This window comes from Hyla sarda, chromosome 8, assembly GCF_029499605.1.
Source record: "Hyla sarda isolate aHylSar1 chromosome 8, aHylSar1.hap1, whole genome shotgun sequence".
Classification (NCBI taxonomy): domain Eukaryota; kingdom Metazoa; phylum Chordata; class Amphibia; order Anura; family Hylidae; genus Hyla; species Hyla sarda.
Window position 1 is genome coordinate 15,009,440 of NC_079196.1, and position 288,358 is coordinate 15,297,797.

Below are 288,358 nucleotides of genomic sequence, written 5' to 3' on the forward strand. Positions count from 1 at the left end.
CCTCCAGACATGATGCTGCCCCCACCATGATCACTGTAGGGATGGTATTGGGCAGGTGATGGGCAGTGCCTGGTCTCCTCCAGACATGATGCTGCCCCCACCATGATCACTGTAGGGATGGTATTGGGCAGGTAATGGGCAGTACCTGGTTTCCTCCAGACATGATGCTGCCCCCACCATGATCACTGTAGGGATGGTATTGGGCAGTGCCTGGTTTCCCCCAGACATGATGTTGCCCCCACCATGATCACTGTAGGGATGGTATTGGGCAGGTGATGGGCAGTGCCTTGTTTCCTCCAGACATGATGCTGTTCCCACCATGATCACTGTAGGGATGGTATTGGGCAGGTGATGGGCAGTGCCTTGTTTCCCCCAGACATGATGTTGCCCCCACCATGATCACTGTTGGGATGGTATTGGGCAGGTGATGGGCAGTACCTGGTTTCCCCCAGACATGATGCTGCCCTCACCATGATCACTGTAGGGATGGTATTGGGCAGGTGATGGGCAGTACCTGGTTTCCCCCAGACATGATGCTGCCCCCACCATGATCACTGTAGGGATGGTATTGGGCAGGTGATGGGCAGTACCTGGTTTCCTCCAGACATGATGCTGCCCCCTCCATGATCACTGTAGGGATGGTATTGGGCAGGTGATGGGCAGTACCTGGTTTCCCCCAGACATGATGCTGCCCCCACCATGATCACTGTAGGGATGTATTGGGCAGGTGATGGGCAGTGCCTGGTTTCCTCCAGACATGATGCTGTCCCCACCATGATCACTGTAGGGATGGTATTGGGCAGGTGATGGGCAGTGCCTGGTTTCCTCCAGACATGATGCTGTCCCCACCATGATCACTGTAGGGATGGTATTGGGCAGGTGATGGGCAGTGCCTGGTTTCCCCCAGACATGATGCTGTCCCCACCATGATCACTGTAGGGATGGTATTGGGCAGGTGATGGGCAGTGCCTGGTTTCCCCAGACATGATGCTGCCCCCACCATGATCACTGTAGGGATGGTATTGGGCAGGTGATGGGCAGTGCCTGGTTTCCCCAGACATGATGCTGCCCCCACCATGATCACTGTAGGGATGGTATTGGGCAGGTGATGGGCAGTGCCTGGTTTCCTCCAGACATGATGCTGCCCCCACCATGATCACTGTAGAGATGGTATTGGGCAGGTGATGGGCAGTGCCTGGTTTCCTCCAGACATGATGCTGCCCCCACCATGATCACTGTAGGGATGGTATTGGGCAGGTGATGGGCAGTGCCTGGTTTCCTCCAGACATGATGCTGCCCCCACCATGATCACTGTAGGGATGGTATTGGGCAGGTGATGGGCAGTGCCTAGTTTCCTCCAGACATGATGCTGCCCCCACCATGATCACTGTAGGGATGGTATTGGGCAGGTGATGGGCAGTGCCTGGTTTCCTCCAGACATGATGCTGCCCCCACCATGATCACTGTAGGGATGGTATTGGGCAGGTGATGGGCAGTGCCTGGTTTCCTCCAGACATGATGCTGCCCCCACCATGATCACTGTAGGGATGGTATTGGGCAGGTGATGGGCAGTGCCTAGTTTCCTCCAGACATGATGCTGCCCCCACCATGCCTGTCTCTGAGCTCTACAGGCAGTTAATTCCCCCTCCTTGCTGGTGTTTGCTCTCATATACATTGTCAGCTGTCAGTCCTTTATATAGACAGGTCTTTGTCTTGTCCAATCAGTTGACTTTTCCCCAGATGATCCAACCAAGGTGGAGAAACATCTCAGAGATGATCAAGAGAAACGGGAGGAGCCAGAGCTAAATATCAAGTGTCACAGCAAAGGGTCTGAATACTTATGTCTATGTAGAAGTAGAGATACAAGTGAAGTAGAAGCCGCATGGTGAGCAACATTATTGAAATACAGAGTGCAAAATAGTAAAGGGGTACTTCGCTAGAAAACATTTAAATCAACTGGTGCCAGAAAGTTAAACAGATTTGTAAATTACTTCTAATTAAAAATATTAATCCTTCCAGTACTTAGCTGCTCTATGCTCCACAGGAAGTTCTTTTCCTTTTTGAATTTACTTTGTCTGACCACAGTGCTCTATGCTGACACTTCTGTCCATGTCCAGAACTGTTCAGAGTAGGAGCAAATCTCCACAGCAAACCCCTCCTGCTCTTTACAGTTCCTGACATGGACAGAGGTGTCAGCAGAGAGCACTGTGGTCAGACAGAAATGAATTCCAGAAAGAAATACAACATACTCTGTATACAGCAGCTGATAAGTACTGGAAGGATTAAGATTTTTTTTATAGAAGTAATTTACAAATCTGTTTTAAGTTTCTGGCACCAGTTGATAAAAAAAAAAAAAAAGAATAAATAAATAAACAAAATGTTTTCCAGTGGGGTACCCCTTTTAAAGCCAGTAAACCCAAAATACAATAGAAAGTGGTGTCTCTATTCTCCTAATACCAGGCTTCATCCCCTCCTGATGGTCATGTGACTGCCCTTACCTTGTGACTCCTCCTCAGTGGGATCCATATAACAGCTGATGTTTTGTTGCTTTGTCTCCCAGGCTTCGTCGGCCTCTTTAACCTCCTCCTCCTGTGGCCGGGCTTCTTTCTTCTACACTACACACAGTTTGAAGCTTTTGAGTTTCCCAATAAACTAGTTTGGATGTATCTGGTGATCAACGGCCTCGTCGGCACCGTGCTCTCCGAATTCCTATGGCTGTGGTGAGTATCTCTGCTTATATGTGAGATGGTTGGACCGCAACCAGAACTTAGTGATGCCCCCTTCCCCCAACACACACCACACACCCCCACACACACACCACACACCCCCACACACACACCACACACCACACACACCACACCCCCCCACACACACACCACACACCCCCACACACACACCACACACCACACACACCACACCCCCCCACACACACACCACACACACACACCACACCCCCCCCACACACCACACACCCCACACACCCCACACACCACACACACCACACACACACACCCCCACACACACACACACACACCACACACACACACACCACACACACACACCACACACACACACACACCCACACACACACACAAAATAAATAAATATATATAAAATTTTAGTGATGGTTGTAATTTTTTAACCCTTTCCCCATATAGACTTGTCTACTACAGACTACACCACAATCTCCTCCAGACACATCTGACTAGTCCTGTGTATTGTACATTACACCATAACCTCCTCACCTGTGACTAGTCCTGTATTGTACATTACACCATAACCTCCTCACCTGTGACTAGTCCTGTACTGTACATTACACCATAACCCCCTCACCTGTGACTAGTCCTATATACTGTACATTACACCATAACCTCCTCACCTGTGACTAGTCCTGTACTGTACATTACACCATAACCTCCTCACCTGTGACTAGTCCTGTACTGTACATTACACCATAACCTCCTCACCTGTGACTAGTCCTGTCTATTGTACATTACACCATAACCTCCTCACCTGTGACTAGTCCTGTACTGTACATTACACCATAACCTCCTCACCTGTGACTAGTCCTGTACTGTACATTACACCATAACCCCCTCACCTGTGACTAGTCCTGTGTACTGTACATTACACCATAACCTCCTCACCTGTGACTAGTCCTGTGTACTGTACATTACACCATAACCCCCTCACCTGTGACTAGTCCTGTGTACTGTACATTACACCATAACCTCCTCACCTGTGACTAGTCCTGTACTGTACATTACACCATAACCTCCTCACCTGTGACTAGTCCTATATACTGTACATTACACCATAACCTCCTCACCTGTGACTAGTCCTGTACTGTACATTACACCATAACCTCCTCACCTGTGACTAGTCCTATATACTGTACATTACACCATAACCTCCTCACCTGTGACTAGTCCTGTACTGTACATTACACCATAACCTCCTCACCTGTGACTAGTCCTGTATTGTACATTACACCATAACCCCCTCACCTGTGACTAGTCCTGTACTGTACATTACACCATAACCTCCTCACCTGTGACTAGTCCTGTATTGTACATTACACCATAACCCCCTCACCTGTGACTAGTCCTGTGTACTGTACATTACACCATAACCCCCTCACCTGTGACTAGTCCTGTATTGTACATTACACCATAACCTCCTCACCTGTGACTAGTCCTGTGTACTGTACATTACACCATAACCCCCTCACCTGTGACTAGTCCTGTATACTGTACATTACACCATAACCTCCTCACCTGTGACTAGTCCTGTCTATTGTACATTACACCATAACCTCCTCACCTGTGACTAGTCCTGTCTATTGTACATTACACCATAACCTCCTCACCTGTGACTAGTCCTGTGTACTGTACATTACATCATAACCCCCTCACCTGTGACTAGTCCTGTCTACTGTACATTACACCATAACCCCCTCACCTGTGACTAGTCCTGTACTGTACATTACACCATAACCTCCTCACCTGTGACTAGTCCTGTGTATTGTACATTACACCATAACCTCCTCACCTGTGACTAGTCCTGTGTACTGTACATTACACCATAACCTCCTCACCTGTGACTAGTACTATATACTGTACATTACACCATAACCTCCTCACCTGTGACTAGTCCTATATACTGTACATTACACCATAACCTCCTCACCTGTGACTAGTCCTGTACTGTACATTACACCATAACCTCCTCACCTGTGACTAGTCCTGTATTGTACATTACACCATAACCCCCTCACCTGTGACTAGTCCTGTACTGTACATTACACCATAACCCCCTCACCTGTGACTAGTCCTATATACTGTACATTACACCATAACCCCCTCACCTGTGACTAGTCCTGTACTGTACATTACACCATAACCTCCTCACCTGTGACTAGTCCTGTGTACTGTACATTACACCATAACCTCCTCACCTGTGACTAGTCCTGTACTGTACATTACACCATAACCTCCTCACCTGTGACTAGTCCTGTACTGTACATTACACCATAACCTCCTCACCTGTGACTAGTCCTGTCTATTGTACATTACACCATAACCTCCTCACCTGTGACTAGTCCTGTGTACTGTACATTACACCATAACCCCCTCACCTGTGACTAGTCCTGTCTACTGTACATTACACCATAACCCCCTCACCTGTGACTAGTCCTGTGTATTGTACATTACACCATAACCTCCTCACCTGTGACTAGTCCTGTCTACTGTACATTACATCATAACCTCCTCACCTGTGACTAGTCCTGTACTGTACATTACACCATAACCTCCTCACCTGTGACTAGTCCTGTACTGTACATTACACCATAACCTCCTCACCTGTGACTAGTCCTGTACTGTACATTACACCATAACCTCCTCACCTGTGACTAGTCCTGTATATTGTACATTACACCATAACCTCCTCACCTGTGACTAGTCCTATATACTGTACATTACACCATAACCCCCTCACCTGTGACTAGTCCTGTACTGTACATTACATCATAACCTCCTCACCTGTGACTAGTCCTGTCTACTGTACATTACACCATAACCTCCTCACCTGTGACTAGTCCTGTGTATTGTACATTACACCATAACCCCCTTACCTGTGACTAGTCCTGTACTGTACATTACACCATAACCTCCTCACCTGTGACTAGTCCTGTGTACTGTACATTACACCATAACCTCCTCACCTGTGACTAGTCCTGTGTACTGTACATTACACCATAACCTCCTCACCTGTGACTAGTCCTGTACTGTACATTACACCATAACCTCCTCACCTGTGACTAGTCCTGTCTACTGTACATTACACCATAACCTCCTCACCTGTGACTAGTCCTGTACTGTACATTACACCATAACCTCCTCACCTGTGACTAGTCCTGTACTGTACATTACACCATAACCTCCTCACCTGTGACTAGTCCTATATACTGTACATTACACCATAACCTCCTCACCTGTGACTAGTCCTGTACTGTACATTACACCATAACCTCCTCACCTGTGACTAGTCCTGTGTACTGTACATTACACCATAACCTCCTCACCTGTGACTAGTCCTGTACTGTACATTACACCATAACCTCCTCACCTGTGACTAGTCCTGTGTACTGTACATTACACCATAACCTCCTCACCTGTGACTAGTCCTGTCTACTGTACATTACACCATAACCTCCTCACCTGTGACTAGTCCTGTCTACTGTACATTACACCATAACCTCCTCACCTGTGACTAGTCCTGTACTGTACATTACACCATAACCTCCTCACCTGTGACTAGTCCTGTATTGTACATTACACCATAACCCCCTCACCTGTGACTAGTCCTATATACTGTACATTACACCATAACCTCCTCACCTGTGACTAGTCCTGTATTGTACATTACACCATAACCTCCTCACCTGTGACTAGTCCTATATACTGTACATTACACCATAACCTCCTCACCTGTGACTAGTCCTGTACTGTACATTACATCATAACCTCCTCACCTGTGACTAGTCCTGTACTGTACATTACACCATAACCTCCTCACCTGTGACTAGTCCTGTCTACTGTACATTACACCATAACCTCCTCACCTGTGACTAGTCCTATATACTGTACATTACACCATAACCTCCTCACCTGTGACTAGTCCTGTACTGTACATTACACCATAACCTCCTCACCTGTGACTAGTCCTGTACTGTACATTAGACCATAACCTCCTCACCTGTGACTAGTCCTGTGTACTGTACATTACACCATAACCTCCTCACCTGTGACTAGTCCTGTGTACTGTACATTACACCATAACCTCCTCACCTGTGACTAGTCCTGTGTACTGTACATTACACCATAACCTCCTCACCTGTGACTAGTCCTATATACTGTACATTACACCATAACCTCCTCACCTGTGACTAGTCCTATATACTGTACATTACACCATAACCTCCTCACCTGTGACTAGTCCTGTACTGTACATTACACCATAACCTCCTCACCTGTGACTAGTCCTGTACTGTACATTACACCATAACCTCCTCACCTGTGACTAGTCCTGTGTCTTGTACATTACACCATAACCTCCTCACCTGTGACTAGTCCTGTGTACTGTACATTACACCATAACCTCCTCACCTGTGACTAGTCCTGTACTGTACATTACACCATAACCTCCTCACCTGTGACTAGTCCTGTGTACTGTACATTACACCATAACCTCCTCACCTGTGACTAATCCTGTGTACTGTACATTACACCATAACCTCCTCACCTGTGACTAGTCCTGTGTACTGTACATTACACCATAACCCCCTCACCTGTGACTAGTCCTGTGTCTTGTACATTACACCATAACCTCCTCACCTGTGACTAGTCCTGTGTACTGTACATTACACCATAACCTCCTCACCTGTGACTAGTCCTGTACTGTACATTACACCATAACCTCCTCACCTGTGACTAGTCCTGTACTGTACATTACACCATAACCTCCTCACCTGTGACTAGTCCTGTACTGTACATTACACCATAACCTCCTCACCTGTGACTAGTCCTGTACTGTACATTACACCATAACCTCCTCACCTGTGACTAGTCCTGTACTGTACATTACACCATAACCTCCTCACCTGTGACTAGTCCTGTACTGTACATTACACCATAACCTCCTCACCTGTGACTAGTCCTGTGTACTGTACATTACACCATAACCCCCTCACCTGTGACTAGTCCTGTATACTGTACATTACACCATAACCTCCTCACCTGTGACTAGTCCTGTCTACTGTACATTACATCATAACCTCCTCACCTGTGACTAGTCCTGTGTATTGTACATTACACCATAACCTCCTCACCTGTGACTAGTCCTGTACTGTACATTACACCATAACCTCCTCACCTGTGACTAGTCCTGTACTGTACATTACACCATAACCTCCTCACCTGTGACTAGTCCTATATACTGTACATTACACCATAACCTCCTCACCTGTGACTAGTCCTATATACTGTACATTACACCATAACCTCCTCACCTGTGACTAGTCCTATATATTGTACATTACACCATAACCTCCTCACCTGTGACTAGTCCTGTGTACTGTACATTACACCATAACCTCCTCACCTGTGACTAGTCCTGTGTATTGTACATTACACCATAACCTCCTCACCTGTGACTAGTCCTGTGTATTGTACATTACACCATAACCTCCTCACCTGTGACTAGTCCTGTGTATTGTACATTACACCATAACCTCCTCACCTGTGACTAGTCCTGTACTGTACATTACACCATAACCTCCTCACCTGTGACTAGTCCTGTATATTGTACATTACACCATAACCTCCTCACCTGTGACTAGTCCTATATACTGTACATTACACCATAACCTCCTCACCTGTGACTAGTCCTGTGTATTGTACATTACACCATAACCTCCTCACCTGTGACTAGTCCTGTCTACTGTACATTACACCATAACCTCCTCACCTGTGACTAGTCCTGTCTACTGTACATTACACCATAACCTCCTCACCTGTGACTAGTCCTGTATACTGTACATTACACCATAACCTCCTCACCTGTGACTAGTCCTGTATACTGTACATTACACCATAACCTCCTCACCTGTGACTAGTCCTGTATACTGTACATTACACCATAACCTCCTCACCTGTGACTAGTCCTGTACTGTACATTACACCATAACCTCCTCACCTGTGACTAGTCCTGTGTACTGTATATTACACCATAACCTCCTCACCTGTGACTAGTCCTGTACTGTACATTACACCATAACCTCCTCACCTGTGACTAGTCCTGTCTACTGTACATTACACCATAACCTCCTCACCTGTGACTAGTCCTGTATACTGTACATTACACCATAACCTCCTCACCTGTGACTAGTCCTGTATACTGTACATTACACCATAACCTCCTCACCTGTGACTAGTCCTGTATACTGTACATTACACCATAACCTCCTCACCTGTGACTAGTCCTGTATACTGTACATTACACCATAACCTCCTCACCTGTGACTAGTCCTGTATACTGTACATTACACCATAACCTCCTCACCTGTGACTAGTCCTGTATACTGTACATTACACCATAACCTCCTCACCTGTGACTAGTCCTGTACTGTACATTACACCATAACCTCCTCACCTGTGACTAGTCCTGTGTACTGTATATTACACCAGTGTTTCCCAACCAGTGTGCCTCCAGCTGTTGCAAAACTACAACTCCCAGCATGCCCGGACAGCCAACGGCTGTCCGGTCATGCTGGGAATTGTAGTTTTGCCACAGCTGGAGGCACCCTGGTTGGGAAACAATGCACCATAACCTCCTCACCTGTGACTAGTCCTGTCTATTGTAGCCTACACCATTCCCTGTCAGCAGGATACGCCTTATCTATAACACTGTGCGACGCTAAAATAAATCGGGCACGTCGTCTCCTTGGTGTAGTTTTAAGCCGTCACCATAAAGGACACTAGTAATAAATCCCCTCCATTATGTGTGTGATGAATTACAGATCACTCTCTACAGACTCTGTCCCTGTAGTCCATGTCTCCTCATCTCTCACACTCAGAGGAAGGTCACATATCCACCACAAGATGGCGCTCCATCCTACTTGTATGCTCCCCGTGTGCTTTCCATGCTATGTCTGGCTTGTTCAGCTGTCTGGGTCACGTTTTGAGCTTTTTTTTTTTTGCTGTTTCAGGGGCTGCTTCCTGACCTCCTCTCTGGTTGGCACCCTGGCCCTCAGCCTCACCATCCCGCTCTCCATCATTGCGGACATTTGCATGCAGAAGGTAACAGCCATTATTTTTACTGTTTTTCCCTGAGAGTGCAGTTCTGTAAGTGTCTGTCTGGTTGCTGTGCTATGTGCTTTTCTCCCCCTCCAGCGCTCGCTCCATATGCTTTATATTCTGATTTCCCTGACGTATCCAACTCTCATCATGCCAATAGATCGGCAAATTGTACATTAAAAGGAGTCTTTAGGCGCTAGACTGGGGGCGAGTAAAATGACTGCTTAGGTGGCGGGCTGCGCTCTCTTCTTTTTATGTTTTTATTACGGTTTTAATGTGCTTGTTAGATGTAGGAGAAAATGCATTGTAAAAATTTTATTTATTTATATATATATATATATATATATATATATATATATATATATATATATATTTTTGCTGTAGTTTTGAGATGCAGTTTTTGACTTTACTTGGGTTCAACGCTGCAGTTTTAACCTGTTCAGGGCGTATGGATTTGCCCGTGGGAATTCCGTTCCCCGCCGCTAGCCGGTTGGGGACCGGACCGGGATGCCTGCTGAAATCATTCAGCAGGCATCCCGGCACATCGCCGAGGGGGGTCCTGAGACCCACCCCCATGTCTGCGATCACAGGAAATCGCATGTCAATTCAGACATGTGATTTTCTGCTATTCCGGGCTGATCGGGTCTCTGGTGAACCAATTCCCCGGAAAATAGGGATGATCGGAGCTGTCAGTGACAGCCCCGATCATCCTAAGGGATAGGAGCGAGGTTACTGTGCTGCAGCCTCCTCCTATCCCCTGCCATTAGTCCGCACTGAGTACTGACCAATAAAACGGGGGGAGAAGATGGCGGCCGGTACCTGCAAAGATGGTAGGGAGGCGACGGCGTGGAGCATCAAGGGAGGTGGCAGTCAAGTGATATTTACTGCTGCCTTCCTTGTGGTTGCCAAACTGTAACTCCCAGCATGCCCAGACAGCCCAGGCATGCTGGGAGTTGTAGTTCTGTAACATCTGTCCCTTCAAATTTTGCAATTTTCATGAATATTTTGAAAATTGCTGCTCTACTTTGAAGCCCTCTAAAGTTTTCCAAAAGTAAAAATATGTCTATTTTATGATGCCAACATAAAGTGGACATATTGTATTTTGTGAATCTATATAAAATGTATTTGGAATGTCCATTTTCCTTACAAGCAGAGAGTTTCAAAGTTAGAAACATGCTAAATTTTCATGAAATTTGGGTATTTTTCACCAAGAAAGGATGCAAGTAACAACGAAAATGTACTACTAAAATAAAGTAGAATTTGTCACGAAAAAACAATCTCAGAATCAGAATAATCAGTAAAAGCATCTCAGAGTTATTAATGCATAAAGTGACAGTGATCAGAATTGCAATAAAGGGCTGCGTCCTTAGGGTGAAAATGAGCTGCGTCCTTAAGGGGGTTAAGAGGTTTTTAGGTAAAGAATTGGGATAAATAAAGCAGCACTGACCAGTTATCAGCGTCATCATATCAGTATCTGTCCTATAGCTTACACAAAGTTTTCAGTCCTAAAATCACAGAACAGTGTTTCCCAAACAGGGTGCCTCCAGCTGTTGCAAAACTCCCAGCATGCAAGGACAGCCTATAACATAAGTGTTAAAAAGACGGCGATTATTCATATTTTACACTGCGATATTACGCCCTGTAATATTATATACAGTTGTCCCTCCACATACGATGGTAATCCCTTCCAAATGGACCATCGTTACTTGAATCCATTGTATGTTGAGGGATCCGTGCAATAGTAATATAGAAAGTTATACTCACGTTAGTGCTGGGTGATATGACCAAAAATGAGTATCACTGTATTTTTCGAAGGTATCACGGTATTTTTTTGTTTTTTTTTTACATTGAGACTTGCATTGAGGTGGCTAGAGATGAGCGAACTTACAGTAAATTTGATTCGTCACGAACTTCTCGGCTCGGCAGTTGATGACTTTTCCTACGTAAATTAGTTCAGCTTTCAGGTGCTCCGGTGGGCTGGAAAAGGTGGATACAGTCCTAGGAAAGAGTCTCTTAGGACTGTATCCACCTTTTCCAGCCCACCGGAGCACCGGAAAGCTGAACTAATTTATGCAGGAAAAGTCATCAACTGCCGAGCCGATAAGTTCGTGACGAATCGAATTTACTGTAAGTTCGCTCATCTCTAGAGGTGGCGTAGCGGAACTAAATGGGCTTTTGGAACTAAATGTTCTGAACACTGGGGCAGTGGAGTACCCTTTTAAATAGATGTAACAAACAACCCTACAGCCTCCAGCTGTTGCAAAACTACAACTCTCAGCATGTTGAACTATATAGTAGTGTATAGTATAGGTCAGTGTTTCCCAACCAGGGGTGCCTCCAGCTGTTGCAAATCTACAACTCCCAGCATGTTGGACTATATAGTAGTGTATAGTATAGGTCAGTGTTTCCCAACTAGGGGTGACTCCAGCTGTTGCAAAACTACTACTCCCAGCATGCCCGGACAGCCGTTGGCTGTCCGGGCATGCTGGGAGTTGTAGTTTTGCAACAGCTGGAGGGCCTCAACAGCTGGAGGGCCTACTGTAGGTATAGTATATTATACAGACCCCTGTCCATCCCAGAACCCTGACTCGCCTTCCCAGTTGCTGCAGGGACCGTCCGGGGAGGGTGGTCCGGGCCATCCATCCTTCCTGTAGTGTCCGGCGGCATTCCGGGTGGAGGGTGAACCGGTCCGGGCTGTCCTTCTTCTCCGGGGGTCCTCTTCTCCACTCCGGGCAGGCTCCGGCCTTGTAACGCTGCATACACGCCGCTGCGCAGTGACGTCTGTGTGCAGCGACGCACCTGACGTCACGGCGTAGCGGCGTCTATGCAGCGTTACTAGGCCGGAGCCTGCCCGGAGTGGAGAAGAGGACCCCCGGAGAAGAAGGACAGCCCGGACCGGTTCACCCTCCACCCGGAATGCTGCCGGACACTACAGGAAGGATGGATGGCCCGGACCACCCCCATTACGGGTAATTTTTATTTTTTTTATTGACTCGGAGGGTGGGGGAGGGGCCCGACTGGTATAGCGGTATGGGCAAAAATCCATACCGTGGGAGAAAAAAACAAAACTGTATCCGGTTCATACCGGTATACCGCCCAGCACTAACTCACGTGTCCCCGCCGCTCCGGACCGTCACCGCTGCCCTGGATAATCGCTGTCATCACGTTCCCGGGGTGTCCTTGCTGCCCTGGATTGTCGCTATCATCTGGTCAGGATCTTCGCTCTTCATCGCCGTCATCACGTCGCTACGCACGCCGCATCTATTGGATGACGGGACGGCGTGCGCGGTGATGTGAGGACGACGATGGAGAGCGACGGCCATGCAGCGGAGCCCAAGAGGACGGTCCGCAACGTCTGGGACAGGTGAGTGATGCTCACCGGAGCTCACGGGGCACATTAAACGGCTATCCGGTGGCAGCTGAAGCAGTCTGCGCTGCCGGATAGCTGTTTATGCGATGGCCCCGACATACAAAAAAAAAGCATCGTATGTTGATACTGCCTTAACCATGCGATGGCCTCGGAGAGTGATCGTATGCTGAAATTATCGTATATCGATATAACATTAAAGGACCGTATATAACAGTATATAACATTAAAGGGCGTAATATCACAGTATATAATAACATTGTAATATACCCTGAGATCTTACACCCTCTGATATTAAAGGAGTAGTCCAGTGTATAACATTTTTTTCTCTATCTTAAGGATAGGGGATAAGTTTCAGATTGTGGGGGGTCCGACCGCTGGGGCCCCCCGTGATCTCCCGTACGGGGCTCCGACTCGCTAATTAGAGAGCGCGTGCTGACCACCGCCTTCGGCAATCGCTCTGCCATAGCGCTGTATTTAGAGGGCGTATTGGCCACCGCTTAATGCGGTAGTCGACACTTGCTCTCTGGCCAGGGAGCCGAGGCCCCGTACGGGAGATCTTTTTAAAGAATTTCATGAAAAAACATTTTTCTTAATATCAACTGGCTCCAGAAAGTTGAACAGATTTGTAAATTACTTCTATTAAAAAAAACTTACTCCTTCCAGTACTTATCAGCTGCTGAAGTTGAGTTGTTCTTTTCTGTCTGACGACAGTGCTCTCTGCTGACACCTCTGTCTGTCTCAGGAACTGTCCAGAGCAGGAGAGGTTTTAAATGGGGATTTGCTCTTGTTCTGGACAGTTCCTGAGACAGACAGAGGTGTCAGCAGAGAGCACTGTCGTCAGACAGAAAAGAACAACTCAACTTCAGGAGCTGATAAGTTCTGGTAGGATTAAGATTTTTTAATAGAAGTAATTTTACAAATCTGTTTAACTTTCTGGAGCCAGTTGATATGAAGAAGAAATTTTTTTCATGGAATACCCCTTATAAAACACTTCTGATACTTCTCACTGTGATATTATCTCCTCCAGTATTGTATGGTGTTATAGGTCACCTCTGATACGGCAGGATAATATCTTACATCCTCAGATATCTAATAACTTCGCCGCCCTTTGACCTGTTCCAGGTGACCTTTTCCTGGGTGTTCTTTGCTGGCGCCCTCCCGGTTTTCATCTCCTTCTTCATCGTGACTCTCTTGTGTCATTACAATAACTGGGATCCAGTGATGGTCGCCATACGAAGGATCTTTGCTTTTATATGCAGGAAGCATCGGATGGCGAGGTATGTTCTTGGCGCAGCGCCAATGTTTATTTGTATCAGACAAATGTGACTCATTAATGGGATAATTAGCGTTTCCTGCGGAGCGGCGTCTCATCAGCTGATCACACAATGTATTCCCCTCCCCCACTTCAGGACATCGGAGGACAACGAGCTGAGTGAGAGCCTTATCCCCCTGCATAGTGTCTGCCCAGATGATGGCTCCACTGGCTGTTCCTAGCCCAGAGGTAAGTGTATATTACTACTATATATTGGGGCCCTTTTTAAATATTGCCCACTTCCAGCCTTGCCGTGTGTATTACAATATGTATTCCTCTCTCTCACTCTCATCAGCTTCTCCTGTCTACACTACATGACTGTATGATCAGCGTCTCCTCTACACTACATGACTGTATGATCAGCGTCTCCTCTACACTACATGACTGTATGATCAGCGTCTCCTCTACACTACATGACTGTATGATCAGCGTCTCCTCTACACTACATGACTGTATGATCACCTTCTCCTCTACACTACATCACTGATCAGCATCTCCTCTACACTACATGATTGTATGATCAGCGTCTCCTCTACACTACATCACTGATCAGCATCTCCTCTACACTACATGACTGTATGATCAGCGTCTCCCCTACACTACATGACTGTATGATCAGCGTCTCCTCTACACTACATGACTGTATGATCAGCGTCTCCTCTACACTACATGACTGTATGATCAGCGTCTCCCCTACACTACATGATTGTATGATCAGCGTCTCCTCTACACTACATCACTGATCAGCATCTCCTCTACACTACATGATTGTATGATCAGCGTCTCCTCTACACTACATCACTGATCAGCATCTCCTCTACACTACATGACTGTATGATCAGCGTCTCCTCTACACTACATGACTGTATGATCAGCGTCTCCTCTACACTACATGACTGTATGATCAACGTCTCCTCTACACTACATGACTGTATGATCAGCGTCTCCTCTACACTAAATGATTGTATGATCACCTTCTCCTCTACACTACATGATTGTATGATCAGCGTCTCCTCTCTACACTACATGACTGTATGATCAGCGTCTCCTCTACACTACATGACTGTATGATCAGCTTCTCCTCTACACTACATGACTGATCAGTGTCTCCTCTACACTACATGACTGTATGATCAGTGTCTCCTCTACACTACATGACTGTATGATCAGCGTCTCCTCTACACTACATGACTGTATGATCAGCGTCTCCTCTACACTACATGATTGTATGATCAGCGTCTTCCCTACACTACATGACTGTATGATCAGCGTCTCCCCTACACTACATGACTGTATGATCAGCGTCTCCCCTACACTACATGACTGTATGATCAGCGTCTCCTCTACACTACATGACTGTATGATCAGCGTCTCCTCTACATGACTGATCAGCTTCTCTCCTTGCCTCTGGTCTCTGTTACGTCTTCGTATTTTCAGTGCTCAGAGAGGTAATGGTGCTGCAAAGTATATAATAATATAATAGACGGCTGAATGTAATGTCCTCTCATGTAATCTTCTTTCTTTGTTCTCATCCAGCACTCTGCGGGACGTGTCTGACAATCATGAGGGCCGGCGGGGGCCGCTCTTCTGCCTCTCACCGTGTCTCTCGCCTGCGTTGCCCCTGCTGCTGTGGGGGGATTCCTGAAGATACCCCGGGGCACTGGCCGGCTGGAGCCTTCTCTGCAGCGTCTGCATCAAGGACGTTTGTTCCTCTCATTTGGTTTTGTCTGGGTTGTGTCTTATGAGATTTTGGGAAGTAAAGGGGCCTTAAAGGGGGGGGTGGGAGAGGAAAGAACAGACGTTGTCATCCTGAGTACCCCTTCCCTCTACCCATCATCCTCAGACCACAAAAGTCTGCAGAGTATGGGTGACCTGGACAAAACTGGAGGGGTTAAAGGAGTTTTCCCCAGAGACGACCCCATCCTGTGAGTCCTGTAGACTGTGGGGGTTCAGCAGTCACACCTCTCGACATCAGACGCTTATAGGTGGTAAGTGTTGTTTCTGAGAACCCTGATCCTCATCATCATCAAGGTTCTCCCTGAAATAACACTTACCTCCTATAAGCTGAATGCTCCAAGGTGTCTGTGCCGTGACCGCGGACTTCGTCTTATTCGGGGAGGGGTTCCTAATGCGTCTGCGGTGTGGAGAGGTCAGTGCTACACGTCCGTATCTGCGGGGTGCGTTCTGATTGCTATTTTCCCGTAGACCTCAGTGGTGAACCAAATGATGGGTTTTCCTCTGAGTTCTATGACAATGTTGTGGGGGCTGCAGCAGTCATGTGACATTATTAGCCCAGGTTTACACTTGCAGTGGTCAGGACGTGATCATCATATGTAAATGTATCCCCGTCATTACGTGTGTAAACTGTGATTGATTGAGAAAGGGGGGGGGGGGGGGGCTTAATTATGGTGTAATAAGAAAATACTTGAATAAAAAGCAATGACTTTAAGAATAGGGGTGGACAGCGGACATCAGATTTAAGGTGGACTAAAGCCTGTAGACCCATATATAGGGGTGGACAATGACCTGCAGATATACATATCGGGGTTAACTGGGTCCATCAGCTGCTGGATAGACCTGTAGGAGGAGACTGCAACGAGTGTAGGGGTTGGCAGCAGGTTCATGGGTAGGGGTTGTCAGCGGGCAGCAGGTTCATGGGTAGGGGTTGTCGGCGGGCAGCAGGTTCATGGGTTGGGGTTGTTGGTGTGTACATGGGTAGGGGTTGTCGGCGGGCAGTAGGTTCATTGGTAGGGGTTGTCGATGGGCAGCAGGTTCATGGGTAGGGGTTGTCGGCGGGCAGCAGGTTCATGGGTTGGGGTTGTCGGTGGGTACATGGGTAGGAGTTGTCGGCGGGCAGCAGGTTCATGGGTAGGGGTTGACGGTGGGCAGTGGATACATGGGTAGGGGTTGTTGGCGGGCAGCAGATGGACACTACTTGTAGCTGCAGCTTTCAGCTTTCACATTTCCCCCATAGACCAGTGTTTCCCAACCAGGGTGCCTCCAGCTGTTTCACAACTACAACTCCCAGCATGCCCGGACAGCCTTTGGCTGTCCGGGCATGCTGGGAGTTGTAGTTGTGAAACAGCTGGAGGCACCCTGGTTGGGAAACCCTGCCATAGACAATGCAGGCAGCCGGCCACTCACGTTCACAGGGTTTGGCCCGGCGTCACCTCTCTGCCTGCACCGTGTTGTTCCAGCGAGAAGATTTTTAATTTGCACTAAATAATCTTCATGTTGATGGATTTCATTGCGTATAAAGCAGCTGAGGCAGCAAATAAAGAGAAATGGTGAGATCCAAAGCCGCGCTAATAAGAAGCAGGAAATAATGGCATTGTTACCCCCAGAGAATAGCGGCTCCACGCTGGACTCTACGGGGGGAGCTCTGCCGACTGTATTACTGGAATCTCTGTATGACTCCCATGTTCCCTTCACACTACAGGCGGTGCCCCTTTACTTCCTGCGGGGGGCGCACACAGGTCGCCTTTTAATCTCAGGTTGATTTTCTTTGTGATGATTTATTTTTCATAAAATGTTGATCGTCAAAATAAATATTATTCAGTTTTGTGAATAAAAAAAATATATATAAAAAGAAAAACTTTTGTGTATATGTGTGTGTTTATTTATATATAATATAAATATATAGATAGATAGATAGATACACAGTGATCCCTCAACTTACAATGGCCTCAACATACAATGGTCTTTTCTGGACCATCGTAACTTGAAACCAGACTCGCCATACAATGCTATGGAATCAACCAAATATGTCAATGGCTGGAAGAACCGACCAATCAGAATGGACATTCACTGGTAAAACCCCTGTATTACTGAGGTGTATGCACTGACTGATGTCTGGTAGCGCCCCCTACAGTACAGGGAGGTATTACATGTTCTGTACTCTTAACCTGTATTACTGAAGTGTACATACTGACTGATGTCTGGTAGCGCCCCCTACAGTACAGGGAAGTGTTACATGTTCTGTTCTCTTTACCTGTATTACTGAAGTGTATGCACTGACTGGTGTCTGGTAGCGCCCCCCTACAGTACAGGGAAGTATAACATGTTCTGTACTCTTTACCTGTATTACTGAAGTGTATGCACTGACTGGTGTCTGGTAGCGCCCCCTACAGTACAGGGAGGTATTACATGTTCTGTACTCTTAACCTGTATTACTGAAGTGTACATACTGACTGATGTCTGGTAGCGCCCCCTACAGTACAGGGAAGTGTTACATGTTCTGTTCTCTTTACCTGTATTACTGAAGTGTATGCACTGACTGGTGTCTGGTAGCGCCCCCCTACAGTACAGGGAAGTATAACATGTTCTGTACTCTTTACCTGTATTACTGAAGTGTATGCACTGACTGGTGTCTGGTAGCGCCCCCTACAGTACAGGGAGGTATTACATGTTCTGTACTCTTTACCTGTATTACTGAAGTGTATTCACTGACTGGTGTCTGGTAGCGCCCCCTACAGTACAGGGAGGTATTACATGTTCTGTACTCTTTACCTGTATTACTGAAGTGTACATACTGACTGATGTCTGGTAGCGCCCCCTACAGTACAGGGAGGTATTACATGTTCTGTACTCTTTACCTGTATTACTGAAGTGTACATACTGACTGATGTCTGGTAGCGCCCCCTACAGTACAGGGAAGTGTTACATGTTCTGTTCTCTTTACCTGTATTACTGAAGTGTATGCACTGACTGGTGTCTGGTAGCGCCCCCCTACAGTACAGGGAAGTATAACATGTTCTGTACTCTTTACCTGTATTACTGAAGTGTATGCACTGACTGGTGTCTAGTAGCGCCCCCTACAGTACAGGGAGGTATTACATGTTCTGTACTCTTTACCTGTATTACTGAAGTGTACATACTGACTGATGTCTGGTAGCGCCCCCTACAGTACAGGGAGGTATTACATGTTCTGTACTCTTTACCTGTATTACTGAAGTGTATGCACTGACTGGTGTCTGGTAGCAACCCCTACAGTACAGGGAAGTGTTACATGTTCTGTTCTCTTTACCTGTATTACTGAAGTGTATGCACTGACTGGTGTCTGGTAGCACCCCCTACAGTACAGGGAGGTATTACATGTTCTGTACTCTTTACCTGTATTACTGAAGTGTATTCACTGACTGGTGTCTGGTAGCGCCCCCTACAGTACAGGGAGGTATTACATGTTCTGTACTCTTTACCTGTATTACTGAAGTGTATGCACTGACTGGTGTCTGGTAGCGCCCCCTACAGTACAGGGAGGTATTACATGTTCTGTACATGTTTACCTGTGCCAGGGTTAGCTTCTCCTTTGGACACCAGGTGAGGGCGGCTCCATTTTACTTTTTTTAGGACATTGTGTGTTCTGTACAGGACCCTGAAGAAGCTTCTTTCCTTTACATAGACCAGTGTTTCCAAAAGAGGGTGCCTCCAGCCTTCGGCTGTCCGAGCATGCTGGGAGTTGTAGTTTTGCAACATCTGGAGGTCCGCAGGTTGAAGACCACTGGTATAGGAGGTAATACTCACGTGTCCCCACCGCTCTGGACCCGTCACCGCTGCCCTGGATGTCGCCCTCCATCGCTGTCCCCGGGGTGTCCCTGTTGCTCCGGAACGTCTCTGCTGGCCGGTATCCTCACCGTCGCTGCCATGACGTCACTACGCACGCCGCTCCTATCGGAAAAAACAGGAAAAAAAACCTTTTTTTCTATATCAACTGGCTCCAGAAAGTTTTTAGATTTGTAATTTAATTTTATAAAAAAAAATCTTAATCCTTCCAATAATTATCAGCTGCTGAAGGTGAGTTGTTCTTTTCTGTTTGACAACAGTGCTCTCTACTGACATCTCTGCCTGTCTCGGTAACTGCACAGAGTAGAAGAGGTTTTCTATGGGGATTTGCTTCTAAACTGGGCAGTTCCCGAGACAGGTGTCATCAGAGAGCACTTAGACAGAAAAGAACAACTCAACTGCAGCAGCTCATAAGTACTGATAGGATTAAGATATATATATATATATATATATATATATATTTTTTTTTTATAGAAGTAATTTAAAAATCTGTTTAACTTTCTGGAGCCAGTATATATAATATATATATATATAATCTCGTTTGGCTGTCCAGGCATGCTGGAAGTTGTAGTTTTGCAACACCTGAAGGCACCCTGGTTGGGAAACACTGCCCTATACGAACACAAGCGTGCTCAGCTGGCCCTAGCATACATGTTATGGACATGTGACTGGTCAGGATCTCAGTTTGCTGGGTTATGTTTGGAGTCAGGTAAGAAAACCTTTTCTATAACAAGGGGCCGGTCAGGAAGGGAGATTTTATGTTATTTTATGTGTTGTTTGTTTGGGAAATATATATTACCGCATAACTTCCAAACGGCTGGAGATATTTCGATAACACTTGGTCACATGTTACTTATACGTTCACTTAAAATATAGGATAGTTAATTTAACCCTTTACTACCCCCATTTGTGAGGGTCGGGGTTTTTGTTTAAAGTCCCATGCAAATCTATGGAAATGTATGTTCCCACATAACTTCCGTACGGCTGGAGATATTTCAATACCTGGTACACGTATTACTGGTCGGGATATGAGGTCAAGATAGGAGGATGGGATAGGAGGACGGGATAGAGGGTCGAAATAGGAGGTCGGGATAGGAGGACGGGATAGGAGGACGGGATAGGAGAACGGGATAGAGGGTCGAAATAGGAGGTCGAGATAGGAGGATTGGATATGAGAACGGGATAGGAGGTCGAGATAGGAGGATGAGATATGAGAACGGGATAGGAGGTCGGGATAGGAGGTCGGGATATGACAACAATATATAAGGACGGGATATGGGGTTGGGATATGACAACAATATATAAGGACGGGATATGAAGTCAAAAGCTTCCTCTGTTGATTTTCCTCCCGAACAAGGATTAGGAAGGAAAAAACTGGCAACGCCGGGTACTCAGCTAGTATATGTATATATATATATATATATATATATATATATATATATATACATACACACACACACACACACACACACACACACACACACACACACAGCGCCAAGTTGCACTTTTAGCTTCCACGTGGACTGTGTAATGTGAGAATCTCTATGGATAAAAATATGATGGAAACCTTTACATGGTGGATAAATTACACTTAAAGGGGTACTCCACTGGAAAATGTTTTTCTTTAAATTAACTGGTGCCAGAAAGTTTAACAGATTTGTAAATTACTTCTATTTAAAAATCTTGATCCTTCCTGTACTTCTCAGCTGCTGTATGCTCCACTGGAAGTTCTTCTTTTTGGATTTCCTTTCTGTCTTGTCCACAGTGCTCTCTGCTGACACCTCTGTCCATTTTAGGAACTGTCCAGAGCAGGAGAGGTTTGCTATGGGGATTTTCTCCTACTCTGGACAGTTCCTAAAATGGACAGAGGTGTCAGCAGAGAGCACTGTGGTCAGACAAAAAGGAAATTCAAAAAGAAAAGAACTTCCTGTGGAGCATACAGCAGCTGATAAGTACTGGAAGGATTATTTTTTAAATAGAAGTCATTTACAAATCTGTCTAACTTTCTGGCACCAGTTGATTTAAAGATATTTTTTTCCAGCGGAGTACCCCTTTAATGCCAAAACAATGGGGTGAATTAGGTGTACACCAGTTTATTATCCGTCAATGTGTATGTGTAAATATATAGATGTGGGGAGTTAATTTTTTGACTTCAGCTTATACAAACAATTTACAAAAAATACATTTTCCAGAATATATCAATATATCAATGCTTGTTACATCGCCATTTTATGTTCGCATTAAGCTACAGTATAGCAGGTTTGTACAGTATAATGTGTTTCTGTTTTAATGTATAGGCATCTGTGGTGTAAAATACGCATGTGCTGTGTAATGTGTGCATTGTGTATATGTAATATTTACAGTAATGTGTACTGTGTGTATATGTATGTAGTGTGTCTATTGAGTATGTGTAATATTTGATATACGTTGTATTGTGTGTATGTAATTGATGTAATGTGTACTGTGTGTATATATTGTGTATGTAGTTTGTGTATTGTCTGTGTGTGTGTAATGTATGTATTGTGTATATGTAGTGTGTGTGCTGTGTATTGCATATATGTAATGTGCTGTGTATCTGTAATGTGTAATGTATCATGAATATGTAATGTGTATTGTGTATATGTAATATTTGATGTAGTGTACTGTGAATTATCTATGTAATGTGTATGTAGTGTGTACATGTATATGTAATGTGTGATGCATTGTGTATACGTAGTGTGTGTGTGTGTATGTATTGTGTATATGTAGTGTGTGTGTGTGCTGTGTATATATGTAATGTGTATTGTGTATATGTTACATTTGATGTAGTGTACTGTGTATTGTCTATGTAATGTATGTATTGTGTTTATGTAGTGTGTGCATGTATATGTAATGTGTGATGTATTGTGTATATGTAGTGTGTGTGTGTATATATGTAATGTATGTATTGTGTTTATGTAGTGTGTGCATGTATATGTAATGTGTCATGTATTGTGTTTATGTAGTGTGTGTGTGTGTATGTATTGTGTTTATGTAGTGTGTGTATATGTAATGTATGTATTGTGTTTATGTAGTGTGTGCATGTATATGTAATGTGTCATGTATTGTGTTTATGTAGTGTGTGTGTGTATGTATTGTGTTTATGTAGTGTGTGCATGTATATGTAATGTGTCATGTATTGTGTTTATGTAGTGTGTGTGTGTGTGTGTATGTATTGTGTTTATGTAGTGTGTGTATATGTAATGTATGTATTGTGTTTATGTAGTGTGTGCATGTATATGTAATGTGTCATGTATTGTGTTTATGTAGTGTGTGTGTGCATGTATTGTGTTTATGTAGTGTGTGTGTGTGTATGTATTGTGTTTATGTAGTGTGTGTGTGCTGTGTATTGTGTTTATGTAGTGTGTGTTTGTGTGTGTGCTGTGTATTGTGTTTATGTAGTGTGTGTTTGTGTGTGTGCTGTGTATTGCGTTTATGTAGTGTGTGTTTGTGTGTGTGCTGTGTATTGTGTTTATGTAGTGTGTGTTTGTGTGTGTGCTGTGTATTGCGTTTATGTAGTGTGTGTTTGTGTGTGTGCTGTGTATTGCGGATATGTAATGTGTGTGTGTGCTCTGTGTATATATTTGGGTACGAACACACTACTTTGCTGCCCCCGTTAATTGTAATCGCCGTAAACGGGATGCAGGGGACCCCATTAGTTTCTATGGTGACTCTGTCCGTATGCTCTATTTTAAACGGACCAGTGACGGGGCCTGTTGCACTTTTAAATGGCGCTTACGTTCTGATAGGAGTCACTAGAAGCGAATGGGGTCCGCTGCTCTGGTAACAGTATACACCGGCGCGATGCCAACTGAAAAGATTAACAGGCGACAACGTACTGTGTACATATCCTAATGCAGTATTTCCCAACAAAAGGCTGTCCGGGCATGCTGGGAGTTGTAGTTTTGCAACAGCTGGAGGCATTCTGGTTGGGAATCACTGATGCCTTGTGCTGTGTCTGTGGCCTTCCAGATGCTGCAAAACTTCAACTCCCAGCATGCCTGAAGTTTTACAAATATATATATATATATATATATATATAGTGCAATATCTATGTGTGTAGAGGAAAATTTGAACAGTTGCCCATAGCAACCAATCAGATCGCTTCTTTCCTTTATAAAATGAAAGAAGTGATCTGATTGGTTGCTATGGTCAACTGGTCAACTTCTCCTCTGGACAGGTTCTAATAAATTCCCCCATAGTGTGTGCTGTGTATATAAAGTGTGTATATGTAGTGTGTGCTGTGTATATGTAGTGTGTGCTGTGTATATAAAGTGTGTGCTGTATATGTAGTGTGTGCTGTGTATATGTAGTGTGTGATGTGTATATGTAGTGTGTGCTGTGTATATGTAGTGTGTGCTGTGTATATGTAGTGTGTGCTGTGTATATAAAGTGTGTGCTGTATATGTAGTTTGTGCTGTGTATATGTAGTGTGTGATGTGTATATGTAGTGTGTGCTGTGTATATAAAGTGTGTATATGTAGTGTGTGCTGTGTATATGTAGTGTGTGCTGTGTATATGTAGTGTGTGCTGTGTATATGAAGTGTGTGCTGTGTATATGTAGTGTGTGCTGTGTATATGTAGTGTGTGCTGTGTATATGTAGTGTGTGCTGTGTATATGTAGTGTGTACTGTGTATATGTAGTGTGTGCTGTGTATATGTAGTGTGTGCTGTGTATATAAAGTGTGTGCTGTATATGTAGTGTGTGCTGTGTATATGTAGTGTGTGATGTGTATATGTAGTGTGTGCTGTGTATATAAAGTGTGTGCTGTGTATATGTAGTGTGTGCTGTGTATATGTAGTGTGTGCTGTGTATATGTAGTGTGTGCTGTGTATATAAAGTGTGTGCTGTATATATGTAGTGTGTGCTGTGTATATGCGGTGTGTGCTGTGTATATGTAGTGTGTGCTGTGTATATGTAGTGTGTGCTGTGTGCTGTGTATATGTAGTGTGTATATGTAGTGTGTGCTGTGTATATGTGGTGTGTGCTGTGTATATGTAGTGTGTGCTGTGTATATGTAGTGTGTGCTGTGTATATGTAGTGTGTGCTGTGTATATGTAGTGTGTGCTGTGTATATGTAGTGTGTGCTGTGTATATAAAGTGTGTGCTGTGTATATGTAGTGTGTGCTGTGTATATGTAGTGTGTGCTGTGTATATGTAGTGTGTGCTGTGTATATGTAGTGTGTGATGTGTATATAAAGTGTGTGCTGTGTATATGTAGTGTGTGCTGTGTATATGTAGTGTGTGCTGTGTATATGTAGTGTGTGCTGTGTATATAAAGTGTGTGCTGTGTATATGTAGTGTGTGCTGTGTATATGTAGTGTGTGCTGTGTATATGTAGTGTGTGCTGTGTATATAAAGTGTGTGCTGTGTATATGTAGTGTGTGCTGTGTATATGTAGTGTGTGCTGTGTATATGTAGTGTGTGCTGTGTATATAAAGTGTGTGCTGTGTATATGTAGTGTGTGCTGTGTATATGTAGTGTGTGCTGTGTATATGTAGTGTGTGCTGTGTATATGTAGTGTGTGCTGTGTGCTGTGTATATGTAGTGTGTATATGTAGTGTGTGCTGTGTATATGTGGTGTGTGCTGTGTATATGTAGTGTGTGCTGTGTATATGTAGTGTGTGCTGTGTATATGTAGTGTGTGCTGTGTATATGTAGTGTGTGCTGTGTATATGTAGTGTGTGCTGTGTATATAAAGTGTGTGCTGTGTATATGTAGTGTGTGCTGTGTATATGTGGTGTGTGCTGTGTATATGTAGTGTGTGCTGTATATATGTAGTGTGTGCTGTGTATATGTAGTGTGTGCTGTGTATATAAAGTGTGTGCTGTGTATATGTAGTGTGTGCTGTGTATATGTAGTGTGTATATGTAGTGTGTGCTGTGTATATGTGGTGTGTGCTGTGTATATGTGGTGTGTGCTGTGTATATGTAGTGTGTGCTGTGTATATGTAGTGTGTGCTGTGTATATGTGGTGTGTGCTGTGTATATGTAGTGTGTGCTGTGTATATGTAGTGTGTGCTGTGTATATGTGGTGTGTGCTGTGTATATAAAGTGTGTGCTGTGTATATGTAGTGTGTGCTGTGTATATGTAGTGTGTGCTGTGTATATGTAGTGTGTGCTGTGTATATAAAGTGTGTGCTGTGTATATGTAGTGTGTGCTGTGTATATGTAGTGTGTGCTGTGTATATGTAGTGTGTGCTGTGTATATGTAGTGTGTGCTGTGTATATGTGGTGTGTGCTGTGTATATGTAGTGTGTGCTGTGGATATGTAGTGTGTGCTGTGTATATAAAGTGTGTGCTGTGTATATGTAGTGTGTGCTGTGTATATGTAGTGTGTGCTGTGTATATGTAGTGTGTGCTGTGTATATAAAGTGTGTGCTGTGTATATAAAGTGTGTGCTGTGTATATATAGTGTGTGCTGTGTATATGTAGTGTGTGCTGTGTATATGTAGTGTGTTCTGTGTATATGTAGTGTGTGCTGTGTATATGTAGTGTGTGCTGTGTATATGTAGTGTGTGCTGTGTATATGTAGTGTGTGCTGTGTGCTGTGTATATGTAGTGTGTATATGTAGTGTGTGCTGTGTATATGTGGTGTGTGCTGTGTATATGTAGTGTGTGCTGTGTATATGTAGTGTGTGCTGTGTATATGTAGTGTGTGCTGTGTATATGTGGTGTGTGCTGTGTATATGTGGTGTGTGCTGTGTATATGTGGTGTGTGCTGTGTATATGTGGTGTGTGCTGTGTATATGTGGTGTGTGCTGTGTATATGTGGTGTGTGCTGTGTATATGTGGTGTGTGCTGTGTATATGTGGTGTGTGCTGTGTATATGTGGTGTGTGCTGTGTATATGTAGTGTGTGCTGTGTATATGTAGTGTGTGCTATGTATATGTGGTGTGTGCTGTGTATATGTAGTGTGTGCTGTGTATATGTAGTGTGTGCTGTGTATATGTAGTGTGTACTGTGTATATGTAGTGTGTGCTGTGTATATGTAGTGTGTGCTGTGTATATAAAGTGTGTGCTGTGTATATGTAATGTGTGCTGTGTATATGTGGTGTGTGCTGTGTATATGTAGTGTGTACTGTGTATATGTGGTGTGTGCTGTGTATATGTAGTGTGTGCTGTGTATATGTAGTGTGTGCTGTGGATATGTAGTGTGTGCTGTGTATATAAAGTGTGTGCTGTGTATATGTAGTGTGTATATGTAGTGTGTGCTGTGTATATGTGGTGTGTGCTGTGTATATGTAGTGTGTGCTGTGTATATGTAGTGTGTGCTGTGTATATGTGGTGTGTGCTGTGTATATAAAGTGTGTGCTGTGTATATGTAGTGTGTGCTGTGTATATGTAGTGTGTGCTGTGTATATGTAGTGTGTGCTGTGTATATAAAGTGTGTGCTGTGTATATGTAGTGTGTGCTGTGTATATGTAGTGTGTGCTGTGTATATGTAGTGTGTGCTGTGGATATGTAGTGTGTGCTGTGGATATGTAGTGTGTGCTGTGTATATAAAGTGTGTGCTGTGTATATGTAGTGTGTGCTGTGTATATGTAGTGTGTGCTGTGTATATGTAGTGTGTGCTGTGTATATGTAGTGTGTGCTGTGTATATAAAGTGTGTGCTGTGTATATAAAGTGTGTGCTGTGTATATGTAGTGTGTGCTGTGTATATGTAGTGTGTGCTGTGTATATGTAGTGTGTGCTGTGTATATGTAGTGTGTGCTGTGTATATGTAGTGTGTGCTGTGTATATGTAGTGTGTGCTGTGTATATGTAGTGTGTGCTGTGTGCTGTGTATATGTAGTGTGTATATGTAGTGTGTGCTGTGTATATGTGGTGTGTGCTGTGTATATGTAGTGTGTGCTGTGTATATGTAGTGTGTGCTGTGTATATGTAGTGTGTACTGTGTATATGTAGTGTGTGCTGTGTATATGTAGTGTGTGCTGTGTATATGTAGTGTGTGCTGTGTATATGTGGTGTGTGCTGTGTATATGTAGTGTGTGCTGTATATATGTAGTGTGTGCTGTGTATATGTAGTGTGTGCTGTGTATATAAAGTGTGTGCTGTGTATATGTAGTGTGTGCTGTGTATATGTAGTGTGTGCTGTGTATATGTAGTGTGTATATGTAGTGTGTGCTGTGTATATGTAGTGTGTGCTGTGTATATGTAGTGTGTGCTGTGTATATGTGGTGTGTGCTGTGTATATGTAGTGTGTGCTGTGTATATGTAGTGTGTGCTGTGTATATGTGGTGTGTGCTGTGTATATAAAGTGTGTGCTGTGTATATGTAGTGTGTGCTGTGTATATGTAGTGTGTGCTGTGTATATGTAGTGTGTGCTGTGTATATGTAGTGTGTGCTGTGTATATAAAGTGTGTGCTGTGTATATGTAGTGTGTGCTGTGTATATGTAGTGTGTGCTGTGTATATGTAGTATGTGCTGTGGATATGTAGTGTGTGCTGTGGATATGTAGTGTGTGCTGTGTATATAAAGTGTGTGCTGTGTATATAAAGTGTGTGCTGTGTATATGTAGTGTGTGCTGTGTATATGTGGTGTGTGCTGTGTATATGTAGTGTGTGCTGTGTATATGTGGTGTGTGCTGTGTATATGTGGTGTGTGCTGTGTATATGTGGTGTGTGCTGTGTATATGTGGTGTGTGCTGTGTATATGTGGTGTGTGCTGTGTATATGTAGTGTGTGCTGTGTATATGTGGTGTGTGCTGTGTATATGTAGTGTGTGCTGTGTATATGTGGTGTGTGCTGTGTATATGTGGTGTGTGCTGTGTATATGTGGTGTGTGCTGTGTATATGTGGTGTGTGCTGTGTATATGTGGTGTGTGCTGTGTATATGTAGTGTGTGCTGTGTATATGTGGTGTGTGCTGTGTATATGTGGTGTGTGCTGTGTATATGTGGTGTGTGCTGTGTATATGTGGTGTGTGCTGTGTATATGTGGTGTGTGCTGTGTATATGTAGTGTGTGCTGTGTATATGTAGTGTGTGCTATGTATATGTAGTGTGTACTGTGTATATGTAGTGTGTGCTGTGTATATGTAGTGTGTGCTGTGTATATAAAGTGTGTGCTGTGTATATGTAATGTGTGCTGTGTATATGTGGTGTGTGCTGTGTATATGTAGTGTGTACTGTGTATATGTGGTGTGTGCTGTGTATATGTAGTGTGTACTGTGTATATGTAGTGTGTGCTGTGGATATGTAGTGTGTGCTGTGTATATAAAGTGTGTGCTGTGTATATGTAGTGTGTATATGTAGTGTGTGCTGTGTATATGTGGTGTGTGCTGTGTATATGTAGTGTGTGCTGTGTATATAAAGTGTGTGCTGTGTATATGTAGTGTGTGCTGTGTATATGTAGTGTGTGCTGTGTATATGTGGTGTGTGCTGTGTATATGTAGTGTGTTCTGTGTATATGTAGTGTGTGCTGTGTATATGTGGTGTGTGCTGTGTATATGTGGTGTGTGCTGTGTATATGTGGTGTGTGCTGTGTATATGTGGTGTGTGCTGTGTATATGTAGTGTGTGCTGTGTATATGTGGTGTGTGCTATGTATATGTGGTGTGTGCTATGTATATGTGGTGTGTGCTGTGTATATGTAGTGTGTGCTGTGTATATGTAGTGTGTGCTGTGTATATGTAGTGTGTGCTGTGTATATGTAGTGTGTACTGTGTATATGTAGTGTGTGCTGTATATATGTAGTGTGTGCTGTGTATATAAAGTGTGTGCTGTATATGTAGTGTGTGCTGTGTATATGTAGTGTGTGCTGTGTATATGTAGTGTGTGCTGTGTATATGTGGTGTGTGCTGTGTATATGTGGTGTGTGCTGTGTATATGTAGTGTGTGCTGTGTATATGTAGTGTGTGCTGTGTATATAAAGTGTGTGCTGTGTATATAAAGTGTGTGCTGTGTATATGTAGTGTGTGCTGTGTATATGTAGTGTGTGCTGTGTATATGTAGTGTGTGCTGTGTATATGTAGTGTGTGCTGTGTATATAAAGTGTGTGCTGTGTATATGTAGTGTGTGCTGTGTATATGTAGTGTGTGCTGTGTATATGAAGTGTGTTCTGTGTATATGTAGTGTGTGCTGTGTATATGTAGTGTGTGCTGTGTATATAAAGTGTGTGCTGTGTATATGAAGTGTGTGCTGTGTATATGTAGTGTGTGCTGTGTATATGTGGTGTGTGCTGTGTATATGTAGTGTGTGCTGTGTATATGAAGTGTGTGCTGTGTATATGTAGTGTGTGCTGTGTATATGTAGTGTGTGCTGTGTATATGTAGTGTGTGCTGTGTATATAAAGTGTGTGCTGTGTATATGTAGTGTGTGCTGTGTATATGTAGTGTGTGCTGTGTATATGTAGTGTGTGCTGTGTATATGTAGTGTGTGCTGTGTATATAAAGTGTGTGCTGTGTATTGTGTATATGGAGTGTGTGCTGTGTATATACAGTGTGTGCTGTGTATTGTGTATATGGAGTGTGTGCTGTGTATTGTGTATATGGAGTGTGTGCTGTGTATTGTGTATATGGAGTGTGTGCTGTGTATTGTGTATATGGAGTGTGTGCTGTGTATTGTGTATATGGAGTGTGTGCTGTGTATTGTGTATATGGAGTGTGTGCTGTGTATTGTGTATATGGAGTGTGTGCTGTGTATTGTGTATATGGAGTGTGTGCTGTGTATTGTGTATATAAAGTGTGTGCTGTGTATATGTAGTGTGTGCTGTGTATATGTAGTGTGTGCTGTGTATATGAAGTGTGTGCTGTGTATATGTAGTGTGTGCTGTGTATATGTAGTGTGTGCTGTGTATATGTAGTGTGTGCTGTGTATATGTGGTGTGTGCTGTGTATATGTAGTGTGTGCTGTGTATATGTAGTGTGTGCTGTGTATATGAAGTGTGTGCTGTGTATATGTGGTGTGTGCTGTGTATATGTAGTGTGTGCTGTGTATATGTAGTGTGTGCTGTGGATATGTAGTGTGTGCTGTGGATATGTAGTGTGTGCTGTGTATATGTAGTGTGTGCTGTGTATATGTGGTGTGTGCTGTGTATATGTGGTGTATATATGTATATATGTAAGTATTAAGGTACAGTGTATATATGTAAGTATTAAGGTACAGTGTATATATGTAAGTATTGAGGTACAGTGTATATATGTAAGTATTGAGGTACAGTGTATATATGTAAGTATTGAGGTACAGTGTATACATGTAAGTATTGAGGTACAGTGTATATATGTAAGTATTAAGGTACAGTGTATATATGTAAGTATTAAGGTACAGTGTATACATGTAAGTATTAAGGTACAGTGTATACATGTAAGTATTAAGGTACAGTGTATACATGTAAGTATTAAGGTACAGTGTATACATGTAAGTATTAAGGTACAGTGTATACATGTAAGTATTAAGGTACAGTGTATACATGTAAGTATTAAGGTACAGTGTATACATGTAAGTATTAAGGTACAGTGTATATATGTAAGTATTAAGGTACAGTGTATATATGTAAGTATTAAGGTACAGTGTATACATGTAAGTATTAAGGTACAGTGTATACATGTAAGTATTAAGGTACAGTGTATACATGTAAGTATTAAGGTACAGTGTATACATGTAAGTATTAAGGTACAGTGTATACATGTAAGTATTAAGGTACAGTGTATACATGTAAGTATTAAGGTACAGTGTATATATGTAAGTATTAAGGTACAGTGTATACATGTAAGTATTAAGGTACAGTGTGTATATATGTAAGTATTAAGGTACAGTGTATATATGTAAGTATTAAGGTACAGTGTATACATGTAAGTATTAAGGTACAGTGTGTATATGTAAGTATTAAGGTACAGTGTGTATATGTAAGTATTAAGGTACAGTGTATACATGTAAGTATTAAGGTACAGTGTATACATGTAAGTATTAAGGTACAGTGTGTATATATGTAAGTATTAAGGTACAGTGTATATATGTAAGTATTAAGGTACAGTGTATACATGTAAGTATTAAGGTACAGTGTGTATATGTAAGTATTAAGGTACAGTGTGTATATGTAAGTATTAAGGTACAGTGTATACATGTAAGTATTAAGGTACAGTGTATACATGTAAGTATTAAGGTACAGTGTGTACATGTAAGTATTAAGGTACAGTGTATATATGTAAGTATTAAGGTACAGTGTATATATGTAAGTATTAAGGTACAGTGTATACATGTAAGTATTAAGGTACAGTGTATACATGTAAGTATTAAGGTACAGTGTATACATGTAAGTATTAAGGTACAGTGTGTATATGTAAGTATTAAGGTACAGTGTATACATGTAAGTATTAAGGTACAGTGTATACATGTAAGTATTAAGGTACAGTGTATATATGTAAGTATTAAGGTACAGTGTATACATGTAAGTATTAAGGTACAGTGTATACATGTAAGTATTAAGGTACAGTGTGTATATGTAAGTATTAAGGTACAGTGTATACATGTAAGTATTAAGGTACAGTGTGTATATGTAAGTATTAAGGTACAGTGTATATATGTAAGTATTAAGGTACAGTGTATATATGTAAGTATTAAGGTACAGTGTATACATGTAAGTATTAAGGTACAGTGTATACATGTAAGTATTAAGGTACAGTGTGTATATGTAAGTATTAAGGTACAGTGTATACATGTAAGTATTAAGGTACAGTGTATACATGTAAGTATTAAGGTACAGTGTGTATATGTAAGTATTAAGGTACAGTGTATACATGTAAGTATTAAGGTACAGTGTGTATATGTAAGTATTAAGGTACAGTGTATATATGTAAGTATTAAGGTACAGTGTATACATGTAAGTATTAAGGTACAGTGTATACATGTAAGTATTAAGGTACAGTGTGTATATGTAAGTATTAAGGTACAGTGTATACATGTAAGTATTAAGGTACAGTGTATACATGTAAGTATTAAGGTACAGTGTGTACATGTAAGTATTAAGGTACAGTGTGTACATGTAAGTATTAAGGTACAGTGTGTACATGTAAGTATTAAGGTACAGTGTATACATGTAAGTATTAAGGTACAGTGTATACATGTAAGTATTAAGGTACAGTGTATACATGTAAGTATTAAGGTACAGTGTATACATGTAAGTATTAAGGTACAGTGTATACATGTAAGTATTAAGGTACAGTGTGTACATGTAAGTATTAAGGTACAGTGTATACATGTAAGTATTAAGGTACAGTGTGTATATGTAAGTATTAAGGTACAGTGTATATATGTAAGTATTAAGGTACAGTGTATACATGTAAGTATTAAGGTACAGTGTATACATGTAAGTATTAAGGTACAGTGTGTACATGTAAGTATTAAGGTACAGTGTATACATGTAAGTATTAAGGTACAGTGTATACATGTAAGTATTAAGGTACAGTGTATACATGTAAGTATTAAGGTACAGTGTATATATGTAAGTATTAAGGTACAGTGTATATATGTAAGTATTAAGGTACAGTGTATATATGTAAGTATTAAGGTACAGTGTATATATGTAAGTATTAAGGTACAGTGTATACATGTAAGTATTAAGGTACAGTGTATACATGTAAGTATTAAGGTACAGTGTGTACATGTAAGTATTAAGGTACAGTGTGTACATGTAAGTATTAAGGTACAGTGTGTACATGTAAGTATTAAGGTACAGTGTGTACATGTAAGTATTAAGGTACAGTGTGTACATGTAAGTATTAAGGTACAGTGTATACATGTAAGTATTAAGGTACAGTGTGTATATGTAAGTATTAAGGTACAGTGTGTATATGTAAGTATTAAGGTACAGTGTGTATATGTAAGTATTAAGGTACAGTGTATATATGTAAGTATTAAGGTACAGTGTGTATATGTAAGTATTAAGGTACAGTGTATATATGTAAGTATTAAGGTACAGTGTGTATATGTAAGTATTAAGGTACAGTGTGTATATGTAAGTATTAAGGTACAGTGTGTATATGTAAGTATTAAGGTACAGTGTGTATATGTAAGTATTAAGGTACAGTGTGTATATGTAAGTATTAAGGTACAGTGTGTATATGTAAGTATTAAGGTACAGTGTGTATATGTAAGTATTAAGGTACAGTGTATATATGTAAGTATTAAGGTACATGACTAGGGGATTTGCTACTTGCTCTGTGACCCCTGTACCACCCTGCCACCCCCATCAATAACCACATTACAACACTTATTTTTTGGTGGAAAAGGCCACAGCGGCCACATTTATTAAATAATAACCATAATAAAATAAATATATATACTTTAACTTTACAATAACACAGAAACAGTCGGGTAAACATTACCCATTAACATTATAACATTTACAAATCATAGTGCATAACAGTGTAAACAGTTTTCCATTTTCTACCCCAAAGGTAAGGGGACCTGAAGGCAACCTGAGTTATTCCCCGGGCTCCTACTTTGCCCTTGGCCGTGAATCAACGACCCAAGGACACCCCCTTCAGAGCCCCCGTTTTCCACCTCAACCGCTGAGGTGTCACCAGTGACTGGGGTACCGCCCCCAGCCCTACCACACCATTCTGTTCACACCTCACTCCAATTCTCCATCAAGTGCCTCCAGGTCCCCCTCCCCCACTACCTGCCACGACGGCCTTGAGCGACTCCTCACTCACGGCCGGCCACCCACAACCCGACTGCTCTCACTACCACCTCCCTAATTTCCAGAACCCACAAATCCATCCCCAAGGGGTTCAGATGGACCCCGTCAGCGTCCATAAAATCCCAGGAAGGACTCTCCAACTCCCGGTGGCGCACTACCAGGCCCCCATTCCGCGCCATGAAACGACTCACCACCCGATTAACCTTGGCCCTCGCCTTATTCAGTCGGATGACCGAACGCGCCTCCCTCCACTTGAACCGCGCCACAATGTCCGACCAGACCACCACGATCCCGGGGAAGGACGACCAGATCCGCAGCATGTCCAATTTAATATCCCGCATCAAGGCTCTGGCCGTCCGACCCCCAAGATCATTGCCGCCTAGGTGGACTACCAACACGTTGGGGGGCCTGTCCAGCGCCGCGTGTGTCTGCAAGAGGGGGAGCAGTCCCGCCCACTGCAAACCCCCTTGACCAATCCACCGCACCTGAGCCTGTTCCCTGTCCAGACCCAACTGCCTTCCAGCCGGGCGAACATCAGCGCGCGAGGCCCCACGCCTCACGTACGAATGTCCCACGATCCAGACCAAGCACGGCTGACCCCCTGTAAGACATAAACACGAAAAACAACCCATCACTATCCCTGCCTTACTCCCCACATATATTGTCCAGAAAACAAAACAAACACCCACAAACAGACACGCCCACCCCCTACAACATCTGCGGGCGCACATATAACCGGAACCGATCAGATTCCCACCTACCAATCCTCCGTATCGCATCAGGCCCCAAACCCCACCGCGACGCCTCCGTAGCCGCTCCTATCCGAAAGGAGTGCGAGCTGAACCCACCCGTATCCTTCCCCAGCTTCTCCAGACAAAAACGGAAAACCCGCACAAATTGGAACCGGGACAAAAATTCCCCGTTCGCATGAACCAGCAGAGGGCCCCCCATCACCGTCCGAACCCCCAAGTACTCCCGAAAAACAATGCACCGGACACATGCCCCCACCACCCAACTCCGCCAATCGCACAGCAAAACCCTTCCCCAGCTGGTCCGTTTTGGACCTGCGCACCTTACACACTAACACAGAACCGTCCAAGCAAACATCCCCAAACAACAAACCTCCCACCCGAACCTTACTAGGCGCGACCAACTCCGAAACCCGGAACGCCCCAAAAAACGCCAGCGAGAAAGCCAGCCGAAACAGCAACACCTCAAAAACAGACGAACACACCGTCCCCAAGACCCCCCCTATATCCGCCAGCAGCTGGAAAGAAACGGGCCGCCGAGCATCACGCTGCACCACCCCTCTCCGAAAACCCCTGGCAGCCAAACGCACCCTAAACGATTTAGTGACATCAGACAACCCCTGACACCTAAACCAGAACCCCAGGGCCGCCATCCGGCGGCTCAACCCCGACGGGGACACTCCATCCCCAAACAACCTCCCAACGTAAAACAAAACTGCCACTTCCCAATCCCCATCACTCAAAACCCCCAACTCCGCCACCAAAAGCTCCCATTCCCGCCAACACTTACTATACCCCGCCCAGGTGCTATCACAGACCGACCGACGAATCAAGGCAAAGGCCGTTCTCAAACCACTTGCCATAACTCCTCCGGACAGGGGATCCCCTGCGACTCCGCCTCCGGCGCCAGCTCCCGAAACCTGTCCCACTGAAAACGAGAGAGAGAGTCAGCAATCTCATTACAGATCCCCGGGACATGCAAAGCCACAAACTGCGCGTTCAACAACAAACAGCTTAACACCAAACGCCTTAACAGCCTCACCACCGGAGGCGATCTCGCCGTTTGTGCGTTCACTGCCTGTACCACTCCCAGGTTGTCACACCGGAAACAGATTTTCCGATTGCGCAACTGCTCCCCCCAAATCTCCACCGCCACCACAATCGGAAAAAGTTCCAGCAGCGCCAAGTTGCGCACCAAACCGCCCTCCCGCCATGCCATCGGCCATTCCCCCGTGCACCACTGACCCTGGAAATAGGCGCCGAAGCCACAGCTACCCGACGCGTCCGTGAACAGTTCCATGTCCCAGTTGGACACTTGCCGTTCCATGATAATCGACCGCCCGTTATACCTGTCCAAGAATTCCCGCCAAATCCCCAAATCCGCCCGCAAATCCGCGGACAATCGCACAAAGTGATTTGGCCGTCGCACACCTGCCGTAGCACCCGCCAAACGCCTACAAAAAACCCGCCCCATGGGCATAATGCGGCACGCAAAATTGAGGCGGCCTAACAACGACTGCAAGTCCCTCAACTTAATCTTCCGAGTCAGCAACGCCCCTTCAATCGCCCCCCTCAAATCCTGAAGCTTGTCCTCCGGCAACCTACACTCAAAAGCCACCGTGTCAATGACAATGCCCAGGAATTTTAACGCTGTGGATGGCCCCTCCGTCTTGTCGGGTGCCAAAGGCACCCCGAAGCAGGCCGCCACCCTCTCCATCGTTTGCAGCAGAATCGCGCAAGTCGCCCTACCAGCCTGACCCACGAATAAGAAATCGTCAAGGTAATGCAGCACCGAAGGCACCTGAGCCTCCGATCGCACTACCCATTCTAAAACGTGCTAAAAAACTCAAAAAACGAACAAGAAATAGAACAGCCCATAGGAAGGCAACGATCCACAAAAAACTGTCCCTCCCAACAACACCCCAACAACTCAAAACTGTCCGGATGGACCGGAAGGAGCCGAAATGCAGCCTCAATATCCGTTTTTGCCAACAGCGCGCCCCTGCCGTACCGCCTCACCCACTCAACCGCCGCATCGAAAGACGTGTATGACACCGCGCACAGCGCCGGGTCGATACCGTCATTTACCGACTCCCCTTCAGGAAAGGAGAGGTGGTGAATGAGCTGAAACTTGTTCGGCTCCTTCTTGGGAACCACCCCCAGCGGAGAAATCCTCAAGGTCGGCAGCGGCGGGGCCGCAAACGGCCCCACCATCCTACCCAGCTCCACTTCCTTAAACAACTTGGCCGACACCACGTCCGGATGACCCAATGCCGACGTCAAGTTGCGCACCACCCCCAATTCCCTAACCGGCGAACACGGAATACGAAAACCCTCCGAAAACCCCTTCTTCAACAACTCCGCCACCCGCCTATTTGGGTACGCCTCTAGAAAAGGAAGCATCCTTTCCACCCTCACCGGCGTGACCCCCTTTTGCTTCAACATCTCCGCCCTTACCCTTCCCTTTTCGAAAACACCGCGACAGACCATGGGCACCTCCGCAACCGGAGCACTCATGACGGAATCTGCATGTCTCCCCAAACTTGCACTGGCCCTCATTAAATTGCCAGCAACACCCTTTTGCCGCACCGGCCGGCCGACCAGACCCAGCTCCAGCCCCGCCGGCCCCCTCCCGAAAGGACTGCTGTCCCCCTGGAGCGCGAGGCGCCGCCATTAGTTTCATCCACAAGCTGATATCCTTGTGGTCCCACCGCAGAGAGGGGCGCACCGCCTTGCGCTGCCGAAACTGCTCGTCATATCGCAGCCAAGCGGTGCCCCCATATGTCCTATAGGCTTCCCCAACCGAATCGAGATAGCAAAAAAGGCCGGAACAATTATCCGGCGCTTTCTCGCCAATAACGCTCGCCAAGATGGCAAACGCCTGTAACCAATTATTAAACGTCCGCGGTATCAGCCGATACCGTCGGCGTTCCTCCTCCTCCTTCTTTGACTCGTCAGGTTTAACCCTATCCAGGTTGAACTTCTCCAATGGGAGCAGCGAAAAAATTTCAACATACTCCCCTTTCCAGATCCGCTCCCGAACCTCCGCCTTCAAGTGCGCACCCAGGGGCCCCTCAAAACAGACATAGACTTCTCCTTTTGCCGAATCCGCCAGACGCACTTCATCCACAACTTTATCCCCCGCCTTCCCAGCCGCCGCACCAGGGACCGTCTGCCCACCGTCCCCACTCCCAACCGTGACCGACGTGGACCCCCCTTCGGCCACCCCGGCACCGCCGTTCGCCCATACCGACGCCGGCGACCCCACTCCCGGAGCAGCCCTGTCATGCAACAGATCCCGGACATCCCGCAGCAAAGAAGACAAACCCTCCCACAAACCCCCCCCAACCCCAGACCCCAAAGCAGTGTTCCACTCACCCAACCTCTCTGGGGCGGACAGCCCAGCGGTCGCCACTCCTCCTTGGCCTCGACGCGTCGCGCCTCCTCCGGATCTCACCCCAGTCAGTTCTTGACCCGTCGCACCGCCTCCCCGGGCGGCCGCTGGCGGCACCACCACACTGGCCACCGCAGGTCGCAGGTCATCACTTTCATCCCCGGCGACATCCTCTGCAGCTGATACGGGAGAGGCTCCGCCTCCATCCCTCTCGTCTCCGGATACCTCCTCGCTAGTGCATGCAGCCCCGGGGGCGGAGCTAGCCACACGCTCCCCCCGCGCCTCCCGACCAGAAGCCAGACGCCGTCTTGGAGACGGATCCTGCCGGCGCCTCGTCCCTTCAGGCGCCGCAGTGTGTCCCGAGGTCCGTCCGCAGGCCCTCCAGACCCCTTCAGCTTCCAGCTCCGCGCCCCGCCGGGCCGCAGGCGATACCCTCCCGTCCACTTCCGACCGCCGGGCCCTCCCAGTGCACGGAGCCTCCGCACTGGGACCAGCCGTCAGTAGCTCTGCCTCTCCCCTCCTGCTGCGTCTTCTTGCAGAGCGCCCCTGCTCTGCACGCGCCGGCACCACCACTCCCCTCCCCAGCACGAGATTCCTCCCGGCAGACTCACCGCACTCAGATGTGGGAGCAGCAGCAGGCCTCACCGGAGGGTCCCTGGCGGGGCTCTCTTGCCGGCGCCGGGAGCGTGGGATCGCATCTGGGCTCACTCTGGACGGCGCCCTGGACCTCCTCCCGCACGTCCGCGGAGGCGCTGCGATCGCAGCCGACGTCCCGGCCGCATCGCCGTGGAGCTGCTGATCCAGCCATCCTGTACCTCTCCTCCGGAGCTCCTCTCTCACCCGCCGGATCGCCGCTTCCAAGTCCGCCATCAATAACGCTGGTCCCGTAGCCTGCAGCAGCTCCAACTTCCTTCCACGCTTCTTCTTGAGGTAAAGAGGGGCCCTTCCGGTTCCGGCCTTCTTTTAACCCCTCCGACCTCTTCCTTAACTCCCCCTCCTCTATGCCCCCTCCTTCCCCTGACCTGCCTTTGACCCCTATCTTATTTCCCGCTGCGCTGCCCCCTGTCATGTGCCCCCTCCTCTCCAACTTCGCTTCCGATACGGGGCCTTTCTGTGTATATATGTAAGAATTAAGGTACAGTGTATATATGTAAGAATTAAGGTACAGTGTATATATGTAAGTATTAAGGTACAGTGTATATATGTAAGTATTAAGGTACAGTGTATATATGTAAGTATTAAGGTACAGTGTATATATGTAAGTATTAAGGTACAGTGTATATATGTAAGTATTAAGGTACAGTGTGTATATGTAAGTATTAAGGTACAGTGTGTATATGTAAGTATTGAGGTACAGTGTGTATATGTAAGTATTAAGGTACAGTGTATATATGTAAGTATTAAGGTACAGTGTGTATATGTAAGTATTAAGGTACAGTGTATATATGTAAGTATTAAGGTACAGTGTATATATGTAAGTATTAAGGTACAGTGTATATATGTAAGTATTAAGGTACAGTGTGTATATGTAAGTATTGAGGTACAGTGTGTATATGTAAGTATTGAGGTACAGTGTATACATGTAAGTATTAAGGTACAGTGTGTATATAATATATATATTTTATTTCTCTACCTCCCCATGCAATTTCTTTTGTTCAATAATTATGAGGGACGACAACTGCAAATACTGTAACAACAGACCCAAATGTGAATACAATTATACGAATAATAAGGAATGGCGCGGACTACGCCGGAGTGAGGCGTCCACATCTGGAGGAGCCAAGGCCCGTACTATAGACCACGCAATCGACTAGTGATTAAAATGTCACCGGCCACGATGGATTCAGTCATAAGACAAACAGAGATCTCTGTACACAGGGAGGAATGAGTCCCCGCGGCGTCCTGCACAGACGAGAACAAGATCGCCAGCCTGAAGATTCCTTCAAGGGTCACATAGAGGAAGAAATATGACACAATTACAGTAATTCAATCTAATCCCCAGCACGCTGCCTGGAAATCTCGCATGTCCTCCCGGAGCGTGGCGCTTTTATGCCTGAGATGTTTTATTACACGCGCGGCTCTGAGGATTTTGGCCATTTCGTAGGATAAATGGCTTTGTAGGGAATGGTTTGGATTCTTCGCCGCCGGAGCAGCCACAACAACGCAGCCGGCAATCTGTCGGTGAGACTGAAATCCATTGTTCGTTAATGTGGGCGGTTTGCTGTACGTGAGCAGGACTTTGATTTCATGGGTTTGTCCTTGTTGAGTTTTTCCGGCCTCCTCCCTCACCTGACAGAATTTCTCAATCATGTTCTTCCTATCTGTGAATCTGTACGGTTAATGTGTAACAGGCGTCCGCGCCCAGGGCTCGGCTCAAGTTCCAGACAAGTACAACATATACTACCAGTCCTCAGTCCTTTCAGGCTTCGGCCTTCTCCATGATCTCTATAGAGATGTACAGCTGACCTACAGAAGGTCCATAAGGAACATGGCGGAGGAGGATCCCTGTGGGCATCTCATTGACCATTCCCACGTCCCCGACTTCGAGGTCCGACTGGCAGTGAAAATCTGCCTGACCGTCATCTATGGATTTATCCTCCTGGCTGGAATTGTGGGCAACAGCGTGACCATACAGACCACCAAAGTTCTGAGGGACAAGGGCTATCTCCAGAAGGGAGTGACGGACCACATGATCAGCTTGGCGTGCTCCGATCTGTTGGTCATCCTGCTGGGGATGCCGGTGGAGTTGTTGTCGGTCATTTGGTTTCCGTTCTCCTCCACCTACGGAAACATCACCTGTAAGGTCTACTGCTTTCTGTTCGAGGCCTGCAGCTATGCCACCATTTTCCACGTGGCCACTCTCAGTTTCGAGCGGTACATGGCCATCTGCCATCCCTTCCGCTTCAAGGTGATCGCAGGCACGCGGGTCGTGAAGCTGATGATCGGTTTCGCTTGGCTGACCTCTGTTTGTGTGGCGCTGCCTTTAATTTTCGCCATGGGCGCGGAATATCCCCTGAGTGCCATGTCTGGTCTGCGTTCCCAGTGCAACACCTCTTACCATCGTAATGCCAACCTTACCCTGTGCACCAGCCTCCATTCCCAGTGGACCACGTTCCAGGCCAGCATCTTCAGCGCTTTCGCGGTCTACATAGTGGTGCTGGTCTCTGTGGCTTTTATGTGTCGGAAGATGATGGTGGCTTTGATGGTGGGGAAGAAAGGAACCATCACTGTGAAGGGTCAGCGCAGTGTTGGTGCCACAGACGAAATGACCAAGAGTAACAGCTCCGAAGCCAGATCTGCCCGGAAACAGACCATCGTCTTCTTAGGTAAGAACCATCAGTGGGAAACAGGATGCCGACCTTTACCGGGAGCAGCGGACTCCATTGATTTATATGGTCCCAATCTAAGTCACTAGGTCATTGTCTTCCAATTGGGTGCCTCCAGCTATTGCCAAACTACAACTTCGGCCTTCAGATATCCGGGCATTCTGGGAGTTGTAGTTTTGCAACAGCTGGAGGCACCCCGGTTGGAAAACACTGCAATAGGTAATAGAAATCAATAGGGTCCTCTTAATTTTCCAAAATTGCAGCATGTTGAGGGTGTGGTACTTTTTTTTTTTTTTTAGGCCATGGTCACACGGCGGAATTTTTGCTATTCCGCTAAGAAAAGCGGACTGTGTGTGTTTTTCGCAGTTTTGCAGAATTCAAGTGGCATTTCAGTGGTTCAGTGGGGCTTTGAACGGAATCCCACAAAATCAAAAGACATTTCTTATCATTTTGCGGGATGCTGAATTTCCGCAGCAGAAATGCCGCTGTGTGAATGGGACAGTGGAATCCCCATTGAAGTTAACACGCAATAAGATTTGCGGAATGCCCGTGTGGAATTTTATTTCCAGCCGTGTGAACATAGCCATATACTTACTTCTATGGGAGAAAAAACATACAAAAAACTCAAAGGTGCAATGTGGATTTCAAATTCACCGCATCGCCCGCCCCCCCTCCCCCCCCCCCTCATTCTCAGTAGAAATTCTGAAGTCAAATGATCTGTAATGAAAAAAAATACGAAGGGGATAAAGCGGCAAAGAAAAATGTCTCCACTAAAAGCCACTGTTTAAAAGTAAAAATAAAAAATAATCCCATTTGTGTACAATAAGGTGGAATATAAAAATGTATTGAAAAAATGTGAAATCACCTGCAGAAATTTCGTTTTGTTTGTTTTTTTGAAAAAAATTGCTGTGAATTTTTTTTTTAACAGCTCTGAATGTGACTGTGATAAATCTGGCGCGTTCTTAGACGTCTGTTCTGCGTTTACTCTAACAACAGGTTTATCTTCCTCACTGTACACGAACAATGACAAATCTCTACAAACAAGACTCCACAATGTATGAATGACAGAAATAGTCCCATACATCATTGAGGAGCTCAACGTGGGGCGACTTATAGGAAACAAGATGGGGGTTATACAATAGTATATTATACTATTACAGCACATAATAAATATATAATAAACAAGATGGGGGTTATACAATAGTATATTATAATATTACAGCACATAATAAATATATAATAAACAAGATGGGGGTTATACAATAGTATATTATAATATTACAGCACATAATATATATATATATAATAAACAAGATGGGGGTTATACAATAGTATATTATACTATTACAGCACATAATATATATATAATAAACAAGATGGGGGTTATACAATAGTATATTATACTATTACAGCACATAATATATATATATAATAAACAAGATGGGGGTTATACAATAGTATATTATAATATTACAGCACATAATATATATATAATAAACAAGATGGGGGTTATACAATAGTATATTATAATATTACAGCACATAATATATATATAATAAACAAGATGGGGGTTATACAATAGTATATTATACTATTACAGCACATAATAAATATATAATAAACAAGATGGGGGTTATACAATAGTATATTATACTATTACAGCACATAATATATATATAATAAACAAGATGGGGGTTATACAATAGTATATTATAATATTACAGCACATAATATATATATAATAAACAAGATGGGGGTTATACAATAGTATATTATACTATTACAGCACATAATAAATATATAATAAACAAGATGGGGGTTATACAATAGTATATTATAATATTACAGCACATAATATATATATAATAAACAAGATGGGGGTTATACAATAGTATATTATAATATTACAGCACATAATATATATATAATAAACAAGATGGGGGTTATACAATAGTATATTATAATATTACAGCACATAATATATATATAATAAACAAGATGGGGGTTATACAATAGTATATTATAATATTACAGCACATAATAAATATATAATAAACAAGACAGATAAAACATAACGCACCAGGAAGATGTGATGGAACTTTCTATGTGACTATAATGATCTATGGAAGTGATGACAATATTAGAGGGAAAGGAGATTATTGGGGAAACTACAATAGTACTCCAGCCTGGATACAAGATGAGATACAGATGGGATACATGGAGGTTCTAGTACTCCAGCCTGGATACAAGATGAGATACAGATGGGATACATAGAGGCTCTAGTACTTCATATGAGATACAGTTGGGATACATGGAAGCTCTAGTACTCCAGCCTGGATACAAGATGAGATACAGTTGGGATACATGGAGGCTCTAGTACTTCAGATGAGATACAGTTGGGATACATAGAGGCTCTATCTAGTACTCCAGCCTGGATACAAGATGAGATACAGTTGGGATACATGGAGGCTCTAGTAATTCAGATGAGATACAGTTGGGATACATGGAGGCTCTAGTACTCCAGCCTGGATACAAGATGAGATACAGTTGAAATACATGGAGGCCCTAGTACTCCCGCCTGGATACAAGATGATGCGGTTGGGATTCATGGAGGCTCTAGTACTTCAGATGAGATACAGTTGGGATACATGGAGGCTCTAGTAACCTGTGTGGCATCTCTAGCCTGGATACAGGATGATACGGTTGGGATACATGGAGACATACAGGTTCTGTATAGCATACTGCGCCACATTTGCCTACAGGTGTTTCAGCCCGGCCTGTAGACCCTGCACACTTCTAGGTTGCTGGAGCAACCAGAAATGTGCAACTTGTTTCCATTCTGTAGCAGTCCACCAACACCACTGCAAACTAAGGCAACAATGGCTGCTGTCAATAGCAGGACATATAATAGGCGCCATGACACCCTATTCCATTCTACTAAGTTCTTAGAAATGGTCCTGCCAGAGATGGGGGTGTAATGAAAAGGTGGGGTGTGTAATGAAGACATGGGGGGAGTGTGATAAAGATACGGGGGAGGGGGATGTAATGGGGACATGGGGTGGTTAATGAAGAGATGGGGGGGATATGTAATGAATAAACAAGAGGGGTGTGTAATGAAGAGACAGGACAGTGTAATGAATAAACGAGGGGTGTGTAATGAAGAGATGGGGGGGATATGTAATGAATAAACAAGAGGGGTGTGTAATGAAGAGACGGGACAGTGTAATGAATAAACAAGAGGGGTGTGTAACGAAGAGACGGGACAGTGTGATGAATAAACAAGAGGGGTGTGTAATGAAGAGACAGGACAGTGTAATGAATAAACAAGAGGGGTGTGTAACGAAGAGACAGGACAGTGTAATGAATAAACAAGAGGGGTGTGTAACGAAGAGACGGGACAGTGTAATGAATAAACAAGAGGGGTGTGTAATGAAGAGACGGGACAGTGTAATGAATAAACGAGGGGTGTGTAATGAAGAGACGGGACAGTGTAATGAATAAACAAGAGGGCTGTGTAATGAAGAGACAGGACCGTGTAATGAATAAACAAGAGGGGTGTGTAAAGAAGAGACGGGACCGTGTAATGAATAAACAAGAGGTGTGTAATGAATAGACGGGACAGTGTAATGAATAAACGAGGCGTGTGTAATGAAGAGACGGGAATGTGTAATGAATAAACAAGAGGGGTGTGTAATGAATAAACAAGAGGGGTGTGTAATGAAGAGACGGGAATGTGTAATGAATAAACAAGAGGGGTGTGTAATGAAGAGATGGGACAGTGTAATGAATAAACAAGAGGGGTGTGTAATGAGGAGACGGGAATGTGTAATGAATAAACAAGAGGGGTGTGTAATGAAGAGACGGGAATGTGTAATGAATAAACAAGAGGGGTGTGTAATGAAGAGACGGGACAGTGTAATGAATAAACAAGAGGGGTGTGTAATGAAGAGACGGGGCAGTGTAATGAATAAACAAGAGGGGTGTGTAATGAAGAAACGGGATCGTGTAATGAATAAACAAGAGGGGTGTGTAATGAAGAGACGGGACCGTGTAATGAATAAACAAGAGGGGTGTGTAATGAAGAGACGGGACCGTGTAATGAATAAACAAGAGGGGTGTGTAATGAATAAACAAGAGGGGTGTGTAATGAATAAACAAGAGGGGTGTGTAATGAAGAGACGGGAATGTGTAATGAATAAACAAGAGGGGTGTGTAATGAAGAGACGGGACAGTGTAATGAATAAACAAGAGGGGTGTGTAATGAAGAGACGGGACAGTGTAATGAATGAACAAGAGGGGTGTGTAATGAAGAGACGGGACAGTGTAATGAATAAACAAGAGGGGTGTGTAATGAAGAGACGGGACAGTGTAATGAATGAACAAGAGGGGTGTGTAATGAAGAGACGGGAATGTGTAATGAATAAACAAGAGGGGTGTGTAATGAAGAGACGGGACAGTGTAATGAATAAAGAGGGGTGTGTAATGAAGAGACAGGACAGTGTAATGAATAAACAAGAGGGGTGTGTAATGAAGAGATGGGACCGTGTAATGAATAAACAAGAGGGGTGTGTAATGAAGAGATGGGACCGTGTAATGAATAAACAAGAGGGGGGTGTAATGAAGAGATGGGACCGTGTAATGAATAAACAAGGGGTGTGTGTAATGAAGAGACGGGACAGTGTAATGAATAAATGAGGGGTGTGTAATGAAGAGACGGGACAGTGTAATGAATGAACAAGAGGGGTGTGTAATGAAGAGACGGGACAGTGTAATGAATAAACAAGAGGGGTGTGTAATGAAGAGACCTGTGTCTGAATAGAGGACAAGGAAACTTTGGTAGCTGCTCTAAGTACTTGTCTTTAAACAGGTGGAGTTTGTGGTCGGGTGTGACAAGAGTCTTTTTAACCACATAGACTATTCATGCTGTGCTTTGATATATTTTTTGTTTCATGACCTTCATTAACTCCTTAGGTTCCACACACATTAGCCAGAACTTGGGCTTGTTTTTAGGTGCACAGTATGTGAGCGTTCTTATCCTACTCCTCACAGCAGACGTGGAGGGATGGAAGGATCAGGCATATTAGATTTTACCATGCCTGATCCTTTGTTCCTGATGACCTTGTAGAGCAGTGTTTCTCAAGCGGGGTCCTCAACTCCCCCCATCAGGTCCTGTTTTCTGGATTTCCTTAGTCTGTCCCAGGTGATATAACTCTGATCAGTGAATCAGACATCACTACAGTTATATCACCTGTGAAAGACTAAGGAAATCCTGAAATAAGGACCCCTTTGGAGGGTCTAAAAGGGGGTACTTTTAGACCCTCCAACAACTGTTATTCGAAGGATAGGGGATAAGATGTCCGACCGCAGAGGTCCCGCCGCTGGGGAACCCCGCGATCTCCCTGCTGCACCCAGCATTCGTTTAGAATGTTGGATGCTGCGCCGAAAGCTTGTCACGCCACGGTCGCGCCCGCTCGTGATGTCATGGCAACGCCCCCTCAATGCAAGTCTATGGGAGGGGGCGTGACGGCAGTCACGCCCCCTCCCATAGACTTGCGTTGAGGGGGCGTGGCTGTGACGTCATGAGCGTCCGGCCCACATCGCCAGTCATCCAGGACTGGGGTGGGGTGCCGCAGCCGAGATCAGACCTCTTATCAGACAACTTATCCCCTTTGGATAGGGGATAAAGATGTCTAAGGGTGGGGGTGGGGGGGGGGAGTACCCCTTTAAGGACCGCGCTTGAGAAACACTGGTGTAGAGTGACCTGGAGGGAACAGGGGTCTGTCAGCAACTTCTCCCATCAACATTCGACCATAATGGGGAATTGGGAATAAAAATAACCGGTGTTTGTCGGACAATTCTTAATGTATCTGTCCGCCCTGGATGTAGAATGACCGCACTATGGCTGCTGTTGGACTATTAGTTACACGTTGCCTCCGGCCTGGTATCTTTATTGCTTGGATGGTTCATGTTAGAACTGCAGAGAAGGAAAGATTGAAGCTGCGCCTGGACCGTGACCGTCTCAATGTGACTCGGCTCCTGTCGTTGTTTAGTGCGCGGTATAAAATGTCTGTGTTCAGGAAATCTCTCCAGGCGCCATTACATATCCAGTCACGTAGTGTCCTGTCTCTTCTGCGGCCTCTATAGTAATGTGACCCTATAATAATGTGACCCCCTAGTAATGTGACCCTATAATAATGTGACCCCCTAGTAATGTGAACACCTTAATAATGTGACCCTATAATAATGTGACCCCTAGTAATATGACCCTATAATAATGTGACCCCCTAGTAATGTGACCCCCTTAATAATGTGACCCCCTAGTAATGTGACCCTATAATAATGTGACCCCTAGTAATATGACCCTATAATAATGTGACCCCCTAGTAATGTGAACACCTTAATAATGTGACCCCCTAGTAATGTGACCCTATAATAATGTGACCCCCTAGTAATGCGACCCTATAATAATGTGACCCCCTAGTAATGCAACCCTATAATAATGTGACCCTATAATAATGTGACCCCCTAGTAATGTGACCCCCCCCTAGTTATGTGACTCTACTAGGCGGTCACATTATTATAGAGTCACATTACTAGGGGGTCGCATTACTATAGGGTCACATTACTAGGGGGTCACATTATAGGGTCAAATTACTAGGGGGTCACATTATTATAGGGTCACATTACTAGGGGGTCACATTATTAGGGGGTCACATTACTAGGGGGTCACATTACTTGGCGGTCACCATAGTAATGGGACCCTATAGAAATGTGACCCCTATAATAATGTGAACACCTTAATAATGTGAACCTTATAATAATGTGACCCCATAATAATGTTACCCTATAATAATGTGACCCCCCCTAGTAATGTAACCCTATAATAATGTGACCCCTAGTAATGTGACCCTATAATAATGTGACCCCCCCTAGTAATGTAACCCTATAATAATGTGACCCCTAGTAATGTGACCCTATAATAATGTGACCCCTAGTAATGTGACCCTATAATAATGTGACCCCCTAGTAATGTGACCCTATAATAATGGGACCCCCTAGTAATGTGAACCTTATAATAATGTGACCCCCTAGTAATGTGACCTTATAATAATGTGACCCCCTAGTAATGTGACCCCTATAATAATGTGACCCCCTAGTAATGTGACCCTATAATAATGTGACCCCCTAATAATATGAACCTTCTAATAATGTGACCCCATAGTAATGTGACCCTATAGTAATTTGACCCCCTAGTAATGTGACCCTATAATAATGTGACCCTATAATAATGTGACCCCCTAATACTATGAACCTTATAATAATTTGACCCCCTAGTAATGTGACGCCCTAATAATGTGACCCCCTAGTAATGTGACCCTATAATGTGACCCCCTAGTAATGTGACCCTATAATAATGTGACCCCCTAGTAATGTGACCCTATAATAATGTGACCCCCTAATAATATGAACCTTATAATAATTTGACCCCCTAGTAATGTGATGCCCTAATAATGTGACCCCCTAGTAATGTGACCCTATAATAATGTGACCCCCTAATAATATGAACCTTATAATAATTTGACCCCCTAGTAATGTGACGCCCTAATAATGTGAACCATAGTAGTGTGACCCCATAATAATGTGACCCCGTAACAATGTGACCATGATAAGATGGAGCAAAGTCTAGTCCAGAATCCTCCTGGTTGAGAATCAATAAGGGAAATACGTTTATGACGTTGCGGTGGATAAATGGTCACTAAAGATGAATCCAGAAACGTAGTGGAAATGCGCAACTAAAATCTCACAACACATTGGGGGACAGTTACTAAGCCAGCGGCGTATTTGTTCAAAAGTCTCTGATTTTGTTTACAAAAAAATTGTTTTCTGTGCAAATATTTGCAACTTTTGAACACATGCGCTACCTGCGCCAAATGGTAGGGAAGGAGGCAGGAAGGGTGCGCCCAATTTGCTTCTGTCGGGCACAATGGACCGCACCAGAGTCGGAGTTCACACTGCATAAAATAATATGACCGTATGTTATTCCTACTCATCTTCAGACATTTCTGTGCAGTATTTGGCAAGAAAATGGGGATGAACAAAATTACCTCCATTTATTTTTTGCCAATTACTGCAACAAAAAAGCCGAAAATGCTCAGTCCTGGGCTGTATAACCTTAGTTTAGAGCAGTGGTCTTCAACCTGCGGACCTCCAGATATTGCAAAACTACAACTCCCAGCATGCCCGGACAGCCATCGGCTGTCCGGGCATGCTGGGAGTTGTAGTTTTGAAACATCTGGAGGTCCGCAGGTTGAAGACCACTGGTTTAGAGTATTTTTTGGCTTAAAGGGCAACGCAATTTAGTACTTGAATTTGGATAATTTTTTTTTTTTTGGCGCACAGTGTCATGTCTAGAGCCACGCAAACTCTTTCTTTTCCCACAGCCGAGCCCATTTTACGGCAAAAAAAGTGTCTAAAAACAGTCCTGTAATAATGTTCCCCCCAATGGGGATTCACACAGTTATATTGCCCCCTTTTTTTAGAACCCCCAACAGTAAGGTTATGTTCAGACGGCAGATATTCCGCATAGATGAGGAATTCCGCATCCACATTAATTTGGCCGGGATTCCGCATCGATGCGGATTTTCTGCGGAATTTCTACATGAATTTCACATGAATGCACAGCGCACTTTTAATAGGGGTTTCGTTAATTGAAAAAGTTAAAATTTTGTGTACGAATTTCACGCTTATTTCACACACAATTCGCATGAAAATATTCATTTTGGGGAGAAAAAAGCCCCTTTGACTTCATTGGGTTATCCCCATGACTTATATTTTGGGGGGAATGCAGAATTTTAGCTACGGAACTGCAGCGAAAAATTTTGCAATGTGAATGGGACTGTGGAATCACATTGAAGATAATAGGATGTAAACACATGCAGAATTTCTATGCAGATTTCAATGCGGAAATTCTGCCATGTTAGCATAGCCTAATAGTGCCCGTCACAATCTGCCTCCTGGGCTTTACACTCTGCTGGAGCTCCATTACCAGAGCACTCAATGATCTTCTGTAGCTACTGATTTTTAATTTTTTTTGTCCATAATGATTTCTTGTATAAGAGATATATGAAATCATTAGATACAAGTTCCTAATGATTTCTTATATCCACAGATTTCTTGTTTCTCTTGGTCTCTCCTGTCTTCTAATGATTTCCTGTAACGTCTAATGATTTCTTGTATCTAATGATTTCTTGTATCTAATGATTTCTTTTATCATCTAATGATTTCTTGTATCTAATGATTTCTTGTATCATCTAATGATTTCTTGTATCATCTAATGATTTCTTGTATCATCTAATGATTTCTTGTATCTAATGATTTCTTGTATCTAATGATTTCTTGTATCATCTAATGATTTCTTGTATCTAATGATTTCTTGTATCTAATGATTTCTTGTATCATCTAATGATTTCTTGTATCTAATGATTTCTTGTATCATCTAATGATTTCTTGTATCATCTAATGATTTCTTGTATCTAATGATTTCTTGTATCATCTAATGATTTCTTGTATCTAATGATTTCTTGTATCATCTAATGATTTCTTGTATCTAATGATTTCTTGTATCTAATGATTTCTTGTATCATCTAATGATTTCTTGTATCTAATGATTTCTTGTATCATCTAATGATTTCTTGTATCTAATGATTTCTTGTATCATCTAATGATTTCTTGTATCATCTAATGATTTCTTGTATCTAATGATTTCTTGTATCTAATGATTTCTTGTATCATCTAATGATTTCTTGTATCTAATGATTTCTTGTATCATCTAATGATTTCTTGTATCTAATGATTTCTTGTATCATCTAATGATTTCTTGTATCATCTAATGATTTTCAGTATTATCTTATGATTTCTTGTATCTAATATAGTTACATAGTTACATAGTTAGTACGGTCGAAAAAAGACATACGTCCATCAAGTTCAACCAGGGAATTGAAGGGTAGGGGTGTGGCGCGATATTGGGGAAGGGATGGGATTTTATATTTCTTCATAAGCATTAATGTTATTTTGTTCCAGGAATGTATCTAATCCTGTTTTAAAGCTGTTAATTTTTCCTGCTATGACCAGTTCCTGAGGTAGACTGTTCCATAAGTTCACAGTTCTCATGGTAAAGAAGGCGTGTCGCCCCTTGAGACTAAACCTTTTCTTCTCCAGACGGAGGGAGTGCCCCCTTGTCCTTTGGGGGGGTTTAACCTGGAACAGTTTTTCTCCATATTTTTTGTATGGACCATTAATATACTTATATACATTTATCATAATGATTTTCTGTATCATCTTATGATTTCTTGTATCTAATGATTTCTCTCGCTCTCCCACATGTCTATTTGTCTCTGTCGGGTCCTCCTCTTGAGCCGCTGTCGGGTCCTCCTCTTGGGCCGCTGTCGGGTCCTCCTCTTGGGCCGCTGTCGGGTCCTCCTCTGGGGCCACTATCGGGTCCTCCTCTTCTGTCTCTGTCGGATCCTCCTCTTCTGTCTCTGTCGGGTCCTCCTCTTCTGTCTCTGTCGGGTCCTCCTCTTCTGTCTCTGTCGGGTCCTCCTCTTCTGTCTCTGTTGGGTCCTCCTCGTCTGTCTCTGTCGGGTCCTCCTCTTCTATCTCTGTCGGGTCCTCCTCTTCTGTCTCTGTCGGGTCCTCCTCTTCTGTCTCTGTCGGGTTCTCCTCTTCTGTCTCTGTCGGGTCCTTCTCTTCTGTCTCTGTCGGGTCCTCCTCTTGGCCGCTGTCGGGTCCTCCTCTTCTGTTGCTGTCGGTTCCTCCTCTTCTGTTGCTGTCTGGTCCTCCTCTTCTGTCACTGTAGGGTCCTCCTCTTCTGTCGCTCCTCCTCTTCTGTCGCTGTCTGGTCCTCCTCTTCTCTCGCTGTCTGGTCCTCCTCTTCTCTCGCTGTCTGGTCCTCCTCTTCTGTCGCTGTTGGGTCCTCCTCTCCTGTCGCTGTCGGGTCCTCCTCTCCTGTCGCTGTCGGGTCCTCCTCTCCTGTCGCTGTCGGGTCCTCCTCTCCTGTTGCTGTCGGGTCCTCCTCTTCTGTCTCTGTCGGGCCCTCCTCTTGGGCCGCTGACTGGTCCTCCTCTTCTGTCTCCTCTGTCATCGTCTTCACCTGATCCTGTTGTCTCTATCCCGCCTGTGATCCCAATGTTTGTACTTTGTGTCATTTCCTCCTCACATCTGTTTTGCTTGTTTGTTACTTCTACATTTCTGTGGAAAATCTTTCTTGTATGTAAATAATAAGGATGATGTATAACGACTATTTACCTAATGTGCACGCTGAACGCCGTATAAATCACTCAATAGAGAATACCAGCATATACAGCCTATAACCTGTCAGCCGGAGGGAAACTCATCCCTGGAGCCTCCGCCGAGCAGAGAGATGGGGAAAACAACCAAATCCTTCTCCCCAGAAACAATTAACATCCCGGAGCCGGTGGAGAGTGAGAGTCATTGTCCTATTCATCATTCTAAGGCGCGCAGCAGACTGAAGCTGTTCAATGCCAAAAAATATAACCAGACCAAATCCATCAATTGAGCAGATGAAATCCCCCAGGAAGATGTGTGCGCTCCGCTCCCCGCCACCGCCGCGTCCAATCAATGCGAAGATAATCAAGTGATGATGACAAACGGTGAGAGGGGTCCGGAGGGGCTATATCTGACAAAGGGCCCAAGGAATGAATGTGCTCAGGTGACAGGGATGTGGGATGAGCACCGGCATCTCCTCTCACAGGCATCATATACCAGGAATCCGGAAAGTTTTCAGACCCTTTCACTTTTTTTCACATTTTGTTATGTTGCTTTATGTTTCCCATGATTCTCCCCTCAATCCTCCATAATGACAGTGAGAAGAGAACGTTAGAAATCTTTACTAATTTATTGGAAAAAAAAACTAAAATCTTGCAGTGACCTAAGTATTCATACCCCTTATTGAGGACTTAGTTGAAGCCTCTTTGGCAGTGATTTCAGCCTCCAGTCCTCTTGGGGATGAGGCCACATGTTCAGTAGTGTATTATATTTTGGTTCTGTGCTGCCCTAGGCCTGGCTAGACTCGGGCACCCCCTCTCCTATGATGTGTGCCGCTTCTTATCAACTGTGGTGCCGCAGCAGGCCCACCAATAAAATCTAGCAGATAGCAGTCTGTATATATATGATATGAGAACAGTGTATACAGACAGATGATATATACTGTATATATAGTTGTGGTAGCTTGGGGGGGGGGTGTAGGGTGAATAGGGTGTAGCTGTGCAGTGATGAAAGGGTGTTGGATTAACCATTAACTGTCGTGATGCCAGGGTGCGGGTTCCTCCTCATATATATATCCTACCGCCACCCGTCCCAGGAACGATAGGGAGGAATAAAGGGTTGTCCACAACCAGAATTGTAGTAAACTGGAAATAACTTTACTGCAGAGAGGACCGGTACTTAGGCTCCTCACAGGTTGGTTGGGACCTTGTAGGGAATAAGCTTTGAGGCTCGTTTTACGCTGTTCCACTGAATTTAGGGGTTTGACTGAGGTTCTGTCGTCACGTAGGATTTTAGGAGAGAGTTGGATAAACTCAGGGTTAGCAAGATGCTGAAGAGATAGGCTTCAGGCCTAGATTTGTCTTGTAGGTATCTACGGAGCCCAAGAGAGAGATGATTGGAAACAGCGCCCTTATATGGCAAGGGGCAGGCTCAAAGATTATTGGATCCCCAAACCTGTCAGTCCTATTACAAAGGATTGTGGTACATCAGGTGACACAATCACGTGACCTGGAAGGTCCTTAACCTTAGCATAACACATTTACTGTCGATCACATGACCTAAGGTCTTGGAGGTAACCTTTATAAAAATAAAATATATACAATATACACATTAAAGAAGGAAGAGGCGACTAGGGGTTATCCCATTAAGAGACTCCTATAAGGATGAAGGAACTTTGACTATGGGACTTACAACACAGGGTACAGGACCATGTCCAGTACCGGGACACCACATAGTGATAACTTGTACACCCTCATTCTGTTATCACTAATATATACAGATTGGAATATATGCAGTACATACTGTGCTCAATACTCTAAGAGAGGTCTCACTAGTGCTCTGTACAGCTCCATGAGCACTTCTATACACCCATGAGCACTTCCCTCTACTGCTAATACCTCTTCCTATACACCCATGAGCACTTCTCTCTACTGCTAATACCTCTCCCTTTACATCCATAAGCACCTCCCTCTACTGCTAATACCTCTTCCTATACACCCATGAGCACTTCCCTCTACTGCTAATACCTCTCCCTACAAATGCATAAGCACCTCCCTCTACTGCTAATACCTCTCCCTACAAATGCATAAGCACCTCCCTCTACTGCTAATACCTCTCCCTATACACCCATGAGTACTTCCCTCTCTACTGCTAATACCGCTCCTTATACACCCATGAGCACTTCCCTTTACTGCCAGCACCTTCCTCTACTGCTAATACTTTCCTTATACACCCACGAGCACCTCTCCCTATACACCTAGCATTCCCTGTTGCTCTATGACAGTGTCTACCTATAACTCTTCTGAAATAATGACCCCTAAATCCCTTTTCTTGGATACTGAGGTCAGGACTGTGTCACATCCTATATTCTGTCCTTGTGCAGGCAGCTGTCTACTGTATAAAGAGATGTATAACTACCTCTAGGCCTGGATATTGTCTACCATTTTCTTTCCATGCTCTTGATGTTGAGGTCACTTTAGGATGAATAACTTGTCTACTGTGTGAAGAGATGTATACAGAGGTCCGGGCTTGTATATTGTCTACAATTGACTTTACATAATGTTGAGGTCGCGTCTGGATAAATGACTTCTCTGCTGTGTAAAGAGATGAACCCAGAAGAATGGGCCAGGACTGGATAATCTCCACACAGGACGGACACTTGTCTTCCTCTCCATTATACAAATCAATGTGTTTCTCCTGCCGCTCAGCGCCCTGCAATGCAAATGACATTTTCCTCTTCGCATAATTCAGAATGTATTATCAGAAAATAATGATAATTTACACATTTATATTCATTCATTTCCATTTACAGCCATTCCTGGAGTGGAGCATTTAATGTCTGCTACTATCATTTATTAAAAGGGAGCGTGAGTAATTATCAGGCTCCGACAAATTCGCTTCTTCTCAAGAATGCCAAGAAATGCGCGGCGTCCCTCAGTGACTGGTCTTTCTTCATACACAAAATATGGGTGACAGGAGCGTCACCCGCCACGGCTCCGGGCTCAGCTATCCGTTATGCCCTGCCCCCTCCATGCCCACAGTAACACGGCTGCCGAATATCTTTTAACCCCTAAAGTTCTTTCCATTTGTATTTATTACTGTTCTTCTCTGGAAATTTTCCTTTTAATGATGACTCTTAAGAGGTTTCCGCCTCCACCTGTAGGTAATTGAGAAATCAAGATTTGTGGGTCACCTCTGGCGCTAATGGTGAGGTTAGAGAACCTTTATTGGTTACTTCATCTTCATCTGGACCTGTGCGTCTCTTACTGTAAATTACACCGGTGGAGCGCCGGGCCGCATTCTTCTTCTTTAGCGTGTAGAACCTGTATGACCTACAGCAGTGTTCTCCAACCTGTGGCCCCCAGTTTTGGCCCTTTGGGAGAATGATGTAGAAACTGATCCAATGGACTTCATATATCCGGGCACATAGGCCCAGATTTATCAAACTGTGTGAGAGAAAAAACAGAGTGATTTTCTCATAGCAACCAATCACAGCTCAGCTTTCACTTTACCTCAGCTCATTAGCTGAGCTGTGATTGGTTGCTGGGGGAAAATCACTCTATTTTTTTTCTCTCACACCGTTTGATAAATCTGGGCCATAGTGGGAGATTCATAAAACCAGTGCAGAGGAAAAGTTGCCCAGTTGCCCATAGCAACCAATCAGATTGCTTCTTTCATTTTGCAGAAGCCCTTTTGAAAATGAAAGCAGCGATCTGATTGGTTGCTATGGGCAACTCAGCATTTTTTCCTCTGGACAGGTTTTGATAAATCTCCACCTATAGAGCTCATGTGTTTTTGATGGATTTACCCACCATCTACTCTGGATGGTCAGGAGGGTCTGTAATATGGTGATTTGGAATCTGTGGATCAATGCTGCTATATGTAGTTCTGCAAAAAGCAGTGGCTTCCTCCCCCAAATCCTCCGCCTGTGGTTGCTGCTTGCCAAGCTAGTATGGCTGATGTTTACATGATAGAGGAACCCATCGCAAATAAATTCAATCCCACCATTGCTGTTCTTAAGGAGCATCTGGTGCAGAAAATCTAAGGTAGCTATGCTTTCCATATGGCGCATCAAAGAGGTCATCCATCCAGGACTGTTTCATTGATTGCCCACTGTGACATGACACTCGGAGAAGCGTTTCCAGGTGATGTTACCTGGGGTGGAGTACTCCTTTAACTTCTCTAAACCCTTTTAAGAAGACGCTTGAGCTGCACAATCCTTGCAGTGGGTCTTTCGGCTAGGCAACAGGCTTAAACTTACTTGAAAACAGGACTGGTGACAATGTGGCCTTCTTTTTGGAGATATGCCTGACATTAGCTATACCTAGGCTCACAGGGCACAGTCTCCTTAGGAATGTGAAGGGTGAAAGCAACTGACATGTGCTCCTGACCAAGGCCAGGACTATACTGACCAGAGAAAAAAAGCTCAACCTCCATTCCCAGGCTAGGGGGCTTGAGTTGGCTAGGGGGTCCTCCATGTGACTAGATTCTTCTTTTTGATCAAATGCAATGTAAAATAAGTTTTGCAAGAAGTAACCCAAAGCATGCTGAAGAAGTCAGTGTATGCATGTTATGACAAAATCTAGAAACACCTGAAACAAACACTTTACTGCAAAACAAACCTTTTAATACCTCCGCCACCTAAGTTCAGTGTAGCAGATGCTACATTCTGTATGGAGTTGGGACAGGTGGGAAGCGGCCCCTATCCTCAGCTGATTTGTGGTGAACCCCCACCCCCCCATCCCCCAAAGTCCTCCCCCCCCCCCCAGGCTCGGCAGATATTGATGTCCTATTATAAGGATAGACTGTCCCAGAAAACTCCTTTTAAAGGACCTTCTTCAGTGACTCCCCCATTACTGGAGACATCGTCACATCCTCATGATGTATAAAGGAAATAGGAAAGTAATGGATTCAGCATCTTCATGTCTGTATAGAATGTTGTCTGTCTCTTGTACGGATTTGAGGCCTATATAATGTCCTGACAATGTGTAGAGGGGTGAACCCTTTAACGGGTACTTCATCCCCTAGAAACCCGGCGTTCGTTTAGAGCTGGAAGCTCGTGAAGTCACGGCCGCGCCCCCTCAATGCAAGTCTATGGGAGGGGGCGTGACGTACGTCACGCCCCCTCCCATAGACTTGCATTGAGGGGGCATGGCTGTGACGTCACGAGCGGGGCGTGACCGTGACAACACGAGCCTCCTCCCTGCGTCGCCAGTTATGCGGCACGGAGCAAAGCTCGCTCCATACACTGGATGTCTTGGGTGCCGCAACCGAGATCAAACATCTTATCCCCTATCCTTTAGATAGGGGATTAGATGTCTAGGGGTGGAGTACCCCTTTAAGTTGACACCTCCTGACTATTAGCGCCAAATGACATTATTATGGATTCACTCTGCCGCTTCCGTATTTACTATAGATTTCTATTCACCGCACTATATACACTGTAGCCAAGGAACAGGAGGCTTTGTCCTTCACCCTGAACAAGCCCCTGAAGGTGAAATTACACTTTCCCTACTGATCACCCTCGTATTCCACAATGACGTTGCTTGCGGCCCCTTCATCAGGACGAGGTCCCAGTAGCAGGCCGTGCGGTCCAGGTCTCTGGTGAATATCTACCAGCGTCTTCCTCTCAGCAGCTTCACCAGGAAACTATAAAAGTGCACGCTTGGCGGCCTCTGTTGTTTCGCCTCAGTCCCATAACATAATGTTTTGGTAATGTTACAGAACATGAATTTTAGTGAGCGCAAAAAAATGACGGAGAGCCGCCTGTAATAGTCAGAAATTGAGTTTGTGCAGTTTAATGGCTGTAATGTTTCACACTGGTCTCTGGTTAAGCAGCAGCCGCACTTCACGGGCCGCGGCGGTGATTTTCCTTTGTGCTCCCCATGCGCATTGGCTCCACTTATTAATTATACGATTCACTTGCTACTCTTCTTTCTTAGCGCCGTCTCATCATTTGCCGTCGCTGTGATTTGGTTACGGAGATTGAGCAGGTTCTCCAAGATTTTATGTTCCAGTGAGAGTATTCATTACTGTGACCGAAGAGATGATGAAGAGCGAGGCTCGTGTCGCCAGGATTCGTATGGCACCGGCATATGCTGCAGCACTGTATAACGAGGACTGGAAATATCTGATATAGCAGAAACATGAGGCCACTGTACTTGGTCCTACACATATCTATCCTCTTATCTAGTGGTGAGAAGGTTTACATCATTTCTATACCTGCTTTTTATGTTGCTAGTTGGTGTCAGGATCCGGACTGGTATGCAGAGAGGACACTGGAGGTGGATCCTCTGTGTCAGTGAGGTGATGGCGTGGGCCGTACCAGGGGAACGGAATCTAAGGGGTAACTGGTTTTCACCAGAGCCAGCCGCAAAACGGGATGGACTTGCAGCGGCAGGTAACCCCCAGGTCCTTCCACCCGATAACGACTCAACCCCAACTGACAGCTGAGACAGGCGCGGTACACAGGGACAAGGCAAGAGCAAGATCGGACGCAGCAGAAGGTCAGGGCAGGCAGCAAAGGGTCGTAGTCAGGGGCAACGGCAGGGTCTGGATACACAGGCTTGGAATACACAAAACGCTTTCTCAGGGCACTAGAGCAACAAGATCTGGCGAGGATAGGAAGGGGAAGTGGGTTTATATACGAAATGGAGGTGATTGCACTTGATTGGGCCAGGCACCAATTAGTGGGGCACTGGCCCTTTAAATTTCAGAGAGCCGGCGTGCGCGCGCCCTAGAGAGCGGGGCTGCACGCGCCGGGATGGGACGGAAGGAGGACGGGGCAGGTGAGCAGAACGGGATGCGACCCGCGGGCAGGCACGTCCTGCCACGCGGATCGAATCCCCGCCGGGGGACTCAGAGCAGCGCTCCCGGTCAGCGAGTCTGACCGGGGCGCTGCTAACAGAAGAAGAACACCGCGAGCGCTCCGGGGAGAAGCAGGGACCCGGAGCGCTCGGCGTAACAGTTGGGCTGTATTTTCCTATTTGTAAAGCCTGGACCAACTCTTACATTCCACCACATTCCCAGCACCTATATTACTCCAATTAGTGCTAACACAATACTACCATACTCTACAAATAATACCCTGTAGCAGCATCAAATACCACAGTGCAACACAGAATACCTCCTTGGCAGTACCAAGCTAATACCATAGAGCAGCACATCATACTTCCCCAGTAGTGAAAAATATCAAAGAGCAGCGCAACATACCTCTCCAACAGTGACAAACAGGTACAAGGCAACATGCGTCTCCAGCAATGTCAAATATCGCAATGAACACAATATACTTTCTCAGCAGCACCAATCTCCCCGAAGAGCCTCCCCAGCTGCACTATGGTGTAGCACATTATACAGGGTGGGCCATTTATATGGATACACCTTAATAAAATGGGAATGGTCGGTGATATTAACTTCCTGTTTGTGGCACATTAGTATATGTGAGGGGGGAAACTTTTCAAGATGGGTGGTGACCATGGCGGCCAAGGTCTCCCGATCTGACCCCCTTAGACTTTTATCTTTGGGGTCATCTGAAGGCAATTGTCTATGCTGTGAAGATATGAGATGTGCAGCACCTGAAACTACGGATACTGGAAGCCTGTGCTAGCATTTCTCCTGCGGTGTATATAGTAGTATATAGCAGTGTATACGGATACTGGAAGCCTGTGCTGGCATTTCTCCTGCAGTGTATATAGTAGTATATAGCAGTGTATACGGAAACTGGAAGCCTGTGCTAGCATTTCTCCTGCGGTGTATATAGTAGTATATAGCAGTGTATACGGATACTGGAAGCCTGTGCTAGCATTTCTCCTGCGGTGTATATAGTAGTATATAGCAGTGTATACGGATACTGGAAGCCTGTGCTAGCATTTCTCCTGCGGTGTATATAGTAGTATATAGCAGTGTATACGGATACTGGAAGCCTGTGCTGGCATTTCTCCTGCGGTGTATATAGTAGTATATAGCAGTGTATATGGATACTGGAAGCCTGTGCTAGCATTTCTCCTGCGGTGCATATAGTAGTATATAGCAGTGTATACGGATACTGGAAGCCTGTGCTAGCATTTCTCCTGCGGTGTATATAGCAGTGTATACGGATACTGGAAGCCTGTGCTAGCATTTCTCCTGCGGTGTATATAGTAGTATATAGCAGTGTATACGGATACTGAAAGCCTGTGCTAGCATTTCTCCTGGGGTGTATATAGTAGTATATAGCAGTGTATACGGATACTGGAAGCCTGTGCTAGCATTTCTCCTGCGGTGTATATAGTAGTATATAGCAGTGTATACGGATACTGGAAGCCTGTGCTAGCATTTCTCCTGCGGTGTATATCGTAGTATATAGCAGTGTATACGGATACTGGAAGCCTGTGCTAGCATTTCTCCTGCGGTGTATATAGTAGTATATAGCAGTGTATACGGATACTGGAAGCCTGTGCTGGCATTTCTCCTGCGGTGTATATAGTAGTATATAGCAGTGTATACGGATACTGGAAGCCTGTGCTAGCATTTCTCCTGCGGTGTATATAGTAGTATATAGCAGTGTATACGGATACTGGAAGCCTGTGCTAGCATTTCTCCTGCGGTGTATATAGTAGTATATAGCAGTGTATACAGATACTGGAGGCCTGTGCTAGCATTTCTCCTGCGGTGTATATAGTAGTATATAGCAGTGTATATGGATACTGGAAGCCTGTGCTAGCATTTCTCCTGCGGTGTATATAGTAGTATATAGCAGTGTATACAGATACTGGAGGCCTGTGCTAGCATTTCTCCTGCGGTGTATATAGTAGTATATAGCAGTGTATACGGATACTGGAAGCCTGTGCTAGCATTTCTCCTGCGGTGTATATAGTAGTATATAGCAGTGTATACAGATACTGGAGGCCTGTGCTAGCATTTCTCCTGCGGTGTATATAGTAGTATATAGCAGTGTATACGGATACTGGAAGCCTGTTCTAGCATTTCTCCTGCGGTGTATATAGTAGTATATAGCAGTATATAGAGAAGAGGGTTGCATTGACAATCCAACACAATGGGCAGCACATTGAACACATTTTATAAGTGGTCAGAAACTTGTAAATAACTCATGAAAGAATAAAGTTATGTTAAAACCAAGCACATCATTGTTTTTCTTGTGAAATTCCCAATAAGTTTGATGTGTCACATGACCCTTTTCTTATTGAAAAAACTAAAGTTGGATTCAAAATGGCTGACTTCAAAATGGCCGCCATGGTCACCACCCATCTTGAAAAGTTTCCCCCCTCACATATACTAATGTGCAACAAACAAGAAGTTAATATAACCAACCATTCCCATTTTATTAAGGTGTATCCATATAAATGGCCACCCTGTACCTCTCCAACATCACCAAACTAATACCACAATGCAGCACATCATTTTCTATGAGTACCAGATATCATAGTGCAACACATCATACCTCTCCAGCCCTACCGAATATTATAGTGCAGCACTTCAAACCCTCCAGCAGTGCCAACTATCACAGTGCCCCACAATATACACTGCTCAATAAAATAAAGGGAACACTTACACAACACAATGTAACTCCAAGTCACTGACACTTGTGTGAGATCCCACTGTCCACTCAGGAAGAACACTGACTGACAATCAATTTCACATGGAACAGACAACAGGTGGAAATTATAGGCAATTAGCAAGACACCCCCAATAAAGGAGTGGTTCTGCTGGTGGTGACCACAGACCACTTCTCACTCCCCATGCTTCCTGGCTGACGTTTTGGTCACTTTTGAATGCTGGCGGTGCTTTCACTCTAGTGGTAGCATGAGACGGAGTCTACAACCCACACAAGTTTCTCCGGTAGTGCAGCTCATCCAGGATGGCACATCAATGCGAGCTGTGACAAGAAGGTTTGCTGTGTCTGTCAGCGTAGTGTTCAGAGCATGGAGGCGCTACCAGGAGACAGGCCAGTACATCAGGAGACGTGGAGGAGGCCGTAGGAGGGCAACAACCCAGCAGCAGGACCACTACCTCCACCTTTGTGCAAGGAGGAGCACTGCCAGAGCCCTGCAAAATGACCTCCAGCAGGCCACAAATGTGCACGTGTCCACTCAAATGGTCAGAAACAGACTCCATGAGGGTGGTATGAGGGCCCGACGTCCACAGGTGGGGGTTGTGCTTACAGCCCAACACCGTGCAGAACGTTTGGCATTTGCCAGAGAACACCAAGATTGGCAAATTCTCCACTAGCACCCTGTGCTCTTCACAGATGAAAGCAGGTTCACACTGAGCACATGTGACAGACGTGACAGAGTCTGGAGACGCCACGGAGAACGTTCTGCTGCCTGCAACATCCTCCAGCATGACCGGTTCAGCCGTGGGTCAGTAATGGTGTGGGGTGGCATTTCTTTGGGGGGGGCCGCACAGCCCTCCATGTGCTTGCCAGAGGTAGCCTGACTGCCATTAGGTACCGAGATGAGATTCCCAGACCCCTTGTGAGACCATATGCTGGTGCGGTTGGCCCTGGGTTCCTCCTAATACAAGACAATGCTAGACCTCATGTGGTTGGAGTGTGTCAGCAGTTCCTACAAGAGGAAGGCATTGTTGCTTTCGACTGGTCCACCCGTTCCCCAGACCTGAATCCGATTGAGCACATCTGGGACGTCACGCTCCATCCACCACAGACTGTCCAGGAGTTGGCGGATGCTTTAGTCCAGGTCTGGGAGGACATCCCTCAGGAGACCATCCTCCACCTCATCAGGATCGTCCCCAGGCGTTGTAGGGAGGTCATACAGGCACGTGGAGGCCACACACACTACTGAGCCTCATTGGGACTTGTATTAAGGACATTACATAAAGTTGGATCAGCCTGTAGTGGGGTTTCCCACTGTGATTTTGAGGGTGACTCCATATCCAGACCTCCATGGGTTGATACATTTGATTTCCATTGATAATTTTTGTGGGATTTTGTTGTCAGCGCATTCAACTATGTAAAGACGAAAGGATTTCATACGATTAGTTCATTCAGATCTAGGATGTGTTATCTCAGTGTTCCCTTAATTTTTTTGAGCAGTGTACCTTCCTAGCAGTAACAATCTAATACCACAATACAGGACAACATACCTGTGCATCAGCCCCAAACTAATATCTCAGTGCAGCACAACATACCTCTCTAATAGCGTCAAACAAGTACCCCAGTGCAGCACAAAATACCTCTCCAGCAGTGCCATATACTGCACTTCAGCACAAACTACCTCATACCGAAGTGCAACACTGCAAATACAGTGAAGGAATTTAAGCATACAGGTGGCATAAGACTATCCTCCACATAAGATAGGGCCAGTGTAATGACTCGCCCGTGTCTGACCCGAACTTGAGCTTTGGTTTGGTTTCAGTGGCTAAGCCCTAGCTATCTGGGTTGGTCAGCTGACCATGCTGAGATTGCACCTGTGTGGCTTTTTATACCTGCAGTGTGCTTCTAGTCCTCGCCAGTGAAAGAACTTGTTTTGAGTAACCATCATTGTTGTTCTTTGAAATTTGTATATTGATCTTTGGCTTTTCCCTTGACTCTTTTCTCTTGCTCTGGTTCCCGTACTCCACAATTTCCTGGTACCAACCTTTGACTAGTTTGAACACGATTTGACCGTGTGTGTGTCTCAGATTTATTTGCCCGTTTGTGTGCCTACGGCTGTTCCCCGACTGTTTTGCATTTTATTATTTTGACAATGCTGCCCGGCACTTAGCAGGGAGGGGTTGTCATTGTGGTTGTCGATCCGTCACTTAGGGCGGATATGCAATAGCTAGGGACAGTGGCTGTGGCCCATACGTGACAGCCAGGCACTATTCATAGTCTTCAGAATATTGAGCAGACTAGATGGGTCCGAATGGTTCTTATCTGCCCACACATTCTATCAATTGTCCTTTTGCTAGATCCTTGGAATGTCTCCAGAGCTGTTGATCTAGACCTGATCTAGACCTGATTGAGACCTGGGATAATGGTGTAAATGCCATACATGGCCTCCCACCAGTGAGCGAGATAAAAGTCACTGATGCCTGGAGTAGATCTAATGAATATTGTAGAGAACCTTCCCACACTCTTGTAAACAGGCTTTATATTCACCTCAGAGCAGCGCTCACTCCCCCTGGAAACTCATCTGGAATCTGCGGCTGCTGGAACAATTTGCATTTGGCATTCCTCCACTGTTTTGCTATTTAATTCTTAATTTACATTTTTAATGTGCTGTGTCCTCATTTGTATGACGACTTTCACTCATCTGCATTTATATCTAATAGAATGGAGTTTCCGACAAATAATTATGCATGATAAGCGGCAGTTAAGGCGGCACGCTTCGGCTCAAGCCGGTGGAGTCGGTAAATTGTCAAGATGTTCTTCTCCCATTTTATGCTTCAGGCAGCAGTTTCTCTTCCATTCCCCTTGTTGTCACATCGGAATAAGTGAACAATGTTTCTGGAGAGATTCCCCCAGAGATGGTCACATGATGGTCCTGTTACCTCAGGTCATTGGTCGATGATGTTCACATGATCCTAGGGCCCGTTATGAGGAGTTCATTCTTAATCGAGAGGTCCATGGATTTTACTAGTAGCTTTAGTTTATTCCCAGCAGACACCTCGGTGGGGTTGCAGTAGAGTGTGGTGCCATGTTGTCAGGATCACGTAGATCATGTGGGGTTCAGATGATGGAAGTGGATCCTGCATCCTGCCCCAATCTGGAGGTGTAGTGGTAGCAGTCAGGGGTGAAGGTATAAGAGGTGCAGAGGTAGCAGAAGTCGCAGTCTGTGTATAGCTTTAAAGGAGGGGGGGTCAGGTGCACAGTGATAGGGGGTACAGAGTTAGCAGTCAGGGGTATTGTTATAGGGGGTACAGAGTTAGCAGTCGGGGGTATTGTTATAGGGAATACAGAGTTAGCAGTCGGGGTATTGTTATAGGGGGTACAGAGTTAGCAGTCAGGGGTATTGTTATAGGGGGTACAGAGTTAGCAGTCGGGGGTATTGTTAGAGGGGGTACAGAGTTAGCAGTCGGGGGTATTGTTATAGGGGGTACAGAGTTAGCAGTCAGGGGTATTGTTATAGGGGTACAGAGTTATCAGTCAGGGGTATTGTTATAGGGGGTACAGAGTTAGCAGTCAGGGGTATTGTTGTAGGGGCTATTGTTATAGGGGGTACAGAGTTAGCAGTCAGGGGTATTGCTATAGGGGGTACAGAGTTAGCAGGGAGGTTTATGATTTCACAGATTCAGGGAATGGCAGGAAGTCCGATAATTTCCATATTCATCAGGGTAATGAAGTCTGTCGGCAGATTCCACTGAAGAACATAATTTATGTACAAATAAAATACAAATTAGAGTCAAGTGGAAATTTACCATATAACATAATGGTTATGGATGAGACACATGTTTAGACCTATCATGATATATAACAACAACCCTGAACTCACTGTGGGACTAATAAACTGTGCAAGGTCTGAAGACCAACCATGAGGAGAAGGAGACGTCCATTATGGGGTGGACTGGTTGTATCTCACGGAGGAGGATATCTGCCTAGACTGCGCTGATATACTGCGGATCCTGCCTCTTATGTAAGGGCCAGACTCTTCTTCATTATATAAGGAATCGTAAAAGCAGGGTTGGTGCCAATATTGGGGAAAATATGAATTAGTGGTCCACTCTAATATATGAAACCTACCTCCTATACGTTGTATCCACGTCATGAATATGATGCTTATTTTCGAACACAGTGATAGATGATGACCCTGACACTTACAGTACAGCGACTTAGACCAAGCTCTGAGTAACAGCCTAACATTACCTATCAAAAGTGACGGAACCAAAGATAAACCCACAGAAATATACCCAGCCTGAGGATGACACTTAGATCACTGTCAGAATGTTTTGACATTACAAAGGCGACTAATATATTATGGTTTAGTAGTCTTGGGTCACGGTCAAGGCAGTCAGTGGTGTCAGGGTTGGTGTTGTAGTGTGGTGTCAGGGTTACAACTGTCTGCTGTAAGGGTCAGAGGTGTAGTCTTGGGTCTTGATCAGGGCAGTCAGAGCTAGTGTGGTGTTCTGTCAGGGATGGAGCTGTAGTCTATGGTCAGGGTTGGAGTTGTTGTGTATGGTCAGGGTCAGAGATGTAGTCTATGGTCAGGGTTGGAGTTGTAGTCTATGGTCATGTTTGGAGCTGTAGTCTATGGTTGGGGTCAGAGCTGTAGTCTATGGTCAGGCTTGGAGCTGGAGTCTTTGGTCAGGGTCGGAGCTGTAGTCTATGGTCAGGGTTGGAGCTGTAGTCTATGGTCGGTGTCGGAGTTGTAGTATATGGCCACAGCAGGAGCTGTAGTCTATGGTCAGGGTCGGAACTGTAGTCTATGGTCAGGGTCTGAGCTGTAGTCTATGGTCAGGGTCAGAGCTGTAGTCTATGGTCTGGGTCGGAGCTGTAGTCTATGGTCTGGGTCGGAGATGTAGTCTATGGTCTGGGTCGGAGCTGTAGTTGTCACGATGCCGGCTGGCAGGTAGTGGATCCTCTGTGCCAGAGAGGGATTGGCGTGGACCGTGCTAGAGGATCGGTTCTAAGTCACTACTGGTTTTCACCAGAGCCCGCCGCAAAGCGGGATGGTCTTGCTGCGGCGGTAGTGACCAGGTCGTATCCCCTAGCAACGGCTCAACCTCTCTGGCTGCTGAAGATAGGCGCGGTACAAGGGAGTAGACAGAAGCAAGGTCGGACGTAGCAGAAGGTCGGGGCAGGCAGCAAGGATCGTAGTCAGGGGCAACGGCAGGAGGTCTGGAACACAGGCTAGGAACACACAAGGAAACGCTTTCACTGGCACTAAGGCAACAAGATCCGGCGAGGGAGTGAAGGGGAAGTGAGGTGATATAGGGAAGTGCACAGGTGTAAACACTAATTGGAACCACTGCGCCAATCAGCGGCGCAGTGGCCCTTTAAATCGCAGAGACCCGGCGCGCGCGCGCCCTAGGGAGCGGGGCCGCGCGCGCCGGGACAGAACTGACGGAGAGCGAGTCAGGTACGGGAGCCGGGGTGCGCATCGCGAGCGGGCGCTACCCGCATCGCGAATCGCATCCCGGCCAGAGGCGGTATCGCAGCGCCCCGGGCCCGGAGCGCTGCAGAGAGAGGAGTGTAGCGAGCGCTCCGGGGAGGAGCGGGGACCCGGAGCGCTCGGCGTAACAGTACCCCCCCCCTTGGGTCTCCCCCTCTTCTTGGAGCCTGAGAACCTGAGGACCAGACTTTTGTCCAGGATATTGTCCTCAGGTTCCCAGGACCTCTCTTCAGGACCACAACCCTCCCAATCCACTAAAAAGAAGGTTTTCCCTCTGACCTTTTTAGATGCCAAAATTTCCTTGACGGAGAAGATGTCCGAGGAGCCGGAGACAGGAGTGGGGGGAACAGATTTGGGAGAGAAACGGTTAATGATAAGTGGTTTAAGAAGAGAAACATGAAAGGCATTAGGAATACGAAGAGAAGGAGGAAGAAGAAGTTTGTAAGAGACAGGATTAATCTGGCGCAAAATCTTGAAAGGACCAAGATAGCGTGGTCCCAACTTATAGCTAGGGACACGGAAGCGGACATATTTGGCGGAGAGCCATACCTTGTCTCCAGGGGAAAAAATGGGAGGAGCTCTTCTTTTCTTATCCGCGAATCTCTTCATGCGTGAAGAAGCCTGTAAGAGAGAATTTTGGGTCTCTCTCCATATGATGGAGAGATCACGAGAAATTTCATCCACAGCGGGCAGACCAGAGGGCAAGGGGGTAGGGAGGGGGGGAAGAGGGTGACGGCCGTACACCACGAAAAACGGGGATTTGGAGGAAGATTCAGAGATTCTGAAATTATACGAGAATTCGGCCCAAGGAAGAAGATCTGCCCAGTCATCCTGGCGGGAGGAAACAAAATGTCGTAAATAGTCACCCAAGATCTGGTTAATTCTTTCTACTTGTCCATTGGATTGAGGATGGTATGCAGAAGAAAAATTTAATTTAATCTTGAGTTGTTTACAGAGAGCCCTCCAGAATTTAGACACAAATTGGACGCCTCTATCCGAGACGATCTGCGTAGGCAACCCGTGAAGACGAAAAATGTGTACAAAAAATTGTTTAGCCAACTGAGGCGCTGAAGGAGAACCAGGAAGAGGGATGAAATGTGCCATTTTGGAGAATCGATCAACGACCACCCAAATAACAGTGTTGCCATGGGATGGGGGTAAGTCAGTAATAAAATCCATACCAATCAGAGACCAAGGCTGTTCGGGAACAGGCAGAGGAAGAAGAAAACCAGCGGGCTTCTGGCGAGGAGTCTTATCCCGGGCACAGATAGTGCAGGCTCGCACAAAGTCCACCACATCAGTCTCTAGAGTCGGCCACCAATAGAAGCGAGAGATGAGTTGCACAGATTTCTTGATGCCCGCATGACCTGCGAGATGGGAGGAGTGACCCCATTTGAGGATTCCGAGGCGTTGGCGTGGAGAAACAAAGGTCTTTCCTGGTGGAGTTTGCCTGATGGAGGCTGGAGAAGTGGAAATCAGGCAGTCAGGAGGAATGATGTGTTGAGGAGAGAGTTCAATTTCAGAAGCATCTGAGGAACGAGAGAGAGCATCGGCCCTAATGTTCTTATCAGCAGGCCGAAAGTGAATTTCAAAATTAAATCGGGCAAAGAACAGAGACCACCTGGCCTGACGAGGATTCAGCCGTTGGGCAGACTCGAGGTATGAGAGGTTCTTGTGATCGGTGTAAATAATAACTGGAAATCTTGATCCCTCCAGCAGATGCCTCCATTCCTCAAGTGCTAATTTAATGGCTAGAAGCTCTCGATCCCCGATGGAGTAGTTCCTCTCCGCCGGAGAGAAGGTCCTAGAAAAAAACCCACAAGTAACAGCATGCCCGGAAGAGTTTTTTTGTAGAAGGACAGCTCCAGCTCCCACTGAGGAGGCATCAACCTCCAATAGGAAGGGTTTAGATGGGTCAGGTCTGGAGAGCACGGGAGCCGAAGAGAAGGCGGACTTGAGTCGTTTAAAGGCGTCTTCCGCTTGAGGAGGCCAAGACTTGGGATCGGCATTTTTTTTGGTTAAAGCCACAATAGGAGCCACAATGGTAGAAAAATGTGGAATAAATTGCCTGTAATAATTGGCGAACCCCAAAAAACGTTGGATGGCACGGAGTCCGGAGGGGCGTGGCCAATCTAAGACGGCAGAGAGTTTATCAGGATCCATTTGTAGTCCCTGGCCAGAGACCAAGTATCCTAGAAAAGGAAGAGATTGGCATTCAAACAGACATTTCTCAATTTTAGCATAGAGTTGATTGTCACGAAGTCTCTGAAGAACCATACGGACATGCTGGCGGTGTTCTTCTAGATTGGCCGAAAAAATTAGGATATCATCAAGATATACAACAACACAGGAGTATAACAGATCACGAAAAATTTCATTAACAAAGTCTTGGAAGACAGCAGGGGCGTTGCACAGGCCAAAGGGCATGACCAGATACTCAAAGTGTCCATCTCTGGTGTTAAATGCTGTTTTCCACTCATCCCCCTCTCTGATGCGGATGAGGTTATAGGCGCCTCTTAAGTCCAATTTAGTAAAGATGTGGGCACCTTGGAGGCGATCAAAGAGTTCAGAGATGAGGGGTAAGGGGTAGCGGTTCTTAACCGTGATTTTATTAAGTCCGCGGTAGTCAATGCAAGGACGTAGAGAGCCATCTTTTTTGGACACAAAGAAAAATCCGGCTCCGGCAGGAGAGGAGGATTTACGGATAAAGCCCTTTTTTAGATTCTCCTGGACGTATTCAGACATGGCAAGAGTCTCTGGGGCAGAGAGAGGATAAATTCTGCCCCGGGGAGGAGTAGTGCCCGGGAGGAGGTCGATAGGACAGTCATAAGGCCTGTGAGGAGGTAGAGTCTCCGCTTGTTTTTTGCAGAAAACATCCGCGAAGTCCATATAGGCCTTAGGGAGACCGGTTACTGGAGGAAGCACAGAGTTACGGCAAGGGTTACTGGGAACCGGTTTTAGACAGTCCTTGGAACAAGAGGGCCCCCAACTCTTGATCTCCCCAGTGGACCAATCCAGGGTTGGGGAATGAAGTTGAAGCCAGGGAAGTCCAAGGAGAATTTCCGAGGTGCAATTGGGGAGGACCAAAAGTTCAATCCTCTCGTGATGAGATCCGATGCTCATTAGAAGGGGCTCCGTGCGGAAACGTATGGAACAGTCCAATCTTTCATTGTTTATACAATTGATGTAAAGGGGTCTGGTGAGACTGGTCACTGGGATGTTGAACCTGTTGACGAGAGAGGCCAAAATAAAATTTCCTGCAGATCCAGAGTCTAAGAAGGCCACAGAAGAGAAGGAGACGGCAGAGGCAGACATCCGCACAGGCACAGTGAGACGTGGAGAAGCAGAGTGGACATCAAGGATTGTCTCACCTTTGTGCGGAGTCAGGGTACGTCTTTCCAGGCGGGGAGGGCGGATAGGACAATCCCTCAGGAAGTGTTCGGTACTAGCACAGTACAGGCAGAGGTTCTCCATGCGGCGTCGTGTCCTCTCTTGAGATGTCAGGCGAGACCGGTCGACCTGCATAGCCTCCACGGCGGGAGGCACAGGAACAGATTGCAGGGAACCAGAGGAGAGAGGAGCCGAGGAGAAGAAACGCCTCGTGCGAACAGAGTCCATATCTTGGCGGAGCTCCTGACGCCTTTCGGAAAAACGCATGTCAATGCGAGTGGCTAGGTGAATAAGTTCATGAAGATTAGCAGGCATTTCTCGTGCGGCCAGAACATCTTTAATGTTGCTGGATAGGCCTTTTTTAAAGGTCGCGCAGAGAGCCTCATTGTTCCAGGATAACTCAGAAGCAAGAGTACGGAATTGTACGGCATACTCGCCAACGGAAGAATTACCCTGGACCAGGTTCAACAGGGCAGTCTCAGCAGAAGAGGCTCGGGCAGGTTCCTCAAAGACACTTCGAATTTCCGAGAAGAAGGAGTGTACTGAGGCAGTGACGGGGTCATTGCGGTCCCAGAGCGGTGTGGCCCAAGCCAGGGCTTTTCCAGACAGCAGGCTGACTACGAAAGCCACCTTAGACCTTTCAGTGGGGAACTGGTCCGACATCATCTCCAAGTGTAATGAACATTGGGAAAGGAAGCCACGGCAAAGCTTAGAGTCCCCATCAAATTTATCCGGCAAGGATAGTCGTAGTCCAGAAGCGGCCACTCGCTGCGGAGGAGGTACAGGAGCTGGCGGAGGAGATGGTTGCTGGAGCTGTGGTAGTAACTGTTGTAGCATAACAGTCAGTTGAGACAGCTGTTGGCCTTGTTGCGCAATCTGTTGTGACTGCTGGGCGACCACCGTGGTGAGGTCAGCGACAACTGGCAGAGGAACTTCAGCGGGATCCATGGCCGGATCTACTGTCACGATGCCGGCTGGCAGGTAGTGGATCCTCTGTGCCAGAGAGGGATTGGCGTGGACCGTGCTAGAGGATCGGTTCTAAGTCACTACTGGTTTTCACCAGAGCCCGCCGCAAAGCGGGATGGTCTTGCTGCGGCGGTAGTGACCAGGTCGTATCCCCTAGCAACGGCTCAACCTCTCTGGCTGCTGAAGATAGGCGCGGTACAAGGGAGTAGACAGAAGCAAGGTCGGACGTAGCAGAAGGTCGGGGCAGGCAGCAAGGATCGTAGTCAGGGGCAACGGCAGGAGGTCTGGAACACAGGCTAGGAACACACAAGGAAACGCTTTCACTGGCACTAAGGCAACAAGATCCGGCGAGGGAGTGAAGGGGAAGTGAGGTGATATAGGGAAGTGCACAGGTGTAAACACTAATTGGAACCACTGCGCCAATCAGCGGCGCAGTGGCCCTTTAAATCGCAGAGACCCGGCGCGCGCGCGCCCTAGGGAGCGGGGCCGCGCGCGCCGGGACAGAACTGACGGAGAGCGAGTCAGGTACGGGAGCCGGGGTGCGCATCGCGAGCGGGCGCTACCCGCATCGCGAATCGCATCCCGGCCAGAGGCGGTATCGCAGCGCCCCGGGCCCGGAGCGCTGCAGAGAGAGGAGTGTAGCGAGCGCTCCGGGGAGGAGCGGGGACCCGGAGCGCTCGGCGTAACAGTAGTCTATGGTCAGGGTCGGAGCTGTAGTCTATGGTCTGGGTCGGAGCTGTAGTCTATGGTCTGGGTCGGAGCTGTAGTCTATGGTCAGGGTCGGAGTTGTAGTTTATGGTCAGGGTCGGAGCTGTAGTCTATCGTCGGTGTCGGAGCTGTAGTCTATGGTCAGGGTCGGAGCTGTAGTCTATGGTCAGGGTCGGAGTTGTTGTGTATGGTCAGGGTCGGAGCTGTAGTCTATGGTCAGGGTTGTAGCTGTAGTCTATGGTCAGGGTTGTAGCTGTAGTCTATGGTTGGGGTCAGAGCTGTAGTCTATGGTCAGGCTTGGAGCTGGAGTCTTTGGTCAGGGTCGGAGCTGTAGTCTATGGTCAGGGTTGGAGCTGTAGTCTATGGTCGGTGTCTGAGTTGTAGTATATGGCCACAGCAGGAGCTGTAGTCTATGGTCAGGGTCTGAGCTGTAGTCTATGGTCAGGGTCAGAGCTGTAGTCTATGGTCTGGGTCGGAGCTGTAGTCTATGGTCTGGGTCGGAGCTGTAGTCTATGGTCAGGGTCGGAGCTGTAGTCTATGGTCTGGGTCGGAGCTGTAGTCTATGGTCTGGGTCGGAGCTGTAGTCTATGGTCAGGGTCGGAGTTGTAGTTTATGGTCAGGGTCGGAGCTGTAGTCTATCGTCGGTGTCGGAGCTGTAGTCTATGGTCAGGGTCGGAGCTGTAGTCTATGGTCAGGGTCGGAGTTGTTGTGTATGGTCAGGGTCGGAGCTGTAGTCTATGGTCAGGGTTGTAGCTGTAGTCTATGGTCAGGGTTGTAGCTGTAGTCTATGGTTGGGGTCAGAGCTGTAGTCTATGGTCAGGCTTGGAGCTGGAGTCTTTGGTCAGGGTCGGAGCTGTAGTCTATGGTCAGGGTTGGAGCTGTAGTCTATGGTCGGTGTCTGAGTTGTAGTATATGGCCACAGCAGGAGCTGTAGTCTATGGTCAGGGTCGGAGCTATAGTCTATGGTCAGGGTCAGAGCTGTAGTCTATGGTCGAGGTCAGAGCTGTAGTCTATGGTCGGGGTTGGAGCTGTAGTCTATGGTCAGGCTTGGAGCTGTAGTCTATGGTCAGGGTCTGAGCTGTAGTCTATGGTTAGGGTCAGAGCTGTAGTCTATGGTCGGGGTCGGAGCTGTAGTCTATGGTCGGAGCTGTAGTCTATGGTCAGGGTCGGAGCTGTAGTCTATGATCGGAGCTGTAGTCTATGGTCAGGGTTGGAGCTGTAGTCTATGGTCGGTGTCGGAGCTGTAGTCTATGGTCGGAGCTGTAGTCTATGGTCGGTGTCGGAGCTGTAGTCTATGATCGGAGCTGTAGTCTATGGTCAGGGTTGGAGCTGTAGTCTATGGTCGGTGTCAGAGCTGTAGTCTATGGTCGTGTCGGAGCTGTAGTCTATGGTCAGGGTCGGAGCTGTAGTCTATGGTTGGAGCTGTAGTCTATGGTCAGGGTCGGAACTGTAGTCTATGGTCGGAGCTGTAGTCTATGCTCGGTGTCGGAGCTGTAGTCTATGGTCGGGGTCGGAGCTGTAGTCTATGGTCAGGGTCGGAGCTGTAGTCTATGGTCGGGGTTGGAGCTGTAGTCTATGATCGGGGTCAGAACTGTAGTCTATGGTCGGGGTCGGAGCTGTAGTCTATGGTTGGGGTCGGAACTGTAGTCTATGGTCGGAGTCGGAGCTGTAGTCTATGGTCGGGGTTGGAGCTGTAGTCTATGGTCGGGTCGGAGCTGTAGTCTATGGTCTGGGTCGGAGCTGTAGTCTATTGTCGGGGTCAGAGCTGTAGTCTATGGTCAGGGTCGGAGTTGTAGTCTATGGTCAGGGTCAGAGCTGTAGTTTATGGTCGGGGTCGGAGCTGTAGTCTATGGTCAGGGTCGGAGCTGTAGTCTATGGTCGGGGTCGGAACTGTAGTCTATGGTCGGGGTCGGAGCTGTAGTCTATGGTCGGTATCGGAGCTGTAGTCTATGGTCGGTGTCGGAGCTGTAGTCTATGGTTGGGGTCAGAAATGTAGTCTATGGTCGGAGTCGGAGCTGTAGTCTATGGTCGGGTCGGAGCTGTAGTCTATGATCTGGGTCGGAGCTGTAGTCTATGGTCAGGGTCGGAGTTGTAGTTTATGGTCGGGGTCGGAGCTGTAGTCTATGGTCGGGGTCGGAGCTGTAGTTTATGGTCGGCATCTGAGCTGTAGTTCATGGAGTTGTAGTCTGTGATGATAAGGAGGAGACTGCTGGGAAGTGATCTGTACAGAGTCTCAGCTTAATATGAGGCCTAGTGGCCAGAATGGCAACTGCAATATTTCAGTATTCTTTGATAAAATAGTTAGCAAAATTGAAGAAATTAAAAAATAAATCACCAAAAAGTCGTCTTAAAAATATATAAAACATAAAAACTTGATTTAGACAACAACTCATTTTCTGGTGACACCTTCCCTTTAAGCTGCCTCTAGCCTTTAGCTGAACTGGATGTACTTAGGTCTTTGTTTTTAGCCGTACAAGCTGTGTTATTACGTCGCTATATCTTGCGGTGTTGCCAATGAATGTCGACATCATCTTTTATGTCAAAGTCTCCCAGTGCAAGTTGGATAAAGAAATCATTTTATCCTAATTCGCTCGGACAGTTCACGTTGTGGTCCCACTAGGTGGCACAAAACTAATCAGCTTGCTATGGCCTGAGCTCCATCGTGTTGTAGGGAGGGAGGGGGAGTTATTTCTTAGCTATAAATGGTTTCACCCTTCAGGATTATCAGTTAGTGTCTTGGTCCATGACGGCTTCATGTATTAGAATGAAGCTGACTGCAGGTCGGAGGCTGCACTAAGCGCTGTGCAGCCCCCGGAGCTGCGCTCTGCTCATTGATGCTGATACAAGGTGATTATTGACAACCAGCGAGTTCTTTATGTGATGATGTTTCGGCTTCTAGGCTTCAGATTCATAAATTCCATTTTTCTCCTTCATTTATAATCTTGGCCAGAGGTGCCGAAGACCTGACCGTACAGTGGATGTAAGTCCCTGGATAATGCGGCTATTCTGAGCGCCAAATACTATTTATTATACATCATGTGGTGACTTATGGCAAACGTTAATTTACAGATGACATCGCAAAGGAATAAAGTTGATTGGAAAAGCCAGTTAAAAAAAGCCAAAAGCCCAGGAACCAAAATTGAGATGAAGGTGAGGCCAAACTGTGGCCTTCTGCAGCCACGAATTACTTCAGTATCTTTAAGTAGAAGCTTGAGGGTATCTCAGGAGGGTTTGTGAGGTCATCAGATAAGTTAATAAAGAGTGATAAAGTGGAGCTGACAGCCTCGGGCTGGCCCTATAAGACAAGAGATTCTTTCAGGGGCCAACAATCTGGAAGTGACTTTGGAACAATCACTGGTCATTAGGGTCTATTTTTCTGAGATGATGATGAACCTATGCAGAACGATGGCCACAATGGTGCAGAACGATGTCATCAATGGTGCAGAACGATGGCCACAATGGTGCAGAACGATGGCCACAATGGTGCAGAACGATGGCCACAATGGTGCAGAACGATGGCCACAATGGTGCAGAACGATGGCCACAATGGTGCAGAACGATGGCCACAATGGTGCAGAACGATGGCCACAATGGTGCAGAACGATGGCCACAATGGTGCAGAACGATGGCCACAATGGTGCAGAAAGATGGCCACAATGGTGCAGAACGATGGCCACAATGGTGTAGAACGATGGCCACAATGGTGCAGAATGATGTCATCAATGGTGCAGAACGATGACGACAATAATGCAAAATGATGGCAACAATGTGGCAGAACGATGTCATCAATGGTGCAGAACGATGACAACAAAGGTGCTGAACGATGGTGAAAATAGTGCAAAATGGTGGTGACAATGGTGCAGAACAATGACAACGATGATGCAGAATGATTGTAACGATGGTGCAGAACGATTGCAACAATAATGCAAAATGATGGCAACAATGGTGCAGAATGATGGCGACAATGGTGCAGAATGATGGCGACAATGGTGCAGAATGATGGCGACAATGGTGCAGAATGATGGCAACAATAATGCAAAACGATGGCAACAATGGTGTAGAATGATGGCGGCAATGGTGCAAAACGATGGCAACAATGGTGTAGAATGATGGCGACAATGGTGCAAAACGATGGCAACAATGGTGTAGAATGATGGCGACAATGGTGCAGAACGATGGCAATTCTAAGTGAATGTGTTCTCTTTAGATGGATCACTGCGCCTTTTTCATTCTAATATTCTAGCTCAGTGTTTCACAACCAGTGAGACTCCAGCTGTTGCAAAACTACAACTCACAGTATGCCTAGACAGCCAATGATGTGTAAGCCATATTTAGGTTTGGCAGAGGAGTCCTTGTACAGTCATTCTCTCTTTTGGCTAAAAAATTATACTCCTCGAAGCAGGAACAGAATTGTAGAAATGGATGCCCTTTTGGCATGGACTGTTCTTGGGTAAAACCTTCTAAATGCCACAAGGCAGCATGATCACTGCCACCGACCCAGAGCAGACTCAGGTGAGAATTTAGCAAATTGGAACTTCAAGTTAGGGCTATGCTAAGGGACATACACTCAACCATCTTCTCCTCACATGGCCTATTAGGACACACGTCTGCACATTAGCCTAAGTTAGACTAGATCAGTGTTTCCCAACCAGTGTGCCTCCAGCTGTGGCACAACTACAACTCCCAGCATGCCCGGACAGCCAACGGGTGTCCAGACATGCTGGGAGTTGTAGTTTTGCTACAGCTGGAGGCCTCCCTGGTTGTCAAACACTGGACCAGACTCTAAGGCAAGGTTCAGACTAAGGAATCTCAGGGCAGAAAATTTCCGCTTGGAGATTCTCAGTTACGCCTGCGCCGACTGAATAAGTCAGCGCTAGGACCGCGCGGACACTTCAGTCTCCCATAGACTGCAATGTGTTCCGCGAGGAATTCCGCCTGAAGAAAGGGCACCGCCTTTCTTCAGGCGGAAATTTCTAAGCGGATTTACTAAGCGTATTTTCCGCTTCATAAATTCCGAAGTGTGAATTTGTGAACGGAAAATCATTCACTACACTAGACATTTTAGCAAGCGGAATTTCTGACGGAAATTTTACGACTGAATTTCTGTCGGAAATTCCGTAGTCTGAACCTAGCCTAACTAGATCCAGCCCTCTGGGGAGAGAGGGTTGGACTTAAGAGCCTCCTTCCCCAGAACATTCTAGTGGCTTCTAGCAGAAGCCTGTCTAAGGGAAGGTCATGTGACCTATGCTCCATGCATCTGTATAATGTTTTCCCCCAGTAGGGTTAAAACAGAAAAACTTTAACTCTTTCAAATCCTAATACCTCATTGAATGCAGGTCTAACAGTGTAACAGACAGTATGTCTGTCTGATTATACAGGTTATAGGAGCATTACGGTGAAAAAATAATAATGATAATAATAAATTCATATCAACTGGCTACAGAAAGTTAAACAGAATTGTAAATGACTTCTATTAAAACATCTTAATCCTACCGGTACTTATCAGCTAATGAAGTTGAGTTGTTCTTTTCTGTCTGACCACAGTGCTCCTATTCTGGACAGTTCCTGAGACAGACAGAGGTGTCAGCAGAGAACACTGTGGTCAGACAGAAAAGAACTACACAACTTCCTGTGGAGCATACAGCAGCTAAGTACTGGTAGGATTAAGATTTTTTTAAATAAAAATACAGTGACCCCCCGACCTACGATGGCCCCAACATACGATCATTTCAACATACGATGACCTCTCAGAGGCAGCATCAACATACGATGCTTTTGTATGTCGGGGCCATCGCATAAACGGCTATCCGGCAGCGCCGACTGCTTCAGCTGCCACCGGATAGCCGTTTACGGTGCCCCGTGTGGTCCGCTGACAATCACTTACCTGCCCTCGGGGCTCCGGCGCGTCCTCTTCGGGATCCCCTGCATCGTCGGCGCTCTCCATCATCGTCATCACGTCGCTGCGCACGCCGTCCCTTCATCCAATAGGAGCGGCGTGCGTAGCGACGTGATGGCGGCGACAGAGAGCGAGGATGTCGGGGAAGCAGAGGCCTTCCTGGAGCGTCGGGGACACCCCGGGGATGCGGCAACAGCGATGGAAGGCGACATCCCGGGCAGCGGTGACGAGCGGTGACGGTCCGGAGCGGCAGGGACACGTGAGTATAACCTCCAATACCAATGGTCTTCAACCTGCGGACCTCCAGATGTTGCAAAACTACAACTCCCAGCATGCCCGGACAGCCGTTGGCTGTCCGGGCATGCTGGGTGTTGTAGTTTTGCAACATCTGGAGGTCCGCAGGTTGTAGACCACTGTCCTATACTTTACATTGCACGGATCCCTCAACATACGATGGTTTCCCCAAACGATGGTCCATTTGGACCACTGTATGAAAACAATTGTTTTTCACTGGAGTACCCCTTTAAACTCACAATACCCAGACAGGATTCAGTTATCTGGAGAGACTCTGCAGCCATGTGACAACCGATAGACTACAGCAGCTGGGAGATGGTACTGGGACACTGCGAATACCATACATTGCCTCCCGCCTTCCCAGTCTGCCCAATCTGGATTCTCCTCTGGCAGCACGGCCGGGGCTCCATGCCAGTGTGTTAAGCATTTTATGAAGATGAAATACACAAAGAACATGGCGTGAGACGCGTGAAGCCGTCGCCGTCCTGAGGTGGGCAGCGCTGCTCGTGGTGCTGGCTGAGAGATTCGCTTTTATTGTTCATGTCTAAGCGACAATTTCCGCTGCAGGAAGTTCATTAGCAGACTCATTACTGGCGGGGGCGCCGCTGCGGCAGCCACTCATCGGGGCGGCAGCTGGAAGCAGCTAATGCATATGGTAATGACATGAATGTGATGGCATTTGGAGGAAGGACAGTGACATATCAGATCTGTCTCCAAGAACAAGAGCGGAGGACGGGAAACGGCGTGACAGCCCTTAGCCGAGTATTTATAGACCAGACATGTCTCCCAGGCCCCCGATCTGTGCAAACTCTCCCAAGCATCGCGCCCCATGAATAATGCAACACCAGAGGAAGGAGCCCTTTTATTTACCGAGTCTCCTCTAACAAGTGTAAATCTGCGGCTCTTTGCGTCGGCGTCTATGATCACAGATGGAGCCATTAGACCTGCGCACTGCAGATCCACAAGTGCACGCTCCTCCTTATTATTTACATGGAGGCTGAGACGCTTCTCGGCCCTCGCTGTGTTACCGTGTATTATAACCAGGGAATGGGGGGGGGGGGGCTGAACCGGATTGTGATCTTGGTGAACTCTAGGGTTAAAATGTCACAGGTTATATCGGTACTGGAGCGTTATAAGAGGATGATATCAGTCACATATGATGTAAAATATAGAGGTTATATCAGTACTGGAGCGTTATAAGAGGATGATATCAGTCACATATGATGTAAAATATAGAGGTTATATCAGTACTGGAGCGTTATAAGAGGATGATATCAGTCACATATGATGTAATATATAGAGGTTATATCAGTACTGGAGCGTTATAAGAGGATGATATCAGTCACATATGTAATATATAGAGATTATATCAGTACTGGAGCGTTATAAGAGGATGATATCAGTCACATATGATGTAATATATAGAGGTTATATCAGTACTGGAGTGTTATAAGAGGATGTTATCAGTCACATATGATGTAATATATAGAGGTTATATCAGTACTGGAGCGTTATAAGAGGATGATATCAGTCACATATGTAATATATAGAGGTTATATCAGTACTGGAGTGTTATAAGAGGATGATATCAGTCACATATGATGTAATATATATATAGAGGTTATATCAGTACTGGAGTGTTATAAGAGGATGATATCAGTCACATATGATGTAATATATATATAGAGGTTATATCAGTACTGGAGCGTTATAAGAGGATGATATCAGTCACATATGATGTAATATATATAGAGATTATATCAGTACTGGAGCGTTATAAGAGGATGATATCAGTCACATATGATGTAATATATAGAGATTATATCAGTACTGGAGCGTTATAAGAGGATGATATCAGTCACATATGATGTAATATATAGAGGTTATATCAGTACTGGAGCGTTATAAGAGGATGATATCAGTCACATATGATGTAATATATAGAGATTATATCAGTACTGGAGCGTTATAAGAGGATGATATCAGTCACATATGATGTAAAATATAGAGGTTATATCAGTACTGGAGCGTTATAAGAGGATGATATCAGTCACATATGATGTAATATATAGAGGTTATATCAGTACTGGAGCGTTATAAGAGGATGATATCAGTCACATATGTAATATATAGAGATTATATCAGTACTGGAGCGTTATAAGAGGATGATATCAGTCACATATGATGTAATATATAGAGGTTATATCAGTACTGGAGCGTTATAAGAGGATGATATCAGTCACATATGTAATATATAGAGGTTATATCAGTACTGGAGTGTTATAAGAGGATGATATCAGTCACATATGATGTAATATATATATAGAGGTTATATCAGTACTGGAGTGTTATAAGAGGATGATATCAGTCACATATGATGTAATATATATATAGAGGTTATATCAGTACTGGAGCGTTATAAGAGGATGATATCAGTCACATATGATGTAATATATATAGAGATTATATCAGTACTGGAGCATTATAAGAGGATGATATCAGTCACATATGATGTAATATATAGAGATTATATCAGTACTGGAGCGTTATAAGAGGATGATATCAGTCACATATGATGTAATATATAGAGGTTATATCAGTACTGGAGCGTTATAAGAGGATGATATCAGTCACATATGATGTAAAATATAGAGGTTATATCAGTACTGGAGCGTTATAAGAGGATGATATCAGTCACATATGATGTAATATATAGAGGTTATATCAGTACTGGAGCGTTATAAGAGGATGATATCAGTCACATATGTAATATATAGAGATTATATCAGTACTGGAGCGTTATAAGAGGATGATATCAGTCACATATGATGTAATATATAGAGGTTATATCAGTACTGGAGTGTTATAAGAGGATGTTATCAGTCACATATGATGTAATATATAGAGGTTATATCAGTACTGGAGCGTTATAAGAGGATGATATCAGTCACATATGTAATATATAGAGGTTATATCAGTACTGGAGTGTTATAAGAGGATGATATCAGTCACATATGATGTAATATATATATAGAGGTTATATCAGTACTGGAGTGTTATAAGAGGATGATATCAGTCACATATGATGTAATATATATATAGAGGTTATATCAGTACTGGAGCGTTATAAGAGGATGATATCAGTCACATATGATGTAATATATATAGAGATTATATCAGTACTGGAGCGTTATAAGAGGATGATATCAGTCACATATGATGTAATATATAGAGATTATATCAGTACTGGAGCGTTATAAGAGGATGATATCAGTCACATATGTAATATATAGAGGTTATATCAGTACTGGAGCGTTATAAGAGGATGATATCAGTCACATATGATGTAATATAGAGAGGTTATATCAGTACTGGAGCGTTATAAGAGGATGATATCAGTCACATATGATGTAATATATATAGAGGTTATATGAGTACTGGAGCGTTATAAGAGGATGATATCAGTCACATATGATGTAATATATAGAGGTTATATCAGTACTGGAGCGTTATAAGAGGATGATATCAGTCACATATGATGTAATATATAGAGATTATATCAGTACTGGAGCGTTATAAGAGGATGATATCAGTCACATATGATGTAATATATAGAGGTTATATCAGTACTGGAGCGTTATAAGAGGATGATATCAGTCACATATGATGTAATATATAGAGATTATATCAGTACTGGAGCGTTATAAGAGGATGATATCAGTCACATATGATGTAATATATACAGGTTATATCAGTACTGGAGCGTTATAAGAGGATGATATCAGTCACATATGATGTAATATATAGAGGTTATATCAGTACTGGAGTGTTATAAGAGGATGTTATCAGTCACATATGATGTAATATATAGAGGTTATATCAGTACTGGAGCGTTATAAGAGGATGATATCAGTCACATATGTAATATATAGAGGTTATATCAGTACTGGAGTGTTATAAGAGGATGATATCAGTCACATATGATGTAATATATATATAGAGGTTATATCAGTACTGGAGTGTTATAAGAGGATGATATCAGTCACATATGATCTAATATATATATAGAGGTTATATCAGTACTGGAGCGTTATAAGAGGATGATATCAGTCACATATGATGTAATATATATAGAGATTATATCAGTACTGGAGCGTTATAAGAGGATGATATCAGTCACATATGATGTAATATATAGAGATTATATCAGTACTGGAGCGTTATAAGAGGATGATATCAGTCACATATGATGTAATATATAGAGATTATATCAGTACTGGAGCGTTATAAGAGGATGATATCAGTCACATATGATGTAATATATAGAGGTTATATCAGTACTGGAGCGTTATAAGAGGATGATATCAGTCACATATGATGTAATATATAGAGGTTATATCAGTACTGGAGTGTTATAAGAGGATGATATCAGTCACATATGTAATATATAGAGGTTATATCAGTACTGGAGTGTTATAAGAGGATGATATCAGTCACATATGATGTAATATATATATAGAGGTTATATCAGTACTGGAGTGTTATAAGAGGATGATATCAGTCACATATGATGTAATATATATATAGAGGTTATATCAGTACTGGAGCGTTATAAGAGGATGATATCAGTCACATATGATGTAATATATATAGAGATTATATCAGTACTGGAGCGTTATAAGAGGATGATATCAGTCACATATGATGTAATATATAGAGATTATATCAGTACTGGAGCGTTATAAGAGGATGATATCAGTCACATATGATGTAATATATAGAGATTATATCAGTACTGGAGCGTTATAAGAGGATGATATCAGTCACATATGATACAATATATAGAGGTTATATCAGTACTGGAGCGTTATAAGAGGATGATATCAGTCACATATGATGTAATATATAGAGGTTATATCAGTACTGGAGCGTTATAAGAGGATGATATCAGTCACATATGATGTAATATATAGAGATTATATCAGTACTGGAGCGTTATAAGAGGATGATATCAGTCACATATGATGTAATATATAGAGGTTATATCAGTACTAGAGCGTTATAAGAGGATGATATCAGTCACATATGATGTAATATATAGAGGTTATATCAGTACTGGAGCGTTATAAGGGGATGATATCAGTCACCTATGATGTAATATATAGAGGTTATATCAGTACTGGAGCGTTATAAGAGGATGATATCAGTCACATATGATGTAATATATAGAGAGGTTATATCAGTACTGGAGCGTTATAAGAGGATGATATCAGTCACATATGATGTAATATATAGAGGTTATATCAGTACTGGAGCATTATAAGAGGATGATATCAGTCACATATGATGTAATATATAGAGGTTATATCAGTACTGGAGCGTTATAAGAGGATGATATCAGTCACATCTGTAATATATAGAGGTTATATCAGTACTGGAGTGTTATAAGAGGATGATATCAGTCACATATGATGTAATATATAGAGGTTATATCAGTACTGGAGTGTTATAAGAGGATGATATCAGTCACATATGATGTAATATATAGAGATTATATCAGTACTGGAGCATTATAAGAGGATGATATCAGTCACATATGATGTAATATATAGAGGTTATATCAGTACTGGAGCATTATAAGAGGATGATATCAGTCACATATGATGTAATATATAGAGGTTATATCAGTACTGGAGCATTATAAGAGGATGATATCAGTCACATATGATGTAATATATAGAGGTTATATCAGTACTGGAGTGTTATAAGAGGATGATATCAGTCACATATGATGTAATATATAGAGGTTATATCAGTACTGGAGCGTTATAAGAGGATGATATTAGTCACATATGATGTAATATATAGAGGTTATATCAGTACTGGAGAGTTATAAGAGGATGATATCAGTCACATATGATGTAATATATAGAGGTTATATCAGTACTGGAGCGTTATAAGAGGATGATATCAGTCACATATGATGTAATATATAGAGATTATATCAGTACTGGAGCGTTATAAGAGGATGATATCAGTCACATATGATGTAATATATAGAGGTTATATCAGTACTGGAGCATTATAAGAGGATGATATCAGTCACATATGATGTAATATATATATAGAGGTTATATCAGTACTGGAGCGTTATAAGAGGATGATATCAGTCACATATGATGTAATATATAGAGTTTATATCAGTAATGGAGCGTTATAAGAGGATGATATCAGTCACATATGATGTACTATATAGAGGTTATATCAGTACTGGAGCGTTATAAGAGGATGATATCAGTCACATATGATGTAATATATATATAGAGGTTATATCAGTACTGGAGCGTTATAAGAGGATGATATCAGTCACATATAATGTAATATATATATAGAGGTTATATCAGTACTGGAGCGTTATAAGAGGATGATATCAGTCACATATGATGTAATTTATAGAGGTTATATCAGTACTGGAGCGTTATAAGAGGATGATATCAGTCACATATGATGTAATATATATATAGAGGTTATATCAGTACTGGAGCGTTATAAGAGGATGATATCAGTCACATATGATGTAATATATATAGAGGTTATATCAGTACTGGAGCGTTATAAGAGGATGATATCAGTCACATATGATGTAATATATAGAGATTATATCAGTACTGGAGCGTTATAAGAGGAGCGGATTATATCAGTCACATATGATGTAATATATAGAGGTTATATCAGTACTGGAGTGTTATAAGAAGATGATATCAGTCACATATGATGTAATATATATAGATTATATCAGTACTGGAGCGTTATAAGAGGATGATATCAGTCACATGTGATGTAATATATATAGAGGTTATATCAGTACTGGAGCGTTATAAGAGGATGATATCAGTCACATATGATGTAATATATAGAGGTTATATCAGTACTGGAGCGTTATAAGAGGATGATATCAGTCACATATGATGTAATATATAGAGGTTATATCAGTACTGGAGCGTTATAAGAGGATGATATCAGTCACATATGTAATATATAGAGGTTATATCAGTACTGGAGTGTTATAAGAGGATGATATCAGTCACATATGATGTAATATATAGAGATTATATCAGTACTGGAGCGTTATAAGAGGATGATATCAGTCACATATGATGTAATATATAGAGGTTATATCAGTACTGGAGCGTTATAAGAGGATGATATCAGTCACATATGATGTAATATATAGAGGTTATATCAGTACTGGAGCGTTATAAGAGGATGATATCAGTCACATATGATGTAATATATAGAGGTTATATCAGTACTGGAGTGTTATAAGAGAATGATATCAGTCATATATGATGTAATATATAGAGGTTATATCAGTACTGGAGCGTTATAAGAGGATGATATCAGTCACATATGTAATATATAGAGGTTATATCAGTACTGGAGCATTATAAGAGGATGATATCAGTCACATATGATGTAATATATAGAGATTATATCAGTACTGGAGCGTTATAAGAGGATGATATCAGTCACATATGATGTAATATATAGAGGTTATATCAGTACTGAAGTGTTATAAGAGGATGATATCAGTCACATATGATGTAATATATAGAGATTATATCAGTACTGGAGCGTTATAAGAGAATGATATCAGTCACATATGTAATATATAGAGGTTATATCAGTACTGGAGCATTATAAGAGGATGATATCAGTCACATATGATGTAACATATAGAGATTATATCAGTACTGCAGCGTTATAAGAGGATGATATCAGTCACATATGATGTAATATATAGAGATTATATCAGTACTGGAGTGTTATAAGAGGATGATATCAGTCACATATGTAATATATAGAGATTATATCAGTACTGGAGCATTATAAGAGGAGCGGATGATATCAGTCACATATGAAGTAATATATAGAGGTTATATCAGTACTGGAGCGTTATAAGAGGATGATATCAGTCACATATGATGTAATATATAGAGGTTATATCAGTACTGGAGCATTATAAGAGGATGATATCAGTCACATATGTAATATATAGAGGTTATATCAGTACTGGAGTGTTATAAGAGGATGATATCAGTCACATATGATGTAATATATATATAGAGGTTATATCAGTACTGGAGTGTTATAAGAGGATGATATCAGTCACATATGATGTAATATATAGAGGTTATATCAGTACTGGAGCATTATAAGAGGATGATATCAGTCACATATGATGTAATATATAGAGATTATATCAGTACTGGAGCGTTATAAGAGGATGATATCAGTCACATATGATACAATATATAGAGGTTATATCAGTACTGGAGCGTTATAAGAGGATGATATCAGTCACATATGATGTAATATATAGAGTTTATATCAGTACTGGAGCGTTATAAGAGGATGATATCAGTCACATATGATGTAATATATAGAGGTTATATCAGTACTGGAGTGTTAAAAGAGGATGATATCAGTCACATATGTAATATATAGAGGTTATATCAGTACTGGAGTGTTATAAGAGGATGATATCAGTCACATATGATGTAATATATAGAGGTTATATCAGTACTGGAGTGTTATAAGAGGATGATATCAGTCATATATGATGTAATATATAGAGGTTATATCAGTACTGGAGCGTTATAAGAGGATGATATCAGTCACATATGATGTAATATATAGAGGTTAAATCAGTACTGAAGTGTTATAAGAGGATGATATCAGTCACATATGATGTAATATATAGAGGTTATATCAGTACTGAAGTGTTATAAGAGGATGATATCAGTCACATATGTAATATATAGAGGTTATATCAGTACTGGAGCATTATAAGAGGATGATATCAGTCACATATGATGTAATATATAGAGATTATATCAGTACTGAAGCTTTATAAGAGGATGATATTAGTCACATATGATGTAATATATAGAGGTTATATCAGTACTGGAGCGTTATAAGAGGATGATATCAGTCACATATGATGTAATATATAGAGGTTATATCATTACTGGAGCGTTATAAGAGGATGATATCAGTCACATATGATGTAATATATAGAGATTATATCGGTACTGGAGAGTTATAAGAGGATGATATCAGTCACATATGTAATATATAGAGGTTATATCAGTACTGGAGCGTTATAAGAGGATGATATCAGTCACATATGATGTAATATATAGTGGTTATATCAGTACTGGAGCGTTATAAGAGGATGATATCAGTCACATATGATGTAATATATAGAGATTATATCAGTACTGGAGCGTTATAAGAGGATGATATCAGTCACATATGATGTAATATATAGAGGTTATATCAGTACTGAAGTGTTATAAGAGGATGATATCAGTCAAATATGATGTAATATATAGAGATTATATCAGTACTGGAGCGTTATAAGAGAATGATATCAGTCACATATGTAATATATAGAGGTTATATCAGTACTGGAGCATTATAAGAGGATGATATCAGTCACATATGATGTAACATATAGAGATTATATCAGTACTGCAGCGTTATAAGAGGATGATATCAGTCACATATGATGTAATATATAGAGATTATATCAGTACTGGAGTGTTATAAGAGGATGATATCAGTCACATATGTAATATATAGAGATTATATCAGTACTGGAGCATTATAAGAGGAGCGGATGATATCAGTCACATATGATGTAATATATAGAGGTTATATCAGTACTGGAGCGTTATAAGAGGATGATATCAGTCACATATGATGTAATATATAGAGGTTATATCAGTACTGGAGCGTTATAAGAGGATGATATCAGTCACATATGTAATATATAGAGGTTATATCAGTACTGGAGTGTTATAAGAGGATGATATCAGTCACATATGATGTAATATATATATAGAGGTTATATCAGTACTGGAGCATTATAAGAGGATGATATCAGTCACATATGATGTAATATATAGAGTTTATATCAGTACTGGAGCGTTATAAGAGGATGATATCAGTCACATATGATGTAATATATATATAGAGGTTATATCAGTACTGGAGCGTTATAAGAGGATGATATCAGTCACATATGATGTAATATATAGAGTTTATATCAGTACTGGAGCGTTATAAGAGGATGATATCAGTCACATATGATGTAATATATAGAGGTTATATCAGTACTGGAGCGTTATAAGAGGATGATATCAGTCACATATGATGTAATATATAGAGGTTATATCAGTACTGGAGCGTTATAAGAGGATGATATCAGTCACATATGTAATATATAGAGGTTATATCAGTACTGGAGCGTTATAAGAGGATGATATCAGTCACATATGTAATATATAGAGGTTATATCAGTACTGGAGCGTTATAAGAGGATGATATCAGTCACATATGTAATATATAGAGGTTATATCAGTACTGGAGCGTTATAAGAGGATGATATCAGTCACATATGATGTAATATATAGAGGTTATATCAGTACTGGAGTGTTATAAGAGGATGTTATCAGTCACATATGATGTAATATATAGAGGTTATATCAGTACTGGAGCGTTATAAGAGAATGATATCAGTCACATATGATGTAATATATAGAGATTATATCAGTACTGGAGCGTTATAAGAGGATGATATCAGTCACATATGATGTAATATATAGAGGTTATATCAGTACTGGAGCGTTATAAGAGGATGATATCAGTCACATATGTAATATATAGAGGTTATATCAGTACTGGAGCGTTATAAGAGGATGATATCAGTCACATATGTAATATATAGAGGTTATATCAGTACTGGAGCGTTATAAGAGGATGATATCAGTCACATATGATGTAATATATAGAGATTATATCAGTACTGGAGTGTTAAAAGAGGATGATATCAGTCACATATGTAATATATAGAGATTATATCAGTACTGGAGTGTTAAAAGAGGATGATATCAGTCACATATGTAATATATAGAGGTTATATCAGTACTGGAGTGTTATAAGAGGATGATATCAGTCACATATGATGTAATATATAGAGGTTATATCAGTACTGGAGTGTTATAAGAGGATGATATCAGTCATATATGATGTAATATATAGAGGTTATATCAGTACTGGAGCGTTATAAGAGGATGATATCAGTCACATATGATGTAATATATAGAGGTTATATCGGTACTGGAGCGTTATAAGAGGATGATATCAGTCACATATGATGTAATATATAGAGGTTATATCAGTACTGAAGTGTTATAAGAGGATGATATCAGTCACATATGTAATATATAGAGATTATATCAGTACTGGAGCTTTATAAGAGGAGGATATCAGTCACATATGATGTAATATATAGAGGTTATATCAGTACTGGAGCATTATAAGAGGATGATATTAGTCACATATGATGTAATATATAGAGGTTATATCAGTACTGGAGCGTTATAAGAGGATGATATCAGTCACATATGATGTAATATATATAGAGGTTATATCAGTACTGGAGCGTTATAAGAGGATGATATCAGTCACATATGATGTAATATGTGGTAGGCTAATCATTAGCCGTATTTGTGGGAGGGGCAGCTTGGCTCCATAAATACAGCCCTCGTACTCACCTCTAGCTGACGCTCTCAGTTGGTCGTCTACGTCATTAGTGGGTGTCTAGCGTCGGTGCGCGGGATCAGCATATCGGCAGCTAGAACGATCCGAAGTGCTTCTACGTTCCGCTGCTAAACAAGTAAGATCGGGGCCTGGGGGAGAGAGAGGTCAGACCCAGGGTGCTGGGGGGTAGGGCGGCATGGTACCTCAACGCTGCAGCTCACTCTCTGCGGCTGGGCACACGGTGGCGCCAGTGGTTTCCCCGCATTCAGCGCCGTGGCAACACTGTGGCTGGGTAGCGATAGCGGCAAGCATGACACCGGGGCACATCCGCGTCATTCATGGTGCTAGAGGTCAATTCCCGGCATAGGCATGTGGCTCACTGTTAACCCGTCTCACGCACACAAGTTTCATGGTTACACCTATCTCCTATCCTATCTCGTCTATAGACACGTTGGTTACGTTAGTCCTATGACGTCTATACGTATGTTGGTTACCTTTAAGCCTATCACATCTATAGGCACATTGGTTACGTGTAGTCCTATCACGTCTATAGGCACGTTGGTTACGCTCAGTCCTATCACGTCTATAGGCACGTTGCTTACGTTTAGTCCTATCACCTCTATAGGCACGCTGCTTACGCTTACTCCTATCACGTCTATAGGCACGTTGGTTACGCTCAGCCCTATCACGTCTATAGGCACGTTGCTTACGTTTAGTCCTATCACGTCTATAGGCACGCTGCTTACGCGTACTCCTATCACGTCTATAGGAACGTTGGTTACGTTTAGTCCTATCACCTCTATAGGCACGTTGGTTATGCTCAGTCCTATCACGTCGATAGGCTCTTACTTACGCATAAGTCCTATCACGTCTATAGGCGCGTCGCTTACGCCGGCCTTTCAAGTCCTTAGGTACGATTATAAACGCTGAATCCCATTCGCATTGACAGGCACAGGGGCTGCTAATTAGTCAATGCACTTTCAGGGGAGGCAGCACTAGCACAATCACAGTAACACGAGCCCACGGCGGATACAGTCACTATCACCTTCGTTGCTCACGCAGGGTCTCTCGCTACTAGTGACCATGGTTACTTACGTTCAGTCTTTCACCTACATACGCACCAGGGTCTACCGCATGCAAGCACAGTCGCTCACGTCCGCCAAGGACACTTCACGGTCATGATCGACGACTCGGTCATAAGCTCACTGATAACCGGGCACCATTACTTCTCCCGCACGGGTGTGGATCACATGGTGATGGCTTCAAGACTTAGCCTTCCGCCATTATGATTAATTCCACCTTATCTTACTTTCCACAGTCAGTATGTCTCATATATCGGAGTTAGAAGAGACTCCATCGCTACCAGACAATGCGGATCAGCAGTCCGACCACGATAGCATTCCATCCCTTAGGATGTGGACCATCCCGAAACTAACAGCAGAACTCCACAGGAGGTACATTTCTTATCCCGCAACTGCAAGAAAGGCCGAACTTTTCCGCCTCCTGGCGGCAGACAGGGCAGGCCCCAGCCAGGTGATAACCCCTCCGGACACGGTGCAGACTTCGTTGGCACAATTGCATGTTATGTTGAATACGGTGACTGCTTCCATCAATAGGATAGAATCCAGGCTAGAAGCAGTGGAGAGTAGCAATCTCACCACACCAGCCACTCAGGATACCCCCATCCCCAGCACAGCTCAAACTAATGTACCAGGTGGGTTAGGGCGCTTCCTGAACGTAGCTCCGTCTCACTTAGTTCCCAGTAATATCAGGAAAGAAATTCTGGAGGGTAAGCTGGTGAACCTGGCGTCTCTGCTGGTCGCGTCACACGAAGTTCCTGATAACAAAACAATAGCGTGTGGCGAAGTGTCCATCATACTCAAATCCAGGGACGCCAAGTTAAACCGCAAACTTACACTGCCGGAGTTCGTCCTGGCGTTTAGTCTGTTCCGGGACATTATATGCTCCGCTAGTCCTAACCGGAGGGAAGAACTCGATCTATACATGTACAAGGTCGTGGACCTTGGCTACAAGTATGGGGGCTCCGCCTTCTATGAATATCATTGCTCATATGCGGCAAAAGCGGCAGCGGCGTTAGTACAATTCGACCATATCACCAACTGGGCCGAGGTGGATACAGAACTTTTCTGCCGCCACTTCGCTGGCCTCAGAGCCCCTGCTTGTAGTCAATGCCACGCCATGACTCACACCACTGACTGGTGCGGTGAGACAAACCTAGCTCCTCAGGGGACACAACCAAGGCACAGCTATATATCAGCAGCCACACCTACCCCTAGGACGGCACCAGTATTAGACAAACTAGGACGTCCCATCAGTTATTTAGGCCGTTCACAGATCTGTAATAACTTTAATTTTACATCCTGTCACTATAATCAATGCAGACTTCTGCATCTATGTTCGATTTGCTTTAGAGCACATCCCAAAGTGTCCTGTCCCCAGAAAGGGGCTACAGCATGACTAAGCAGGGTGCGCACAGGGTTGCTCCATGATTATTTACAGGGGCATCCGGACCCAGCCTGGGTCCAGTATCTGGTCAATGGCTTTATTGAGGGGTTTCATACAGGGTTACTGTCACTTCCCCAATCTTGTTTTGAATGTAAAAACTTGATGTCGGCCATCAGGGATCCACATACAGTCACCGCCCTGTTGCAGGCAGAGTTGATGAAGGGGTTTCTCATCGGCCCTCTGACTTCTCCGCCATTCGTCGCTTGGAGAATTAATCCAGTGGGTGTGGTTCGGGGGAAATTCTCAAATAAAAGCAGACTAATTTACGACCTCTCTGCGCCTCATTCTTGTCAGATACCTAGCATTAATTCTTTAATACCTTCCGAAGAGTTCTCCATGAGGTACTCCTCCATAGATGAGGCGATAGAGGTCATCATCCAGCTAGGCAAAGGCTCCCTTTTGTCGAAAGCTGACATAACGGATGCCTATAAACTACTCCCCATTAAACCTAGTTTGTGGCAGTGGCACGGGATTAAATGGGACAAGCTATACTACTTCGCCAATAAACTGACGTTCGGAGCCAAGAGTAGTCCGTGGATCTTCGATCAGTTTGCCAGGGCTCTCCACTGGATCTTGCTCAACAGGGGTCATTGTAATTACGTAATACATTACCTCGATGACTTCCTGTTGATCGAACATCCAGCTTCTACACGTCGGGATATAGACACGCTACGCACGATCTTCTCCAACTTAGATGTCCCGTTGGCAACCAACAAAGTGGAGGGCCCTGGTACACGCATCACTTTCTTAGGGCTACACTTGGACACACTTGAAATGCAGGCCAGTCTCCCACCTGATAAACTACAGAGAATCAGGGCAGTCATTCACAAGGGGGTAGTGTTGCAGGTTACCACCAAGGCAGAGCTACAGTCTCTCCTCGGCATGCTCAATTTTGCCGTTAGAATCATACCGCAGGGTAGGTCCTTCGTCTCCAGGTTGCTACAGCTACTGCCTACAGCGCCCGGGCAAGACAGTACAGTCCGACTAGACAGAGAAGCCCTAGCCGACCTGGCCATGTGGGACAGGTTTTTATCACAATGGAATGGCATTTCCCTGTTTACTCCCAAAGCTTCTTGTCATTCACCGTGCGTGTACACGGACGCAGCTTCTTCCACTGGTTTCGCGGCTACATACCACAACCACTGGTTGTCTGACACCTGGCCAGAAGAGGTGCAGAGCCTGACAGGATTCGGGCAGGTCTCTGCCCTATTCGAGATATACCCTGTGGTGGCAGCTGCGCAAGTTTGGGGTAAAGAATGGGCCAATTCCACTGTCATTTTCTTCACGGACAACGCCGCAGTGGCGGATATCTTAAACAGCGGTAGATCTAAGTCCAAAGAGATTATGTCATTTGTTAGGCGCTTTATTTGGTTATCCTTGATCCATCACTTTAGGTTCATTTGTGAGCATATTAGTGGTCGCAGGAATGTCGCAGCAGATGCATTGTCTCGCGGTAACACGACTCGTTTCTTCCAGGTGTGCCCAGAAGCCGACACTCTAGCTACCCCGGCGCCTCATTTCAGGTCATTGATGATGGACTAACACGACACATAATCTCCGCTCAAACCCTTATGGCACAGTCACTCTCCGTCAACACCCGCAGGATATACAGCACAGCTCGCAGATTGTTCGCTAAATTCCAGTTACAACATCCCCAGCGAGAACTCGATGATATCAAATACCTACTAGCCTTCGCTGCCTTTTGCCACTTAGAGCTCAGACTATCTCATAACACCATCAAGCTCTATCTGTCAGGGATCCAGCACTTCAGGTCTCTAGAGTTTCCAGATAGGCCCTCAGTATTATCGGCTCACCCAGTCCGCGCTATCCTTAAAGGGATTAGCAAACACCATACAGCCTCGAGGGTCAAGCGGCAACAGGTCTCCGGGCAGCTCTTCAGGTCCATATCACAATCGCTGGATGGTTTGCCATTTGGGCGGGTTCGTAGTTTGATGATTAAGACTGCGATATACATGGCATACTACGGGTTCCTTAGGCCAGGGGAGTTTGGTAGAGCTAACTCCTCTGCCCCCTTCCTGCGTAAGGCTCAGGTTGCCTGGAGTGATAACTGCTATGTCCTCTCACTACATTCCTCCAAAACACTCTCGCCCGGTCAGGTAGATTTAGTGAGATACTTCCCTACGGGCAATGTATGGTGCCCAGTGATAGTCATTCGAGAATGGTTGGGAGTCATTGACAAACAAGTTCCAGACTCCCCATTATTCTCGATCTTGGGGAGCCCTATGTCAATCACGGTTTTCATGAACCACGTTCGAGTGTTGTTAAGTAGTTTAGGGGTCAACCCTAGATCCATCACTGGTCACTCCTTCCGAATCCAAAAATAACACGCCGGTGCACATTATTAAAAGAATGGGTCGGTGGAAGTCCGCCTGTTACTCTAGATACATACCAAATCCGCATGTTGAGATGATGTTGGCATTTAAGCTGCTGGTTTTGTAAGTCGTGCTGTTTCAATAAATACTCACTGCACCTAACCTAATGTTGTCTTTGCCCTCTTTTTAGGCATATCTGTCGCAGCAGTTATGGCACAACTCAGACTGCTTAGCTCAGGTTAGGTAGGTTCCAGGTTCGTTCTGATAGTTGGCCGGACCACAAATAGAGGTTATATCAGTACTGGAGCATTATAAGCGGATGATATCAGTCATATATGATGTAATATAGAGGTTATATCAGTATTGGAGCATTATAAGAGGATGATATCAGTCACATATGATGTAATATATAGAGGTTATATCAGTACTGGAGCGTTATAAGAGGATGATATCAGTCACATATGATGTAATATATAGAGGTTATATCAGTACTGGAGCGTTATAAGAGGATGATATCAGTCACATATGATGTAATATATAGAGGTTATATCAGTACTGGAGCGTTATAAGAGGATGATATCAGTCACACATGATGTAATATATAGAGGTTATATCAGTACTGGAGCGTTATAAGAGGATGATATCAGTCACATATGTAATATATAGAGGTTATATCAGTACTGGAGCGTTATAAGAGGATGATATCAGTCACATATGATGTAATATATAGAGGTTATATCAGTACTGGAGTGTTATAAGAGGATGATATCAGTCACATATGATGTAATATATAGAGATTATATCAGTACTGGAGCGTTATAAGAGGATGATATCAGTCACATATGATGTAATATATAGAGGTTATATCAGTACTGAAGCGTTATAAGAGGATATCAGTCACATATGATGTAATATATAGAGGTTATATCAGTACTGGAGCGTTATAAGAGGATGATATCAGTCACATATGATGTAATATATAGAGGTTATATCAGTACTGGAGTGTTATAAGAGGATGATATCAGTCACATATGATGTAATATATATATAGAGGTTATATCAGTACTGGAGCGTTATAAGAGGATGATATCAGTCACATATGATGTAATATATATAGAGGTTATATCAGTACTGGAGCGTTATAAGAGGATGATATCAGTCACATATGATGTAATATATATAGAGGTTATATCAGTCCTCCTTATATATCTCTGCTGGTGGGTACATGCTCCTTGTACTGTGGGGATCAAAAGTATGTTTATGCTGGCGGGTACGCGCTCCTTGTATGTTTATGCTGGTGGGTACACGCTCCTTGTATGTTTATGCTGGTGGGTACACGCTCCTTGTATGTTTATGCTGGTGGGTACATGCTCCTTGTATGTTTATGCTGGTGGGTACATGCTCCTTGCATGTCTAGGCTGGTGGGTACACGCTCCTTGTATGTTTATGCTGGCGGGTACACGCTCCTAGTATGTTTATGCTGGCGGGTACACGCTCCTTGTATGTTTATGCTGGCGGGTACACGCTCCTTGTATGTTTATGCTGGTGGGTACACGCTCCTTGTATGTTTATGCTGGCGGGTACACGCTCCTTGTATGTTTATGCTGGCGGGTACACGCTCCTTGTATGTTTATGCTGGCGGGTACACGCTCCTTGTATGTTTATGCTGGCGGGTACACGCTCCTTGTATGTTTATGCTGGCGGGTACACGCTCCTTGTATGTTTATGCTGGCGGGTACACGCTCCTTGTATGTTTATGCTGGCGGGTACACGCTCCTAGTATGTTTATGCTGGCGGGTACACGCTCCTTGTATGTTTATGCTGGCGGGTACACGCTCCTTGTATGTTTATGCTGGTGGGTACACGCTCCTTGTATGTTTATGCTGGCGGGTACACGCTCCTTGTATGTTTATGCTGGCGGGTACACGCTCCTTGTATGTTTATGCTGGCGGGTACACGCTCCTTGTATGTTTATGCTGGCGGGTACACGCTCCTTGTATGTTTATGCTGGCGGGTACACGCTCCTTGTATGTTTATGCTGGCGGGTACACGCTCCTTGTATGTTTATGCTGGCGGGTACACGCTCCTTGTATGTTTATGCTGGTGGGTACACGCTCCTTGTATGTTTATGCTGGCGGGTACACGCTCCTTGTATGTTTATGCTGGCGGGTACACGCTCCTAGTATGTTTATGCTGGTGGGTACACGCTCCTTGTATGTTTATGCTGGTGGGTACACGCTCCTTGTATGTTTATGCTGGCGGGTACACGCTCCTTGTATGTTTATGCTGGTGGGTACACGCTCCTTGTATGTTTATGCTGGTGGGTACACGCTCCTTGTATGTCTAGGCTGGTGGGTACACGCTCCTTGTATGTTTATGCTGGCGGGTACACGCTCCTTGTATGTTTATGCTGGTGGGTACACGCTCCTTGTATGTTTATGCTGGTGGGTACACGCTCCTTGTATGTCTAGGCTGGTGGGTACACGCTCCTTGTATGTTTATGCTGGCGGGTACACGCTCCTTGTATGTTTATGCTGGTGGGTACACGCTCCTTGTATGTTTATGCTGGTGGGTACACGCTCCTTGTATGTTTATGCTGGCGGGTACACGCTCCTTGTATGTTTATGCTGGTGGGTACACGCTCCTTGTATGTTTATGCTGGTGGGTACACGCTCCTTGTACGTTTATGCTGGTGGGTACACGCTCCTTGTATGTTTATGCTGGTGGGTACACGCTCCTTGTACGTTTATGCTGGTGGGTACACGCTCCTTGTATGTTTATGCTGGTGGGTACACGCTCCTTGTATGTTTATGCTGGTGGGTACACGCTCCTTGTATATTTATGCATGATGTCTTTGCTGAATAACTACATAGTCGATGGCAGCAACAAAGTTTATTGCACCTTAGCAATGTATGGGAAAGAGAAACTTGTCAGACAGGAAAAGAGCAGCCCATGGAATAAGGTAAAGTGCAGTAAGGAAGATGCCCAGCAAGGAATTGTAACATACTCCACTTACTGGCCAAAGGGGGCAGCAAAGCTCCAGCTCTACTTCCTGATGAGTGTCCTTCAGGGGTATCGGTCGCCAGTCGGAGAGCGTCTCCTGCATGTACAGCCCATAAATTGTGGTGTCCCCATTGTCCGGTGTCAGTAGGTGGCCATCAGGGGAAAGCACTTGGGTTGTAGAAGGAGATCCGTGCAGAAGCTCCATCCTCCTCCTGTGTGATTATCCAGATAGTAATGGACTGTACACGTAGCAGAACGAAAGGACAACGCACATAGAATACAGCAAAAATATGGACACACAAGGTCAACATAATGACAGTAAATCATGACTAACATGACGGGTACGACCACTGCCATGTTTCTGCCCTCGGGCACTGGGTCACCAGGGGGCGGTCAGGTCTATGACACCAGGTGAATGGTTTTGTGTCTTCTCCGCGGATGGCGGTGGCGGTGTCATGTCTCTCTTTGTAAGGCGGTGAAGTAATTCTATTTGTCTGGGTTCTTCACAGTTTTCATTCCAGCTGCATTCAGTGTAAACACTTCCCTGCCTCTCGCTGCAGTCATTAATCCAGCGCTCGCTTCACAGCAGACTGCGCCTTCTCGCCAATGATCTGCACGCTGAGAGCGGCGCCAACTTCATCACTTGATTTATCAGTTTGTTTCCAGGTGGGAAATAAATGTAAACACAGATAGTAAATCACTTAATCCTTGCGATGGATCGGGAGATGCAGACGTTGAGCACAGGCCCGGAATACGGGAAATCTTCAGGAGGTGAATTCTCCGCACATCGGACTTTCTGGGGCTGAGACGCTCGTAGGGTTGTGGCAGGCGTTCAGCTCCACCATGTCCATTCATTTTCCATTGATTTCTGCCCATCTCTCGCTTGTGACCACTCAGCCTGGACATGACACCAATCACAAGTGTCTGCTGCCGCTGCAGGTGATACTCTATGGCAGTGTTTCCCAACCAGGGTGCCTCTAGCTGTTGCAAAACTACAATTCCCAGCATGCCCGGATGACTTTCTGGGGCTGAGACGCTCGTAGGGTTGTGGCAGGCATCCAGCACCACCATGTCCATCAATTCCCCCATCGATTTCTGCCCATCTCTCGCTTGTGACTGTGGCGAGCCACAGGGTGTGAGGTGAGGTGTAAGGGGCAGATGGTTTTGCCCAGGGGTAGATGGTATTAACCCCTTCATGTTTGTCACGCCAGGGCGTGGTTTGCATATGTAACCACCCGAAGGTAGCACCGCTAGTCCTAGGTTAGGCAGGGACAAATAATAGTCCAAGGCCAGGTTAAGGTTAACGGTAGCTTTTACTGAAGTATACAGATGGTTCCGTCTATACAGTTCGGCCAGGATCCCAGAGAGGTGACCAGTAACACAGGGGACCTCACATCTTGCTGGGACTTGAGAGACTAAAGGTGCAGGCCGCGCTGACTACAACTGACTTGACGGAAGATGATGACAGCAGATAAAGATGACTTGACTTACTGACTTTTGGCTGCAATTTAGGTTGCGGCCTCCAGATGTGCTGGACACTGACCCTGAGACGTCTGGACTTCACCTCAGCAGAAAGTGAAACACGAGAGTGATTGTAGTACCATCCCCTCTTATAAAGGGGGGGGGCTGGGCAAGGAACCCATAGGCCAACTGCAGTTCACCTGGTGCTCTCTGGGTAACAAACATATGACTTAAACATGTGACTAACAATAATGTGACCATATCAAAGGTCCTTTGCACTTAATATACAGGGTGGGCCATTTCTATGGATACACCTTAAAGGGTACCTCTCGTCAAAAAAACTTTTGATATATTATAGATTAATGTATGCAGAATAACTTTACAATTGCATGTTATTAAAAAATATGCTTCTTTCTATTAAATTTTCCACTTTGAAGAAATGACCACTAGGGGTCTCCCTACCAGTCCTGGCAGCAAGCATTTCAGACTCATGCTGGAGTCCTAAACACTACGAGCTGCCAGTCTGCTTTGTTCACAAAGGAGAACACTCAGAGCTGCCAGCCTGCTTTGTTCACAGCCTGTTTGGCTGTGAACAAAGCAGGCTGGCAGCTCTGAGTGTTTAGGACTCCAGCACGAGTCAGAAATGCTTGCTGACAGGACTGATCGGGAAAAATACAATAGAAAGAAGCATATTTTTCATTAACATGCTATTGGAAAGTTATTCAACATTCATTAATCTAAAATATATCAAAAGTTTATTTGATGAGAGGTACCCTTAATAAAATGGGAATGGTTGGTGATATTAACTTCCTGTTTGTGGCACATTAGTATATGTGAGGGGGGAAACTTTTCAAGATGGGTGGTGACCATGGCGCAATTTTGAAGTCGGCCATTTTGAATCCAACTTTTGTTTTTTTCAATAGGAAGAGGGTCATGTGACTAGGTTCTTGTAGCTAGGTTCCTGCCAATATACTGTTGCTTTCTCTGCAGGGGCATGAATTTCTCACCCACGAGTATTTTCTTGCAGGATGACCAGGATAGAGATTAGAGTAGAAGTAGGCCTCTCCTCAGAGCACACGACACACAGCACACCTGAGCCAAGCTGTTGCTCAGGAGCCGCTAAACTAGAGACTGACTCCTCCCCTGCACCTCACTATGTAGGGGAGACTTTTGGGGTCTCATTGGCAGGCAGGGTTACATGGGGTTCACTGCAGGGTCTCATGGGTAACACCCTTAAAGCCACAATGACATGTTAAACATTTTTACTTAGAACAATAATTAAATACATTTAGGAAAATATATTATTCTGATATTACATATACAATTAATTCAACAACAGAACTTTAATGGGCCCAACACCTTGCGCTACCAAGCTGCCCGAGACAGTCTAAAACTACAGGATACCACTGGTGCTGGGACACCACACGTGTCTCCTCTCATGGCTTCCATTTGGTATATGTGGTGTCAGCGGGGTGCAATGCAGGGTAGCTGTTATAACCCTAGGGGCAGATGTTATTAACCCCTTCTTATCGTGACGCTTGGGCGTGGTTTAGCCTTAACCACTTAAGGACCCAGGGCGATCCTGTACGTCCTGAGTCCGCTCCCGTTATATAATGCGGGGCCACGGCCGGGACCCATGACTAATAGCGCGCGGCACTGATTGCGGTATTAACCCTTTAGACGCGGCGTTCAAAGTTGATCGCCGTGTCTAAAGTGAAACTAAACTAATGCTGGTTAGCTCAGGTGGCTGTTCTGGACTGCCGTGGTGAAATTGCGGTGACCTGAACAGCTGTAGGACACAAGGAGGGTCCCTTACCTGCCTCCTGGTGTCCGATCGCCGAATGACTGCTCAGTGCCTGAGATCCAGGCATGAGCATTCAAGAGGCAGAATCATCGATCAATGGTTTCCTATGAGAAACCACTGATCAACGTAAAAGATCAGTGTGTGCAGTGTCCACTATGGGAGCTATAACATTGCAAAAAAAAAGTGGAAAAAAAAGTTAATAAAGATCATTTAACCCCTTCCCTAATAAAAGTTTGAATCTCCCCCCTTTTCCCATTAAAAAAGTGTAAATAAAAATAAACATATGTGGTATCGCCACGTGCAGAAATGTCCGAATTATAAAAATATATCGTTAATTAAACTGCACAGTCAATGGCGTGCGCGCAAAAAATAAAAAATAAACAAAATGGCGTATTTTTGGTCACTTTTTATGATCAGTAAGTCTGATCAATACAAAAATGGTACCGCTAAAAACTTCAGATCACAGCGCAAAAAATGAGCCCTCATTCCTCATGCGCGGAAGAATAAAAAAGTTATAGGGGTCAGAAGATGACAATTTTAAACGTATACATTTTCCTGCATGTAGTTATGATTAGAAGCCTGGACCCACACGGCCTCTGAAGGTGTTCTGTGGGATCCAGCACATTAGCCGCAGGTCCTTGCACTCGCTCATTTTTCTCACTTCCAACAAATCACCTTCGAGAACTGCCCGGTCACTTACAGCCCAATATATCCCGCCCCTGATAGGCGCCATTGTCACCGGATAATCAATGTTACCTGTACGTGGTTTTCAGGTTATGGATGATCTGTATACACACACGGATACAGTGGGGAAAAAACGTATTTATTCAGCCACCAATTGTACAAGTTCTCCCACTTAAAAAGATGAGGCTGTAATTATCATCATAGGTTATAACCTCAACTATGAGACAGAATGAGAAAAAATATTCATAAAATCACATTGTCTGATTTTAAAAGAATGTATTTGCTAATTTTGGTGGGAAATAAGTATTTGGTCAATAACATAAATTAATCTCAATACTTTGTTATATCCCCTTTGTTGGCAATGACAGAGGTCACAAGGTTTTCACACACTGTTGCTGGTATTTTGGCCCATTCCTCCATGCAGATCTCCTCTAGAGCAGTGATGTTTTGGGGCTGTTGTTGGGCAACACAGGCTTTCAACTCCCTCCAATGGTTTTCTATGGAGTTGAGATCTGGAGACTGGCTAGGCCACTCCAGGACCTTGAAATGCTTCTTATGAAGCTACTCCTTCGTTGCCTGGGTGGTGTATTTGGGATCATTGTCATGCTAAAGGACCTGGCCACGTTTCATCTTCAATGCCCTCGATGATGGAAGGAGGTTTTCAGTCAAAATCTTGCGATACATGGCCCCATTCATTCTTTCCTTTACACAGATCAGTCGTCCTGGTCCCTTTGTTGAAAAACAGCCCCAAAGCATGATGTTTCCACCCCCATGCTCCTCCAAACACGACGAGTTCTACTTTGGTTTCATCTGACCATATGACATTCTCCCAATCTCTTCTGGATCATCCAAATGCTCTCTAGCAAACTTCAGACGGGCCCGGACATGTACTGGCTTAAGAAGGGGGACACGTCTGGCACTGCATGATTTTCATCCCTGGCGGCATAGTATGTTACTGATGGTAGCCTTTGTTACTTTGGTCCCAGCTCTCTGCAGGTCATTCACTAGGTCCCCCGTGTGGTTCTGGGATTTTTTCTCACTGTTCTTGTGATCATTTTGACACCACGGGGTGAGATCTTGTGTGGATGCCCAGATCGAGGGAGATTATCAGTGGTCTTGTATGTATTCCATTTTCTAATAATTGCTCCCACAGTTGATTTATTCACACCAAGCTGCTTGCCTATTGCAGATTCCGTCTTCCCAGCCTGGTGCAGGTCTACAATTTTGTTTCTGGTGTCCTTCGACAGCTCTTTGGTCTTGGCCATAGTGGAGTTTGGAGTGTGACTGTTTGAGGTTGTGGACAGGTGTCTTTTATACTGATAACAAGTTCAAACAGGAGCCATTAATACAGGTAACGAGTGGAGGACAGAGGAGACTCTTAAAGAAGAAGTTACAGGTCTGTGAGAGACAGAAATCTTACTTGTTTGCAGGTGACCAAATACTTATTATACCGAGGAATTTACCAATGAATTCATTACAAATCCCACAATGTGATTTCCTGTATTATTTCCCCACATTCTGTCTCTCATAGTTGAGGTATACACAATCGACACCATACAATACACACATTGCAGACAGTATAATACACACTGTATATAACACACACACAGTGTATCCATTAAAATACACAATAAACATGGTATATTACCCAGTTTACAGAGTATAATACACTCTATACACCAGTGTTTTCCAAACATTGTGCCTCCAGCTGTTGCAAAACTACAACTTCCAGCATGCCCAGATATTATTATACACACTGTACATAATTTAGTATACACATTATATGACACACACTGTACACCAGTGGTCTCCAACCTGCAGACCTCCAGATGTTGCAAAACTACAACTCCCAGCATGCCCGGACAGCCGTTGGCTGTCCGGGCATGCTGGGAGTTGCAGTTTTGCAACATCTGGAGGTCCGCAGGTTGAAGACCACTGCTGTACACAGTATGTTGCAAACTTTACATAGTATAATACACACTATACATTGTATGATAAACAGTATAATGCACAGTACACACAGTATAATGCACAGTACACACAGTATAATACACAGTACACACAGTATACAGTATATTAGATAATACACACACTATCATGCACAGTACGCACAGTATAATAGACAATACACAGTGTATAATGCACAGTATAATAGACAATACCCTGTATACACAGTATAATAGACAATACACAGTGTATAATGCACAGTATACACAGTATAATAGACAATACCCTGTATACACAGTATAATAGACAATACACAGTATAATAGACAATACACAGTATATAATGCACAGTATACACAGTATAATAGACAATACCCTGTATACACAGTATAATAGACAATACACAGTATAATAGACAATACCCTGTATACACAGTATAATAGACAATACACAGTATATAATGCACAGTATACACAGTATAATAGACAATACCCTGTATACACAGTATAATAGACAATACCCTGTATACACAGTATAATAGACAATACACAGTGTATAATGCACAGTATACACAGTATAATAGCCAATACCCTGTATACACAGTATAATAGACAATACCCTGTATACATAGTATAATAGACAATACACAGTGTATAATGCACAGTATACACAGTATAATAGACAATACACAGTGTATAATGCACAGTATAATAGACAATACCCTGTATACACAGTATAATAGACAATACCCTGTATACACAGTATAATAGACAATACACAGTGTATAATGTACAGTATACACAGTATAATAGACAATACCCTGTATACACAGTATAATAGACAATACCCTGTATACATAGTATAATAGACAATACACAGTGTATAATGTACAGTATACACAGTATAATAGACAATACCCTGTATACATAGTATAATAGACAATACACAGTGTATAATGCACAGTATACACAGTATAATAGACAATACCCTGTATACACAGTATAATAGACAATACACAGTGTATAATGCACAGTATAATAGACAATACCCTGTATACACAGTATAATAGACAATACCCTGTATACACAGTATAATAGACAATACACAGTGTATAATGTACAGTATACACAGTATAATAGACAATACCCTGTATACACAGTATAATAGACAATACCCTGTATACATAGTATAATAGACAATACACAGTGTATAATGTACAGTATACACAGTATAATAGACAATACCCTGTATACACAGTATAATAGACAATACCCTGTATACATAGTATAATAGACAATACACAGTGTATAATGTACAGTATACACAGTATAATAGACAATACCCTGTATACACAGTATAATAGACAATACACAGTGTATAATGCACAGTATAATAGACAATACCCTGTATACACAGTATAATAGACAATACCCTGTATACATAGTATAATAGACAATACACAGTGTATAATGTACAGTATACACAGTATAATAGACAATACCCTGTATACACAGTATAATAGACAATACCCTGTATACATAGTATAATAGACAATACACAGTGTATAATGCACAGTATACACAGTATAATAGACAATACCCTGTATACACAGTACAATACACTGTATATTACTTAGTGTTCCCTCCCAGGACCGCAGCCCCCCCAGCCCCCTCCATGCGCCGCAGTGATTTCATTGCTGTATAAAGTGCGTTATGTCTGAGTAAATCTATTGATTCCTGGGGAATATTCTGATGTTTCGGCTGCTCAGCATTTTACACAAGAACCGAGATCGAGAAATAATTTCCAGACTTTATTATTTTGCTTAAAGCTCCAGTATCACACCCAAAATATCCTAGAAGCCCCAGATGTAGAGCGCCCCCTGCAGTCCGATCTGTCACTACCTATATCCATACAACTTCCCAGGAATCTTTCCCCTCATAAGGCACCAAGTGTGGAGTCTCCCGATGTTCTCACCGATAAATATATAAATATGTACAATGGAGAGATCCCCCCCCCCCCCCGTGAGGGGCTCTGTAGGATCTGGACAGTCTATCAGTACTGTAGGGTATATAGTGTATCTGGGCCCTGTATGAGTTCTGTAGGCTCGTTATAGTCGCTGTGGGTTCTGTATGGACTATGGGTTCTGTAGGCTCTGTATAGTCCCTGTGGGTTCTGTATGGACTATGGGTTCTGTAGGCTCTGTATAGTCCATGTGGGTTCTGTATGGACTATGGGTTCTGTAGGCTCATTATAGTCGTTGTGGGTTCTGTATGGACTATGGGTTCTGTAGGCTCTGTATAGTCCCTGTGGGTTCTGTATGGACTATGGGTTCTGTAGGCTCTGTATAGTCCCTGTGGGTTCTGTATGGACTATGGGTTCTGTAGGCTCTGTATAGTCCCTGTGGGCACTGTATGGACTATGGGTTCTGTAGGCTCTGTATAGTCCCTGTGGGTTCTGTATGGACTATGGGGGAGATTCATCAAAACCTGGGCTGAGGAAAAGTTGCTGTGTCGCCCATATCAACCAATCAGGTCACTTTTATTTTTAAGAGGTCTTTTCAAAAATGAAAGTAAGGATCTGATTGGTTGCTATGGGCGACTCAGCAACTTTTCCTCTGGACAGGTTTTAATGAATCTCCCTCTATGTGTTCTGTAAGTTCTGTGTAGTCTGTTGGCCCTGTGGGTTCTGAATGGACTATGGGTTCTGTTGGCTCTGTATAGTCCATGTGGGTTCTGTATGGACCATGGGTTCTGTATGGACTATGGGTTCTGTAGGCTCTGTATAGTCCCTGTGGGTTCTGTATGGACCATGGGTTCTGTATGGACTATGGGTTCTGTAGACTCTGTATAGTCCCTGTGGGTTCTGTATGGACTATGGGTTCTGTAGGCTCTGTATAGTCCCTGTGGGTTCTGTATGGACTATGGGTTCTGTAGGCTCTGTATAGTCCCTGTGGGCACTGTATGGACTATGGGTTCTGTAGGCTCTGTATAGTCCCTGTGGGCACTGTATGGACTATGGGTTCTGTAGGCTCTGTATAGTCCCTGTGGGCACTGTATGGACTATGGGTTCTGTAGGCTCTGTATAGTCCCTGTGGGTTCTGTATGGACTATGGGGGAGATTCATCAAAACCTGGGCTGAGGAAAAGTTGCTGTGTCGCCCATATCAACCAATCAGGTCACTTTTATTTTTAAGAGGTCTTTTCAAAAATGAAAGTAAGGATCTGATTGGTTGCTATGGGCGACTCAGCAACTTTTCCTCTGGACAGGTTTTAATGAATCTCCCTCTATGTGTTCTGTAAGTTCTGTGTAGTCTGTTGGCCCTGTGGGTTCTGAATGGACTATGGGTTCTGTTGGCTCTGTATAGTCCATGTGGGTTCTGTATGGACCATGGGTTCTGTATGGACTATGGGTTCTGTAGGCTCTGTATAGTCCCTGTGGGTTCTGTATGGACCATGGGTTCTGTATGGACTATGGGTTCTGTAGACTCTGTATAGTCCCTGTGGGTTCTGTATGGACTATGGGTTCTGTAGGCTCTGTATAGTCCCTGTGGGTTCTGTATGGACTATGGGTTCTGTAGGCTCTGTATAGTCCCTGTGGGTTCTGTATGGACTATGGGTTCTGTACGCTCTGTATAGTTTGTTGTCCCTGTGGATAACTCTTTATATGTTGTACATCTTGCCAAAATATTAACATTTTCTTATAAAAGTAAAGAAGAAAGGTTATCTCCTTTTTATAGAAAGCATGGCTTATAGAAAAAAAAAAACACTAGGGGTCCCTATATAATCCAGAACATATCCTTTCCGGCTGCAGCATCATCTTTATCCCAGCTGAAGCACAAAGTCCAGGAAGTGAGGGCGGGACTAGCACTCCTCAGTGCTCACTCCTGTCCTATCAGACTGTAGCATGAAAACAGAGAGGAAGAGGTAACAGGGCAGCCTGCAGTGATTAGATAAAGATCTCAGCACAGCAGACTCAGGGAGGAAGATGAGTAATGCAGAGAGTGGACACACCCCCTCCATAGCACAGGATGACAAAACCAAGTGAGCAACAGATAAAAGGTATTTGTGAGAGAAATATAGGTGCTAGACACATTCAAAAACATATGTACATGATCAGGATTGGGCACTGAGTAACATATAACATTTTTATCTGTTTTGTATGATATGACAGTGCTCTTTAAGGACATGGAAGGTATTACACTTGTAATAATCTTACAGATATTGTAGCGTTATGTCCATTGCGCCCCCGTCTCTGCTCCAGTGTCCTCCGCTCTCCGCGCAGGGTCCGGGGAGTCATATTTTGCATATTTAATCAGCCGGTTACATTGTGTTGTCTATTAACCCATGTGACCCTTGTGCTTTGTCTCTGATTAGCCGACTGATTAGTCTGATACAATGTCCATATATATCCATCCCTGGGCTGACGGCTAAAGACACTTAAGGACCCACTGAGGAGCGTTAAGGGGGCCTCCGACCAATTCCAGATGGAAATCAGCGCAAAGTAACAGAAAGTAAATGTGGCGATAAGTGCGGGAGGGATTATTATTATTATGTCCTTAAGGGTTCGTAGTGGCTCGCCCTGCACGCTACATAACTATTACTGACATGATGGTATCCTTCCTGCAAATACATAGCGCAATAGAAGTTGTAGTTTTGCAACAGCTGGAGACACACTGGTTGAAAAGCACTGGTGTATGTAATGAATTCCGCCTAGTGGTAGCTACAGGCAATCTGGGCCCCTGCAACGCGGACCCTTTTGTTGGTGCACCCCTGCTTTGTGCATATGAACCTTACACAGACTCTGGAGTGTACTAGAGCAGAGATAAGGTGTAGACTGGTTGATACTGGGAACCTGACGTATACAGGAACAGAGAAGGGGTTAAAAACTGGTTGATACTGGGACACTGACGTATACAGGAACAGAGAAGGGGTTAAAAACTGGTTGATACTGGGAACCTGACGTATACTGGAACACAGAGGGGGTTAAAGACTGGTTGATACTGGGACACTGACGTATACAGGAACAGAGAAGGGGTTAAAAACTGGTTGATACTGGGAACCTGACGTATACTGGAACACAGAGGGGGTTAAAGACTGGTTGATACTGGGACACTGACGTATACTGGAACCCAGAGGGGGTTAAAGACTGGTTGATACTGGGACTCTCTTACGTATACAGGAACAGAGAAGGGGTTAAAGACTGGTTGATACTGGGACTCTGACGTATACTGGAACACAGAGGGGGTTAAAGACTGGTTGATACTGGGACTCTCTTACGTATACAGGAACAGAGAAGGGGTTAAAGACTGGTTGATACTGGGACTCTGATGTATACTGGAACAGAGAAAGGGTTAAAAAACTGGTTGGTGCTGGTTTGTAGAGGAGCAGAGACGAGCTGCAGACTGGTTGGTGGCACCTGGGCAGGACTCGTATTAGGGCAGAAATGGGTTTTAAAGACTGGTGTGCAGGGACGGCTCTGCCTATAGGCAAAATAGGCAGCAGCCTAGAGCACCCTCTTGATGGGGGCGCCACTGCAATAAAGTTACCCAGCATTCGAAGCACCCGCCCATCAATCAAAACCCTGCCACGCTACCCCCACCCGTACTATAATAATCTGCATTTTTCAGCCTGTTGGAGGAGCGCAGCGCTAAATCCGAGGCAGACAGGGGCGATCACTAAAGTCAGGTCCATTCAACATCCTAACATCGCGCGGCTCCATACATCTGGAGGAGCCAATGGGCTGGGTCAATGGGCGGCAAAATTAGCTTTTGCCAAGGGTGGCAAAAATCCTTGCACCAGGCCTGCTGGTGTGTACTGAAAAAGAAAACAAAAACGTACAGACTGGCGGGGGTTGGGATGATCTGGAAAACTCTTCTTGAGGCCATAGTGAAGATGTTCAGAGAAAGCCAAGTCCTCTCTATCCTCTACCTGCACAACCCACAGAAAGTCTGCAAAAGCCACTGTATCCATTCCCTGTCTGCTCCTCTGCCTGTGGCATTAAAAAGAATTGCACACTATTTGTCTCCATACTTTCTAATGTCTTTAGGCCAATGGCTGTCCGGGCATGTTGGGAGTTGAAGTTTTGCAACATCTGGTGGGCCACAGTTTGAGAGCACTGATCTAGACAGTATGGTCATTCGTGGTATTCTAAGAGATGCTATTTTGGAGTATCTTGATAAAAAATAAATGTATGACCCCATATCAGCATGGCTTTATGAGGGATCGGTCCTGTCAAACTAACCTGATCAGCTTTTATGAGGAGGTGAGCTCCAGACTGGACCAGGGGCAATCGCTGGATGTCGTATATCTGGATTTTTCCAAAGCATTTGATACAGTGCCACATAAAAGGCTGGTGCATAAAATGAGAAGGATTGGGCTGGGGGAGAATGTGTGTAAGTGGGTAAGTAACTGGCTCAGTGATAGGAAACAGAGGGTGGTTATTAATGGTACTTAATGACCTTGTAGAGGAGTTGAATAGTAAAGTAGCAATCTTTGCAGATGATACTAAACTCTGTAAAGCGGTAAACACTATAGAGGACAGTGCACTGTGTATAGTAGATAACACAATAGAGGACAGTGCACTGTTACAAATGGATCTGGATAGGTTGGAAGTTTGGGCTGGGAAGTGGCAGATGAGGTTCAACACTGATAAATCTAAGGTAATGCACATGGGGAAGAAAAATCCGGGCTGGGATTATGTATTAACTGGGAGAACACTTGGGACAACTGACATGGAAAAGAACTTGGGAGTCTTAGTTAATAGTAAATTTAGCTGTAGTGACCAGTGTCGGCAGCTGCTGCCCAGGCAAATAAAATTATGGGGTGCATCAATAGGGGCATAGATGCCCACGACAAGGAAATAATTCTACCGCTGTACAAATCACTAGTCAGACCACACATAGAATACTGTGTACAGTACTGGTCAGACCACACATAGAATATTGTGTACAGTACTGGTCAGACCACACATAGAATACTGTGTACAGAACTGGTCAGACCACACATGGAATACTGTGTACAGTACTGGCCAGACCACACATGGAATACTGTGTACAGTACTGGTCAGACCACACATGGAATACTGTGTACAGTACTGGTCAGATCACACATAGAATACTGTGTACAGTACTGGTCAGACCACACATAGAATACTGTGTACAGTACTAGTCAGATCACACATAGAATACTGTGTACAGTACTGGTCAGACCACACATAGAATACTGTGCACAGTACTGGCCAGACCACACATGGAATACTGTGTACAGTACTGGTCAGACCACACATGGAATACTATGTACAGTACTGGTCAGACCACACATAGAATACTGTGTACAGTACTGGTCAGACCACACATAGAATACTGTGCACAGTACTGGTCAGACCACACATAGAATACTGTGCACAGTACTGGTCAGACCACACATAGAATACTGTGTACAGTACTGGTCAGACCACACATGGAATACTGTGTACAGTACTGGTCAGACCACACATAGAATACTGTGTACAGTACTGGTCAGACCACACATGGAATACTGTGTACATTACTGGTCAGACCACACATAGAATACTATGTACAGTACTGGTCACCAGTGTACAAGAAAGATATAGTGGAGCTGGAGAGGGTTCAAAGACGGGCAACCAGAGTAATACGGGGAATGGGAGGACTACAGTACCCAGAAAGATTATCAGAATTAGGGTTATTTAGTTTAGAAAAAAGAAGACTTAGGGGCGACCTAATAACTATGTATAAATATATCAGGGGGCCGTACAGAGATCTCTCCATGATCTATTTATACCCAGGACTGTATCTATAACAAGGGGGCATCCTCTACGTCTAGAGGAAAGAAGGTTTCTACACCAGCACAGACGGGGGTTCTTTACTGTAAGGCTAAGTTTCCACTTGGTTTTTTTTCTGGCAGTTTTTGAGCTAAAGTCAGAAGTGGATCCATAAGGGAGGTGAAGTGTAAGTCCTTCCTTTATATGTCCTATTCCTTTTGAATACACTTCTGGCTTTGGCTCACAAACTGCCAGAAAGTGAAAACTTAGCCTAAGGGTACATTCACACATGCGGATTTACAGCGTATTTTACGCTGTAGATCCACTGCTGAAGGACCTCTGTATGGTGCCCTTAAATGTGCCTGCTTGGAGTGGCAATACGCCGCTCCGAGCAGACACACAGTGATGTTCGAGTCGCCGCGCATGCGCCGCCGCTGAAGGACCTCTGTATGGTGCCCTTAAATGTGCCTGCTCGGAGTGGCAATCCGCCGCTCCGAGCAGACACACTGTGATGTGCGAGTCGCCGCGCATGCGCCGCCGCTGAAGGACCTCTGTATGGTGCCCTTCAATGTGCCTGCTCGGAGTGGCAATCCGCCGCTCCGAGCCGACACACTGTGATGTGCGAGTCGCCGCGCATGCGCCGCCGCTGAAGGACCTCTGTATGGTGCCCTTAAATGTGCCTGCTCGGAGCGGCAATACGCCGCTCCGAGCAGACACACTGCGATGTGCGAGTCGCCGCGCATGCGCGCGGCGACTCGCACATCGCAGTGTGTCTGCTCGGAGCGGTGTATTGCTGCTCCGAGCAGGCACATATTAAGGCAGAATACAGAGGATCCTTCAGCGGCGGATTTGTAGCCTAAAATCCGCTGCGAAAATCCGCACGTGTGAACGTACCCTTAGAGCGGTGATACTGTGGAATTCTCTCCCGGAGGAGGTGGTCATGGGGAACTCTGTAAAAGAATTTAAAAGGGGTCTGGATGCATTTTTGGAGAGTAATAACCTTACAGGTTTTGGATACTAGATCTATAGGGACAGAACGTTGATCCAGGGATTTATTCTGATGCCATATTTGGAGTCGGGAAGGAATTTTTACCTCTAGTATGAGTTTTTTTTTTTGCCTTCTTCTGGATCAACTCAGTAGACATTCATTAGGGTTATAGGTTGAACTTGATGGACTCCGGTCTTTTTACAACCCTATGTTACTATGGTCCAGGGCATTTTAGGTCAGTATGTACGGTTCTTCTCAGGCTGTCTCTGGGCCGTACGCGAGGCTCGTAGTCAGGCAGTTTAGTCGCAGGCTGATTAGGAAGCTGTGAATTTGCCGCCATGGAGAGCAGCAGGATATCAGCTTATTAACTGAGTGAGGATGAAAGAATCCCGGTGTCACAGACCAATGACTCCACATCTCCGCCGCTTCTAATCAGACATGATCCTGAATAGGGGAAAGGCTGAAATATTGAATATGTAAAAGGGAGAAGCCGGGAGATCCGGAGGAGGCCGCGCGTGCATCCAGACGCTCACATCCTTCATGCCGGAGCTCAATCTATCGACAGACGTTCCTTCAGATCTCGGAGCCGTCACAGCTTCTTCATTAAATACAAGAAACCTCACAAGATACAAGGACACAAACCGCACGTTCCCTAATGACAGCAAATACCCCGAGTCTTAACAAGAAGGAACCCGAGCGGTGGAGGAGCACAAAACAGCCAAGAACGTGCAAATGAGAAGCCAAAGCAATCCCTGCTAAACCCCGACTGATCCTGTAATGGCAAAGACGAGGAAGAGCAAATCCTACAAAGGGCCCCTCAGGACTCATAGACACACACAGCGATACACTAATATATACACACAGGGGTATACTGCTATATACACACAGCAATACACTAATATATACACACAGAGGTATACTACTATATACACACAGCGATACACTAATATATACACACAGGGGTATACTGCTATATACACACAGAGGTATACTGCTATATACACACAGGGGTATACTGCTATACACACACAGCGATACACTAATATATACACACAGGGGTATACTGCTATATACACACAGTGATACACTAATATATACACACAGGGGTATACTACTATATACACACAGCGATACACTAATATATACACACAGGGGTATACTGCTATATACACACAGAGGTATACTGCTATATACACACAGGGGTATACTGCTATATACACACAGAGGTATACTGCTATATACACACAGAGGTATACTACTATATACACACACAGCGATACACTAATATATACACACAGAGGTATACTGCTATATACACACAGAGGTATACTGCTATATATACACACAGCGATACACTAATATATACACACAGAGGTATACTACTATATACACATAGCGATACACTAATATATACACACAAAGGTATACTACTATATACACACACAGCGATACACTAATATATACACACAGGGGTATACTGCTATATACACACAGCAATACACTAATATATACACACAGAGGTATACTACTATATACACACAGCGATACACTGCTATATACACACAGAGGTATACTACTATATACACACAGCGATACACTAATATATACACACAGAGGTATACTACTATATACACACACAGCGATACACTAATATATACACACAGGGGTATACTGCTATATACACACAGCGATACACTAATATATACACACAGGGGTATACTGCTATATACACACACAGCGATACACTAATATATACACACAGGGGTATACTGCTATATACACACAGCAATACACTAATATATACACACAGAGGTATACTACTATATACACACAGCGATACACTAATATATACACACAGAGGTATACTACTATATACACACACAGCGATACACTAATATATACACACAGGGGTATACTGCTATATACACACAGCGATACACTAATATATACACACAGGGGTATACTGCTATATACACACACAGCGATACACTAATATATACACACAGAGGTATACTACTATATACACACAGCGATACACTAATATATACACACAGAGGTATACTGCTATATACACACACAGCGATACACTAATATATACACACAGAGGTATACTACTATATACACACAGCGATACACTAATATATACACACAGAGGTATACTGCTATATACACACACAGCGATATACTAATATATACACACAGAGGTATACTACTATATACACACACAGCGATACACTAATATATACACACAGAGGTATACTACTATATACACACACAGCGATACACTAATATATACACACAGAGGTATACTACTATATACACACAGCGATACACTAATATATACACACAGAGGTATACTGTTATATACACACACAGACACACAGCGATACACTAATACATACATACAAAGGTATACAGCTATATACACACAGCGATACACTAATACATACACACAAAGGTATACTGCTATATACACACACAGCGATACACTAATACCTACAGACATATATACACACATAGGTATACTGCTATATACACACACAGAGATACGCTAATACATACAGACATATACACACACAGAGGTATACTGCTATATACACACACAGCGATACACTAATACATACACATATACAATATATAAATATATCTACATAGAGGAATACTGCTCATGCCTTTGAAAAAGCCAGGGAACTGGTGAAACGTTAGGGAGGGTGGTGTTTTAGTTTTTAGATCGGCACCTACATGAATTTAAGTGCAGCTATTCCCAAACAAGGGAAAGGAGCAATAATTAGCGCCAAAGAATAGCTTGCACTTAATAACATTGTCATTACGTAAGTCTCAGAGACCACCATACAATGAGTGATCACATGCTTTGGTGCACATCATTTTAAAACACTTTTTGCCACACAGTGGTATTTAAGAGCATTGTTTTATGTAACATTTTAATCATAGAATGAATAAAAGATAAGTTTTATTTAGTTTGTTGGGGTGTCTCTAGTTTAGGGCGGTTCCTGAGGGACTAGTCCCTAAAACAGTGCTGATTTACGACTAGTACGTTTGTCACCAATACTAAGGACTTTACTTCCACAGCCACAAGATGCAAATTTCACATAAAAGGACTTATCAATTGCAATACCAGCCATGTAGTTTATTTAGCTACTTGTAAACAATGTAAACTTCAATATGTTGGTTGTACAACAAGAAAACTCAAAATTCGTGTTGCACATAGGGTCGCCACATGGCCGGTATTTTACTGGCACAGCTGGTATTTTGGTCACCCTGACGGTATTTTTATACTAAAAATACTGGCAAAGCAATGGCTGGTATTTATCCAAGCAATCCTCCAACTCCCAGAATGTTGCACCATATAGTATACCAGTGTTTCCCAACAAGAGCACCTCCAGCTGTTGCAGAACTACAACTCCCAGCATGCCCGGACAGCCGTTGGCTGTCCGGGCATGCTGGGAGTTGTAGTTTTGCATCAGCTGGAGGCACCCCTGGTTGGGAAACACTGACCTATACTATATACTACTATATAGTCCAACATGCTGGGAGTTGTAGTTTTGTAACAGCTGGAGGCACCCCTGGTTGGTAAACACTGACCTATACTATATACTACTATATAGTCCAACATGCTGGGAGTTGTAGTTTTGCAACAGCTGGAGGCACCCCTGGTTGGTAAACACTGACCTATACTATATACTACTATATAGTCCAACATGCTGGGAGTTGTAGTTTTGCAACAGCTGGAGGCACTCCTGGTTGGTAAACACTGATCTATCCTATATACTACTATATAGTCCAACATGCTGGGAGTTGTAGTTTTGCAACAGCTGGAGGCACTCCTGGTTGGTAAACACTGACCTATACTATATACTACTATATAGTCCAACATGGTGGGAGTTGTAGTTTTGTAACAGCTGGAGGCACCCCTGGTTGGGAAACACGGACCTATACTATATACTACTATATAGTCCAACATGCTGGGAGTTGTAGTTTTGCAACAGCTGGAGGCACCCCTGGTTGGGAAACACTGACCTATACTATATACTACTATATAGTCCAACATGGTGGGAGTTGTAGTTTTGCAACAGCTGGAGGCACCTCTGGTTGGGAAACACTGACCTATACTATATACTACTATATAGTCCAACATGCTGGGAGTTGTAGTTTTGCAACAGCTGGAGGCACTCCTGGTTGGGAAACACTGACCTATACTATATACTACTATATAGTCCAACATGGTGGGAGTTGTAGTTTTGCAAGAGCTGGAGGCACCTCTGGTTGGGAAACACTGACCTATACTATACACTACTATATAGTCCAACATGCTGGGAGTTGTAGTTTTGCAACAGCTGGAGGCACCCCTGGTTGGTAAACACTGATCATATTGAATTGTTTGGTAATATGCATGCGAGATTTGCTAAGAATATATATATATATATATATATATATATATATATATATATATACACTGCCCAGAAAACATGAAGGGAACACTTAAAGGACATCTGTAGTGCAATATAACTTATCCCCTATCCGAAGGATATGGGGATATGTTATAGATCGCGGTGGGGTCCGAGCGCTGGCGCCCCCTGCAATCTCCCGGACGGGGCCACAGCAGTCTGCAGGGAGTGCAGTTTTGTCCACAGCAGAAAGCAGCGGTAGACACTCCCCCTCCATGTATCTCTATAGGGTACATGAAGGGGGCATGTCGGCCGCCGCGTCATGTGGGGACAGAACGCCCCCTTTCCAGCATACTGCCGCGGCCCCGTCCAGAGAGCATGGAGGCGCTACCAGTAGACAGGCCAGTACATCAGGAGACGTGGAGGAGGCCGTAGGAGGGCAACAACCCAGCAGCAGGACCGCTACCTCCACCTTTGTGCAAGGAGGAGCACTGCCAGAGCCCTGCAAAATGACCTCCAGCAGGCCACAAGTGTGCATGTGTCCACTCAAACGGTCAGAAACAGACTCCATGAGGGTGGTATGAGGGCCCGACGTCCACAGGTGAAAGTTGTGCTTACAGGACGTTTGGAATTTGCCAGAGAACACCAAGATTGGCAAATTTGCCATTGGCGTCCTGTGCTCTTCACAGATTGAAGCAGGTTCACACTGAGCACATGTGACAGAGTCTGGAGACACCGTGGAGAACGTTCTGCTGCCTGCAATATCCTCCAGCATGACCGGTTTGACGGTAGGTGAGTAATGGTGTGGCATTTCTTTGGGGGGCCACACAGCCCTCCATGTGCTTGCCAGAGGTAGCCTGACTGCCATTAGGTACCGAGATGAGATCCTCAGACCCCTTGTGAGACCATATGCTGGTGCAGTTGGCCCTGGGTTCCTCCTAATGCAAGACAATGCTAGACCTCATGTGGCTGGAGTGTGTCAGCAGTTCCTGCAAGAGGAAGGTATTGATGCTATGGACTGGCCGCCCGTTCCCCTGAACTGAATCTGATTGAGCACATATGGGACATCATGTCTCGCTCCATCCACCAACGCCACGTTGCACCACAGACTGTCCAGGAGTTGGCAGATGCTTTAGTCCAGGTCTGGGAGGACATTCCTCAGGAGACCATCCGGCACATCATCATTTTTAAAAGCAAATTTTGCTGAAATAGTTTTTGAGGGGGATTTCACATTTAGGAAGCCCCTATGGTGCCATAACAGTAAAGAAAAAAAAAAAAACACATGGCATACTATTTTGGAAACTACACCCCTCAAGGAACGTAACAAGGGGTACAGTGAGCCATAACACCCCACAGGTGCTTGACAAGTTTTCATTAAAGTCGGATGTGTAAATGAAATGTTTTTTTTCACTAAAATTCAGTTTTTTCCCCCCCCAAATTTACAATTTTTACAAGGGGTAATAGGAGAAAATGCCCCCCAAAATTTGTAAACTCATTTGGAAATACCCCATATGTGGATGTAAAGTGCTCTGCGGGCGCACTACAATGCTCAGAAGAGAATGAGCACCATTGGGCTTTTGGAGAGAGAATATGTTCGGAATGGAAGTCGGGGGCCACGTGCGTTTACAAAGCCCCCCATGGTGCCAGAACAGTGGGCCCCCCATCCCACATGTGACCCTATTTTGGAAACTACACCTCTCAGGGAATGTAATAAGGGGTGAAATGAGCATTTACACCCCACTGGTGTTTTACAGACTTTTGGAACAGTGGGCTGTGCAAATGAAAAATTTAATTTTTCATTTTCATGGACCACTGTTCAAATCCCTGTTCTGGCATCATGGGGGCTTTGTAAACGCACATGGCATTCAATTCCAGCCAAATTCTCTCTCCAAAAGCCCAATGGCGCTCCTTCTCTTCTGAGCATTGTAGTTCGCCAGCAGAGCACTTTATGTCACACATGGGGTATTTATATACTCAGAAGAAATGGTGTTACAAATTATGGGGGATTCTTTCCTATTACCCCTTGTAAAAAAAAGGAAAAATTTGTAATAACACCAGCATTTTTGTGAAAAAATACAAATTTTTCATTTACATATCCAACTTTAATGAAAATCCTTCAAATACCTGTGGGGTGTTAAGGCTCACTATACCCCTTGTTACATTCTGTGAGGGGTGGTTTCCACAATAGGGTCACATGTGGGTGCTTTTTTTTTTTTTTTTTTTGCGTTTATGTCAGAACTGCTATAACGATCAGCCACCCCTCTGCAAATCACCTCAAATGTACATGGTGCACTCTCACTCCTGAGCTTTGTTGTGCGCCCGCAGAGCAGGAGGGAAGAGGATCCAGTGACATCCTGTGAAGATCTGGTGAACTACATGTCCAAGAGGATTTACTTCAGGGAGATCATGTCAAACAAATCTTATTGATTTTTTTGACTGGGTGACTAAAATAATAGATGGCGGAGGGGGCAGTAGACATCGCATATCTAGATTTTAGTAAGGCTTTTGACACTGTCCCACATAGAAGACTTATCAATAAACTACAGTCATTGAGCTTGGACTCCCATATTGTTGAGTGGATTAGACAGTGGCAGACAACAGAGGGCTGTAGTCAATAGAGAATATTCAGAGCAAGGTCTTGTTACCAGTGGGGACCTCAGGGATCTGTACTGGGACCAATATTGTTTAATATCTTCATTAGCGATATTACAGAGGGTCTCGATGGTAAGGGATTGGTCTTTTTGCTGATTACACAAAGATATGTAACAGGGTTGACGTTCCTGGAGGGATCCACCAAATGGAAAAGGATTTAGGCAAACTAGAAGAATGGTCAGAACTCTGGCAACTGAAATTTAATGTGGATAAGTGCAAGATAATGGACCTGGGGCGTAAAAACCCTCAGGCAGAATATAGAATATTTGACACAGTCCTGACCTCAGTATCTGAGGAGAGGGATTTAGGAGGAATTATTTCAGAAGACTTAAAGGTAGGAAGACAATGTAATAGAGCAGCAGGAAACGCTCGCAGAATGCTTGGATGTATAGGGAGAGGTATAAGCAGTAGAAAGAGAGAAGTGCTCATGGGTGTATAGGGAGAGGTATAAGCAGTAGAAAGAGAGAAGTGCTCATGGGTGTATAGGGAGAGGTATAAGCAGTAGAAAGGGAGAAGTGCTCATGGGTGTATAGGGAGAGGTATAAGCAGTAGAAAGATGGGCCAAATGGTTCTTATCTGCCGACACATTCTATGTTTCTATGATTACAGGGGTACTCCAGTGGAATTTTTTTTTTAAATCAACTGGTGCCAGAAAGTTAAACAGATTTGTAAATTACTTCTATATAAATCTTAATCCTTCCAGTACTTATCAGCTGCTGTATGCTCCACAGGAAGTAGTGTAGTTCTTACCAGTCTTACAGACTGCTCTCTGCTGTCACCTCTGTCCGAGTCAGGAACTGTCCAGAGTAGGAGCAAATAATCATAGCAAACCTCTCCTGCTCTGGACAGTTCCTGTCACGGACAGAGGTGTCAGCAGAGAGCACTCTGGTCAGACTGGAAAGAACTACACAACTTCCTGTGGAGGATTAAGATTTTTATATAGAAGTAATTTACAAATCTGTTTAACTTTCTGGCACCAGTTGATTTAGAAAACAATGTTTTCCACGGGAGTACCCCTTTAACCCACTTGGACATGTAGTTCACCAGATCTTCACAGGTTGTCACAGGATCCTCTTCCCTCCTCCATGATGACATTATGGATCTGATGGATGTTAGAGACCTTGTGCTCCCCCACCTTCGGTTTGAGGATACCCCACAGAAGCCCTATAGGGTTTAGGTCTGGAGACATGCCTGGCCGGTACATCACCTTTACCCTCAGCTTCTTCAGCAGGCAGTGGTGGTCTTGGAGGTATTTGGGGTCTTTATTATGACTGAATACTGTCCTGCGGCCCAGTCTCTGAAGGGAGGGGATCCTGCTCTGCCTCAGGATGTCACAGGACATGTCGGCCTTCATGGTTCCCTCAATGATCTGTAGCCCCCAGTGTCAGCAGCATCATGCAGCCCCCAGACCATGACTCTCCACCACCATGCTGGACTCTAGGACACTTGTCTTTGTTCTCCTTACCTGGTTGTTACCACACACGCCTGACACCATCTATAGAGTCATTTCCTCATTGTTTTCATATGAGAAGATAGAAGAAGAGATTTACTGTGGACTGACTGTATATACAGCTTATAGTATTCATACACAGCTGATAACATTTATATACACAACATTTATCATTCATACTGTAGAATAGGCCCCTCCAAACTGTCTTTCCCCCAAGCAAACAGACCCACACAGGCCGGAGTCACAGATCAGTTCTTGGGTTTATTGTTATAATTCACATACAACAATAGGTTCCACTTGCAGCATGCGGTACATACACGTCCTTCACATCAGGTTCTTTACATCAACATAAACTTCTGACCTTCTCACCTAAAAGTTTGCACTTTCAGTCCCAAAAGTTAATCTTTTTGGCGCAGTGTATGAGTATCCAACATACCAAACTGGTCTTGCTTTAGAACACCTCCTCTCTGGCTCGCACACTTGTGAGATCAGTTTCAGGACTCACACACCAGAACTAGAGTATGGGAGTGACTTTATCTCCAGGACCTTCAGTCACCCCCAAAAACAGGACCCAAGAAGCATGTGATGCATACCTCTCATCCACCATTTTACCAGCTGCTTGCTTATAATACACATAGGGGGAGATTTATCAAAACCTGTGCAAAGGAAAAGTTGCACAGTTGCCAATTGCAACCAATCAAATCACTTCTTTCATTTTTCAGAGGCCTTGTTAAAAATGAAAGAAGCGATCTGATTGGTTGCTATGGGCATCTGGGAAACTTTGCAAACTGCCCACAGCTCATCTCATTCCCACACACGGCTCATGTCATTCATACACACGGCTCATGTCATTCATACACACGGCTCATGTCATTCATACACACGGCTCATGTCATTCCCACACACGGCTCATGTCATTCATACACACGGCTCATGTCATTCCCACACACGGCTCATCTCATTCATACACACGGCTCATCTCAGTCATACACACGGCCCATCTCAGTCATACACACGGCCCATCTCAGTCATACACACGGCTCACCTCATTCATACACACGGCTCACCTCAGTCATACACACGGCCCATCTCAGTCATACACACGGCTCACCTCAGTCATACACACGGCTCACCTCAGTCATACACACGGCTCACCTCATTCATACACACGGCCCATCTCAGTCATACACACGGCTCATCTCAGTCATACACACGGCTCACCTCATTCCCACACACGGCTCATCTCATTCCCACACACGGCTCACCTCATTCATACACACGGCTCATGTCATTCATACACACGGCTCATGTCATTCCCACACACGGCTCATGTCATTCCCACACACGGCTCATCTCATTCATACACACGGCTCATCTCAGTCATACACACGGCTCACCTCAGTCATACACACGGCCCATCTCAGTCATACACACGGCTCACCTCAGTCATACACACGGCTCACCTCAGTCATACACACGGCTCACCTCATTCATACACACGGCCCATCTCAGTCATACACACGGCTCACCTCATTCCCACACACGGCTCATCTCATTCCCACACACGGCTCACCTCATTCATACACACGGCTCGTGTCATTCATACACACGGCTCATGTCTGAATGTGACCGTACACCCCCCCCCCCTCTTGTACACTGTGACCGTACACCCCCCCCCCCCCCATCTTGTACACTGTGACCGTACACCCCCCCCATCTTGTACACTGTGACCGTACACCCCCCCCCCATCTTGTACACTGGCACTCACGTTGACCACCATATTTACCTATCCCCAATATTTTTTTTGTGAGTTTTAGATAAGGAGACGTGACTTGTAATTCGCCCGGGTACCACTGAGCAGTAACTATACAATAAACATGGCAGCCACAGGAGGTGTGGTACATTGCAGACGTGTCACATGAGATGGCGGATTGTACAATGAACTATCATGTACAGTGGAATCTTCCTCCGCTCTAATGGATATTGGTTTAATTCTGAAGTCTTCATTTAAGGCACACGTTCCTGGATTTATCCAAGAAATAATCAATGGGAAGAGTTAGTAGTGCGGCTTCGCTGCTCTAGGAGAAGCGTAACGTCTGCAGCCCCTCCCCCTCACAAAACAATGAGAGCGCAGCCGAGCGGCTCTGATCAATAAACATAATTTTCAGAATCTATTCCAGCGACAACTTTGCTTCTCGCCAGCTGTGGGACCGATGTCACATTTGCCTGTTTAAATAATGACCCTGTCAAGGTGACTGCGCCCGCTGCCTGCGCCATAACCTTCACCATGACTGACTGTAGCTGGGAACCAGGAGGCAGCAAAACTAATATATCTGTTTTCTCTCTACAGGGCTGATCGTTCTGACTCTTACTCTGTGCTGGATGCCCAACCAGGTCCTCCGCATCATGGCAGCCAGCGTACCTAAGCAGGAATGGACAGTCCACTACTTCCGTGCCTACATGACGTTGCTCCCAATCGCGGACATCTTCTTCTACCTCAGCTCCGTGGTGAATCCGCTTTTGTATAACGTTTCTTCCAAGCAATTCAGAGACGTTTTCCTTCAGGTTCTTCGTTGTCGTCTGACATTGGAGCACGTCAACATAGAAAAACTCCACAGAGCTCACCGAATCTCTGCTGCCAGCAGCACCAACCACAAGAGGCCTCTGATCTCCTTGTCCTCAAGAAGAAAGAGCAAGTCCACTCAAAAAAGCTCATTCCAGACCTTTAAGGGCCGTCCTGAGCAGGACAGTAGCCCGGTGCCAATGACTCCCCAACAGGATCACACTGAAGAGATGGTGAGGGCAACATCCAGAAGGAACGGCATCAATGAAAGTGAAATCTGAGCCATACTAATCCTTGAAGAGCCAAACCACCAGATGACACATGACCAGATACACCGTTACTCTGAGCAAATACTTGTGCTTTTATTGTTATTACACTTTATTTATAGTGCCAACAGATTCTGTACAGGATAAAAGTGAAGATCAACAGAGTAACATACAAGTCAGACATTAGGAGAGATACAATATGCTGGAAAGAGACATGGGGGCATACAACATGGTGGGAAGTTGGATTAGGAGACAAACAATAAGGTTGTAAGGGACATGAGGAGACACAGTTAGGTATGAAGGGGCATGAGGAGACACAGTTAGGTATGAAGGGGCATGAGGAGACACAGTAAGATAGGAAAGAGCAGGAGGAGACACAATAAGATAGGAAAGAGCATGAGGAGACACGGTAAGGTATGAAGGGGCATGAGGAGACACGGTAAGGTATGAAGGGGCATGAGGAGACACGGTAAGGTATGAAGGGGCATGAGGAGACACAGTTAGGTATGAAGGGGCATGAGGAGACACAGTTAGGTATGAAGGGGCATGAGGAGACACAGTAAGATAGGAAAGAGTAGGAGGAGACACAATAAGATAGGAAAGAGCATGAGGAGACACGGTAAGGTATGAAGGGGCATGAGGAGACACGGTAAGGTATGAAGGGGCATGAGGAGACACGGTAACATAGGAAGGGGCATGAGGAGACACAGTAAGGTATGAAGGGGCATGGGGAGACACGGTAAGGTATGAAGGGGCATGAGGAGACACGGTAAGGTATGAAGGGGCATGAGGAGACACAGTAAGGTATGAAGGGGCATGGGGAGACACAGTAAGGTATGAAGGGGCATGAGGAGACAGAGTAAGGTATGAAGGGGCATGGGGAGAGACAGTAAGGTAGAAAGGGGCATGAGAAGACCACATTGTGGGTAGGGCAATGAAGAGACCTACAGAATGGTTGGAATATCGGAAAGGGGTATGAGGAGACATACAACATACTGAGAAGGGGCATAGAGGGATATATAGCAATGGTAACAAGAAACATGAGGAGACAGTTTAGTAGGGAGGGGCATGAGGAGACACAGTATGATGGGAAGTGGAATGAGGAAAAACAAGGTAGGATGGGATCTGAAGAAATGAAGAGACATATGACGTGGAGAAATATAAAGAGACATACAGTATGATGGGGAGAAATACGAAGAGATGTACAGTATAGTGGGAAGGTATGTGACATAATACAGTATAGTGGGAAAGGGTCTGCGGAGATGTACAGTATGGCGGGAGGGTCATGAGGAGATGTACGGTATGGCGGGAGGGTCATGAGATGTACGTCATGGCGGGAGGGACATGAGGAGATGTACGGTATGGCAGGAGGGACATGGGGAGATGTACAGTATGGCGGGAGGGACATGGGGAGATGTACAGTATGGGTCTCGTTGCTGGAAGATGGTCTAGTTTATTCAAAAGATACGCGGAAACATTATATTCTGTCTCTAATAAACTTTCTTATCTCTTTTTTTACAATGTCATGATGTTGAATAGTTTGGTAAATATAATCACTAAATGAGGGATGACGAAGATGATAGACGGACAGGAGACAGATATATGATAGATGAGATGTACCCGACGTGTCCCCCTCACCTTCTGCTTGAACACAGGAGCATGAGAGAAATAAGCAGATGCATTGTGGGTGAGAAGAGATGTTGGGGGTGCGGGGGGCAGAGGGGGCCATGTCTTGTGGAGATCACTGGACCGACTCTTTATTTCCTGTTCCTAATTGTAATTTGCAAGACCCGAGACGTAACAATGTACCTGGAGAGACTCTGGGCTGTCTATGGATGACTTGAGGGTTGGGGCCCTCCAGGGAACATGTCAAGAAGCTGCTTTGCATCCACTTGTTCCTCGGCCTTTATTTAAGTGCAATCTGAAAGAACAAACCCCAATCAGAACGTATAAGAAAATAGATTTTTGGTGACCTGTTGAATTTGCTTTGGAAACAAATCCACCAGAATTAATGTCCCTGACAAGGAGGATCCAGCAGGGACCAGTCCTGAGTTACAAACTGGCTACAGCTGTTCTGCCAACAGGAGCAGCGACAGGAGCGACATCAAGGCTCCGCAACTCTGAGCTGCAGCCGAATTCCTGTTCTTCTTGGCCCGGGGACCATTGCACAGAGAGGTGTCACAGCAGCTGATGCAAACTGAATTGACTTTGCCCGGGGTACAGAAAGACTGGTATCCAGCAGAGGCGATAAGACAGGCGGCTGACGAAGCACATGACTTACGATACAATATCCCTGGAAAACAAGAAGAACCAATTACTGGCTGATCAGAGAAACCATCATCTGTGAAATGAACTATTGATATTCTGGATCTGCAGCCCGGCCTCTCCGAGCCCACGGAATCTCCTTATGATTGTCCCATAATCAGCATAATGTGCCGAGAAAACCCACAAAACAACAAGGACGTCGTCTCAAGGGCATGAGCTACCGAAGAGAGACGACGACCATAAGCCGAGCCTCACATCCAACGTATTGGCTGCAGTCTGAGGATGAACGTCTACTGAATCATCGTCTCAGAACTGAATCATCTCTGCAATTTGTACATTACAAATCCCACTGCATGTGACTATGAACTGGCGAGCCAGCCGTATGTGAATATAAACTGGTGACCCCACAACCCGTGAATATAAACTGGTGACCCCACAACCTGTGAATATAAACTGGTGACCCCACAACCTGTGAATATAAACTGGTGACCCCACAACCCGTGAATATAAACTGGTGACCCCACAACCCGTGAATATAAACTGGTGACCCCACAACCCGTGAATATAAACTGGTGACCCCACAACCCGTGAATATAAACTGGTGACCCCACAACCCGTGAATATAAACTGGTGACCCCACAACCTGTGAATATAAACTGGTGACCCCACAACCCGTGAATATAAACTGGTGACCCCACAACCCGTGAATATAAACTGGTGACCCCACAACCCGTGAATATAAACTGGTGACCCCACAACCCGTGAATATAAACTGGTGACCCCACAACCTGTGAATATAAACTGGTGACCCCACAACCCGTGAATATAAACTGGTGACCCCACAACCCGTGAATATATGCCAACGATCCTGCTGCATTAAAATATAAATAAGGGACTTTACCACCAATGAATATAAACCGGTGACCCTGCCACAAGTGAATATAAACTGGTTACCCCCCACAAGTAAATATAAATAAATATACACAATAAATATACACTGGCGACCCCGCCAACTGAAAACATGAACTGGTGACCTCCAACATGTGAATATAAACTGGCGAGCCAGCCGTATATGAATATAAACTGGTGACCCCACCATCCGTGAATATATGCCACCGATCCTGCTGCATTAAAATGTAAACTAGTAAATATAATCTGGATAAACTGGTGACCCTCCACCCACATGTAAATATTAATTAGTCACGCCAATAACAATAAACATAAACTGGCGACCCCGCCACCTATAAACATAAAATGGTGACCCCCAACATGTGAAGATAAACTGTTGGATCCACCACCTATGAATATAAGCTGGTGACCCCGCCACCCATGAATAAAAACTGGCGACACTGCCCCCTATGAATATAAACTGGTGACCCCCCTCATATGTGAATATAATCCGGTGACCCCACCCGTGAATATAATTTGGCGACCCCACCACCCACAAATATAAACAATCGACTCCACCACCCATGAATATAAACTAGAGACCCCAACACCCATGAATATACACTGGGGTGTCTGCCACATGTTAATATGTGTGGTGACCCCATCGTACATGAATATAAACTGTTCAGTCCACCACCCATGAATATAAACTGGTGACCCTGCTGCACGTGAATATAAACTGGTGACCCTGCTGCACGTGAATATAAACTGGTGACCCTGCTGCACGTGAATATAAACTGGTGACCTTGCCACCTATGAATATAAACTGGTGACCCCGCCACCCATGAATATAAACTGGTGACCCAGCCACCCATGAATATAAACTGGTGACCCCGCCACCCATGAATATAAACTGGTGACCCCGCCACCCATGAATATAAACTGGTGACCCCGCCACATGGAAGTAAAAACTTGTGACATTCCTGTATGTGAATATAAACTCGGAGCCCACCGCACGTGATCAAAAACTGATGAAAACTGATATAAACTAAGTAAGGATGGAATACGGTACTTTCATGAAGAAAGAAACAACACAAACCTCTGATATCACAGGATAAAGCTCACAAAGTATTTACAGAATAAAACTATAGTTCTGCACCTGAAGCCCTTATTATTCTCCTTCCATTATCAGCCTGAACACAATGTCGGCTCTTTTCCTTTGTTTGGTGAAGGTACAAAATAAGAGACTTGTGTAATTCCATAATGCACAAATATTCTCCCCGCGGTCACCTACATTAGTAGAACACATAGGCATATGGTAATAGATGTTATGAATGAGTGCCAAGGTGTTATTACTAGATTGGTTTAAGGCAGTGATTCCCAACCAGTGTGCCTCCAGCTGTTGGAAACTACAACTCCCAGTATTCCCGGACAGCCATTGGTACAGTACTATATATAAGGTACCACCCTATACCTGTACTATATGTAATGTACCACCCTCTACCTGTACTATATATAATGTACCACCCTCTACCTGTACTATATATAATGTACCACTCTCTACCTGTACTATATATACTGTACTACCCTCTACCTGTACTATATGTAATGTACCACCCTCTACCTGTACTATATATAATGTACCACCCTCTACCTGTACTATATATAATGTACCACTCTCTACCTGTACTATATATACTGTACTACCCTCTACCTGTACTATATGTAATGTACCACCCTCTACCTGTACTATATATAATGTACCACCCTCTACCTGTACTATATATAATGTACCACCCTCTACCTGTACTATATGTAATGTACCACCCTCTACCTGTACTATATGTAATGTACCACCCTCTACCTGTACTATATGTAATGTACCACCCTCTACCTGTACTATATGTAATGTACCACCCTCTACCTGTACTATATGTAATGTACCACCCTCTACCTGTACTATACCACCCTCTACCTGTACTATATGTAATGTACCACCCTATACCTGTACTATATGTAATGTACCACCCTATACCTGTACTATATGTAATGTACCAACCTCTACCTGTACTATATATAATGTACCACCCTCTACCTGTACTATATGTAATGTACCACCCTCTACCTGTACTATATATAATGTACCACCCTCTACCTGTACTATATATATAATATACCACCCTCTACCTGTACTATATATATATATATATATATAATGTACCACCCTCTACCTGTACTATATATAATGTACCACCCTCTACCTGTACTATATGTAATGTACCACCCTCTACCTGTACTATATATATAATATACCACCCTCTACCTGTACTATATATAATGTACCACCCTCTACCTGTACTATATGTAATGTACCACCCTCTACCTGTACTATATATAATGTACCACCCTCTACCTGTACTATATGTAATGTACCAACCTCTACCTGTACTATATATAATGTACCACCCTCTACCTGTACTATATGTAATGTACCACCCTCTACCTGTACTATATGTAATGTACCACCCTCTACCTGTACTATATATAATGTACCACCCTCTACCTGTACTATATATAATGTACCACCCTCTACCTGTACTATATGTAATGTACCACCCTCTACCTGTACTATATGTAATGTACCACCCTCTACCTGTACTATATGTACTGTACTACCCTCTACCTGTACTATATATAATGTACCACCCTCTACCTGTACTATATGTAATGTACCACCCTCTACCTGTACTATATATAATGTACCACCCTCTACCTGTACTATATATAATGTACCACCCTCTACCTGTACTATATGTAATGTACCACCCTCTACCTGTACTATATGTAATGTACCACCCTCTACCTGTACTATATATAATGTACCACCCTCTACCTGTACTATATGTAATGTACCACCCTCTACCTGTACTATATATAATGTACCACCCTCTACCTGTACTATATATATAATATACCACCCTCTACCTGTACTATATATACTGTACCACCCTCTACCTGTACTATATATATAATATACCACCCTCTACCTGTACTATATATAATGTACCACCCTCTACCTGTACTATATATATAATATACCACCCTCTACCTGTACTATATGTACTGTACCACCCTCTACCTGTACTATATATAATATACCACCCTCTACCTGTACTATATATAATATACCACCCTCTACCTGTACTATATATAATGTACCACCCTCTACCTGTACTACATGTAATGTACCAACCTCTACCTGTACTATATATAATGTACCACCCTCTACCTGTACTATATGTAATGTACCACCCTCTACCTGTACTATATATAATGTACCACCCTCTACCTGTACTATATATATATAATATACCACCCTCTACCTGTACTATATATAATGTACCACCCTCTACCTGTACTATATATAATGTACCACCCTCTACCTGTACTATATATAATGTACCACTCTCTACCTGTACTATATATAATATACCACCCTCTACCTGTACTATATGTAATGTACCACCCTCTACCTGTACTATATGTAATGTACCACCCTCTACCTGTACTATATATACTGTACCACCCTCTACCTGTACTATATATATATAATATACCACCCTCTACCTGTACTATATATAATGTACCACCCTCTACCTGTACTATATGTAATGTACCACCCTCTACCTGTACTATATATAATGTACCACCCTCTACCTGTACTATATATATATATAATATACCACCCTCTACCTGTACTATATATAATGTACCACCCTCTACCTGTACTATATATATATATATATATATATATATATAATATACCACCCTCTACCTGTACTATATGTACTGTACCACCCTCTACCTGTACTATATATAATGTACCCCCCTCTACCTGTACAATATATACTGTACCACCCTCTACCTGTACTATATATACTGTACCACCCTCTACCTGTACTATATGTAATGTACCACCCTCTACCTGTACTATATGTAATGTACCACCCTCTACCTGTACTATATGTAATGTACCACCCTCTACCTGTACTATATATAATGTACCACCCTCTACCTGTACTATATGTAATGTACCACCCTCTACCTGTACTATATGTAATGTACCACCCTCTACCTGTACAATATATACTGTACCATCCTCTACCTGTACTATATATACTGTACCACCCTCTACCTGTACTATATGTAATGTACCACCCTCTACCTGTACTATATGTAATGTACCACCCTCTACCTGTACTATATGTAATGTACCCCCCTCTACCTGTACTATATGTAATGTACCACCCTCTACCTGTACAATATATACTGTACCACCCTCTACCTGTACTATATATACTGTACCACCCTCTACCTGTACTATATGTAATGTACCACCCTCTACCTGTACTATATGTAATGTACCACCCTCTACCTGTACTATATGTAATGTACCACCCTCTACCTGTACTATATATAATGTACCACCCTCTACCTGTACTATATGTAATGTACCACCCTCTACCTGTACTATATGTAATGTACCACCCTCTACCTGTACAATATATACTGTACCATCCTCTACCTGTACTAGATATACTGTACCACCCTCTACCTGTACTATATGTAATGTACCACCCTCTACCTGTACTATATGTAATGTACCACCCTCTACCTGTACTATATGTAATGTACCACCCTCTACCTGTACTATATGTAATGTACCACCCTCTACCTGTACTATATGTAATGTACCACCCTCTACCTGTACTATATGTAATGTACCACCCTCTACCTGTACTATATGTAATGTACCACCCTCTACCTGTACTATATGTAATGTACCACCCTCTACCTGTACTATATATAATGTACCACCCTCTACCTGTACTATATGTAATGTACCACCCTCTACCTGTACTATATGTAATGTACCACCCTCTACCTGTACTATATATAATGTACCACCCTCTACCTGTACTATATGTAATGTACCACCCTCTACCTGTACTATATATAATGTACCACCCTCTACCTGTACTATATGTAATGTACCACCCTCTACCTGTACTATATATACTGTACCCCCCTCTACCTGTACTATATATACTGTACCCCCCTCTACCTGTACTATATATACTGTACCCCCCTCTACCTGTACTATATATACTGTACCCCCCTCTACCTGTACTATATATACTGTACCCCCCTCTACCTGTACTATATGTACTGTACCCCCCTCTACCTGTACTATATGTAATGTACCCCCCTCTACCTGTACTATATGTAATGTACCCCCCTCTACCTGTACTATATGTAATGTACCCCCCTCTACCTGTACTATATGTAATGTACCCCCCTCTACCTGTACTATATGTAATGTACCCCCCTCTACCTGTACTATATGTAATGTACCACCCTCTACCTGTACTATATGTAATGTACCACCCTCTACCTGTACTATATGTAATGTACCACCCTCTACCTGTACTATATGTAATGTACCACCCTCTACCTGTACTATATGTAATGTACCACCCTCTACCTGTACTATATATAATGTACCACCCTCTACCTGTACTATATATAATGTACTACCGTCTACCTGTACTATATGTAATGTACCACCCTCTACCTGTACTATATATAATGTACCACCCTCTACCTGTACTATATGTAATGTACCACCCTCTACCTGTACTATATGTAATGTACCACCCTCTACCTGTACTATATGTAATGTACCACCCTCTACCTGTACTATATGTAATGTACCACCCTCTACCTGTACTATATATACTGTACCACCCTCTACCTGTACTATATATAATGTACCACCCTCTACCTGTACTATATATAATGTACCACCCTCTACCTGTACTATATATAATGTACCACCCTCTACCTGTACTATATATAATGTACCACCCTCTACCTGTACTATATATAATGTACCACCCTCTACCTGTACTATATATAATGTACCACCCTCTACCTGTACTATATGTAATGTACCACCCTCTACCTGTACTATATATAATGTACCACCCTCTACCTGTACTATATATAATGTACCACCCTCTACCTGTACTATATATAATGTACCACCCTCTACCTGTACTATATGTAATGTACCACCCTCTACCTGTACTATATGTAATGTACCACCCTCTACCTGTACTATATATACTGTACCACCCTCTACCTGTACTATATATAATGTACCACCCTCTACCTGTACTATATATACTGTACTACCCTCTACCTGTACTATATGTAATGTACCACCCTCTACCTGTACTATATATAATGTACCACCCTCTACCTGTACTATATATAATGTACTACCCTCTACCTGTACTATATGTACTGTACTACCCTCTACGTCGTAATGGTGTAACACGAGGAGGGCCATGTTCGGGACGGCGGGGGTGAAGACGCCGGTATGACTCTCTCCTAACCAGGTGCCTCCAGCTGTTGCAAAACTACAACACCTAGCATGCCCGGACAGCCGAAGGCTGTCCGGACATGCTGGGAGTTGTAGTTTTGCAACAGCTGGAGGCACCTCATTTTTTTTTCCAAAACATTTTCAGAAAACGTAAGCGAGCTGCGCCTCTCGTCGGGCGGCTTTTGCATCGTATGGATTAAACGCAATCAAGTGGAAAATGGCAGAAGGGGATGAGAGCAGCTGATGCCCGGGATTTGCATTTGGTATTTTCCGTCGGTCGGGCCTAATCCTCATCTGTATACGAGGAGGACGGCGAAAATGAAAAACGCCTGGCAGTTAGCGGCCATATTGTGCGCTGAGCGAAAGTCACCGGAGCGGGGACCCCACGTCATCCATCACGTCTACGCCGTAAACCTGCGCGCGCCGACTGCGCGCCCAATCAGTAGGAAATCTACTCCCGTATTTTACCCCCCCCCCCCTTAATCTGCTTTATCTGCCGGTAAAAAAATAAAATAAAATTGAAAGCAATTTATTAATAAGCGAACATGGCCTGCGGGCCGCGCGGCACAATATATCCAGCGTCGGGGTTTTACCGCGCGGAGGAAATTAATGACACACACTGTAACTCTCTATTCACTCGCGAGTTTGTTTATCGGCAGCTGCAGGCGGCGGCCCTGGAAGCCCCATCTTGGGCGCATCACTTAGATGTGTAAATCACGCCGCCTCCATCACCCGCAGCCTCACATCAAATTCTTTTCACGCTTTTGGAAGCATCTTTTCCTATCAGATCTTCTTAGAATCCGAGCTGCGCTTTCATCACTGTAAAACACCAGTAATTCTGTGGGCCTGAGTAATTCTGCTCCCGGATAAGACGCAGAGGACGGGGGGGCAGAGGCTTTCATGGCGCACTCTGTTCTGACACCAGGATAAAGGAGACATACAGACGTCTCTTCACACAAGGGTCTCTCTGCTGGTCACGTGGTGAGATCTCCGGATCGTTACATGGTGTTCGCATAGGGGGCCGCTGCCACAGCACGTACAGGGGTCTGCACATGGATGACAATGACCTCTCTCACAGAAGCGTGGGATTAGTTACGGGCAGAGGAGAGGGAAGGGCGGAAGGGACTACTGGAGGGGACACGTGTGAGGAGAGATGACAGGGGGTGTAATGCGTTCGTTATAAGGATGGCTGCACAGGGGGGGGGGGGGGGACAGAGACAGCAGAGTGTCCAGAGGTAGAAAGATAAGAGTGTCCAGAGGTAGAAAGATAAGAGAGTGTCCAGAGGCAGAGACAGGAGAGAGACACAGAAGAGAGAGACAGGAGGCAGAGACAGGAGGAAGAGACAGGAGAGAGCGACAGTAGGAAGAGAGAGAAGAGAGCGACAGGAGGCAGAAAGATAAGAGAGTGTCCAGAGGCAGAAAGATAAGAGAGTGTCCGGAGGCAGAGACAGAAGAGAGACACAGAAGAGAGAGACAGAAGAGAGACAGAAGAGAGAGACAGAAGAGAGAGACAAGAGGAAGAGACAAGAGAGAGCGACAGGAGGAAGAGACAAGAGAGAGCGACAGGAGGCAGAGACAGGAGAGAGCGACAGGAGGCAGAGACAGGAGAGAGCGACAGGAGGCAGAGAGAGGAGAGAGCGACAGGAGGCAGAGAGAGGAGAGAGCGACAGGAGGCAGAGACAGGAGAGAGCGACAGGAGGCAGAGACAGGAGAGAGCGACAGGAGGCAGAGACAGGAGAGAGCGACAGGAGGCAGAGACAGGAGAGAGCGACAGGAGGCAGAGACAGGAGAGAGCGACAGGAAGCAGAGACAGGAGAGAGCGACAGGAGGAAGAGACAGGAGAGAGCGGCAGGAGGAAGAGACAGGAGAGAGCGGCAGGAGGAAGAGACAGGAGAGAGCGGCAGGAGGAAGAGACAGGAGAGAGCGGCAGGAGGAAGAGACAGGAGAGAGCGACAGGAGGAAGAGACGACGACAGGAGGCAGAGACAGGAGAGAGTGACAGGAGGAAGAGACAGGAGGCAGAGACAGGAGGCAGAGACAGGAGAGACTGACAGGACACTGACTAATAATTCACTTCCAATCTGCTGACCAGGCAATATTTTAGCCACTTAAAAAATAAAAAATTCAAGATGGATGAACAGAAAACTCAGACATGTAAGTGTAAAGCCCACAGGACATGTCCTCATCCCCAGCACCCGCACCCCTCATACACTGCCCCCTGGTGATCACCAGAAGATGATGGGAACATGGCACCAATCTCCTCACACATAACCAGAGATGGCCGCCCGCGGGGGACACGGCACTCACCGTCACTTTTCTCCATCACCTCTTTCTGACACGTGTCCTGGACATTGACGGTGCAGTTGACTATGAACTCTGGGGACGAGCAGTCATCCTTCTGGAACTCCTCGCACTGGTAACACTGGATCTGCAGAGCCAAGCCTGCAAGAGAAGAGACACAACCGGGAATAAGTCTCTGAGGAGTCACCAGTATGAGCACGTCCGCTCACCGTGGATCACCAGACCACCCCCTACACCCAGGGTACATGTGGGGCCGGTCCCTCACACCACAGGTCAATCCTCCGGATGAGGAATACTCCTCTGTTCCAGCATCTGAAGCCTGAACACCATTACTGTCATCCCATAAGTCACCATTACCGGGACAAAGACAACACGACAGAGGATTTCGAGAAAATGATAAATTCCAGACATTGAGCGACTCAATCGATAATGCAACAAAAGCCAAAACTAGCTCAGTCCGGCCAAGACCTTGGAACAGCAACAAGAACCTGTCCTAGAGAAGTCCTTAAAAAATGATCCCACCGATTACTGGGGGGCCGGAGCCGCTCCTCTGGTCATTGCCACATCATGTTTACATCTTTTGAGTGCAACCCTAATGCCACGATGACAGGCGTCACGAACGCTACCATCAGGATGGGGCCTCTCCCTTTATTTCTGCACATTTAGGTTTACATACAGACCTAGCAGTAGGGAAATGGTTAAAGGGGGACTCCGCCCCTAGACATCTTATACCCCTATCCTATCCAAAGGATAGGGGATAAGATGTCTGATCGCGGGGGTCCCACCTGCTGCACCTGGCCTTCCTTTAGAGCATCGGGTGCAGCGTCAGAGGCTTGTGACGTCACGGTCACGCCCCCTCAATGCAAGTCTATGGGAGGGGCGTGGCGGACGCCACGCCCCCTCCCATAGACTTGCATTGAGGGGGCATGGCCGTGACGTAAGGAGCGGGGCGTGACTGTGACGTCACGAGCATCCGTACCGCATCGCCAGTCATCCGGCACGAAGCGAAGTTCGCTCTGTGCACCGGATGTCTGGGGTGCCGCAACCAAGATCGCGGGGGTCCCCTGCAGCAGGACCCCAATAATCAGACATCTTATCCCCTATCCTTAGGGGATAAGATGTCTAGGAGCAGAGTACCTCTTTAAAGGGGTACTCCGGTGGAAAACTTTTTTTTTTTTTTATCAACTGGTGCCAGAAAGTTAAACAGATTTGTAAATGACTTCTATTAAAAAATCTTAATCCTTCCAGTACTTATTAGCTGCTGAATACTACAGAGGAAATTATTTTCTTTTTGGAACACAGTTCTCTCTGCTGAATCACGAGCACAGTGCACTCTGCTGACATCTCTGTCCATTTTAGGAACTGTCCAGAGCAGCATATGTTTGCTATGGGGATTTTCTCCTACTCTGGACAGAGATGTCAGCAGAGAGCTCTGTGTTCCAAAAAGAAAATAATTTCCTCTGTAGTATTTAGCAGCTAATAAGTACTGGAAGGATTATGATTTTTTTATAGAAGTAATTTACAAATCTGTTCAACTTTCTGGCACCAGTTGATTAAAAAAAAAAAAGTTTTCCACTGGAGTACCCCTTTAAGCCATCTGGTTCTGGTCCAAAATACAGAGAAATAGTCACGCAATATAGATTTAGTTTAGGAAACGGGCCCATAAATCCTAATAGCGATGTCTGAGCTTAGAGATGGAGATCACAATAAAGAACTCCCCTCTATAAAGCGTCGCGGGAGGACCCGACATACCCATATATTACAGTAAATTCCTCTCATTTCAATGGGCAGCATGCAGTTCTTTATTCCTCCTCTGGGGATACCGCAGGGAAAAGGAACACCTGCTACCAGGATCTCTCCCAGCAGCAAGAGACCGGATAAAAACGTATTACCAGGAACCTTGTAACAAGCAGAACTCCATGTTAGGGTCTATTCACACGTACAGTATTTGATGCAGATTTAATGCGCAGGATTTGAGGCTGTGTTCAGTCATTTAGTTTACATGAAATTCTGCAGCATAAAATCAGTAGCATCAAATATACAGGGCTGTGGAGTCGGTAGATAAATGTTCCGACTCCGGAGTTTTTTGTACTTCCAACTCCGACTCCCCTGTATTAATATGTGAATGTATTTTATACATTCCTAGAAGGAAAGAAAGGTAACATACCTGTCATTACCACAGGACTACAGGCTGGGAAGCCAACAGTCTACTTTATTGAACAGTTTGTGTGCTGATCTGCTGCTGAAGATAGGGCAGTGGGAGGATCCAGGAAGGGGCATTTATTATAAAACATGATTTCCCTAGTAGAATCCCATAGTCATGTTTAAAGTTTAAAGTGGTACTCTGCCCCTAGACATCCCCTAGACTCTGCTGCTGGGGACCCCCGGGATCGTCGACGCGGCACCGCACTATCATTACTGCACAGAGAGAGTTCGCTCTGCACGTAATGACGAGCGATACAGGGGCCGGAGCATCGTTACGTCACGGCTCCGACCCTCGTGACATCCCGCCCCGCCCCCTTATTGCAAGTCTATGGCAGGGGGCGAGACGACCGCCACACCCCCTCCCAGACTTGTATTGAGGGGGCGGGCCGTGACATCACGAGGGGCGGGGCCGTGACGTAACGATGCTCCGGCCTTTGTATCGCCCGTCATTACGCACAGCAGCGGGACCCCGGCGATATCCCCAAAGGATAGGGGATAAGATGTCTAGGGGCGGAGTACCCCTTTAAGCTTACAATCGAGTTTACAAGTTTTTATAGCCTTAGCTGAATGGCAGCAGTTTTTCCAAGGGTTTACAGCTTCAGTCTTGAACTATTGACCCACCATTCCCTTCGCTTATACAAAAGTGTCTCTAGTCCTGCAAAAACATATTTACTTAACCCCTTATCAGTGAGAGGCTAGGTTACCCATCGGTTCCCTGTAACAGCAGAACACAACACTATGGAAAGTATAAGTATTGCCGCTCCTAATTGTGCGTTGCGTGCCATATTGTGAAGCACATGAAAAGCTTCTTCACGGTCACTTAACGTGTTCGTTTTGCGGTTACATGAGGCACTGCATGCATTGGTCTTTATTCTTACAGTAGAGAAGTCATTAATTATAACTTTTTGTGAATTGGGACATTTAAACTTGCTTTTTTTTATTTATTTTTTTATTCCAATCTATATTTAGTACGAGTCGGTGCATTGGTGCGCAGGATTTGTGTGTGTGAATACACCCTTAGGGTGGGGCCACATGAAGTACATGCGCCGATCGAAGTCACAAAAGTGAGCTCCCTGCTGTGGCTGGGTAGCTCTGTGTGTCCGCTCGTAGCGGCGTTCCGCCGCTACGAGCGGACACACAGAGCTACCCAGCCACAGCAGGGAGCTCACTGTTGTGACTGCCATTGGCGCATTTGCAGAGTGAAATAGGCTGCGGATGTGCTACATGTGACCCTAACTATAACCGGTTGCGGTCTAAGGACGAGCCGGCTCGTCCTGGGACAGCAACCGTTGTATGGCGTGGGCTCCCGACTCATACCGGCTGGCCCCCAGCTGATTCCTGTAGCTGAGGGACGGCATTAATAGCCGACATGCAGTTGACAGCGGCGTCAAAGTTGACAGCGGCATCTAAAGGGACATTGAAACCATCACCGATCGCGCGCGGGGGGGGGGGGGGCGGTTTTAGGGGGCGATCCACTGCTGAGGTACTCGTAGGGCTTACCTTTCCTGCTGGCTGCGGCTCTGACAATGATAAAGCCTGACAGGACCAGGCTTTATCAATCGAGCGCAGAGCACACAGATCAATGTGGTTCTATGGAACCACATTGATCTGTATGAGGGATCTACTGGGGACTTAAAGTGTTAAAAAAAAAAAGTTGTATAAAAAGTAAAAAGAAAAAACATCCATTGACCCTTTCCTTATTAAAAGTTTAAATCATCCCCCCTTTTCCCAAATTCCATATAAAAAATATGTATCCATAATAAAAATAAAACATATGTGGTATCGCCGTGTGCGTAAATGTCCAAACTATAAAAATATATCATTAATTAAGCCGTACGGTCAATGGCGTACGCGCAAAAAAAATTCAAAAGTCCAAAATAGCGTATTTTTGGTCACTTTTTATATCATGAAAAAATGAATAAAAAGCGATCAAAAAGTCAGATCAATACAAAAATGGTACCGGTAAAAACTTCAGATCACGGCGCCAAAAAATTAGCCCTCATACCGCCCTGTACGTGGAAAAATAAAAAAGTTATAGGGGTCAGAAGAGGACAATTTTAAATGTATTCATTTTCCTGCATGTAGTTATGATTTTTTTTTCCAGAAGTACGACAAAATCAAACCTATATACGTAGGGGATCATTTTAATCGTATGGACCTATAGAATAAAGATAAGGTGTCATTTTTACCGAAAAATGTACAGCGTGGAAACGAAAGCCCCCCCAAATTTACAAAATTGTTTTTTTTCTTCAATTTTGTCGCACAATGATTTTTTTTGTTTTGTCGAAGATTTTTGGATAAAATGACTGACGTCATTACAAAGTAGAATTGGTGGCGCAAAAAATAAGCCATCATATTGATTTTTAGGTGGAAAATTGAAAGAGTTATGATTTTTAAAAGGCAAGGAGCAAAAAACGAAAATGCAAAAACGGTGTAAAGGACGCAGGGGGGGCATCGGTGTAGTGATCGGCACAGGGTGGGGGCATCGGTGCAGTGACCGGCACAGGGTGGGGGCATCGGTGCAGTGACCGGCACAGGGTGGGGGCATCGGTGCAGTGACCGGCACAGGGTGGGGGCATCGGTGCAGTGATCGGCACAGGGTGGGGGCATCGGTGCAGTGGCTTGACAGAAAGATGAGCCTGGTGGATACATTTATGATAGATTGGGGGGGGGGGGGGGGGAGTTTACTTAATCAAAAAACAAGAAGAGTTTTGTCCGTTTCCACAGTAACAAAAGGGCTGATTGTGGAAATGTTTTATGAGAAGTGACCGAATACACAGAGTGAAGGACGTACGAGTCAAATATGACCCCAAGACAGGAGGAGTTATGTTACCACGGAAAGATGGAGATTATTGGGGTTAATCTATTCTAGAGCCCTGAGCAAGACCGCAGCTCCACACTGAGGGACACAACACCATCACACAACACAACAACATCATACAACACAACAACATCACACAACACAACACCATGAAAAAGCAACATCACACAACACAACAACATAACACAGCAACATCACACAACACCATCTCACAACAACATCACACAACACAACACCATGACACAGCAACATCACACAACACCATCACACAACATCACACAACACCATCACCATGACACAGCAACATCACACAACACAACACCATAACACAGCAACATCACACAACACAACAACATAACACAGCAACATCACACAACACCATCTCACAACAACATCACACAACACAACACCATCTCACAACAACATCACACAACACAACACCATGACACAGCAACATCACACAACACAACACCATGACACAGCAACATCACACAACACAACACCATAACACAGCAACATCACACAACACCATCTCACAACAACATCACACAACACAACACCATCTCACAACAACATCACACAACACAACACCATGACACAGCAACATCACACAACACAACACCATGACACAGCAACATCACACAACACAACACCATAACACAGCAACATCACACAACACAACAACATAACACAGCAACATCACACAACACAACAACATAACACAACACAACACCATGACACAGCAACATCACACAACACAACAACATAACACAGCAACATCACACAACACAACACCATAACACAGCAACATCACACAACACAACAACATAACACAGCAACATCACACAACACCATCTCACAACAACATCACACAACACAACACCATGACACAGCAACATCACACAACACAACACCATAACACAGCAACATCACACAACACAACAACATAACACAGCAACATCACACAACACAACAACATAACACAGCAACATCACACAACACAACAACATAACACAACACAACACCATGACACAGCAACATCACACAACACAACAACATAACACAGCAACATCACACAACACAACACCATAACACAGCAACATCACACAACACAACAACATAACACAGCAACATCACACAACACCATCTCACAACAACATCACACAACACAACACCATGACACAGCAACATCACACAACACAACAACATAACACAGCAACATCACACAACACAACACCATAACACAGCAACATCACACAACACAACAACATAACACAGCAACATCACACAACACAACAACATAACACAGCAACATCACACAACACCATCTCACAACAACATCACACAACACAACACCATGACACAGCAACATCACACAACACAACACCATGACACAGCAACATCACACAACACAACACCATAACACAGCAACATCACACAACACAACAACATAACACAGCAACATCACACAACACAACATAACACAACACAACACCATAACACAGCAACATCACACAACACAACAACATAACACAGCAACATCACACAACACAACACCATAACACAGCAACATCACACAACACAACAACATAACACAGCAACATCACACAACACCATCTCACAACAACATCACACAACACAACACCATGACACAGCAACATCACACAACACAACAACATAACACAGCAACATCACACAACACAACACCATAACACAGCAACATCACACAACACAACAACATAACACAGCAACATCACACAACACCATCTCACAACAACATCACACAACACAACACCATCTCACAACAACATCACACAACACAACACCATGACACAGCAACATCACACAACACAACACCATAACACAGCAACATCACACAACACAACAACATAACACAGCAACATCACACAACACCATCTCACAACAACATCACACAACACAACACCATGACACAGCAACATCACACAACACAACAACATAACACAGCAACATCACACAACACAACACCATAACACAGCAACATCACACAACACAACAACATAACACAGCAACATCACACAACACAACAACATAACACAGCAACATCACACAACACCATCTCACAACAACATCACACAACACAACACCATGACACAGCAACATCACACAACACAACACCATGACACAGCAACATCACACAACACAACACCATAACACAGCAACATCACACAACACAACAACATAACACAGCAACATCACACAACACCATCTCACAACAACATCACACAACACAACACCATGACACAGCAACATCACACAACACAACAACATAACACAGCAACATCACACAACACCATCACACAACAACATCACACAACACAACACCATGACACAGCAACATCACACAACACAACAACATAACACAGCAACATCACACAACACAACACCATAACACAGCAACATCACACAACACAACAACATAACACAGCAACATCACACAACACCATCTCACAACAACATCACACAACACAACACCATGACACAGCAACATCACACAACACAACAACATAACACAGCAACATCACACAACACAACACCATAACACAGCAACATCACACAACACAACAACATAACACAGCAACATCACACAACACCATCTCACAACAACATCACACAACACAACACCATGACACAGCAACATCACACAACACAACACCATGACACAGCAACATCACACAACACAACACCATAACACAGCAACATCACACAACACAACAACATAACACAGCAACATCACACAACACCATCTCACAACAACATCACACAACACAACACCATGACACAGCAACATCACACAACACAACAACATAACACAGCAACATCACACAACACCATCACACAACAACATCACACAACACAACACCATGACACAACAACATCACACAACACAACAACATCACACAACACAACACCATAACACAGCAACATCACACAACACAACACCATGACACAGCAACATCACACAACACCATCACACAACACCATGACACAGCAACATCACACAACACCATAACACAGCAACATCACACAACACAACACCATGACACGGTAACATCACACAACACAACACCATGACACAGCAACATCACACAACACCATCACACAACAACATCACACAACACAACACCATAACACAGCAACATCACACAACACCATCACACAACATCACACAACACCATCACCATGACACAGCAACATCACACAACACAACACCATGACACAACAACATCACACAACACCATAACACAGCAACATCACACAACATCACACAACACCATAACACAGCAACATCACACAACAACACCACACAACAACATAACACAACAACATCACAACACCATGACACAACACAACAACATCACACAACAACACCACACAACAACATAACACAACAACATCACACAACACCATGACACAGCAACATCACACAACACAACACCATGACACAACAACATCACACAACACCATGACACAGCAACATAACACAACAACATCACACCATGACACAGCAACATCACACAACACCATAACAAAGCAACATCACACAACACCATGACACAGCAACATCACACAACAACATCACACAACACCATAACAAAAGCACCATGACACAGCAACATCACACAACACCATGACACAGCAACATCACACAACACAGCAACATCACACAACACCATGACACAGCAACATAACACAACAACATCACACCATGACACAGCAACATCACACAACACCATAACAAAGCAACATCACACAACACAACACCATGACACAGCAACATCACACAACACAACACCATGACACAGCAATATAACACAACACAATAACACAACATCACACCATGACACAACATCACACAACACCATGACAAAACATCACACAACACCATGACAAAACATCACACAACACCATGACAAAACATCACACAACATCACACAACACCATGACAAAACATCACACAACACCATGACAAAACATCACACAACAACATCACACAGCACCATAACACAACATAACACAACACCATGACAAAACATCACACAACAACATCACACAGCACCATAACACAACATAACACAACACCATGACAAAACATCACACAACAACATCACACAGCACCATAACACAACATAACACAACACCATGACAAAACATCACACAACAACATCACACAGCACCATAACACAACATAACACAACATCACACCCTTTCCTAAATATATGAGAGCGGCCGCCACAAAATGTTGTCCATGCTACACAAATGATGGTCTAACAACAGAAGAAAAACAACAAGAAGTCTGTGCACAATGGGGGAGATTTATCATTACCCGTCCGGAGGAAAAGTTGCTGAGTTGCCCATAGGAACCAATCAGATTGCTACTTTCATTTTGCAGAGGCCTTGTCAATAATGAAAGCAGCGATCTGATTGGTTGCTATGGGCAACTGGACAACTTTTCCTCTGGACAGGTTCTGATAAATCTCCCCCAATGAGTATATAGCAGTGTATATGGGCCACAGGCCAGGAGGTGAGGAGACACAGGGTGTGAGGAGAAACTCTTATAGACGGTTATACATTCTGTGCTGAGTCTGCAGAAAAATGAACAGGTTCATTCTTTCTGAGGATACGGAATTCGAAATTTCCGCGCCGGAAACATCTGGCATGGAAATTCTGCCATGTGCACAGCGCAGCAGAATCCTGTTCAATGGGACTCTGCTGCAGTGGAATTTCCATGCAGAATTCCAATGCGGAATTCTGCATGGAAATTCCAACATGTGGACATGGCCTTATAGTAAAGAACCAACTCCCAAGATGACTATTCCACAGATTCGCAGCTCTTACACTAAACCAGCTCCTAAGGCAGTTTTTTCCCCAACCAGTGTGCCTCCAGCTGTTGCAAAATCACAGCAGAATCCTGTTCAACTGGACTCTGCTGCAGTCGAATTTCCGTGCAGAATTCCAATTCAGCACAAAAATCCCAATGTGTGAACATAGCCTTACAGTAAAGAACTAGCTCCTGAGGTGACTATTTTCCAGATTCGCAGCTCTTACAGAAAAGAACCAACTCCTGAGTTAACTATTTTACAAATGCACAGCTCTTACAGTAAAGAACCAACTCCTGAAGTGACAATTCCACAGATTCGCAGCTCTTACAGAAAAGAACCAGCTCCTGAGTTAACTATTCTACAAATGCACAGCTCTTACAGTAAAGAACCAGGTCCTCAGGAGACTATTCCACAGATTAGCAGCTCTTACAGAAAAGAACCAGCTCCTGAGTTTAACTATTCTACAAATGCACAGCTCTTACAGTAAAGAACCAGGTCCTCAGGAGACTATTCCACAGATTAGCAGCTCTTACAATAAAGAACTAGCTCCTAAAGCAGTGTTTCCCAACCAGGGTGCCTCCAGCTGTTGCAAAACTACAAATCCCAGCATGCCCGGACAGCCGAAGGCTGTCCGGGCATGCTGGGAGTTGTAGTTTTGCAACAACTGTAGGTACCCTGGTTGGGAAACTCTGTCCTAAGGTGACTGTTCTATAGATTCATGACTCTTACAGTAAAGAACCAGCTCCTGAGTTGACTATTCAACAGATTCTCAGCTCTTACAGGAAAGAACCCCTTAGGTGACTACTACACTTTTTGCGGTGGAGATTGAACTTTTTTTTTAACTAGCACAGTAAAAAATAAATAAATAAATTATATATATATATATATATATATATATACACACTGTATATATATATATATATATATATATATATATATCCATATATCCAGCACAACTACCTAATACACGAGTGCCCGCTGCTGTGGCAAATACAAAATAAACAAAAAAGAAGGTTGCAGCAGCACTCTTGGTTCAAAAATGGAAGCTCTTGGCCCACTTTTTGATCAAAACGTGTCCCCCCATCCACCACTTCGGAGGGACCCTAACATGCTCAGTCCACTCACCTCTGCTGGGCATACGGCCTCTGACTGGGTGACATACAGGATCCCCCTATCAATTTAAAAACACATGTTTTGATCAAAAAGTGCGCTAAGAGCCTCCATTTTTTGCCCGGGAGTGCTGCTGCTGCTGCTGCTACCTTCTTTTTTGTATACTTTTTTAACTCCAGACAGAAGGAGCGCCCTCTTGTGTTTTAAGGAGGTTTTACATGTAAAAGCTGATTACTTTGTGAGGAACTGTTTTTTAATCCCGCTCCTGATTAATTTTTGACCATCACCACCCGTTCCGGCAAGGTGTTTGTTCCGCTCCTTCAACATGTGCCCGCAACAACCTTATTACCGCCTGCAAGTCTTCCATTGGGCCCCACGGGATCCCAATCCCCATGCAGGACTCTACTTCAGTTTAGTTGAAGTCAGTAAGTGTTAAAGGGGTACTCCGGTGGAAAACAATTTTTCTTAAATCAACTGGTCCCAGATAGTTATGCAAGATTTGTAAATTACTTCTATTTAAAAAAAAATCTTAATCCTTCCAGTACTTATCAGCTGCTGTATACTCCAGAGAAAAAAAATTTTCTTTTTGAATTTTCTCTCTGTCTGACCACAGTGCTCTCTGCTGACCCCTCTGTCCATTTTAGTAACTGTCCAGAGCAGGAGCAAATCTCCATAGCAAACCCCTCCTGCTCTGGACAGTTCCTGACACGGACAGAGGTGTCAGCAGAGAGCACTGTGGTCAGACTGGAACGAACTACACAACTTCTTCTTGAGCATACAGCAGCTGATAAGTACTGGAAGGATTAAGATTTTTTAAATAAAAATAATTTACAAATCTGTTTAACTTTCTGGCACCAGTTGATTTAAGAAAAAAAAAAAAAAAACTTTCCCCTTTAACGTTAGTAGGGTTAGGTTGCACATTTTCTACATGGCAAGAGCATCCTACTTACTGTGCAATCAGCATAAAAAAAAAAGTTCCTCCCATTGTGTCCATCTCTTGATCATGTGACTGATGATATACAGTGACCCCCCGACCTACGATGGCCCCGACATATGATCAATTCAACACACGATGCTTTTGTATGTCGGGGCCATCCCATAAACGGCTATGCTGCAGCGCAGACTGCTTCAGCTGACGATCACTTACCTGTCCTCGGGGCTCCGGCGCGTCCTCTTCAGGATCCCCTGCATCGTCGGCGCTCTCCATCGTTGTCATCACGTCGCTGCGCACGCCGTCCCGTCATCCAATAGGAGCGGCGTGCGTAGCGACGTGATGGCGGCGACGGAGAGCGAGGATGCCGGGGAAGCAGAGGCCTTGCCGGAGCGTCTGGGACACCTCGGGGACAGCGATGGAAGGCGACATCCAGGGCAGCGGTGACGGTGCGGCTCGGCGGGTACACGTGAGTATAATCTCCAATACCAGTGGTCTTCAACCTGTGGACCTCCAGATGTTGCAAAACTACAACTCTCAGCATGCCCGGACAGCCGTTGGCTGTCCGGGCATGCTGGGTGTTGTAGTGTTGCAACATCTGGAGGTCCGCAGGTTGTAGACCACTGTCCTATACTTTACATTGCACGGATCCCTCAACATGCGATGGTTTCAACAAACGATGGTCCATTTGGAACGGATTACCATCGTATGTTGAGGGACCACTGTATATACAATAAGTGACAAAAAAAAATTATAATAAAGAAATAATAATAATAAAGAAATAATAATAATAATAATAAAGAAATAATAATAATAATAATAATAAAGAAATAATAATAATAATAATAATAAATAATAATAATAATAATAAAGAAATAATAATAATAAAGAAATAATAATAATAATAATAAAGAAATAATAATAATAATAATAAAGAAATAATAATAATAAAGAAATAATAATAATAAAGAAATAATAATAATAATAAAGAAATAATAATAATAATAATAAAGAAATAATAATAATAATAATAATAAAGAAATAATAATAATAATAATAATAATAAAGAAATAATAATAATAATAATAAAGAAATAATAATAATAATAATAATAAAGAAATAATAATAATAATAATAAAGAAATAATAATAATAATAATAATAATAAATAATAATAATAATAATAAAGAAATAATAATAATAATAATAATAATAAAGAAATAATAATAATAAAGAAATAATAATAATAATAATAAAGAAATAATAATAATAAAGAAATAATAATAATAATAAAGAAATAATAATAATAATAATAAAGAAATAATAATAATAATAAAGAAATAATAATAATAATAATAAATAAATAATAATAATAATAATAATAAAGAAATAATAATAATAATAAAGAAATAATAATACACCAAAATACAAATGTTGGTTTGCGGCAAAGCTCGGCACACAGTACAGTCAGGCAGTAAATGATTACAGGAGGGGTCTGGTTAGATACTAATTATTGCCACAAGAGGGCGAGAAAGTGCTTCCCCCGCTGCCCTGTAAAAAGGATATCCTCTTGGTTAAAGGGGTAGTCGAGTGGTGAACAACTTATCCCCTATCCTAAGGATAGGGGATAAGTTTGAGATCGCGGGGGGTCCGACCACTGGGGCCCCCTGCGATCTCTCTGTACGGGGCCCCGGCTCTCCAGCCAGATAGCGGGTGTCGACCCCCGCACGAAGCGGCAGCCGACACGCCCCCTCAATACATCTCTATGGCAGAGCCGGAGATTGCCGAAGGCAGCGCTTTGGCTCTGCCATAGAGTTGTATTGAGGGGGCGTGTCGGCCGCCGGTTCGTGCGGAGTTCGACACGCCCCCTTCCCGCGGGCTGTCTGGGCCCCGTACAGGAGATCGCAGGAGGCCCCAGTGGTCGGACCCCCCGCAATCTCAAACTTAACCCCTATCCTTAGGTTCACCACTGGACTACTCCTTTAACTGCTAGGCATGCCACCACTACGATGCCCTATTACAGGCTTTGAGAGGGGGGCAAAATTGTTGGGAGCAGAGGTTACGTCAGGGCACGCACACATGTTGGTTACATCAGGGCACGCACACATGTTGGTTACATCAGGGCACGCACACATGTTGGTTACATCAGGGCACGCACACATGTTGGTTACATCAGGGCACGCACACATGTTGGTTACATCAGGGCACGCACACATGTTGGTTACATCAGGGCACGCACACATGTTGGTTACGTCAGGGCACGCACACATGTTGGTTACATCAGGGCACGCACACATGTTGGTTACATCAGGGCACGCACACATGTTGGTTACATCAGGGCACGCACACATATTGGTTACATCAGGGCACACACACATGTTGGTTACATCAGGGCACGCACACATGTTGGTTACGTCAGGGCACGCACACATGTTGGTTACATCAGGGCACGCACACATGTTGGTTACATCAGGGCACGCACACATATTGGTTACGTCAGGGCACGCACACATGTTGGTTACATCAGGGCACGCACACATGTTGGTTACATCAGGGCACACACACATGTTGGTTACATCAGGGCACGCACACATGTTGGTTACATCAGGGCACGCACACATGTTGGTTACATCAGGGCACGCACACATGTTGGTTACATCAGGGCACACACATGTTGGTTACCTCAGGGCACACACACACATGTTGGTTACATCAGGGCACGCACACATGTTGGTTACGTCAGGGCACGCACACATGTTGGTTACATCAGGGCACGCACACATGTTGGTTACATCAGGGCACGCACACATGTTGGTTACATCAGGGCACGCACACATGTTGGTTACATCAGGGCACGCACACATGTTGGTTACATCAGGGCACACACACATGTTGGTTACATCAGGGCACACACATGTTGGTTACATCAGGGCACACACACATGTTGGTTACGTCAGGGCACACACACATGTTGGTTACATCAGGGCACGCACACATGTTGGTTACATCAGGGCACACACACATGTTGGTTACATCAGGGCACGCACACATGTTGGTTACATCAGGGCACGCACACATGTTGGTTACATCAGGGCACGCACACATGTTGGTTACATCAGGGCACGCACACATGTTGGTTACATCAGGGCACGCACACATGTTGGTTACATCAGGGCACGCACACATGTTGGTTACATCAGGGCACACACACATGTTGGTTACATCAGGGCATGCACACATGTTGGTTACATCAGGGCACGCACACATGTTGGTTACATCAGGGCACGCACACATGTTGGTTACATCAGGGCACGCACACATGTTGGTTACATCAGGGCACACACACATGTTGGTTACATCAGGGCACGCACACATGTTGGTTACCTCAGGGCACACACACATGTTGGTTACATCAGGGCACACACACACATGTTGGTTACATCAGGGCACACACACATGTTGGTTACATCAGGGCACACACACACATGTTGGTTACATCAGGGCACACACACATGTTGGTTACATCAGGGCACACACACATGTTGGTTACATCAGGGCACACACACATGTTGGTTACGTCAGGGCACACACACACATGTTGGTTACATCAGGGCACGCACACATGTTGGTTACGTCAGGGCACGCACACATGTTGGTTACATCAGGGCACGCACACATGTTGGTTACCTCAGGGCACGCACACATGTTGGTTACGTCAGGGCACGCACACATGTTGGTTACATCAGGGCACACACACATGTTGGTTACATCAGGGCACGCACACATGTTGGTTACATCAGGGCACGCACACATGTTGGTTACATCAGGGCACGCACACATGTTGGTTACATCAGGGCACGCACACATGTTGGTTACATCAGGGCACGCACACATGTTGGTTACATCAGGGCACGCACACATGTTGGTTACATCAGGGCACGCACACATGTTGGTTACATCAGGGCACGCACACATGTTGGTTACCTCAGGGCACGCACACATGTTGGTTACCTCAGGGCACACACACATGTTGGTTACATCAGGGCACACACACATGTTGGTTACATCAGGGCACACACACATGTTGGTTACGTCAGGGCACGCACACATGTTGGTTACGTCAGGGCACGCACACATGTTGGTTACGTCAGGGCACACACACATGTTGGTTACATCAGGGCACACACACATGTTGGTTACATCAGGGCACACACACATGTTGGTTACATCAGGGCACACACACATGTTGGTTACATCAGGACACGCACACATGTTGGTTACATCAGGGCACACACACATGTTGGTTACATCAGGGCACGCACACATGTTGGTTACATCAGGGCACACACACATGTTGGTTACGTCAGGGCACGCACACATGTTGGTTACATCAGGGCACACACACATGTTGGTTACATCAGGGCACACACATGTTGGTTACATCAGGGCACACACACATGTTGGTTACGTCAGGGCACACACACATGTTGGTTACATCAGGGCACGCACACATGTTGGTTACATCAGGGCACACACACATGTTGGTTACATCAGGGCACGCACACATGTTGGTTACATCAGGGCACGCACACATGTTGGTTACATCAGGGCACGCACACATGTTGGTTACATCAGGGCACGCACACATGTTGGTTACATCAGGGCACGCACACATGTTGGTTACATCAGGGCACGCACACATGTTGGTTACATCAGGGCACACACACATGTTGGTTACATCAGGGCACGCACACATGTTGGTTACATCAGGGCACGCACACATGTTGGTTACATCAGGGCACGCACACATGTTGGTTACATCAGGGCACGCACACATGTTGGTTACATCAGGGCACACACACATGTTGGTTACATCAGGGCACGCACACATGTTGGTTACCTCAGGGCACGCACACATGTTGGTTACCTCAGGGCACACACACATGTTGGTTACCTCAGGGCACACACACACATGTTGGTTACATCAGGGCACACACACATGTTGGTTACATCAGGGCACACACACATGTTGGTTACGTCAGGGCACACACACATGTTGGTTACATCAGGGCACGCACACATGTTGGTTACATCAGGGCACGCACACATGTTGGTTACATCAGGGCACGCACACATGTTGGTTACATCAGGGCACGCACACATGTTGGTTACATCAGGGCACACACACATGTTGGTTACATCAGGGCACGCACACATGTTGGTTACGTCAGGGCACACACACATGTTGGTTACATCAGGGCACGCACACATGTTGGTTACATCAGGACACACACACATGTTGGTTACGTCAGGACACACACACATGTTGGTTACGTCAGGGCACGCACACATGTTGGTTACATCAGGGCACACACATACATGTTGGTTACATCAGGGCACACACACATGTTGGTTACGTCAGGGCACGCACACATGTTGGTTACGTCAGGGCACGCACACATGTTGGTTACGTCAGGGCACGCACACATGTTGGTTACATCAGGGCACACACACATGTTGGTTACATCAGGGCACACACACATGTTGGTTACATCAGGGCACGCACACATTTTGGTTACGTCAGGGCACGCACACATGTTGGTTACGTCAGGGCACGCACACATGTTGGTTACGTCAGGGCACGCACACATGTTGGTTACATCAGGGCACACACACATGTTGGTTACATCAGGGCACACACACATGTTGGTTACATCAGGGCACGCACACATGTTGGTTACATCAGGGCACGCACACATTTTGGTTACGTCAGGGCACGCACACATGTTGGTTACGTCAGGGCACGCACACATGTTGGTTACGTCAGGGCACGCACACATGTTGGTTACATCAGGGCACACACACATGTTGGTTACATCAGGGCACGCACACATGTTGGTTACATCAGGGCACGCACACATGTTGGTTACATTAGGGCACGCGCACATGTTGGTTACATCAGGGCACGCACACATGTTGGTTACATTAGGGCACGCACACATGTTGGTTACATCAGGGCACACACACATGTTGGTTACATCAGGGCACACACACATGTTGGTTACATCAGGGCACACACACATGTTGGTTACATTAGGGCACACACACATGTTGGTTACATCAGGGCACACACACATGTTGGTTACATCAGGGCACACACACATGTTGGTTACATCAGGGCACGCACACATGTTGGTTACATCAGGGCACGCACACATGTTGGTTACATCAGGGCACGCACACATGTTGGGTACGTCAGGGCACACACACATGTTGGTTACATCAGGGCACACACACGTTGGTTACATCAGGGCACGCACACATGTTGGTTACGTCAGGGCACGCACACATGTTGGTTACATCAGGGCACACACACATGTTGGTTACCTCAGGGCACACACACACATGTTGGTTACATCAGGGCACGCACACATGTTGGTTACATCAGGGCACGCACACATGTTGGTTACATCAGGGCACGCACACATGTTGGTTACATCAGGGCACACACACACATGTTGGTTACATCAGGGCACGCACACATGTTGGTTACATCAGGGCACGCACACATGTTGGTTACATCAGGGCACGCACACATGTTGGTTACATCAGGGCACGCACACACGTTGGTTACATCAGGGCACGCACACATGTTGGTTACGTCAGGGCACGCACACATGTTGGTTACGTCAGGGCACGCACACATGTTGGTTACATCAGGGCACGCACACATGTTTATAGTGTCCTATATACAGATCCTTTATTGTTATAATTGATATCTTTGTTGGATCGATCACATTTGCCCTCCTTTCCTCCTCTATAGGTTTTGGTGGGAACCATCTCTGGCAATGTTTATAGTTGTGCAATATTATTTCCCTGTTGTCAAAGTCATGGCTGTAAATGTTGGCACCCATGAGTATTTCTCCCAGGAAAGGATTGCAGTAACACATGTTTTGCTATACACATGTTTATTCCCTTTGTTGGAACTAAACCAAAAAAGGAGGAAAAAAAGCAAATTGGACATAATGTCACCAAACTCCAAAAATGGTCTGGACAAAATTATTGGCCCCTTTCAAAATTGTGGAAAAATAAGATTGTTTCCAGCATGTGATGCTCCTTTATACTCACCTGGGGCAAGTAACAGGTGGGGGCAATATAAAAATCACACCTGAAAGCTGATAAAAAGGAGAGAAGTTCACTTAGTCTTTGCATTGTGTGTCTGTGTGTGCCACACTAAGCATGGACAACAGAAAGAGGAGAAGAGAACTGTCTGAGGGCTTGAGAACCAAAATTGTGGAAAAATATCAACAATCTCAAGGTTACAAGTCCATCTCCAGAGATCTAGATTTGTCTTTGTCCACAGTGCGCAACATTATCAAGAAGTTTACAACCCATGGCGCTGTAGATAATCTCCCTGGGCGTGGACGGAAGAGAAAAATTGAAGAAAGGTGTCAACGCAGGATAGTCCGGATGGTGGATAAGCAGCCCCAAACAAGTTCCAAAGATATTCAAGCTGTCCTGCAGGCTCAGGGAGCAACAGTGTCAGCACGAACTATCTGTCCACATTTAAATGAAATGAAACGCTATGGAGGAGACCCAGGAGGACCCCGCTATGGAGGAGACCCAGGAGGACCCCACTATGGAGGAGACCCGGGAGGACCCCACTATGGAGGAGACCCGGGAGGACCCCACTATGGAGGAGACCCAGGAGGACCCCACTATGGAGGAGACCCAGGAGGACCCCACTATGGAGGAGACCCAGGAGGACCCCACTATGGAGGAGACCCAGGAGGACCCCACTATGGAGGAGACCCAGGAGGACCCCACTATGCAGGAGACCCAGGAGGACCCCACTATGGAGGAGACCCAGGAGGACCCCACTATGGAGGAGACCCAGGAGGACCCCACTATGGAGGAGACCCAGGAGGACCCCACTATGGAGGAGACCCAGGAGGACCCCACTATGGAGGAGACCCAGGAGGACCCCACTATGGAGGAGACCCAGGAGGACCCCACTATGGAGGAGACCCAGGAGGACCCCACTATGGCAGGAGACCCAGGAGGACCCCACTATGGAGGAGACCCAGGAGGACCCCACTATGGAGGAGACCCAGGAGGACCCCACTATGGAGGAGACCCAGGAGGACCCCACTATGGAGGAGACCCAGGAGGACCCCACTATGGAGGAGACCCAGGAGGACTCCACTATGGAGGAGACCCAGGAGGACCCCACTATGGAGGAGACCCAGGAGGACCCCACTGCTGACACAGAGACATAAAAAAGAAAGACTACATTTTACCAAAATTAACTTGAGTAACCAAAATCCTTCTGGGAAAACGTCTTGTGGACAGATGAGACCAAGATAGAGCTTTTTGGTAAAGCACATAATTCTACTGTTTACCGAAAACTGAATGAGGCCCACAAAGAAAAGAACACAGTACCTACAGTGATATATGGTGGGGGCTCAATGATGTTTTGGGGTTGTTTTGCTGCCTCTGGCACTGGGGGTCTTGAATGTGTACAAGACATCATGAAATCTCAGGATTACCAATGGATTTTGGGCCGCACTGTACAGCCCAGTGTCAGAAAGCTGGGTTTGTGTCCAAGATCTTGACCCTAAACATACGTCAAAAAGCCCCCAGAAATGGATGACAACAAAGCGCTGGAGAGTTCTGAAGTGTCAGCAATGAGTCCAGATCTAAATCCCATTGATCACCTGTGGAGAGATCTTATAATTACTGTTGGGAAAAGGCGCCGTCCAATAAGAGACCGGGAGCAGTTTGTAAAGGAAGAGTCGTCCAACATTCCGGCTGAGAGGTGTAAGAAGCTTATTGATGGTTATAGGAAGAGTGGTCCAACATTCCAGCTAAGAGGTGTAAGAAGCTTATTGATGGTTATAGGAAGGACACTGATTTCACTTATTTTTTCCAAAGGGTGTGCAACCAAATATTAAGTTAAGGGGGCCAATAATTTTGTCCAGACCATTTTTGGAGTTTGGTGACATTTTGTCCAATTTGCTTTTTTCCTCCTTTTTTTGGTTTAGTTCCAATACACACAAAGGGAATAAACAAGTGTATAGCAAAACATGTGTTACTGCAATCCTTTCCTGCCAACATTTACGGCCCTGACTATAGTGGATTTATGGAATAATCCTATCTGGGGAAGGAAGAGGGCCCCACAGCAAATATTGATATAGGTTTTCAATAACGGTTCCTATTTTGCCCCCAGGTCAGAGAGGCCTTGTTGTCCTTGACCCTTAGATCAATACCCTCCTTCATGAATTTGCTGACAGCCCCGGAGAGAGGAGTTCTGCACAGTTTCTCTCTAAGGATGGGTTCACACCACCACGTTTTAGCTATACGGGGATCGGATCCGGCAGGGGGGAGTGAAAACCGAGAACTCCCGTATTCCAGCCGGACCCGGGACCCTTCTCGTTCATTTGAATGAGCCGACCGGAGTTAAACAGTGACCCCAGTAGGCTCATTTTTGCCCCGTATCCGGTTTTCTGACCGGACTGAAAACAATGGTATGCAAAAATGAGCCGACCGGAGTCACTGTTTGACTAAAACGTGGTGTGAACCCACCCTAATAGATAAAGAAATGGAACCAACCAGTATGGGGACCCTGCTCTCCAAGGGCCCCATAAAAGCCACTATGTACATCTTTGCATCTGGACATGTATGGTCCATTGACAGAACCTATGACTATTTCAAGATGGAGCAATCCTGACTCCCTCCAGACTACCATTGGTAACTGGAGTAGGTTGGGATTCTAGAAACAGCCGGACTGTTTTGCACAGTAAAAGGGGTTATCCATCAAAAAAACTTTATATATATATACATATATCTCAAATGGCTCCAGAAAGTTAAACAGATTTGTAAATTACTTCTATAAAAAAAATATTAATCCTTTCAGTACTTATGAGCTTCTGAAGTTGAGTTGTTCTTTTCTGTCTAAGTGCTCTCTGATGACACCTGTCTCGGGAAACACCCAGTTTAGAAGCAAATCCCCATAGCAAACCTCTTCTAAACTGGGCGGTTCCCGAGACACGTGTCATCAGAGAGCACTTAGACAGAAAAGAACAACTCAACTTTAGAAGCTCATAAGTACTGAAAGGATTAAAACATTTTAATAGAAGTCATTTACAAATCTGTTTAACTTTCTGGAGCCAGTTGATATATATATATATATATATATATATAAAGTTTTTTCCTGGATAACCCCTTTAATTTACCTACCATAGAAACTAATAGGAATTGTGTAAGGAGAATAATTCGCTACGCTATTTGCGCAATTCACATTAACGCAAGCTGTGTCACACAGAGGCTTGACTGTTTTTGGCTTCCTGACTACCTCCAATGGCCGCACTTGAGAAGCAATTCCCAGAGGTGGAAGCAGCGTCTTTTTGGACATTTATGGCACATTCTGTGTGAGGGAATACCCTAAAGTTTTTGGATTTTTTTATTTATTTAAATTTTTTCTTTTGGGGGGGGCGATATTTTTTTATAACCCAACTCTGATTTCTACTTCTCCATCACTTTCCTCTCTCTTTTCCGTGTTGCTCGCTTAGCGGTACTGCAGACTCCCAGAACAGGTGGGTTTATACTGAGATCATGTGACAGGTCATGTGACACTGCGCAGAATGCCGAGCATCATCAGACTGACCCTATATACTGATCGAGCACAGGCTCAGAGATGGAAGTAGAAGTCTCAGGACCATTAGCCATTCACAAGGACAGTGTTTCCCGACCAGCATGGCGCCAACTGTTGCAAAACTACAACTCCCAGCATGCCCGGACAGCCTTCGGCTGTCCGGGCATGCTGGGAGTTGTAGTTTTGCAACAGCTGGAGGCACGCAGGTTGGAAAATAATTTGCCACATATGGTCAAACTTCTCGACTGAACCTGTTCGGAGAAAATTTAGGACACATTTTTGGTTTTCTCCGCTTATTCAGGGGTTAAATGGACATGGGTGGATTCTGGCACCTTACAGGGGGGGGGGGGGGGAGGCCGAGCACCATACGTCTCTTCTCTGCTCTCAGATCTGGAGTTCCACTTCTGTCACCCCCCTCCCCTATCCCTAACCCTCCGTATCGGTGTAATAGCGAGGTCGGAGCACAATAAAGACACCGCGCAGCGAGGAGAGATCTCCGAGTGAACGCGACATGAAATGCACAAAGTGACCACTAATCACCGGCGTCGGCGCTGCCCATCACTGGCAGAACAGCGACTAATGGAAACGTAATAACACAGTCTGGAGGCCACACTGAGAGGAAGAAAGAGACGATGGGGAGACCAGGGGGGGCGAGAAAACACAGAGGACACAAAAAAACTGGAGTGTGAATAGGGGGAAGAGACATCGGGGCGCAATGGGGACAGAGATAAGGGGGCGTGACGGGAGCAGTAATACAGGGGACAGAGATAAGGGGGCGTAACGGGAGCAGTAATACAGGGGACACATATTGGGGTGCAGCAGAAGAGCAGTAATACAGGGGACACATATTGGGGTGCAGCAGAAGAGCAGTAATACAGGGGACACATATTGGGGTGCGTGACGGGAGCAGTAATACAGGGGACACATATTGGGGTGCAGCAGAAGAGCAGTAATACAGGGGACACATATTGGGGTGCAGCAGAAGAGCAGTAATACAGGGGACACATATTGGGGTGCAGCAGAAGAGCAGTAATACAGGGGACACATATTGGGGTGCGTGACGGGAGCAGTAATACAGGGGACACATATTGGGGTGCGTGACGGGAGCAGTAATACAGGGGACACATATTGGGGTGCGTGACGGGAGCAGTAATACAGGGGACACATATTGGGGTGCAGCAGAGGAGACGTTATACAGCGGACACATATTGGGGTGCAGCAGAGGAGCAGTAATACAGGGGACACATATTGGGGTGCAGCAGAGGAGACGTTATACAGGGGACACATATTGGGGTGCGGCAGAAGAGCAGTAATACAGGGGACACATATTGGGGTGCGGCAGAGGAGCAGTAATACAGGGGACACATATTGGGGTGCGGCAGAGGAGCAGTAATACAGGGGACACATATTGGGGTGCGGCAGAGGAGACGTAATACAGGGGACACATATTGGGGTGCGTGACGGGAGCAGTAATACAGGGGACACATATTGGGGTGCGGCAGAGGAGACATAATACAGGGGACACATATTGGGGTGCGGCAGAGGAGCAGTAATACAGGGGACACATATTGGGGTGCAGCAGAGGAGACGTAATACAGGGGACACATATTGGGGTGCGTGACGGGAGCAGTAATACAGGGGACACATATTGGGGTGCAGCAGAGGAGACATAATACAGGGGACACATATTGGGGTGCGTGACGGGAGCAGTAATACAGGGGACACATATTGGGGTGCGGCAGAGGAGCAGTTATACAGGGGACACATATTGGGGTGCAGCAGAGGAGACGTAATACAGGGAACACATATTGGGGTGCAGCAGAGGAGACGTAATACAGGGGACACATATTGGGGTGAAGCAGTGGATCAGTAATACAGGGGACACATATTGGGGTGCGGCAGAGGAGCAGTAATACAGGGGACACATATTGGGGTGCAGCAGAGGAGCAGTAATACAGGGGACACATATTGGGGTGCGGCAGAGGAGCAGTAATGCAGGGGACACATATTGGGGTGCGGCAGAGGAGCAGTAATACAGGGGACACATATTGGGGTGCAGCAGAGGAGCAGTAATACAGGGGACACATATTGGGGTGCGGCAGAGGAGCAGTAATACAGGGGACACATATTGGGGTGCAGCAGAGGAGCAGTAATACAGGGGACACATATTGGGGTGCAGCAGAGGAGCAGTAATACAGGGGACACATATTAGGGTGCAGCAGAGGAGCAGTAATACAGGGAACACATTGGGGTGCAGCAGAGGAGACGTAATACAGGGGACACATATTGGGGTGCAGCAGAGGAGACGTAATACAGGGGACACATATTGGGGTGAAGCAGTGGATCAGTAATACAGGGGATACATATTGGGGTGCAGCAGAGGAGCAGTAATACAGGGGACACATATTGGGGTGCAGCAGAGGAGCAGTAATACAGGGGACACATATTGGGGTGCAGCAGAGGAGCAGTAATACAGGGGACACATATTGGGGTGCAGCAGAGGAGCAGTAATACAGGGGACACATATTGGGGTGCCGCAAAGGAGACGTAATACAGGGGACACATATTGGGGTGCAGCAGAGGAGACGTAATAAAGGGGACACATATATCTGGGTGCAGAAGAGGAGACGTAATACAGGGGACACATATATCGGGGTGCAGCAAGGGAGCAGTAATACAGGGAAGCATATATCAGGGTGCAGCGGAGGAGCTGTACTACAGGGAACACATATTGGGGTTCAGCAGAGAAGCATTAATAGAGGGGACACAGATATCAGGGTGCAGCAGAGGAGGAGTACTACAGGGAACACATATATCGGGGAGCAGCAGGAGTGGTAATAAAGGGGACACAGATATTGGGGGATCAGCAGAGGAGCGGTAATACAGGGGACACAGATATTGGGGTGCAACAGAGGAGTAGTAATAAAGGGGACACATATATCGGGGTGCAGCAGAGGAGCAGTAATACAGGGGACACAGATATTGGGGTGCAGCAGAGGAGCAGTAATAAAGGGGACACATATATCCGGGTGCAGCAGAGGAGCAGTAATACAGGGGACACAGATATTGGGGTGCAGCAGAGGAGCAGTAATAAAGGTGACACATATATCCGGGTGCAGCAGAGGAGCAGTAATACAGGGGACACAGATATTGGGGTGCAGCAGAGGAGCAGTAATAAAGGTGACACATATATCCGGGTGCAGCAGAGGAGCAGTAATACAGGGGACACAGATATTGGGGTACAGCAGAGGAGCAGTAATAAAGGGGACACAGATATTGGGGTGCAGCAGAGGAGCAGTAATAAAGGGGACACATATATCCGGGTGCAGCAGAGGAGCAGTAATACAGGGGACACAGATATCGGGGTGCAGCAGAGGAGCAGTAATAAAGGGGACACATATATCCGGGTGCAGCAGAGGAGCAGTAATACAGGGGACACAGATATCGGGGTGCAGCAGAGGAGCAGTAATACAGGGGACAAAGATATTGGGGTGCAGCAGGGGAGCAGTAATACAGGGGAGAGGGGTACTAGGGTGTAACAGGTGTAGTAATACAAGGGAGACAGTGGTCACGGTGGAATAGTAAGAGAACAGTAACACACAGGGCACAGACATCAGGGTGCAGCAGAGGAGCAGTAATACAGGGGACACATATCGGGGTGCAGCAGAGGAGACATAATAGGGGACACTAATACAGGGGACACAGTGATGGGGGTACAGTGGTGGAGCAGCGATACAGGGGACACAGTGATGGGGGTACAGTGGTGTAGCAGCGATACAGGGGACACAGTGATGGGGGTACAGTGGTGGAGCAGCGATACAGGGGACACAGTGATGGGGGGGCAGTGGTGTAGCAGCGATACAGGGGACACAGTGATGGGGGTACAGTGGTGTAGCAGCGATACAGGGGACACAGTGATGGAGGTACAGTGGTGGAGCAGCGATACAGGAGACACATTGATGGGGGTACAGTGGTGGAGCAGCGATACAGGGGACACAGTGATGGAGGTGCAGTGGTGGAGCAGCGATACAGGGGACACAGTGATGGGGGTACAGTGGTGGAGCAGCGATACAGGGGACACAGTGATGGGGGTAAAGTGGTGTAGCAGCGATACAGGGGACACAGTGATGGGGGTGCAGTGGTGGAGCAGCGATACAGGGGACACAGTGATGGGGTGCAGCAGAGATACAGGGGACACAGTGATGGGGGTACAGTGGTGGAGCAGCGATACAGGGGACACAGTGATGGGGGTAAAGTGGTGTAGCAGCGATACAGGGGACACAGTGATGGGGGTGCAGTGGTGGAGCAGAGATACAGGGGACACAGTGATGGGGGTAAAGTGGTGGAGCAGCAATACAGGGGACACAGTGATGGGGGTGCAGTGGTGGAGCAGCAATACAGGGGACACAGTGATGGGGGTGCAGTGGTGGAGCAGAGATACAGAGGACACAGTGATGGGGGTGCAGTGGTGGAGCAGCGATACAGGGGACACAGTGATGGGGGTACAGTGGTGGAGCAGCGATACAGGGGACACAGTGATGGGGGTGCAGTGGTGGAGCAGCGATACAGGGGACACAGTGATGGGGGTACAGTGGTGGAGCAGCGATACAGGGGACACAGTGATGGGGGTACAGTGGTGGAGCAGAGATACAGGGGACACAGTGGTGGAGCAGCAATACACAGTGATCATGGTGGAATAGTAGGGGAACAGTAATACACAGCGCACACAGACAACAGGGTGCAGCAGAGGAACAATAATACAGGGGACACAATGATTGGGGTGAAACGGAGGAGCATAAATATAAGGGGCACAGTGATGGGGAGGGGGGTGGAGAAGTAATACAGAGGGCACGGTAATGGGGGCAGCAGTGGAGCGTTAATATAAAGGATGCTGAAATCGGGAACAGCGGAGGAGAAATAATACAGGGGGCACAGTGATGGGGGCAGACACTGGGGGGTATGTGTGCGCCTTAGATTGTATAAGCAGTGGGATATGGGGGGGGGGGGCAACACTAGGGGTCCTGGATGCAGACATTAGGGGGTCCTGGATGAAGACATTAGGGGGTTCGGGATGAAGACATTGGGGGGTCCTGGATGAAGACATTAGGGGGTCCTGGATGCAGGCATTAGGGGGTTCGGGATGAAGACATTGGGGGGTCCTGGATGCAGACATTAGGGGGTCCTGGATGAAGACATTAGGGGGTCCTGGATGCAGACATTAGGGGGTCCTGGATGCAGACATTAGGGGGTCCTGGATGCAGACATTAGGGGGTCCTGGATGAAGACATTAGGGGGTCCTGGATGCCGACATTAGGGGGTCCTGGATGAAGACATTAGGGGGTCCTGGATGCAGACATTAGGGGGTCCTGGATGCCGACATTAGGGGGTCCTGGATGAAGACATTAGGGGGTCCTGGATGAAGACATTAGGGGGTCCTGGATGCCAATATTAGGGGGTCCTGGATGAAGACATTAGGGGGTCCTGGATGCAGACATTAGGGGGTCCTGGATGAAGACATTAGGGGGTCCTGGATGCCGATATTAGGGGGTCCTGGATGCAGACATTAGGGGGTCCTGGATGAAGACATTAGGGGGTCCTGGATGAAGACATTAGGGGGTCCTGGATGCAGACATTAGGGGGTCCTGGATGCAGACATTAGGGGGTCCTGGATGAAGACATTAGGGGGTCCTGGATGAAGACATTAGGGGGTCCTGGATGAAGACATTAGGGGGTCCTGGATGAAGACATTAGGGGGTCCTGGATGCAGACATTAGGGGGTCCTGGATGAAGACATTAGGGGGTCCTGGATGAAGACATTAGGGGGTCCTGGATGAAGACATTAGGGGGTCCATGCAGGATAAGACAATGAAGTTTTAGGGGGAGCAGCTCTGGGTCCAGGGTTAGATAAGGAAAATATCAGGAGTCACCAAAGTGCAGGAGCAGGAGGCAAACTGGGAGTTCTGGGCAGATACTGGACACCGGGGATTATTGGGGTACAGGAGCAGACACTGGGGTATTTGGGGGGTGCAGGATGACACTGGGGTATTTGGGGGGTGCAGGAGGACACTGGGGGTTGCTGGGGTTCAGTTGCATATACTGGGGTATTTGGGGGGGTGCAGGAGGACACTGGGGGTTGCTGGGGTTCAGTTGCATACACTGGGGTATTTGGGGGGTGCAGGAGGACACTGGGGTTCAGTTGCATATACTGGGTATTTTGGGGGGTGCAGGAGGACACTGGGGGTTGCTGGGGTTCAGTTGCATATACTGGGTATTTTGGGGGTGCAGTTGCAGACATTGGTGGTTTTCCATGTGCAGGAGCAGACACTGGGGTATTTGGGGGGTGCAGGAGCAGACACTGGGAGATTTATAGGTGCAAGAACAAATACTGGGGGTTCCGGACCTGACACTCGGGATTCCCGCGGTGCAGGGGCAGCCTCAGGTGGTTCCGGGGGTGCAGGGGCAGTCTCAGGGGGTCCCCGGGTGCAGGGGCAGCCTCAGGTGGTTCCGGGGGTGCAGGGGCAGTCTCAGGGGGTCCCCGGGTGCAGGGGCAGTCTCAGGGGGTCCCCGGGGTGCAGGGGCAGCCTCAGGTGGTTCCGGGGGTGCAGGGGCAGCCTCAGGGGGTGCAGGGGCAGCCTCAGGTGGTTCCGGGGGTGCAGGGGCAGCCTCAGGTGGTTCCGGGGGTGCAGGGGCAGCCTCAGGTGGTGCAGGGGCAGTCTCAGGGGGTCCCCGCGGTGCAGGCGCAGTCTCAGGGGGTCCCCGGGGTGCAGGGACAGTCTCAGGGGGTCCCCGGGGTGCAGGGACAGTCTCAGGGGGTCCCCGGGGTGCAGGGACAGTCTCAGGGGGTCCCCGGGGTGCAGGGACAGACTCCGGGGGTCTCACCTGAGCTCAGCAGCCCCCAGCAGGTCGCACACATGAGCTGCAGCCACATCCTCCCCGCTCTCCCGGATCACACGTCCATGCTCCCGGCGGCGGATCAGCTCTCGGACTCCCGGGGTCTCCGGTGTGAGCAGCATCTCCAGCTTCAGCACCAGCCGCACCACCGGCTCCGCCCACAGACAAACGTCACAGGGGGCGGGGCCCGCGGCCGGTCCGCGATCTGACAACACGGTGAGTCCGTCCGACAACAAGAAGAATCCGACACCCTGAGTCCAGAGGTGGGAAGGAGCCTAACAGCGGGAGGGAGTGTGTGCGGGGGCTCTGGAGTCTGATCCTAGGGGTTTAGTCTATGAGTCTTCTCTGGAGTCTGATCCTAGGGGTTTAGTCTATGAGTCTGGTCTGGGGTCTGATCCTAGGGGTTTAGTCTATGAGTCTTCTCTGGTGTCTGATCCTAGAGGTTTAGTCTATGAGTCTGGTCTGGGTCTGATCCTAGAGGTTTAGTCTATGAGTCTTCTCTGGGGTCTGATCCTAGGGGTTTAGTCTATGAGTCTTCTCTGGGATCTGATCCTAGGGGTTTATTCTATAAGTCTGGTCTGGGGTCTGATCCTAGGGGTTTAGTCTATGAGTCTTCTCTGGTGTCTGATCCTAGAGGTTTAGTCTATGAGTCTTGTCTGGGGTCTGATCCTAGAGGTTTAGTCTATGAGTCTTCTCTGGGGTCTGATCCTAGGGGTTTAGTCTATGAGTCTTCTCTGGGATCTGATCCTAGGGGTTTAGTCTGTAAGTCTGATCTTTTAGTCTTATACTAGGGGATTAGTCTATAAGTCTGCTCTATGGTCTGATCCTAGAGGTTTAGTCTGTAAGTCCGCTCTAGGGTCTGATCCTAGTGGTTTAGTCAATGAATCTGCTCTGGGGTCTGATCCTAGGGGTTTAGTCTATGAGTCTTCCCTGGGGTCTGATCCTAGGGGTTTAGTCTATGAGTCTGGTCTGGGGTCTGATCCTAGGGGTTTAGTCTATGAGTCTGGTCTGGGGTCTGATCCTAGGGGTTTAGTCTATGAGTCTTCTCTGGGGGTCTGATCCTAGGGGTTCAGTCTATGAGTCTTCTCTGGGGTCTGATCCTAGGGGTTTAGTCTATGCGTCTGGTCTGGGGTCTGGGTCTGATCCTAGAGGTTTAGTCTATGAGTCTTCTCTGGGGTCTGATCCTAGGGGTTTAGTCTATGAGTCTTCTCTGGGATCTGATCCTAGGGGTTTATTCTATAAGTCTGGTCTGGGGTCTGATCCTAGGGGTTTAGTCTGTAAGTCTGATCTTTTAGTCTTATACTAGGGGATTAGTCTATAAGTCTGCTCTATGGTCTGATCCTAGAGGTTTAGTCTGTAAGTCCGCTCTAGGGTCTGATCCTAGTGGTTTAGTCAATGAATCTGCTCTGGGGTCTGATCCTAGGGGTTTAGTCTATGAGTCTTCCCTGGGGTCTGATCCTAGGGGTTTAGTCTATGAGTCTGGTCTGGGGTCTGATCCTAGGGGTTTAGTCTATGAGTCTGGTCTGGGGTCTGATCCTAGGGGTTTAGTCTATGAGTCTTCTCTGGGTTCTGATCCTAGGGGTTCAGTCTATGAGTCTTCTCTGGGGTCTGATCCTAGGGGTTTAGTCTATGCGTCTGGTCTGGGGTCTGGGTCTGATCCTAGAGGTTTAGTCTATGAGTCTTCTCTGGGGTCTGATCCTAGGGGTTTAGTCTATGAGTCTTCTCTGGGATCTGATCCTAGGGGTTTAGTCTGTAAGTCTGATCTTTTAGTCTTATACTAGGGGATTAGTCTATAAGTCTGCTCTATGGTCTGATCCTAGAGGTTTAGTCTGTAAGTCCGCTCTAGGGTCTGATCCTAGTGGTTTAGTCAATGAATCTGCTCTGGGGTCTGATCCTAGGGGTTTAGTCTATGAGTCTTCCCTGGGGTCTGATCCTAGGGGTTTAGTCTATGAGTCTGGTCTGGGGTCTGATCCTAGGGGTTTAGTCTATGAGTCTGGTCTGGGGTCTGATCCTAGGGGTTTAGTCTATGAGTCTTCTCTGGGGTCTGATCCTAGGGGTTCAGTCTATGAGTCTTCTCTGGGGTCTGATCCTAGGGGTTTAGTCTATGCGTCTGGTCTGGGGTCTGGGTCTGATCCTAGAGGTTTAGTCTATGAGTCTTCTCTGGGGTCTGATCCTAGGGGTTTAGTCTATGAGTCTTCTCTGGGATCTGATCCTAGGGGTTTATTCTATAAGTCTGGTCTGGGGTCTGATCCTAGGGGTTTAGTCTGTAAGTCTGATCTTTTAGTCTTATACTAGGGGATTAGTCTATAAGTCTGCTCTATGGTCTGATCCTAGAGGTTTAGTCTGTAAGTCCGCTCTAGGGTCTGATCCTAGTGGTTTAGTCAATTAATCTGCTCTGGGGTCTGATCCTAGGGGTTTAGTCTATGAGTCTTCCCTGGGGTCTGATCCTAGGGGTTTAGTCTATGAGTCTGGTCTGGGGTCTGATCCTAGGGGTTTAGTCTATGAGTCTGGTCTGGGGTCTGATCCTAGGGGTTTAGTCTATGAGTCTTCTCTGGGGTCTGATCCTAGGGGTTCAGTCTATGAGTCTTCTCTGGGGTCTGATCCTAGGGGTTTAGTCTATGCGTCTGGTCTGGGGTCTGGGTCTGATCCTAGAGGTTTAGTCTATGAGTCTTCTCTGGGGTCTGATCCTAGGGGTTTAGTCTATGAGTCTTCTCTGGGATCTGATCCTAGGGGTTTATTCTATAAGTCTGGTCTGGGGTCTGATCCTAGGGGTTTAGTCTGTAAGTCTGATCTTTTAGTCTTATACTAGGGGATTAGTCTATAAGTCTGCTCTATGGTCTGATCCTAGAGGTTTAGTCTGTAAGTCCGCTCTAGGGTCTGATCCTAGTGGTTTAGTCAATGAATCTGCTCTGGGGTCTGATCCTAGGGGTTTAGTCTATGAGTCTTCCCTGGGGTCTGATCCTAGGGGTTTAGTCTATGAGTCTGGTCTGGGGTCTGATCCTAGGGGTTTAGTCTATGAGTCTTCTCTGGTGTCTGATCCTAGGGGTTTAGTCTATGAGTCTTCTCTGCGGTCTGATCCTAGGGGTTCAGTCTATGAGTCTTCTCTGGGGTCTGATCCTAGGGGTTTAGTCTATGCGTCTGGTCTGGGGTCTGGGTCTGATCCTAGGGGTTTAGTCTATGAGTCTGGTCTGGGGTCTGATCCTAGTTTTTTTTTTTAATAATGAATTTTTTTTTAAAGGATACTCCGCCTCTAGACATCTTATCCCCTATCCAAAGTATAGGGGATAAGATGTCTGATCGTGGGGGTTCTGCTCGCTCTGTGCACCAGATTACAGGGGATGCTGCAGGAGAGAACGTGTGGGTTCCCAGCGGCGGACCACCGCGATCAGACATCTTATCCCCTATCCTTTAAATAGGGGATACGATGTCTAGGGGTGGAGTATCCCTTTAAGTAGTAAAACATAATGAAAACAATACAAATTGGGTATCGTTGTAATCATACCGACCTGAGGACAAATGATAACATGTCAATTTTACCATACAGGGAATGGCGTAAAAACAACCCCCCTCTAAATTTGCAATTCTGTATTTTTTTTTCTATTTCACCTTACAAGTTATTATTATTTTTCTTTTTCTCAGTATATTTTATGGTAAAATGAAGCGTCTCATTCCAAAGTTACGATTGGTCCTGCAAAAAAACAAGCCTTTGTATATGGATGAAAAAACTAAAGAAATAAAAAAACGTTTTTATTGTGTTACTTGTCTTGTGCTTTTCTCTTTCACACATATGAGTTTATATATATTGTAAGGATTCCTCCTTGGGGATTAGCTCCGGGATCGTCCTGGACACGGCCACGGGACACGTTTCCACTCAATAAACCCGCAGACAACGGTTATTCATGCACGCCTGGCACCTTGCCAGCTTTATTTAGACAGGTTGCAGGTAAAACAAAACATAACTCAGGAACAAACCAAAGTCCTAGAGCGTCTGCTCACTGACTACACATATCAGCATGCCCTGACTACTATCTGGTGATCTCCGCCAGCATTAAACATGTGCCCCTGCAACCTGTTACTCACAGTTCACACCACTTCTTCACTTCTTGGACCGCTCACAGCTCGCTGTGTGTTTCCTCAACAGGGTCCGTGTGTCTCCCCCTACAGCGACATGACAGGGTCCGTGTGTCTCCCCCTACAGCGACATAACAGGGTCCGTGTGTCTCCCCCTACAGCGACATAACAGGGTCCGTGTGTCTCCCCCTACAGCGACATAACAGGGTCCGTGTGTCTCCCCCTACAGCGACATAACAGGGTCCATGTGTCTCCCCCTACAGTGACATAACAGGGTCCGTGTGTCTCCCCCTACAGCGACATAACAGGGTCCGTGTGTCTCCCCCTACAGCGACATAACAGGGTCCGTGTGTCTCCCCCTACAGCGACATAACAGGGTCTGTGTGTCTCCCCCTACAGCGACATAACAGGGTCCGTGTGTCTCCCCCTACAGCGACATAACAGGGTCCGTGTGTCTCCCCCTACAGCGACATAACAGGGTCCGTGTGTCTCCCCCTACAGCGACATAACAGGGTCCATGTGTCTCCCCCTACAGCGACATAACAGGGTCTGTGTGTCTCCCCCTACAGCGACATAACAGGGTTCATGTGTCTCCCCCTACAGCGACATAACAGGGTCCGTGTGTCTCCCCCTACAGCAACATAACAGGGTCCGTGTGTCTCCCCCTACAGCGACATAACAGGGTCCGTGTGTCTCCCCCTACAGCGACATAACAGGGTCCGTGTGTCTCCCCCTACAGCGACATAACAGGGTCCGTGTGTCTCCCCCTACAGCGACATAACAGGGTCCGTGTGTCTCCCCCTACAGCGACATAACAGGGTCCGTGTGTCTCCCCCTACCCCGACATAACAGGGTCCGTGTGTCTCCCCCTACAGTGACATAACAGGGTCCGTGTGTCTCCCCCTACAGTGACATAACAGGGTCCGTGTGTCTCCCCCTACAGCGACATAACAGGGTCTGTGTGTCTCCCCCCTGCAGCAACATAACAGGGTCCGTGTGTCTCCCCCTACAGCGACATAACAGGGTCCGTGTGTCTCCCCCTACAGCGACATAACAGGGTCCGTGTGTCTCCCCCTACAGCGACATAACAGGGTCCGTGTGTCTCCCCCTACAGCGACATAACAGGGTCCGTGTGTCTCCCCCTACAGCGACATAACAGGGTCTGTGTGTCTCCCCCTACAGCGACATAACAGGGTCTGTGTGTCTCCCCCTACAGCGACATAACAGGGTCCGTGTGTCTCCCCCTACAGCGACATAACAGGGTCCGTGTGTCTCCCCCTACAGCGACATAACAGGGTTCATGTGTCTCCCCCTACAGCGACATAACAGGGTCCGTGTGTCTCCCCCTACAGCGACATAACAGGGTCCGTGTGTCTCCCCCTACAGCGACATAACAGGGTCCGTGTGTCTCCCCCTACAGCGACATAACAGGGTCCGTGTGTCTCCCCCTACAGCGACATAACAGGGTCCGTGTGTCTCCCCCTACAGCGACATAACAGGGTCTGTGTGTCTCCCCCTACAGCGACATAACAGGGTCCGTGTGTCTCCCCCTACAGCGACATAACAGGGTCCGTGTGTCTCCCCCTACAGCGACATAACAGGGTCCGTGTGTCTCCCCCTACAGCGACATAACAGGGTCCGTGTGTCTCCCCCTACAGCGACATAACAGGGTCCATGTGTCTCCCCCTACAGCGACATAACAGGGTCTGTGTGTCTCCCCCTACAGCGACATAACAGGGTCCGTGTGTCTCCCCCTACAGCGACATAACAGGGTCCGTGTGTCTCCCCCTACAGCGACATAACAGGGTCCATGTGTCTCCCCCTACAGCGACATAACAGGGTCTGTGTGTCTCCCCCTACAGCGACATAACAGGGTTCATGTGTCTCCCCCTACAGCGACATAACAGGGTCCGTGTGTCTCCCCCTACAGCGACATAACAGGGTCCGTGTGTCTCCCCCTACAGCGACATAACAGGGTCCGTGTGTCTCCCCCTACAGCGACATAACAGGGTCCGTGTGTCTCCCCCTACAGCGACATAACAGGGTCCATGTGTCTCCCCCTACAGCGACATAACAGGGTCTGTGTGTCTCCCCCTACAGCGACATAACAGGGTCCGTGTGTCTCCCCCTACAGCGACATAACAGGGTCCGTGTGTCTCCCCTACAGCGACATAACAGGGTCCATGTGTCTCCCCCTACAGCGACATAACAGGGTCCGTGTGTCTCCCCCTACAGCGACATAACAGGGTTCATGTGTCTCCCCCTACAGCGACATAACAGGGTCCGTGTGTCTCCCCCTACAGCGACATAACAGGGTCCGTGTGTCTCCCCCTACAGCGACATAACAGGGTCCGTGTGTCTCCCCCTACAGCGACATAACAGGGTCCGTGTGTCTCCCCCTACAGCGACATAACAGGGTCCGTGTGTCTCCCCCTACAGCGACATAACAGGGTCTGTGTGTCTCCCCCTACAGCGACATAACAGGGTCTGTGTGTCTCCCCCTACAGCGACATAACAGGGTCCGTGTGTCTCCCCCTACAGCGACATAACAGGGTCCGTGTGTCTCCCCCTACAGCGACATAACAGGGTCCGTGTGTCTCCCCCTACAGCGACATAACAGGGTCCATGTGTCTCCCCCTACAGCGACATAACAGGGTCTGTGTGTCTCCCCCTACAGCGACATAACAGGGTCCGTGTGTCTCCCCCTACAGCGACATAACAGGGTCCGTGTGTCTCCCCCTACAGCGACATAACAGGGTCCATGTGTCTCCCCCTACAGCGACATAACAGGGTCCGTGTGTCTCCCCCTACAGCGACATAACAGGGTCCGTGTGTCTCCCCCTACAGCGACATAACAGGGTTCATGTGTCTCCCCCTACAGCGACATAACAGGGTCCGTGTGTCTCCCCCTACAGGGACATAACAGGGTCCGTGTGTCTCCCCCTACAGCGACATAACAGGGTCCGTGTGTCTCCCCCTACAGCGACATAACAGGGTCCGTGTGTCTCCCCCTACAGCGACATAACAGGGTCCGTGTGTCTCCCCCTACAGCGACATAACAGGGTCCGTGTGTCTCCCCCTACAGCGACATAACAGGGTCCGTGTGTCTCCCCCTACAGCGACATGCTGTTACCTAGGGAGAGCCCCAACTATTCTGTTTCTTTTCCTTTTAAACACACTTTCCCTTCCTGATACCTCATTAATCAGGCCACAGGTGGAGCATTCTGCAGAGATAGCAAGGGAAATACACCCTTTCCTTGCCACACTGCCACAATATATATATATATATATACACACTGCTCATAAAAAATACTAAGATAACACCTCCTGGATCTGAATGAACTAATCGTATGAAATCCTTTCGTCTTTACATAGTTGAATGTGACAACAAAATTACACAAAAATTATCAATGGAAATCAAATGTATCAACCCATGGAGGTCTGGATATGGAGTCACACTCAAAATCACAGTGGAAAACCGCACTACAGACTGATCCAACTTTATGTAATGTCCTTAATACAAGTCCCAATGAGGCTCAGTAGTGTGTGTGGCCTCCACGTGCCCGTATGACCTCCCTACAATGCCTGGGCATGATCCTGATGAGGTGGAGGATGGTCTCCTGAGGGATGTCCTCCCAGACCTGGACTAAAGCATCCGCCAACTCCTGGACAGTCTGTGGTGGATGGAGCGAGACGTCCCAGATGTGCTCAATCGGATTCAGGGGAACGGGGGGCCAGTCCATAGCATCAATGCCTTCCTCTTGTAGGAACTGCTGACACACTCCAGCCACATGAGGTCTAGCATTGTCTTGTATTAGGAGAAACCCAGGGCCAACCGGACCAGCATATGATCTCACAAGGGGTCTGAGGATCTCATCTCGCTACCTAATGGCAGTCAGGCTACCTCTGGCAAGCACATGGAGGGCTGTGTGGCCCCCCAAAGAAATGCCACCCCACACCATTACAGACCCACCGCCAAACCGGTCATGCTGGAGGATGTTGCAGGCAGCAGAACGTTCTCCACAGCGTCTCCAGACTCTGTTACATCTATCACATGTGCTCAGTGTGAACCTGCTTTCATCTGTGAAGAGCACATGGTGCCAGTGGCGAATTTGCCAATCTTGGTGTTCTCTGGCAAATGGCAAACGTCCTGCACGGTGTTGGGCTGTAAGCACAACCCCCACCTGTGGACGTCGGGCCCTCATACCACCCTCATGGAGTCTGTTTCTGACCGTTTGAGTGGACACATGCACATTTGTGGCCTGCTGGAGGTCATTTTGCAGGGCTCTGGCAGTGCTCCTCCTGCTCCTCCTTGCACAAAGGCGGAGGTAGCGGTCCTGCTGCTGGGTTGTTGCCCTCCTATGGCCTCCTCCACGTCTCCTGATGTACTGGCCTGTCTCCTGGTAGCGCCTCCATGCTCTGGACACTACGCTGACAGACTCAGCAAACCTTCTTGTCACAGCTCACATTGATGTGACATCCTGGATGAGCTGCACTACCTGAGCCACTTGTGTGGGTTGTAGAGTCCGTCTCATGCTACCACTAGAGTGAAAGCACCGCCAGCATTCAAAAGTGACGAAAACATCAGCCAGGAAGCATAGGAACTGAGAAGTGGTCTGTGGTCACCACCTTCAGAACCACTCCTTTATTGGGGGTGTCTTGCTAATTGCCTATTATTTCCACGTGTTGTCTGTTCCATGTGAAATTGATTGTCAATCAGTGTTCTTCCTGAGTGGACAGTGGGATCTCACACAAGTGTCAGTGACTTGGAGTTACATTGTGTTGTTTAAGTCTTCCCTTTATTTTATGTTTTTTGAGCAGTGTATATATATATATCCAAGTAGTTTTAAGAAACACCTTATTTCAGGGGATACTTTACATGGTTTTGTTAAAGGGGTTATCCAAGAATAGAGAAATAAAGTGAATTTCTTCTGACAACAGCACCACAGCTGTCCTCAGGTTGTGTGTGGTATTACACATTGGTTCCATTTACTTCAATGGAACTGAGCTACAATACCGCACACAACCTGAGGACAGGGGTGGTGCTGTTTTTGGAAGAAATCCTGGATTCTCCCCTTTAATATTCATGGGTGGCTATAATTTTGGTTCACACCTGTACACGCTGCACAATCTTTGAACGTGTCGGCCGCTCCGCTGTTTGCGCAGCCTGTATAAAGACAAATCGTCCAACAAAGTGACAAAAAACCCAGGTTATGGATATAAATGGATATAAATGGATCATACAAGAGTGGGACTACCACCCCTGATTCCACTGTGTGTGTCTAAAGCAGTGTTTCCTAACCAGTGTGCCATCAGCTGCTGTATGCTGCAGAGGAAGTTGTGTAGTTCTTTCCAGTCTGACCACAGTGCTCTCTGCTGACACTCTTTTTATTAGAAAAATACAAAACTTATCAAATACAAAACACAAAGCAAGCTTAACCAGCTATAACATAAATAAGAAATACTCTAGAACCAAAAACAAAACCTCATAAACAAAACCCTGCCTAATCGGCCAGCCCAGCTTTACTGAGATACTAAAATACTAAGATATTAAAGTATGCCCAAAATATCTAATCAAACACTCACACACTTACCGAAAATGAACATAAGAAAAATAAATAAATAAATAAAATAGCACAACTTGGCTTGTCAAAATATAAACATAAAAGTTATCATTATCCGACTATAACTCAAAACCATCCATACTTGGGAACACGCAACAAGAAAACTAAACAGAAACGTAGCAAGCACACCTCAAAAAAAAAAAAAAAAAAAAAAAAATTATATTTTTTGTACATATACATACATACAAACAAAAACTATAATAGTAATAATAATAATAATCATCAAAATAATCATATCACACATACATTCACTTACAAAACGTCCAAATTAACTGGATCCTCTATCCGGGACTAATGAAAATACCAAAGAAAACATAAAACAGACCAAATAACTGAAATAAACTAAATAAACCACATATCAACACAGCAACTGGTCCGGCTACCATAACGCTGAAACAATATGAAACAATATAGATATAACACAATATAGGTACAAAATTACTAAATATACTATATAAATAAAATATAATATAAACAAAATATATGCACTACAGAAAACCCCTACAAAATCAATAGAAAACCCTAGGAAAAACCCTACACTAAAACTGTACCCTCACCCACACCACCCCTCCTGTACATGGGTCAGAGTCCATACCGTTCTTACAGTTCACAAAGTCCAGTCCTTAACTGACCCATGTCAGGTCCCCCAAAGATGAACACCACCACCCACAAGCACACCCTCCCCACCTAGCACTCCTCCCAACCAACTTATACACAAACTTATACAAACTGAACCACAACCCACTTTAGGCCCAAGTTTGGTCGCCTGTAAGCCCTTCATACCATATCAGCTTAAAAACAAAACAAAAAACTAGCGTGCACATGCATCAGCCCACCACCAGGGAGAAGGATGGCAGACTTGATACATTCAAAATAATTTTACACTCTTTCCCTAACTCCCCCTACAATTCTCCCTAATCCTATCCCTTCATTCAAACTAACCCTGTTCTCATCCTATCTCTGTCCCTCTGACACTGTCCCCAACCAAAATAAAGGTACTCTACCCAAAAGATCTAGTACCTAGGGCACATCAAAAGAAAACCCTCTCCACAGGAGAGAAGCCCTACTGGTACCAAGACTGCCATACTCCAAAGACCTGATCTTCCCAAGGTCTCCGGTGATGTTCCTACAGACCTCCACCTCGGAGAGGATTTTCTGTTGGGTCGACACTAAACACCGTGCATTCCACGTGTAGTACCTAACCACTAAACTGACTAAGAATAAAGTGCACCGATCTCGGCCACCCAGGTTCCTGAATGCCCCATAAGCCCACTCCGGATAGGTAAGGCCGGCAAGTTGACTCCAGCCGATGGAAGCGCCCACCCTGTTGTAAACCCCTATATTAAAGGGACAATGAAGCAGGAAATGGTCCATGCTTTCCAGCGTGTCCCCACACTCTTCTCGGGGACATCCCCGGTCATCAGAGTTCCTACACTTCAAATTGTCCCTCACATATAGCTTCCCCTGAAAGCAGCGCCAGGCCAAGTCCCAAAACTTCTGGGGGATCCTTTTCATGTTTAAAAGGTACAACCCCACCCTCAGATCCCGACCTGGGCAGTCCCTGAGCGCCAGAGGCTTCTGGAAGTGGGTCAACAGAACCCGTTTGTCAAGGAACTGCCTTGACTGGGTCCTGATCTCCCACACTCCCAGACCCCACCGACGTATCGCCTTCAGAGTCGGGGTAGCGTAAGCCGGAAGATATCCATGGGGCGTACGGAGGTCCTTCACTTGCCCTCCTGTCTCCCATTCCTGGAAGAAAGGCCGAAACCATTCCCTACAGGAGAGTACCCACGGAGAAGCCCTCTCTGACCAGAGGTTTGAGATGTTAGCTTTCAAGAAGGTGTTGGTTAAGAACACCACAGGGTTTACCATAGATAAACCCCCTAGTCTCCTCGTGCGGTACGTAACCTCCCTCTTGACTAGGTTCATCCTGTTCCCCCATAACAGTTGGAAAAACAGGCTGTAGACCCTAGTGTAGTAAGCCTCTGGCAGGATACATACGCTGCCCAGATAGATAAACAAGGGGAGCAGGTACGATTTGATCAGGTGTACCCTTTCCCTGAGGGTCATAGACCAACCCTTCCACTGGTCCACCTTCTGAGTGGCATCCTGGAGCTTACCATCCCAGTTTTTGGTGGGATAATCATCCTGGCCGAATATGATGCCCAACACTTTTGCTGACTCTTGGGGCCCTGGAAGGGTGTCCGGGAGATCAAACGTGGGATCTCCCCCTCCCAGCCAGAGACTCTCACACTTATCCCGGTTGATCTTAGACCCGGATGCCTCCGAGTAGCGGTCCACTTCCGACATCACCACATCGACCTCCTCTCGCGAGGACACGAAAATGGTGACATCGTCAGCGTACGCCACCACTCTCTGGGCGACATCCGGCTCCGCCAGGTTCATCCCGACTCCCGCCAACGGCCCACAATCTACCCTCCGGACGAAGGGATCGATTGCGAACACGTATAATAGCGGGCTCAAAGGACAACCCTGACGGACTCCGGACCCCACCTCAAAAGAGCGGCCAGACCAACCGTTCACCAGTGGGAAACTCTCTGCCCCTGCATACAAGATCTTAAGCCAATTGACAAAAGTACTCGGTAAGCCATATCTCAGGAGGACGGACCAGAGGTACTCGTGGTTCACCCGATCAAACGCTTTGGCCTGATCCAGGGACAGCAAGTACCCCTTCCAGAGACCCGCACTACTCCTCTCCACTGCCTCCCTGACACTAAGGACCGCACTTAAGGTGCTTCGGCCTGGAACAGAGCAGTGCTGAGCTCCTGAAAGGAGCCGGGGTGCAAACTTCACCAGCCGATTAAACAGTATCTTGGCCAGAAGCTTCCTGTCCGTATTGAGAAGAGCTATGGGCCTCCAATTCTCAATATGGCTGGGATCTTTACCCTTTGATAGAAGAATCAGGGCTGACCTCCTCATTGACTTCGGCAGAGTGCCCGAGGAGAGACACTCATTGAATACCTCAGTCAAGAGGGGAGCTAAAGACTCCTTAAAGGTCCTGTACCACTCGGATGTTAAGCCATCCGGACCCGGCGACTTCTTAGGGGCGAGCCCCTCGATCGCCAGTCTCACTTCCTCTTCCCTGATTCCTTCTGCCAAAACATCAAGAGAGGGGTCTACCCCTGGCTCAGGAATGGTTTCAGCCAGGAAAACCGACATCTTGTCTCGATCTAGATCCTTCCTCCCCAAGAGGTGCGAGTAGAAGGATCTGACGACCTCCAAGATCCCTGATCTGGACCGATTCAGAGATCCTGTACTATCAATCAGTCCTGAAATGACTTTACTACTCACTGACATCTTACAGTTTCTGTAAGGGTCGGGCGAGCGGTACTTCCCGAAATCCCTCTCAAAAACCAAAGATGCGTGCCTATCGTACTGACACCTCATCAGCAAGGATTTCACTCTGGAGATATCCTCTCGGCTACCTCCAGTCGAGACGAGAAGCTCGAGTTTCCTCCTCAGACCCTGATACAGGCGATACCTGTTCAGGGACCTGAGGCTCGAGAGCTGGCGGAAGAACCCCGCAACCCGCTTCTTGAATATCTCCCACCACTCTGACTTACTACTACATAGGCCCAGTAAAGGTACCTGACTCTGAAGAAAATCCTCAAAGGACTGTCTTATCTCCGCTTCCTCCAGGAGGGACGAATTCAGCTTCCAATAACCTTTTCCCATCCGGGGGGTCTCTGAAACATTCAGGGAAAACAAAATCATACAGTGGTCGGAGAACTCCACCTCAACCACGGACACTGCGGAAGAGACGGCTTCCTCCTTTAAATAAAACCTATCTATCCTAGACCTGCGACTACCTTGATGATAGGTGAAACCCGTGTGGCCTGAGGGGCTCCGGATGTGGGCGTCCTCTAGGCGAGCTTCTCTAGCTATGCTAATCAGTGCCACACTATCGCAAGTCAGCGGACCATTGGAGCCTCTCCTATCTTGTGACATTATTGAAGTCCCCTCCAAAGATCACTTGCCGACTCGTAAAAAGAAAGGGCTTAATCCTCATAAAGAGATCTTTACGGCCCCGCTTAGTTTGTGGGGCGTAGATGTTAATGAGCCGGAGCTCTTGTCCCTTCATGAAGACATCTAAGATCAGGCACCTCCCCATTTCTAACTCAATAACCCGTCTGCATTCAACAGGAGCGGTAAAAAGGACCGCCACCCCACTATACGGCTCAGCCGCAAGAGACCAGTGGGAGGGACCGCGCCTCCACTCTCTTCTGGCTTTTACCAGGGAGGCTAAATCTGACAACCTGGTCTCTTGCAGATACAAAATGTCGGCTTCAACACGGCCGAGAAAATCAAAGGCTGCGAATCTAGCCGTATCAGACTTTATGCTGGCACAGTTAATAGATGCCAGTGTCAGTGGGGTGAGTGCCGCCATCCTGGGTGATTGAGTTAGATGGCCTCACCCTTTAAACCTTCTTCCTCTCCTTCCCTCCACCCCCATCTGAATCGGAGGAAGACCCTTTGCCTCTTTTTAAACTCAGGGATATATCCATCCCAGGATCTTTACCTCCAGCATCTGGTGTTACCTCTCCCCCTGAGGAAACTGCCCCAGAGGAAGGAGGCTCGGCACCTCCTGGAGGCCGCACTGCCTCCGGACCCTCGAGAAGAGGAGGGGAGATGGTATCCCCAAGGGCCTCATATCGATTTGAAAGGACGATCAGAGGGTCAGAGACTAAGTTGTTCCTTCTATGGTCTGAGGCTACAACTGAAGAGGAGGACGGCACTGCCTTACTCTTACCCTTCTTCCTCCTCTTCTTCTTTTCCTGGCCACCATTTACTGTCTGCCCCTCCTTCTCCTCCTCATCCACAGTTTCGGATTCAGAGGCATGACTGGAGGAAGGAGCATCTTGACATTCTTCCCTACGCAGTCTCCCTATCTCCTCATCCAGTTCGGCCCCACCCAAAGCCTCAGAGTTATTCTGACCTCCTTCTGAGCCAGTGTCTGGAGTGGGACCCCGAGCTACCCCTGGCACCTGGGCATTCTCAAGGGCCCTCTCCAACCTGCGCTTCTCCTCTCGCCTCCGCATAGAGGGGGTCTTATGTTTTTCCTTCACTGGCTTTGGTGCCCCCTCTCCTCCACTAGTCCCCTCCCCCGCTGGGGCAACCGTTAGGCTCTCCCCAGCTGGGGCGGTCACAGTGTTGGAGAACGAGCGTGGACACCGGCTGAACGGGTGACCTAAGTCACCACACAAGTTACACCGAATCTGCCCACAGGTGGCCGCCAGATGACCCACCCCACAGCAGAGGGCGCATATCTGCTGAGTGCAGTTGGCACTAAAGTGGTTTGGGTCACCACACCTGTGACACAGCCTCGGCTGCCCCTGGTAGAAGATCTGAATCCTGTCGCGTCCCAGAAAGGCGGCCGAAGGGATGTGGGTGACCGTGTTCCCTGAACGCCTGAGACGAACGGAAAACGTCCAGGCCCCAGACCATATATTGTGCTCGTCAAAGTTCTTCCGGGGGACGTCCGTCACCTCCCCGTACCTGCCCAGCCAGGTCATAATGTCATAACAAGAAAGTGACTCGTTACGGGTCAAAACGGTCACTTTCTTTACCATACTCTGGCGAGATACTGCTTTTACAGCGAAATCTCGCCATCCGGGCTCGTTTTTCATCAGCTCATAATTAGACCAAAAGAGATCTAGTCCTTCCGGCCTAACAAAGCTGACGTCAAACTCGGAGGAGCCGAAGGGGTGAATCAGGGCAAAGATGTCCCCAGCCCTGAAACCCATCTGGAAAAGAAGCTCCACCACCTTGCCCCTTTGGGGGCACGCATCTTCGCCTTTCCAGACCAAACGGGCCACATTCCTGCGACCTACCTCCTGCCCGTGTGTCTGGAGGGACCATACGGTCTCCCCATTCCTCTCTCGGAACGCTCCCAGACCATGTCTCTCCACCCAAAAAGACAGGTCCATCTCCTTTCCCTCTACCTGGAGCGTCCTTTCTCCTCTCTTTAGTGCCTCCAGGAGATGCCGTTGCAACTGACCTTCACCAGATGCAGGAGGTAAAGATCCTACTGAACCCCCAGCCGCCACACTTGCATAACTCCTGACGACCGGGGGGGCAGCCGGACCAGACACCGTCCCTACATCCCCGCCTAGGCCACCTGTACTGCCACAAAAGCCACTCTTATTCCTACCATCCACACCACTACTACTACTACTCTCATTCACACAACTACTCCTCCCATCTGCACCACTACCACTCCTCTCATTTACACCACTACCACCTCTCCTATTCACTCCACTATCACCACTCTTAATCACTCCACTACCACTCCTCCCATCTGCACCACTACCACTCCTCTCATTCACTCCACTATCACCACTCTCATTCACACCACTACCACTCCTCCCATCTGCACCACTACCACTCCTCCCATCTGCACCACTACCACTCCTCCCATCTGCACCACTACCACTCCTCCCATCTACACCACTACCACTCCTCTCATTCACTCCACTATCACCACTCTCATTCACACCACTACCACTCCTCCCATCTGCACCACTACCACTCCTCCCATCTGCACCACTACCACTCCTCCCATCTGCACCACTACCACTCCTCCCATCTGCACCACTACCACTGCCACATACACCCCTCTCATCCACAGCACTACCACTCCCATCTTTCACACACCTTGTATTAACATTGCTTTTATTGACAGTATTTTTGGGATCAGCAGCTGCTTCACCCACTACCTCTGGGCTGGCCTGGACATGCTTTAGCTTGGCCTTTTTGTACATTCTCAGGTCGCCGGCGGCTGCCATTGTCGGCGACGCTGACTCCTCCTCCATTCGAGATGTCACCGCCGACATCACCTCCCGAAGCTGAGGCTGCCCCTCCAGGCGCACCTCCACCACTCCTCCTGCCACTGATGTGCAGGGACTCCCCTCTCTCACAGGGGAGATCCCTGCAGTGCCTGCGCCACACACTGTGCCCAACCGCACAGGCTCAGCAGCAGGTTCTGACACCTGGACGCTCCCCCCCCCTCTCAGGGGAGTGCCCCGCAGCACCGACACTACTAGCAGCGCCCAGGGGACCGCCCCCCAAGCAGAAGATCTCACCACACACCTCAGGCGCCTGGACACTCCCCCCCCTCTCAGGGAAGTGCCCCGCAGGGCTAGTAACATTGCCCACAATACTCAGGGAACCGCTCCCCTTGCAAACTGCCGCATAACTATTGCCCACTATTAGCCTGTCCTGCTCTTCCCTACCAGCAGGACGCGTGACTGTAGCACCCGCGGCCATGTTGGATGCAGCACTGTACCCCCCGTTCTGGTCCCGTTCCACAGCAGAAGCGGGATCTGGCAGGGTGGGGGGCCCAGCAGCCTGAACCAACTTTTCAGGTGGCCCAGACTGCTGGATAGGAGAGAAAACAAACTTTATCTGCTCCTCAGCCTTTTTCTTCTTCTTCTTCTTCTTCTTCCTCTTCCTCTCCTCAGGGCCCAGGTCCTGGCCAAAACTGAAATTTTCCAGACGGGTGGGTGACTCCTGCATCACTATGGCCCGCAGGAGCCCCCCACAGACCAGTCCACTGTCACCGCCATCATTACTGTCACTTTCCTCAGAGGTGGCTGGTAGGGCGACTTGGGCAGGGTTGATGTAATCCGCACTCGGGGTGACAGAGGTCTTAGGGGTACACGGGGTATCACACACATCCCCCTCACTCTCATCACCCTCACTGCCGCCATCTCCCTCACCACCTTCCTCCATCTTCTCCTCCGTGACACACAAGCACTCTTCCTCCCCCTGACTATCCTCTTCCTCCTTCACAGGGGTCCGCATGGTTTTATAGCGGTCTTCATTCTTTAATTTTTCTTTAAACATGCCTGCTCCCTCTACAATCAGCATTCGGGCTCTCACCACCTCCTGCTCCTCTGCCTTCAGCTCACACACCCTGGCAGCAAACTTAGCCCTCATAGCCTTGGCAGAGTTATCTGTTTGGTAGCGAGCAAACTTCAGGTCTTCCCTTATGATTTTCAGCTTTTTCCCCAGCTGCTCATATTCTACAAGATTTGCCTGCATGCGGGAACCGAAAGTAGCTAGCGACTCCCTGGGACCCTTCACCCCCCATTGCTGGGGTTCCATAGTATCAGACACAGTCCCCGAAGACATAACCATAAGCTTCTTACCGGACGCCTTGCGGTTTCCAGCGAAGGACGGGGGAGTGAGCTCTACATTACTGCGGAGCCTGCTGGATCTTCTCACCCTGTCCTTGGAATCGGCCGTAGCTCTCTCACTCCCACCCCCCTCCGGCCTAGTTCGAGGGGTGGAAGTCTGGGGCTCCATAGCAGGAGGCTCTCCCAAAGAAGCTGCCACCCTCCTGGGGAAAAGGCTGTAGGAAACACTGCTTCAATCCTCTCTCTCTGGAAGTCAGACACACCCAACAGCTGCTGTGTTCCACAGGAAGTGCTCTCTGCTGACACCTCTGTCCATGTCAGGAACTGTCCAGAGCAGGAGCAAATCCCTATAGCAAATCTGTTCTGCTCTGAACAGTTCCTGACATGGACAGAGGTGTCAGCAGAGAGCACTGTGGTACTTCCATCCCTACTCCTGGGATAGAGAGGTTGGACTAGGAACTTTCACCTGGCTAGGAGGATCATGTGACCAAAGCATCATTCTTCTATGTACTGTAAATGCAGTAAGCAGTACCTTTTACCCATTTATGCATAAAGCAAACCTTCAGAGCAGTGTTTCCTAGTGTGACTCCAGCTGATGCAAAACTACAACTCCCAGCATGCCCAGAAAGCCGAAGGCAAGACCTTTTAACCGTTTATGCATAAAGCAAACCTTCCGACCTGTTTTTTTCCAGGAATGAAATTATTCCCAACCAGTGGGCCTCCAGCTGTTGCAAAACTACAACTCCCAGCATGCCCGGTCAGCCTTCGGCTGTCCGGGCATGCTGGGAGTTGTAGTTTTCCAACAGCAGGAGGCGCACTGGTTGGGAAGCACTGGTGCAAAGATATTCTTTATGCACAAATTGTTAAAAAACAAACAAACATATATATGTATATTGCATACACTGATGTATTACAGAGTGTAAAGGGTTAAAATTCTTGCATATACTGTACACAGAAAAATTATGCATTGGTCATATGATCCTCCTAGCCGGGAGAAATTTCATAGTTTAACCTCTCTATCCCAGGAGTAGGGGTGGAACTTAAAGGGGTACTCCAGTGGATTTTTTTTTTTATCAACTGGTGCCAAAAAGTTAAACAGATTTGTAAATTACTTTTATATAAAAATCTTAATCCTTCCAGTACTTATCAGCTACTGTATGCTTCAGAGGTACTTCTTTTCTGTATGACCACAGTGCTCTCTGCTGACACCTCAGTCCATGTCAGGAACTGTCCAGAGCAGGAGAGGTTTGCTATGGGGATTTGCTCCTGCTCTGGACAGTTCCTGAAATGGACAGAGGTGTCAGCAGAGAGCACTGTGGTCAGACAGAAAGGAAATTCAATAAGAAAAGAACTTCCTGTGGAGCATACAACAGCTGATAAGTACTGGAAAGATTAAGATTTTTTTTTAATAGAAGTCATTTACAAATCTGTATAACTTTCTGGCACCAGTTGATTAAAAAAAAAAATTAAATAAATAAATAGTTTTTCACCAGAGTACCCCTTTAACATGTTAGAACCAGTTAGTTAGTTGAGGCTTGGTCTCAGGCTGTGCCATGTGTGTATCTCCTACCCACATCTAGGCCACATAATCTTTAAAGGGGTACTCCGGCGCTTAGACATCTTATTCCCTATCCAAAGGATAGGGGATAAGATGCCTGATCGCGGGGGTCCCGCCACTGGGGACCCCCGTGATCTTGCACGCCGCACCCCGTTTAAAATCAGTCCCCGGAGCGAACACGTCTGATTACTGTCGATCACGGGGCTGGAGCGTTGTGACGTCAAGGCTCCGCCCCATGTTTCGTCACGCTCCGCCTCCCTCTCAATGCAAGCCTATGGAGGGAGCATGACAACTCCCATGGACTACTTCAGATTCAACTACTTTGATGGCCGTCATATGTTTTTATAAAAAGATATTTTTTTAAAATGGTCAACATGGGGTGTGGGGGAGTATATATTGTACCGTATTTTTCGCCATATAAGACGCACTTTTTCTTCCCCAAAACTGGGGGGAAAAAGTTGGTGCGTTTTATACGGCGAATACACACCTATCGTGGCGGTCCCTGCGGCCATCAACGGCCAGGACCCCCGGCTAATACAGGACATCACCGATCGCGGTGATGCCCTGTATTAACCCTTCAGACGCAGCGATCAAAGCTGACCGCCGCGTCTGAAGCGAAAGTGACACTAACCCGGCTGCTCAGTCAGGCTGTTCGGGACCGCCGCGGTGAAATCGCGGCGTCCCGAACAGCTTACAGGACACCGGGAGGGACCTTACCTGCCTCCTCGGTGTCTGCTCCGTGCCAGGATCACCTGCATGGCAGCGCTCTCCTTGGACGTCATCACATCGTCGCGCACGCCGTCCCGTCATCCAATAGGAGCGGCGTGCGTAGCGACGTGATGACGGCGATGGAGAGCGTGGATCCCGGGAAAGAAGACGTCCGGAGTGTCAGGGACACCACGGGGACGCGGCGAAAGCGATGGAGCGACATCCAGGGCAGCGGTGACGGGTCCGGAGCGGCGGGGACACGTGAGTATTACCTCCTATCCAGTGGTCTTCAACCTGCGGACCTCCAGATGTTGCAAAACTACAACTCCCAGCATGCCCGGACAGCCAACGGCTGTCCGAGCATGCTGGGAGTTGTAGTTTTGCAACATCTGGAGGTCCGCAGGTTGAAGATCACTGTTGGGTGCAGAATCTTTTTTTTCTAGATTTTGCACCTTTAAAATTGGGTGCGTCTTATATGCCGGTGCGTCCTATAGGGCGAAAAATACGGTAATTAATATTTTGCTCATGCCACCCTGGTAGTGTCAGGCGGCTACTGCTTTGTTTGAATCTGGTTTATTTAGTTATTTATTTAGTTATTCATTTATTTAGGCACAGAGCTGCATTTTTTAATACTCTGGGCCTGATGGTACCCGGATCTTCTAAGCCCCAGTTTAGTAGTAGTCGCTGTCCAACGGGCGGCTTCCACTACTTAGCCTGGAAAGTGATTAAGCAAACACAAAAGCTTTAAAAAATCTTTATTACAATAAAGGCCCTTATCTTAACACCTAAATATATAAATCAACTGGCTCCAGAAAGTTAAACAGATTTGTAAATTACTTCTATTAAAAAATCTTAATCCTTCCAATAATTATCAGCTGCTGAAGATGAGTTGTTCTTTTCTGTCGGGCAACAGTGCTCTCTGCTGACATCTCTGCTTGTCTCGGGAACTGCACAGAGTAGAAGAGGTTTGCTATGGGGATTTGCTTCTACTCTGGACAGTTCCCGAGACACGTGTCATCAGAGAGCACTTAGACAGAAGAGAACAACTCAACTTCAGCAGCTCATAAGTACTGAAAGGATTAAGATTTTTTAATAGAAGTCATTTACAAATCTGTTTAACTTTCTGGAGCCAGTTGATATATATATATTTAGGTGTTAAGATAAGGGCCTTTATTGTAATAAAGATTTTTAAAAGCTTTTGTGTTTGTTTAATCACTTTCCAGGCTAAGTAGTGGAAGCCGCCCGTTGGACAGCGACTACTACTAACCTGGATGCCCTTGCCCCGCTCCCTTTGTATGATGCGGGCTCTGTAGCTGATGTGGGGTAGTCCCAGCGGCTATCAGTTTGGCTAATATGTAAACAATAATAAACATACATGGTATCGCCGCATGCGTAAATATCCGAACTATAAAAATGTAACGTTAATTAAACCGGACGGTCAGTGGCGTATACGTAAAAAAAAAAAAAAAACAATACCAAAGTCCTAAATTGCGTATTTTTGTTAACTTTATATACTGTAAAATTTTTTTATAAAAAGCGATCAAAAAGTCCCATCACGGCACAAAAGTAGATCCTCAGACATGCCTGTATACAGAAAAATAAAATAGTTAGAGGTCAGAAGAGGACATTTTTAAACATACAAATTTAGGTGCAAAAAGTTATAATTTTTTAACAGAAGTAAAACAAAATCAAACCTATATAAGTTGGGTATCATTTTAAAAGAAAACATACCCAAAGTATGACTGCCGGCACGGGACACGCCTGGGGAGCGCAACTATGGGGGTGAATTATGGGACTTTACTGGACGAAAACTCGGCAGCAAGCGAACAAATAAATTTAAAGGGGTACTACCGTGCTGACAACTTATCCCCTATCTAAAGGATAGGGGATAAGTTGCCTGATCGCGTGGGGTCCCGCCGCTGGGGACCCCCGCGATCTCACGCGCAGCACCCCACTCTCATCAACCCCCGGAGCGAACATCCGCTCCGTGTCTGATGACGGGGCCGGTGATCGTGATGTCACAGCTCCGCCCCGTGTGATGTCACGCCCCACCCCCTCAATACAAGTCTTTGGCAGGGGCGAGACAGCTGTCTCGCCCCCTGCCATAGACTTACATTGAGGGGGCAGAGCATGACGTCACACGGGGGCGGAGCTGTGACGTCACGATCATCGGCCCCGTGATCAGCAGTCATCAGACTAATGAGAGCGGGGCTCTGTGTGCGAGATCGCGGGGTCCCCAGCTGCAGGACCCCGCTCGATCAGGCATCTTATCCCCTATCCTTTAGATAGGGGATAAGTTGTCAGCACGGTAGTACCCCTTTAAAGGGGTACTCCAGTGCTTCGACATCTTATCCCCTATCCAAAGGATAGGAGATAAGATGCCTGATCACGGGAGTCCCGCCGCTGGGGACCCCCGGGATCTTGCACGCGGCACCCCGTTTGTAATCAGTCCCCGGAGCGTGTTCTCTCCGGGTCTGATTACCGGCGACTACACGGCCGGCGGCGTGTGACATCACGCCTCCGCCCCCCTGTGACATCACGCTCCGCCCCTCAATGCAAGTCTACGGGAGGGAGCATGACAGCTATCACTCCCCCTCCCGTAGTCTTGCATTGAGGGGTGGAGCGTGATGTCACACGGGGGCGGAGCGTGACGTCACATGGGGGCGGAGGCGTGACGTCACACGCCGCCGTCTGTGTGGTCGCCAGTAATCAGACACGGAGCGAACACGCTTCGGGGACTGATTACAAACGGGGTGCCACGTGCAAGATCACAGGGGTCCCCAGCGGCGGGACTCCCGCGGTCAGGCATCTTATCCCCTATCCTTTGGATAGGGGATAAGATGTCTAAGCGCCGGAGTACCCCTTTAAGTGACCCCTGTGTGGACTTCAGTTCAGCCACACTATAACCCAGTATATTGGGTGTATAACCCAGTATATAATTTTCCTTTAAATCGTATGGACCTATAGAATAAAGATAAGGTGTAATTTTTACCGTAGAATCTGCGTAGAATGAGGAGCCCCCAAAAGTTATATAATGGCGCTTTTGTTTTTATTTATTTATTTTATTTTTCATTTTGCCCCACACATTATTTTTTCTGGTTTTGCCGTAGATTTTGTGGTGAAATTATTGATGTCATTACAAAGTAAAATTGGTGGCGCAAAAAACACGACCCCTTTATGGGTCTGTAGGTGTAAAGTTGAAAGCGTTATGGTTTTTAGAAGGTGAGAAGGAAAAAACGAAAGTGCAAAAATATTGCAGGAAGGGTGGTCCACACATTGGGGGGATTACCGTATTTTTCGCCATATAAGACGCACCCAATTTTAAAGGAGGAAAATCTAGAAAAAAAAGATTCTGAACCAAATACAATGTAAAGTATAGGACAGTGGTCTTCAACCTGCGGACCTCCAGATGTTGCAAAACTACAACTCCCAGCATGCCCGGACAGCCAACGGCTGTCCGGGCATGCTGGGAGTTGTAGTTTTGCAACATCTGGCGGTCCGCAGGTTGAAGACCACTGGTATAGGAGGTTGTACTCACGTGTCCCTGCCGCTCCGGACCCGTCACCGCTGCCCTGTATGTCGCCCTCCATCGCTGTCGCCGCGTCCACGGGGTGTCCCCGTCGCTCTGGAACGTCTCTGCTGCCCGGGATCCTCGCTCTCCGTCGCCGCCATCATGTCGCTACGCACGCCGCTCCTATTGGATGACGGGACGGCGTGCGCAACGACGTGATGGCGACGAAGGAGAGCGCCGGCCATGCAGGGGATCCCGGCACGGAGCAGTCATTCGTCGATCGGACACCGAGGAGGCAGGTAAGGTCCCTCCCGGTGTCCTGTAAGCTGTTCGGGACGCCGCGGTGAACAGCCCGACTGAGCAGCTGGGTTAGTATCACTTTCGCTTCAGACGTGGCGGTTAGCTTTGATCGCGGCGTCTGAAGGGTTAATACAGGGCATCACCGCGAGCGATGATGTCCTGTATTAGCCGCGGGTCCCGGCCGTTGATGACCGCAGGGACTGCCGCGATATGACAGGGTTTTAATGTGTATTTGCCGTATAAGAGGCACCAACTCCCCCCCCCCCCCCCCCTCCCCAGTTTTGGGGAAGAAAAAGTGCGTCTTACACGGCGAAAAATACGGTAATAAAAACCTGGGTAGAGGTAAAGTTGACCAGTTGCCTATAGCAACCAATTAGATTGCTTCTTTCATTTTTGAAAAGACCTCTGAAAAATGAAAGAAGCGATCTGATTGGTTGCTATGGACAACCGGGCAACTTTACCTCTAGACAGGTTTTTATTAATCTCCCCCATTATCTTTTTAACCCCTAGACAACATTGGGCGTTAATGTATGTTCTGGAGTATTGGCTACTAGTCAGACACTCACCGCTAATGAAGGGGAGTGGCAATCCCACCGCCGTCCTTCATTAACCCTTTAGATGCCATGATCAGTGGCGATCACGGCCTCCAAAGTATTAAATCCATAATGCCAAGTTAACTCAGGTGGCTCAACAGATCTGCAACATGGTCGCGGGGGTCCGATGAGCTGAATGGCGGCAGAGGGTCCCCTTACATGCCTCTGGGTGCTGGTTTGCCGATCCAACGATGCAGCCTGGCTCAGCCAGGCTGTATCAGGGGAGTACCGATTACACTGAATAATGTTATGCAATAGCCATAGCATTATACAGTGAATGCAATCTAATGATTGGGGGACTTAAAATAAAAAATAAAAATATGTTTTTAAAATGATATAAAAGCCTACCCCCTAATAAAAAATAAAAGTACCCTTCATTTCCCATTTTACAAAATAAATTAATAAAATAATAAACTACAGGGATACCGAAAAAGAAGACAGACAATAAGGAACGGTAAAAGAGTTTGCTCCGTATACACTAAACAACCATCTATATAGTTGCTAGGTAACTCCTTCCCTGCTGGGCCGGCGCAGAGAACTCAACCCAGTGAGGGGGTTTAAAAATAAACATTTTTTATATCATCGTCTGCGAAATGGTCCAAACTAATAAAGTATAACATTATTGATCCTGTACTGTGAACAGCGAAAACGAAAAAAAACAAAACAAGATCTGCTGGGGTTTGGTCATATCAGATATCAGACAACTTTACAAAAAAAAAAAAAAAAAAAAGAGATTAAAAAGTCTAAACCAAGATTGTACCGGTAAAAATTACAGATTACGAAAGCGCACAAAATGCCCTCAAAGAGCCTCATAGACGGAAAAGGTGGGTCAGAATTGGGTAATTTTAAGAACCCCATGAACATGAAAGGTTTATGGTCATTACAAAGTACAATTTGGTCCACAAAAAAACAAACCCTCATATGCCTCTGTGGATGGAAAAATGAAAACGAAACGAAAAGGCAAAAATGAAAGTGTCAAAAATGTCAACTAAGCCCAAAAAGGCTGTGTCCTTAAGCAGGAAATCTAATTTAACTTCTTATAAATGGCCACTAGAGGGGCACAAAAATGTGTGATAAGAATTACATTTTTTTTTTAAATATAAAAGGAATCCCCCCCACAATAAAAATTCTAATCACTCCCCACCCCCCATTTCCCATTTTCCAAAAGGTAATCAACAAATAAATAACTATGAATAACTATGAATAACTAATTAATTAAACATATTTGGTATATTAAAGAACTTCAGCTAAATTAGATTTCCTTTATATAGCTGCACATGATAATCTTTGCTAAACACATACCGTGTTTCTCTCCAGGCAGGAAGTCCAGGAGATCTTATCACACTGATGACTAGAGTCTACTGTAGACAACACTTTACTCTCTGTTCTCCCCAGAGAGCTGACAGCTTCAGTGTGCCGTGTTTGAATGTCCCTGATTGGCTGAAGGGCACACCTTCCCCCCACCCTCACTGCTCACCCCTCCCTGCAGCTCACACAGGAAACAAGCCTAGTGTTTAAGGGGTACTCTGGTGGAAAACTTTATTTTTTTATAAATCAACTGGTGCCAAATAGTTAAACAGATTTGTAAATGACTTCTATTAAAAAATCTTAATTCTTCCAGTACTTATTAGCGACAATGACAATGTGATATACAATTTTTTTTGACAATATATACAAGTGAGAGAACCTCAGCAATTCTGCAAAAACTTCTGCAAGCTTACTAGATGACAATTGATGTCAGCAAACTGGCTGACTAAAGGGAGGGAATGTGGATACAGGTGAGTACCCTATACATCAAATTTCCCTACCTAGTCTTAAAGGGGTACTCTGGCCCTAAGACATCTTATCCCCTATCCAAAGGAAAGGGGATAAGATGTCTGACCGCGGGGGTCCCGCCTCTGAGGACCCCCGCAATCTTGCATTCGGCACCCACCTCTTTGAGCTGCACTGCCAGCTTACAAACTGCCGGGTGCCGACCATGGGGCCGGAGTATCGTGACTTCACGATTCCGCCCCCGTGTGACGTCACACCCCGTCCCCGCTATGCAAGTCCATGGGAGGGGGCGTGGATACCCCTTTAAGGGACCAAAAGTAATGGGACAATTGGCTTCTCAGCTGTTCCATGGCCAGGTGTGTGTTATTCCCTCATTATCCCAATTACAATGAGCAGATAAAAGGTCCAGAGTTAATTTCAGGTGTGCTATTTGTATTTGGAATCTGTTGCTGTCAACTCTCAAGATGAGATCCAAATAGCTGTCACTATTAGTGAAGCAAACCATCATTAGGTTGAAAAAACAAAACAAACCCATCAGAGAGATAGCCAAAACATTAGGCGTGGCCAAAACTGGTTGGAACATTCTTAAAAAGAAGGAACGCACCGGTGAGCTCAGCAGCACCAAAAGACCCGTAAGACCAAGGAAAACAACTGTGGTGGATGAGCGAAGAATTCTTTCCCTGGTGAAGGAAACCCCTTCACAACAGCTGGCCAGATGAAGAACACTCTCCAGGAGGTAGGTGTATGTGTGTCAGAGTCATCAAGAGAAGACGTCACCAGAGGGAATACAAAACACCAAGGACAGATTAGAGTTTACCAAACGACATCTAAAAAAGCCTTCACAGTCCTGGAACAACGTTCTATGGACAGATGAGACCGAGAGAAGAGTCTGGAGAAGAACATGATCCTAAGCAGACACCTCATCAGTGAACATGGTGGTGGGAGTGTCATGGCCTAGTGGGCATGTATGGGGCCAATGGAACGGCTTCTCTTGGATTTATTGATGATGTGACTGCTGACAAAAGCCGCAGGATGAATTCTGAAGTGTTTCGGGCAGTATATCTGCTCATATTCAGCAAAATGCTTCAGAACTCACTGGACGGCGCTTCACAGTGCAGATGGACAACGACCCAAAGCAAAAGAACCAAAGAGTTTATTAAGGGAAAGAAGTGGAATGTTATGTAATGGCCAAGTCACATGACCTGAAGACAAAACTGAAGGGAAAATGCCCCAAGAACAAGCAGGAACTGAAAGTGCAACTGTCATGAAATCTGGGTGCAATAACCTGCAGCCTTTGTCCTGTGCGCAGGTGGTGGGTATAGCAATGTTTTACCTAATATTTGGCAGCTTTCATGACCCCCAAAAATGCTTTTGATCAAAGCCACTGGCGGTCGGATAGGCGTGGCGCGAGGTACGTGATGCCCTGCCGCCGCCACTCCCACCCCCTGTATGTCAGCGATGGGACCGCTGTGTGATTGACACACAGGTCCCAGCGCATGCGCCCGTCAGCTAATCTAACGTGCGCGCCGCTGCGTGTCATCCAGCTAGCACTGCAGAGGCGCACTGAGGAGGAAGATGGCGGTGGGAACGAGTGCATGCTGGATGACACGCAGAGGCGCTCATGTTAGATTAGCTGAAGGGCGCATGCGCTGGGACCTATGTGTGAATCACACAGCGGTCCCAGCGCTGACATACAGGGGGTGGGCGTGGCGGCGGCGGGGCATCGGGTACCTTGCGCCACGCCTAATCGACCGTCAGTGGCTTTGATCAAAAGCATTTTTTGGGGTCATGAAAGCCGCCAAATATTAGATAAAAGCATTGCTATACCCACCACCTGCACAGTTCAAAGGCTGTGCGCAGGTTATTGCATCCAGAGTTCATGACAATTGCGCTTGAAGACAGTTGCAGTAGAGGCGGCAGAGCAACACCAAGGATGAAACCCAGCAATGTCTGCTGATATCTGTGCGTCCCAGACTTCAGGCTGTAATTGACTGCAAAGGATTTGTAACCAAGTATTAAAAAGTGAAAGTTTGATTTATGATTAATATTCTGTCCCATTACTTTTGGTCCCTTAACAAGTGGGAGGCACATATGCAAACTGTTGTAATTCCTACACCGTTCACCTGATTTGGATGTAAATAGCCTCAAATTAAAGCTGACAGTCTGCAGTTAAAGCAAATCTTGTTCGTGTAATTTCAAATCCATTGAGGTGGTGTATAGAGCCAAAAAATATAAGAATTGTTTTGAAGTCCCAATAGTTATGGACCAGACTGTATGTAATGACAGATCATGTGATCATGTTAGATTGCGCAAAGGTGGACATCATTTCACTAATAATGTGACTTCTGAAGGTAAATGGTTGCACCAGCGCTATTTATGGGCTTCCTTACAAAGGGGGTGAATACATACGCACACGCCAATTTTCTGTTTTCTATTTCTAAACAATAGTTTTATTTATATATTTTTCTACATTTCACTTCACCAACTTCGACTATTGTGTTCTGATCCATCACATAAAATTCAGATTAACAAAGCATTGAACTTATTAAGGCTGTAATGTACCAAAATACAATAAAAGTCAAGGGGGTGAATACTTTTGCAAGTCACTGTAAAGGTAAAAAAAAAAACAAAGTCTAGAATTAGATTTTTGATCACTTTTTACCGGAAAAAAAAATAAAAAAAAAATAATAGAAAGCGATCAAAAAGTCCCATCAAAACAAAAAAGGTACCGAGATTGTCGTTGCAAAAAATGATCCTCACACAGCCCCGTATACGGAAAAATAAAAGTGTTATAGGGGTCAGAAAAGGACAATTTTAAGTTACTGATTTTCTTACAAAAAAAAAAGTAGTAAAATAAAACAAAACCTATATCATTTGGGTATTGCTATCATCTTTACCTGCAAAATAATGATAATGTTTTTACAAAAAAAATGCAGAAACAAAAATGTACAAAATTGTGTTGTTGTTTTTTTTTTTTTTCAATTACGCCCCACACATGTGTATGTATGTGTATATATATATATATATAAAGGGGATGAGTATTTATCTCAGGGAGAGATTACCAGGGAGAGATTGCACTCCGCGGGCATTCTGGGTATTCCCCTATACATATATATATATATATATATATATATATATATATATATACAGTGATCCCTCAACTTACAATGGCCTCAACATACAATAGTTTCAACATACAATGGTCTTTTCTGGACCATCGTAAGTTGAAACCAGACTCAACATACAATGTACAGACAGTCCAGATCTGTGAAATGTGTCAATGGCCAGAAGAACCAACCAATCAAAATGGGCATTCACTGGTAAAACCCCTGTATTACTGAAGTGTATGCACTGACTGGTGTCTGGTAGCGCCCCCTACAGTACAGGGAGGTATTACATGTTCTGTACACTTTACCTGTATTACTGAAGTGTATGCACTGACTGGTGTCTGGTAGCGCCCCCTACAGTACAGGGAGGTATTACATGTTCTGTACTCTTTACCTGTATTACTGAAGTGTATGCACTGACTGGTGTCTGGTAGCGCCCCCCTACAGTACAGGGAGGCATTACATGTTCTGTACTCTTTACCTGTATTACTGAAGTGTATGCACTGACTGGTGTCTGGTAGCACCCCCTACAGTACAGGGAGGTATTACATGTTCTGTACTCTTTACCTGTATTACTGAAGTGTATGCACTGACTGGTGTCTGGTAGCGCCCCCTACAGTACAGGGAGGTATTACATGTTCTATACACTTTACCTGTATTACTGAAGTGTATGCACTGACTGGTGTCTGGTAGCGCCCCCTACAGTACAGGGAGGTATTACATGTTCTGTACTCTTTACCTGTATTACTGAAGTGTATGCACTGACTGGTGTCTGGTAGCGCCCCCTACAGTACAGGGAGGCATTACATGTTCTGTACTCTTTACCTGTATTACTGAAGTGTATGCACTGACTGGTGTCTGGTAGCACCCCCTACAGTACAGGGAGGTATTACATGTTCTGTACTCTTTACCTGTATTACTGAAGTGTATGCACTGACTGGTGTCTGGTAGCGCCCCCTACAGTACAGGGAGGTATTACATGTTCTGTACACTTTACCTGTATTACTGAAGTGTATGCACTGAATGGTGTCTGGTAGCACCCCCTACAGTACAGGGAGGTATTACATGTTCTGTACTCTTTACCTGTATTACTGAAGTGTATGCACTGACTGGTGTCTGGTAGCGCCCCCTACAGTACAGGGAGGTATTACATGTTCTGTACTCTTTACCTGTATTACTGAAGTGTATGCACTGACTGGTGTCTGGTAGCGCCCCCTACAGTACAGGGAGGTATTACATGTTCTGTACACTTTACCTGTATTACTGAAGTGTATGCACTGAATGGTGTCTGGTAGCACCCCCTACAGTACAGGGAGGTATTACATGTTCTGTACTACTCTTTACCTGTATTACTGAAGTGTATGCACTGACTGGTGCCTGGTAGCGCCCCCTACAGTACAGGGAGGTATTACATGTTCTGTATTCTTTACCTGTATTACTGAAGTGTATGCACTGACTGGTGTCTGGTAGCACCCCCTACAGTACAGGGAGGTATTACATGTTCTGTACTCTTTACCTGTATTACTGAAGTGTATGCACTGACTGGTGTCTGGTAGCGCCCCCTACAGTACAGGGAGATATTACATGTTCTGTACTCTTTACCTATATTACTGAAGTGTGTGCACTGACTGGTGTCTGGTAGCGCCCCCTACAGTACAGGGAGGTATTACATGTTCTGTACTCTTTACCTGTATTACTGAAGTGTATGCACTGACTGGTGTCTGGTAGCGCCCCCTACAGTACAGGGAGATATTACATGTTCTGTACTCTTTACCTGTATTACTGAAGTGTATGCACTGAATGGTGTCTGGTAGCACCCCCTACAGTACAGGGAGGTATTACATGTTCTGTACTACTCTTTACCTGTATTACTGAAGTGTATGCACTGACTGGTGCCTGGTAGCGCCCCCTACAGTACAGGGAGGTATTACATGTTCTGTATTCTTTACCTGTATTACTGAAGTGTATGCACTGACTGGTGTCTGGTAGCACCCCCTACAGTACAGGGAGGTATTACATGTTCTGTACTCTTTACCTGTATTACTGAAGTGTATGCACTGACTGGTGTCTGGTAGCGCCCCCTACAGTACAGGGAGATATTACATGTTCTGTACTCTTTACCTATATTACTGAAGTGTGTGCACTGACTGGTGTCTGGTAGCGCCCCCTACAGTACAGGGAGGTATTACATGTTCTGTACTCTTTACCTGTATTACTGAAGTGTATGCACTGACTGGTGTCTGGTAGCGCCCCCTACAGTACAGGGAGATATTACATGTTCTGTACTCTTTACCTGTATTACTGAAGTGTATGCACTGAATGGTGTCTGGTAGCACCCCCTACAGTACAGGGAGGTATTACATGTTCTGTACTACTCTTTACCTGTATTACTGAAGTGTATGCACTGACTGGTGCCTGGTAGCGCCCCCTACAGTACAGGGAGGTATTACATGTTCTGTATTCTTTACCTGTATTACTGAAGTGTATGCACTGACTGGTGTCTGGTAGCACCCCCTACAGTACAGGGAGGTATTACATGTTCTGTACACTTTACCTGTATCAGGGTTAGCTGCTCTTTTGGACACCAGGTGAGGGCGACTCCATTACTTGTTTGGGACATTGTGTGTACTGTACAAGGACCCTGAAGACGCTCCTGTCCTCTACATAGACCAGTGTTTCCCAAGCAGGGTGGCCTAAGGTTTTGCAAAAATACAACTCCCAGCATGCCCGGACAGCATGTTTTTTGTTTTGTTGGTAGATTTTGTATTAAAATGAGTGATGTCATTATGAAGTACAATTGGTGGCACAAGCATCAAACCCTCCTATGGGTCTGTAGGTGGAAAAATGGGAAGCGATATGGCTATTGGAAGACAAGGAAGAAAAAAAATGAAAACGCAAAAATTTTAAAATCACATTCCTGATCCAGCATGGTCTACGGCGTAAACACACACAAATAATAATACAAAAAAAATAATAATAATAATTTGCTGAATTTTGGTCACATAATTTCCCAGACAAATTTTTATAAAAAGTGATAAAAAAATAAATAAAAAGTAAGTGAATACTATGGAAAAGTGGTACTGGTAAAAACAACACCTCTTAGTGCAAAAAAAGGAGCCCTCCCCATACAGCGCCATAGTATGGGCCCTCCCCATACAGCTCCATAGTATGGGCCCTCCCCATACAGCGCCATAGTATGGGCCCTCCCCATACAGCTCCATAGTATGGGCCCTCCCCATACAGCTCCATAGTATGGGCCCTCCCCATACAGCTCCATAGTATGGGCCCTCCCCATTCAGCTCCATAGTATGGGCCCTCCCCATACAGCTCCATAGTATGGGCCCTCCCCATACAGCTCCATAGTATGGGCCCTCCCCATACAGCTCCATAGTATGGGCCCTCCCCATACAGCGCCATAGTATGGGCCCTCCCCATACAGCTCCATAGTATGGGCCCTCCCCATTCAGCTCCATAGTATGGGCCCTCCCTATACAGCTCCATAGTATGGGCCCTCCCCATACAGCTCCATAGTATGGGCCCTCCCCATACAGCTCCATAGTATGGGCCCTCCCCATACAGCTCCATAGTATGGGCCCTCCCCATACAGCTCCATAGTATGGGCCCTCCCCATACAGCTCCATAGTATGGGCCCTCCCCATACAGCTCCATAGTATGGGCCCTCCCCATACAGCTCCATAGTATGGGCCCTCCCCATACAGCTCCATAGTATGGGCCCTACCCATACAGCTCCATAGTATGGGCCCTCCCCATACAGCTCCATAGTATGGGCCCTCCCCAGACAGCTCCATAGTATGGGCCCTACCCATACAGCGCCATAGTATGGTCCCTCCCCATACAGCACCATAGTATGGGCCCTACCCATACAGCTCCATAGTATGGGCCCTCCCCATACAGCTCCATAGTATGGGCCCTCCCCATTCAGCTCCATAGTATGGGCCCTCCCCATACAGCTCCATAGTATGGGCCCTCCCTATACAGCTCCATAGTATGGGCCCTCCCCATACAGCTCCATAGTATGGGCCCTCCCCATACAGCTCCATAGTATGGGCCCTCCCCATACAGCTCCATAGTATGGGCCCTCCCCATACAGCTCCATAGTATGGGCCCTCCCCATACAGCTCCATAGTATGGGCCCTCCCCATTCAGCTCCATAGTATGGGCCCTCCCCATACAGCTCCATAGTATGGGCCCTCCCCATACAGCTCCATAGTATGGGCCCTCCCCATACAGCTCCATAGTATGGGCCCTCCCCATACAGCTCCATAGTATGGGCCCTCCCCATACAGCTCCATAGTATGGGCCCTCCCCATACAGCTCCATAGTATGGGCCCTCCCCATACAGCGCCATAGTATGGGCCCTCCCCATACAGCTCCATAGTATGGGCCCTCCCCATACAGCTCCATAGTATGGGCCCTCCCCATACAGCTCCATAGTATGGGCCCTCCCCATACAGCTCCATAGTATGGGCCCTCCCCATACAGCTCCATAGTATGGGCCCTCCCCATACAGCTCCATAGTATGGGCCCTCCCCATACAGCTCCATAGTATGGGCCCTCCCCATACAGCTCCATAGTATGGGCCCTCCCCATACAGCTCCATAGTATGGGCCCTCCCCATACAGCTCCATAGTATGGGCCCTCCCCATACAGCTCCATAGTATGGGCCCTCCCCATACAGCTCCATAGTATGGGCCCTACCCATACAGCTCCATAGTATGGGCCCTCCCCATACAGCTCCATAGTATGGGCCCTCCCCATACAGCTCCATAGTATGGGCCCTCCCCATACAGCTCCATAGTATGGGCCCTCCCCATACAGCTCCATAGTATGGGCCCTCCCCATACAGCTCCATAGTATGGGCCCTCCCCATACAGCTCCATAGTATGGGCCCTCCCCATACAGCTCCATAGTATGGGCCCTACCCATACAGCTCCATAGTATGGGCCCTACCCATACAGCTCCATAGTATGGGCCCTCCCCATACAGCTCCATAGTATGGGTCCTCCCCATACAGCTCCATAGTATGGGCCCTCCCCATACAGCTCCATAGTATGGGCCCTCCCCATACAGCTCCATAGTATGGGCCCTCCCCATTCAGCTCCATAGTATGGGCCCTCCCCATACAGCTCCATAGTATGGGCCCTCCCCATACAGCTCCATAGTATGGGCCCTCCCCATACAGCTCCATAGTATGGGCCCTCCCCATACAGCTCCATAGTATGGGCCCTCCCCATACAGCTCCATAGTATGGGCCCTCCCCATACAGCGCCATAGTATGGGCCCTCCCCATACAGCTCCATAGTATGGGCCCTCCCCATACAGCTCCATAGTATGGGCCCTCCCCATACAGCTCCATAGTATGGGCCCTCCCCATACAGCTCCATAGTATGGGCCCTCCCCATACAGCTCCATAGTATGGGCCCTCCCCATACAGCTCCATAGTATGGGCCCTCCCCATACAGCTCCATAGTATGGGCCCTCCCCATACAGCTCCATAGTATGGGCCCTCCCCATACAGCTCCATAGTATGGGCCCTCCCCATACAGCTCCATAGTATGGGCCCTCCCCATACAGCTCCATAGTATGGGCCCTCCCCATACAGCTCCATAGTATGGGCCCTCCCCATACAGCTCCATAGTATGGGCCCTCCCCATACAGCTCCATAGTATGGGCCCTCCCCATACAGCTCCATAGTATGGGCCCTCCCCATACAGCTCCATAGTATGGGCCCTCCCCATACAGCTCCATAGTATGGGCCCTCCCCATACAGCTCCATAGTATGGGCCCTACCCATACAGCTCCATAGTATGGGCCCTACCCATACAGCTCCATAGTATGGGCCCTCCCCATACAGCTCCATAGTATGGGTCCTCCCCATACAGCTCCATAGTATGGGCCCTCCCCATACAGCTCCATAGTATGGGCCCTCCCCATACAGCTCCATAGTATGGGCCCTCCCCATTCAGCTCCATAGTATGGGCCCTCCCCATACAGCTCCATAGTATGGGCCCTCCCCATACAGCTCCATAGTATGGGCCCTCCCCATACAGCTCCATAGTATGGGCCCTCCCCATACAGCTCCATAGTATGGGCCCTCCCCATACAGCTCCATAGTATGGGTCCTCCCCATACAGCTCCATAGTATGGGCCCTCCCCATACAGCTCCATAGTATGGGCCCTCCCCATACAGCTCCATAGTATGGGCCCTCCCCATTCAGCTCCATAGTATGGGCCCTCCCCATACAGCTCCATAGTATGGGCCCTCCCCATACAGCTCCATAGTATGGGCCCTCCCCATACAGCTCCATAGTATGGGCCCTCCCCATACAGCGCCATAGTATGGGCCCTCCCCATACAGCTCCATAGTATGGGCCCTCCCCATACAGCTCCATAGTATGGGCCCTCCCCATACAGCTCCATAGTATGGGCCCTCCCCATACAGCTCCATAGTATGGGCCCTCCCCATACAGCTCCATAGTATGGGCCCTCCCCATACAGCTCCATAGTATGGGCCCTCCCCATACAGCTCCATAGTATGGGCCCTCCCCATACAGCTCCATAGTATGGGCCCTCCCCATACAGCTCCATAGTATGGGCCCTCCCCATACAGCTCCATAGTATGGGCCCTCCCCATACAGCTCCATAGTATGGGCCCTCCCCATACAGCTCCATAGTATGGGCCCTACCCATACAGCTCCATAGTATGGGCCCTCCCCATACAGCTCCATAGTATGGGCCCTCCCCATACAGCTCCATAGTATGGGCCCTCCCCATACAGCTCCATAGTATGGGCCCTCCCCATACAGCTCCATAGTATGGGCCCTCCCCATACAGCTCCATAGTATGGGCCCTCCCCATACAGCTCCATAGTATGGGCCCTCCCCATACAGCTCCATAGTATGGGCCCTACCCATACAGCTCCATAGTATGGGCCCTACCCATACAGCTCCATAGTATGGGCCCTCCCCATACAGCTCCATAGTATGGGTCCTCCCCATACAGCTCCATAGTATGGGCCCTCCCCATACAGCTCCATAGTATGGGCCCTCCCCATACAGCTCCATAGTATGGGCCCTCCCCATTCAGCTCCATAGTATGGGCCCTCCCCATACAGCTCCATAGTATGGGCCCTCCCCATACAGCTCCATAGTATGGGCCCTCCCCATACAGCTCCATAGTATGGGCCCTCCCCATACAGCTCCATAGTATGGGCCCTCCCCATACAGCTCCATAGTATGGGCCCTCCCCATACAGATTCATAGTATGGGCCCTCCCCATACAGCTCCATAGTATGGGCCCTCCCCATTCAGCTCCATAGTATGGGCCCTCCCCATACAGCTCCATAGTATGGGCCCTCCCCATACAGCTCCATAGTATGGGCCCTCCCCATACAGCTCCATAGTATGGGCCCTCCCCATACAGCGCCATAGTATGGGCCCTCCCCATACAGCGCCATAGTATGGGCCCTACCCATACAGCTCCATAGTATGGGCCCTACCCATACAGCTCCATAGTATGGGCCCTCCCCATACAGCTCCATAGTATGGGCCCTCCCCATACAGCTCCATAGTATGGGCCCTCCCCATACAGCTCCATAGTATGGGCCCTCCCCATACAGCTCCATAGTATGGGCCCTCCCCATTCAGCTCCATAGTATGGGCCCTCCCCATACAGCTCCATAGTATGGGCCCTCCCCATACAGCTCCATAGTATGGGCCCTCCCCATACAGCTCCATAGTATGGGCCCTCCCCATACAGCTCCATAGTATGGGCCCTCCCCATACAGCTCCATAGTATGGGCCCTCCCCATACAGATTCATAGTATGGGCCCTCCCCATACAGCTCCATAGTATGGGCCCTCCCCATACAGCTCCATAGTATGGGCCCTCCCCATACAGCGCCATAGTATGGGCCCTCCCCATACAGCTCCATAGTATGGGCCCTCCCCATACAGCGCCATAGTATGGGCCCTCCCCATACAGCTCCATAGTATGGGCCCTCCCCATACAGCTCCATAGTATGGGCCCTACCCATACAGCTCCATAGTATGGGCCCTACCCATACAGCTCCATAGTATGGGCCCTCCCCATACAGCTCCATAGTATGGGCCCTCCCCATACAGCTCCATAGTATGGGCCCTCCCCATACAGCTCCATAGTATGGGCCCTCCCCATACAGCTCCATAGTATGGGCCCTCCCCATTCAGCTCCATAGTATGGGCCCTCCCCATACAGCTCCATAGTATGGGCCCTCCCCATACAGCTCCATAGTATGGGCCCTCCCCATACAGCTCCATAGTATGGGCCCTCCCCATACAGCTCCATAGTATGGGCCCTCCCCATACAGCTCCATAGTATGGGCCCTCCCCATACAGATTCATAGTATGGGCCCTCCCCATACAGCTCCATAGTATGGGCCCTCCCCATTCAGCTCCATAGTATGGGCCCTCCCCATACAGCTCCATAGTATGGGCCCTCCCCATACAGCTCCATAGTATGGGCCCTCCCCATACAGCTCCATAGTATGGGCCCTCCCCATACAGCGCCATAGTATGGGCCCTCCCCATACAGCTCCATAGTATGGGCCCTACCCATACAGCTCCATAGTATGGGCCCTACCCATACAGCTCCATAGTATGGGCCCTCCCCATACAGCTCCATAGTATGGGCCCTCCCCATACAGCTCCATAGTATGGGCCCTACCCATACAGCTCCATAGTATGGGCCCTCCCCATACAGCTCCATAGTATGGGCCCTCCCCATACAGCTCCATAGTATGGGCCCTCCCCATACAGCTCCATAGTATGGGCCCTCCCCATACAGCTCCATAGTATGGGCCCTCCCCATTCAGCTCCATAGTATGGGCCCTCCCCATACAGCTCCATAGTATGGGCCCTCCCCATACAGCTCCATAGTATGGGCCCTCCCCATACAGCTCCATAGTATGGGCCCTCCCCATACAGCTCCATAGTATGGGCCCTCCCCATACAGCTCCATAGTATGGGCCCTCCCCATACAGATTCATAGTATGGGCCCTCCCCATACAGCTCCATAGTATGGGCCCTCCCCATACAGCTCCATAGTATGGGCCCTCCCCATACAGCGCCATAGTATGGGCCCTCCCCATACAGCTCCATAGTATGGGCCCTCCCCATACAGCGCCATAGTATGGGCCCTCCCCATACAGCTCCATAGTATGGGCCCTCCCCATTCAGCTCCATAGTATGGGCCCTCCCCATACAGCTCCATAGTATGGGCCCTCCCCATACAGCTCCATAGTATGGGCCCTCCCCATACAGCTCCATAGTATGGGCCCTCCCCATACAGCTCCATAGTATGGGCCCTCCCCATACAGCTCCATAGTATGGGCCCTCCCCATACAGCTCCATAGTATGGGCCCTCCCCATACAGCGCCATAGTATTGGCCCTCCCCATACAGCGCCATAGTATGGGCCCTCCCCATACAGCTCCATAGTATGGGCCCTCCCCATACAGCGCCATAGTATGGGCCCTCCCCATACAGCTCCATAGTATGGGCCCTCCCCATTCAGCTCCATAGTATGGGCCCTCCCCATACAGCTCCATAGTATGGGCCCTCCCCATACAGCTCCATAGTATGGGCCCTCCCCATACAGCGCCATAGTATGGGCCCTCCCCATACAGCTCCATAGTATGGGCCCTCCCCATACAGCTCCATAGTATGGGCCCTCCCCATACAGCTCCATAGTATGGGCCCTCCCCATTCAGCTCCATAGTATGGGCCCTCCCCATACAGCGCCATAGTATGGGCCCTACCCATACAGCTCCATAGTATGGGCCCTCCCCATACAGCTCCATAGTATGGGCCCTCCCCATACAGCTCCATAGTATGGGCCCTCCCCATACAGCTCCATAGTATGGGCCCTCCCCATTCAGCTCCATAGTATGGGCCCTCCCCATACAGCTCCATAGTATGGGCCCTCCCCATACAGCTCCATAGTATGGGCCCTCCCCATACAGCTCCATAGTATGGGCCCTCCCCATACAGCTCCATAGTATGGGCCCTCCCCATACAGCTCCATAGTATGGGCCCTCCCCATACAGCTCCATAGTATGGGCCCTACCCATACAGCTCCATAGTATGGGCCCTCCCCATACAGCTCCATAGTATGGGCCCTCCCCATACAGCTCCATAGTATGGGCCCTCCCCATACAGCTCCATAGTATGGGCCCTCCCCATACAGCTCCATAGTATGGGCCCTCCCCATACAGCTCCATAGTATGGGCCCTCCCCATACAGCTCCATAGTATGGGCCCTCCCCATACAGCTCCATAGTATGGGCCCTCCCCATACAGCTCCATAGTATGGGCCCTCCCCATACAGCTCCATAGTATGGGCCCTCCCCATACAGCTCCATAGTATGGGCCCTCCCCATACAGCTCCATAGTATGGGCCCTCCCCATACAGCGCCATAGTATGGGCCCTCCCCATACAGCTCCATAGTATGGGCCCTCCCCATACAGCTCCATAGTATGGGCCCTCCCCATACAGCTCCATAGTATGGGCCCTCCCCATACAGCTCCATAGTATGGGCCCTCCCTATACAGCTCTATAGTATGGGCCCTCCCCATACAGCTCCATAGTATGGGCCCTCCCCATACAGCTCCATAGTATGGGCCCTCCCCATTCAGCTCCATAGTATGGGCCCTCCCCATACAGCTCCATAGAAAAAAATAATAATAATGGGGGAGATTTATCAAAACCTGTGCAGAGGAAAAGTTGGCCAGTTGCCCATAGCAACCAATCAGATCGCTGCTTTCATTTTTCACAGGCCTTCATGAAAATGAAAGAAGCAAGCTGATTGGTTGCTATGGGCAACTGGGCAAGTTTTCCTCTGCACAGGTTTTGATAAATCTCCCCCATTGACGGGTCAAAATTCCTAGATTCAAAACAAATGTGTTGAGCCCCGTAATAGCATATGATAGCTGCATTAGGAAGCGGGGAATAGATGGGGACTGGCTGCCCATGGGGAGTGTTAGACTTTTGCACGGCAGCTTGGAACATGCAGATGGAGAAGCGACTGCAGCCCTCAATGGCGGAACTCTGCTTCCCTATCCATGGCGGAGGCGCTGCCAGCACAGCTGCATACTGACATATACATTGGGGTCAGGCAACGTTCCCGATTTGAATAAAATTCCTTTTTTTTTTTCCCTTGCCAAATTTGCAGTCTAGTGAAGCGTTTATCGGTTATTTCTGTCCGAAAAGAATCCGCCTTCCCACCATTAACCCCTTAATGACCAGGCCTATTTTCACCTCAAGGACCAGGCCAATTTTATTTTAGCGTTTTTTTCCTCCTCGCCTTCTAAAATCCATAACTCCTTTATATCTCCATGTACAGACCCATATAAGGGCTTGTTATTTGCGTGACCAATTGTACTTTGTAATGAAACCTCTCATTTTATCTTAAAATGTACGGCGAACCCCCCCAAAAAAAATTTTTAGTGAGGAAGTTAAAATGAAAACCAAAATTTTGCACATTTTGGAGGGTTTTGTTTTCACACTGTACACTTTACGGTAAAAATGACGTGTGTTCTTTATTCTGTGGGTCAATACGATTAAAAGGATACCCATGGCTAGATACTTTTATATTTTTGTACCGCTTAAAAAAAATCTAAAACTTTTTGTACAGAATCAGTAATCTAAAATCGCCCTATTTTTACCACCTATAACTTTTTCATTTTTCCTTATAAGCGGCGGTATGAGGGCTCATTTTTTGTGCCGTCATCTGTACTTTTTTTTTAGATACCATATTTGCATATATAAAACTTTTAGATAATTTTTTATAAATTTTTTTTTAATAAAATGTGACAAAAAAGCAGGATTTGTGGAGTTTTTTAATTTTTTACGTTTACGCCATTCACCGTACGGGATCATTAACATTATATTTTGATACTTCGGACATTTACGCACACGGAGATACCAAATATGTTTATAAAAAAAATTTTACGCTTTTTGGGGGTAAAATGGGAAAAACGGACAATTTTCATTTTTATTGGGGGAGGGGATTTTTCCCTTTTTTTCCCTTTTTATTTTTAACATTTTTCAACTTTTTTTTAAACACTTTTTATGTCCCCAATAGGGGACTATCTATAGCAATCCTTTGATTGCTAATACTGTGCAGTGCTATGTATAGGACACAGCACTGATCAGTATTATCGGTGATCTTCTGCTCTGGTCTGCTCGATCGCAGACCAGAGCAGAAGACCCCGGGAGACGGCCGCCATTGATCGGATCGCCGCGGCAGCGCTGCGGGCGATCCGATCATCCAATCAAAGTACCGCAATGCCGCAGATGCCGTGATCTGTATTGATCATGGTATCGGAGGGGTTAATGGCGGACATCCGCGCGATCGCGGATGTCGGCCATTACCGCCGGAACCTGCTGTGTATGACGCGAGCACCCTCAATGCTCGCGGTCATACACAGGACGTAAATGTACGTCCTGGTGCGGAAAGTCCCGTCAAACCAGGACGTACATTTACGTCCGTGGACGTTAAGGGGTTAAAGGGGTATTCCAGGAAAAAACTTTCTTTTATATATTAACTGGCTCCAGAAAGTTAAACAGATTTGTAAATTACTTCTATTAAAAAATCTTAATCCTTCCAATAATTATCAGCTGCTGAAGTTGAGTCGTTGTTTTCTGTCTGGCAACAGTGCTCTCTGCTGACATCTATGTCTGGCTCGGGAACTGCATAGAGTAGAAGAGGTTTGCTATGGGGATTTGCTTCTACTCTGGACAGTTCCCGAGACAGGTGTCATCAGAGAGCATTTAGATAGAAAAGAATAACTCAACTACAGCAGCTCATAAGTACTCAAAGGATCTGTTTAATAAATCTGTTTAACTTTCTGGAGCCAGTTGATATATATATATATATATATATATATATATATATATATATATATATATATAAGTTTTTTCCTGGATAACCCCTGTCCAGAGCAGGAGAGGTTTCCTATGGGGATATGCGCCTACTCTGGACAGTTCCTAAAATGGACAGAGGTGTCAGCAGAGAGCACTGTGTTCAGACAGAAAGTAAATTCAAAAAGAAAAGAACTTCCTGCGGATCATAACTGCGGCTGATAAGTACTGGAAGGATTAAGAATTTTTAATAGAAGTAATTTACAAATCTGTTTAACTTTCTGGCACCACTGTTGATTTAAACAAAAATGTTTTCCAGTGGAGTACCCCTTTAAAGAATGATTGAGATACATGGACATCAAAACTCAACCATTCTGGTCAGCGACAATCCAAGAGTCAAAGCAGAAGGTCCTTAGGACCCCCGTAGAGCAGCGTTTTTCAACCAGTGCGCCTCCAGCTGTTGCAAAACTACAACTCCCAACATGCTGGGAGTTGTAGTTTTGCAACAGCTGGAGGCACACTGGTTGGGAAACACAGGTCTGAAGGTTTGCTTTATGTACAAATGGGTAATATCTGGCTGTCTGGGCATGCTGGGAGTTGTAGTTTTGCAACAGCTGGAGGCACCCTGGTTGGAAATATAGAACCACATCAAACAAAGCTCTGACTAGATCCCATTGTACACAGACTGACTCTAGAGTAAAGATTTGTGGCCTACGTGTAGGTAGGATATAGAAACATGGCCCTGACTGAGACCAGGCCTCAACTAACTACCGTATTTTTCGCCCTATAGGACGCACCGGCGTATAAGACGCACCCAATTTATAGGTGCAAAATCTTAAAAAATAAAGATTTTGAACCCAATAGTGGTCTTCAACGTGCAGACCTCCAGATGTTGCAAAACTACAACTCCCAGCATGCTGGGAGTTGTAGTTTTGCAACATCTGGAGGACCGCAGATTGAAGACCACTGCAGGAGGAGGTAATACTCACGTGTCCCCACCGCTCCGGACCCGTCACCGCTGCCCTGGATGTCGCTCCATCGCTTTACGCCGTGTCCCCGTCGCTCTGGAACGTCTCTGCTACCGGCCGGGTATCCTCGCTCTCCGTCGCCGCCATCACGTCGTTACGCACGCCGACGCACTTACGCGACGACGTGATGACGAGGAAGGAGAGCACCGGCCATACGGGGGATCCCTGAACGGAGAAGACACCGAGGAGACAGGTAAGGTCCCCCCCGGTGTCCTGTAAGCACTAACCCGGCTATTCAGTCATTCAGCTGAAATCGCGGCGGTCCCGAACAGCTCGACAGCCGGGTTAGTGTCACTTTCCCCTCAGACGCGGTGGTCAGCTTTGATCGCTGCGTCTGAAGGGTGAATACAGGGCATCACCGCGATCGGTGATGTCCTGTATTAGCCGCGTGTCCCGGCCGTTGATGGCCGCAGGGACCGCCGCGATAGGGGTGTATTCGCCGTATAAGACGCACCGACTTTTTCCCCCCAGTTTTGGGGAAGAAAAAGTGTGTCTTATACGGCGAAACATACGGTAACTGATTCTAACATTTTTAGTTCCACCCCTACTCCCAGGATAGAGAGGTTGGACTAAGAACTTTCTCCCGGCTAGGAGGATCATGTGACCAAAGCATTATTGTTCTATATATAGTATATGCAAGAATGCTAACTCTTTGCACTCTGTAATACCTCAGTGTATTAAATATACTTGGAGCAATGGACTCATACAGATTTGCATTACAGGAGCAGGAGCAGTAAATGCCTTGATTGAGGACAGATTGACCCTAGATTAAAGGTATGTGGCCTATGTGTGGGAGAGGGTGTTGGAAAGGGCAAATGTTGTTAGCCCTTAGGGCAGGTGATATTAACCCTTAGTGTTTGTGATGCCAGCCAGTGGTTATCCTCTACACCACCCGAGGTATGGCCGCCGATTCCTGGGCCAGGCGCGGGGCAAATAATCATTCCGATGCAAAGTTACGGAACAACGGCAGCTTTACTGAGGCAGACAGATGTTAAAGTCTTTACAGCTCAGTTCAGGCCCAAGAAGATGACCAGTGTACTTCAGGAGGCTTGTTGGCTCGCTGGGACATGTAGTGGACTTGGACTCAATTATGCAACCCAGGCTGACTTTAGACTTGACAGACTTGACTATGCTGACTAGACTTCTCCCCTTACTTCTCCGCTTACCAGGCTGTGACTAGGACTCGGATAGTGGCTGCGTGACTAGGCCTTGGTCTCCCTCAGGAATACCAGACACTCTCAGCATGCACTAAACTGACCCTAAGCTGACTCCTCCCAGATATATATGTGGTAGAAGGTGTGATGAGGGCAGATGGAATGGCCCTAAGGGCAGATGCCATTAACCCCTTGTGTACGTGATGCCAGGGTGTGGTTTATCCTCAATACCACCCGAAGGTATACCATTGGATCCTGGGCTAGGCACGGGGGCAATAATTACTCCGACGCCAAGTTACGGAACTGTTACGCCGAGCGCTCCGGGTCCCCGCTCCTCCCCGGAGCGCTTGCTACACTCTCCTCACTGCAGCGCTCCGGTCAGATCCACTGACCCGGGGCGCTGCGATACCGCCTCCAGCCGGGATGCGATTCGCGATGCGGGTGGCGCCCGCTCGCGATGCGCACCCCGGCTCCCGTACCTGACTCGCTCTCCGTCGGTCCTGTCCCGGCGCGCGCGGCCCCGCTCCCTAGGGCGCGCGCGCGCCGGGTCTTTGCGATTTAAAGGGCCACTGCGCCGCTGATTGGCGCAGTGGTTCCAATTAGTATGTTCACCTGTGCACTCCTTATTTATACCTCACTCCCCCTGCACTCCCTCGCCGGATCTTGTTGCCATTGTGCCAGTGAAAGCGTTTCCTTGTGTGTTCCTAGCCTGTGTTCCAGACCTCCTGCCGTTGCCCCTGACTACGATCCTTGCTGCCTGCCCCGACCTTCTGCTACGTCCGACCTTGCTTCTGTCTACTCCCTTGTACCGCGCCTATCTTCAGCAGTCAGAGAGGTTGAGCCGTTGCTAGTGGATACGACCTGGTCACTACCGCCGCAGCAAGACCATCCCGCTTTGCGGCGGGCTCTGGTGAAAACCAGTAGTGACTTAGAACCGATCCACTAGCACGGTCCACGCCAATCCCTCTCTGGCACAGAGGATCCACTACCTGCCAGCCGGCATCGTGACAGGAACAATGGTAGCTTTATTGAGTCAGACAGATGTAACAGTCTATACAGCTTAGCCAGGCCCAAGGAGGTGACCAGTGACTTCAGAGACCTAAGGGGTAACTGGGATTTGCAGTGGACTGGGATCATTTTGATGCAGGCCACGCTGACTGAAGACAGGTTGACTTTGACTGACTTGACTGAGACTGACTATACCCCGTTTGTTGCTTACCTGGCTCTGACTGGGACCTGGGGGTTGTGGACTTCTAGACTTGTGGCTGTGTGGTTCCCTTGTGGTCTCCTCTGGACTCCAGACACTCTCAGGACCTGACTGCACTGGACCTCAGCAAAGACTTAACTGGAAATCAAGAGAGCGAGCGAGCTCCTCCCAGGGCTTATATGGGGGAGGCTAGGAGGGGTCCCATAGGTCACCCTAAGGTCACATGGTCACTGATACCTCACTGGATTACAATCACATGACACTGGTTAATCACATGTCAACGGTTTTTAAAGAGAACACTTTTATATACAAGGGGAACAGGTGGAGGGGGCCCAGGGGACACTGCAGGGAGGCTGCCTGACAGTGATTCCCAACTCAGGTTCCCCGGAACCCCCGTGTTCTGTTGAGAGCTGCCAGGGGTTCCGTCGGCTCCAGCAGGTCCATTTTTTTTAAATCTCCCGCCCCGGGCCTGCGTGCCTGTGAATCACGGCGGCGCAGAGGGGAAGGGAAGCCTGCGTGTGCATTGCGTGTATGTGCGGACTGCGCATACAGCGTCCCCCTACGGTGTCATGAGTGAGTCACAGGCGCAAACGCCGGAAAGGGGATAAATGCAGAGGATGGTGCGCTGGCCCCCGGACTATGTTCCCGCCGGCCCCCCCGCACTATGTTCCTGGCAGACCCTCAGACTATGTTCCCGACCCCAGGATTATCTTCCCGGCCCCGGGGATTCTTCTCAACCCACCAATTCTTCCTGGCCCAGCACAGAAGGACGACTTAGCTTGTGGTGGCCCAGTATGAGAGATGTTACCCCGTACCCTTGCTGTCCTGTCAGGCAGCATCCTTCAGTGTCCCCTGGACCCCTTGCACCTGTTTCCCCCCCTGTACATATGTTCTGCAGTGTATTGTATTATAAAGTGTGTTGTATCTTTAAGAGTTATGTCATGTGATTGTTACCCAGGAGGTACCAGTGACCAGGTGATCCCAAGAGTGACCTATGGGCTCCCTGCTAGTCTCCCCCATATAACCCCTGGGTGGAGCTTCTCTCTCTTCTGCTGAGGTCCAGTGCAGTCTTGTCTAGTGTGTGTGTCCAGAGTGTTGGAGACCTCAAAGTCCAGTCCTGCAGCCGCCATCAAGTCAAGTAAGATAAAGTCACAGCTTTATGAGCCAAGTCAGTCCCTGTCATCTGTCAAGTCAGCGTGGTCTGCATTCAATTGTCCAGTCCTACTACAAGTCCCAGCAATCCCTTAAGGTCTCTGCGTCACTGGTCACCTCCGTGGGCCCTGGCTGAACTGTATAGACTTTACCATCTGTCTACACTCAGTAACGTTACCGTTGTCCGTAACTTGGTGTCAGAGTCTTTGCACTGTTGCACAGGGGAAGATTTTGCCGACTGGACCAAAACAGGAAGTTCCCTGGGCGCAGCCATATTGGAGGTTCCGGTTGCTGCGACCGGCTCTGACGCTATCCGTCAAGCACCCACTGCAGCGCAGACTCTGCAAACACCAGTGATTGTCAGTATTAAGTCTTCGGTGTCAGTACCTGCTGGCATTAACCCATTACTACATGCAAGTCTGGTCGCAAGATGGAATTCAACCGGGTGCCTGAAAAATAGAGGGGGAGCATCAATTACAATACCATGATCAGTCAAGCCCAAGCCGCTGCAGCACTTCAGCAATCATCTTAAAGGGGAAAGCACCTTAAATTTTCTTAAAGTGACAGCACACTCAAAACTCAACAAGATGTCAGAACCACTAGGAGCGGTAGCCAGATCTATTCCACCAGCGTCACCAGCCCCCGCCCCATTGTCCTCTACTTTGCCAGACGCTGCAGCCTCAGATTATTAGGCAGGACATTGAACAACTGACCTGACCGTGAACCGCCCCTGCCTAGAAAACCTGCTCCTGCTCCCCGCAATTTCAATTACCACAATCCTCCGTCCAATAGACCCTTGGGGAATCAAAGACCCTTTTGCACTTACTGTAACAAATAAAGACATTGGAAAATGTAGTGCTGGGATTTAAACGGATTTCCCCATAGGTTGCCGACCGGCCCTCAGAAAAACAGTCATCAGGTCCAATCCCCGAACGACCTAAGTCAGGACTCTCACTTTATGTCGCCTCCTGCCCTCATGTAAAAGTTATTGTAGAGGGTGTATCGTTGGATGCGTTGATAGATACAGGGTCACTAGTGCATTGGGATGCTAGTTTATTGTGTGAGCCTGATGATGTTAACTTCCGAGTAGTTGCGGGTAATGGGCAACCAGTCCCCAGACATGGATACTGGGAGCCAACCATTCAGTTGGGAGAGCATGTACTTACCGGGCAGGGAGTGGTTGTAACTAATGTGACAGATAAGGGGTCTGCTGAGTTTATATTGGGGATGAACATTATGAAGAATGGTTTCACTGAAGTGTTAGATGCCTTGCATGCCTCTCTTCTGCAAATCTGCAAACTTGTGTGTATTATGGTCTAAAATGTGTTTCTAGAGCAGTTACAAAGCTTGTTAATCCCACATGTTTACCAAATCAAAGAGCGTGTATGGACATTTACAGTGCTACATCGACTCATTTCTACCTTGTCCTATAACCAGACTTGTGAAGGACATTTTGCATAATGCCCCAGGAACTGTCATTAGGCCCCAGTGGACACTTAAGTCCTCCTCCCTCCAGGACTTGGCATTGAAGACGACTGTATTTAAGAGGGGGTGTTTGTGGTGGCCCAGTACGGTAGATGTTGCACCTGTTTCCCCCTGTACATATGTTCTGCAGTGTATTGTATTGTAGAATGTGTTGTATCTTCAAGAGTTAAGTCACGTGATTGTTACCCAGGAGGTATCACTGACCAAGTGATCCCAAGAGTGACCTATGGGCTCCCTGCTAGTCTCCCCCATATAAGCCCAGGGTGGAGCTTCTCTCTCTTCCTGCTGAGGTCCAGTGCAGTCGTGCCTAGTGTGTGTGTCCAGAGTGTTGGAGGCCTCAAAGTCCAGTCCTGCAGGCACCATCAATTCAAGTCACAGCTTTATGAGTCAAGTCAGTCCCTGTCATCTGTCAAGTCAGCGTGGTCTGCATTCAATTGTCCAGTCCTACTACAAGCCCTTAAGGTCTCTGCGTCACTGGTCACCTCCTTGGGCCCTGGCTGAACTGTATAGACTTTACCATCTCTCTACCCTCAGTAAAGCTACCATTGTCCGTAACTTGGCGTCGGAGCCATTATTTCTCCCGTGCCTAGCCCAGGATCAACCGGTATACCTTCGGGTGGTATTGAGGATAAACCACACCCTGGCGTCACAAATACAAGGAGTTAATGCCATCTGCCCCTAGCGTAATTCCACCTGCCCTTTGCATCACACCCTCTACCACACTAAAATACCTTATTTTGTTTCGGTCAAGTTTGGTTGGGCAGCCTCACCCCTGGTATCTCAGCTTACCGACTCCACACTCCGACTATTTCCTTCAGCCGACACTTTCCACCCTGGAGATTTAAGTGTTGTTTTGACTCATTTGATCAAGACAATTAAACAGCAAAATTGATGTAAGGATGAGAAGTCATTATTCGCTCACAGCTCCGCGCACAATGAAACTCAATCAGAAAATCTATACACAGATGAGATTCTAGTGATTGCTGCACAAGTCATAGACACCGAGAAAATAACCACAAAACCAAAGACGTAATGCTGCCCGAGACGAGGCTTCACCTTCAGAGTAAGGGAGATGCTGCAGCATCAGAAAGGTGGAGCCCTGACCATAGGAGCTTCCATTCTATAAGGAATAAGAGGAGATACGGGAGGAGGAGGAGTAAGAGTCCTGACCATAGGAGCTTACACTCTATAAGGAATAAGAGGAGATACAGGAGGAGGAGTAAGACTCCTGACCATAGGAGCTTACACTCTATAAGAAATAAGAGGAGATACAGGAGGAGGAGTAAGAGTCCTGACCATAGGAGCTTACACTCTATAAGGAATAAGAGGAGCTATAGGAGGAGTAAGAGTCCTGACCATAGGAGCTTACACTCTATAAGGAATAAGAGGAGATACAGGAGGAGGAGTAAGAGTCCTGACCATAGGAGCTTACACTCTATAAGGAATAAGAGGAGATACAGGAGGAGGAGTAAGAGTCCTGACCATAGGAGCTTACACTCTATAAGGAATAAGAGGAGATACAGGAGGAGGAATAAGAGTCCTGACCATAGGAGCTTACACTCTATAAGGAATAAGAGGAGATACAAGAGGAGGAGTAAGAGTCCTGACCATAGGAGCTTACACTCTATAAGGAATAAGAGGAGAGACAGGAGGAGGAGTAAGAGTCCTGACCATAGGAGCTTACACTCTATAAGGAATAAGAGGAGATACAGGAGGAGGAGTAAGAGTCCTGACCATAGGAGCTTGCACTCTATAAGGAATAAGAGGAGATATAGGAGGAGGAGGAGTCCTGACCATAGGAGCTTACACTCTATAAGGAATAAGGGGAGATACAAGAGGAGGAGTAAGAGTCCTGACCATAGGAGCTTACACTCTATAAGGAATAAGAGGAGATACAAGACGAGGAGGAGTAAGAGTCCTGACCATAGGAGCTTGCACTCTATAAGGAATAAGAGGAGATACAGGAGGAGGAGTAAGAGTCCTGACCATAGGAGCTTACACTCTATAAGGAATAAGAGGAGATACAGGAGGAGTAGGAGTAAGAGTCCTGACCATAGGAGCTTACACTCTATAAGGAATAAGAGGAGATACAGGAGGAGGAGTAAGAGTCCTGACCATAGGAGCTTACACTCTATAAGGAATAAGAGGAGATACAGGAGGAGGAGTAAGAGTCCTGACCATAGGAGCTTACACTCTATAAGGAATAAGAGGAGATACAGGAGGAGGAGGAGTAAGAGTCCTGACCATAGGAGCTTACACTCTATAAGGAATAAGAGGAGATACAGGAGGAGTAGGAGTAAGAGTCCTGACCATAGGAGCTTACACTCTGTAAGGAATAAGAGGAGATACAGGAGGAGGAGTAAGAGTCCTGACCATAGGAGCTTACACTCTATAAGGAATAAGAGGAGATATAGGAGGAGGAGTAAGAGTCCTGGCCATAGAAGCTTACACTCTATAAGGAATAAGAGGAGATATAGGAGGAGGAGTAAGAGTCCTGACCATAGGAGCTTACACTCTATAAGGAATAAGAGGAGATATAGGAGGAGGAGTAAGAGTCCTGACCATAGGAGCTTACACTCTATAAGGAATAAGAGGAGATATAGGAGGAGGAGTAAGAGTCCTGGCCATAGAAGCTTACACTCTATAAGGAATAAGAGGAGAGACAGGAGGAGGAGTAAGAGTCCTGACCATAGGAGCTTACACTCTATAAGGAATAAGAGGAGAGACAGGAGGAGGAGGAGTAAGAGTCCTGACCATAGGAGCTTACACTCTATAAGGAATAAGAGGAGATACAGGAGGAGAAGAGTCCTGACCATAGGAGCTTACACTCTATAAGGAATAAGAGGACATACAGGAGGAGGAGGAGTAAGAGTCCTGACCATAGGAGCTTACACTCTACAAGGAATAAGAGGAGAGACAGGAGGAGGAGTAAGAGTCCTGACCATAGGAGCTTATACTCTATAAGGAATAACAGTATGTTCCCACTACGGAATCTCTGACAGCAGATATGAAGCCTATGTGATATGAGTCCTATGTGATGTGAGTCCTATGTGATATGAGTCCTATGTGATATGAGTCCTATGTGATATGAAGCCTATGTGATATGAGTTCTACGTGATATGCGTCCTACGTGATATGCATCCTATGTGATATGAGTCCTATGTGATATGAAGCCTATGTGATATGAAGCCTATGTGATATGAGTCCTATGTGATATGAGTCCTATGTGATATGAGTCCTATGTGATATGAAGCCTATGTGATATGAGTTCTACGTGATATGCGTCCTACGTGATATGCATCCTATGTGATATGAGTCCTATGTGATATGAAGCCTATGTGATATGAAGCCTATGTGATATGAGTCCTATGTGATATGAGTCCTATGTGATGTGAGTCCTATGTGATGTGAGTCCTATGTGATATGAGTCCTATGTGATATGAGTCCTATGTGATATGAAGCCTATGTGATGAGTCCTATGTGATATGAGTCCTATGTGCTATGAGTTCTATGTGATATGAGTTCTATGTGATATGAGTCCTATGTGATATGAGTCCTATGTGATATGTAGTCTGTGTTATATGAGTCCTATGTGGTATGAGTTCTATGTGATGTGAGTCCTATGTGATATGAGTCCTATGTGATATGAGTTTTATGTGATATGAGTCCTATGTGATATGAGTCCTATGTGATATGAGTCCTATGTGATATGTAGTCTGTGTTATATGAGTCCTATGTGGTATGAGTTCTATGTGATGTGAGTCCTATGTGATATGAGTCCTATGTGATATGAGTTCTATGTGATATGAGTCCTATGTGATATGAGTTCTATGTGATATGAGGCCTATGTGATATGAGTCCTATGTGATATGAGTCCTATGTGATATGAGTCCTATGTGATATGTAGTCTGTGTTATATGAGTCCTATGTGATATGAGTCCTATGTGATAAGAGTTCTATGTGATATGAGTCCTATGTGATATGAGTCCTATGTGATATGAGTTCTATGTGATATGAGTCCTATGTGATAAGAGTTCTATGTGATATGAGTCCTATGTGATATGAGTCCTATGTGATATGAGTTCTATGTGATATGAGTCCTATGTGATATGAGTCCTATGTGATATGTAGTCTGTGTTATATGAGTCCTATGTGATATGAGTTCTATGTGATGTGAGTCCTATGTGATATGAGTCCTATGTGATATGAGTCCTATGTGATATGAGTTCTATGTGATATGAGTCCTATGTGATATGAGTCCTATGTGATATGTAGTCTGTGTTATATGAGTCCTATGTGATATGAGTTCTATGTGATATGAGTCCTATGTGATATGAGTTCTATGTGATAAGAGTTCTATGTGATATGAGTCCTATGTGATATGAGTCCTATGTGATATGAGTCCTATGTGATATGAGTTCTATGTGATATGAGTCCTATGTGATAAGAGTTCTATGTGATATGAGTTCTATGTGATATGAGTCCTATGTGATATGAGTTCTATGTGATATGAGTCCTATGTGATGTGAGTCCTATGTGATATGAGGCCTATGTGATATGAGTCCTATGTGATATGAGTCCTATGTGATATGAGTCCTATGTGATATGTAGTCTGTGTTATATGAGTCCTATGTGATATGAGTTCTATGTGATGTGAGTCCTATGTGATATGAGTCCTATGTGATATGAGTTCTATGTGATATGAGTTCTATGTGATATGAGTCCTATGTGATATGAGTTCTATGTGATGTGACTGTACAAGGTTCCCCTGGGGCTTCGTTCCTCGGTGACAGACGCCCACCAGGTGTCCTGTGACAGCAGAATAATATTTCTGTACATTTCATGGATCAGTGCACACGACTACACGGAGACCTACAGATAGATCTGAGCTGAATCCATTATGTAACACGATGGCGCCTGAGATCTGTTCCATAAGATGCGGATTTATTACATTCACTTCACAACGCGCAGAACAAACAGATCAATGACAAAGTCAGCTCTGCTACATCGAATGGATAGTTATACGGGGAGAGCACAAAGAATTCTCTATCTTTAGCCGGAATATCTCTCGTCATAGTTCAAAGAAGTTTAAAAAGTGCAGATAGTGGTAGAATTGTGGATGATTATGGCCTGCAGAACAATATTCATAGACAATCATGCGGCAGGCTGACCTCAGCGTGGCAGGAGTGTTATTCAGCATGGCAGGAGTGTTATTTAGTGCATGAGCAGAGCAGCTAGATAGAAGGAACATTTTCCGAGGAAATTGTCTCATTCTTCCAATGTACAAAGGTGAAGGAGAAGCAGCTGAGGACGATAGAAGCTTCGCGTTCAGCCGCACGTAATAAGCTGCTCAGCAGATGGAGAGGAAATCATTTCTGCAATAATGAAGCATTTTCTGCTTGTACAGAACTCTCAGGATCATTTGTCTGTGACCTCCCAGGAGCGGCGACCCCTCCAGATCCCAATGTGACTAATGGCCGTTCCATGTCCTACTGCTCTCCGACCCGAGCCTTATCCTCCAGCCCCAGATCCACTCTCTCTCTCTCTCTCTCTCTCTCTCTCGAGGCTTCTTTCTCATGTTACACGGTCACTTATTCCATCTGCTGGTCCATCGGGGTCTGGTTACAAAGGACTTCATTAATAGACGAAGATCCTTGGCTAAACCTTTATGGCCGCTTATTTCTCCGACCCTGGGCAGCTGATGGGTGGCCTACCTGGAGAGATGTGGATTCCCTGGATTGGAATGGGTTTGGATAAGGGTTAAACTGTAGAAAAGGGACGAACATCTGAATACATTTGAATAGGAGGCAACAGCTGTTTCACACTTCTTAGTGCTTTATCGGGCCTCATCAGCCATTTCACACTCCCTAGTGCTTTATCGGGCCTCATCAGCCCTTTCACACTTCTTAGTGCTTTATCGGGCCTCATCAGCCATTTTACACTTCCTAGTGCTTCATCGGGCCTCATCAGCCGTTTCACGCCTCTTAGTGCTTCATCGGGCTTCATCAGCCGTTTCGCACCTCTTAGTGCTTTATCGGGCCTCAACAGCCATTTTGCACTTCCTAGTGCTTCATCGGGCTTCATCAGCCGTTTCACGCCTCTCAGTGCTTCATCGGGCCTCTTAGAGGCCCGATGAAGCACTAAGAAGTGTGAAACGGCTGTTGCTTCCTATTCAGCTGTACACCTCTTTTATTGTTCATCTCCCCCCTGTCATCATGTATGTGGGCATTTGATCTAATAAAGAAGAAGAATTTGCCCTCTATGGTGAGTGCCACTATCTTATCTAGTGATACCCATTACATGCTACAGTCATTGATGTCCAGGACATGTATGGCCGCTTATTTCTCCGGTATCGCAATAGATGATGAACGATAGTTTAATGGCCGGTACTCACCTTTGTTAACACTGAGTTACATTCATGATGAATGCTCACAAATGAATCATGATTATAGTGGAAGAATCAAATTTTTGGCCTTATGGGGAGTGTTTTCTCTTTTATTGCCCTGGGCAGCTGAAGGGTAGCCTACCTAGAGAGACGTGGATTCCCTGGAATGGATTTGGATAAGGGTTAAACTGTAGAAAAGAGACAAACAATAAAAGGGGTGTACAGCTGAATAGGAAGCAACAGCTGTTTCACACTTCTAAGTGCTTTATCGGGCCTCATCAGCCATTTTACACTTCTTAGTGCTTCATCGGGCCTCGAAGAGGCCCGATGAAGCACTAAGAAGCGTGAAACGGCGGTTTCCTCCTATTCAGCTGTACACCTCTTTTATTGTTTGTCTCCCCCATGTATGTATGGTAATATTTGATCTAATAAAGAAGAATTTTCCCTTTTTTGGTGAGTGCTGCTATCTTATCTAGTGATACCCATTACATGCTACAGTCATGGATGTCCAGAATATGTATGGCCGATTATCCAGTGATACCCATTACATGCTACAGTCATGGATGCCCAGAACATGTATGGCCCCTTATCCAGTGATACCCATTACGTGCTAAAGTCATTGATGTCCAGAACATGTATGGCCATTTCTCCAGTGATACCCATTACATGCTACAGTCATGGATGTCCAGAACATGTATGGCCATTTGTTTATTGATACCCATTACGTGCTACAGTCATGGATGTCCAGAACATCTATGGCCATTTGTTTATTGATACCCATTACATGCTACAGTCATGGATGTCCAGAACATGTATGGCCGCTTGTCCAGTGATACTCATGACGTGCTACTAGTCATGGATGTCCAGAACATGTATGGCCGCTTGTCCAGTGATACCCATTACATGCTACAGTCATGGATGTCCAGAACATGTATGGCCGCTTTTACAGTGATACCCATGACGTGCTACTAGTCATGGATGTCCAGAACATGTATGGCCGCTTGTTTAGTGATATCCATTACATGCTACAGTCATAGATGTCCAGAACATGTATGGCCGCTTGTCTAGTGATACCCATTACATGCTACAGCTATGGATGTCCAGAACATGTATGGCCGCTTATCCAGTGATATCCATTACATGCTACAGCTATGGATGTCTAGAACATGTATTGCCGCTTGTCTAGTGATATCCATTACATGCTACAGTCATGGATGTCCAGACATGTATGGCTGCTTGTCTAGTCACACCCATTATATGCTACAGTCATGGATGTCCAGAACATGTATGGCCGCTTGTATAGTGATACCCATTACATGCCACAGCTATGGATGTCTAGAACATGTATGGCTGCTTGTCTAGTGATACTGTCATGTCCCAGGACCAATAGTCCAGATACCATCCTAAGAAAGTTGTCTCGTGGCTGAGAGACAAAAGGTTTTCTGAATGTATCAATGTGTATAAGGTCCTGGAGAGTTATTGCAAATGTATTTATGTGCATTTCACCAAGTTTATTCCATACATCGAGCTAACAAAACTGCATTTACTGTACACAGAAGAATGATGCTTTGGTCACGTAAAACTCCTAGCCAATAGTTGCAGAAGAAATCCCTAGCCTAAACTCTCTATCCCAGGAAAAGGGGTAGACCCAAACCTGTTAGAACCAGTTTAGGCATGATCTTTCCCAGAGCAACATCTCCAAAATTCTGTTAGTCATGAGATCTCCCCTCCCTATCCCTTTTTCCCAACCCCCTTCTCCTGTCATGATCCCCTATGCCTTGTTGTTTGACATTGTTTGTTTTCATAATGTTTTGATAATGTATACAGCAGTGTTAGTGTAGCGTGTAGTTTGATGTATAGCGTAGGGAACCTGTGCTGTTTATTGTGCTGTCATGCTATGTATGGTGAATATATTATTTGTGTTGTTTGTAAATGTGGTTGACAATTAATTGCTAATAAAGTTATTTTATTTTAAAAAATGTGGCCACGCCATGAGGATAAACGTTCTACAGGTTTCTTAATCTCCAAGAGGGAGATTAAGGAACTTTATGTAGGTCAGAGAGAAGAAGGCTGGGCAAGGATCTCTCTGAAGAATACGTCAGCCTATGACCGGAGTCATTGCTGCCTGTCTACCAGGTCACAACGGTTACACTTGATATGTTCTTACTGGTATATAGTCACAAGACCACTGCTGAGCGAGTAAGGAGACTACATTTCATACCTTGCACCACAGTGAGCCAACCTTTTCAGTAGTTTTGGACTCACAACATGGGAACCACCATACATGCATAGACAGAGGTATGTAGTTGGGGGTGCGAACTTGATTGCAGGGGCGTTTGGTGACACCAAAATAAACACAACCTCCAGGAACGGTGAGTGCTTGTGTGGAAACACTCAAAATATGGATGAAAAGAATGGTGCTGGAGAGGCAAAGTAATAACAGATGATTGGACTTAAGCCAGGTTCACACTACCCAATTTCGGACCGGAAATTCCGTTCCGAGCGGAATTCAGAGCAGAGTTTTTGAGGCGGTTTTTCGAACCAGAAAATTTGCTTGAAAAATTCCACCAGAACATTGAACTTGTTCAATGTTCTGGTGGATTTCTGCTCCACGGTCATTGCCATCTATGGGGATAGCAATGTCTACCCGGTCCTTGCGCCTACTTTTTCAGTCGGCCACACTCGGAATCTCCGGCTGGATTTTCCGGCTGGAAATTCTGTAGTGTGAACCCGGCTTTAGGCTACAGATGAACAAAATACAGTTTATTTAGTTTATAGACAACGGGGGAGATTTATCAAAACCCGTCCAGAGGAAACGTAGCTGAGTTGCCCATAGCAACCAATCAGATCGCTCCATTCATTTTCAGAGGCCTTTTCAATAATGAAAGAAGCGATCTGATTGGTTGCTATGGGCAACTGGGCAACTTTTTCTCTGCACTGGTTTTTGTAAATCTCCCCCAATGTGTTTCGCAAGAATTTTCTCAATTCCTCAGGTAATCAATGATCTGGCGGAGTGAGGGAATCCTTGCGAAACGCGTTGTCTATATACTAAACAGACAGTATTAAATTCTGCTTAATTTTAGCAGGATTTCTGCTCCGAAATCTCATGGAGGGAATTTTCTTCATCCTTTTTGTCAGTATGAACATACCCTTAGGTTACGTTAACACGGCAGAATATCTGGACGAAAAATTACCAAGCGGACATTCTGCAGACAGCAGGAACGCTCAAAATGTGCCGCCTCCACAGACAAAAATGCATTTCCGAGTGGATTTAGTGTCAAAATGAGAAATTTATTGGTAGCAATGGATAAAAAGACAATACAATATCAACAATCGTATAAAGGGCTATGATTGCCAACAACTATAACACATCATGTAATACAATGTAGTCAATGCGATCCTTCCTCAATCCAGCAGTATGAATGGAAGAGAGAAGGCCGACATTCGCTAACATGAAAATGTACAAGGGAAACAGGGTAGGATAGGGGTGGGAATACAGAGACGTCAAGGGTTATCCAGGTAAGCCAGTCAGGGTTCACACTTCACGAGTCAAACAATATGGACAGTAGAACAGCAGGTAAGCATCTGACTATTATATCGTTAAATAATAAGAAATGTCAGGAGCGTGAGAAGAGGAGATCCAAGGGTCCCAGACCTTTAGGAAGCTATCCATAGTATCAGCTCTGATAGCGTTCAATTTTTCCGAGAGGAGTATGTTATTGATCCTGGTGATGATCATATTAAGAGATAGGGTCATAGAGCGCCACTGTGCTGCAATATGGATTCGCGCTGCAAGAAGTATGAGTTGTGCCAAGCGAAATGTGGGATTATTAAAGCCCGCCGGTTTTGAACCTAAAAGACATATCTTGGGACATAGGGGGCATTCCCTATCCGTGATTTTTGAAATAAGATCAACCACCTGTTGCCATATGAGGGCGACGTGTGGACAAGACCACCATATATGGTACATGGATCCCCTCTCTCCACATCCCCTGAAACACAATGGGGAGACTTACGGGTAGATGGCATTCAGTCTAGCGGGAACGTAGTAAGTCCTATGCAATAGTTTGAGTGAGGTTTCCACCAGAGAGACTTGCCAACTCCCCCTATTGAGAGTCTCACAGCAGGAGTGCCACTCTTGAGTAGTGAGTGATTCCCCAATGTCCTCCTCCCACTTTGTCATGAAAGGCAGTTTACCGTCAGGTGGTGGTCGGTTTAAGGAAGAGTAGATCAGGGAGAGTGAGCCTGTTCTCATAGGTGAGTACAACGCTGTCAATTCATATGAGGTGGGGTTATGTATCATATGAGGGGGAGATATGAGGCGTAAAAAGGAGAAAACTTGCGTCATTCTAAAGTGTTCTGAGGGAGGAGGGTGGAAGCGGGATATAAACATTTCCGAGGACATGAGTTTGTTAGCCACCAAAAAGTGGTTGAGTAGTGTAAGATTATTATCTTTCCACCATGCGAATTCAGGAGTATTAACTCCAGGTGGGAAATATGGGTTCGCTAGGATGGATACTACAGGGGATATTTGTGATTGAAGCAAGAGCTTAAACCTGACCGCCCTCCACAATAGTAAAGAGTATAAAGAAATAGAAGCCTTTACAGGTACATGTGCCATGATCGGACCCGATTGCCACATCAGGGATGAGAGGGTGTATGGATGTAGTAATTCATTCTCCAACTGTACCCACCTAGGGGAGGAGGAGGTAGCATTGCACAGCAACAGCTGGGAGAGCCGTGCTGCCTTGTAGTATAAGGTGAAGTTGGGAACTGAGAGACCCCCTAGGCGTTTGTGGTAAAACATAATGGATCTAGAAATGCGTGGATGGAGACCTCTCCAGAGGAATTTGAAGACCTCAGCCTGTACCAATTTCAGATCAGCCACACGTATCGGGATCGGGAGAGTCCGAAACAAATAGAGAAGCTTTGGCAGGACTACCATTTTTATAGAATGTAAGCGGCCCAGCCACGATATGTGTGGTAGATTCCATCTGGCGAGGTCTGCTCTGATCGATCTGTACAAAGGTAGGTAATTAAGCCTATATAGAGCAGATAGAGAAGTAGGGAGAGAGATGCCAAGATATGGTAGATGAGATGTAAGAATTTTGAGAGGGAAGTTAGAGGAGAGAAGTGTCCGAATACCTGAGGGAGTGTTACATAGCATAACCTCCGACTTGGTTCTATTAACCACCAGGCCTGAGATAGTTGCAAATTTGTCTAATAGGGGAAAAAGGTTGGGGATGGAAATAATGGGATTCGTGATAGTAAGTAATAAGTCATCTGCGAACAAGTTAACTTTGTATTCCGAGTTCCCAATCCGCGCCCCCTTAATGTCCGGGTGGTGACGTATGAGGTTCGCCAGGGGCTCCATGATCAAAGCAAATAACGCTGGGGACAATGGACATCCCTGACGAGTACCCCTTTGTATGGGAATTGGAGATGGGGATGTAGAGGGAAGTTTAAGGTATGCCAGGGGAGAAGAGTACAACATCCGCAAGGCCTCCACAAAAGGACCCGCAAATCTCATAGCTTTCAAGACTCCAAACATATAGTCCCAAGAGACAGAATCAAACGCCTTTTCTATATCCAGCCCTAAGAGCGCTAGCGGTGTGTCCGTCTGTGATGCCCATTGAACAATATTGAGAACCTTGCGGATGTTGTCAGGTGCTTGCCTCCCCGGAATGAATCCTACTTGATCGTTATGCACTAGGTCAGGGAGAAGTCTATTGAGTCTCCTGGCCAAGATTGAAGTAAATATTTTAGCGTCTAGATTGATTAAAGAAATGGGACGATAATTAGAGGGGAGTAAGGGGTCCCTGCGGGGCTTGGGGATAACCACAATTGATGCTTGCAAAAATTCTTGGGGTAGAGGGGTACCGGACATTATAGAATTACATAAATTGGTAATATGTGGGGCAAGTAGGGGACTAAATTTTTTATAGTACATAGCAGAGAGACCATCAGGGCCTGGTGCTTTGCCTAGTTTCAAGCCGGAGATAACGTCGGACACTTCCTCAAGTGTGATAGCAGCATTCAGAGAGTCCCTAGCATTAGAAGAAAGATGAGGTAGAGATATAGAGTGTAGAAAGGCATCCACCTCCTCAACAGAGGGAGGAGAAGAGCGTTTAGAATAGAGAGAGGTGTAGAAAGAGTGAAAGGTGTCGTAGATCCGTGAGGGATGGGAAGTGGTGACACCGGGTCTCATTTGGATGCTATGCACCTTAGTAGACTCTTGTTTCTGCTTCAACATGGAAGCAAGTAGTTTATCGGGTTTGTTGGCCCATTTGTAGTATGTAGCTTTAGTCCACCTCAGGGCTTTTTCCGTGGCATTCAATAAAATAGTATCAAGCTGTAGCCTAGTCGTTTGGATGGCTCTATATAAGTATGTAGTGGGGTTAAGCTGGTGGGCCGTAGTTAAACGGGTCAATCGAGCTTCCAGTGTGGTCTGGGCCTGGAGTCTGTCACGTTTAAGTTTGGATGCTAAAGCAATAAGCTTCCCTCTAATGACAGCTTTGTGGGCAGTCCAGACCCATCCCACATCGGAATCAGGAGAAAGGTTGTTAGAAAAGTATGTCGAGATTTCCTCCTCTAACTGGTCTCGGACAGTAGGACGAGTCAGAAGCGACTCATTAAGTCGCCATGAAAAGGGGGTGAGGCATTTGGTGGCAAACTGAAAATGGGAAAAGACTATGTCGTGGTCCGACCATGCACAGTGGATGTGTCTCGAGTAAAGTAAATAGGATAGAGTGGCGGAGGTAGCCAGGATCCAATCTATTCTAGTGTAAAGATTGTGTGCGGGTGAGTAGTATGTATATCCACGCGTTCCCAAGTTATGTTCCCTCCAAGTGTCAGCTAGGTGAAGTGATTGTAAGGTTCCAATGAGGAGCCTCTGCTGAGGGCCTGTGCGTCTGAATAAACTAGTGCTGGAGCGGTCCAAGACACCGTTGTATACCAAATTAAAATCACCGCACCATATCAAGTGGTCAAAGGTGAGGGAGCCCAGTCGACCCACCATCTGAACCAGAAATTGCAGAGGGTCCTCATTGGGAGCATACAAATTCACTATACAGAGTTTAGTTTCCTGTAAGGAGCCCTCCAGTATCAGGAATCTACCCTCCGGGTCCGTGTGTGTTGTGTGGAGAATAAAGGGGAAGGAATTGTGTAGGAGAGTAGCTACACCCCTGGATTTGGAAGTAAAAGAGGACAGATGAACTCTAGAGTAGTGGGGGTTGATATATTTAGGAAATGAGGTCTGGGTGAAGTGTGTTTCCTGCAGACAAATTATTTCCGGGTGATGCCTCTGGTAGTCAAGAAACGCTTTTTTGCGCTTAATTGGAGAGTTGAATCCCCTAATATTATGTGAGAGCACTCTACACATACTAAGTGAAGGGGAATGGGGTGTAATCGGATGAGTGTGAACTAAGACGATGCAATAAACCCTCTACAAGTAGGGGGCAGTCAAATAGTATAACCAGTGACTTAATAGTTATTGATGAGCGGATGGTTACCTTGACGTCACAAAACAGGTAAGGGTATGGAATAGGAGAAGGGGAAAAGGGCAAATTCAAAGGTAAGTACATAGAAAAAAGGATAAACAATAATTCAACATAAATATAACATGCACCAGCAGTCGCCGACAGGGGTACACCACCTCCACTGCTCTCCCCCGTCGGTCGATCACATACCGGTAAGCGAGGCAACATGATAATCCACTCTGCCAAACAGCCTCGCCATAGTGATAGGAGCGAGAGTGATATGAGGGTGAACATCATGGTCACTAAGTAAAACATTGAGACAGGTAAATTAACCCCCTGCCCACCCCCCAAACCAAGCAACAGTCCCCGAGAGAACAAAATGAATATCAGCCATAATGGCTAAAACTCTTGGGATCCGAGAGTAAGAGGCTATATTCAAACAAACAGTCAAGGAACAGAGAGTCAACAATAAGAACCTGAAATCCGGCAGACCCGAACTTGTCCGGCTTCCGAGTGTAGATGTAAATCCTCGAAGAACAGGAACCACAGGAGAAGAACAGCAAAGTTCCTTTGCGTAATCAGGAGTAATGGGAGTCAGGGAATCAAACAAGGCCTCATGTCCCAGGTATGAACAGAGCAATCAGGAACCAAATACTCGCACAGCATCAAGTCAGCCCGGTTTCTGGGATTGAGTGCGATGTCTCTTGTGTGACGAATCTACTCGGTTCCACATTCTTTTAAGCTGGGGTTGTCTCCTGGGTAACGGCGGTGGGTCCTCGTAAGGGACCCGTTCTTTGCGGAGGAGCTCCATTGCCTCTTGCGGAGTGCGTACAGTGTAAGTGGAAGAGTTAAGCACAAACTGCAGGCTAAAGGGGAACCCCCATTTGTAACGGACCTGAGCTTTTTGAAGTGCCAGGGTGACAGGTCGCATGTTGCGGCGGCGTTCCAAGGTGGAGGGAGCTAAGTCCGCATACAAATGGACAGAGGGCGGCATGCCCGGTAGCGGAGATACGTTCCTAGCTGCTTGAAGTATGCGATCTCTCGCCTCAGGGTAATGGAGTCGAAGCACAACTGTCACGATGCCGGCTGGCAGGTAGTGGATCCTCTGTGCCAGAGAGGGATTGGCGTGGACCGTGCTAGAGGATCGGTTCTAAGTCACTACTGGTTTTCACCAGAGCCCGCCGCAAAGCGGGATGGTCTTGCTGCGGCGGTAGTGACCAGGTCGTATCCCCTAGCAACGGCTCAACCTCTCTGGCTGCTGAAGATAGGCGCGGTACAAGGGAGTAGACAGAAGCAAGGTCGGACGTAGCAGAAGGTCGGGGCAGGCAGCAAGGATCGTAGTCAGGGGCAACGGCAGGAGGTCTGGAACACAGGCTAGGAACACACAAGGAAACGCTTTCACTGGCACTAAGGCAACAAGATCCGGCGAGGGAGTGAAGGGGAAGTGAGGTGATATAGGGAAGTGCACAGGTGTAAACACTAATTGGAACCACTGCGCCAATCAGCGGCGCAGTGGCCCTTTAAATCGCAGAGACCCGGCGCGCGCGCGCCCTAAGGAGCGGGGCCGCGCGCGCCGGGACAGAACTGACGGAGAGCGAGTCAGGTACGGGAGCCGGGGTGCGCATCGCGAGCGGGCGCTACCCGCATCGCGAATCGCATCCCGGCCAGAGGCGGTATCGCAGCGCCCCGGGCCCGGAGCGCTGCAGTGAGAGGAGTGTAGCGAGCGCTCCGGGGAGGAGCGGGGACCCGGAGCGCTCGGCGTAACAGTACCCCCCCCCTTGGGTCTCCCCCTCTTCTTGGAGCCTGAGACCCTGAGGACCAGACTTTTGTCCAGGATATTGTCCTCAGGTTCCCAGGACCTCTCTTCAGGACCACAACCCTCCCAATCCACTAAAAAGAAGGTTTTCCCTCTGACCTTTTTAGATGCCAAAATTTCCTTGACGGAGAAGATGTCCGAGGAGCCGGAGACAGGAGTGGGGGGAACAGATTTGGGGGAGAAACGGTTAATGATAAGTGGTTTAAGAAGAGAAACATGAAAGGCATTAGGAATACGAAGAGAAGGAGGAAGAAGAAGTTTGTAAGAGACAGGATTAATCTGGCGCAAAATCTTGAAAGGACCAAGATAGCGTGGTCCCAACTTATAGCTAGGGACACGGAAGCGGACATATTTGGCGGAGAGCCATACCTTGTCTCCAGGGGAAAAAATGGGAGGAGCTCTTCTTTTCTTATCCGCGAATCTCTTCATGCGTGAAGAAGCCTGTAAGAGAGAATTTTGGGTCTCTCTCCATATGATGGAGAGATCACGAGAAATTTCATCCACAGCGGGCAGACCAGAGGGCAAGGGGGTAGGGAGGGGGGGAAGAGGGTGACGGCCGTACACCACGAAAAACGGGGATTTGGAGGAAGATTCAGAGATTCTGAAATTATACGAGAATTCGGCCCAAGGTAGAAGATCTGCCCAGTCATCCTGGCGGGAGGAAACAAAATGTCGTAAATAGTCACCCAAGATCTGGTTAATTCTTTCTACTTGTCCATTGGATTGAGGATGGTATGCAGAAGAAAAATTTAATTTAATCTTGAGTTGTTTACAGAGAGCCCTCCAGAATTTAGACACAAATTGGACGCCTCTATCCGAGACGATCTGCGTAGGCAACCCGTGAAGACGAAAAATGTGTACAAAAAATTGTTTAGCCAACTGAGGCGCTGAAGGAAGACCAGGAAGAGGGATGAAATGTGCCATTTTGGAGAATCGATCAACGACCACCCAAATAACAGTGTTGCCATGGGATGGGGGTAAGTCAGTAATAAAATCCATACCAATCAGAGACCAAGGTTGTTCGGGAACAGGCAGAGGAAGAAGAAAACCAGCGGGCTTCTGGCGAGGAGTCTTATCCCGGGCACAGATAGTGCAGGCTCGCACAAAGTCCACCACATCAGTCTCTAGAGTCGGCCACCAATAGAAGCGAGAGATGAGTTGCACAGATTTCTTGATGCCCGCATGACCTGCGAGATGGGAGGAGTGACCCCATTTGAGGATTCCGAGGCGTTGGCGTGGAGAAACAAAGGTCTTTCCTGGTGGAGTTTGCCTGATGGAGGCTGGAGAAGTGGAAATCAGGCAGTCAGGAGGAATGATGTGTTGAGGAGAGAGTTCAATTTCAGAAGCATCTGAGGAACGAGAGAGAGCATCGGCCCTAATGTTCTTATCAGCAGGCCGAAAGTGAATTTCAAAATTAAATCGGGCAAAGAACAGAGACCACCTGGCCTGACGAGGATTCAGCCGTTGGGCAGACTCAAGGTATGAGAGGTTCTTGTGATCGGTGTAAATAATAACTGGAAATCTTGATCCCTCCAGCAGATGCCTCCATTCCTCAAGTGCTAATTTAATGGCTAGAAGCTCTCGATCCCCGATGGAGTAGTTCCTCTCCGCCGGAGAGAAGGTCCTAGAAAAAAACCCACAAGTAACAGCATGCCCGGAAGAGTTTTTTTGTAGAAGGACCGCTCCAGCTCCCACTGAGGAGGCATCAACCTCCAATAGGAAGGGTTTAGATGGGTCAGGTCTGGAGAGCACGGGAGCCGAAGAGAAGGCGGACTTGAGTCGTTTAAAGGCGTCTTCCGCTTGAGGAGGCCAAGACTTGGGATCGGCATTTTTTTTGGTTAAAGCCACAATAGGAGCCACAATGGTAGAAAAATGTGGAATAAATTGCCTGTAATAATTGGCGAACCCCAAAAAACGTTGGATGGCACGGAGTCCGGAGGGGCGTGGCCAATCTAAGACGGCAGAGAGTTTATCTGGATCCATTTGTAGTCCCTGGCCAGAGACCAAGTATCCTAGAAAAGGAAGAGATTGGCATTCAAACAGACATTTCTCAATTTTAGCATAGAGTTGATTGTCACGAAGTCTCTGAAGAACCATACGGACATGCTGGCGGTGTTCTTCTAGATTGGCCGAAAAAATTAGGATATCATCAAGATATACAACAACACAGGAGTATAACAGATCACGAAAAATTTCATTAACAAAGTCTTGGAAGACAGCAGGGGCGTTGCACAGGCCAAAGGGCATGACCAGATACTCAAAGTGTCCATCTCTGGTGTTAAATGCTGTTTTCCACTCATCCCCCTCTCTGATGCGGATGAGGTTATAGGCGCCTCTTAAGTCCAATTTAGTAAAGATGTGGGCACCTTGGAGGCGATCAAAGAGTTCAGAGATGAGGGGTAAGGGGTAGCGGTTCTTAACCGTGATTTTATTAAGTCCGCGGTAGTCAATGCAAGGACGTAGAGAGCCATCTTTTTTGGACACAAAGAAAAATCCGGCTCCGGCAGGAGAGGAGGATTTACGGATAAAGCCCTTTTTTAGATTCTCCTGGACGTATTCAGACATGGCAAGAGTCTCTGGGGCAGAGAGAGGAAAAATTCTGCCCCGGGGTGGAGTAGTGCCCGGGAGGAGGTCGATAGGACAATCATAAGGCCTGTGAGGAGGTAGAGTCTCCGCTTGTTTTTTGCAGAAAACATCCGCGAAGTCCATATAGGCCTTAGGGAGACCGGTTACTGGAGGAAGCACAGAGTTACGGCAAGGGTTACTGGGAACCGGTTTTAGACAGTCCTTGGAACAAGAGGGCCCCCAACTCTTGATCTCCCCAGTGGACCAATCCAGGGTTGGGGAATGAAGTTGAAGCCAGGGAAGTCCAAGGAGAATTTCCGAGGTGCAATTGGGGAGGACCAAAAGTTCAATCCTCTCGTGATGAGATCCGATGCTCATTAGAAGGGGCTCCGTGCGGAAACGTATGGAACAGTCCAATCTTTCATTGTTTATACAATTGATGTAAAGGGGTCTGGTGAGACTGGTCACAGGGATGTTGAACCTGTTGACGAGAGAGGCCAAAATAAAATTTCCTGCAGATCCAGAGTCTAAGAAGGCCACAGAAGAGAAGGAGAAGGCAGAGGCAGACATCCGCACAGGCACAGTAAGACGTGGAGAAGCAGAGTGGACATCAAGGATTGTCTCACCTTTGTGCGGAGTCAGGGTACGTCTTTCCAGGCGGGGAGGGCGGATAGGACAATCCCTCAGGAAGTGTTCGGTACTAGCACAGTACAGGCAGAGGTTCTCCATGCGGCGTCGTGTCCTCTCTTGAGATGTCAGGCGAGACCGGTCGACCTGCATAGCCTCCACGGCGGGAGGCACAGGAACAGATTGCAGGGAACCAGAGGAGAGAGGAGCCGAGGAGAAGAAACGCCTCGTGCGAACAGAGTCCATATCTTGGCGGAGCTCCTGACGCCTTTCGGAAAAACGCATGTCAATGCGAGTGGCTAGGTGAATAAGTTCATGAAGATTAGCAGGCATTTCTCGTGCGGCCAGAACATCTTTAATGTTGCTGGATAGGCCTTTTTTAAAGGTCGCGCAGAGGGCCTCATTGTTCCAGGATAATTCAGAAGCAAGAGTACGGAATTGTACGGCATACTCGCCAACGGAAGAATTACCCTGGACCAGGTTCAACAGGGCAGTCTCAGCAGAAGAGGCTCGGGCAGGTTCCTCAAAGACACTTCGAATTTCCGAGAAGAAGGAGTGTACAGAGGCAGTGACGGGGTCATTGCGGTCCCAGAGCGGTGTGGCCCAAGCCAGGGCTTTTCCAGACAGCAGGCTGACTACGAAAGCCACCTTAGACCTTTCAGTGGGGAACTGGTCCGACATCATCTCCAAGTGTAATGAACATTGGGAAAGGAAGCCACGGCAAAGCTTAGAGTCCCCATCAAATTTATCCGGCAAGGATAGTCGTAGTCCAGAAGCGGCCACTCGCTGCGGAGGAGGTACAGGAGCTGGCGGAGGAGATGGTTGCTGGAGCTGTGGTAGTAACTGTTGTAGCATAACAGTCAGTTGAGACAGCTGTTGGCCTTGTTGCGCAATCTGTTGTGACTGCTGGGCGACCACCGTGGTGAGGTCAGCGACAACTGGCAGAGGAACTTCAGCGGGATCCATGGCCGGATCTACTGTCACGATGCCGGCTGGCAGGTAGTGGATCCTCTGTGCCAGAGAGGGATTGGCGTGGACCGTGCTAGAGGATCGGTTCTAAGTCACTACTGGTTTTCACCAGAGCCCGCCGCAAAGCGGGATGGTCTTGCTGCGGCGGTAGTGACCAGGTCGTATCCCCTAGCAACGGCTCAACCTCTCTGGCTGCTGAAGATAGGCGCGGTACAAGGGAGTAGACAGAAGCAAGGTCGGACGTAGCAGAAGGTCGGGGCAGGCAGCAAGGATCGTAGTCAGGGGCAACGGCAGGAGGTCTGGAACACAGGCTAGGAACACACAAGGAAACGCTTTCACTGGCACTAAGGCAACAAGATCCGGCGAGGGAGTGAAGGGGAAGTGAGGTGATATAGGGAAGTGCACAGGTGTAAACACTAATTGGAACCACTGCGCCAATCAGCGGCGCAGTGGCCCTTTAAATCGCAGAGACCCGGCGCGCGCGCGCCCTAAGGAGCGGGGCCGCGCGCGCCGGGACAGAACTGACGGAGAGCGAGTCAGGTACGGGAGCCGGGGTGCGCATCGCGAGCGGGCGCTACCCGCATCGCGAATCGCATCCCGGCCAGAGGCGGTATCGCAGCGCCCCGGGCCCGGAGCGCTGCAGTGAGAGGAGTGTAGCGAGCGCTCCGGGGAGGAGCGGGGACCCGGAGCGCTCGGCGTAACAACAACATCTCTGGGTACCTCTGCGTTTTTGGGTTTAGTCAGAGCTCTGTGGATCCTGTCCATCCGCAGGAGTGATGTGTCCGCCTGAGGTAGGAGAGCCTGAAACAATGCGGTCACCGGACCGGGTAGATCAGTGAACGACTCAGGTAAGCCTCTGATGCGTATATTGGCTCTTCTGGACCTGTTCTCCAGGTCCTCAATCTTAAGTTCCAGGAGGTCAAGTCTCTCAGAATGTTCGGCAATGGAAGTGCGGTCAGCCTCCACCGCGTCAGCAATCTCGTCCGCTCGGACCTCCAGGTCCGCCACTCTGTGGCCCAACTCTCCCACTTGCCTGGTAAATTCAGCTATCGCTGAGGCCAGCTCGGCCTTAAACATGGCCTGGATGTTGCGGAATAGGTCGCTCTGGTCCGGCGGGTCAGCCTGTACGACAGGGGTAGGAGCCGTGTCAGTAATGTCCTCCTCCTCCTGGGTGTCCGGGAGAAGCGTGCCAGGAGTTGCCAGCGCCATCTTGGTCTTCGGCCCAGAACGGAACATGTCCGGAATGGTCTGTGAAAGCGACTGGGTCGCGGGCCCAGGTGAAGGCTGCTGCTGCTTGGACATCTTAGGAGGGTAGTCTGAGGTACTCACTGCTAGGGAGCTGAATTAACAGCGCTTAATGAGGCTTAATCACGGCAGGTGGCACGGAGCTCACATGGAGCACGTCTTCACCAGTGAGCTGCGCGCATGCGCCCCCTTCCGAGTGGATTTAATTGACATGTCAATTCTATCAGCAAAGGTCGAAACCGTCATTTTTGGAAATTCCGCCATGTGCACGGAGCAGAATTCCATTGAAAACAACGGACTCTGCTGCAATGGAATTTCCAGTGTGAATAAAGTCTCAGCACTCACCAAGTGTATTCATGAATAAGGAGCTTTATTGCATATCCTTCAAATCAAACAGCACACGTTTTGCCGGTAGCCTCCCTCTGCTGTCGGCAGGGGAAGGCTACAGACGAAACGCGTGCTGTTTGATTTGAAGGATATGCAATAAAGCTCCTTATTCCTGAATATACTTGGTGAGTGCTTGGACTTTATTCACACTGTTTCTGGACCTGATCCACACGGAAGTGCCGACCAACCAGGGCCGGTTAGGCCTATAGGCAAAATAGGCAGCCGCCTAGAGTGCCCCCTTGATTGGGGGCCCACTCTGCCTGCTGCAAGAAAGTTAGCAGCCAGCCAGCATCCAATGCACCCGCTGCTCATCTGAAGCACCCACCCAGCCAGCAACACCATCGCAACCCCCCCCCCCCCCCCCAGTACCATAATGATCTGCATTCTTCAGCCTGCTGGAGGAGCGCAGTGCCACCTCCGAGGCCAGACAGGCAGGTCCTGACATCGTACGCCTCCATACATCTGCCCCATGAGGAGGAGGTTTGCTACAGTGTGAGGTTCTGCTACAGTGTGTCACCCCGGTGGTAAGATGGGGCGGAGCCAATAGACGGGGTCAAGGGGCGGCAAAATTAGCTCTCGCCTAGGGTGGCTAAAATCCTTGCACCAGCCCTGCAACCAACTTATATACTAACCAATGAAATATCCAATCTGAATTCTTTTCTTCTGAATTCCGTTTGGAAATTCTGCTGTGGGAACGAGACCTTAAAGGGGTTCTCCGGTGCTTACACATCTTATCCCCTATCCAAAGGATCGGGGATAAGATGCCTGATCGCGGGAGTCCCACCGCTGGGGACGCCCGTGATCTTGCACGCGGCACCTCGTTTGTAATCAGTCTACGGAGCATGTTCGCTCCGGGTCTGATTACGGGCGACTACAGGGCCGCCGGCGTGTGACGTCACGCCTCCACCCCCGTGTGATGTCATGCTCCGCCCCTCAATGCAAGCCTACGGGAGGGGGCGTGACAGCTATATTTGGATAGGGGATAAGATGTGTAAGCACCGGAGAACCCCTTTAACGGGGTACTCCCGTTAAAAAAAAAAAAAAAAAAAAATTTATCAACTGGTGCCAGAAAGTTAAACAGATTTGTAAATTACTTCTATTAAAAAATCTTAATAAAATCTTAATCCTTCCAGTACTTATTAGCTGCTGAATACTACAGAGGAAATGGTTTCTTATTGGAACACAGAGCTCTCTGCTGACATCACAAGCACAGTGCTCTCTGCTGACATCTCTGTCCATTTTAAGAACTGTCCAGAGTAGGAGAAAATCCCCCATAGCAAACATATACTGCTCTGGACAGTTCCTAAAATGGACAGAGATGTCAGCAGAGAGCACTGTGCTCGTGATGTCAGCAGAGAGCTCTGTGTTCCAAAAAGAAAACCATTTCCTCTGTAGTGTTCAGCAGCTAATAAGTACTGGAAGGAGTAAGATTTTTTAATAGAAGTCATTTACAAATCTGTTTAACTTTCTGGAACCAGTCGATTTAAAAAAAATAAAAATAATAATAATTCCACCGGAGTACCCCTTTAATCTACCACGACAATGAAACCAGGTGGGAATCAGTGCTAAATACACAGAGCACATTATTGTAAAAATATTATAGACGCCGAATTTACGGAAGATTATGTTGTCCTTCTCATACGGGCGCAGTCGGAGGACCTCATATCAGTTCATTGACTCCTTCCTTGTCATGCAAATGAATAAAGACTTAAGACATTAATCTTCTTCTGTGACAATATCCAAGTGCAATTCCTTTCCCGGTCCAGTGATCTTAAACCTTTATATCTGTGCAGACGTCTTCCTCGCTTTACGCTCAAAATAGTGATATTTATTTTCTTGCATTTTTTTCTGTGTGCCCGCCAGAAATGGCGTAGTGTGAATGTCACTATGAGCGGCGTTTACCTTTATCTCTTGTGCCGCCGATAATTATTTCTCCGGTATCACAATAGATGATGAACGATAGTTTAATGGCCGCTCCTCACCTTTGTTAGCACTGAGTAAAATTCATTATGATCGCTCAGAAATGAATCATGGTTATAGTGGGAGAGTCTAATTTTTGGCTTAGGGGGGTGTTTTCAGGCTTAGCGCCCTGGGCAGCTGATGGGTGGCCTACCTGGGGGGATGTGGATTCCCTGGATTGGAATGGATATGGATAAGGGTTAAACCGGTAGAATAGAGACAAACAATAAAAGGGGTGTACAGCCGAATAGGAGGCAACAGCCGTTTCACACTTCTTAAAGGGATACTCCCGTGGAAAACTTTTTATTTTTATTTTTAAATCAACTGGTGCCAGAAAGTTAAACAGATTTGTAAATTACTTCTATTTAAAAAATCATAACCCTTCCAGTAATTTTTAGGGGCTGTACACTAAAGAAGAAATGCTTTTCTTTTTTGGATTTCTCTTCTGTCACTAGCACAGTGCTCTCTGATGACCTCTGCTGTCCATTTTAGGAACTGTCCAGAGCAGCATATGTTTGCTATGGTGATTTTCTCCTGCTCTGGACAGTTCCTAAAATAGACAACAGAGGTCAGCAGAGAGCACTGTGGTCGTGACAGAAGAAAAATAAAAAAAGAAAAGCATTTCCTCTGTAGTATTCTGAAGCTAATAAGTACTGAAATGATTAAGATTTATTAATAGAAGTAATTTACAAATCTGTTTAACTTTCTGGCACCAGTTGATTTAAAAAAAAAAAAACTTTTACACGGGAGTACCCCTTTAATGCTTTATCGGGCCTCATCAACTGTTTCACACTTCATGGTGCGTTATCAGGCCTCATCAGCCGTTTCACGCTTCTTAGTGCTTCATCTGGCCTCGAAGCGGCCCGATGAAGCACTAAGAAGCGTGAAACGGCTGTTGTCTCCTGTACACCCCTTTTATTGTTCATCTCCCCCTGTCATCATGTATGTGGGTATTTGATCTAATAAAGTAGTAGAATTTGCTGTCTATGGTGAATGCTGGTATCTTGTTTTCTACCTGGAATGTACAGTATCTATTAGGGGTGTGAATCGCCAAGAATTTGGCGATTCGATTCGAATCGCGATACCAGTGTGGCGATTCGATATATCGCGATATATCGCGATACCGTCTAGGTGACGATACATCGCGATATATCGCCCACCTGGGAGCACTCATAGATCCCAATAGACGCCGCTGTCAGCTTTGACAGCGGCGATCTAGTACTCCGGTGCGCACTTTTCTCATGTTATCCCGTCCGGGCTACAAAATAAAATAAAACGCACTTTATCTTACCTGCCAACGAGCCCGCGGAGCTCCGGTACAGGTGTTGGGTCCCCGGGCTGTATTCTTCTTACTTCCTGTTAGTCCCACGTCACATGGAGCTTCAGCCTATCACCAGCGGAGGCGGGACATCGCTGCGGCTGGTGATAGGCTGAAGCTCCATGTGACGTGCCGGACTAACAGGAAGTAAGAAGAATACAGCCCGGGGACCGAACACCTGTACCGGAGCTCCGCGGGCTCGTTGGCAGGTAAGATAAAGTGCGTTTTATTAAAAATTCCACATCCCTAAAAGAATCGATTCAAAAATATTTTGAATCGATTCTGTATCGGCAAATGAAAAATCGCGATTATCGCGAGAATCGATTTTTTCTTACATCCCTAGTATCTATGATGTGAAGCATCATTGGACGTGGAATATAAGATAGCGGCACTTAGTTCTTCTTTATTAGATCAAATACTCCCATTCATGATGACAGGGGGGAGGTGTGAAGATTCAAAGATCTGTACCAGGAGCAGTGGAAACCACAAGGATCAGTACTAGGAGTAGGGGAGACCACAATGATCAATACTAGGAGTAGTGGAGACCACAATGATCAATACTAGGAGTAGTGGAGACCACAAGGATCAGTACTAGGAGTAGTGGAGACCACAATGATCTGTACTAGAAGTAGTGGAGACCACAAGGATCTGTACTAGAAGTAGTGGAGACCACAAGGATCAGTACTAGGAGTAGTGGAGACCACAATGATCTGTAAAAGGAGTAGTGGAGACCACAAGGATCAGTACAAGGAGTAATGGAGACCACAAGGATCAGTACTAGAAGTAGGGGAGACCACAAGGATCAGTACTAGGAGCAGTGGAGACCACAAGAATCTGTGCTAGTAGTAGTGGAGACCACAAGGATCAGTACTAGGAGTAGTGAAGACCACAATGATCTGTACTAGGAGTAGTGGAGACCACAAGGATCAGTACTAGGAGTAGTGGAGACCACAAGGATCAGTACAAGGAGTAGTGGAGACCACAATGATCTGTACAAGGAGTAGTGGGGACCACAAGGATCAGTACTAGGAGTAGTGGAGACCACATTGATCAGTACTAGGAGTAGTGGAGACCACAAGGATCAGTATTAGGAGTAGTGGAGACCACAATGATCTGTACAAGGAGTAATGGAGACCACAAGGATCAGTACTAGGAGTAGTGGAGACCACAATGATCAGTACTAGGAGTAGTGGAGACCACAAGGATCAGTACTAGGAGTAGTGGAGACCACAATGATCTGTACTAGGAGTAGTGGAGACCACAATGATCAGTACTAGGAGTAGTGGAGACCACAAGGATCAGTACTAGGAGTAGTGGAGACCACAATGATCTGTACTAGGAGTAGTGGAGACCACAATGATCAGTACTAGGAGTAGTGGAGACCACAAGGATCAGTACTAGGAGTAGTGGAGACCACAAGGATCAGTACAAGGAGTAATGGAGACCACAAGGATCAGTACTAGAAGTAGTGGAGACCACAAGGATCAGTACTAGGAGTAGTGGAGACCACAATGATCTGTACAAGGAGTAGTGGAGACCACAAGGATCAGTACCAGGAGTAATGGAGACCACAAGGATCAGTACTAGAAGTAGTGGAGACCACAATGATCAGTACTAGGAGTAGTGGAGACCACAAGGATCAGTACAAGGAGTAGTGGAGACCACAATGATCTGTACAAGGAGTAGTGGAGACCACAAGGATCAGTACTAGAAGTAGTGGAGACCACAATGATCAGTACTAGGAGTAGTGGAGACCACAAGGATCAGTACTAGGAGTAGTGGAGACCACAATGATCTGTACTAGGAGTAGTGGAGACCACAATGATCAGTACTAGGAGTAGTGGAGACCACAAGGATCAGTATTAGGAGTAGTGGAGACCACAATGATCAGTACTAGGAGTAGGGGAGACCACAATGATCTGTACTAGGAGTAGTGGAGACCACAATGATCAGTACTAGGAGTAGTGGAGACCACAAGGATCTGTACTAGGAGTAGTGGAGACCACAATGATCAGTACTAGGAGTAGTGGAGACCACAATGATCTGAACTAGGAGTAGTGGAGACCACAATGATCAGTACTAGGAGTAGTGGAGACCACAAGGATCAGTACTAGGAGTAGTGGAGACCACAAGGATCAGTACTAGGAGTAGTGGAGACCACAAGGATCTGTACTAGGAGTAGTGGAGACCACAATGATCTGTACTAGGAGTAGTGGAGACCACAAGGATCAGTACTAGGAGTAGTGGAGACCACAATGATCAGTACTAGGAGAAGTGGAGACCACAATGATCAGTACTAGGAGTAGTGGAGACCACAAGGATCAGTACTAGGAGTAGTGGAGACCACAATGATCAGTACTAGGAGTAGTGGAGACCACAAGGATCAGTACTAGGAGTAGTGGAGACCACAAGGATTAGTACTAGGAGTAGTGGAGACCACAAGGATCAGTACTAGGAGTAGTGGAGACCACAATGATCAGTACTAGGAGTAGTGGAGACCACAATGATCAGTACTAGGAGTAGTGGAGACCACAAGGATCTGTACTAGGAGTAGTGGAGACCACAATGATCAGTACTAGCAGTAGTGGAGACCACAATGATCTGTACTAGGAGTAGTGGAGACCACAATGATCAGTACTAGGAGTAGTGGAGACCACAATGATCAGTACTAGGAGTAGTGGAGACCACAATGATCAGTACTAGGAGTAGTGGAGACCACAAGGATCAGTACTAGGAGTAGTGGAGACCACAAGGATCAGTACTAGGAGTAGTGGAGACCACAAGGATCTGTACTAGGAGTAGTGGAGACCACAATGATCTGTACTAGGAGTAGTGGAGACCACAAGGATCAGTACTAGGAGTAGTGGAGACCACAATGATCAGTACTAGGAGAAGTGGAGACCACAATGATCAGTACTAGGAGTAGTGGAGACCACAAGGATCAGTACTAGGAGTAGTGGAGACCACAAGGATCAGTACTAGGAGTAGTGGAGACCACAAGGATTAGTACTGGGAGTAGTGGAGACCACAAGGATCAGTACTAGGAGTAGTGGAGACCACAATGATCAGTACTAGGAGTAGTGGAGACCACAATGATCTGTACTAGGAGTAGTGGAGACCACAATGATCAGTACTAGGAGTAGTGGAGACCACAATGATCAGTACTAGGAGTAGTGGAGACCACAAAGATCAGTACTAGGAGTAGTGGAGACCACAATGATCTGTACTAGGAGTAGTGGAGACCACAAGGATCTGTACTAGGAGTAGTGGAGACCACAATGATCAGTACTAGGAGTAGTGGAGACCACAATGATCTGTACTAGGAGTAGTGGAGACCACAATGATCTGTACTAGGAGTAGTGAAGACCACAAGGATCTGTACTAGGAGTAGTGGAGACCACAATGATCAGTACTAGGAGTAGTGGAGACCACAATGATCAGTACTAGGAGTAGTGGAGACCACAATGATCTGTACTAGGAGTAGTGGAGACCACATTGATCAGTACTAGGAGTAGTGGAGACCACAAGGATCAGTACTAGGAGTAGTGGAGACCACAAGGATCAGTACTAGGAGTAGTGGAGACCACAAGGATCAGTACTAGGAGTAGTGGAGACCACAAGGATCAGTACTAGGAGTTGTGGAGACCACAAGGATCAGTAATAGGAGAAGTGGAGACCACAATGATCAGTACTAGGAGTAGTGGAGAACACAATGATCAGTGCTAGGAGTAGTGGAGACCACAATGATCTGTGCTAGGAGTAGTGGAGACCACGAGGATCAGTAATAGGAGTAGTGGAGACCACAAGGATCAGTACTAGGAGTAGCGGAGACCACAATGATCTGTACTAGGAGTAGCGGAGTCCACAATGATCAGTACTAGGAGTAGTGGAGACCACAATGATTAGTACTAGGAGTAGTGGAGACCACAATGATCAGTACTAGGAGTAGTGGAGACAACAAGAATCTGTACTAGTAGTAGTGGAGACCACAATGATCAGTACTAGGAGTAGTGGAGACCACAAGGATCAGTACTAGGAGTAGTGGAGACCACAATGATCAGTACTAGGAGTAGTGGAGACCACAATGATCAGTACTAGGAGTAGTGGAGACCACAATGATCTGTACTAGGAGTAGTGGAGACCACAATGATCTGTACTAGAAGTAGTGGAGACCACAATGATCTGTGCTAGGAGTAGTGGAGACCACAACGATCAGTACTAGGAGTAGTGGAGACCACAAGGATCAGTACTAGGAGTAGTGGAGACCACAATGATCTGTGCTAGGAGTAGTGGAGACCACAATGATCAGTACTAGGAGTAGTGGAGACCACAAGGATCAGTACTAGGAGTAGTGGAGACCACAAGGATCAGAACTAGGAGCAGTGTAGACCACAAGGATCAGTACTAGCAGTAGTGTAGACCACAAGGATCAGTACTAGGAGTAGTGGAGACCACAAGGATCAGTACTAGGAGTAGTGGAGACCACAAGGATCGGTACTAGGAGTAGTGGAGACCACAAGGATCTGTACTTGGAGTAGTGGAGACCACAATGATCAGTACTAGGAGTAGTGGAGACCACAATGATCTGTACTAGAAGTAGTGGAGACCACAATGATCTGTGCTAGGAGTAGTGGAGACCACAATGATCAGTACTAGGAGTAGTGGAGACCACAATGATCTGTACTAGGAGTAGTGGAGACCACAAGGATCAGTACTAGGAGTAGTGGAGACCACAATGATCAGTACTAGGAGTAGTGGAGACCACAATGATCAGTACTAGGAGTAGTGGAGACCACAATGATCTGTACTAGGAGTAGTGGAGACCACAATGATCTGTACTAGAAGTAGTGGAGACCACAATGATCTGTGCTAGGAGTAGTGGAGACCACAATGATCAGTACTAGGAGTAGTGGAGACCACAAGGATCAGAGCTAGGAGCAGTGTAGACCACAAGGATCAGTACTAGGAGTAGTGTAGACCACAAGGATCAGTACTAGGAGTAGTGGAGACCACAAGGATCAGTACTAGGAGTAGTGGAGACCACAAGGATCGGTACTAGGAGTAGTGGAGACCACAAGGATCTGTACTTGGAGTAGTGGAGACCACAATGATCAGTACTAGGAGTAGTGGAGACCACAAGGATCAGTACTAGGAGTAGTGGAGACCACAAGGATCAGTACTAGGAGTAGTGGAGACCACAAGGATCTGTACTAGGAGTAGTGGAGACCACAATGATCAGTACTAGGAGTAGTGGAGACCACAATGATCAGTACTAGGAGTAGTGTAGACCACAAGGATCAGTACTAGGAGTAGTGGAGACCACAAGGATCAGTACTAGGAGTAGTGGAGACCACAAGGATCGGTACTAGGAGTAGTGGAGACCACAATGATCAGTACTAGGAGTAGTGGAGACCACAAGGATCTGTACTAGGAGTAGTGGAGACCACAAGGATCAGTACTAGGAGTAGTGGAGACCACAATGATCAGTACTAGGAGTAGTGGAGACCACAATGATCAGTACTAGGAGTAGTGGAGACCACAATGATCTGTGCTAGGAGTAGTGGAGACCACAATGATCAGTACTAGGAGTAGTGGAGACCACAAGGATCAGTACTAGGAGTAGTGGAGACCACAATGATCTGTACTAGGAGTAGTGGAGACCACAATGATCAGTACTAGGAGTAGTGGAGACCAAAAGGATCAGTACTAGGAGTAGTTGTCACGATGCCGGCTGGCAGGTAGTGGACCCTCTGTGCCAGAGAGGGATTGGCGTGGACCGTGCTAGTGGACCGGTTCTAAGCCACTACTGGTTTTCACCAGAGCCCGCCGCAAAGCGGGATGGTCTTGCTGCGGCGGTAGTGACCAGGTCGTATCCACTAGCAACGGCTCACCTCTCTGGCTGCTGAAGATAGGCGCGGTACAAGGGAGTAGGCAGAAGCAAGGTCGGACGTAGCAGAAGGTCGGGGCAGGCAGCAAGGATCGTAGTCAGGGGCAACGGCAGAAGGTCTGGAAACACTGGCAAGGGACACACAGGGAACGCTTTCACTGGCACTAAGGCAACAAGATCCGGCAAGGGAGTGCAAGGGAAGTGAGGTAATATAGGGAGTGCACAGGTGATAACTCTAATTGGAACCACTGCGCCAATCAGCGGCGCAGTGGCCCTTTAAATCGCAGAGACCCGGCGCGCGCGCGCCCTAGGGAGCGGGGCCGCGCGCGCCGGGACAGAACAGACGGGGAGCGAGTCAGGTAGGAGAGCCGGGGTGCGCATCGCGAGCGGGCGCTACCCGCATCGCGAATCGCATCCCGGCTAGCAGCAGGATCGCAGCGCCCCGGGTCAGAGGACGTGACCGGGGCGCTGCAGCGGAGGAGGTGAAGCGAGCGCTCCGGGGAGGAGCGGGAACCCGGAGCGCTCGGCGTAACAGTACCCCCCCCCTTGGGTCTCCCCCTCTTCTTGGAGCCTGAGAACCTGAGGAGCAGACTTTTGTCAAGGATGTTGTCCTCAGGTTCCCAGGATCTCTCTTCAGGACCACAACCCTCCCAGTCTACTAAAAAAAAATTTTTTCCTCTGACCTTTTTGGCAGCCAAAATCTCCTTGACCGAGAAGACGTCCGAGGAGCCGGAAACAGGAGTGGGAGGAACAGATTTGGGAGAAAAACGGTTGAGGATGAGTGGTTTGAGAAGAGAGACGTGAAAGGCATTAGGGATACGAAGAGAAGGAGGAAGAAGAAGTTTGTAAGAGACAGGATTAATTTGACACAGAATTTTGAAAGGACCAAGATAGCGTGGTCCCAACTTGTAGCTAGGGACACGGAAGCGGACATATTTAGCGGAGAGCCATACCTTGTCTCCAGGGGAAAAAACGGGGGGAGCTCTTCTTTTCTTATCCGCGAACCTCTTCATGCGTGAAGAAGCCTGTAAGAGAGAATTTTGGGTCTCTCTCCATATAATGGAAAGGTCACGAGAAATTTCATCCACAGCGGGCAGACCAGAGGGCAAGGGGGTAGGGAGGGGGGGAAGAGGGTGACGGCCGTACACCACGAAAAATGGGGATTTGGAGGAAGATTCAGAGACCCTGAAGTTATACGAGAATTCGGCCCATGGAAGGAGATCTGCCCAGTCATCCTGGCGGGAGGAAACAAAATGTCGCAAATAATCACCCAGGATCTGGTTAATTCTTTCTACTTGTCCATTGGACTGGGGATGATATGCAGAGGAAAAATTTAATTTAATCTTGAGTTGTTTACAGAGAGCTCTCCAGAATTTAGACACGAATTGGACCCCTCTATCCGAGACAATCTGCGTAGGCAACCCGTGAAGACGAAAAATGTGTACAAAAAAATGTTTAGCCAACTGAGGCGCAGAAGGAAGACCAGGAAGAGGAATGAAATGTGCCATTTTGGAGAATCGATCAACGACCACCCAAATAACGGTGTTGCCACGGGAAGGGGGTAAATCAGTAATAAAATCCATACCAATCAGAGACCAAGGCTGTTCGGGGACAGGCAGAGGATGAAGAAAACCAGCGGGCTTCTGGCGAGGAGTCTTATCCCGGGCACAGATAGTGCAGGCTCGCACAAAGTCCCCAACATCCGTCTCCAGAGTTGGCCACCAATAGAAGCGGGAGATGAGTTGCACAGATTTCTTGATGCCCGCATGACCTGCGAGATGGGAGGAGTGACCCCATTTGAGGATTCCGAGGCGTTGGCGTGGAGAAACAAAGGTCTTTCCTGGAGGAGTCTGTCTGATGGAGGCAGGAGAAGTGGAGATCAGGCAGTCAGGTGGAATGATGTGTTGCAGAGGGAGATCAACTTCTGAGGCATCCGAGGAACGAGAGAGAGCATCGGCTCTAATGTTCTTATCGGCAGGACGAAAGTGAATCTCAAAATTAAATCGGGCAAAGAACAGAGACCACCGGGCCTGGCGAGGATTCAGCCGTTGGGCCGACTGGAGGTAGGAGAGGTTCTTGTGGTCGGTGTAGATAATAACAGGAAATCTTGATCCCTCCAGCAGATGCCTCCATTCCTCAAGTGCTAATTTAATGGCTAGAAGTTCTCGATCCCCGATGGAGTAGTTCCTCTCCGCTGGAGAGAAGGTCCTAGAGAAAAAACCACAAGTGACAGCATGCCCGGAAGGATTTTTTTGTAGAAGAACAGCTCCAGCTCCTACTGAGGAGGCATCAACCTCCAATAGGAAGGGTTTGGAAGGGTCAGGTCTGGAGAGCACGGGAGCCGAAGAAAAGGCAGACTTGAGTTGTTTAAAGGAGTCTTCTGCTTGAGGAGGCCAGGACTTGGGATCAGCATCTTTCTTGGTTAAAGCCACGATAGGAGCCACAATGGTAGAAAAATGTGGAATAAATTGCCTGTAATAATTGGCGAACCCCAAAAAGCGTTGGATAGCACGGAGTCCGGAGGGGCGTGGCCAATTTAAGACGGCAGAGAGTTTGTCTGGATCCATCTGTAGTCCCTGGCCAGAGACCAAATATCCTAGAAAAGGAAGAGATTGGCATTCAAACAGACATTTCTCAATTTTGGCATAGAGTTGGTTGTCACGAAGTCTCTGAAGAACCATACGGACATGCCGGCGGTGTTCCTCTAGATTGGCAGAAAAAATTAGGATATCGTCCAGATATACCACAACACAGGAGTATAATAGATCACGAAAAATTTCATTGACAAAGTCTTGGAAGACGGCAGGGGCATTGCACAGTCCAAAGGGCATGACCAGATACTCAAAGTGTCCATCTCTGGTGTTAAATGCCGTTTTCCACTCGTCCCCCTCTCTGATGCGGATGAGGTTATAGGCGCCTCTTAAGTCCAATTTAGTGAAGATGTGGGCACCTTGGAGGCGATCAAAGAGTTCAGAGATGAGGGGTAAGGGGTAGCGGTTCTTAACCGTGATTTTATTAAGACCGCGGTAGTCAATGCAAGGACGTAGGGAGCCATCTTTTTTGGAGACAAAGAAAAATCCGGCTCCGGCAGGAGAGGAGGATTTACGGATAAAGCCCCTTTTTAGATTCTCCTGGACGTATTCGGACATGGCAAGAGTCTCTGGGGCAGAGAGAGGATAAATTCTGCCCCGGGGTGGAGTAGTACCCGGGAGGAGGTCGATAGGGCAATCATAAGGCCTGTGAGGAGGTAGAGTCTCAGCTTGTTTTTTGCAGAAAACATCCGCGAAGTCCATATAGGCCTTGGGGAGACCGGTTACTGGAGGAACCACAGAGTTACGGCAAGGGTTACTGGGAAGCGGTTTTAGACAGTTCTTGGAACAAGAGGACCCCCAACTCTTGATCTCCCCAGTGGACCAATCCAGGGTTGGGGAATGAAGTTGAAGCCAGGGAAGTCCAAGGAGAATCTCCGAGGTGCAATTGGGGAGGACCAAAAGTTCAATCCTCTCATGATGAGATCCGATGCTCATAAGAAGGGGCTCCGTGCGGAAACGTATGGTACAGTCCAATCTTTCATTATTTACACAATTGATGTAGAGGGGTCTGGCGAGACTGGTCACTGGGATGTTGAACCTGTTGACGAGAGAGGCCAAAATAAAATTTCCTGCAGAACCAGAGTCCAAGAAGGCCACTGTAGAGAAGGAGAAGGCAGAAGCAGACATCCGCACAGGCACAGTAAGACGTGGAGAAGCAGAGTAGACATCAAGGACTGTCCCACCTTTGTGCGGAGTCAGCGTACGTCTTTCCAGGCGGGGAGGACGGATAGGACAATCCCTCAGGAAGTGTTCGGTACTAGCACAGTACAGGCAGAGGTTCTCCATACGGCGTCGTGTCCTCTCTTGAGGTGTCAGGCGAGACCGGTCGACCTGCATAGCCTCCACGGCGGGAGGCACAGGAACAGATTGCAGGGGACCAGAGGAGAGAGGAGCCGAGGAGACGAAACGCCTCGTGCGAACAGAGTCCATATCTTGGCGGAGTTCCTGACGCCTTTCAGAAAAACGCATGTCAATGCGAGTGGCTAGGTGAATAAGTTCATGTAGATTAGCAGGAATTTCTCGTGCGGCCAGAACATCTTTAATGTTGCTGGATAGGCCTTTTTTGAAGGTCGCGCAGAGGGCCTCATTATTCCAGGACAATTCTGAAGCAAGTGTACGGAATTGTACGGCATACTCGCCAACGGAAGAATTACCCTGGACCAGGTTCAACAGGGCAGTCTCAGCAGAAGAGGCTCGGGCAGGTTCCTCAAAGACACTTCGGATTTCCGAGAAGAAGGAGTGTACTGAGGCAGTGACGGGGTCATTGCGGTCCCAGAGCGGTGTGGCCCATGACAGGGCTTTTCCGGACAGAAGACTGACTACGAAAGCCACCTTAGACCTTTCAGTGGGAAACAGGTCCGACATCATCTCCAGATGCAGGGAACATTGGGAAAGGAAGCCACGGCAAAACTTAGAGTCCCCATCAAACTTATCCGGCAAGGATAAGCGTATCCCAGGAGCGGCCACTCGCTGCGGAGGAGGTGCAGGAGCTGGCGGAGGAGATGACTGCTGAAGCTGTGGTAGCAACTGTTGTAGCATAACGGTCAGTTGAGACAGCTGTTGGCCTTGTTGCGCAATCTGTTGTGACTGCTGGGCGACCACCGTGGTGAGGTCAGCGACAACTGGCAGAGGAACTTCAGCGGGATCCATGGCCGGATCTACTGTCACGATGCCGGCTGGCAGGTAGTGGACCCTCTGTGCCAGAGAGGGATTGGCGTGGACCGTGCTAGTGGACCGGTTCTAAGCCACTACTGGTTTTCACCAGAGCCCGCCGCAAAGCGGGATGGTCTTGCTGCGGCGGTAGTGACCAGGTCGTATCCACTAGCAACGGCTCACCTCTCTGGCTGCTGAAGATAGGCGCGGTACAAGGGAGTAGGCAGAAGCAAGGTCGGACGTAGCAGAAGGTCGGGGCAGGCAGCAAGGATCGTAGTCAGGGGCAACGGCAGAAGGTCTGGAAACACTGGCAAGGGACACACAGGGAACGCTTTCACTGGCACTAAGGCAACAAGATCCGGCAAGGGAGTGCAAGGGAAGTGAGGTAATATAGGGAGTGCACAGGTGATAACTCTAATTGGAACCACTGCGCCAATCAGCGGCGCAGTGGCCCTTTAAATCGCAGAGACCCGGCGCGCGCGCGCCCTAGGGAGCGGGGCCGCGCGCGCCGGGACAGAACAGACGGGGAGCGAGTCAGGTAGGAGAGCCGGGGTGCGCATCGCGAGCGGGCGCTACCCGCATCGCGAATCGCATCCCGGCTAGCAGCAGGATCGCAGCGCCCCGGGTCAGAGGACGTGACCGGGGCGCTGCAGCGGAGGAGGTGAAGCGAGCGCTCCGGGGAGGAGCGGGAACCCGGAGCGCTCGGCGTAACAGTAGTGGAGACCACAAGGATCAGAACTAGGAGCAGTGGAGACCACAAGGATCAGTACTAGGAGTAGTGTAGACCACAAGGATCAGTACTAGGAGTAGTGGAGACCACAAGGATCAGTACTAGGAGTAGTGGAGACCACAAGGATCGGTACTAGGAGTAGTGGAGACCACAAGGATCTGTACTTGGAGTAGTGGAGACCACAATGATCAGTACTAGGAGTAGTGGAGACCACAAGGATCAGTACTAGGAGTAGTGGAGACCACAAGGATCAGTACTAGGAGTAGTGGAGACCACAAGGATCTGTACTAGGAGTAGTGGAGACCACAATGATCAGTACTAGGAGTAGTGGAGACCACAATGATCAGTACTAGGAGTAGTGTAGACCACAAGGATCAGTACTAGGAGTAGTGGAGACCACAAGGATCAGTACTAGGAGTAGTGGAGACCACAAGGATCGGTACTAGGAGTAGTGGAGACCACAATGATCAGTACTAGGAGTAGTGGAGACCACAAGGATCTGTACTAGGAGTAGTGGAGACCACAATGATCAGTACTGGGAGTAGTGGAGACCACAATGATCAGTACTAGGAGTAGTGGAGACCACAAGGATCTGTACTAGGAGTAGTGGAGACCACAATGATCAGTACTAGGAGTAGTGTAGACGACAAGGATCAGTACTAGGAGTAGTGGAGACCACAAGGATCAGTACTAGGAGTAGTGGAGACCACAAGGATCGGTACTAGGAGTAGTGGAGACCACAATGATCAGTACTAGGAGTAGTGGAGACCACAAGGATCTGTACTAGGAGTAGTGGAGACCACAAGGATCAGTACTAGGAGTAGTGGAGACCACAATGATCAGTACTAGGAGTAGTGGAGACCACAATGATCAGTACTAGGAGTAGTGGAGACCACAATGATCTGTGCTAGGAGTAGTGGAGACCACAATGATCAGTACTAGGAGTAGTGGAGACCACAAGGATCTGTACTAGGAGTAGTGGAGACCACAATGATCAGTACTAGGAGTAGTGGAGACCAAAAGGATCAGTACTAGGAGTAGTGGAGACCACAAGGATCAGAACTAGGAGCAGTGGAGACCACAAGGATCAGTACTAGGAGTAGTGTAGACCACAAGGATCAGTACTAGGAGTAGTGGAGACCACAAGGATCAGTACTAGGAGTAGTGGAGACCACAAGGATCGGTACTAGGAGTAGTGGAGACCACAAGGATCTGTACTTGGAGTAGTGGAGACCACAATGATCAGTACTAGGAGTAGTGGAGACCACAAGGATCAGTACTAGGAGTAGTGGAGACCACAAGGATCAGTACTAGGAGTAGTGGAGACCACAAGGATCAGTACTAGGAGTAGTGTAGACCACAAGGATCAGTACTAGGAGTAGTGGAGACCACAAGGATCAGTACTAGGAGTAGTGGAGACCACAAGGATCGGTACTAGGAGTAGTGGAGACCACAAGGATCAGTACTAGGAGTAGTGGAGACCACAAGGATCTGTACTAGGAGTAGTGGAGACCACAATGATCAGTACTGGGAGTAGTGGAGACCACAATGATCAGTACTAGGAGTAGTGGAGACCACAAGGATCTGTACTAGGAGTAGTGGAGACCACAATGATCAGTACTAGGAGTAGTGGAGACCACAAGGATCTGTACTAGGAGTAGTGGAGACTAGTGTTGAGCGGCATAGGCCATATTCGAATTCGCGAATATTCGCAAATATATGGACGAATATTCGTCATATATTCGCATATTCATTATATTCTCGTTTTATTTTCGTATATGCGAAACTTCGCGTATGCGAAAATTAACATATGTGAATATTAGCATATACAAAATTAGTATACACGGAAATTCGCATATGCGAAAAGTAGCATATGCTAATTTTCGCATATGCAAATTTTCGCGCGCCAGTCTCACACAGTAGTATTAGAGCCTTCTTTACACCACACAAGCTGGAAGCACTGAGGGGTGATCACTGTGATGTGTACTGTGAAGAAAAAAAAACAAAAAAAACGAATATTCGTAATTACGAATATATAGCGCTATATTCGCGAAATTCGCGAATTCGCGAATATGCGATATTCGCGAATAATATTCGAATTGCGAATATTCGTGAGCAACACTAGTGGAGACCACAATGATCAGTACTAGGAGTAGTGGAGACCACAATGATCTGTACTAGGAGTAGTGGAGACCACAAGGATCAGTACTAGGAGTATTGGAGACCACAAGGATCGGTACTAGGAGTAGTGGAGACCACAAGGATCGGTACTAGGAGTAGTGGAGACCACAAGGATCAGTACTAGGAGCAGTGGAGACCACAATGATCAGTGCTAGGAGTAGTGGAGACCACAAGGATCTGTACTAGGAGTAGTGGAGACCACAAGGATCTGTACTAGGAGTAGTGGAGACCACAAGGATCAGTACTAGGAGTAGTGGAGACCACATTGATCAGTACTAGGAGTAGTGGAGACCACAAGGATCAGTACTAGGAGTAGTGGAGACCACAAGGATCAGTACTAGGAGTAGTGGAGACCACAATGATCAGTACTAGGAGTAGTGGAGACCACAATGATCAGTACTAGGAGTAGTGGAGACCACAAGGATCAGTACTAGGAGCAGTGGAGACCACAATGATCAGTGCTAGGAGTAGTGGAGACCACAAGGATCTGTACTAGGAGTAGTGGAGACCACAAGGATCTGTACTAGGAGTAGTGGAGACCACAAGGATCTGTACTAGGAGTAGTGGAGACCACAAGGATCAGTACTAGGAGCAGTGGAGACCAATTGTGGAGACCACAATGATCAGTACTAGGAGACCACAATGATCAGTACTAGGAGTAGTGGAGACCACAAGGATCAGTACTAGGAGTAGTGGAGACCACAATGATCTGTGCTAGGAGTAGTGGAGACCACAAGGATCAGTACTAGGAGTAGTGGAGACCACAAGGATCTGTACTAGGAGTAGTGGAGACCACAAGGATCTGTACTAGGAGCAGTGGAGACCACAATGATCAGTACTAGGAGCAGTGGGGACCACAATGATCTGTACTAGGAGTAGTGGAGACCACAATGATCAGTACTAGGAGTAGTGGAGACCACAATGATCTGTACTAGGAGTAGTGGAGACCACAATGATCAGTATTAGGAGCAGTGGAGACCACAAGGATCTGTACTAGGAGTAGTGGAGACCACAAGGATCAGTACTAGGAGTAGTGGAGACCACAATGATCTGTACTAGGAGTAGTGGAGACCACAAGGATCTGTACTAGGAGCAGTGGAGACCACAATGATCAGTACTAGGAGTAGTGGAGACCACAAGGATCAGTACTAGGAGTAGTGGAGACCACAATGATCTGTACTAGGAGTAGTGGAGACCACAAGGATCTGTACTAGGAGTAGTGGAGACCACAATGATCTGTACTAGGAGTAGTGGAGACCACAATGATCTGTACTAGGAGTAGTGGAGACCACAAGGATCAGTACAAGGAGTAGTGGAGACCACAATGATCTGTACTAGGAGTAGTGGAGACCACAATGATCAGTACTAGGAGCAGTGGAGACCACAATGATCAGTACTAGGAGTAGTGGAGACCACAATGATCTGTACTAGGAGTAGCGGAGACCACAATGATCAGTACTAGGAGTAGTGGAGACCACAATGATCAGTACTAGGAGTAGTGGAGACCACAATGATCTGTACTAGGAGTAGTGGAGACCACAATGATCAGTACTAGGAGTAGTGGAGACCACAAGGATCAGTACAAGGAGTAGTGGAGACCACAATGATCAGTACTAGGAGTAGTGGAGACCACAATGATCAGTACTAGGAGTAGTGGAGACCACAATGATCAGTACTAGGAGTAGTGGAGACCACAATGATCTGTACTAGAAGTAGTGGAGACCACAATGATCAGTAATAGGAGCAGTGGAGACCACAATGATCAGTACTAGGAGCAGTGGAGACGACAATGATCAGTACTAGGAGTAGTGGAGACCACAATGATCAGTACTAGGAGTAGTGGAGACCACAAGGATCAGTACTAGGAGTAGTGGAGACCACAAGGATCAGTACTAGGAGTAGTGGAGACCACAATGATCAGTACTAGGTGTAGTGGAGACCACAATGATCATTACTAGGAGTAGTGGAGACCACAATGATCAGTACTAGGAGTAGTGGAGACCACAAGGATCAGTACTAGGGGTAGTGTAGACCACAATGATCAGTACTAGGCGTAGTGGAGACCACAATGATCTGTACTAGGAGTAGTGGAGACCACAATGATCAGTACTAGGAGTAGTGGAGACCACAATGATCAGTACTAGGAGTAGTGGAGACCACAATGATCTGTACTAGGAGTAGTGGAGACCACAATGATCAGTACTAGGAGTAGTGGAGACCACAATGATCTGTACTAGGAGTAGTGAAGACCACAATGATCTGTACTAGGAGTAGTGGAGACCACAATGATCAGTACTAGGAGCAGTGGAGACCACAATGATCTGTACTAGGAGTAGTGGAGACCACAATGATCAGTACTAGGAGTAGTGGAGACCACAATGATCAGTACTAGGAGTAGTGGAGACCACAATGATCTGTACTAGGAGTAGTGGAGACCACAATGATCAGTACTAGGAGTAGTGGAGACCACAATGATCTGTACTAGGAGTAGTGAAGACCACAATGATCTGTACTAGGAGTAGTGGAGACCACAATGATCAGTACTAGGAGCAGTGGAGACCACAAGGATCTGTACTAGGAGTAGTGGAGACCACAATGATCAGTACTAGGAGTAGTGGAGACCACAAGGATCAGTACAAGGAGTAGTGGAGACCACAATGATCAGTACTAGGAGTAGTGGAGACGACAATGATCAGTACTAGGAGTAGTGGAGACCACAATGATCTGTACTAGGAGTAGTGGAGACCACAAGGATCAGTACTAGGAGTAGTGGAGACCACAATGATCTGTACTAGGAGTGGTGGAGACCACAATGATCAGTACTAGGAGTAGTGGAGACCACAATGATCAGTACTAGGAGTAGTGGAGACCACAATGATCAGTACTAGGAGTAGTGGAGACCACAAGGATCAGTACTAGAAGTAGTGGTGACCACAATGATCAGTACTAGGAGTAGTGGAGACCACAATGATCAGTACTAGGAGTAGTGGAGACCACAATGATCAGTACTAGGAGTAGTGGAGACCACAATGATCAGTACTAGGAGTAGTGGAGACCACAATGATCTGTACTAGGAGTAGTGGAGACCACAAGGATCAGTACTAGGAGTAGTAAAGATCACAAACATCACTGGGTATACTGGATACCATGAAGATCTATATATGGGATTGAAACTAAAGTCATAATTTTTGCTGATGGTGCAAAACTTTGTAGATTACTTAAAACTCAGTTTAAATGTAAAATATTACAGAAATCCCAAGGTAAAGTAGGAACAGTGTAGAGAATGTGACACATAAATGTTAATGTTGAGTAATGTACTGCGGCTGCGGTAATCGGGTTAGATACATTAAATAGAATAATATTGGGAATAACAGCAATGACGGGGATTCTGGTTATAAACAAGCTAAACAGCACTAATGCCGTACGAGCTTGCTGGGTGCTCTCACAATTCTATACACTGAGTAGTGCTGTTTAGCTTCTGGAGACCGTAACCATTATTATTAAAGGGGTACTCCGGTGAAAACCTTTTTTTTTTTAAATCAACTGGTGCCAGAAAGTTAAACAGATTTGTAAATTACTTCTATAAAAAAAATCTTTATCCTTCCTGTACTTATTAGCTGCTGAATACTACAGTGGATATTCTTTTCCGTTTGAAACATAGAGCTCTCTGCTGACATTACGAGCACAGTGCTCTCTGCTGACATCTCTGTCCATTTTAGGAAGTGTCCAGATTCAAAGGAAATCCCCATAGCAAACATATGCTGTTCTGGACAGTTCCGAAAATGGACAGAGGTGTCAGCAGAGAGCACTGTGCTCGTGATGTCAGCAGAGAGCTCTGTGTTTCAAAAAGAAAAGAATTTCCGCTGTAGTATTCAGCAGCTAATAAGTACAGGAAGGATTAAGATTTTTTTAATAGAAGCAATTTACAAATCTGTTTAACTTTCTGGCACCAGTTGATAAAAAAAATATATATATATATATATATATGTTTTCCACCGGAGTACCCCTTTAATCTAACATTTTTTCTTTTCATATCAACCGGCTGCAGGAAGTTAAGCAAATTTGTAAATTACTTCTATAAAATAAGAAAAAATATTAATCCTACCAGTACTTATCAGCTGCCAAAGTTGAGTTGTTCTTCTTTGTCTGACAACAGTGCTCTCTGCTGACACCTCTGTCTGTCTCAGGAACTGTCCAGAGCAGGAGAGGTTTGCTATGGGGATTTGCTTGCTACTCTGGACAGTTCCTGAGACAGACAGAGGTGTCAGCAGAGAGCACTGTTGTCAGACAGAAAATAACAACTCAACTTCAGCAGCTAATAAGTACTGGTAGGATTATTATTTTTTTCTTTTTAATAGAAGTAATTTCCAAATCTGTTTAAATTTCTGGAGCCAGTGGATATGAAATAAAACAAAAAATGTTTTTTTTTTTAACGGAATACCCCTTTAAAGGGGATGTGCGCTGCCCTGACTTTTGGAGCTCCGCTCACAGCATCCGGAAGTTCATTACTCCGAACACTGTGTGCGGGCTTCCGTGTTCGCGGTCTCCGGGCGTGACATCTCGCTCGCCCCCTGGTGACGTCTCGCCAGCCCCCTCATGACGTCACGCCCGCCCCCTCTACCAATGTCTATGGGAAGGGGGCGTGACAGCGGTCGCGCCCCCTTCCCATAGACTTTCGTTGAGGGGGCGGGCGAGACGTCACGAGGGGGCGGGCGAGACGTCACGAGGGGGCGGGCGAGACGTCACGAGGGGGCGGGCGTGACGTCACGCCCTGCGACCGCGAACACGGAAGCCCGCACACAGCGTTCGGAGTAATGAACTTCCGGACGCTGTGAGCGGAGCTCCGAAAGTCAGGGCAGCGCACATCCCCTTTAAGTACTACTTCAAAAGTCGATGTAACAAATTCATGGGCAGCTTGTTGTTTCTCTTCACTCGTCTTAGTACAAGCACCACATAAAAGAAAATCCGCACATCTCATTCTTACAATCATCTAAGCAAAAACGTAAAAAAAAAAAAAGAAGCGAACGCGAAGATCTTAGTCCGCATTTTGGTCCAGTTGTAGCCGCTTCGCGGTGCAGGCGCCTCCATGATGACTCTATGGACAGGGAGGAGTACCGGCAGAAGATTTCTCTCTCCGAACACAATGGGAGTCGCATTATTACCGTGAAAACCCCAAACTGCCGGGAGAATTCGCTGGTTTTCATTCCAGGAGAATTTCGGATTGGAACAATTACAAAGCCATAAAGCTGACAACGGGAATGATGCACGGACGCGCCATTCACGGTTATTTCTGGAGAAGATAATAAAACCCCGGCAGACGCCTTGTCTCCTCAAATATTGGTTTTAGGATTACATCTGTTAAAGGCGAAGAGGTGTCAGAGCAGTGTTTCCCAACCAGGGTGCCTCCAGCTGTGGCCAAACTACAACTCCCAGCATGCCCGGACAGCCGAAGGCTGTCCGGGCATGCTGGGAGTTGTAGTTTGGCCACAGCTGGAGGCACCCTGGTTGGGAAACACTGAGTCAGCATATTAATTGGACTCAAATTTTACAAATAATTTGTATTCTTTCTAATCTGAATTAGATTTGCTTCATTTTTTTCGGACCAGGAAGGCATACTCTGTATACTCTGCATACTCTGTATACTCTGCATACTCTGTATACTCTGTAGTGCGACCTTTCAGCACCTTTGAGTAGTGTTGTGTTTGCTTTTACTATATTGTTCCTTATGTAATTATAAGACACTTTGCTATTTACTTGCTGTTAAAATTCTCAACCTTTATATGTTTTTAATGTGATTGAAAAAACGGCCACTAGGTGGCTCTGTTCCCTGCGCAAGTCAAACAGTTAGTTTGGTCTCCTCCTGGACTGGCAGGAGACCAAACTAAGGAAGTGCGTGCGGGGCGTGGCGAGGCACAGCTCTCGCAGGCTTCAGTGAAGTTGCGCCTGCTGGGGAACGCCCACTTTCTCCTGCCGGGAGCTCACACAATGTGAGCAAGGGGAAAGGTATGATACACAGCTTTTTAAAATTTAAGGACAGGAGGGGTGTTAGGAGTAGTTAGGGAATATAATCTGAGTTAGTTTAGAAAATATGGTGTGATGACAGCTACTCTTTAAAAATACTCCCCCCACTCCTTGCTCTTGTCTGTGGCCAGGCCTGCGTTTTCCTTTACGGCCTCTAGTGACCATTTAGTGGTCACTAGGGCACTGCAAGGTTTACCTAAATGGTCACTAGAGGTTGCAGAGGAAAATGTGAAGACTGGTTAGAGACAGGAGTGGGTAAGCATGTTTACCCAGCAGACAGGTGTCCCTGCTCATCTACAGTGAAGGGCTATGCACTGATGCTTATTATTCTAATGATGCTTTGTGTTGCCACTTAAAGGGGTATTCCGGGATTTTTTTTTTCATTTGACTGTCCTAAAGGGGCTGTAAAATTAGTGCAGTACATAATATAGTGTCTGTACCTGTGTTTCATTGTAGTCTCACAATTCTTTTGTGATTTTTGCCCCTACATTTAACAAAATATAAAATGAGTGTCATCTCAGGTTTTTCCCTGGTTACAGTGGGGATTGAGAAATTACATCATAAGCAGGTGTTTAGGAGGAGCCTGTCTGCTTTAATGGGAGGAGCGACCGCTGCGATGGGAGATCGTTTTGCAAGAACTTGCAACAGCTGGAGGCATCCTAGTCAGAAAATATTGGTCTATTGCATTGAAGGCAGCACAGGCGTGTTTTAATGGATGGGGTGGCTGATGTGTGGGAACAAGAAAAATGACCTCACATTTACAAACAAGGAACTATGGGATTTGTAGTTTGAGAGAACGAACGCCAACAGGAAATAGTCAGTTTACAAAAAGATAGTTACAGCATCATGGTAATCTCACAGCATAACCATTTAAAGGGCTACTCTGCCTCTAGATATCCCATCCAAAGGATAGGAGATAAGATGTCTGATAGCTGGGACCCCCGCGATCTCTGTGCAGCACCTGGATGGCGGGGGTCGTGACATCATGACACGCCCCCCTCATGATGTCACAACCACACCCCCTCAATTAAATTCTATGGGAGGGGGTTTGGCGGCCGTCATAGACTTGCATTGAGGGGGCGTGGAGTGATGGCACGAGGGGGCGTGTTGTGACATCACAAGGGGCATGGTCATGACATCATGACCCCACGCTGCCCGCACCAAGCATTTGGAACAAAATGTTCATAACGCTGGGTCAGTGGAGCACCCCTTTAACCCAAAGACAAGATCCTTCATAAGCATGTCCATTACTGGCAGGTACATACTAAAATCAAGTATGGTGGACAACCCCTTTAACCCCATACACTGGGCAGGAGGCATGCAATGTATGGAACCATGAAAATTATGTGGAGAGCGGGGACTCCTATCATTCTGACAGGAGTCCATGCTCTTGTACAGTAAGGAGTGATGCATTATCCCCCCACCATCAATACAAATATGCATGTTTCTCTATCACCATGGAGGGAGATAGGAAAGGAAGGTGGGGAGAGATAGAGGAAGGGAGGAGGCTTGGCCGCAGCAAGTGGAAAGAGAGAAGGAGGAGAGCGACTTATGGGCTTTTCCGAATGGGTTCCATCGGGTTCTCGCATCCCTAGGCACAGTTTCCTATTTAGTCACCAGACCGGTCATCATAATCTTTAACTTTTGAGATGACCGCAACCATCCCCTCATGCCACCAGACACAATGTGGTGATGCCGGAACATAAGTGCGATCAACCCTCATAGCTCTCCCACCATGTCTCCAGGAGAGTCAACCAAACCTATATCTAATCATTGTCCAAAGATCGCCCCAACCATTCCCCCAACACATTGTAGATATGTATATATATATATATATATATATATATATATATAAACCCTACATAAAATAAACCGCCATGTCTTCCCCTGCCATCAGCCAACCAGCACCACCCGACCCTCACCGTCCACACCTACACATCAATCCCAGTCCACGGTTAGTACATTCCAATTAACAATCCATGGTACAGCCCTAAATCATAATTCTACCATGTGCAAAAACCAGCCGCCCCCGAAATTCTCCATCATCCTTCCTTTCTGTATTATAACCAGAGTAGGCTATGTTAAGCCCAAAGTCGACCTCTAAAAATTCCAGCCCCCATTATTTCTATCATGCAATCAGGGCTGGTGCACCCTAGGCAAAAGCTAATTTTGCCGCCCCCTTTACTCCACCCATTGGCCCGCCCTATGATACGCCTCACCTTACTACTGGGGTGACACACTGTAACAAACCTCCTCTTCATGTAATCTCCTTACTACTGGGGTGACACACTGTAACAAACCTCCTCCTCATGTAATCTCCCTACTACTGGGGTGACACACTGTAACAAACCTCCTCCTCATGTCATTTCCTTACTACTGGGCTGACACACTGTAACAAACCTCCTCCTCATATAATCTCCTTACTACTGGGGTGATACACTGTAACAAACCTCCTCCTCATGTAATCCCCTTACTACTGGGCTGACACACTGTAACACACCTCCTCCTCATATAATCTCCTTACTACTGGGGTGACACACTGTAACAAACCTCCTCCTCATGTAATTACCTTACTACTGGGGTGACACACTGTAACAAACCTCCTCCTCATGTAATTACCTTACTACTGGGGTGACACCCATCAGAGGGGGAGGGGTTAGGGTGGTGCTGCTGGCTGAGCTGGTTCAGCGAGTGGCTCAGATGGTGGCTGTCTAACTTTCTTGTGGCAGACAAAGTGGCGCCCCCATCAAGAGGGCGCTGTAGGCGGCTGCCTATTTTGCCTATGGGCAGAACCGGCCCTGCATGTAATAGCTGATAATATATGGGTGGGATTTCACTAGAGGTTCCTTTTAAACAGTGGCCTCAAACAATGGCCATCCAGGTGTTGCAAAACTTCAACTCCCAGCATGACCGGACAGCCGGGAGTTGAAGTTTTGCAACATCTGGAGGGCCACACTTTGAGACCACTGCTTACAAATAGATGGATCTTCAGATATCAGTTTAGTTTATGCAGTAATATAATACGTCCTAATATCTGTGATGTCTACCTCACCTGCCTCCCCCGCCAAACCGAGTGCCAAAAGAGACTCTGGATTCAAGGAAATATACAGTCAGGCAACCAAATCGGGCATTAAAATTAATAAAGATCGGTAAAAAGGAGCATTTTTATTACGGCTATCTGTCCTGCCATATCAATATGCAGTTAAAGGGGTTATCCAGGAAAAAAACTTTTATATATATCAACTGCCTCCAGAAAGTTAAACAGATTTGTTAATCACTTCTATTAAAAAATCATAATCCTTTCAGTACTTATGAGCTTCTGAAGTTAAGTGCGCTCTGATGACACGTGTCTCGGGAACCACCCAGTTTAGAAGCAAATCCCCATAGCAAACCTCTTCTACTCTGTGCAGTTCCCGAGACAAGCAGAGATGTCAGCAGAGAGCACTGTTGTCAGACAGAAAAGAACAACTCAACTTCAGCAGCTGATAATTATTGAAAGGATTAAGATTTTATAATAGAAGTAATTTACAAATCTGTTTAACTTTCTGGAGGCAGTTGAGATATATATATATATATATATATATATATATATATATATATATAAATAAAGTTTTTTCCTGGAATACCCCTTTAAGACCAGATTTTTATTTTTTTATCCCTCAATTTATGTATCACCGGTGACACATAAGGTTTAGTATAACTATTTATATTTCCGGAGAGTTTTCTGTAGAGATTTAAAAGACTGTCCTGGATGAATTGTCTGCAAACTCACCTCGGGGGAGGGGGCTTCTCCCAGTCCTCGGGGGCGTGGCTATGGTTTCCCCAGTTTATTTTAAAGGAAAACTATCAATTTTTTTAATATATACAAGAACATGATGGGAATATATTTTGTTCTCCTCATAAATGTCTATGGAGCCACAGGACCTAGATTGCTGAGAGCCTGCGAGTGAAGAACGCAACAGCGCACTTCTCCCCACTCGTTCTCCTGATTTTTGGAGACCCCCCACCGATCAAAAGTTTTCACATGTCTCTGTATCAAAAGATTTTTAAGGGACAGGTACACCTTAAAGGAGAACTCCAGCCAAATGAAATTACCTTTATATTTAATAGCTGCACATGATGAAGTTATATAACTTTGCAATGTGAAGTGTAATCTTTGCTGAGCACATACCAATGTTTCTCTCCAGGCAGGAAGTCCAGGAGATGTTATCACACTGATGACTAGCGTCCACCGTAGATGACACTTCACACGTTCTACTCCCCAGTTCAGAGAGCTGACAGCTTCAGTGTGCCATGTTTAAGTGTTCCCTGATTGGCTGGAGGGCAACACTCCCCCTCCCTGCAGCTCACACAGGAAAAAAGCCCAGTGCCTGAAGTTTTTTGCTGACTCAGCAGATTTTCGAAGGCTGTTTGTCATGAAAGAGGGGCAGGGAACAGGGAGTTAGTGAGCGCTAACTGTCCTTACAACCACTGTCCCTTTCTATTGCCCATCCGCCCTAAATGACAGATCGACAACCACGAAGACGGTCCTATACTGCGACCAAACTGTACATGTCGGGAAACAAGTGAGGAACATAACTGGAATACTACGAAGATACAAACAAACTAAGAAAGAGTTAAAAAACCAGAATCAAGATTAACAGCAGTTATGATAATATTAACAAGACTGGATATGGGGATAAGTTTACCAGGAGATGCAGGGGATGAACAGGTTAACTGAATGTCAGAACAATAAAAGGTCAGGAAATCAAGAGCACTGTTCACACTGGATTCTGCACAAGAGACACACTAGACACCTGTGGTGGCCCAGAACGGGAGTTGTTACCCCGTACCCTTGCTGCCCTGTCAGGCAGCCTCCTGCAGTGTCCTTTGGGCTCCCCCTCTGCATCTGTTTATAGTAATTGTACAGTATATTATCCCTATGTTATGTATGTAAGAGTGTTATAGCTTTAAGACTGTTTATCATGTGATTTGTCATGTGATTGTTACCTAGGAGGTATCAGTGACCAGGTGACTTAAGGTTGACCAATGGGACCACCCAGAGTCTCCCCCATATAAGCCCTGGGTGGAGCCTCTGCTCTCTCTCTTTAGTCTTTGCTGAGGCCCAGTCAAGTCGTGCCTAAGTGGGTCTGGCTGAACTGTATAGACTTTTTCATCTGTCTAACCTCAGTAAAGCTACCGTTGTCCGTAATTTGGCGTTGGTGTCATTATTGCCCCAGTGCCTAGCCCAGGATCCAGCGGTATACTTTCGGGTGGTATTGAGGATAAACCACGCCCTGGCATCACGAACACAAGGGGTTAATGCCATCTGCCCTTCTCATCACACTCTCTACCACGAGTTTTGGTGTCACAAACATGATACATGTGTGCGCCTTATGCGACCAGTTTTCCCCCCCAGTCTGAACTGTGTCCAATGTTGTCAGAAAATCGCATGCCGATGCGAATAAAGTTTGCTCCAGAAAGTGAACGGGACTTTGCCAGTGAAAAGTGTTTTACCTGAGGGGCTTGTGAAATAGGGGGGAGGTGAAGAAAAGACTGTTATCTGCTACTGTGAACTGTATAGAGTCGGGACCTGAAAGGGCTAACTTGGTCCCGTGTTTCCCGCACGCGCAAGCGGTTGCAGCTCAGCCCCGTCAGTCCCCAGCGGTGACGCCTCTTCAATGCTGCGAGGAGGAACCAAAGTGCCGCCCTGTGTGAGGGTCTATGAGGCAGCTCTGAGGGGCTCTCTCTGAGTGTCGCATTGGTGGGAGGGTCTTTGGGGCAGCTCTGAGGGGCTCTCTCTGAGTGTCGCATTGGTGGGAGGGTCTTCGGGGCAGCTCTGAGGGGCTCTCTCTGAGTGTCGCATTGGTGGGAGGGTCTTCGGGGCAGCATGGAGAGGCATTCCTGGCCTTGGGCTCATGAGGTGGCTCTGACCTCACTGGGAGGGTCCGAGAGACATCTCAGAGGTGTGGACTATGTTTAATCTGGAGCTTTATTCACATGGGAGCCGTTTTGTCAAGATTCTTTACAGCTCTTTGCTGATAGCAGCTTCATTGGCTCGGGGCCTGAGACGTGACTGGAAATGAAGTGAGAATCTAATTAATCTGTAAGTGAATTATGGACTCATTGATATCCTGCTTGTTAATCAATTTAGTGGAGAGATCAGATAACCAAACAAATGCAAAGTAAGACGCTCGATAAAAATTTACCAGCGGAGACAGAATCATCAGATCGGGATCAGTTTACACGGAGAGCGCCGTCGCATTGTTAATGTGATTACACGCGGGTGAAGGGTTCATTTTTAATTTCCATATTTATGAATTGCTTATTAGAAGCCGCTCCAGTCTGTGACCGCTCTGTACATTGAACTCGCTGCTCTCCGGAGCTCAGAACAAATCTTCTTCCTAAGTCTGTCCTTGTTCCTCCTATAGATTATTAACCTAAAGGGAAAAAAAATAATTTTTACTTTCTCTGGAGAAAACTGCTGATTACGAGGGGTCAAAGCAGGAGGGTGACCCCCAATCTGCTCACTGTCTGCCGGCCAGGATTGTCCAAAGTGGAGAAAAATTGTCTCCAATAAACACATCTCATAATAGAAGTATTGCTAGGAATATACAGGGCAGTCTGAAAGTTGTAGACTCCATCACTTTTTTCCCAGTTTGTTATGTTGTGGAATTCTTTGTTTTCTTTGCTTACCTAAAATCTTGCAGTGAAGTATTCATACCCTTTTCTCAAGACTTAGTTGAAGCCCCTTTGGCAGAGATCACAGCCTCCAGACTTCTTGCGGATGAGGCCTCCTGACATGGCGCTTAGAATTGAGGCCAGAAAGTTCAATCTTGGATTCCTCAGATCAGATCATCTTGTTTCTTACAGTCTGATCCTTTAAAAGTTTTAATTAGTAATCTCCAAGCGTCTTTCTTGTGTTATTAGTTCAGTTTGCCGTGTTTGAGTGTCCCTGATTGGCTGGAGGGCAATACACCCCCCCCTTTCTGCCATATAATGGTAGAAAAATGTAGATTGCACTCACCCAATGGAGAATATAAAACGTCCTCTTTATGAGATGATCACTTAAAACATTCCGAAGTGAGGGTAGAGAGATGCGGTCAGCAAAATCTGACTGACCGGCCGAAGCGAGGCAGCGCTCCTTTTGCGGTTCAGCCTACTTTTTTAGACCGCATCTCTCTACCCTCACTTTGGAATGTTTTAAGTGATTATGATTATGCTCCATACATGGCGGGTAACAGCTGCTATATTTTAGCATTGCAACGTACAGTTCAAGCAATCACATAGTCAGGACATGGTAATTACAAAATGTTTTTTTTAAATATATATAAAATACCCATAATAAAAATATAAAAAACAAAACAAAACAAAAAAACATAAGTTATTTAGCTGATACTTTGGGTCGCTTGAAAATACAACGATGATCACAACATTTGAATGCTTTCTATTGGAGGATTCGGTAAGGATCTCTGAATATCGCTTCTAAATGCTCTGTTAAAGGGGTACTCCGGTGGAAAACTTTTTTTTTTTTTATCAACTGGCGCCAGAAGGTTAAACAGATTTGTAAATTACTTCTATTAAAAATATCTTAATCCTTCTAGTACTTATTAGTTGCTGAATACTACAGAGGAAATTATTTTCTTTTTGGAACACAGAGCTCTCTGCTGACATCACAAGCACAGTGCTCTCTGCTGACATCTCTGTCTATTTTAAGAACTCTCCAGAGTAGGAGAAAATCCCCATAGCAAACATATGCTGCTCTGGACAATTCCTAAAATGGACAGAGATGTCAGCAGAGAGCACTGTACTCGTGATGTCAGCAGAGAGCTCTATGTTCCAAAAAGAAAAGAATTTCCTCTGTAGTATTCAGCAGCTAATAAGTACTGGAAGGATTAAGATTTTTTGCAAATCTGTTTAACTTTCTGGCACCAGTTGATTTAAAGGGGTACTCCGGTGGAAAAATAATTTTTTTTTTTCTTTTTTAAATCAACTGGTGCCAGAAATGTAAACATATTTGTAAATGACTTCTATTGTAAAATCTTAATCCTTCCAGTACTTATTAGCTGCTGAATGCTACAGAGGAAACTCCTTTCTTTTTGGAACACTGATGACATCACGACCACAGTGCTCTCTGCTGACATCTCTGTCCATTTTATCAACCCGTGCATAGCAGATGTGTGCTAAGGGCAGTATGGTGGCTTAGTGGTTAGCACTGCTGCCTTACAGTGCTGGGGCCTTGGGTTCAAATCCCACTAAGGACAACAATAAATAAAGACTTATTATTATGATAATAACGTCAGCAGAGAGCAGTGTGTTCGTGATGTCATCAGAGAGTATTCCAAAAAGAAAAGAATTTCCTCTGTAGTATTCAGCAGCTAATAAATACAGGAAGGATTAAGATTTTTAAATAGAAGTAATTTACAAATATGTTTAACTTTCTGCCACCAGTTGATTTAAAAAAGAAAAAAAAGAATTGTTTTTCCACCGGAGTACCCCTTTAAAAAGAAAAGAAAGTTTTCCACCGAGTACCCCTTTAGAGGGGTACTCCACTGCTCAGCATTTGGAACAAACTGTTACTAACACTGGAGCCGGAAGCTTGTGACATCATAGCCCCGCCCCTTCATGATGTCACACCCGCCCCCTCAATGCAAGTCTATGGAAGGGGGCATGACATCCGTCATGCCCCCTCCCATAGACTTGCATTGAGGGGGCGGGGCTATGACGTCACGAGCTCCCGGCGCCGACTCCAGCGTTCGGAACACGCTGAGCAGCGGCGTACCCCTTTAATAGGAAGGGGAGAGAAAAGGAGGGGAAAGGGGATGTTTATTACATTAATACTATAATACAAGTCTAGTTTTAAGGTATTTTGTTGACTATTTTAGCTTTTTACAGTAGTAATACATAATAAAACTGATATAACTTGTGTATTAGTATCGCACTGGCCCGCAGAATAAAGGGAACGTGTTGCTTAACAGCATAAAAAAAACTCCCAAAAGGAGCAGAATTATGATTTTTATATCAACTTCACCCCACATTCTTTATTTGTTTTGCATTACGCGTTATAGTAACGTGAAGGAGGCATTAAAAAACAATGTAAGTCACATAGAACAAGTCCTGTCCATGAAAACAAACAAAAAAAATATTAATGGCTTTGAAAGTGAGGAATAAAAAAAAAAAGTAATTGGCCGCATCTTTAAAGGGTCTCTCCAATGTCATTAAAAAACAAATTGTTTACTGCTAGACCTGTAAAATATTAAAGGGGTACGGAAAAAAAATTTGTTTTAAATCAAATGGTGCCAGAAAGTTATACAGATTTGTTAATTATTTCTATTTAAAAATCTTAATCCTTCCAGTACTTATCAGCTGCTGTATGTGCTCCACAGGAAGTTGTGTTCTTTTTTAAGTTTCCTTTCTGTCTGAACACAGTGCTCTCTGCTGACACCTCTGTTCATGTCAGGAACTGTCTGGAGCCGGGAGCAAATGCCCATAGAAAACCTCTCCTGCTCTGGACAGTTCCTGACACAGACAGAGGTGGCGGCAGAGGGCACTGTGGTCAGACTGAAAAGAACTACACAACTTCCTTTGTAGCATACAGCAGCTGATAAGTACTGGAAGGGTTCATATTTTTAAATAGAGAAGTCATTTACAAATCTGTCAATTAAGGAACTGTCCAGAGCAGGATAGGTTTGCTATGGGGATTTGTTCCTGCTCTGGACAGTTTCTGGCATGGACAGAGAGCACTGTGGTCAGACAGAAAGGAAATTCAAAAAGAAATACAGCAGCTGATAAGTACTGGAAGGATTAAGATTTTTAATCAATAGAAGTAATTGACAAATCTGTTTAACTTTCTATCACCAGTTGATTAAAAAAAAAAAAAAAAATGTTTACCACCGGAGTACCCCTTTAATCTTCTCTGTAGCCATCTGGCCACTCCAGCATCATCAGTCCAGATCTCTGCTTATTAACCCTTAAGATAGATTCTCCTGATTATGGACTCTCCTGACTCTCCTGATGATGCACTCTCCTGACTCTCCTGATTATGCACTTTCCTGATGATGCACTCTCCTGACTCTTCTGATTATGCACTCTCCTGACTCTCCTGATGATGCGCTCTCCTTACTCTCCTGATTATGCACTCTCCTGACTCTTCTGATCATGCGTTCTCCTGACTCTCCTGAGGATGCGCTTTTCTGACTTTCTCCCAACACCCCTGATGATGAGCTTTCCTGAGTCTTCTTAAGATGGGCTCTCCTGACTCTCCTGATAATGCACTATTCTGACTCTCCTGATGATGCACTCTCCTAGCTCTCCTGATGAAGCGCTCTCCTGATGACGTGCTCTCCTGACTCTCCTGATGACGCACTCTCATGACTCTCCTAATGACATGCTCTCCTGATTACGCACTCTCATGACTCTCCTGATTAAGCGCTCTCTTGATGACATGCTCTCCTGACTCTCCTGATGACGCACTCTCCTGATGACGCGCTCTCCTGACTCTCCTGATGACGCACTCTCCTGATGACATGCTCTCCTGATTCTCCTGATGAAGCGCTCTCCTGATGACATGCTCTCCTGATGACACACTCTCATGACTCTCCTGATTAAGCGCTCTCCTGATGACATGCTCTCCTGACTCTCCTGATGACAAACTCTCATGACTCTCCTTATGAAGCGCTCTCCTGATGACATGCTCTCCTGATGACGCACTCTCATGACTCTCCTGATGATGCGCTCTCCTGACTCTCCTGATTATGCGCTCTCCTTACTCTCCTGATGATGCACTCTCCTGATTATGTGCTCTCCTTACTCTCCTGATGATACACTCTCCTGATTATGTGCTCTCCTGACTCTTCTGATGATGCGTTCTCCTGACTCTCCTGATGATGCGCTCTCCTGACTCTCCTGATTATGCACTCTCCTGACTCTGCTGATGATGCGCTCTCCTTACTCTCCTGATTATGCACTCTCCTGACTCTTCTGATGATGCGTTCTCCTGACTCTCCTGATTATGCACTCTCCTTACTCTCCTGATTATGCACTCTCCTGACTCTTCTGATCATGCGTTCTCCTGACTCTCCTGATGATGCGCTTTTCTGACTTTCTCCCAACACCCCTGATGATGAGCTTTCCTGAGTCTTCTTAAGATGGGCTCTCCTGACTCTCCTGATAATGCACTATTCTGACTCTCCTGATGATGCACTCTCCTAGCTCTCCTGATGAAGCGCTCTCCTGATGACGTGCTCTCCTGACTCTCCTGATGACGCACTCTCATGACTCTCCTAATGACATGCTCTCCTGATGACGCACTCTCATGACTCTCCTGATTAAGCGCTCTCTTGATGACATGCTCTCCTGACTCTCCTGATGACGCACTCTCATGACTCTCCTGATGAAGCGCTCTCCTGATGACGTGCTCTCCTGACTCTCCTGATGACGCACTCTCATGACTCTCCTAATGACATGCTCTCCTGATGACGCACTCTCATGACTCTCCTGATTAAGCGCTCTCTTGATGACATGCTCTCCTGACTCTCCTGATGACGCACTCTCCTGATGACACGCTCTCCTGACTCTCCTGATGACGCACTCTCCTGATGACATGCTCTCCTGATTTTCCTGATGAAGCGCTCTCCTGATGACATGCTCTCCTGATGACACACTCTCATGACTCTCCTGATTAAGCGCTCTCCTGATGACATGCTCTCCTGACTCTCCTGATGACAAACTCTCATGACTCTCCTTAAGAAGCGCTCTCCTGATGACATGCTCTCCTGATGACGCACTCTCATGACTCTCCTGATGATGTGCTCTCCTGACTCTCCTGATTATGCGCTCTCCTTACTCTCCTGATGATGCACTCTCCTGATTATGTGCTCTCCTTACTCTCCTGATGATACACTCTCGTGATTATGTGCTCTCCTGACTCTTCTGATGATGCGTTCTCCTGACTCTCCTGATGATGCGCTCTCCTGACTCTCCTGATTATGCACTCTCCTGACTCTGCTGATGATGCGCTCTCCTTACTCTCCTGATTATGCACTCTCCTGACTCTTCTGATGATGTGTTCTCCTGACTCTCCTGATTATGCACTCTCCTTACTCTCCTGATTATGCACTCTCCTGACTCTTCTGATCATGCGTTCTCCTGACTCTCCTGATGATGCGCTTTTCTGACTTTCTCCCAACACCCCTGATGATGAGCTTTCCTGAGTCTTCTTAAGATGGGCTCTCCTGACTCTCCTGATAATGCACTATTCTGACTCTCTTGATAAAGCACTCTCCTAGCTCTCCTGATGAAGCGCTCTCCTGATGACATGCTCTCCTGACTCTCCTGATGACGCACTCTCATGACTCTCCTAATGACATGCTCTCCTGATGACGCACTCTCATGACTCTCCTGATTAAGCGCTCTCTTGATGACATGCTCTCCTGACTCTCCTGATGACGCACTCTCATGACTCTCCTGATGAAGCGCTCTCCTGATGACGCACTCTCCTGACTCTCCTGATGACCCACTCTCCTGACTCTCCTGATGAAGAGTTCACCTGATGACGTGCTCTCCTGACTCTCCTAATGACGCACTCTCCTGACTCTCCTGATGACCCACTCTCATGACTCTCCTGATGAAGCGCTGTCCTGATGACATGCTCTCCTGACTCTCCTGATGACGCACTTTCATGACTCTCCTAATGAAGCGCTCTCCTGATGACTTGCTCTCCTGATGACGCACTCTCATGACTCTCCTGATGAAGCGCTCCCTGATGACATGCTCTCCTGATGACGCACTCTCCTGACTCTCCTGATGAAATGCTCTCCTGATTCTCCTGATGAAGCGCTTTCCAGATGACATGCTCTCCTGACTCTTGTGATGATATTTCAAACCCCCCTCTAGCCTTAGTGATAGTCTGCACTGGTTGGGAATGTCATCAAGAGACCCAGGACAATGCATCATCAGGGCACATAGACAGAAGGACCAGGACGGACCGGAGCACCGGCCACGGAGTGGGTGAGATGATAATAAGAGTAGTTTATCATATTACAGCCCTCTTTGTTTGTTTGTTTAATGCCATTGGAGACTCCCCCTTTAAGGGGTTAAATATATTAGTATAATAAAGATTCAGTCGTTGCTGTTGCAGAGCTTTTGGGATTTCCCATTTGTGGCTAAGTCAGCATTTTTGTGAGCTGGAGATTTGTCGCCTGGGATCTGCTCGCAGGAAAGATTTCTTCATCTGAATACGGATGGGTCTGGGCCGCGTCTATTTGTACGTCCATCAGCCATGTTTTATATATTCCCACTATATGTGTATCGTCTCTATCGGGTTGATGGATTCCAGGAGGTCTTATGTTTGACATAAACAGTGGTCCCTGTATTAATGAAGTAATACATTTATTTATTTATTTATTTATTTTACTTTTCATACACTTTTTGAATTTGATTATATTGATGGAAAATTCTTTATCCTTCTTTTTGTTTTACACTGGAGAAATTCTGTTTACTGATTTGATTTTCAACAACATGTCCCAAAATACTGTGTGTAAACCTAACCTGAATGGTTTATATCCCGTTCCCTCACCCCTGACAGGCGCTAGTGTGAGACTATCATAAGGTTTGGGTTTAGTCTATAGAGCTCCTAGCTGGGCTCAAGTCCTGCAGGAACGCATGGGAATGGAGTTCCTGCACTTTTTCCACAGCAGTGTTCCCATTGGCAGGACTCGCTCTTGAGTGGAAGTCTTGGGTGAGTTCCCACACTTTTTTTTCAAGGAATTGACCCCCGTTTGTTAGCATAGGGTAAAACTTAATTAGGGTGAGCATTACTTTATGAATGAAGAGATATGGAATCCAGCTATTATGCAAATAAAATCCATGTTTATTTCAGTAAGACCACACAGGAACACAAGGGGTTACGCATTTCAAGCGCAAGACGTGCTCTTAGTCATACTAAGTCATACTTATTTGCAAGCTGTCACGCCCCCTCCCATAGACTTGCATTGAGGGGGTGTGGCCGTGATGTCCCGTGATCGGGGCGCAGTCGTGACATCACGAGCCTCCTGCGCTGCACTCAACGCTCTAAACAAATGCCGTGTGCAGCAGGGAGATCATGGGGGTCCCCAGTGGAGGGACCCCTGTGATCAGACATCTTATCCCCTATCCTTTGAGTAGGGGATTAGATGTCTAGGGGCGGAGTACCCCTTTAATAACTACTTCCTGACCTGATGACCTTGAATGACTAAAGTTTTGATTCTAAGAAACTTTTTGTCTCTACTTCTCCTATTTGATTCTTGCTGCTGATCTTTGGACTGTCCCGATGAGTCTTCTGCTTTACCCTGGCTTGCTGTGACTTCTGGTTCTCTGAATTTGATCTCTAGCTTGTTTACTGGTCTTTGCTTATGTTCGGTTCCTCTGGTTCCTCTGCTGATCTCATATGGATTGACGACACTTGTGTCTCTGCTCTCAAACTCTGCCAAGGAAGACTATTCTGGATGCCACAAACTTGGGGATTTCCTGCAGTTCAGTTCCCACCAGGCTCAAAAGGTTACTACACCCAGTGTTCGTTTAGAGAGCTGAGTGCAGCGCTGGAGGCTTGTGACGTCACGGCCACGCCCTCTCAATGCAAGTCTATGGGAGGGGGCGTGACTCTGCCCCGCATCGCCAGTCATCTGGCACGGAGCCAAGTTTGCTCCGTGCACCGGATGTCTGGGGTGCCGCAGCTGAAATTGCGATCCGACATCTGTGGTGACCCTGTAGGGGAGGGGTTGCCCCGTACCCTTGCTGTCCTGTCAGGCAGCCTCCTGCAGTGTCCCCTGGGCCCCTTGCACTTGTTCCCCCATGTACTGTACATATTTTTCCACCAATTGTTGTATTATAAAATGTGTAAAGAGGTGTTATAACTTTAAGAAGGTTGTCATGTGACTTGTCATGTGATTGTTACCCAGGAGGTATCAGTGACCAGATGACCCAAGAGTGACCTATGGGCTCCCTGCTAGTCTCCCCATATAACCCCTGGATGGAGCTTCTCTCTCTCTTCTGCTGAGGTCCAGTGCAGTCGAGTTCTAGAGTGTCCAGAGTTATTGCAGCCACAAGTAACCACAGTCTCAGTATTGTCAGTCATCAGTCACCATTTGTCAAGTCAACGTGGTCTGTATTAAAGCCCCTAGACATCTAATCCCCCAGCAATCTCGGCTGCGTCACCCCAGACATTCGGTGCACGGAACGAACATCGCTCCGTGCTGGTGGCTGACGATGGGGGGGGGGGTTGAGGCTCATGACGTCACGGTCACGCCCTGCTTGTGGCGTCATGGCCATGCCCCCTTAATGCAAGTCTATGGGCGGGGGCGTAACGGCCATCATGCCCCCTCCCATAGACTTGCATTGAGGGGGCGTGGCCATGACGTCACAAGCCTCCGGTGCTGCACCTGACGCTCTAAACGAATGCCAGGGTCCCCAGCGGCCGTATCCCCGCGATCAGACATCTTATCCATTATCCTTTGAATAGGGGATAAGATGTCTAGGGGCGGAGTAACCCTTTAGGGGTTCCCACACCATCTAGAACATAATCCCGTGCGGCTGCAGCATTATCTTTGTCCTATCTGAAGCATAGGCAGGGACATAGTTCAGTAAGCAATGGCGGGACTGGCACTCCTCTGTGCTCACTCCTGTCCTATGAGACTGCAGCATGAAAACAGAGAGGAAGGGGTTACAGAGCAGCCTGCAGTGATTGGATGAAGAGACCCTGCACAGCAGACTCAGAAAGGAAGTGAATGTATGGTGAGTGAGGGCAGGCTCAGTGCTTCCCTCGGACACGCCCCTTCCTGAGCAGTGGATGTGAGAATGAGTGAGCAGCAGAACAGAGGGATTTGTGATCCAAATACAGGAACTAGACACATTAAAAATACATGTAAAGCATCTGCATGACCTAGTGAGCTCCATGTAAGCATAATTTTTTTTCTGTGATATGACAGGTGCACCTTTCGGATTAGGGTTTATGACCCATGAGAATATATAAAAGGTTAGAAAGGGAATATTGTACATGCCCGGCGGACGTTTATCAGTTCCGCGCCGTTCTATTCGTGTTCTTGTTCTATTCTTGCTCGGCATTAATTGTATATTCCTTTCATTACACTGGGAAGTTTTTTATTTATATATTCCGGTAGTAGCGGCTCCGTGAACCTGGGACGACTCCGGGGTCAGTTACCGCGACTCTTCAATGCAATACTCGACAACGATATGCAAAAAACGGAGCAGATAGTGGCATAAGAAATGCAGAAATGTGACACGAAATAAAGCAGGAAATAGCGTTTGATTTATGTGCCCAAGGAAACTTTAAAAAAGAAATTGAAACAGCGATGATTAAAATGACTCCTTTCAGTAATTGCTTTTGAAAAATCTCCTTATCTCCCTTCTGCGCGCCGCACACAAATCACTCTCCAGTCCCATCTACCGGGAGATAATAAAGCACCTGGGAGAAAGCAGATCCCAAGTGAAAGGATTTTATTTACTTAATTTGCTGAAGGTGTAATAGAATGCAAGGAAATAGATCGTGTCCTGGCTGATAAAATACGAAATGGATTAGCGAGCGCCGGACGGGACAATGAAGAGTCTCCGTGAGACCATGTTCGGCAGAATGGGATTCCTGCTCCTCTACAACCCCCGATTTGTCTTCATGACAATTCCGATTTTGTCCGGCACCTAATGTTTACATACAGAGATAGTGTCTGACGCGTTTCGCACCTAGGTGCTTAGTCGTAGACTAAGCACCTAGGTGCGAAACGCGTCAGATACACTATCTTTGTATGTGACCATTTTTTTAATTATTTTGTCCGGCACCTAATGTTTACATATAGAGATAGTGTCTGACGCGTTTCGCACCTAGGTGCTTAGTCGTAGACTAAGCACCTAGGTGCGAAACGCGTCAGTCACTATTTCTGTATGTGACCATTGTCCAAGTATTTCATAAAGAAAGCTTTGGTTGCCAGACGGGACAACAAGGAGGCTCCCGGGGACCAGGAAAAGATTAGAATCTCTTTAGAATACGAAGAAAGAATTTCGTCCGGCACCTAATGTTCACAAACAGAGATAGTGTCTGACGCGTTTCACACCTAGGTGCCTAGTCGTAGACTAAGCACCTAGGTGCGAAACGCGTCAGACACTATCTTTGTATGTGACCATTTTTTTTATTATTTTGTCCGGCAAAATTATTTTGTCCGGCACCTAATGTTTACATACAGAGATAGTGTCTGACGCATTTCGCACCTAGGTGCTTAGTCGTAGACTAAGCACCTAGGTGCGAAACGCGTCAGACACTATCTCTGTATGTGACCATTGTCCAAGTATTTCATAAAGAAAGCTTGGGTTGCCGGACGGGACAATGAAGAGTCTCCGTGAGACCATGTTCGGCAGAATGGGATTCCTGCTCCTCTACAACCTCCGATTTGTCTTCATGACAATTCCAATAGGACACAGTCCGGCCCGAGAACAAGGAGGCTCCCGGGGACCAGGAAAAGATTAGAATCTCTTTAGAATACGAAGAAAGAATTTCGTCCGGCACCTAATGTTTACATACAGAGATAGTGGCTGACGCGTTTCGCACCTAGGTGCTTAGTCGGAGACTAAGCACCTAGGTGCGAAACGCGTCAGACACTATCTTTGTATGTGACCATTTTTTTTATTATTTTGTCCGGCACCTTTTGTTTACATACAGAGATAGTGTCTGACGCTTTTCGCACCTAGGTGCTTAGTCTACGACTAAGCACCTAGGTGCGAAACGCGTCAGACACTATCTCTGTATGTGACCATTGTCCAAGTATTTCATAAAGAAAGCTTTGGTTGCCGGACGGGACAATGAAGAGTCTCCGTGAGACCATGTTCTGCAGAATGGGATTCCTGCTCCTCTACAACCTCCGATTTGTCTTCATGACAATTCCAATAGGACACGGTCCGGCCCGAGAACAAGGAGGCTCCCGGGGACCAGGAAAAGATTAGAATCTCTTTAGAATACGAAGAAAGAATTTCGTCCGGCACCTAATGTTCACATACAGAGATATTGGCTGACGCGTTTCGCACCTAGGTGCTTAGTCGGAGACTAAGCACCTAGGTGCGAAACGCGTCAGACACTATCTTTGTATGTGACCATTTTTCTATTATTTTGTCCGTCAAAATTATTTTGTCCGGCACATAATGTTTACATACAGAGATAGTGTCTGACGCGTTTCGCACCTAGGTGCTTAGTCGTAGACTAAGCACCTAGTAGCGAAACGCGTCAGACACTATCTTTGTATGTGACCATTTTTTTAATTATTTTGTCCGGCAAAATTATTTTGTCCGGCACCTAATGTTTACATACAGAGATAGTGCCTGACGCGTTTCGCACCTAGGTGCTTAGTCTACGACTAAGCACCTAGGTGCGAAACGCGTCAGACACTATCTTTGTATGTGACCATTTTTCAATTATTTTGTCCGTCAAAATTATTTTGTCCGGCACCTAATGTTTACATACAGAGATAGTGTCTGACGCGTTTCGCACCTAGGTGCTTAGGTTGCCGGACGGGACAATGAAGAGTCTCCGTGAGACCATGTTCTGCCAAAGCTTTGGTTGCCGGACGGGACAATGAAGAGTCTCCGTGAGACCATGTTCTGCCAAATGGGATTCCTGCTCCTCTACAACCTCCGATTTGTCTTCATGACAATTCCATTAGGACACGGTCCGGCCCGAGAACAAGGAGGCTCCCGGGGACCAGGAAAAGATTAGAATCTCTTTAGAATACGAAGAAAGAATTTCGTCCGGCACCTAATGTTTACATACAGAGATAGTGTCTGACGCGTTTTGCAACTAGGTGCTTAGTCGTAGACTAAGCACCTAGGTGCGAAACGCGTCAGACACTATCTTTGTATGTGACCATTTTTTTAATTATTTTGTCCGGCAAAATGATTTTGTCCGGCACCTAATGTTTACATACAGAGATAGTGTCTGACGCGTTTCGCACCTAGGTGCTTAGTCTACGACTAAGCACCTAGGTGCGAAACACGTCAGACACTATCTCTGTATGTGACCATTGTCCAAATATTTCATAAAGAAAGCTTTGGTTGCCGGACGGGACAATGAAGAGTCTCCGTGAGACCATGTGCTGCCGAATGGGATTCCTGCTCCTCTACAACCTCCGATTTTGTCTTCATGACAATTCCATTAGGACACGGTCCGGCCCGAGAACAAGGAGGCTCCCGGGGACCAGGAAAAGATGAAAATCTCTTTAGAATACGAAGAAAGAATTTCATCCGGCACCTAATGTTTACATACAGAGATAGTGACTGACGTGTTTCGCACCTAGGTGCTTAGTCTACGACTAAGCACCTAGGTGCGAAACGCGTCAGACACTATCTCTGTATGTGACCATTGTCCAAGTATTTCATAAAGAAAGCTTTGGTTGCCGGACGGGACAATGAAGAGTCTCCGTGAGACCATGTGCTGCCGAATGGGATTCCTGCTCCTCTACAACCTCCGATTTTGTCTTCATGACAATTCCATTAGGACACAGTCCGGCCCGAGAACAAGGAGGCTCCCGGGGACCAGGAAAAGATTAGAATCTCTTTAGAATACGAAGAAAGAATTTCGTCCGGCACCTAATGTTTACATACAGAGATAGTGTCTGACGCGTTTCGCACCTAGGTGCTTAGTCGGAGACTAAGCACCTAGGTGCGAAACGCGTCAGACACTATCTCTGTATATAACTACTATATATCCTAATCCCATAGAGATAGCAGCAGTGTATCGATAGAGCTGAAGGGGAGGTGTAGAACTACTATATGTCCTTATCCCATAGAGATAGCAGCAGTGAATAGATAGAGCTGAAGGGGAGGTGTATAACTACTATATGTCCTTATCCCATAGAGATAGCAGCAGTGTATAGATAGAGCTGAAGGGGAGGTGTATAACTACTATATATCCTGATCCCATAGCGAGAGCAGCAGTATACAGATAGAGCTAGAGGTGAGGTATATAACTTCTATATATACTGATTCCATAGAGATAGCCACAGTAGTATACAGATAGAGCTGGAGGTGATGTGCATACCTACTATATATCCTGATCCCATGGAGATAGCAGCAGCAGTATACAGATAGAGCAGGAGGGGAAGTGAACAACTTCTCCTTTATGGCTCCCTTGACAAACTTTTAGTACTGCTGCGGTCATCCTGCCCTTGGTTACACCAGTAGAGACAAGCGTTTGCATCTTCTCCTTGTGACTTCTTGGCCATGTTTACCCTTTTCTTCCATGGCCGGTGCCGTCTTGTGGGTTCGGGAGTCTTATATCTATTTAGAGAACTGACTTTCTCTCCTTGAATACTGTAACCGGATTTTCCTTGAAGTTCTGGTGGCTGCACAAAAGGCTTTAAACGGCTTCTGCAACTCGATGATTTGCCGTATCTTATTGGAAAAAAAACAAAGTAACTGGATCATAAAGCCTGAAACATATTGTAGGTTTTTGAGGATTTTTTTGTTTGTTACGAGAGGTCACCGAGGAATCGCCGGAAACAAATCAAAGCGCAAAACTCTAATGTGAAATATTTCTCAATTGTGGATTTAAATGGGCACTGCCAGAATCAAAAACGTTATATGTTGTACATCTTGGTAAAACATTAACCTTCATAACATACTTTATAAGAACATCTTCTTTTTATAGAAATCACGACTTATAAAAAGAGACCACTAGGGGTCCCCATACCATCCAGAACATAATCCTGTTCGGCTGCAGCATCATCTTTGTCCCAAAGGCAGGAACAAAGTCCAGGAAGTGAGGGCGGGGCTAGCACTCCTCTGTGCTCACTACTGTCCTATCAGACTGCAGCATGAAAACAGAGAGGGAGGGGGTTACAGAGCAGCCTGCAGTGATTGGATGAAGAGACCCAGCACAGCAGACTCAGGGAGGAAGTGAATGCATGTGAGTGGGGGCGGACTCAGTGCTTGTCTCAGACACGCCCCTTCCTGAGCAGTGGATGTCAGAATGACGGAGCAGCAGAACTGAGGGATTTGTGAGCCAAATACAGATGCTAGACACATAAGAAAGACACGAAAAGATTCTGAATGACCTAGTAAGGAACATATAGAAGCATTATTTTTTTTTGTTATATGACAGGTACGCCTTAAAGGAGTACTCCACTGGCCAGCATTCAGAACATTTAGTTCTGAACGCTGTGTGCGCGCTGCGGGGGTTGGCCGCGCCCCTCAATGCAAGTCTATGGGAGGGGGCGTGGCGGCCGCCACGCCCCATCCCATAGTCTTGCATTGAGGGGGCGTGGTGTGAAGTCACAAGGGGGCGTGGTGTGACGTTACCACCCCCTCAGCCCACATTCAGCATTCGGAACAAAATGTTCTGAACGCTGGGGCAGTAGAGTACCCCTCTAAATTAGAAGTGTGGAAGAAACTAGTAAAGCCGAAAGATCCCAACTAAAATGGTACCAAAAAAATTGCAGATCACAACGCAAAAAATGATCTTCGTACATCCCTGTATACGGAATAATAGAATTGTTATAGGGGTCAGAAGAGGACAACTTTTAGCATACTCACTTTCGTACAAAAATTTTTTATTTTTAAAAAGTAGTAACATAAAACAAAACCTATATGAAGCGGGAATCCTTGTAATCGTATCGTCCTACAGATAAAGATAAGGGGACATTTTTACCAAGAAGAGCACTGCAGAAAAACGGAAGGCCCCGAAAGTAGCAAAACCATAGATTTGATGGTAAAAAGAGTGAGGTCATTATAAAGTACACTTGGTATTGCCAAAAACAAGCCTCTTTTGGGGCTGTAGGTGGAAAATTTTAAGCGTTTTGGCCCTTAGAAGGTGAGGAGAAAAAAATAAAATCAAAAATTCCTGCACCCCTTAAAGGGGTTATCCAGGAAAAAACTTTTTTTTATATATCAACTGGCTCCAGAAAGTTAAACAGATTTGTAAATGACTTCTATTAAAAAATCTTAATCCTTCCAGTACTTATGAGCTTCTGAAGTTGAGTTGTTCTTTTCAGTCTAAATCCTCTCTGATGACACGTGTCTCGGGAACCGCCCAGTTTAGAAGAGGTTTGCTATGGGGATTTGCTTTTAAACTGGGCGGCCATTCATTGACTGATCACTGGGTAAATTTCACCGGTCAATATTGGTAATTGATAATTTCCTCTGCGTAATAGGGTCCTAAGTGGTGTCTGTGTCAGCTAAGAGTTTAGGGAAAGGTCTAGGAAAAGATTAGGGTAAGTTAGTTAGGCCCATTTTTTCAATATGTTTTTGTTTTTTTTAATGTTTTTCCTGTGCCTATCTACTGGTCATCCTATTCTGCTCTATTGTAAGTCTAGGGGGTATCTTAATAGAGGAAACAGTACAGAAACTTACACTGAAAATGGGTAAATTAAGGCAATTAGGGTCTAATGCAGTGTTTCCCAACAAGGGTGCCTTAAGCGGTTGCAAAACTACAACTCCCAGCATGCCCGGACAGCCTTCGGCTCCTTCCTTTCAAGTTTCTGTGTTTCTGCTCTGTTTGCATATCTCTGGGTCCTATAGCCTTTTCGTTGTTTCTGCTACCAATAGTTTATAGTGTAGGGCTATCTTAGGGATATTCCAGGGGCAGCGAGGTATAGGGTGGTATTACGCGGGCAGACCAGAGCACAATACAGGCACTGTTTGGTACTCATTTAACAAGTCTATCACATGGTATGACTAGGGCCGCTGGGATCACTGGGTTGTTTATGCGCCTCTTGGTTTGTCGGCTGCACGTCTCCTATCACGCGAAATCTGCAACCCACCAATGATGTGTTTTTTTTTTTGTTTTTTTTTAACTAGCTTGAATGCCATTACTCGGCGATTGACCCATCAATGGGCAAATTCCACTGATCAGTATTGGCCTATTTGGCGATAATCGTCCTTGTGTGTTGTCTGGTGTCAGGTTAGAGTTTAGGGAAAGGTCTAGGAAAAGATTAGGGATAATTAGTTAGAACCATTTTTTTCAATAACGATACATGATTTATATATTTTTTTCTTGTGCCTATCTGCTGGTCATCCTATTGTGCTCTACTGAAAGTCTAGGGGTTATCTCAATACAGTACCAAAACTTAAAGGAGTAGTCCAGTGGTGAACCCAGTGGTGAACAACTTATCCCCTATCCTAAGGATAGGGGATAAGTTTGAGATCGCGGGGGGTCCGACCGCTGGGACCCCCTGTGATCTCCTGTACGGAGACCCGACAGCCCGCGGGAAGGGGACGTGTCGACCTCCGCATGAAGCGGCGGCCGACACGCCCCCTCAATACAACTCTATGGCAGAGCCGAAGCGCTGCCTTCGGCAATCTCCGGCTCTGCCATAGAGATGTATTGAGGGGGCGTGTTGGCCGCCGCTTCGTGCGGAGGTCGACACCCGCTATCTGGCCGGAGAGCCTGGCCCCCGTACAGAGAGATCGCAGGGGGCCCCAGCGGTCGGACCCCCCCCGCGATCTCAAACTTATCCCCTATCCTTAGGATAGGGGATACGTTTTTCACCACTGGACTATCCCTTTAAGATTTACCTCTGACCTTGTGATCGGGGTATTCCAGGAAAAAACTTTTTTTTATATATCAACTGGCTCCAGAAAGTTAAACAGATTTGTAAGTTACTTCTATTAAAAAATCTTAATCCTTTCAGTACTTATGGGCTTCTGAAGTTAAGGTTGTTTTTTTCTGTCTAAGTGCTCTCTGATGACACGTGTCTCGGGAAACGCCCAGTTTAGAAGAAGTTTGCTATGGGGATTTGCTTCTAAACTGGGTGTTTCCCAAGACACGTGTCATGAGAGAGCACTTAGACAGAAAAGAACAACCTTAACTTCAGAAGCTCATAAGTACTGAAAGGATTAAGATTTTTTAATAGAAGTAATTTACAAATCTGTTTAACTTTCTGGAGCCAGTTGATATATATAAAAAAATTATTTTTTTTCCTGGATAACCCCTTTAATTTCTCTATTATTCCCAACCAGAGTCTAATGCAGTGTTTCCCAACCAGGGTGCCTCCAGCTGTTGCAAAACTACAACTCCCAGCATGCTGGGAGTTGTAGTTTTGCAACAGCTGGAGGCACCCTGGTTGGGAAACAGTGGTCTAATGTGTGCAACGCTAATGTTGAGCACGAATATTCGTAATGCGAGTTTTTATCGTGAATATCGGCACTTCGCGATTTCGCGAATATTTAGAATATAGTGCTATATATTCGTAATGACGAAAATTTGTTTATTTTTGTTACATGCAAATGTTTATGCTAATTCTTATGCAAATTTTCGCATTGAAAAAAAAGTGAACGAACATAGCGAATATGCGAATTTCGCTAACGTAGGATGAATAATCGTCAATATATTCGTGAAATATCGCGAATTCTAATATGGCCCCTGCCGCTCATCACTATGCAACGCAGACACAATCTAGAATACCTGGCCAATTTCCATGATAACTATTACCCGTTCTTACTGGATCTCAATGTCACGACTACGCTGAGATATTAGTCGGTTTTCCGTCCTGATCTATTTGCCTTTTTTTCCCAGAAGTTATTAGTTTCATGGAAACATAGTAATAGTGACAAGACGGAATAAATTCCTATTATATCTGCTCGGAGTTAATGGGTCGTGTGGCTTCTTTCTCGACCTTATTCGGTAATGTTTAGTCGGTATTGATTGAATTATACAGTTTGCAGTTTTTCTGATCAAATTTTTCATCTTCGTTGAGAATTTTTTCGTTTTTACGGCGACCTGTTATTATACTTTTACTACTTTTATTTTACTGCATCATAGGATAACGCGCATTACCAGAAATTTCAATAACAACGAAACCAACTTAGAACAGATATATACAAAACCATAAATTATGGGATAAATTGCCTGCGGTGTTTAGTAAGGAGTTTAACTAATATGGCTATAAACAACTGTATAAACAACAGATTGTTCCCTTAACTTAATAATACTCCTTTATTTTGAGGTGGGAAGGTGGGAGCTCTTCCTTTCTTGACGCTCCTGGGGCACTTGCCCTGCAGCGGGTCACTTCCTGTTGTAGGGAACTGTTGGAAGTTGTGTAGTCCTCTTTAATTGTCAGGGTGGTGTTGTCTCAGCAGCTCCCCGGCTCCTCCCTACCTCCCATCAGGAAGTTGTGTAGTACTCTCATTGTTAGTGTGCCCATAGGCTTCTCCGTCTATCCCAAGACAACGCATCATTCCATGTTGTTTTAGGAGGTCTAGTTGGAGCTCGTCTTTGAGCGCTAGCCCCGCCTCCTGAGTGATGCCATCACTTCTGACCACCCCTTACAGCTACATCACCATTTCCATGTCATATATATATATATATATATATATATAAAAATATATATATATATATATATATATATATATATATATATGTGGTGTCAGACAGAGTAATGTGTGTATTAACCTCTTCGTGATGGCAGGGCGTGGTTGACCTATACACCACCCGAGGTAGACCAGCTTCACCTGTGCCAGGCACGGGGCACATAATCACTCCTACGCAAGGTTACGATTAACTGGTATGCTTTACTGAGGTAGACAAGGTGTTAAAGTCCATACAGCTCAGATAGGCACCAAGGAGATGCAGGGTGAACTTGGGGAAGCTTATCGGCTTGCTGGGACTTGCTGGGACTGGGCAATTGTATTGACTGATGCAGCCACGCTTGAATTTAGTATTTGACAGACTGACTTGACAGATTACTTGGATTGGACTACAGCAGAATCCCCAATATGTTTAGTTCCTACTGTCAGGCTTTGACTTTCACCCACGGTGTAGGGGTTAACTTCCAGTAGAAGCGTGGTTGCTGGACTGGGCCTCAGGCCTCCTTCAGGAACACCAGACTCCTTAGACTTCTCTTCACTGTACCTCAGCTAAGACTAAGGGCTGAACCCTGACTTCACTATATAAGGGGAGCAATTTAGAGCGATCCCATTGGGTAGATAAGTCACCTGTTCACCTTGCACACTCCCCTAACAGCTAAGGTCCTTAGCAACAATAGATTTCTAAGGCAACAGTGCATAGAAATACAATATATTAACTCTTATGTAACATGCATCCTGTAGTGCAATATAGAGAGTTCTAATGAGAGAGGACCCATGACGGACATTGAGCAGCATCGGCCACACAGGATGGGCAGGAGTACAGAAGAACACGTGATTTCTGTACTGGGTCACCACATATATATATATATATCTTTAGTGGGACATATAGGGAAGAATGAAGTGTGGTTACAGCATCCTGAACAATGCCACGGGCAGAGGAGCAGAGAGGTAATGAATACAGCAGGTGCTGTAGCCTCATAGTCTGCTGTGAAATAAGATGTTCTGCAGCAGCTCTGGGCAGAGAACTGGCAGGAGTGCTGTGGAAGGGGAATAGGCAGGGTGGGAGAGTTGTGCTGTAGTGCTGAGGGGAAGCAACACATTTTGGGAATTGTAGTACTGAACAACTGCTCAAGCAGGAAGTACAACCAGGAAGCACATGGATTTTTGTTGGTTTCAGAACTAGGGCAGACCTAATGTTAGAGTGCCCCTTTAGTGTACCATAAATTTGTGGTGTCCCGGTACCGTATCCTATTCGTTACCTGTATAGAGGTCCCCATAGTCAGAGTCCCTAGGACATCATGGTCCCTCTTGTCTAGTTTTCCCCTTGTCACTTCTCACTTAGTCAGTACACATATAGTAGTTCTATTTGATATTTATATAACTATAGGTATAGAAATGTATATATTTAGTTATGTACCTGTTCACAGCGTAGCAGGACCTGCGGGTCACGTGATCAGGTAGAAACTCTATGTTTTTTTGCTTTAGGACCTTTGGAGGTCCCGTGACGTGTGTACCCACCATGCATTGTAACGGTGAGTGGCAGCTGACACGGACCAATCCAAAACGGCCCTGCCCATATAAGGGAGCGGCGGCCATTACTCTTTCCTCGTGGGCTGCTGATGAGGACGGGTCTGCGCAGCTGTCATCAGCAGTGACTAGGCCCAAGCCTTGCGGCCACGGCCATCTTACAAAACTGTGAGTTATCTCAATCCCTTTTAAGTCTGCAAGATCACCGGACCTAAACAGACCCCTAAATCCGGACGGATCTCTGCACCAATCCTAATTCTACTAGTCTTTTGGATAAGTCAATGGTCCGCAGCATCTGTCAATCATTGCCGTGCTGTGTAGAGACTGTATTGCTAAGACTGTTTCTGTTAATTGGATGTACCGCAAGTATCTCAGTAAAGTTTATACAAGTTCAAGTTCATCTCTATTGTGGACCTTCATTCATTTAAGCACGCACCTATCGTTCCTGGGAAGGGTGGCGATAGGCCGGAGATTTACCTCAGCGTATTAACCCTCACCCTGGCGTCATGAGTGACAGGAGTTAAATTAACCCCTCATATACCGAAGCAACACCCCAACTACACTACACCCCAAGGCAGTTACCACAAAGCAAATGTCCATTTTGAATGCAGACAGTTTCCATTTTTCATATCCTTCATATATTTATCCACAGTTTGGAGACCTCTGTCCTTGATGCCTCCAGGTAGTCAAATGTCTGGGATCAGAGCTGTGTAAATCCATAAGGTTGGGTTCACATTAGTGTTGGGCGCGAATATTCGCATTTCAAATTTTTGTCGCGAATATCGCTAATTTGCGAATTCACGAATATTGTGAATATATTCGCTATATATTCGAAATTACGAATATTCACTTTTTTCCGCATATTCCTTCTTTTCACTTTTGGGCCAATTAGAATGATGCAAATTCACTTGTCAGAGGTTATCAACAACATCCACAGCAACCAATAGTAAGGTTGCCCCCCCCCCCCCCCTCACTGTTTTCTTCCTGGAATATGCGAATATAACGAATACGCGAAATTCCCGAATATAAGACGAATATTTGTCTATCTATTCGCGAAATATCGCGAATTCGAATATGGGCAATGCCGTTCATCACTAGTTCACAGTAGGTTTTAACCATACGGTCACTGGATCTGAGGGGGGGGGGGAGTGAAAACCGGGCGCTCCTGTATCCCAGCCGGACTGGGCCCTCTTCTCATTCATTTGAATGAGCCAACCGGATTGTGACTCCGGTCGGCTCATTTTTGCCCCATACTCGGTTTTGTGACTGGACCTAAAACCGGGGTATGCCGCAGTTTTAGGTCCGGTCACAAAACCGGATACAAGGCAAAAATGAGCCGACTGAATTGAAATGAATGAGCTGGATCCGGTGACCGTATTGTCAAAACATAATGGGGGAGATTTATCAAAACCTGTCCAGAGGAAAAGTTGCCCAGTTGCCCATAGCAACCAATCAGATCGCTGCTTTCATTTTACACAGGCCTTTTCAAAAATGAAAGAAGCGATCTGATTGGTTGCTATGGGCAACTGTGTAACTTTTCCTCTGGACGGGTTTTGATAAATCTCCCCAAATGTGAACCCACCCTAACTCTGTTTGCCCTGAGGAAAGAATAAGAATAACACAGATAAAGGCAAAAACCTGTAGAAGAGATTGGAGCGAGCGGAGCGTCCAATGACTGACGGCGCTAATACTTTCCTAAACTGCCTGAGGGTCCGTGGTCACCACCTGGTTTCATCTTTGGTATAGCCGGTAGGATCTTCATTACAATACAGTGGTCCCTCAACATATGACGGTAATCCGTTCCAAATGGACCATCGTTTGTTGAAACCATCGTATGTTGAGGGATCCGTGCAATGCAAAGTATAGGACAGTGGTCTACAACCTGCGGACCTCCAGATGTTGCAAAACTACAACACCCAGCATGCCCGGACAGCCAACGGCTGTCCGGGCATGCTGGGAGTTGTAGTTTTGCAACATCTGGAGGTCCGCAGGTTGAAGACCACTAGTATTGGAGGTTATACTCACGTGTCCCCGCCGCTCCTCTCGTCGCCTTCCATCGCTGTCGCCGCGTCCCCGAGGTGTCCCCGACGCTCCGGCAAGGCCTCTGCTTCCCCGTCATCTTCGCTCTCCGTCGCCGCCATCACGTCGCTACGCGCGCCGCTCCTATTGGATGACGGGACGGCGTGCGCAGCGACGTGATGACG

The 288,358-nt window shown here is 46.1% G+C and overlaps 3 protein-coding genes across 4 annotated transcripts in view; 2 read left to right on the forward strand and 1 right to left on the reverse strand.

The window, feature by feature from the left end:
* The window catches only part of SLC35F5 (solute carrier family 35 member F5), a 57,641-nt gene extending 39,518 nt beyond the window's left edge, over positions 1-18,123 (forward strand). The window contains exons 13-17 of one of the 2 annotated variants that reach the window (XM_056536297.1): positions 2,561-2,720; positions 9,770-9,860; positions 14,350-14,504; positions 14,637-14,728; positions 16,076-18,122. In XM_056536297.1, coding sequence (XP_056392272.1) covers positions 2,561-2,720; positions 9,770-9,860; positions 14,350-14,504; positions 14,637-14,721 — 491 coding nt within the window. In that variant the 3' untranslated portion in view covers positions 14,722-14,728; positions 16,076-18,122. Of the gene's footprint in view, positions 1-2,560; positions 2,721-9,769; positions 9,861-14,349; positions 14,505-14,636; positions 14,729-16,075 lie in introns of both variants that reach the window. The other variant, XR_008847250.1, reaches the window with a different exon arrangement.
* Positions 18,124-41,389: 23,266 nt separating this feature from the next.
* On the forward strand, positions 41,390-125,318 carry GPR39 (G protein-coupled receptor 39). Its single transcript, XM_056533476.1, has 2 exons — positions 41,390-42,227; positions 124,803-125,318. Exons 1-2 carry the CDS (start codon positions 41,390-41,392, stop codon positions 125,294-125,296), a joined length of 1,332 nt encoding a protein of 443 aa, XP_056389451.1. The 3' UTR covers positions 125,297-125,318.
* A 1,850-nt stretch (positions 125,319-127,168) lies between these two features.
* On the reverse strand, positions 127,169-166,801 carry LYPD1 (LY6/PLAUR domain containing 1). Its single transcript, XM_056533477.1, has 3 exons — positions 166,644-166,801; positions 137,189-137,323; positions 127,169-127,574 (listed from the first exon to the last, which is right to left on the reverse strand). Exons 1-3 carry the CDS (start codon positions 166,690-166,692, stop codon positions 127,345-127,347), a joined length of 414 nt encoding a protein of 137 aa, XP_056389452.1. The 5' UTR covers positions 166,693-166,801; the 3' UTR covers positions 127,169-127,344.
* Between the last annotated feature and the right edge of the window lie 121,557 nt (positions 166,802-288,358).

What these genes read in the sequence shown, in the direction of transcription:
- GPR39 (XM_056533476.1), top strand. Translation starts at nt 41,390, where the DNA reads ATGGCGGAGGAGGATCCCTGTGGGCATCTCATTGACCATTCCCACGTC. An exon ending in ACAGACCATCGTCTTCTTAG is followed by an intron (nt 42,228 to 124,802) that starts GTAAGAACCATC and finishes TTCTCTCTACAG; the next exon opens with GGCTGATCGTTCTGACTCTT.
- LYPD1 (XM_056533477.1), bottom strand. Translation starts at nt 166,692, where the DNA reads ATGTGGCTGCAGCTCATGTGTGCGACCTGCTGGGGGCTGCTGAGCTCA. An exon ending in CTGGGGGCTGCTGAGCTCAG is followed by an intron (nt 137,324 to 166,643) that starts GTGAGACCCCCG and finishes CTTCTCTTGCAG; the next exon opens with GCTTGGCTCTGCAGATCCAG. An exon ending in GGTGATGGAGAAAAGTGACG is followed by an intron (nt 127,575 to 137,188) that starts GTGAGTGCCGTG and finishes CTTGTTTTCCAG; the next exon opens with GGATATTGTATCGTAAGTCA.